General features: G+C 51.8%; 14 protein-coding genes across 25 annotated transcripts; 5 read left to right on the forward strand and 9 right to left on the reverse strand.

Moving 5' to 3' along the window:
* Positions 1-1,585: 1,585 nt before the first annotated feature.
* Fsd1 (fibronectin type III and SPRY domain containing 1) lies at positions 1,586-11,622 on the forward strand. Of its 2 annotated transcripts, XM_032900723.1 has the most exons (12): positions 1,586-1,774; positions 2,650-2,745; positions 3,026-3,157; positions 3,564-3,665; positions 4,776-4,798; positions 4,976-5,097; positions 5,677-5,886; positions 8,395-8,493; positions 10,127-10,286; positions 10,614-10,693; positions 10,799-11,238; positions 11,385-11,622. In XM_032900723.1, the coding sequence occupies exons 1-12, from the start codon at positions 1,760-1,762 to the stop codon at positions 11,493-11,495; spliced, it is 1,590 nt and encodes a 529-aa protein (XP_032756614.1). In that variant the 5' UTR covers positions 1,586-1,759; the 3' UTR covers positions 11,496-11,622. The 2 variants fall into 2 exon arrangements, with proteins under 2 accessions (XP_032756614.1, XP_032756615.1); XM_032900724.1 differs by lacking the exon at positions 8,395-8,493.
* A 179-nt stretch (positions 11,623-11,801) lies between these two features.
* On the reverse strand, positions 11,802-20,035 carry Stap2 (signal transducing adaptor family member 2). Its single transcript, XM_032900726.1, has 13 exons — positions 19,850-20,035; positions 17,234-17,305; positions 16,959-17,081; positions 16,539-16,595; positions 15,401-15,501; positions 14,987-15,121; positions 14,556-14,625; positions 14,382-14,484; positions 14,213-14,278; positions 12,522-12,695; positions 12,349-12,441; positions 12,199-12,273; positions 11,802-12,098 (listed from the first exon to the last, which is right to left on the reverse strand). The coding sequence occupies exons 1-13, from the start codon at positions 19,949-19,951 to the stop codon at positions 12,034-12,036; spliced, it is 1,236 nt and encodes a 411-aa protein (XP_032756617.1). The 5' UTR covers positions 19,952-20,035; the 3' UTR covers positions 11,802-12,033.
* A 2,318-nt stretch (positions 20,036-22,353) lies between these two features.
* On the forward strand, positions 22,354-29,249 carry Mpnd (MPN domain containing). Of its 4 annotated transcripts, XM_032900729.1 has the most exons (14): positions 22,358-22,407; positions 22,828-23,040; positions 23,114-23,370; positions 24,042-24,278; positions 24,759-24,882; positions 25,382-25,463; positions 25,630-25,726; positions 25,994-26,066; positions 26,140-26,216; positions 27,537-27,705; positions 27,793-27,863; positions 28,107-28,196; positions 28,519-28,611; positions 29,105-29,249. In XM_032900729.1, the coding sequence occupies exons 2-14, from the start codon at positions 23,034-23,036 to the stop codon at positions 29,189-29,191; spliced, it is 1,464 nt and encodes a 487-aa protein (XP_032756620.1). In that variant the 5' UTR covers positions 22,358-22,407; positions 22,828-23,033; the 3' UTR covers positions 29,192-29,249. The 4 variants fall into 4 exon arrangements, 3 of the variants coding, with proteins under 3 accessions (XP_032756619.1, XP_032756618.1, XP_032756620.1); XR_004387692.1 differs by having other exon boundaries at positions 22,354-22,407; positions 28,104-28,611; XM_032900728.1 differs by lacking the exons at positions 28,519-28,611; positions 29,105-29,249 and having other exon boundaries at positions 22,355-22,407; positions 27,537-27,710; positions 28,104-28,192.
* On the reverse strand, positions 25,127-52,421 carry Sh3gl1 (SH3 domain containing GRB2 like 1, endophilin A2). Of its 2 annotated transcripts, XM_032900731.1 has the most exons (11): positions 52,205-52,421; positions 32,806-32,874; positions 32,619-32,691; positions 31,978-32,121; positions 31,681-31,814; positions 31,444-31,602; positions 31,204-31,307; positions 30,621-30,745; positions 30,482-30,538; positions 30,182-30,299; positions 25,127-25,307 (listed from the first exon to the last, which is right to left on the reverse strand). In XM_032900731.1, coding segments are annotated over exons 1-11 (1,029 nt in total). In that variant the 5' UTR covers positions 52,250-52,421; the 3' UTR covers positions 25,127-25,306. The 2 variants fall into 2 exon arrangements, with proteins under 2 accessions (XP_032756622.1, XP_032756621.1); XM_032900730.1 differs by lacking the exon at positions 25,127-25,307 and having other exon boundaries at positions 29,335-30,299; positions 52,205-52,420.
* Positions 52,422-56,669: 4,248 nt separating this feature from the next.
* On the forward strand, positions 56,670-84,475 carry Chaf1a (chromatin assembly factor 1 subunit A). Its single transcript, XM_032900732.1, has 14 exons — positions 56,670-56,814; positions 60,360-60,410; positions 63,311-64,122; positions 73,059-73,115; positions 74,416-74,618; positions 75,783-75,843; positions 76,034-76,102; positions 79,070-79,296; positions 79,529-79,697; positions 79,783-79,863; positions 80,293-80,385; positions 80,922-81,177; positions 81,912-82,357; positions 83,851-84,475. Exons 1-14 carry the CDS (start codon positions 56,775-56,777, stop codon positions 83,992-83,994), a joined length of 2,709 nt encoding a protein of 902 aa, XP_032756623.1. The 5' UTR covers positions 56,670-56,774; the 3' UTR covers positions 83,995-84,475.
* A 217-nt stretch (positions 84,476-84,692) lies between these two features.
* Ubxn6 (UBX domain protein 6) lies at positions 84,693-90,152 on the reverse strand. The gene is made up of 11 exons (XM_032900733.1): positions 89,966-90,152; positions 88,235-88,398; positions 87,895-87,959; positions 87,603-87,731; positions 87,182-87,279; positions 86,950-87,025; positions 86,170-86,254; positions 85,875-86,091; positions 85,670-85,800; positions 85,446-85,594; positions 84,693-85,169 (listed from the first exon to the last, which is right to left on the reverse strand). The coding sequence occupies exons 1-11, from the start codon at positions 90,046-90,048 to the stop codon at positions 85,041-85,043; spliced, it is 1,326 nt and encodes a 441-aa protein (XP_032756624.1). The 5' UTR covers positions 90,049-90,152; the 3' UTR covers positions 84,693-85,040.
* A 3,466-nt stretch (positions 90,153-93,618) lies between these two features.
* Hdgfl2 (HDGF like 2) lies at positions 93,619-113,127 on the forward strand. 4 transcript variants are annotated; one of them, XM_032900734.1, is made up of 16 exons: positions 93,619-93,799; positions 96,052-96,128; positions 96,229-96,367; positions 106,883-107,083; positions 108,708-108,821; positions 108,893-108,964; positions 109,519-109,714; positions 109,787-109,862; positions 109,937-110,228; positions 110,561-110,664; positions 111,196-111,269; positions 111,394-111,464; positions 111,686-111,787; positions 111,916-112,126; positions 112,370-112,496; positions 112,858-113,127. In XM_032900734.1, exons 1-16 carry the CDS (start codon positions 93,728-93,730, stop codon positions 112,964-112,966), a joined length of 2,037 nt encoding a protein of 678 aa, XP_032756625.1. In that variant the 5' UTR covers positions 93,619-93,727; the 3' UTR covers positions 112,967-113,127. The 4 variants fall into 4 exon arrangements, with proteins under 4 accessions (XP_032756625.1, XP_032756626.1, XP_032756627.1 ...); XM_032900735.1 differs by having other exon boundaries at positions 112,861-113,127; XM_032900736.1 differs by having other exon boundaries at positions 109,546-109,714.
* A 1,060-nt stretch (positions 113,128-114,187) lies between these two features.
* Positions 114,188-120,932, reverse strand: Plin4 (perilipin 4). Its single transcript, XM_032899455.1, is given in 8 exon segments — positions 114,188-114,854; positions 114,937-115,020; positions 115,624-115,811; positions 115,927-117,637; positions 117,640-118,668; positions 119,965-120,023; positions 120,652-120,784; positions 120,870-120,932. Coding segments are annotated over 8 exon segments (3,690 nt in total). The 5' UTR covers positions 120,921-120,932; the 3' UTR covers positions 114,188-114,419.
* Positions 120,933-123,544: 2,612 nt separating this feature from the next.
* Positions 123,545-129,166, reverse strand: Plin5 (perilipin 5). Its single transcript, XM_032899456.1, has 8 exons — positions 129,050-129,166; positions 128,809-128,869; positions 128,197-128,392; positions 127,528-127,610; positions 127,075-127,255; positions 126,003-126,202; positions 124,421-124,534; positions 123,545-124,096 (listed from the first exon to the last, which is right to left on the reverse strand). The coding sequence occupies exons 1-8, from the start codon at positions 129,091-129,093 to the stop codon at positions 123,584-123,586; spliced, it is 1,392 nt and encodes a 463-aa protein (XP_032755347.1). The 5' UTR covers positions 129,094-129,166; the 3' UTR covers positions 123,545-123,583.
* Positions 129,167-130,931: 1,765 nt separating this feature from the next.
* On the reverse strand, positions 130,932-133,199 carry Lrg1 (leucine rich alpha-2-glycoprotein 1). The gene is made up of 2 exons (XM_032900740.1): positions 133,126-133,199; positions 130,932-132,205 (listed from the first exon to the last, which is right to left on the reverse strand). Exons 1-2 carry the CDS (start codon positions 133,149-133,151, stop codon positions 131,233-131,235), a joined length of 999 nt encoding a protein of 332 aa, XP_032756631.1. The 5' UTR covers positions 133,152-133,199; the 3' UTR covers positions 130,932-131,232.
* A 1,129-nt stretch (positions 133,200-134,328) lies between these two features.
* Sema6b (semaphorin 6B) lies at positions 134,329-151,172 on the reverse strand. The gene is made up of 17 exons (XM_032900739.1): positions 151,044-151,172; positions 143,576-143,728; positions 143,349-143,472; positions 142,552-142,612; positions 142,354-142,416; positions 141,949-142,050; positions 141,552-141,642; positions 140,857-140,976; positions 140,302-140,390; positions 139,285-139,502; positions 138,525-138,656; positions 137,981-138,130; positions 137,494-137,676; positions 137,259-137,408; positions 136,794-136,871; positions 136,610-136,668; positions 134,329-136,243 (listed from the first exon to the last, which is right to left on the reverse strand). The coding sequence occupies exons 2-17, from the start codon at positions 143,697-143,699 to the stop codon at positions 135,324-135,326; spliced, it is 2,664 nt and encodes an 887-aa protein (XP_032756630.1). The 5' UTR covers positions 143,700-143,728; positions 151,044-151,172; the 3' UTR covers positions 134,329-135,323.
* A 20,794-nt stretch (positions 151,173-171,966) lies between these two features.
* Tnfaip8l1 (TNF alpha induced protein 8 like 1) lies at positions 171,967-182,292 on the forward strand. Of its 2 annotated transcripts, none has more exons than XM_032900744.1 (2): positions 171,967-172,055; positions 179,999-182,292. In XM_032900744.1, exon 2 carries the CDS (start codon positions 180,004-180,006, stop codon positions 180,562-180,564), a length of 561 nt encoding a protein of 186 aa, XP_032756635.1. In that variant the 5' UTR covers positions 171,967-172,055; positions 179,999-180,003; the 3' UTR covers positions 180,565-182,292. The 2 variants fall into 2 exon arrangements, with proteins under 2 accessions (XP_032756635.1, XP_032756636.1); XM_032900745.1 differs by lacking the exon at positions 171,967-172,055 and adding an exon at positions 178,470-178,775.
* A 315-nt stretch (positions 182,293-182,607) lies between these two features.
* Mydgf (myeloid derived growth factor) lies at positions 182,608-191,323 on the reverse strand. Its single transcript, XM_032900746.1, has 6 exons — positions 191,137-191,323; positions 189,935-189,985; positions 186,809-186,870; positions 186,080-186,161; positions 185,555-185,627; positions 182,608-184,870 (listed from the first exon to the last, which is right to left on the reverse strand). The coding sequence occupies exons 1-6, from the start codon at positions 191,287-191,289 to the stop codon at positions 184,791-184,793; spliced, it is 501 nt and encodes a 166-aa protein (XP_032756637.1). The 5' UTR covers positions 191,290-191,323; the 3' UTR covers positions 182,608-184,790.
* Positions 191,324-193,846: 2,523 nt separating this feature from the next.
* On the reverse strand, positions 193,847-228,144 carry Dpp9 (dipeptidyl peptidase 9). Of its 3 annotated transcripts, none has more exons than XM_032900742.1 (21): positions 227,985-228,144; positions 226,655-226,707; positions 219,751-220,004; positions 213,786-213,898; positions 212,740-212,913; positions 212,502-212,670; positions 212,270-212,383; positions 210,137-210,265; positions 207,927-207,988; positions 205,290-205,390; positions 204,243-204,420; positions 203,960-204,122; positions 200,496-200,575; positions 199,356-199,508; positions 198,918-199,053; positions 198,276-198,421; positions 197,907-198,053; positions 197,217-197,369; positions 196,528-196,670; positions 195,464-195,575; positions 193,847-194,607 (listed from the first exon to the last, which is right to left on the reverse strand). In XM_032900742.1, the coding sequence occupies exons 3-21, from the start codon at positions 219,971-219,973 to the stop codon at positions 194,515-194,517; spliced, it is 2,589 nt and encodes an 862-aa protein (XP_032756633.1). In that variant the 5' UTR covers positions 219,974-220,004; positions 226,655-226,707; positions 227,985-228,144; the 3' UTR covers positions 193,847-194,514. The 3 variants fall into 3 exon arrangements, with proteins under 3 accessions (XP_032756633.1, XP_032756632.1, XP_032756634.1); XM_032900741.1 differs by lacking the exon at positions 227,985-228,144 and adding an exon at positions 226,922-227,918; XM_032900743.1 differs by lacking the exons at positions 193,847-194,607; positions 195,464-195,575; positions 227,985-228,144 and adding exons at positions 196,964-197,082; positions 226,922-227,923 and having other exon boundaries at positions 196,578-196,670.
* Positions 228,145-243,535: the final 15,391 nt, after the last annotated feature.

Here is a 243,535-nt window from a genome sequence, read left to right on the forward strand (position 1 = left end):
GAAACGTCTTTGGAAAATTCTATAAAGGATGCAGAGGAAAAACAAGAGCGGGGTTTGAGACACAGGGATGGTGAGAGATGAGAGGCCATGGGTTCAGGGCATGAGCACTCTTCCAGAGCACACAAGGCCTGGGTTCCAACCCTAGCACCCCATAACACAGATGTGGTGGGGCATAGCAGCCATCTCAGCACAGTAGAGGTAGGAGGACCAAGAGTTCAAGGGCAGAGTCGGAGAGATGTCTCAGCGCTAAGGAGTAGTCTGCTCTTCCACAGGACCTGGTTCAACTTTCAACACCCACATGGTAGCTCAGCTCTAGGGTATCTGATACCTTCACGCAGACAGACATGCAGGCAAAACATCAATGTACATAAAAAATAAAGCCCTAATTTAAAAAGAACATCAAGGAAAGCCTCGGCTACATATGGAGCATGAGGTTAGCTGGACAATGTAAGTTAGGAATCCCCTGCCTACATTCCTGGGTTTCAAGTCTTTCCCTTGTTGCAGTCTGCAGTTCTGGGCATGGGACTAGGCCATGTCAGCAGAATTCTGTGGTAACTGTGGATTCATACAAGTAATAAACCACTACCACCACCACTGCCACTGCCATGCCTGGTGTGGAGTGCACACCTTTAGTCCCAGCACTCAGGAAGCAGAGGCCGGGAGTGTCTGAGTTGCAGGCTAGTCTGACCCTGTTCTCAGTCGACCCATAAGGATAGCTGGTAGACTGTGAGTATACATCCGTCCCCAGCCAACTATGTTACCTTCAATCCCACTGGAAGGTTAGGACCTGTCTGTGTGGATGAAGTGGTCTTAACCTGCCCAGGCCAAGTCTGCCTCTTACAGGTTCTCATAGCCACCCCAAGGTCTGGGCAGAAGTGGAGATTGTACATGGTGAGTAGTTCTGTCAGTCAGCCTCCAGCCTCAGCCCCACTCTGGGGTCAGTGGCCAATGCAGTAATAGTTGACCAAGAGAGTTGTCTCATACCCAACCACAACCATGACCTACTTTCTCAGGAGGCAGTTCCTGGAATTGTTATGAAGGGAGTAGGGGAGGAAGCTGCCCTGGGTGAAGGGCAGTGTTTGAAGACCCTAGGGTTGGTGAACCTTCCTAATGTTGGGACCCTTTAACATAGTTCCTCATGCTGTGGTGACCCCCATCTTAATTTTTTTCATTGCTACTTCATATCTGTAATTTTGCTACTGTTAGGAATCATAATGTGAATATCTTTGTTTTCCGAGGGTCTTAGGCTATTCCTGTGAAAAGGTCATTTGACCCCAAAGGGGCTGTGACTCACAGGTTGAGAACCTCTGCCTCAGCCTTTGTCAGGCTGACAGCAGATAAACTATATCTACCCCTGAAGAGCAAGGGCTGGTAGAAAGGTTTCTAGGGGGAGATATAATCTGGGGTTTGGGGTAATGCGTAGGACCATGTCCCACTGTGTGACCATAATGGCTCAGTTCTGACTGACTGTACAAGCAGCAAGTGGCAAGCATGTGAGCCATCGAAGGACAGACAGCTCTTACTGTAGGATAGGGTGGGTAGCCTAAGACAACTACATTTCCCAAGCACCGCCGGTCGCTTGCGCTTGCGCATGCGTAGAATATGTAGTGATGGAGAGCTGACCAGGGGGCGCGGCAGCGGAGGCGGAGAGGGCACGGAGGACTAATTGGCTGCTGTCTGCGTCCAAGGAGGTTTAAGGGTTTGGAGAAACAGCTGAGAGGGACCCGCAGCAGGGCCAGGGCGATCGAGGGCAACAACTATGGAGGACCAGAGGGTAGGACCCGGAGGAATGCACGGAACGGGAACAGGGAGGGGACCAGGTGATGCCGCAGCGCCCCTCCCCCGTATGGGCCGACCGCATCGCGGCTCTGGTTAACATGCAGACCCCTGCTCTTTACAAACAAAACCTTCCAGCTGCCCTAGTGAACCCCATCCGCTTCCCAGGCTGACCTCTCTCCCACGCCTCTCCCAGGAGTTTGTTTCTCCATATACCCAGTTGGACTCTGGGACTCGCCTTGCCCACCCAGACAACTCTCTCAGTGCAGCTCAACTTCAACTTTAAAGATACATATACTGGCCTGGGTTACTGGTGGTGCACTTCTTCTGTGTCCTAGCCTCAGGAGGTAGAGGCAAGAGGCTGATGTGAGTTCGAGGCTAGCCTGGGCTACACAGTGAGACTGTCTCCAAAACTAAACAAGGAGCTGGGGAGGTGTCTCGGTGGGTAAAGTGTTTGCTGTGTAAGCGTGAGGACCTGAGTTCAAGTCGCTAACACCCACATAGGAAGTTAGTTTAGTGTAGCTGCATACACTGTAACCCCAGCCCTAGGGACATGGACACAGGAGGATCCTTGGGGTTCAGTTACAGATGGCCTTGACCAGGCTCAGTAAGAAAGCCTGCTCAAATAATGAGAGGAAGACACCCAACATTGACACCTGGCCTCCACATGCATGTGCATGCACACACACACATATGCACACACACCCCAAAATCAAAACAAAGTAAGCTCAATGCTCAGGGTCTGTCCCTGAGAGGCTCTGTGAGCTCCAGTTTCCTTCTCTACTATAGGAATCCCACAGCCTCACCTCAGGCCTGCATTCCTGGAGGACAGCACTCACACAACTTGCTGCTTATGTTCCTTCTGTCCCTCAGGAGGCGCTAAGAAAAATCGTCACTACCCTGGCCATGAAGAATGAGGAGACACAGACCTTCATCTACTCCCTGAAGCAGATGCTGTTGAATGTAGAGGTGAAATCTGATCCTGTATGCAGATGTGGGTGCAGGGCAGAAGCCAAGAGGTACCACTCTGTCTGCTAGAGACTCTCCAGACCTCAGTTTTCCTGTCTACAAAGTCTTTTCTTTTTTGAGACAGGGTTTCTCTATGCAGACCTTGCTAGCCTAGAACTTGCTCTGTAGAGCAGGCTGAATTTGAACTCAAAGAGATCCCCCTGCCTCTGCCTCCCCAGGGTTTGGGCTAAAACATGCATTGCTGTACCAACCTCATGGTGGCTGGCCTCTTTCCATGCAGGCAAACTCAGCCAAAGTCCAGGAGGATCTGGAAGCAGAGTTCCAGTCCCTCACGTCGGTTCTGGAGGAGCTGAGAGAATCCATGCTGATGAAGATCAAACAGGAGAGGGCCAGCCGCACATATGAGCTGCAGGTATGACCACACACACCCTTTCTCCAGAGCCTGTGGTCCCCTCCTAACCCTTTCCAGCCAGGGCCCAGCCCTTCCCCAAAACACCTTCGCCATTACCACCACCTCTCTGTATTTTCAAGTCCTTCTCATTACTTCCCCAAGAACCAGGGGAACACCACCAAACACCTTCTACAGCTCTCATGGGCTTTCCAAATGGACACCTCTCACTTTGTACCCAAACTCCATTCCCATCTGTGGTATCAGGAGAGCCTGGAGGACTTGGGTATGACCCAGGCCATGACTCAGGTTCAGAACTCAAGGCTCCAGTCAGCTCCTCCTACCTGAAGTCCTGCTGGGCTGTGGGTTCTGGGAGTGTCAGAGCTCTGGGTGTTTATGGTGGTTGAGGGATTTGTTGTTGTACCCGCAGAATCAGCTAACTGCCTGTACACGGGCCCTGGAGAGCTCTGAGGAGCTCCTGGAAACAGCCAACCAAACCCTGCAGGCTGCAGACAGAGAGGACTTCCCTCAGGTGAGTATTAATGAGTGGATCCCCAGGGGTAGGGATGTAAGCAATCCACAGCCACCCTGTCTTGCCTTCATGTGATTCTGGGTCAACTTTAGGCCCATCAAGCTTAGTAGCAAGCGCCTCTACCCTCTGAGCCCTCTCACCAGCTCCCCAGTCATTTTATTTAGATTGTGCCTCCATGTAGCATGAAGGGTAAGCATGTCTCTGAGACTGTTCATTGCAGGGCTGGACTTGGGGCACAGCAAGTAGAGCACTTGCCCTGCATGCACCAGACGCATGCACCAGCACTGTATAGGCCAGGTGCAGTAGTGCACACCTCTCACCCCAGCAAGGAGGATGATCAGGAGTTCAGAGCCTGCCTCAGTTACACAGTGAGTTCCAGGCCAGTCTGGGCTCCATAACACCCCATCACAAAAAGCAAAACAAGTTGGCTCAGTAAACACATTACTCGTATAATTTCATGTCAACATCACTTAGAATGGGTTTTTTACTGTGAAATGTTTATTACTTTTTCCCTGAGATTTCTATTAAGCTTGGCCATTCTATATTTTGGTTTGTTAAATGTGTGACTTGGAGCTGGTGAGGTAACTCAAAGGAGAAAGGTCTTTGCAGCCAAGTCTGATGACCCAAGTTTTATCCCCACACCCCATCTGGTGAAAAGAGAGAACTGACTTCCACAGATTGTCCTCTGACCTCTATAATGTATGCATACGGAGAAATAAATGTAATTTTAGAAACTAAAAGTACAGCCAGTTGGTGGTAACACACTCCTTTAGTCCCACACTCAGGAGGCAGAGGTAGGCGGGTCTGTGGAGTTTGAGGCTAGCCTGGTCTACAGAGTGAGTTCTAGGTTAGCCAGGGCTATACAGAGATCCTGCCTGGAAAACAAAACAAAACAAAGTAAAAAGAAATTTACAGGCACCGGGGACAGAGTGGGGTGGGGCTGCCGTACTTTTAGTCTGTGTCTTTGACACCTGGCCAGGAAGGGGTCAGTTCTGCCTCCTGGTAGAGATTTCTTCCAAATACCACCTACTGTGACTCAGTCTCCCTGCCTGTGTAGTGGCACAGATCTGGCTGATGTGCACCTTTGATTTCTGCTCTCTTCTTTTCTAGGCCGCCAAGCAAATCAAAGATGGGTAAGATGTGGAGGTCAGGTCCCCACCCCAGAGTCCTGCCTCAGTGTGAAGGTGGGACACCCACTGGGGGAGGCCAGGTTCCTGAGCACTGCACAGAAACGCATGGCCCCAGATGTCCCAGCCTGACCACTCTGCCACCAAGTCACCATTGGTTTGCTTCTACCTATCTCCCTGCAGCGTGACCATGGCCCCCGCCTTCCGACTATCACTCAAAGCCAAGGTCAGTGACAATATGAGTCACCTCATGGTGGACTTCACACAGGAAAGGCAGATGCTACAGGCCCTCAAGTTCCTGCCTGGTGAGATGGGGACTGGCCTTAGGGCCCAGGACTCTGGGAGGGAGAGAGGAGACTGGGATGGAGCCACCCCTCCGAACAGGGAGCCTGGGCTGAGCCCCAACTGCACAGCATTCGGCCTGTATCTGTCATGGGTGGTATCTAGTCTAGCCCCACCCACACAGAAGTGGGCCTGTTGCTGTGTGGACAGGACCTAACCAAGGCAGGTTCACAAACCAGCCAGGGCTCTCTTGGCAGTATATCCTAATCAAGCCCAACCAAGTTTGGGGTAGGGCTATGGGTGCCATGTCTGTGGGTCTTCAATTTGACCATGCCCACCTGGCGCTGGTGACCTGGGAAAGCTCTGTTCTGGGGATCCAAGGGCACTGCACCTCCTAGGGAGCTGGCACTTTCAGGAGGACACCCCTAGTTGGTAGAGAAATTTGGAAGAATACCAAATGGTAGTAACCTGAGAAGGTGTAGAGAGAGCACTACCTGGACCCACGTGAACTCAAGAGGTCCCAGCTTCAGCCCTAGTCCCACAGGGCTCTACCAAAGTAGTCTAGGACTCAGATGTTGACCCTTCTCCCTGGGCCTTGGCAGTGCCCAGCGCCCCCATCATCAACTTGGCTGAGTCCCTCGTGGCGGATAACTGTGTGACCCTGGTATGGCACATGCCAGAGGAGGACAGCAAGATTGACCACTATGTGCTGGAGTACCGCAGGACCAATTTCGAGGGCCCACCCCGCCTCAAGGAGGACCACCCTTGGATGGTCGTCGAGGGCATCCGGCACACGGAGTACACCTTGACAGGTGGGGAGCACCCCTCAGCAAGTGAGGGAGCATGGCCAGGGATGTGAATGAGCACACACATGAGTATGTTGGGGACATTGCCTGATGGATAAGGGGACACTCTCAGACAGGTAAGAGAGCACTCCAGGTTATGTGAGGAGCACTTATAAGCAGATGAGGAAGCAGGCACGTGGGGAGTACTCTCAGGTGTATGGAGGGACAGACAGGCACATGGGGAACACAGCCTGACAGGGGACACTCTCAGGCAGCTAAAGAAGTATTCCCTGAAAAGTGAGGGAGCATTCCTAGGCTGGAGAAGGAGCACTCCCCAACAGAAACATCCCTGAGCAGGAGTGGGAGCACTCCCAGACAGGAAAGGAAGCATTCCCTGACATGTGAAGGAGCACTCACAGGCAGGAGAGGGAGTACTCCCAGACAGGAAAGGAAGCATTCCCTGACATGTGAAGGAGCACTCACAGGCAGGAGAGGGAGTACTCCCAGACAGGAAAGGAAGCATTCCCTGACATGTGAAGGAGCACTCACAGGCAGGAGAGGGAGTACTCCCAGACAGGAAAGGAAGCATTCCCTGACATGTGAAGGAGCACTCACAGGCAGGAGAGGGAGCACTCCCAGACAGGAAAGGAAGCATTCCCTGACATGTGAAGGAGCACTCACAGGCAGGAGAGGGAGCATGCCTGAACAAGAACGGGAGTGTTCATTTACAAGTAGGGAGCACAGAGAGCAGGTTTATAGAATAGTCCTCACTCAGTTTAGCTCTACATCTCCCAATTGCCCATCTCTCTCCTGGCACCATTGCCCTGTCGACCCATGGCGTTTTGGTGTTGCTGGCTTCCTGCAGCCCCTTGGGATCTGAGAGCAGACTGGTAGGGTTAACCTGTAGAACCATCAGCAGAACAGATGGCAAGATGGATGGATTTGTCCTTGTCTGAAGAGCTGACTTCTCCAAGCTGTTTGCAGGCAGAGGAAACTGAAGCATGGGAGGGACTTCACCCTCATCTCTCTAGCTGTGCATCCAGCTGCTGGTCATGTGTGTGCTAGTGTGGAGGTCAGAGGTCAGCATTGGTCATCTCCCTCATTGGCTCTGCACATTGTTTTTTGAGACCAGGTCTCAGTGGTCTGGAATTCATGGTTAACTAGTCTGTCTGTCTCTACCTCGGGGTTATAGTCTGAATGTGCCACACCTGGCGTTTTCCATGGGTCCTTCCCTATCTCTTCAGCCCCTTCGTGCACTAGCGAGTAGTAGGGAGTTCTGGGTAATCAGAGGATGTCAGCTCGTCTAGGCATTGCACAGCACACAGGAGGAGTTCAGGAGGCAGGAACCATTGGTGTCCTAAAGAGTTTACTTTCAGGCTGGGAACTCCTGATTTTCCTTTCTAACTCTCAAATCTCAGCTATAATCACCAGCCTGCTAGTTATCTGTAATTAGCATTCATGGTTAATAATGAGCTAATTACAGGGGAATCTGGCCATGCCAGCCAGTGCCAGAGCTCCAGAAGCTATTGCTGTCCCCTCTGTACAGAAATCAAAACGAACCTACCCTCTTTTTGTTCATAAGACCTCAGAGGCCCTACTCCGGTCCTCTCTACCTTTTACTAGTTGTGTTGTTATTTTATCTGGGATAATCACAGATAATCCCAGCAGTCCCACTGGTGGCAGCTTGTGGGATAGCTACCATTCAGTGCCAAACCAAAGAAATGAGCAGGGCAAGTGGCCGAGTGCTCATCTACCAGGACGGAGTTCTGAGCTTCCTCCCAGCATAGAGCACACTCATGCCATGCGAGGTGTTCATGGTCAGCCTTGGTTACACAGTTTGGGGTCTGACTAGAGTATGTAATACCTACTGTATAAGAAGAAAACAGTGTGCATGACTTTAATCCCAGCAACAAATGTGACAGAGGCATGTGATCTCTTGTGAGTTTGAGGCCAGCCTGGGCTGCTCAGTGAGACCCTGTCTCAAACATAAAAAAAGAGTAGGATGGGGCCTGTCCTCTGGACATGAGCCCTCTGGTGATGTGAGCTATGGAAGGTGATAGAGCACAGGTGCTGACTGAGGTTTGCTATGACAGCTAGGGTTGGCAGGAGGCTGACAGACAGATAAATAAGGCCAGGCTGGCAGGGGTGGGGGCCAGAGGAGGGGGGCTTGGCATCCTGAGTATAAGGGAATGGTATGCAGTGCTATGAGCAGGGAGCCTAGGTCAAGGACAGGAGGAGCAGGCCCACTGCCTGCAGTGATAATCAAAGGTCCTGAGAAACGGTTAGAGCACCTGCTGCTTTTGCAGAGGACCTACGTTCAGGTCCCAGCCCCAACATGGTGGCTCAGACTGCCTATAACTGCAGCTCTACTGGATATGACACCCTCTTTTGGCTTGCACAGGCACAGGTGGTACATAAACATACATGTGGGCAAAACCCATATACATAAAAACAAATAACTTAAATATTTAAGGCACAGACAAACTAATAGACATCCGGGGTGGGATCCCTGTGGTCTCACTTCTTTCCTCCCAGGTCTGAAATTTGACATGAAATACATGAATGTTCGTGTGAAAGCCTGTAACAAGGCGGTGGCTGGTGAATTCTCTGAGCCAGTGACCTTAGAGACACCAGGTAACTGCTTCCTACCCCTCCCTGACTCCATTTCTCACCAGTTCTGGTGTCCTGGGAGCCCGTCCTTCACAAGGATCATGTAATGGGGTGACCTTGTCACTCTAGCTGCTGGGGAACTCACCTTAGGCTAGAATGGGCGTCTTCACTCGGACATCTTGCACTTTGGTGGTATTTTACTTCTATGTATGAGGTGATCTGTGGATTTTATTTTACATGGATATATGTTTGTGTGTGCATGCATGTGGGGCTCATGCATGTGGACACATCATTAGGATGTTTGAAGACACTGTGCACCAGCTACGTAAAACAAGCTCTGAGCTCTAAGGATCCCCTATCTCTGGGATAGTTCAGATGTCCAGTGCTGAGGATACAGTTTCACCACTGTGCATGCCTTGTTTTTAACTTGAACTAGGAATTAGAATCTGGGGGTTAATTGAGTGTGGTGACACACGCATTTAATCTTAGCACTTAAGAGGCAGAAGGCCAGCTCCGGGGGAAAAAAAAAAAAAAAGAACCAAAAAAAGAGGCAGAAGGAAGCGGATCTCTGAGTTCAAGGCCAGCCTGGTCTACAGAGTGAGTTCCAGGACAACCAGGGATACACAGAAAAACCCTATGTCAAAAAACAAACAAACCAACCAACAAATCCAGGAGGGTTTTTTTTTTGGGGGGGGGGGGTTGTTTTTGGTTTTGGTTTTGGTTTTTTGGTTTTTTGGTTTTCTTTTTTTTTGGAGCTGGGGACCGAACTAGGCAAGTGCTCTACCACTGAGCTAAATTCCCAACCCCTAGGAGGTTTTATAGCAATCAGGACACCTTAGCACCCAGCCCCTTCTGCAGTTAAGATTTTTTATTTCTTTTTTTTTTAATATTGGATATTTTTAAATTTACATTTCAAATGTTATCTCCCCTTTCAGCAGTTAAGATTATGATTTTTCCTGCATATGTGTCAGTGTGGTAGGGTGTGAGTACCCATGGAGGCCAGTTTGAAAGTTGTGAGCCACCATGTGGGTACTGGGAATTGAACCCAGGACCACTAGAAAACTATCCCCATCCCTTTCTTTAAAAATGAGAAGTAGGAGACAGCTTCTCAAAAAAGACTTATTTATTTAATTTTTAGAGACAGCATCTTACTTGGTGGCCCAGACTAGAAATCACAATCCCCCAGCTTCAGCCTCATGAGAGCTGAGATTGCAAGTGTAGACAGAGTGGTCTCCCTGTCTGTCTCTCCCCCTCTCTCCTATGTCCTCTATAGAGTTGGGGACAGAATATAAGTTGTTAAAACAGATTCTCCCACAGTGATTCTTTTATATAGCCTCTTTGGAAGTTTCTCTGCTATCTAGCCTAACTCCCTCCTGCTGTAGCCATGCTCCTTCTTTGGGGTCAGTGGAAGCACAGGGCAGAAAAGGCTTGAAAATGCCACTAGACTCCAGAGTCATTTGGGCCATAGCCCCTTGACCTTGTCCCTCTGGCTCAGTCAGCTCCCACAGCCTTCCTGTCCGGCATCTTCTAATCTCCCCTCCTCTCTGTTTCCCTTGGTCCTCTGTTCTGGCCTGCCCGGATCATTGGCTGTCCATCTCCTCTCTGTGTCTATCTGGGTTTCCCATCTCTGTGACCCCTCTCGTCTGCCTGGCCCCAGCATTCATGTTCCGCCTGGACGGGTCCACATCTCACCAGAACCTGCGAGTGGAAGGCCTCTCTGTTGAGTGGGACGCCATGGGCGGGAAGGTCCAAGATATCAAAGCTCGAGAGAAAGAGGGCAAGGGGCGGACAGCGTCACCAGTAAACTCTCCAGCCAGGTAGCCCATCTCCCTGCCCCAAGTCTGTAGTGGCCATACTCACCATGGCCAGTTTGGTCAGTATTGGGGTGGAGGGAGGGACCTGGGGTAAAACAAATACCTTGTTTCGAATGAGTGCATGAGAGCAAGGAGATTTTGAGCAGGGTTTTGATGGATGAACAGGTTTTTCTTTTGTTTGTTTCTGCCACATCTAACTAGTTAACTCAGTTGGTTAGGTGTTTCCCAGCTGAGGAAAATGTCAGGTATGTTCACAGTGGCTGGCATTGTGTATGGAGGCTGAACCCAAGGGAAGGTGTAACCTGATCTGACCTTGCCTCCGGTCCACAGAGGGACACCATCTCCCAAGAGGACAGCCTCAGGTCGTGGGGGCCGGGACCGGTTCACAGCTGAGTCTTACACCGTGCTGGGTAAGGATGGGAGATGAAGAGAAAGAGGAAGCTTGACCCAAAGGAGGAGCTCAGGAGGTGCAATACCCTTGGCTCCATCCTGCCCTCCCTGTCTCTGTGCTTCAGGGGACACACCGATCGACAGTGGGGAGCACTACTGGGAGGTACGCTTTGAACCAGACAGCAAGGCCTTTGGCCTGGGTGTGGCCTACCGAAGCCTGGGCCGTTTCGAACAGCTGGGCAAGACGGCAGCGTCCTGGTGCCTGCATGCCAACAACTGGCTGCAGGCCAGCTTTACTGCCAAGCATGCCAACAAGGTCAAAGTGCTGGACAGCCCCGTGCCTGACTGCCTGGGTGTGCACTGTGACTTCTACCAAGGTGCTATATCACTTTTCCCTCTCAGGTCCTACTGCGCTGACCCCTTCCCTGGTCCTCACTCACCTCCTGACACCTGTCTCCCTGCTCCCCTCACCCCAGGCCTCCTGTCTTTCTACAATGCCCGCACTAAACAGCTCCTGCACACCTTCAAGACCAAGTTCACACAGCCTCTGCTTCCAGCCTTCACTGTGAGCCCACTGCAGTGGGGGTGGGGGGCGAGGCGGATGGGGGTTGATGGAGAGGGGTGTAGGGGTGGGTCCGATGGAGGGGGTATGCTGGGCCTGTCTTAGGTGCTGTGACTCCTGGCTGAGTTTTCCTGGCCTCTACTATCCAGGTGTGGTGTGGAAGCTTCCAGGTTACGACAGGCCTGCAGGTGCCCAGTGCCGTGCGCTGCCTGCAGAAGCGAGGCAGTGCCACTAGCAGTTCCAACACCAGCCTCACCTAGGCTAGGCCACTTGCCAGCTGGGGCACTTCAGCTTCTCCTCTCTGCTGCTTGGAGCCTTAACTCTGGAAGGGGGTGGTCAGGGTTCCATCCCTACCTCACTTCATAATAAAGATAACACACTGGCCTCCTTACTGCACTGGTTCTTGGGAATAGGGCACGTAGGTGACCCAGACCTTGTGTTTCTTAGCTGAGAAATAGGCTTTCCTTGTGGACAGGTATCAAGTTTGCCAGTTTGGGGGCAACACCTGACAAGCCCCTCACCCCCAATTTCAGATGCCATGCTAGACACAAACCTACGGTCACATGGCATTTTGGTTTTGGTTTTGGATTTATTAAACAAGGTCTCAACTCTGTAGCCCAGGCTACTGTGGAACTTACTATACAGTTGAGGGTAGCCCCAAAATTCCCAGGGGTCTCCCTGCTTTACTTTTGAGAGGACATTTTGCACCAAGCTGGCTGTGTCCTGTCCCCTGAGTGAGGATAGAGCTAATGGAAGACTTGTACCCAGAGATAGCACACTGGTCCCTGGGAGCCTGGATCAGTGTTCCAGTGCCCTCCTCTTCTGTAGTTTCTCTTCCAGCTCAGCGGTGATATCCCCAAGTCCTGGTGGGTTGGAGCACAGACTTCAGATAGGGCACCCTGGGCTGTGCCCCAAACCCTGGGCCTACCCACCATGAATCCAAGCCCCCCTAAGTCTCCTTACTTGTCACAAGGGAGGAAGCCTGGGGTGAGCTGCCACCTAGCTTCCTGGTCCAGATGTTGGTAATGGCCTTGAGATCTGTAGAAAGAGGTGGATGAGGTCCAAGACCACTTGTCACTGAGAGGAAAATGGGGAGGAGAGAACCCTACCTACCTGGCTTAGGCACAACTGGTGGCTTTGGGGGTTTTGCTGGGAGCCTTGCTGGCTTCTTGGGCTTCAGGGGGACTGCCTGACTGGAGAGAGATACTACATGGACAAGAGAGAGACGTCACAGGGTGCTGTCTGTTTTTCCCAACTCCTGTGTCTGCAGCCTAGCCTGGGCTTACCATCCCGATTCATGTATTCAGTTGCTGGGCAGTCTTCAATGGGAGTCACATAGTTCTCATCCTGGTCTGGTAACTGAGGCAGGGGAGGTAGTTGAGGCAGCTTGTCTTCCTGGCTGGACACAGACACAGGTACAGGTGGGAGTGGCTTTGGGACATTAGCAGGGAGGGCAGGGCCTATGGGGAAAACAGAGTCACTGTTAGAGCCTATGTGGTACAAAGCCCTTCGGGAGTACCTGCCAAGATAAACAAGTGTGCCCACCAGTCAGTCACAATGTGTTTGCACTTTGAAAATGCATGTAGGATTTCAGCTGTACACAGGTATGAGTGTATTCTAGTGGTATGCCCCCATAGACTTGTGTTTGTTTTTCTTTTTCTTTTTTTCGGAGCTGGGGACCGAACCCAGGGCCTTGTGCTTGTTAGGCAAGCGCTCTACCACTGAGCTAAATCCCCAACCCCTAGACTTGTGTTTGAAGGTTTGCCCCATAGGGAGTAGCACTATTAGGCCTTTTGGAATTGGTGTGGCCTTGTTAGAGGGAAGTGTGCCACTGTGGGGGAACAAGCTTTGAGGTCTTCCATGCTCAAGCTACGCCCAGTATGCCACACAGTCCCCTGCTGCCTGCGGATCAAGTCTCCTGTCCCCCAGCACCATGTCTGCCTGCACACTCCCATGCTTCCTGCCATGAGGACCACAGTGATAATGAACTAAATCTCTGAAACTGTAAGCCACCCCTAATCAATTTTCCTTGATAAGAGCTGCTACAGTCATGGTGTCTCTTCACAGCAATGAAACCTTAACTAAGGTTGCTGAGTCAGCTCTCCGCATAATGGGCTGGAGAGCTGACTCAGCAATTGAGGGCACTGACTGCTCTTCCAGAAGACCAAGGGTTCAAATCTCAGCACCCATATGGCAGCTTGCAACTGTCTGTAGTTCCAAGATCTGAGACCTTCACACAGACATAAAACGAAAATAAATAAATTATATTTTAAAAAGACATGAATATACAGAGATGTATATGAACCTTTAACATGGACACACACCTCAGAAACACAGCATCCAAATACATGTGAGCCAGGGCTGGACTCAGGAGGACCATGCTGTGCTACCCTCAGACCTTAGCAAGGGCATGCTGCTTCTTCCTCCCACTTGGTAAATGAGACTTCACAGCCCCTTCCTGCCTAGCTCCCACCCCAGGTCCCTCTCCTTTAGCTATCTCTACTAATAAAATCCTTTGGTGCCAGGCCATTAGTTCCAGCACTCAGGAAACAGAGGCAGATGTATCTCTGTGATTTCCAGGATAGCCAGAGTCTCAAAAAAAACATGAGGAGGAGGAGGATGATGATGATGATGATGATGATGATGATGATAAAATTAAAAAGATCTTTAGGATCTCAGTGTAGGAACCTGTCATCTGAGTCCACAGCTACTTGAGAGCCTACCAAAACCAAAACAAAAACAGAACAAAGCAAAACAACTCAACAACAAAAAAGCAGGTGGTGGCACATTTTGATCCTTGCACCTAGGAAGCAGAGGCAGATGGATCTGTGAGTTGAAGGCCAATCTGGTCTACAGAGTGAATTCCAGAGCAGCCAGGGCTACACAGAGAAACCCTGTCTCAAAAGACAAAACAAAACAAGCAAACAAACAGAGCCTTTGGGGTCCCAGGTCCCAGGTCAGAGGAAAGGGGAGTCACCTGAGCCTCGGGAGGAGGGCACAGTCCATGCATTCTCGCCATTCTCCCGATCCGAATCCACGAAGCCTGGAACAGAGAGGGCGGGCAGCCTGGAGGCAGCGTGGAGGCCCGGAGCTAGCCCCCCAGAGCATCTCCCTGTCCAAGTCTGGCAGCCCCACATCTCACACACCTAGAACCTTCTCATAGTCCTCATCTAACAGGAAGGGGACCAGCGCCCTCTTGGTGTGCGTCACAAAATAGTTGACCACAGCTTCCAGGGAGGGGCAGGAAAACTGGGCGAGAGAAGATGGTCGGTCAGGGAGGGGCAGAAGGAAAACAGAGCCAAGGACTCCCCAAAACTCACCGGGTCTTCTACGTCGATCACATACTTAGAACCTTCTCGCTTCACCTTGTAGTGTTTGATCACCGGCGACCTGAAGAGGAGTGAGCAACTTGGTAGCTGGGATGCCACCCTGCCCACCCTAGAGACCAGGCCCCTATGACCCCGCCCCAAGACCCCGCCCGTAGTCGTGGTCAGGCCTCTAGGCCCGTGCATTTATGGCCAAGGTCCACGAGACTCCGCCCAATATGAGAGTCACCTTCAGAAACCCTATCCCTAGGCATGACCCCGCCCCTGGAGGTGCACCCCTCGTCATAACCTCATCCCAAGTCATAGCCCCGTCTCTGGACAAAGCATTTCCCCCGCAGCCTCTGGCTACTAAGCCCCCTGCTAGGGCCCCCTACACTAGGTCCCTTCCCACTGGTGGCCACGCTCCCAGAGCCCGACTTGCGCACCCATTGAGTATCTGCCGGGTAGTGACAGACACACTGTCCTTGCCATCCCCTCCAGGCCGCAGAAGCAGGTTCCCGCACTCCGGGTAGCGCTCCAGGAGCAGCTGCGCCTCTAGCCTGCTCACCTGCAGAAAGCACCTGGGCGACCGCACACCGGAGATGCAGAGCCACTCAGGCCCACACTGTACTAGGCCTCAGAGGCCACACACCTGCGACCCCACCCAGGCACCGCCCCCAGAGAGACCCCGCCCCTCGGCATAGGCCCCACCCACTCGGAAACCAGGTCTCCCTTTCTAAACTGAGGAACCACCTAAGACAAAAGCCCCGCCTTTCTCCCATCCCTCGGGGACTCAGGCCCTCAGACAGACCCCGCTGTGGAGTGGGTTCCTTGCCCACCCATGGGTGGCCAGCACTCACCAGGGCACCTCGGCTGCCCTTCGTACCTCCTCTTTGGCCAGGACTTCAGCCATCATGTACATGTGTCCGGGCAGCAGGGTCAGGTTAGATGGGACACGGAGCTGAAGGATGATCCAGGTAGAGAATGCATGTGTGGGGACCCAAAAAGGTAAACTGAGGCCAGCATGTGTAGCCAGAGTGAAGTCCCTCTGTGCGCAGCACTACTGGGCGGGCACCTCACAGCATACAGATACATAGACACTCGGAGGCAGACCCTAAAGCGAATTCAAAAGGTGCTAAAACCTTGCTCCAAGTGCCAGGCAACTCTCAGGTTCGACAAGGATCAAAGAGAAAAGTTTGAAGTTTTAAACTGTGTATGTGGTGCACATCTGTTACCCCAGCACTCAGGAGGTAGGGGCAGAGGAGAGAAGATCAGGAGTTCAAAGTCACCCTCAACTATATAAAGAGTTTCAGGCCAACCTGGGCTACAGGGGACCCTGTTTCAAAAATAGAACAGGGACTGGAGCTGAGGCACAGCCGTTCAGAGGACTGGAGTTCTGTTTCTAACACCTACCACTCAGCACCCCTCAAACTCCTGTAATAACTACTGCTCCAGGGGATCCAACACCCTCTTCTGGCCTCTGAGAGCCCTGTACTAATGCACACACACACACACACACACACACACACACACACACACACACAAAATGTAAAACTAAAACAATAAAAAAAACTAAAGGAAAGATTTTAGTTTCTTGGTCTGGTTTCGGGCTGTGAGCAACTTGTGCACTCTGAAGTGATGGGGACATAAGACAGAGACTCTAATGGTTTATCTCAACTGTTGAGATATCTCAACTAAATGAAACTGAAGGTCACCATGGAGACAGACTTCTGGACACATCCATGACAGGACTTCTAGTTTGGGTTGACTGAGGTGGGAGCCACACTCTAAGAACAACTGTCCATGGGTTGGGCTCCCAGACTGAACAGCCAAGTGAGCTGAGTGCCAGCTCATAACACACGTGCTCTGCTTCCTGCAGAACCATCCTCCTGGCTTCAAACTCTGAACCAAGAATAAATCCTTCCCTCCTTAAGTTGCTTGTGTCAATTATTTTGTGGTGACAAAAATGACTATCAGAGAAGTAAAAGCTGACTTTACCTCCACCACAGTCAAGATAAATCCTTTCCACATCTCACAAGACTCCAGGCTCTCCACCTAGAGAAGGGGAAAGAGTTTATGTTAAGAAGGATGGATGTCCTCCTTGTAAAAGTGGAATAAGAGCCTCATTTTGCCTCAGGTCTGTGCATGGTGCGCCCTCTGCACCAACCTTTTGCCCAACTGTGTCCCCTGCCAGGTGCTTTTGCATGGTCGTATCCTCTACTCAGGACATACCCTTTGCATAGCTGTGCCCTCTGCCCCATAGCTTTTGCCCATCTGTGTCTTCACATAAATCGGCCCTTTCAAAGGCATCTAGAGCTATAGCGAGGCCCAGTGACTTGGAGAGTAAGAGGAGCCCAGAGTGACACCATGTTCTTATGAATGTTGGACTGGATGGAGGGATCTTTCCTTCTCACTTACCTTGAATTTAACCTCCTGGTCCCGGAGAACCAGGCTGAAGTGATAGGTAGTGTCATGTGAGCTTCCCAACAGAGCCTCATCTTTGAGCTTTGAAAACAGCCTCAGGTCCAGCTTTTCCAGGGGCTGGCCCAGAGGAACAGGAATATGTAAGTACCAGACTCGTGGTTCTCTCAGGTCTCTAGGTTGATGAGGCTCCCCCTTGCTGACAGAATCCCAGACTTCCACCCACCTAGGTAAGGATCCATCAGATCCTGAGCCCATATTCCCTTCCTCACCTGCAAGTCCCGATTGCTGTTGTAGAAACAGATGGCTAAACCCTGGAGGCCCGCCCAGAACTTCCTGTAATCCTGGGACCAGAGAAGCAGGGAGAAAGCTGAGGTGGGGTATGCCCAATACACTCTTCCCTGCTGCAGCATCTTTGCACGAGCTGTTCCTTGTGCCTCCATGCTCTTTCCCAACTGTGCGAAGCTACCTGTTTTCAGTAAAGGCTGTATTTCTTTTCTTTTCCTTGTCACCTTCCCATGTACACGAAATGACCTTGCACTCCTGAGTGCTGGGATGATGCCCAGTTCTGTCATCCTGGACATGGAACCCTGGGCTCCATCATGCTAGATGAGCAGGGAATGCACGCGCCAACCCTTAAAAGTTCATGTTCACTGAGTCCTCCCTGCCCATCATCCAGCTTGGGCATCTCCTGTTGTCCAAGAGACTATGCTCTGGGGTATAGCTACTGGCATTTGTCTAGCATGGAACTGAGGTTGGACACTTAATAAAGAAGAAAGCAAAAAGGCTTGGTGTGAGATAGTCACAGAGCACTCCACAGTCTGAAGACATGGGTGTTGAGGGAATAAGCTGGCCTAACTGTATTAATAGTATATTCCATATACAAACATATCTATCCACTCACATATCTACCTGTCCACCTATTAATACATCAACCCACCCCCATCTGCTCATCCATCCAACTACCCATCCACCCATCCACCCATCCATCCACCCATCCATCCACCCATCCATCCATCCACCCACCCACCCACCCATCCACCCATCCACCCATCCACCCACCCATCCATCCATCCACCCACCCATCCACCCATCCACCCATCCATCCATCCATCCATCCACCCATCCATCCATCCATCCACCCACCCATCCATCCACCCATCCACCCACCCACCCATCCACCCACCCACACATCCACCCATCCATCCACCCATCCACCCACCCATCCACCCATCCACCCACCCACCCACCCATCCACCCACCCACCCACCCACCCATCCACCCACCCATCCACCCATCCACCCACCCACCCACCCATCCACTCATCCACCCATCCACCCACCCATCCATCCACCCATCCACTCACCCATCCATCCATCCATCCACCCACTCACCCACCCATCCACCCACCCATCCGCCTGAGCAGTACCTATGCTAATCTGCTCTAACCCCCCCGGGTGGAATGCATGCGCTTCTCACTACCTGCCCAAATGCTTTGGATTCATGGATGAACAAGACACGCGCGCACACACACACAGAGCCATCTACTTTAATATAACCTTGTACCTTAAACAGCACAATGACTAGGTACTTCTAAACTTCCCCATTGCTAATGCACTCTCCCCTCCAATATTCCTGAATTATTACTTACTTAAACCAATTTTCCTCCTGGCTGCCACAGACCTGCCTGCAACCCTTGTGAGTCATGATCCCCAACTCTTACATATTAACAGTGTTTCTGTCTCTCTGGCCTACACTTCTTAGGCCAGGACCTTCTCCTTCCCACAATAGCAGTTTTCCTCTTCCATCACATTCCTTGCCCAGGAGCCTCAAAGTCCCACCCCTGTCTTCCTGCCCAACCATTGGCTGCCAGCAACTTTATTTATCAATTATAACAAGCTGGAGGCAGGGACAGTCAGCATATCGCATGTAGACATGTAAATTCTCGTGTAATTTGGGAACCCAATTAACAAAATAAGAGCAATAAACCAAATCCAATCATCCATTCATCCATCCCCCACTCATCCATCCATGCATCCGTCCTCCCACTCATGCACTCACATCAACTCATACATACATATATACACCCACCCACCTAATGTCTGCCCATCCATCAATCTACTCATCTATGCACATCCATCTGTTCATGCTTTGAATTCATCATGTAAAGGACTTGCTGGGTGTGTCTGGACATACATGAGATGTGGATGAGGAACCTGAGGGACAAAGCTGGGATAAATGGAGCGGTGCATTCAGCAGAAAATGCATATGGCCTGAGCCTGGTGGCAGCGCACAGCTGTCATCCCAACACTTGAAAAACTGAAGCAAGGGGATTGCTTCAACTTTAAAGCCCTTCTGGGTTATAGTCCTGAAAACCTTTCTCAAAACAACCCTCTCCTATGTGGCTGCAGTTAGGTGCCACCTTCCCTGACCCTCCCCCTTGGGGAGGAATTCACCTTGGGGTTAATTCTTGGCCAGGAGGGGGAGGAGGCTCAGGAATCAGAGGATACCTTATTTCCTGGAGGACGTCTCTAGTCGTGTTTATTTATATTCAAAGAATGGAAAGAGAGACCACATTAGAAAGATTGAAACAGCTGGATAGACAGATCAAAAGATGTGTACTGAGGCAGTCAGGCAGGAAGGTGGACAGACAGGAAGGCAGACAGACAGACAAGGGTGAGATTAGAGGACAGAATGTGGAAGGAGGCACAGAGACAGACAGATGGCCAGAACCTTCCACAGCCAGTGGCACATGCCTTGCTCCACTGGGTGCTGTCCCACTATCACCCACCCTCTTCTAGGCCCATGGTCTGTGAGGTGACCTCAGTTCAGAGAGGCTCTTGCAGATTCCCAGGACAGCGACGCTGCTGGCTCCCTGCCCTTCATACCTGGTCACAGGGTCCCTTTTTCTCTAGGAAGTTCTCGTAGTAGTGGGAAGGTGGAGCACCTTTGAGCTTGGGGCCCCGGGGTGGACACAGGGCTGAGGCCATGACCAGGCCAGGTCCCTGTCCTTGCGGTAGGAGCCTCAGCCTGGCCAGGAAGCAGATAAACAGGTTCCTGGGGAGTTTCCTCAACTCGAGCAACTGTCACCTCCCTCTCTGGCAGCGCTGGGCGGGGGCTGGATCCTGGGGAAATCCCAGTAGCTCTGGGCTCCTGTCCCAAGCAAAGACAGAGGCCTGTGTTAGGGAAGATGGCCAAGAGACCGACACAGAGAAATCACAGAAACTTACAGCGGGAGTATAATTGTAAGATCTGGAATGCTTGGCAGGTCACTGAACATAGCACTAAGTTTCCCTGGCTCATCAGTATGCTAAGCCAACATCTATGACAGTGTGCAGTGCCTTAGCCTGCAGTCAGTCAGGGAGGAAGGGAGGGGCTTTCTCAGCGCTGTTCTGTTTGAACACACTCAACACTCAACATACATCAATCAATTTAATTTTTGGTTACATTTACTGTGTCTATGGTTGTGGAGGTCAGAGGACAGCTTCAGGAGTGCATTCTCTCTCTCCACTGCCTGGGTCCCAGGGATCAAATTCAGATCATCAGGCTTGGTGCCAAGAACCCTTCCCCACTGAGACACATCACCAACCCCCATTCTGAAACCATTCCTAGCCTGTGTATCCAGAATGTCCTTGTCACTCTCACACCTAAGGATTTCAATTATTTGATTTTACTTTTCTTTCTTTTGCTTCATTGAGACATAGCCTCATGTATCCCTACTGGCCTCCAACTAAGTAGCTGAGAATGACTTGAACTTCTGAACCTCCTGTCTCTGCCTCCTGAATGTTGCTGTGTCTGGTGTGCACCACCATGTCTAGGGTTTGTATTGCTGTGGTGGTGGTGGTGGTGACGATTTTTGTTTTTTTGACTCTAGATGATGTTAACTCCAAATTTTTCTGCCTCAGCCTCTCAAGGGCTGACATGTGTGGAACAGCAGGCCTGACATTCACTGCTTTTGCTGCTTTTAAAATTTAAAACAAGACATGTCATTTCATTTCTTTTGTTTTCTACCCATTTTTTTCCTTATCGCTGCAGAAGCAACCCAAGACCTTTGCACGTGCTAAGTAAGCACTCTACCAGTCACACCCAGTTCTTCCCAGTGAGATTCTGGGATGATGTTCTGCCCTGACCATGCCCGGAGCTCCTCATTGGGTGATTCTAGGCTTAAGGCTGGGCCCTGGCCACGCCCCCAGTCCCTCACTAGGCAAGGTTCTAAGAACCGTCAAGAGAGGGCTTGGGGGCGTGGCTTTGGTGGTAGTGTACCTGGCTCCTGGCTAGTACAAAGCTCCAAGGTCAATTCCAGTAAAATCGATCAGTTCGTAATTGTAAATTTGGCCAGGCGCCGTAGTACATTTGGGTTTTCCCAGAACTTGGAAGGTAGAGACTGGAACAGCCTTAGTTACATAGTAACTTGAGCCCAGTGTGGTCTGCTGGGGATGCTATTTTCAAAAGACAAAGGCAGAACGGATTCTGAACTAATTTTCTTCAATTCCCAGCTAGAGCACCTGGACTTTACACAGGTAAAAGGTAGTTAGTGATGGGGACCCAGATAGTGACTGTGTGGCACAAGCTTCCTTTATCTTTAACCGATGTTATCTTTAGGGTGCTTTCTATATATTGCCAAGCCATAGTGGTTGCTTCAAAGTGTCAAAGGCCACAGGGGAGCTAGGTGTGGGGATGTAAACCTATGATGTCAGCACAAGGAAGGCTGAGGTAGGAGGCTGACTGGAAGTGTAAGGAAGGAAAAGAAAAACCAATAGAGAACCATGGACTGTTACAGAGCAAGGGTAGGTCTGGCAGTAGTTACGTTATAGAAAGATCCTTTTAGGAGCAGGGTTGAAGATAAACAGGATGAAGGTGGAGTGTGTGGTGTTTCATGAAAATGGCCAGTGTCCAGAACCTGGAGACTCCCTCAAGGCTTTGCTTGTCACGAGGTGGTTAGACCTGCATATTGAGCAGGAACTTGGAAGAGGTAAACCATGGCTAGACTGGTCCCTATGGAGCCTAGAGTCTGATAGCCCGGGCTAAGGGAAGAATGGTTTTCATTACTTAGACCCTTTCCAGAGCATTCTGCCTCTCTTTCCCCAGTGGGACAAATCCTCCTGCCGTTTGAGGCCACTCCAACTTCTGGTTAGTCCCCATCCCAGACTTTCAGACTTCCCTGGGTTGGGGTAATTGGTGATAAAGCCAAATCAGGACGGGAACAAAGGCCCAGGGCCTTGCTGAGCACACAGTAGTAACACCGCCCCTTCCCGCTCCCTGCTGCCATGTGGGCGCCGATTGGCTGAATGGGAATCATCCCTTATAGCTGATTGGATGCTTGAGGTACCTGGTGATTGGCTGATGCGAACTGCAGCCCAATGGGCTGAGTTAACCCTATAGAGACAAAAGCCGGCTTGACACAACTTTGGATCCACCTATAGCGTGAATCTGCCTTCCCATAGAGGTCCTACGCTTCTGACAAACCTATTTCTCCCCTGCTCCCAACCACCACCAAGGGCTCTGCCTTTAGCTAGCCCACTAGCCTCACTACCAGCTTCCTTCATCGCTGCTGTAGGCTGAGCGATTCGTGCGCTCCAGGATGCAGCCGCTCTAAGGGCGGGAGTTGAGGGGTCCTGGGTCTCAGTTTTTCTCTCCAAGTCACCAGCACCATCTGCTTCAGTTTCCCTAGTGTCCCAGGGACTCTGAGTTCCCGCATTTCCTTTCCTGTGCGTGGGCAGGCCCGAGACCTAAGATTTCCATTTCTTTAGTGAAAGCTGAGCCACTCCTGCCCAGGGCTCAAGGTTGCAACCTAGTAGCTGGTGGCCTTGAGTATGGGATCTCTAGTTCCTGAATGAGAAGGTCCTGGGCCTGTTTCCTTCTCCAGGTCTCCCACAACCTCCCGCTTTAGTTTCGCCAGATTGCACCGGAACGCACCAACTGCTGTGCCAACACAACCCAAAGCCTCCTTATCCCCTCCGCCTTCTGCGGGCCAAAACCTCTCCACCCATTTTCAGTGACCAATAGGCTGCGGAATCCCGCGCGGGGAGGAGCCCGGTCACTCGGAGGAAGCTGTGCAGGGACACAGCGGCCATGGCAGGTAGGGTAGTCCGCTCAGGCGGGGACAGGGCATCGGGACGCGATCTCTGCAGCCAGTTGCTATCTCGCTGCAGCTCCCGAGTCTCTGTCCCCCACGGCCACGGCCGAGGAGGCGCCGGAGGAGGATGAGGACGAGGCGGAGACCGAGGACCCGGAGCGCGGGACGGGTAGCGGAGGGCGCAGCGGCAGCCTCGGTGGCAGCGGAGGCAGCACAGCAGGGCCTGGGTTGGCCCTAGGGGGCGCGCTCACGAGGCGCGCGGTCACGCTGCGGGTGCTGCTCAAAGACGAGCTGTTGGAGCCCGGTGAGGGGGTACTATCCATCTACTACCTGGTGAGCGAGTCCCAGAGATCGTTCATGTCCTCCACTAGTGCATAAAGGGAAACGAGTTCAGAGAAGCCGTGTTAATCACAGTGCCACCCAGCCATAACCACTGCCATCTGGGTGTGTCCGCTGGCGACCAATCTGTGTGATAGCAGCTTCACCATCTGTAAAATGAAGCCTTTCTTCCCAGGCTCTCCATGAAGATGACGGCTTCAGAACTGTGTGCTGTTAAAATGATTGCCCCAAAAGCTCTCTTTGTGATACCAAGAATGGAAGGGAGTTTCACCCGACCACGCCCCCAGCTCCTCACTGCAGGATTCTAGGCAGGGGCTCATCAACTCCTGACTTTGCACCCAACCCCCCCACTTGGGAATTTAGGCAGGGCTTCTACCTCTGAGAACAGTTTTATTAAGTGTTCCAAGAAGGCTCTTAAGTTGTGGTCTTCCTGCCTCAGCTTCCCCAGTAGTTGAGCTGATAGGCCTGGATCGCTATGCCTGCTCTGGCTGCCATTGCTTAATTTTAAAGTTGTGCATCTGCATGTGGAGTGCCAGTATGCTGTACTGGTGGTGTTCCTATGACAGTGCCTCTTGGGAGCCTTAGAATAAGGATGCAAAGCCTCAGGGAGCATGAAGTTAGGAATCACTTGGGTGGGTGTATTTCAGCCCCCTCTGTCCCTGCAGGGCAGGAAGTTTATCGGGGACCTGAAACTAGATGGCAGGATCGTGTGGCAGGAAAATGGACAAGTCTTCAACTCGCCCAGCGCCTGGGCCACACACTGCAAGAAGCTTGTCAACCCAGCCAAGAAGTCTGGCTGTGGCTGGGCCTCTGTCAAGTACAAGGGCCAGAAGCTGGACAAATACAAGGCCGCCTGGCTCCGCCGTCACCAGCTACACATGCCCGTAGCTGCTGCTGATGAGGTATGAAGTACATGCCTTCCCCTTTGCACTGCGGACATGATGTGTGTAAAGGCCTTGGAGCAGGATACAGTCTGATGTGATTCAGCAAAGTGACCTGACCTGGTTGCTGAAGCAGAGAGCACAAGGGAGGGAGGTAAGGAGGGGCAGGCAAGGTCAGCAGGGCCTCCTGGGCTGCCCAGAGGACTTGCCTTGTGCTTTGATCCTGAAGGAGGTGGGTATCAGGAATACAGTTGGCAGAGGGAGACTAACAGGGGAGAGACAGAGCTCAGAGATAGGGTCCTCAGGTGAGGTAGTCCAGCCAGGAGGAGACAGACTGAATCCCAAGCTGGGGGGGGGGGGGGTGCATCTCAGGCACCTCTGCTCACCTGTCGCCCTCTGGTGGTCACTCTAGGCAGTGGATCTGGGCTCCAGGGTGTGACATATTATAGAGGTCTTGAGGCGCCTAGATGAGGTTATTGTTGCTACACTCCATTCCACCAGAGTCCCACCAGTGAAGGGGAGGAGGAGGAACTGCTGCTGGAGGAGGAGGAGGAGGATGTGCTGGCTGGGGTTTCATCAGAATACAAAGGCCACAGACCTCCTGGGAAGGGTTCCTTGGAGCCAGGTGAGGGACCAGGGCAGAGGAAGGACTGTGATGTGGGAAGCTGACTTTGATGTTTCTTAGGCCCTGGGAATCTGAATCCTGATTGACAGTTGTCTAGTTCCACTCTGCCTTCTTTTCTTCTGGTCGGTCTGCCTGCCTTCCTTCCTTCCTTCCTCCCTTCCTTCCTTCCTTCCTTCCTTCCAAGACAGGGTCTTACTGTAGTCTGGTTGGCCTAGAACTGACAAGAGATCCATCTTCCACGTGCTAGGGTTAAGGGCATATATTATTTATTGTGATTCGGCATGTAGATTAGAGAACATCTTTTAAAAGTTGGGTCCCTTCTTCTGCCGTGTGGGGTCTGGAAATTGAACTCAGGTCATCAGACTTGGTTGCAAGACCTGCTGAGCTATCTCACTAGCCCTGCTTCCTCTTGCGCATCCTTGCTTCTATGAAAAGAGGAGAGGAGAGTTCATATTGACTCTTCTCTCCCTCCCTCCCTCCCTCTCATCCCTTTCCCCAGAAGCCACACCCTCAGGGAAGCGTGTGGACAAGGTCCGGGTGCCCGTCCGTTACTGCATGCTGGGCAGCAGAGATTCTGCCAGGTCAGTTACACCATCTGCCTTGGTTCTGGCTTCCCTGGAGCCCTTGGTTGGTTTGATCCGGCAGAGGTAGGGCCTGGACTCCTCAGCTGCTGAGAGTACTCAGGAGGGGTGGGGGTGGGGAAGAGTCTGAGTTCCTGAAGCCCTGGGACCCTCCTGACTACTCCAGGAACCCCCACACTCTGGTAGAAGTAACATCCTTTGCTGCCATCAACAAGTTCCAGCCATTCAACGTGGCCGTTTCCAGTAATGTGCTGTTCCTCTTGGTAAGTGACTAAAGCCAATTTGCCTGGTCACCCTCCATGTTCGGGGACACTGAAGAGATATACAGAAAGTACTCAGTACTAGTAAATAATAGGTACTCATTTAGAAGTGGACCCCAGTGCCTTTGTATGTGCTAAGTGCTCACCAGTGAATTACATCCCTAGTAAATGCTGGATAAATGCACATCTTGATAAATTGCTATCTCACTGCTAGCTCCTGCATTGAGATACAAGTGCAGCCTCAGCCAGCCCTCTCTATTCTGTCCCCAGGACTTCCACTGTCACCTGACTCGGAGTGAGGTCGTGGGCTACCTTGGTGGTCGCTGGGACATCAATAATCAGAGTGGGTATTGGGTCTGGGTGGACAAGGGTGTAACCGGGGCAGGACTGATGGCTTCTTGTTGGGTATCCCACAGTGCTGACCGTGCTGAGAGCCTTCCCCTGCAGGAGTCGGCTAGGGGACCCTGATACTGCAGCCACGGTTGAGGAGGAGGTGAGAGCTTGTCAGGAAGGGGCCAGGACAATACCTAATTCTGCAAATGTTAGTGCCCACGTCTGGGATAGAAATGCTGGCTCTGTGCTTTATATGACAGGATTGCTATGTAGACCAGGCTAGCCAAGATTATAGCATCCTCCTGCCTCACCCTTTTGAGTACTGGTAGGACAGGCCTGCTCCCATGCCTAGATGTAATTTTGTTTTAATTTTTTGGATGCGATATGTATTCTCTGTGTAGCTCTGGCTGTCCTGGAACTCGTTCTGTATGTAGACTGTGGGTCTGGCCAGGCTGACCAAACTCATAGATCCATGTGCCTCTTATTTTCAGAGTGCTGAGATTAAAGGTGTGTGCCACCACTTGTACAGCCCTATATGTAATTTTCTTTAATTTAATGGATTTTTAAAAAAAAGATTCATTTATTTAATGAGTCTTCAGACACACCAGAAGAGGCCATCAGATCCCATTACAGAGGGCTGTGAGCTGCCATGTGGTTGCTGGGAATTGAACTCAGGACCTCTGGAAGAGCAGTCAGTGCTCTTAACCACTGAGCCATCTCTCCAGCCCCCTATCTTTCCTATCTTCTGTATGGTGTTTTGCCTGAATGTGTCTGTGCATCCTGTGTGTGCCTGGGGCCCATGCAAGTAATTAGAGGGCACTGGATCCTCTGGATCTGGAGTTGTAGACAGTTGTAAGCCACCATATGGGTGCTGATAACCCAACAAGAGCTTTTTTGAGCTTTTCAAGACAGGGTCTTTGTGTATAGTCTTGAAACTCACTCTAGACCAGGACAGTGTCAAACTCAGGAGATTTACCTGCCTGCATCTTGAGTGCTGGGGTTAAAGGAGTGCACCGCCACCACATAGCCCCCAATATTTGTTGTTGATTTATGTGCAAGAGTCTTATGCTTATATGGTTGCCTCTGGGTGCCAGATGAGGGTGTCAAGAGTCCCTGGACATGGAGTTACTATGTAGTTGAAACTTCATGTGGATGCTGAGAATTGAACTCCAGTCCTCTACGAAAGCATCAAGTGCTTTTAACTACTGAGCCATTCTTCCAGCTCCCAGATGCTTTTGTTTTTTGAGACAGGGTTTTTCTGTGTAGACCAGGCTGGTTGGTGTCGAACTCACAGATCCATGTACCTCTTGATTCCCAAGTGCTGGGATTAAAGGAGTACGACACTACTGTCCAGCTCCAGATGTATTTCTTAGTCATACTCCCACCGTGTCGAGTAAGTACTTAACTACTTTTGTGTGAAACTCAAGAGCAGCTCGAGGCCCTGGTCCTGCCCACCCTAACCTAACCTGTGTGTCTACAGATCCACCAGGTCCTGTTCCTGCGAGGCCTGTCCCTGGTGGGCTGGTACCACAGTCACCCACACAGCCCTGCAGCACCCTCCTTGCAGGACATCGATGCACAGATGGAGTACCAGTTGAGACTGCAAGGCTCCAACAATGGCTTCCAGCCCTGCCTGGCCCTGCTGTGCTGTGAGGTCCCAGCGAGGCTCTGGGTTGGGGGATTTACCAGGCCAGGTCCACTGAGCCCTCAACTTCAACCTGTCATTGTTCCCACAGCCCCCTACTACTCCGGCAACCCAGGCCCTGAGTCCAAGATCTGCCCTTTCTGGGTGATGCCTCCCCCTGAGGTGGGTGAGCTGGAGGAGAGCAAGTTGAGGGACATGGATGTGAGCAGGCAAAGTGGGATTGCATGGATGAGAGGGCATCCGATGGGAGTGCGCCTGGGCAGAGGTTTGAGGACAAGATGTTCTGAGTGCCGGGCAGGTGACTCCAGTTCTAGATTGGGTTGGGCTATTTCTCCATCAGGCCCTTGGCACTATGGGCTGGGGACAGGAAAGGCCTCTCTGACTGGTCCCCACCTTTCCTAGCAGCAAAGGCCCAGTGACTATGGAATCCCCATGGATGTAGAGATGGCGTATGTCCAAGATAGCTTCCTGACAAGCGATGTTCTTCAGGAGATGGTGAGCTACCTGCGTGCGGCTGCAGCCCCAGGGTCTCCCTTTGTAGTCAAGCTTTTGATTATACTGCCTCAGCTGTCTCAGTGCAGAGGTGACAGGTCTGCCCCCACCACACCTGACTGGGTGACCATTCTTCATAGCTGTGTCTACTCAGATGTTTGTCATTCCTGAGGGATCATGGGTGTGACATCTTGGGATGAGGCTAGCCCACTGTCAGGGCAGGCCTGCAGTGTAGTCAATATCAATCTATCATCTATCTCTGGCAGTTCTGGGAACTACAGGGTCAAGAAAGCATGAGCCAGGTGTGCTGTTCCCTGCCTTGCAGGTGATGTTGGTGGAGTTCTACAAAGGTGCCCCTGACCTTGTGAAGTTCCAAGAGGCCTGGAGCCCAGAGCATACCTACCTGGACAAGCTCAAGGTGAGGCATGGACCTGTGGGGAGCACAAGGCCACATCCTAGAATGTGAGCAACAGTTTCAGGCCCTAGGTGGCTAGGTGAAGGCACTTGTCAGACATGACATGCAGGGGCCCAGGTTCTCCTGCTGCTGTGAGTAAATGTAAGCATGAGCCCTCCCTGCTGGTGTGTGGAGCTGAACGCTCTGCCCAGGACGGTGCTCTGCACTGTGCTCTGCTCAGACTCACAGTGGTGCTGGGTGTGGCATACATGTCAACCAGCACCCAAAGGCATGTGCATGTGGAGTCTGTGTGTGAGTCTTATTTTAGGCTAGGTTAGCCTGAGCTACACAGCCAAGACTCTCCTCCCCAAACCCGAGCAAAGAAATCTACAGGACCAAAACTTCAAAGTGGCCCAGGCCCACCAAAGGCTGTGCCAAAGGCTCTTACTTGGGCTGCAGCCCTGGAGGCCAAGGGCATGTGTCCAAGCAGAGCCTGACCTCAGTCCTCCTCTTGCAGATGTCCTTGGCCAGCAGGACCCCAAAGGACCAGGGCATGTGCCATGTGCTGGAGCAGGTCTGCAGCGTGCTCAAGCAGGGGAGCTGAGGCTGTAAGCTTTGCTGTCCTGGGACAAGCTGGGTAATAAAGTCTCTGAGTGCCTACAGCATAAGCCTGGGGCTGGGGTGGGATGGCAGTTGTTGGGGCTTTGCAGGGGAACAGGGTTTCCCTGAATGAAGATGGGACAGTGGTTATAGAAAGAGATATTTAATACTTTTTAAAAAAAAAAAATTAGGAGCAAAGTCCACTTCACAGGCTGGAGGACAGTGTTGCCCATCTAGGGGGCATGGGTGTGGCCCCACGTACCAGGGACAAGCCACGGGTTGTGGGGCAGCTTTAGAGAAGAGTGTAACTGAGTCCAGGCCGAAGCCTCCCTTATGATGCAGAGCCGCGGCTATGGCCAGCCTCGCATGCTGGTTGAAAAGGGACCTGCCAACTGCCTGTGATCAGCTGTAGAGTCACATGAGCAGGTAGCAGTGGAGCTGGCTCAGGGGAAGGTGCCAGGGACCTGGGAATGTCCACTCTTCAGGGCCTTTGTGCTTGGTCTTCAACAGGGCTGAGCTGGGTCTGTGGTCCCATGGGAAGTGTACACGTTCATGCCTTGTGCACTTCTGCATGAGCAGCAGGTGCCAGGTGTCTCCATGTGCTGAGCTGGCTGTGCTTGCAGGCTGGGGATCCCAAGGACCTGCCTCCCCTAGGGAGCCTGGAGAGGGGCATGGGCCCATCGCCAGCAACGGGCTGGGAAGGGTTGAAATAGGTGGGAGCTGCCACCACCAGAAAGGTAACAGAACCTCAGGGTGGGCCTTTCTGAGTCTTAGGATGGGGGGCCCCAGGGCTGAGGGAGGAGGGAAGAGGTCTCCCCTGGAGGAACATTAGTGTTTATAGAGCACCTTGGCATTAGACTACTGCCACACTGTGACTGGCAGCGTGTGCAGGCGCTAGTCAGTGTGCAAGCGCAGTCACTGAGGCAGAGGCACCAGCACCTGCACATAGCTAAGTGGGAAGAAGCCTGACTGGCCATGCAGCATCCCCTCATACCAGTTCTCATCGATCTGGTTGGTAAGCGTGATGAGGTCACCCTCTCGGAAGCCCAGCTCGCCATCATTCTCTGGCTCAAAGTCATACAGCGCCTTGCAGCTTGGCTGGTCCAGGGGTGCTGGGAACAGGGTAGAGGTATCAGTGCACTGCAGATAGGCCAGTGGCCAGGGAGAGTGGAAATCAGTCCTGCTTTGACGATAGGGAGGGTGTGACCCTGAACAACCAGCAGCAGGGTGAGAGTGGGGCACGTAGTCCCTGTCACCCAGGATAGCAGTGACAACTTCCACCCCAGACACTCACGCATACTCTTGCTGGGCGTCCTGGTGGGCTTGTCCCCTGATCTAAATGATGACGAAGCTGTAAACAGAGAGGAGGGTAGGTGTGAGTGGGGTGAACAGGCCTCGCTCCATCCCTGGCACGTTCCACAGGGCTTTGCTACCTGTGATCTTGGGTGCTGAGGCACAGGGGAATCCCCCATTGGGCTGCTCCAGCTCTCCAAGCTCAAAGGGCTCCTGGGGCCTGGGCTTGAACTCCCTCCTGGGGCGTGAGGAGGCTTCTCTCACCCTGCAGGAACATAAAACCCTGAGTGCCCACAACCCTTCTTCCACCCTGCGGCCCCAGTACCAGGTTGTCATAGACCTGGGCTGACCCTAACCAAAGTCCCCCATCTCGAGCACCCAAACACTGTCAGTCACCTCTGCCTTCAAAGTCACCCCCTGTGCACTGTGCCTCTGGCTACCCAGGAAACTGCAGTCTGACACAGGAAGGCAAAAGATATGGACCTGAGCTGCTGGCCCAGCTAACTCCCTTGTCTTCTCATCTTCTGGCTCAGGCTCCCATAGGGCTTAGCTCCCTCCTGGGACCCACAGCAACACAGCTCCAAGGACCCTTTACCGACACAACCTAGCACCAGTTTGCTACACTGTGCATGGCTAGGCAGGTTGCATGCACTGCCCATATTCATCAGCAGGGGGCGCGCAGCTGCAGGAACTGCAGGAAGCAGGAGGGAAGATACTATTCACCTGCGCTTCAGCTTATCAGCCAGCTCCTCCAGGATCTGCACTGCCTGCCGGTGGTAGTCCAGCTGGGCATCCACTAGGGCCGAGAGCTGGCTCACCTGCTCGATCTGCGACAGGGGAAAAGCTGATGACATGGCCACGCCCTCGTCCTGAATGTTCAATACCCCCTCCCCATCCTCAGTATGCAGCTCCCTCTTCCTAGTGGAAGGGTGTTTTGGGTACTAGGCCCCGCGTGACACACACATCAGTCTCCAGGAGATTGTGCATACTGGTCTCGGCCACCTCCTTGGACTCCTCAAACTTCTCTAGGGCCTGACGCAGCTCCTCATCAGGGATCTTGCCCTGGCGCTTCTTCTTGTAGTCAAAGTCAAGGCGGCGGCCCTCCAACTTCTTCAGGTGGTGCTGTGGGTGCAGACACGTGATGAAGCTGCACAGCTGCATAGGGGCAGCCTCCCCACCTACCCAGGAACAGGACAGCACCTGGATCTCCTTCAGATCCTTGTCACACAGGTTCTGCAGTGGGTCGATGAAGTTCTGCTTGACCTCGATGTCCAGTGAGTCCTTCACCTCAGCCAGGCGTTTCATAGACTCACCTGCATCTAGCAGAGCATCGCCTGCAGGAAGGGGTGGCTGTCATGGGCAGGCCTTCCCACTCCTGAGTGACCCCCAGACTAAGTCGAGCAAGTCAGAATATGGTCAACAAAGGACCCTCCTGCCAGACTTCCTTGGACATGGCTATGGCTGCCCCACTCACCCAACCCTTCAGCTACCCCTCACCAAAGTTGGACTCTCCGCCTAGTTCCTTGCCGTGGCGGACCATGCACTCTCCCAGCAGACCCTCTGACTGTGGGTAGCCAGGATTCTTCACTTGGCCCCGGATCTTGGATACAGTATTCAGCATAGTCAGCTTGGCCCTCGAGGCTGTAAGAGGACAGATGGCCGAGGTGGGCTCACAGGCTCCTGTCCACACTATATTGTACTGAGGCATACACCAGACCAGGGCCCTCATATCCCCAACTGGCCAGTGGGCCAGGCACCAGGAGGCTGTCTCTGGGTATACTCCCAAGGACCTGGCAGTTCACAGAGGAGGGGAACAATTCCAATACATCCCTTCCTCCAGGCCTTGGCAAGAAGGCCTATCTGTCATCTGCAGAGGCCAAAATGATCACAGCACTGTGGTCTGGGTTCTTGAACGTGGTCTAACTTTCTCAATCTTCAGTGAGTGCCCTGTCTCACCCTTGCCTGGGAAGACCTGATTCCACTGCACACTGGCTCTGCAAGTCAGCAGAGGGAATCCTTGTGTGTGTAGAGGCCATCAAGAGTAGGTCATTATCACTTCAGTTCCAAGGGAAGTCTGAGGAATCAGAACCAGTATTCCCCTTCCTACCCCTCTAACCAGAGGCCCAGGCCCTACCTACCTGGGTTAGGTTGCAGATATTCTATGGTTCTGACCAGCACCTCTGCCACGGCCTTACTGGTGATATCCACTTTCTGTGGAGAGATCCACAGTGTTGGAGCCATTAGAGGTGGAGGTGGAGCTGGATATAGGCTCTTCTGTCCTCCAGCAGGAGTAGCCCCCAACCACAGTCCAGTGTGGAATCCTACCTTTTCCATCTCTCTGAAGTCATCATCCAGTTTGGTCCCTTCGGCCCCACCAACTTTCTCGCTGACCAGCTGTTGGGTACAAGGAGGAAGGCATGTGAGGGCACAGGAGGAATTCCTGCTGGCTTGTGGAGGGCAACTGTATCTGTCAAGGATGCGAACTCCAGGAAAGGCAGGCAGATGGGGTATCTGGGTGAGCCCTAGAGAAGCCAACAGTGCTGGGGTGTGCTGTGACCCAGCTAGCATTGCGCACTGTCTCTGAGGTCCCAGGCTCATGTCCCATGGAGACTTCCATCTTTCCCAGTTCTTGGGCTGACCCTGTTACTTTGGCAAAGGCAGAGCACAGACCCCATGGCAGCTCAAGCCTTGTGGATACTGCAGGCTTCAGGAAGCTCTTGTGTACCTGAGTCCTTGGTACCTGCCACTGTGACATTGACAGCTGATAAGGATGGACCCTTCCCCCCTCTCAAGGAAGCCAGAACTTGACCTCACAAAGCATACTTTGCAATCAGGAGCCTAGACTTGAGAGCCTGGAGCAGAGTAGACACAGCTGGGCCCTGACCCTGCTGGACCTGGCAGAGAGTCCTGAGTGGCTGTGTTACTATCTGAATGCCAAACAATATGTGTCACCCCTCTGGGGCACAAGACCCCAATCTGCCCCCCACAATCATCCTCACTCATCATACCCAAGCCCCTAGGACACACAAGCAAGGTAGCCACTGCCCAGGTCACCCTCGCATGAGATATGACAGGTCTACTACTAGCTATAGAGACAGGGGGCCCAGTATGGGGGTATTTCTAGGGTGCCTTTGCTCAGAGGCTAAAGGCATGGAAGCCACACATGCACAGTAGCAGGCTGGACTCCTGAGATAAGGTACCAGTGTGGATTTTCAGGTGCCATGACCTTGGTGCTCCTGACTCTGAGCTGTTACAAGGGTTTTGCAAGGGCTGTATGGTACCCATGTCACAGGCAGGAACAGTAACGACTTTGTACTCTGGGAGGAAATGACCAAAGATATCAGGAAGTGGGTGGGGTGGCTGTAGAAGCAGGGGAGTGACCTCCCAACCCTGTGCTTGAGTAGCTACCCACAGTGATCTGAAGGCTGCCATAGTCTCTGGCTTGCCCTGTCCACTAGACAGGGTTACCCATGAGGGTCCCCAGAGCCTGTCTTAGATCTTCATACTCATGGAGAGGCCCAGGACAGGCCCCACCAGGTGTATGGGTATTCCCAGGGAACCCCACCAGCTTTCACAAACAGTTTCGCTTCTCTAGGCTGAGCAGAGGCAGGATGTCACCCACCACAAGGCCTAGCTCTTATGGTAAATGCAGAGAAGTAAGGCAGGGCCACAGCTTCCGGGGACAGCAACTGGGCCTGGGGCATGGTGTCTTAAGAAGGGCAGCAAGGCAGAAGAGGGGAGCCCAGAGCACACCTAGCGGCTTTCTTAATGGTCCTATCTCTTGTGCCCTGTGATCTGGAGACCCAGCCTCCCCAAGGCCCAAGAGCCCCACTGGGGCCACACATCACTGAATATGCCACGAGCAAGCTGCAACCTCGTACTCTGAGCCCTTTGCAAAATCACATCACTCCACAGCGCGGGGGCAGGTATCGGCACAGGAGAAAACTAGGAAACAAGCCACCCACACTACTCCAGATCCAGAAGGCAAGGTACAGCCTGTTTACAAGTCTGTGGGGGAGCCATCAGCCTCCACAGCACAACAGGGTTGCATGGTGGCATGCAAAGACCTAGGTTCTTGGCAGAGAGCTGCCAGCCCTGCAGAGGTCACCATCCCTCCCAAGAGCTGCCTTGCTGCAGTCACTCTGGAGTACAAACCGAGTAGTGCTCAGCTAACCTGGCAGGGCTGGTGGATATGTGGGCATCACTGCCCTAGCAGGATTGTGCTGGGAACTCTAGGGGACAAGCCCAAAGCAATGTGCACCAAGATTGCTCCCACTTCTCTGGCCAGCCTGTTACTACAGATTTGACCCCTTAGAGCACAGGAAGCCAGTAGCTTGGCTACTCATGTTGGGTCTGCCTAATATGGTCTCCGTTAACAATGTTACTGTAAACCAGGTACCTGGGATGGGAGTGGAAAGGACACAATGGGGAGACTAGCCACCCAACGGGATCATAGAGACTAGGGTGCTACTGGGTAGGGCCCTTGCCCCATATTGCCAAACTAAGCAGAAACAGTGTCTTTCAGAGCATGATACAGACCATCATGGCTGCACAGGATAGAGGAGCCATGAGGCAGGTAACTGGATGTGTGACAGAGAAGTTAGGAAGAGTGGGGTTTTTGGCAGGTCCATGGGGGCTGCTGATGGACAGCCACCCTTAAACAATCACATCCCATGATGTGACTTGGTAGCCATGGGGGGTGGGAGGGTTCAATCTGAGCAACAAAGATCATATCACAAAAGGGGAGGGAGAGTGCCCAGTGGCTCCCTGCTACATTCAATTACAGTCATCCAGAGGGTCAAAGTGGGACCCCACTATGTGTGACTGAACATGACAACTGTCTATGGATGGACATGATGTCCAGTGGACGCAGCAACTATGCTTCATACACTGAAGCTTCCAGATCCTTCTGCTGCTGCTCCTCAGCACAGCCTTCAAAACAGGGACTCAGACTAGTTTGGGGGCAAGTTGACACAGGTGGGGGTCAAAGGCTCACCTGCTCCAATTTACCAGTGCCAGCACCAGACAGACCTACTATCCACAGGACTCTGGGACTATCCACAGAGAGCCCATGTCAGCCTGGAGAACACAGGGCAGAACATAGAGGCTGGCTAGAAAGGTAAAAGGATAGTGAGGTGTGGGAGAGTCATGTCAGGCCCCTGTGATCACCAGTTCACAGATGAGAGAGTGAGAGCAAGCAGCTCAGCCTTCTTTCCTTGCTTTAGGCAGGCCCTGGCCATGTTACCATTTGAGGATCTCAAGGTTGAGGTTGCCTGAGCCTAGGGAGTTGCAGTCACCCTTCCTTCTTAGTTTACACCCTAATCCTTCCTGCTTAGCAAAGCTATGAAGCCCCACATGCCCAAGCCTAGCTTGTTCCATTCCTAATACCTGGCTCCTAGTGGGGAGCCATCGAGGGCAGCACACTGGACCCTGCAGAAAGAATTATAGATTATAATCTTTAATTATATCCATTATCCTAAATCTATCCTAGGAGCCTCCAGTTCCCCAGGTCACAGGATGAAGGCCAGATTTTTTTTTCTTTTTCTTTTTTTTTGGAGCTGGGGAACGAACTCAGGGCCTTACGCTCGCTAGGCAAGCGCTCTACCGCTAAGCTAAATCCCCAACCCCTAAAGGCCAGATTTTGAGCCCATGAGTAAGGCTCTCTGCCAGCTGCTCTCAGTCTCCTGCCTATATGCTAATATAGGAAGAAACATGCAAGAAGGTGGCCAGCCACTGCCCCATGGAATGTTCTGGTCCCTGGAGCTAGTGGCATGCCTTGGGGCCAGAAAAAGGCCTTCATTGCTCCAAACAGCAATACCAGTATGTGTGGTGAACAGGGTGTCAACAGGAGTCACCACTATGTATAGGGAGGCATCATAGACCCTTATCACACATCACAGGCTCTTGTAAATACCTGGAATTAGCTTATTGTGCAAACTTCCTCTGGCCTACCAGGAAGCTCAACAGGACCCTGAGTACCGCCAGGGCATTGTGCTTCCCCAGAGGAGACTTGGTGAGAGGCAGTGGTGCCAGTGATTACTCAGATCTCCCTATGGAAACCACTAAGCAGGCGTCCCCATGACCAGATTGGGCCCCCGGAGGCACATGGAGGAGACAGCACTGTGTGGTAGGCTGAGGCTCATGTGAGAACCTCTTAGCTGAAGGGGCGTCACCAAGTCATGGGCTGGATCAGAGTGCTCCGGGCCTCTCTTATTGTCCCTAGACTCTAGGACAAACCAGCTTTAAGAGGCTGGCAGCTGGTGCCAGATCAGGCCAAACCTTGTCAAAGTCTTCTTCCCTGACCCTGTCACAAATCAGATATCTTGCCTTGCTAAGACAGTCTGGGGTCTCAGTTCTGACTGGGACAGCAGAAACCTGTACCAGGCTGCACACGGCTTGGTCACTGGCCATCACTTCCTGTTTGACTTCCAAGACTTTCCAGAGTGCATCCTAACTCTGCTTCCTTAGGTCTATGCAGATGGGAAAGCACCCAGCACACAGACCAGGAAGTTCTTGGCCAGTTTAGCTTCTCATCTGTCAAGTGAGGCAAGGCTGTGCTTTACATGCTGTGAAACCAACTTCAGATGAAAACTTATATTAAAGAAAGAAAAGGAAGGAAGGAAAGGAAGAAAATCTAAGCCACAAACAAATGAGCCCCAGTCCCAAGGCCCACAGAGTCTTTAAAGGACAGTCCCAGTGCTGCTACTCACCCAAGGGGCTCCATAGCTTGGCTCCACACATGCCTAGGGATGATTAAGAGTTTCATGGATACACTGCTGACTAAGAAGGCCTGCCTACCACCTGGGAAGCAATGCCCAGTGACCACTGTATGGACCTGGAAGCATGAGCTAGTAGCCTGTGGATGATAAAAGTCAAGCTCCCTCATGCAGGCAAATCAAGGGGACAGATCTAATGGCCCCAAGACCCTCTTCCCCCCAGTCCAGGGTGTCTTGTCTGTTGGAATCCACCCTGTACTCATGCAACCCTCTCCTGCTGCCCACTGCTGCCCTGGAAGCAGCAGGACTTGGGGCTGTCATCAGTTCCCAGCATTTTGCCTCAGCCCAACCACAGCCATCTCCCCCACCATGGCAGAAGGTTCTGGAAAGTCTGAGCAAGCTACGCAGAATCTTGCTCTGCACCCTAGGGACCTGGTTCTGGTGGTTGGGTGGGACTGTGCCACAGGATACAAAGGTGGGAATGACAGGTTTCTTTCAAGAACAACTGGGATTGCCCAAACACTGCTAGGCTACCAGGATGACAGCTTAGCCTCCCAAAGCTGTAATTTGCATCTGTCACACAAGACCTGGGTGATGGACAGGTCAGAGAGACCAGGTTCTACCATCCAGAGTACTGCTCAGTATGCCTGTGCTGTCCTCGATGGCTCCCCACCAGGAGCCAGGGATCAGGAATGGAACAAGCTAGGCTTGGGCATGTGGGGCTCCACAGCTCTGCTAAGCAAGGGCAACACTTCCATGCTGGGAGTCTGCTGACCCTTCTGTGCATATTGTTAGATGACATTGTCCCCTACAGAAGAGACTATGAGCACTGTTTAGTTGTTGAGAGAGGATTTATTAAGGTAATAAGCAAATGAATGGCCTCACCCTCAGTGTGTCAATGCCAAGTCACCTAGGTCTGGTGACAGGTGACAGGGAGAAGCCTCTGACTGGGAGCCTGTCAGGGTAGAAGCCTGGGAAAGGATAAGGACAGCACATTCCTGGCATCACACAACACTGAAAACAAAGAGTGAACCCCAAACCAATTCCTTCTGCCTTAGTTTCCTCAGCTGTAATACGGGTGAGCAGCCACAGCTACCTGGCCACTCAGGCCCACAGGGGCCATTCCTGAGGGTGGGAGGCTGCAGGGAGACCTCTCTAAGGAGGAGTGTGCTGGACCTGGTGGTACTCGAATGTCATTCCAGTACTCAGGAGGGAAGCAGGAGGAGCAACAGGAATTCAGGGCCATCTTTCCCTACCAGTGAGTTTGAGGCCAGCCTGATTTGAAAGGACAAAACAGGACCTGGGACACACAACAGTGGTGGAACACCAGCCTTGCCAGGCACCCCAGCACTCAGGCACAGCTTTAGGTCAGTCTGAATCGAAGACACTGCCTCACAGATAGAAAGATAAGAAAGATAGAAAGGAAGGAAGGGAGGGAGGGAGGGAGAGAGGGAGGGAAGGAAGGACATTTTAAAAAAGGAGGGGAAAGCCTCTCCTACACCATGCCAAGCCTCAGATGCTAGTGATACCCACTCACACTCCTCAGGGTAGGGAGTGGACTGTGTGTGTCCTATCAACTGTACCAGTGACAGCTGTGCTACCACAGTAGCAGGGGTGAAAGAGGCTGGGAAACCCTCACGTCCTCACAGTGGCCACCTCATCCCTTTGTGGCTCACTGCCTGTCTTCTCCTTTCCTTCTGAGACCCCACCTTCCCCACCTCTGTCTAGGCAGTCTCATCCTCACCTCAGAAGTGAGGCTAGGACACGGCCACCCCAAAGACACTGAGCATTGATGGATGTAGCGCCAACTCCCAGTGTTCACAGGACCTTTCGTCTTGAGTTTATGGAGTAAAGTGTGTACAACCCAAGCCTCCTGGCCTCCTCCTGTGCCAGCAAGAATATCACCAAGGATGTCAGTCTGCCCAGCCTCAGTCCAGAGTGACAGCAGTGCCAAACCTTCCTGCCCTCAAGTCCCAGCTGCACAATATCATTATGTTTGGGTGACATCTATGCTAACTGCCCTCTTCTTCCTACATCTGAATTCCAGTGGCCATGTGCTCCATGAGTCACTTGTACCTTCCTACAGAGGCTACCCATTACTGGCCTTGTCAATCAGACAGCACTGTACATATTTGGGATGCTTGGGTATTTGTTAAGATACTGGCTAGTTAGATCCACCCTGTTTAGGTGTTGCTGGCCATACAATAACAATTATTTTTGTCTGTGAGATTCGAGAGGGAAAGGAGGTGACTGACCTAAGCACACACCAGCAGGTCCGTCCATAGGAGGTGCTGGGCAAGGCTGGCACCTGTGTGGAAACAGCCAGACAAGAGGGACACCAGGAGCCAGTCAGAAGAGTGAGAGGAAGTTAGCATGGGACATAGTCCCATTAAAACTGCCAACGCGGGGTTGGGGATTTAGCTCAGTGGTAGAGCGCTAGAAAGTGCAAGGCCCTGGGTTCGGTCCTCAGCTCCAAAACAAAACAAAACAAAACAAAACAACAACAAAAAAACCCTGCCAACGTGTTCCTCAGGAGAGCACATGAAACCAGGCTCAGAGGTGCCTACCCTCCTGCAACCCATGCCCTTGGACACTGTGAGCTCCAGAGTCACTACAGGAAGGAATTACTGAGGGTTATGGGGTGTGGAACACCCACAGGGTTAACCTGATGAACTGCGTTTTGTGCTCAAACCTGAACACGTCACCAGCTTCCTGAATGAACACTCAGTAGTGCCTGTGACCCACAGTGATTTATCCTCAGTGTCCAGAAGTCGAGTGTACAGAGCTGAAGGTTGGATCTGCAGAGCATGGCATGAGCAGGGAATCTGAGGGATGAGCAGGGAGCCTTCAGCCAGTAACAAGGACAAGGGCTCAGAATACTGCTGGGATGGTTTGTATATGCTTGGCCCTATGTGTATATGACAGACACTATTAGAAGGTGTGCCCCTGGTGAAGTAGGTGTGTCACTTCTTAGCTTCCTGGAAGCCAGTCTTCCACTAGCAGCCTTCAGATGAAGATGTAGAACTCTCAGCTCCTCTTGTACCATTGCCTGGACACTGCCATGCTCCCACCTTGATGATCATGGACCGAACCTCTGACCTGTAAGCCAGCAACAATTAAATGTTGTCTATGAGTTGTCTTGGTTCTGATGTCACTGCTGTGAACAGAGACAGAAGTTGGCACCAGGGACTGGGGTATTGCTGTGATGGGCCTGACCATCTTTTTGTTTGGAAAAATGTGGATTTGGCAACTTTGGGTTTGAAAAGCCATGGAATGTTTTAAGTGGGGCGTAATAAGCCAACCTGGTAGGAATATGAAAGATTTTGTTACTGAGAGGAATTTGAATTGTGCGGACATGACCCAAGAGATTTTAGTGGAAAATTTCAGTATGTGGCCTAGAGACTGTTTTTGTGGTCTTTGGTGAAGAATGTGGCTGCTTTCGCCCTTGTCTGAGAGTCTGCCTGAGGCTGAGGTGAAGGGATTTGTGATGATCGCATTGACAAGGGAGTCTCTGAAAAGCCCAGCAGAGACTTGGTTCTCTGGTTAGGTCTCATGAAGAACGTTTTGAACAAGTGTAGCAAGCTTAGAAAGGAAAAATATAAAATATTTGGTTCAAGTTTGAAAGGGGCACCAGGAAGTGAAATGGAACCGAGTCCTATGTTCTAGGAGATAACAGACAAGGGATTTTGGGGAAAGATCCTACCCAGCTAAGTTTAGATTCAGGCATTGTGGTACACACCTGTAATCCCAGAAGACAAAGTCAAACAGATCTCTAAATTCAAGGTCAGCCTAGGACAAAGCAGGTTCTAGGTGAAGAAAAGCTTAAATTCAGGCATGGTGGTACATACCCAGCACTCCAGGAGACAGAGCCACACAGATCTCTGGGTTCAAGGTCAATCTACAGAGCAAGTTCCAGGACAGCCATGCTTAGGCAGAAAGGGAGTTAGAAAACAGAAAGCTGGTGATAGAATAAGGGGGGCCATGTTCCAGCCTCAGCAAGCAGCAGAACACAGCTGCTTCAACTCTGTGGCTCTGGCTTTAGAGTCAAGAATAAGAGGGACTATTGGGACAACTGATGCTGGTTAGCTCAGCTAGGAAATTAGCAGTGACTACAAAGAGACCAGCATCGCTGAGGTGAAATCTTCTAGGAAGTGCTTTCTAAGAGCACAAAGATGTGTTCCAGAGATAGCCAAGGTTGTCCCTTGTGCTTCAGCTGTACTTGGTATTGTGTGAGAGTCACCCAGTGGTACTGGTTTTGGTTTTTTTTTTAGATTTTTTTTTTCTTTTTGGTTCTTTTTTTCGGAGCTGGGGATCGAACCCAGGGCCTTGCGCTTCCTAGGCAAGCGCTCTACCACTGAGCTAAATCCCCAACTGTGGTACTGGTTTTGAAGGCATGAAGGGGTCATGAAGAGCAGCTGAGGCTTGGCACTGTGAGAGACCATGGAAGGCCACTGGTGAAGGTGCAGCCTCAGCTGCAGTTAATGGTCTAGGACTGAAGGCGTCATGCAAAGGATTTGAGGCTTGGCACCATGAAGAGAGCCTATGAGAGGCTATTGGTGAAGCCTAGTTGCAGTGGAAGACCTCAGGGTATTGTAGATGCCAGTACCATGGGATGATCACCAAGAACAGCAGCAGCAGTGGGGTGGATCAACCTGAGCTTAGAGTGCTACAGAAGGTAGAGGTGAAGAAGTGACCCAAGCCCTTTGGAGGAGCCCAGAAGATCATATGTGGATCCCAGACATTGAGACAAGAAGCTGTAACATTGAAGTTATCTTATAGACCCCGTGGGCTATCTGTTGAGGAAAGGTTGGAACCAGCCTAGGAGAAAATAGTTTGTTGCAGTTAACAAAGATAAAAAGGTGTTGGAAATCGGAAGACTGCTTTGACATGGGCAACGGAGATGCAGAGTTTGGAGTGTGCCCAGTTAGTTTCCTGTCTTGTTTTGGAGATTACAGTCAAATGATTGGAAGGATCTCAGAGAGACTTTGAACTTTTAACATTGTTGAGACTGCTATAGATTATGGAGACTTTGGACTAAATGTATTTTGCATTATATTATGTTTAGGTATGCCCCCCCTCCATAGAATTATATGTTTGGACAAGCCTATGGAGGTCAGAGAGTGGAATGTGATGGTTTGTATGTTTGGCCCAGAGAGTGGCACTATTAGGAGGTGTGACCTTGGGGTAGCTGTGTCACTATGGGTGTGGGCTTAAGACCTTTATCCTAGCTACCTGGAAGCCAGTCTTCTAGCAGCCTTCAGATGCAGATGCAGAACTCTCAGCTCCGCCTGCACCATGCCTGCCTGAATGCTCTTAAGTTCCTGTCTTGATGATAATAGAATGAACCTCTGAATCTGCAAGCCAGCCCCAATTAAGTGCTTTTCTTTATGAGTTGTCTTGGGCATGACATCTGTTCACAGCAGTAAAACCCTAAGACAACTGGCTTTTAGGATCCCCAAAGGAGGAGTTAGAGAAAGGACTGAAGGGATCTGCAACCCCATAAGAAGAACAACAATATCAACCAACCAGGCCCCCCAGAGCTCCCAGGGACTAAACCACCATCCCAAGAGAACATAGGGATGGACCTATGCCTCCTGCTGCACATGTAGCAGAGGATGGCTCTGTCAGGCATCAATGGGAGGAGAGGCCCTTGGTCCTGACAAGGCTCGATGCCCCAGTGTAGGGTGAATGTCAGGGCAGGGAGGTGGGAGAGAGTGGATAGATGGGTGGGGGAGCACCCTCATAGAAGCAGGGGGAGGGGAGATGGGATAGTGGGTTTCTAGAGGGGAAACTGGGAAAAGGGGGTAACATTTGAAATGTAAAAAAAAAAAAAAAAATCCAATAAAAGGGGAAATAAAAAGACAACTGGCTTCCATTCTTTAAAGGCTTAAAAGCACAGGTACTGGGCCTGGTCCTCAGAGCAATGAATACACCCTTGTTGGGAACAGTAGGCTCCCTAAAGCAAAAAAGTCCCATGGCAGAGACTGGAACCTCCCAATTGAGCCAGAACAAACCTCTCTGGGCAAAACTGCCTCTCCCAGGCACGTGGTTACAGTAACTGAAAGCAGATGATGATGACTCTCAGAGGCGAGGTCACACTCAACATATCTCCCAAGCCACCAGTGCAGGGCCCTTAGTTTGGAATGACACTGGACCCCTTCAGTCATTGCCAACAGCAGCACACCAGCACCCCCAGCTCAGCTTCTCCGTCTTGTGAGGTTTATATTTCCTCATCCCGGGACACAAAAGTGCATGAGCACCATGCTCAGGGGTTAGCACACGCACTGACTGAAGCCTGCCAGTGGGGAGGCTATGAGGCTGCGGTGCCACTTGGTCGGAGGCTTAGGGAGCTGGTACCAGAAGCAGAGCAGCAGCCTTTGACCCCACTAGGAACACAGGTCCAGGTGCCAGCTCTGGCAGAGTGCCTATCCCAGAGATGCAGTAGAACACTACAGAAGGCAAAGGAGCTAGGAAGTATAGAGGCTGGGTGACTAGAGTTCAAGTATGGCCATGGCCAAACACAGGAGACAGATGGGTCTCTGTCTTCAAATTATGGTGATCCTCCTGCCTCTGTCTCCTGAGTGCTAGGACCCATTCTTGGGCCAGCAGCATGTGCTCTCAAAGCACAGGGCTGATCTTATACCTGGGAGCTTCCCAAGCTTTTTGTAGCCCACGGGCATGGACAACACAACAGGGTGGTTGAAATATCACCCTCCGCAAGGGCTCAAACACACTGTACCTATGGCTCTGGGCCTGGATAGGGTCACACCGATGGAATAACCTGGCTATTTTCCAGGCTAGGATCACAGATACTGATATGATCAGAGCAAGCAGGCAGGGCTATCAGAGGGATCGGCCACATGATGACCATGTACTGCCACTCTGCTAGGACAAATGACAGATCAGATGGTGACAGCATCTGAGCTCACAGACAGCTCATTCACAAAGCAGGTTTCTATCCACCACATATGGACATCTGGGTCTACCTCCTGCCACCTCCTGCTAACATTGCCCCATGCCATCGTGAGGTCCCTAACTAACAGGACTCATTCTAGATTTCATCAAAACAGCCTGTGCCTTACACTGAGGAAGGGAGGTGGCCACTGTATCCCACAGTCTTGGAGTACACAGGCCTAGTTGGTTCCTGCTGGCCATGCTGATGTCTGGACACTCCTTAAGGCAGTTGCCAGCAGAAGCTCCCTCCAGGCCCCTGCAACCTCACTGTCTCCAAATCCTCAGGTTTTCAATTGCCTTCAGACTTAATCCTAAACCTAAAGGACTCCAATTTCCCTGAGACCATGGGGCGAACCGTGACGCTGGACACCAGGAAGTTAAGATAAAACTACCAAGGGCCAGGTGATTCCCAGAGGTGATGTAGAGAGGACACTATTCCCATGATCAACTTTTTACAGCTATAGAAGGGCAAGAAAAACTTTTGGGCATGACCGAGTTTTGCATAGTTCTCAAACCTGCCACAATGGGGCACCTACTGTGGATCAGAGAATTTACTCTTCACTCTCTCCCTAGGGTATCTGAAACTCCACTTACCTAACCATGGCAAGCAAAAACACCAAGAATCCCCCTCCTGCCTTTTGTTCCACAGTTCTGGTGATGGAGCCAGGGCCCCTGCCCATACAGGGAGATTCTAAAGGCGGGGCCGCTTTACCCTTAGGCCACATCCCCAGTCCCTCACTGGGAACTTTGTGGGGTTGGGGATGGGGCTCTGCCACTATGTCACACCCTGGAAGAATCTAAAGGTAGATTTAAAATGGAGCTTTAGGCTAGACATGGTGGTGAACAGCTGTGATCTCAGGACTTGGGAAGCTGGAACAGGACCGTGAATTCAAGTTATGCTGGGTTAGATTAAGACTGAGAAGTAAATAACTAAAGCGCTCCTGTGAAGAGCAGTCAGGCTAGGCGTGGAGTGAACAGTCACAGCACAGGCAGCAGGTGAGGTTCCTGAGCTCCTGCAGAGGTCCATGTGAGTGCTGGTGGGCAAGCTAGGGAAAGGGAACTGGATCACACTCAGTGCTGGGATGGGGCGAGGGTGTGGGAGTGGTGGGTGCTGGGAGTGGCTCACAGACAGAATGGGAGGTCAGGACCTAGAGGTCAAGGTGGCTGCAGATGCTTTGTAGGGAGCGGCAGGCAGTGTGAGCACAAGCAAGTACAGGAGATGCAGCCAGGCCACCTGGACCAAGGGATTAGGTCTCTGGGCTAGAGGTAGTCTCTAACTTATGGAGACCTGAGCTGGGGTGTGTGGAGACTGGTGTGTCCCAGCATATTGGCCTAGCCCCTCCTGGGAGAAAGGCGGCCTGGCTGATCCCAGTCTGCTCTGCCAGCTCTGGATCACAGTTGCTGCTATGACACCCTGTAGCCTCCTATAGCCTAGCCTGGCAGGCCTCTCTCCTGGGTCCTGGAGATACATCCTAAGGCCAGAGGCCTATAGCCAGGCTAATTTGTCTGTAAGACCAGTCAGACTTGCTCCTGGCCAAGTTTCAAAGGACCCATGAGCTACCTAGTTCCCTCAAGTACTACCTGATCCCAAGAAGTCAGGCCAGGGAGACTATGGAAGGCCACAGAGCAGAAGCCCCATTCTTAGCTTTGAGCAGAAGGCCACCTTGGTGGTGCCTCTCAGCTGGTGCCAAAAGCATGGCTTGGAATAGCCTGCCTCCAGGACCATGCTAGGCAATACCAGAGCACATTGGATGCCATGAGGGTGAGACTGAGGTGCCAGGTGCTCATGGGCAGAGGGCTGCCCTCCAGCAAGTACTGAGACACCAGAGAGACAGGGTAGATGGGAGGAGGGCAGAGGACTAGGCAGGGCGAGGTGCAAGCCACCACAGAGAGGTAGGGTAGAACATAGTACAGCCTGGGTAGGGTGTGGGCAGAACTGTGCGGACTGCTCTAGGCAGAGATTTGTGAGGTTCGATGCTAGGGGAAACTTAGGCTAGAGCCCAGAAGCCTTGGGACCAATCTGCTTTCTCATTGACATGTCCTTCACCCCAACCTGTTACACAGTTGGGCACATTTTCTGTTCAGCAGGGGAACAGTTTCCACTTGTGACCTAGGACAAGGCAGCAGAGCACCTGTTACTTGTGTCACCCTGAAATGCTGAGTAAGCATGCTGGTCCTCAAGGGCCAGCCACCCTTCCCACACATGGGGGTTAGGGGGAGAAACACTCAGGGGTCACCTAACGGGGAAGGAACCCCAGCTATGGGGGTACTCCGGAGAGGTCTGCTGGCAGGTGCTGAGTCAGGGCCGGGGAGGAAGCCACAGCTGTGGTCCAGAAGTGCTTGGGAAGTGTCCCATGACCCCCTTTGCCCAAATCAGCAGGTTTTCTAGGAGCTGAACGGAAAAGGAAGATGAGGCATCCTGAGAGCTGCATGCAAGGCCTGCAGAGGGCAGGAAGAGGGAGCAGAGGCCCCTACCCAGGCAGCAGGGTTAGCACCCAGCAGAAGAGAGGCTGAACAGGGCAGCTGCAGTTTTTTTCTCTCGTTTTCCAGGGAGAGCTCAAAAAAGGACCAGACTGTAGGATGTCATACAGGTGAAGGCAGGTACAAGATAAAATGAGGTCTGTCATCGGATGAGAAGGAAGGATGGCTGGAGAAAAGTTTGAGGGAAGAGAAGACTGGAACGGAAAGAGAGCATGGTGGCAGCCTGCCTTGGGAACTGGATGGGTAGAGAGATTGTTGCCAGGCTCAGAGAAAGGCCATTGGTAGTGTGATATGGGCTAGAGCAAAGCAGGTGAGAGGTTTTGCTGACTGAGATGAAGATGTCTACCAGATATCTTGGGGCACTGCGGTGCTGGGCCTAGTGGGGGTAAAAGAAAACTTTTTTTTTTTTTTTAAATAATTTTACAGCAACACCAGGCGGTGGCAAGTCAGCCCATTATACATCCATACCTGTGATCCCAGCATTCAGAAAGCCAAGAGAGGCAGGAGGATGGCCCTGGCTTGGATTTGCTGTTAGTCTAGGTAATAGAATGAGACTCCATCTCATAAACAAAATCCTTAGAAAACTAAAAATAAGTAAACAGGGAATAGGAAGGCTCAGTTGGTATGGTGCCCACTACATTGATCCTTGGTTCCCATGTGAAAAGCTGGATATAAGCAGACAAGCAATCCCAGTGCTGCTGAACACAGGGGGACCCCTGGGTTACCAGGCTAGTCAAAGTGGTGAGATCCAGGTCCCAGTGTTGGATTGTACCTGAGGGACAACCCCTGAGGTTGACCCCCACAATAAATAAATAAAATGGCCTGCAGTTGGAGCTGGGGATGCCAAGCAGTCAAGCCTAAGCCTGGTTCTACGCCCCACCGCCCATAATGCACTCCTGTGGCCTTTCAAATTCCACCAGGGAGATGGGCTATGGAGTGGCAGAGAGGGTACAGCCGTGTCCCGGGTCCCTGGGTCAAAGACTGTGCTTGGTGGAAGGGAATGGACACACATGCAGACACACACAGACATATGCAGGTGCACTGCATGCATGCATGTGAACCAGGGGCCTCTCTGGAAGAGTCCACGCTAAAGCACAGAGAGAAGGGACAAAAGAGGTAGGACAACAGGACTATGGTGGCAGGGTTAAAAAAAAGATGTGATAATCCTCATGGACTGCTGTGAAGCCACAGGCTGTATTGTCTAGGTATGGGGTGATGGGATGGGTGTCCAGCATACCCACATAAATGATTAGTTTTAACTCAGGTGGACTTACAGATTAAGCATGGCCTCGTGTGGAGGAAATCAAAGTAGAGGCTGGGGTATACCCAGCTGTATTCATCTCCAGTGGAGAAGCACCAAACATATCCCCAAATCCACAGTCCCCAGTCTGCAGCGCCCCCACCCCCCCAGCCCTCAGGGCTTATGGGAAGTTAGAACTTCTCCAATAGGCTGGGACATAGGCAGCTTCAGCACAGCTGAAAGCCTTAGGCACTGCAGTGGGGACAGGGCACTCAACAAGCACTTGCCTGATACTTGGTAGGCACTGGGCAGTCTCTAGAAACACACACACCCAGTCACTGGAAAATGCAGTTGGTAATTTTTTTTCCTAGTTCTAACCAAACAAACAATCTTTCTTTTCAAATTCTCCTTTTCTGTAAGGCAAAGGAGGCTAAAAAGGAGATGGGGTGGGGGCTGCTTTCCAGGCAGACATGAGCATCATTTTTAGTTATACTCCATCTCCAGGCTGCCACAGAATGATCAGAAAACCAGTCAGCTCAGGCTAGCAATCAAGACACCCGAATAAACTTCTGAGTCTCAGGTCACTTCCATCTGCACTCTGACTTCCTCAGAACCCACACATCAGGGCGAGGTGTCAGAGGGGAACCACAGTAAGAAGACCTGTGCTGCCTGAGCCATCATCCGTCTATTTCCCCACTGCAACAAGTCAAACTTCCAACTTTCCTCACAACCCAAGCTCATTTTATATATGATTTGTAAAGCTGGGTAATGAGCTGGGGACCTGTGAAGATAGTACTGGGTCCAGGAAGGGGGTGGGGGGGACGGGGAGCAGAATAAGTGTACCACAGCCTTACCTGTCGGAGCCCAGTTACTCATCCAGCTCCATCCATACCTTGCCTTGGCACCCCTGAACCTCTTTCCAGTTCCTCTTTCAGAAATAACCAGTCATTCTGATTCTCGACAATGTGGACTGAGGATTATTTTGCCTTTTCTGAGTCAGGGTCTCATGTAACTCACGCTGGCCTCACACACCATGTAGCTCAACTCCTGATCTTCCTGTCTCTACCTCCAGATGACCAGTGTGTGTGGAGCTGAGGATGGAGCCCAGGGCTTCCTTACAGAATAGATGAGTGTTCTACCTACTGAGCCCCAGTCTCTCTCCTGCATTTTTTTTTTTAAAGACAAGCTTTCACAATGTAGCCCAGGCTGGCCTAGAACCCACAACCCTTCTGACTTTTACACAGGAATTCCAGGCATGCCCTGCCACACTGGCTTGTGGTTTCTCTTTCTTATGAAAAAAGATAATCTGGGGACTCAGGAACCTACCAGAGAGGTGTTTTTAGAGGAAATAAACACAGGAGAGACCCCGGGGAAAAGAGTAGAATGCTGAGAACCTGGAAAACTTCTGCAAGAGGCTGGGCCATTGGCCATCTATGTGAGAGTCTTGAGAGCTAGCTCCGAGTTCTTTGGGACAGGACCTTGGAATGTCCAAACAGTAAATTGATCCTCAACTGAGCTGAGCTTTCCAGGTCTGTAAGCAGGTTGGATGGGTGGCCCTCCAGTGGACAAGAGTCTGGTGGCTGCCCAGTGAGTCCCTCCTACAGTGCCTGCAGGGAAATCAGCAGGGGAGGGACCTCTAGGAATTCCATTTGTGGTATCTTGGCCACAGGCATTGCGACAGAACCCAGGCTGGCATCACACCCTAAGGAGTTCAGGCACGTGAGGTCTCTTGCCTACTGCATAGGTCCAACCAGCTCTCAAATCCATCTGGAAGTGACTGCTGACAACATTCAACATTCCTGTACTTCCTTCTTTTAGTCCTCTCTACCCCAACACTAGCCTCCTTCCAAGGTCCATAGACAGAGCTCAGATGTCTTTGTCTTTAGGCTGAGCCACTCCTTTCAGCCATTGGGTGACAGCACCAGCTGACTGCTCCTTCTGCCTGGGCCTCTTAAGACTGTAAGGAGAGCCTTTCTCATAGGCATGGCCCAAGCAATTCCTTACACTGTTGCTCATCTCTCTGTGGAATCTACTAGAGCCAGTTCCACACCCATAATTCTCAGACTGTACTGCACAGCCACAGGATTAGCACATCTGGGGCTTCTTGGAACAGACACTGGGCAACAAGCTGCATGTTCATAGACCTCCCTGCAGATTCATGGCTTGCATGAGTAAGTGGCAGGCTCTGAACTATTTCGTTTGAGTGGGGTTTTACTACATACCTTTGGAACTAACACTGTACACTAGGCTGGCCCTCAACTTGTAACAAAGCTAGAGCTTCCTGTGTGGTAGGCAAGCACTCTACCAAACTGAGCTACATATCCAGATCATCTGCCGTTGTTTTGTGACATGAGAGTTCTTACTTTGAAGCCCAGGCTTGCCCTGAACTCACAACTAAAATCCTGTCATAGCCTATCAGATAGTGGGGTATAGGCTAAGCCAGGAAGCCCAGGCCCTATTCTGCCCTCTGCATTTTGAGAGTTATTCAGGAATTCTAGAAGGGGAGCGAAGCCACTCTAACACCCTGGACTTGGGTCTGGCCTCTGAGCTGAGAGCGGCATTGGAAGGGATACATAGACAGAAGATAGCCTTCTCCAGCATCACTAGCATCAACCCTGGTGATGCCTCTAGGGTATCATAGCAGCCAGGCTGTCTCCATAGGCTTCATTTTGAAACAACTCACAGTGGCTAAAACTCACTTGGCTTTTGATCCTCCTGCCTCAACTGCCAGAGAGTCTGGGGTTACAGGCCTGCCCAGCTTCCCTGTCCCATGTAAAATCCATGTCGAACTGGGGCCATAGCTCAGGGTAGAACTTTTGCTAGTGTGGGTGAGGTCCTGGGTTCCAACCCCAGCACATATCCTTCAAATGAGAGTGATAGGCGGATGGGGTGTGGGGGGAGGGAAGCAAGCAAAACTGATCAAGCAATCTGAAGGAGGAAAAGGCAGAGAAAAGAAACCAAGATAGACAACAGAAAACTCGATCATGAACTTGGCAATCCACTTCTGGGGAATTTATCTTACAAAACTGATCCGACAGTGTGGCTTTGTGGTTAAGCGTCTGTAAATCAGCACCGGGAGGCAAAGACAGGAGAATAATGAATATGAGGCCACTCTGGCCTGATTGAGACAGAGAGGTAAATGAGAAAACAAGAATTTTCTCAAGTGGAAACCTGGGACATATAACCTAGTCCCAGCACCAAAGTAGCTGAGGGAGCAGACACACTTGAGCCCAGGAGTTCAAGGCAATATAAAACCTTCAACACACGAAGGCATCCTGTTATCCCAGCACCTGAGAGGCATAGGCAGGAGGATGGAAAATTCTGGGCCAGCCTGGACTATGCAGCAAAACTTTTGTCTCAAAAAGCAAACCAAGAAGTTCCAGAGGGATATTACATTACAGGATGTCTGAAGACATCTGTTGTTAAGATGAATGGAGCTCCTGCCCAGGGTAGGGTTCTCAATGTTTATGCAACAGAGGCCAGGTTGCCCACCCTACAGAACTCCTGAATGTCAACACAGCCAGAATGGAGAATTTCAGTTCAGAGTCATACTCCGATTAAGCACTAAACCCAAACCACTAAGTACCCAGGAGTCCACAGTACAGTATAGCTATATGAATGTACCTTTCAAAGAAACATACATGTTTTAGAAACCTGTCACATTTTGTAACTGCAGAAGCCTGGAAAATTACTTTTCACTGTCACTTTTCAACTTGGCAGTGTCTACCAAGAGAATTTTCTTTTTTCTTTCATTTTTGACACAGGGTCTCCTTATTACCCTGGCTGGCCTCAAACTCAGATATCTGCTTACCTGACTCTGCCTCCGGAGTGCTGGAATTAATAATGTGTACCACCTAGTGAATGTTTATTTTTGTGTTTTAGGTTTGCTTTTTTTAATCCATCTTAGAGACACTGGAGGGAAAAAAAATGGAACACTGAATATTTTTCTAAGCCCTGTGCAGACTTGGTAAATGTCCAACCAAGATTTTTTCTTTTTTGGATAACAACCTAGACAAACATTTTCTGTGGCCTGAGGTTATGTAGTGAAGAGTCTTGGACGCATAATCTGGAAACTTGGGGTCTCGCCTTCCATCCTGTAGTCTTGGGAATCCAACTCAGGTCGTAAAAGCCTGGCGGCAAGCCCCTCACGATAGAGCCCTCTCGCCGGCCCTCCAGAGCTTTTGGAGAGCCGCCTAGACGGCACACCCAATGTCCCCCTTCAAAGCACGGCAACCCGGTCTCCCCTTCCCTGCCAGCCCAGGGGAAGCCAACTCGGCTCGTCCGCGGTCCCCCAAAACCAGGCCCGAGCCCAGATCGCCCGGCCTCGCCTCACCTGGCTCGCCTTGTAGAACTGCTTCTTCAGCCCCGCCACCGACATGCCGCCTGCCACTGTCAGGCTTCCCGCTCGAACTAAGGTTTCCGCCGGCGTCGCCGAACCGACTTCGTTCCTCCGCGCGCGAGTAGGCGCCGCCACCGCCAAATCAACTTGCCAGCTCTGCGCCCCCGCCCCGGAGCCACCTCGGCCCGCGAGCGCGCACGCGCAGCTGAGATATTACGCGGCGGCCGCACACTTCCGGTGACGCCCCCATTTCCCCTCACCCCACCCTCCAACGCCGTCTGCGCGCGCTAGGCTTCTCTGCACATGCGCGCCCTCTGTAGGCCGGAGAAAGCATTGCCCCGGAGGAATGACGGAAACCCGCCCACACCAAAGATATGAGGGAGCGCCTAGAAAGGCTTGGAATGCGTGTGCGTGTTCGCTCGCGCGTTGCAGCTCTCTCTAGAGTCCTGGAGTGGATATAAAGTCAGAGTCAGTTTAATTAATTAGTTATTTTTATTTGTGCGTGGGAAAGCGAAGCGGAATTTGTCAGTGATAGTGTAACAAAGACAAAGCAAGGTAAAATGAAGTATCTTAGGGGCTAGAGGAACGAATGGTTCTCCAGTTAAGAGCCCTTGCTGCCCTGGCGGAGATCCGGAGTTCAGTTTCTCGCACCCACATCAGGCGGTTTGCTCATAGCTGTCTATAACTCCAGCTCCGGGTCAGTCCTCTCCTGGCCTCCTTCAACTGCCCACACAGGGTACACAGGGTCACATATCTTAAAAGGCTCAGCAGTTAAGAGCTCTGACTGTTCTTCCTGAGGTCCTGAGTTCAAATCCCAGCAACCACATGGTGACTCACAACCATCTGTAGTGGGATCCGATGCCCTCTTCCCGTGTGCTCATATGAAGACAGCTACAGTGTACTCATAAGAAACTCATAACTCATAAACAAATAATATTTTTTAGAAAAAAGTGAATATGAGGTAGGCCAGTAGTGGTGTTTGCACGCCTTTAATCCCAGCATTCGGGAGGTAGAAGCAGGTGGATCTCGGAGTTCAAGGCCAGCCTGGTCTATAGAATGAGTGCCAGGACAGCTAAAGCTACACAGAGAAACCCTGTCTCGAAAAATGCACACACAAACAAAATGCATATGAAATTTTTTTTTTTTTTTTTCTTTTTTTTTTTTTGGTTCTTTTTTTTTTTTTTTTTTTTTGAGCTGGGGACCGAACCCAGGGCCTTGCGCTTCCTAGGCAAGCGCTCTACCACTGAGCTAAATCCCAACCCCTGAAATATTTTTTAAAGATAAAAATAAAATAACATAAAAGTTCAATCTAGGGTTTCTCCAGTTCAGAAAGTGTCTTGATCTCTACTCCTGTTGCTTTGAGTAAATAAATGCTCTAAAGCAAAACAAAACAAAATGCTTGAAACAATGAGGGGTTTGTACTGTGGTTCTCCAAGGCTGGAAACTCACAGGGGCAGAAGGCTGAGGCTGTTCAGTCAGGAAACAGAGGGCTGTCTGCTTGATGCTCAGCCCCTTCCTCCTCTTACAGGGAATTCTAGTCATGGGATGGGATGTCCACAGTGGGCAGGTCTACTCCAAGGCACACCCAGAGGCCCCTGCCCAACTGGTTCTAGATTCCATCAAGTTAACAGGTGACACATCACAGAGGTCAGGGAACAGTTAAAGCTGTATCTGACATTTCTGCAGGCACTGCCTGGCCTGGCTTTTGGTCACCCAGATCCTAACACTCCACCAGCCTTCTCTCTGGGGTCCTTCCTTCAGTGTCTCCCTTCTAATGCATCGATGAGGATACAGCTAGAAAGACAGTCCTTCATTTCCTTCTTCATTGCTTTGTTCCATAGCAGACATTGCATAACACAGGCGTGGCCTCAAACTTACTGTGTAGCCAAGGGTGACACTGAACTCCTGTCCAAGCTCTTCCACCTCCCAAGTGCTAAATCACAGGTGTGCACTAATGAGCCCCACTAGAAACATATTCTGAGACTGTAGCTCAACCTGCAGCTGTTTCCTGATATCTCCAGTTCCATTGACTCATTCCTATTGTGTGCCAGCTATAGGACATCATTGCTTTTTTTTTTTTTTTTTGCACATTAGCCCTGCAGTGAGCTTCCTCTCATCCTTCAGACAGAAAGAGGACTCCAATTAGAATGATATCTATGATGGTTTATATATGTTCAGCGCAGGAAGTGGCACTATTAGAAGGTGTGGCCCTGTTGGAGTAGGTGTGTCACTGTGGGCATGGGCTTTAAGACCCTCATGCCTGAGGATGTTCAGTCTGTTTCTGGCTTCCTTTGGGTAAAGATGTAAAACTCTCAGCTCCTCCTGCACCTTGCCTACCTGGATGCTGCCATGCTCCTACCTTGATGATAATGGACTGAACCTCTGAACCTGTAAGCCAGCCCCAATTAAATGTTGTTCTTATAAGAGTTGCCGGGGTTGGGGATTTAGCTCAGTGGTAGAGCACTTGCCTAGCAAGCGCAAGGCCCTGGGTTCAGTCCCCAGCTCCGGAAAAAAAAAAAAAAAAAAAGAGTTGCCTTGGTCATGGTGTCTGTTCACAGCAGTAAAACCCTAACTAAGTCAATATCTCTTCAATGAAGCCTCCTCAGATTGACATATGCACCTTAACCCTTCTAGCAACTGTTACAGATTTCAAAAAGTATATAGACTATACCATATATGGCAGTGCACACAACTTTAACCCCAGCACGTTGAAAAGCAGAGCACATGGATCTCTGTGAGTTCGCGGCCAGTCTGGATTATATAACCAGTTACAGACCAGGCTAGCATGACTTAATTATTATTGATAATAAATGGAGGTAATGAGTAAATAGATTTTAAAGCATAAACAGAAGAATGGTTAGGGTTGAAATTGGTGAAAAGTTGGGGTGATTTCATGACTCCAAAGATTTCTAGAAGGTTCCAAATAACTCAAAGGATTGCACTGCAGTAGATAAAAAATATGTATATGCCATCTTTACTGTTCCTGAATACAGGAATCTTTATATTTTGGGGTATGAGTAGTTTCTGTTTCGTTTGGTTTTTTGGTTTTTTGAGACAGGGTCTCATGTAGCAGAAGCTGGCCTTACCTCTCTTAGTGCTGCAGTAACAGGCCTGGGACACCATGTCTCCTTTCAAAAACAGAACTGGTGGCTATAGCCAGGGATTTCTAACATGCTCACAAGACTCATTCAAGGGTGTTCTTTATTACATATGTTGTGAGATGGCCAAGGCTGGCTTCAAACTTGGTACTTAGCTTATCATGGCCTTTAACGTCTAATCTTTCTGCCTTCACCTCCCAAATACAGGGCTGACAGGTGCTTGACAGCAAGATTGGCTCCAGGAGACCTACACAATTCAGTCAAATTATATTCTGCAGCAGGTCAAGGATTTGATGAGGTCCTTGACACTAGAGCATTCCTTACCTTTCTTGAGCCCCTGGCCCAAAAGCAATTCATATAACTAATTCATTAGCCAAATAACCCACTTACTAGCCACAACTTCAAGAAAAGAACTGTTGCAGGCACTTGAGCTGTTTGCAGGTGAAGAAGGGAAAGGTTTCTTCCTCACCTTACAAAAGTTTTAGAAACTGGTGATTGGGTTCCAGGCCAGCAAGGCTACATAGTGAGATTCTGTCTCAAACAAAACAAAATAAACAAACAAACAAAAAACAAAACAAATGAAAAACAACAATAACAACAACAAAAACAAAGGCAATTACTTTTTGATACATTGTATCACTGACTGTCTTGCAACTTGCTATGTAGACCAGGATGTCCTTGAACTCAGAGATCTACCTGCTTGTAAATCCCAAGTACTAGGATTAAAAGCACCAGAATCAATAATTTTTCAATTAATATTTCTTCAAAGTAATTCACATGAAAGGAATTTACAGTTCAAAACACTTATAATTTTACAATAGAAAATATTCCTAATTTAAAAATAAAGCAAATCGTTAATTTATTAAAAAGTGGTTCATCATTTCAAAAAAGTAACATATTTAAAAGAGTCTATAGTTAAAAAGGGAATTAATGTAAGAATTAAAATTAAAGGAAGTGATCCTCAACTTTAATTACAGTAGCTACTTTCAACCCTTCACTAATTAGGATACCTTAGTTCCCATTACTCTTCTAATCCCTCATTCAAGTTGTCACTTCCATTCTAGACATAGCCGTCCCACCTCCTTGAACGCATATAGCCAATAAAAGGGATGTGGGTGTGACCAAACGCTGATTTTTAGATTGACATTTCTTAGGACCAATAGAAAATGCGGATCTTCTCGGCCACTCCTGAACCGCCGGAAAGGAGCCCTTCTCAATCCGCCTCCCGCGGGATTTTCAGACACAGAAGCCGAAGTTCTCGCGAGGACCTGCTGAGTGTTCCTCTTTTCCTGAGGCTTAACTGTCACGTGATACAATCTCATCCAATGGGCGCGCGGGCCGCGGTGATTGCCGCGGTTCCCGCCAAATACGAGCGCGGCGGCCGCGGCGGCAGCAGAAGCGACACCGTCGGGAGGCGGAGTGTGCAGCTGGGCCGTCTGACTGAAGCCTGAGCCTCCGCCGCCGGGATGCTGGAGGAGCCAGAGGCCGCGACGCGGAGAGCCGCCGGTGGGTGAAGCTGTGGCCCAGCCGCAGCTTGAAGGAGCGGGCCACGTCCGGGTGGCCTCGGGACGGAGACCGGGAGAAGGGAGGACTCTTATAGAGGAAACTGAGGCCCCAGGGAGGGGGAAGAGTCAGCTTTGCAAGCTCCCAAAGGGATCTTGTGTCGCCTCAATAGCTAGGACTTGGAGCAAATGGGGAAACTGAGGCCCCGGGGCGGCTTTGATGGGTTCTGAATGCATATGTCCTCTTGAAATCAATTGGATCTTGTAGCAGCAGGTGGGGAAACTGAGGGCAAGGAGAAGGAAAATTAGTTGTACAAGTTATTAAGTGCGTTTGTGAATACCAGAGCAACTCGGACCTTTGCAATGGGCGGAGAAATTGAGGCTAATGGTCACTGAGCTCTGGACACCAGGGTAGCCGAAACTCTGCGGGGCAGGGTTAGCCAAGGAAGGTCGGTTTGGGTGGTTAAGCATAGCCAGGAACCTTTTCTGGATCCTGAAAGGGGTCCTTTGTGAGTGTGATATGGACCAGTCTGGTACGTGTTAGTCTTTGTAGCATGCGGCAGGCTTCCATAGATGTGGGGTGCCCAGTCCCCACTGCTTGACAATGAATTGTACCCCCAGTGTTGGTTGAATGATTGAGGAACTGGAAGGGATGAGGACTAAGATTTCTCCAGCTGAGCACTACTGACTAGACAGACCTTCTGGGTACATTATACTAGTCTGCGGAGCTTGGATATGAGGAGGATTGGAGATGGCCAGCCTCAGGGACGGTGAGCAGCATCCTCAGTCTCCATCCACTTCTGGGATAACTCTGGCCCCCTTCTACAATTCTGATCGTCAAAGATATGCTCCTCAACACACACACACACACACACACACACACACACACACACACACACACACACGAGCTGTGTTGTTCTGACTGGCTTGAATTTTACATGGACATGATTAATATTCGTACAACTGCCCGGACTGTCATGGAGAGTTTTTATTTAACCAACGTGGAACGTTTAAAACCGACACTATTTTTATTGCTCTGGCAATAAAGACAAGTTTGGTTTCGTAGTTCATACCTGCAGTTCAGCATCCTAGAAGCTGAGGCAGAAGGATGATGAAGTCCAGGTTGATCTGGCCTCTGACCACCTGAATTGTATCCTGGGTAGAAGAGAATCAATTCCACAAGCCTCTCCAATAAAGTAATTAAAGTAGAATGTGAATTTTAAAGAAAAAAATGTCCTTCAGAAAGAAAAAAATACTTTTTTTTTTTCTTTTTTTCGGAGCTGGGGACCAAACCCAGGGCCTTGCGCTTGCTAGGCAAGCACTCTACCACAAAATACTTTTTTTAAATAGAAAACTGATGATGTTACCTTTCTTCCATTCAAATGAGAAGAAGGGATTGTGTTCTGGGGGTCCAAGTCTCTAAGCTGGTGTGCATGGGTTGTTTCCGCTCTGGGCAGCTGAGGTTGTAGGAAAGCTCAAGTTTGAATTCCATGTAACATTAGCAAAGTTATGTGAATTCTCCCCAAATTACTGATGGACTTCTTGTCCACCCAAGTCAACTATTTAAAATCATTTACCTAATGACAGGTTCTAATCTGGGTGTGGTGTCACATGCCTTTAATCCCAGCACTCAGGGGCAGAGGCAAGTGGATGTTTGTGAGTCTGGGGCCAACCTGATATATATAGCAAGTTCAAGCAAGTCCCGGACAGTCAAGGCTATGTAGGAAGCCACTGTCTCAAAACAAACAAAAAGATAGGCTCTATTTATGGTCCGATATATGTGAGTTTGATGTGCTTACATATTCCTGAGGCTTTAAATTTATTTTAGTGGGAAATATTCTCTCTCATGAGGTCTTTAATTTGTTTATTTTTTGTAGTTACTACTTTTAGACCAGGTCCCCATGTAGCCCAGGCAGGCCTCAACCGCCAAGTGTCCTCATGCCCTGGCTTATGAAGGGCTAGGGATAGAGCTTAGATCTTCCTAACCCCAGGTTCTTTATTGTGTCTTGACAGAGTGTAGTTTCTGCTCCAAAATATGTTCATTTCATCTATTCAAGAGTATGACGCCTTCACTTAAAAAAGTTTTTGTTTAAAGATTTATTTTATGTGTCTGTGTGTGTGCACGTGAACTAGGTGCCCATGGAGACCAGAAAGGGCACTGGATCCCTTGGAACTGGACTTTGAGTGGTTGTGAGCTGTTGGATCCAGATGCAGGGACCAGAACAGCAAGTGCTTTTAATTTCTAATCCATTTGTCCAGTCACACTCACTCTGTGTGTGTGTGTGTATGTGTGTGTGAGTGAGTGAGTGTTTGTGCGTGCGTGCGTGTAGAGAAAGTGGGGGATCACTTATGTGGATCCTGGGGATTGAGTGCAGGTGGTCAGTAGACTTGGAAAGTGCCCCTCCCTACCTACTGAACTATCTCGTCAGCCCTCACTTGACTTTTGGGACACTCTTGGGCAGTTGAGCCTTAACTGACCTAGAAGGGCCATAATTACGTAAGACATACTACAAGTTTTTTTTTTTTTTTTTTTTTGGTTCTTTTTTTCGGAGCTGGGGACCGAACCCAGGGCCTTGCGCTTCCTAGGTAAGCGCTCTACCACTAAGCTAAATCCCCAGCCCCATACTACAAGTTTTTGAGTGAGGTTCTCAGAGGAACTCAGGAGGGGCTGAACCTAGGGTAGTATTGCTCAGTGTTGCTATTTTAAGCCAAATATTTGTTGTGGGACTGGCTTGTTCACTGTGGACTGTTTATAGGGAGTACCTGTGTGTTAGCTGAAGGTTCCCTAAAGCCTTCCCCACTCATGAAAACTGCCTCTGGGGGCTGATGGGCGGGCACAAGGGTCAGGGCATTTGCTATTATGCCTGACCACTTGGGCTCTGTCATTAGAACCTGCAAGGAGACTGAGAGGACCGATTCCTGCGAGTCTTTCTGTTCTTTGACACACCATGTGTCAATGTGGACTGGCAGGTGTATACACAGCAAATAAAAAAATGTAAAATCTGCGGGGAAGGAGAGCAGCTCAGCAGCTAAGAACACCCACTGCTTGTACAAAGGACCAGAGTTCCCATCCCAGCACCTACCTTCAGTGCCTCACAACTGCCTATACCTCCAGATTTGGGGGGAACTGATGCCTCTTGCCTCTGTACACACCATGCACACAAACACACAGGCATACACATAAATAAAAATAAATTGTAGCTGGGCATGGTGGCATATACCTTTATTCCCAACATTTGAGAGGCAGGGGCAAGCAGACCTTTTAAGTTCTAGTTCATCCCTGTTACATACTAACTAATACTTTTAAGTCTATAAAAGCAGGCTGTGGTACTTTGTGCCTGGGATGCTAGCATTTGAGAAGCTGAGTCAGGATTGCCATGAGATTTTTTTCCTAGGTCAGCCTGTGCTGCATAATTTGACCCTGTTTCAAGCAAAGAGACAGTTCAGGTGGACTAGATAGGGCCACAGGAGCCTGCTTGTGTTTGAGTGCTGTGGACTTTAGCTAGCCAAAACCCTTTGTAACTTCTGCTCTTCTGTCTTTACCTACAGCCATGGATTGCAAAGACAGACCTGGGTTCCCAGTGAAGAGGTTGATACAAGGTAACTTAAGTTCTAAACCTAGTTCCTAAGTTGTTTCCATCGGCTTCTGTGGGGTCCTTAGAAGACTGTGAGGGGCTGAGTGGAGGGCACTAAATGCTCCCTTCAAGCTGTATAGTCTCTCCAAAGTATTGGCCACTAAACACTGGAGGTCTCTGGTGTTTGTCATATCTTGTCTCTTTGGTTTTGGTGCTGGGAACCCAGCCCAGGACCTTATAGGACAGCCAAGCCCTGCACTACTGAGTTGGAACTATCCTAGAGTTTTCTTACTTTGTTAGTATGTGTGTGTGGTGAGATTACATAAACATGGGGCTCACTATGAGTGTGAAATTGAATTATGTTCCATGGATGCTGCGTGCACATGAGCTGAGGGCAATTGTCTTGTTTCCATTTGATGATAACTAGTATGTGCATATCTTAAGAGAAAATCTATTACATGTTTATTTACTGAGACATGTATATAGTCTCACTATGTAGCCTCAACTGGTCTAGAACTCAGAGATCCATCTGCTACCTCTGTTTACTGGGATTAAAGGTGTTTGCCACCATGCTTCCAAGTTTTAATTTGAGGGGAGGGGTTGGGTTTTTGGTTGGTTGGTTGGTTGGGGTTTTTTTGTTTCTGTTTTTTCAAGGCAGGATTTCTCTAGCACTGGCTGTCCTAAAACCCCCTCTGCAAACTATGCTGGCCTTGAACTCAGACATCCACTTACCTCTGTCTCATCACTGCCCAGCTAGTTTTAATATTTTTAATGATTTGTTTATTTTTACTTTGAATCTATGAATGTTTACCTTCATGTATCTTAATGTGCCATAGGCATGCAATGGAAGATACTTGTTATATCACCAAGTGGGTGCTGGGGTCTTCTGTGAGAGCAACAAGTGCTCTCAACCTGAGCTGTTTCTAGTGCCTAGTTTATATACTTTTTGTAAAAGATTTATTATATATAAGTATACTGTATCTTTAGACACACCAGAAGAGGCCATCAGGTCCTTTTACAGATGGTTGTGAGCTACCATGTGGTTGCTGGGATTTAAACACAGGACCTCTGGAAGAGCAGTCAGTGCTCTAACCACTGAGCCATCTCTCTAGCCCTATATACTTTTTTTTTTTTTTTGGTTCATTTTTTTCGGAGCTGGGGACCGAACCCAGGGCCTTGCGCTTCCTAGGCAAGCGCTCTACCACTGAGCTAAATCCCCAACCCGCCCTATATACTTTTTAAAAGATCCATTAAACTTTTTTAAATGGTGTGTATGTTTTAAATGGTGTGTGCTTATGTGCTTTACTTGTTTGTAGTGTCCTGGAGGCCATGTGGTGTCAGATTCTCTGAAACAGGCTTTATAGGCAGCTGTGAACAACCAGATGTGCTGGGAACCCACCTTAGGTCCATTGTAAGAGCAAGAAGTGCTCTTAACCCTTGAGACACCTCTCTAGCTGCTATTTTTGAGCTTTTGAGGCAGGGCCTTACTAAAAAGTAAGTCTACTAGCTTTAAGTCCATACTTCACATCTTCCTGCTTCAGCCAGAGTCACAAGAGCATCCCTTCTCAAAAAGCCCCTCCTTGTCCCTGGGATGAAATTGTGTGACCTGCAGAGGGACTAGGAGGCAAAGCTGCACCCTGGGGCAGGGTTTTCAACTCACTGTTTGATTTGTGCACAAATAAGTCAAATGGTGATTCAGTTTTGCATGTCTATACATACGTTTGTATGTATTCTGTGGTGTGCATGTGGCAATGAGAAGATAGTTAGGGTTTTACTGCTGTGAACAGACACCATTACCAAGGCAAGTCTTATAAGGACAACATTTAATTGGGGCTGGCTTACAAGTTCAGAGGTTCAGTCCGTTATTATCAAGGTGGGAACATGGCAGCGTCCAGGCAGAGGTACAGCTAGTGGAAGACTGGTTCCAGGTAACTGGGATAAGGGTCTTAAACCCACGCCCACAGTGATACACCTACTCCAACAAGGTCACACTTCCTAATAGTGCCACTCCCTGGGCCAAGATATACAAACCATCACAATAACCTTCATGAGGGTCCTTGCGTCAGGTTTGGCAGCAAGTGTTTTTATTCACTGAACCATCTTGCCAACCCTTTGGTGTCTGTTCTGGGGTGATGTGCCCTGCAGCCCTGCATGCTATCTCTGGGACACAGCCTGACTGCTTGAGACAGGACCCAGATGGAGAGTGCTGCTGGGTAGTGCATGTGTCTCTTATGCCCCTACATTCACAAGCCATGTTCATACCCATAACCCAGGCAGGGTGATTTTGTCAAGGATCAAGGCTCCCATCAATCTGACTGACCCCAAGCAGTTCTCTCTCCATTCAGGACTCCATGGCTAAGCTGGTTTGGGTGGAAGGTATCTGTGGGCAGGAGAAATCAGTGTGAAACTCCAGGGCAGCCATATTTCATGAGCTGACTGAGTTTGGGGAAAGGCTTGGTTTGGTTTTTGGATTATAAAGAATTAACCAATGGGCACTTTGGCATTTAAATGCATGGAATGGGCCCCTGAGGTCAGGTGAAAGTGCCTGCTGCCAATCCTCACTGTCTGAGTTTGATCCTCCCAAGCCCCCTTACTTTCCTGAGTGTGTTTTTCTTGCATGTATGTCAGTACATCATATGCATGTCTGGTGTCCTGGCAGGTCATGAGAGGGTGAAAACTGAAACTGGAGAAACAGCTGTTGTGAGCTATCATGTGGGTGCTGGGAATTGAACTCAAAATTCTCTGCAAGAATAACCAGTGCCTTTAACTGCTGAACCATCTCTCCAGACTCCTACAGCTCCATTATTACTTGAAATTTTCATCTCAATCCCGAATAGGGCCAGTAATGCCCAGGCACTTAGAATTTGAGGATGGGTGACAATCCCCCTTTGCTGTCACTAAGGATGTTGCTTCTCTTCATTTCAGCCCGCTTGCCCTTCAAACGCCTGAACCTTGTTCCCAAGGAGAAAGTTGAGGAAGACACATCACCAAAAGCAGCTGTGGAAGGCAAAGTCCCGGATCTACAATTGTCTTTGGGCACTTTTGAAAGCCAGTGTCACACAGGCTCTCATATAGGCTTGAGTACGAAGCTGGTCAGTGGCCAGGGCCCCATTGATAGCTTCTTGAGGGCAACAATCAAGCCAGTACCGAGTATGGTCATTATCGACCTGACTGAGAACTCCAGTGACATTCCAGACAGCCCTCAGGGCCACAGTGAACTAAGTCCTGACACTGCCAGTGTGGTCACCACAGTGGAAGGAGCTGCCAAGCAGCAGGCGCACTCTGCAACAGAGCTGTGTCTCCTAGAGACCCCTTCAGACATTACTTGCCACGTGGAAGAGGAGCATGGGAGCCCAGGAGGTCCAAAGAGGATGGGTGACTGTCAGACTGGTTCAGTACAGAGCTGTCCTAAGCTGACCCCAGGTTCTAGGACATGCCCCACAAAGGAGTTATCAAACTGGAGCAAGGCAGGGGATCTCCTGTTTATAGAGAAAGTGCCTGTGGTGGTGCTGGAGGACATCCTGGCCACTAAATCTTCCAATGCCTCTCTTCCCATGATGTCCTTGGATAGGAGTGTCACTTCAGAGAGTGAAATGCTGGAGTCCTGCCCCGAGGATGACTCCATACTGAGCCACTCCTCCATCAGCTCCTCTTCTCCAACCAGCTCTCCTGAAGGACTATCTGTACCCCCAGCACATCGAGGTGGGAGCAGTCCTCCCCCCACACCCATCTGCAGAGTGAGTACCCACCCCTCCAGAATCCCAGGGCACTGACAGGGCCTGGACACTTTCCCTTCCCACCAGGTTACCATGTGGTTAGTGACACAGGAAGCAGGGCCTTGCACTGGGTAGAGCCCTAGTTTGGAACACTACGTTCCCTCTCAGATACCTAGAAACCTATTATCTCAGCACTGGGGAGGTAGAGACAGGATCCACAAGTCAGGGTGATCTTCAGTTACATAGTAAATTTGAGGCCAGCCTTATGTAATCATAGTGTTTGGGAGGCTGATGCAAGAGGATCTTGTATTCAAAGCCAGCCTGGACTGTGCAGGAAGAGTTAGAAAACTGAGGAAAGGTGTCTGGGGATAGTGCTCAACAATAAAGTGCTTGCCTAACAGGTGTGAAGCCCTGGGTTCAATCTCCAACACCAAAAACAAAACCGTGGAAAACCACCTTTGGTTTCTGTTCGGGAGTGGTGGGCCTGGCTGTGAGTTACTCCACACATCTTTGTCACCTGATTAGTAGTGGGACCTTAGGATGGCCTTGTTGATTGGAGAGGAATGTGAGCTCTGCTGAGCTCTGGTGGTCAGTGTAGGCTGCATCTGGAAAAATGTTCCAGGGCAGTCTGCAGCCAACTGGCTTGTGGCAACATACCACTCATCTTTAAATACTGTATTAAGGGTTGGGTTACATCCAAGCGGGGAGCACCTACCTATCCAGCAAGTCAAGTCTCCCCTCCAGCACCAGGAATTTTTAATTGGTTAATAGATAAATAAGGAGAAACAGGAGAATGGCAAGCTCAACTTTGAAGACTAGGGGATATGAGCCTGGCCACAGCATGAAGGACCACATTATAGGACCTGGGGAGCCAGGCCTTCTCACACCTCAGCACCCCTTGTCCCAAATGCTCTCCCAGGAGCATTGTTTGTGCATTTTGGAATATTTTTGATATGACATGCAGGTTTTGACCTCTGGAGGAAGGGCCCAAAATTCAAATAATTATTCCCATTCTGTGAACCTACTTTGGGGTTTGTTGTTTGAAATATAGATTTACTTATTCATGTATGTGAGTACACTGTCACTCTCTTCAGACACACCAAAGAGGGCATTGGAATTCATTACAGAGGGTTGTGAGCCACCCTGTAGTTGTAGGGAATGGAACTCAGGACCTCTGGAAGATCAGTTGGTGTTCTTACTAACTGAGCCATCTCTCCAGCTTCCTTATTTTGTTCTTTGAGACAGGGTCTCTGTGTAGCCCAGGCCAGTCCTGACCTTAGAGATCTGCCTGCCTTAGCCTCCCAAGTGCTAGGATTACACACCCAATCTCCTGCATGCAGCCATTTATGCACCCTCAGACAGAACCTGAACTTAATTTCAACTCTTTCTTGGAGTGTTGGTGGCAGTCAAGTGAGTGAGGTCAGGGCTGGGCTTTTACACTGGTGATCATACCTTGGTGCTTAGGGGTCCTGTACTAGGGAGGCCTTGGGTTTCAAATGTGTCATGGGTAACGCTTTTTTTGGCTTCAAATCTGCACAATGGCGAATCTGTCACTTCTCAGCTGTCCTTAGGATCTCATATATAAAAGTTCATCCAAGCCAGACATGCCTTTAATCCCAGCGTTTGGAATGAGGCAGGAAGATTATGAGTGAGGCCAGCCTGGAGTGTATAGTTGGATAAGAAGCCTTAAAACCAAAGTTGGTTTAGAATTCCAAAATATTCTGGTTGTGTGGCATTTTCATTTGTTTGCAGTAGATTTTTATTTGGTGTGGACCCCCAAAAAGGGTGATTTGTTCAGCTGTTCATTTGAGACCATGTGGCCAGCCTTGGTAGCTTTGCGACTTGATATATGGGATTATTTCACTTACTGAGAGCACAGACATCCTGAGGGAACAAGGTGACCTGCTGCCTTGACAAACTGAACTTGGAGCTGCTGCATGTCCTCCCTCCAGCCTTGCTGCCTGTCCTGTCTGTACATCCCACTACCTTTGTCCAGCTTCATCATTTTGCAGAACCTTTTTATCTTAAGATACATCAAGGTGAATTCCTGATCCTTGGGAGTCTAGAATTTGATGCCTCTCCACCATATCAGATCTATCTGGGTAGTTTTTGGTTTGGGCAGGGGGGTCTTGCTGTGTACACCATGCTGGCCATAAGCCAGGACATTCTTCCTGAGGTGACAGTTGATGCAGCTAGGCCTGGCTCCTGTCCCTAAATCTTGTCAGTCATATTTGGTTCCTAAGTCCTACATGTCTAAGTGCTTGGGGCGTGGGGGTGGCGTGGGGGGGGTCACTGTAGAGGATCCATTACTTTCCCAGCCAGCCCCTTTCCTGATCAGGTGGTAGCCATTTTCCTAGCTTGCAGGATTGTTCTTGTCTCTTCATTTTTCTTAAATTATTTATTATTTTGCATGCGTTGGTGTTTTGCCTGCATGTATGTCTGTGCAAGGGCATTGGATCCCCTGGAACTGGAGTTACAGGCAGCTATGAGCTGCCATGTAGGTGCTGGGAATTGAACCTGGGTCTTCTGGGAAAGTAGCCAATGCTCTTAACCACTGAACCATCTTATTTTGTTTTTTGAAGCTGGGTTCCCACATAACCCTGGCTGTCATGGAACGTACAGAGCCCAGGCTGGCCTTGAATTCACAATAATCCACTTGCCTCTACCTCCCAAGTACTGGTACCTGTCTGTTTTGTTGTTGAGAATTCTTTTTTTTTTTTTTTTTTTTTTTTTTTTTTTGGTTCTTTTTTTTTTTTTTTTCGAGCTGGGGACCCAACCCAGGGCCTTGCGCTTCCCTAGGCAAGCGCTCTACCACTGAGCTAAACCCCAGCCCGTTGTTGAGAATTCTCTACACACTTATGATGTTTGGATCAAATTCACCCCTTTCCAATTCCCTGACCTCCAAAGTCTCTACACAAACCCCATCCTTACCCTTTCCTGTTAACTTTATGAGCTCTTGTTTAAGTAGGGTGGTGGTATCTGTAATATCAGTACTTGGGAGCCAGAAGCAGTCGGATCTCTAAAGTCAGGCTAGTTTGTTCTGCAGAGTGAGTTCCAGGACAGCCAGAGTTACACAGAGAAACTGTCTCCAAAGGAAGAAAAAGTTTTTGATTGAAATAGGATTTTATTTTACATGTCCTACAACCTCAAGTTGATAGTCTCTATGGTTACATACATATATGTTTATGCACAAAGATATGTCTGAATACATCCTGCAGAGTTCGTTTTTGCTGTAGTGAGAAAGTGGTCTGAGAGCTGACCACTCTTCATTAGACAACAAATAAGGGTCTCACCCCTGGAAGAGCCTATTCCCCTTCTACCAGCAATCAGTATTTGCCTGTAGTTCCTTTCTAAGGATGGGACCACGTGAAAATATCCCCCTTCCATGATCACATGTTCATGTCTTGTTTATGCAGCTGGTGTTGGGGTTAGAATTATTTATTTTGTGTGTATATATGCTGTAGCTGTCTTTAGACACACCAGAGAAGAGCATCCATTCCATTACAGAGGGCTGTGAGCCACTATGTAGTTGCCGGGGATTGAACTCAGGAGCTCTGGAAGAGCACTTGGTGGCTTTACTTGCTGAGCCGTCTCTCCATGCCTACGTAGCTGTTTCTAGGAAACAGTCTCAACAGACTTCTGATCGAGTGTCTCTTACAGTCTTTCTACCCACTCACTCTCAGCCATGTTCCCTGAGGCATAGATGTAGGAACTAGGCTGTAGGTGTGTCCCTGCTGTTAGACTCCCCGTGATCCGATGGTGTCTTCATTGTGTCCAGATGTGTTTGCTCTAAGGATTGGCATCTGTAAGGGAAGGAAGCTGTGCATACCCAGGAAAGGAGGGTTATGCACAGACACTGGCGTTACCACGTCTGGCACTAGGTTTATGGGTTTCCAGGTGGAGCAGGATTGCCTGCTCTTGTTTCTACATCTGCTGTGTTTACTTCATGCTCCTACATGTGCAGGACAGGGACCATCCACTGGGCATGATCCCTGTAGGAGGCTGAGGGATCCTTCCCACTCCTACCAGCCATCCTTCCTCAGTGCTTCCTCAGCTACAGTGGGCATTCATGAGTGTTCCCCATGAATGGATGCAATTATAGCTACTGAGAGTCATATGCAGTGCCAAGTATACCACTATTTTACTTGAATGTAGATTTTTGTGGAGTTTTCTCTGTTGATGTCTCAAGAAAGAGGCCTCTCTTAGGTTGAGAACTGATTCATTTATGGATGTAAAGCCAAGAACACAGGACACTGGAGAGATGCCTCAGACCTGGAGAGTGCCTGCTTGCTCTTTCAGAAGACCCAAGTGCAATTCCCAATACTACAAACATACATGGTGACAGATATGCATGCATGCATACAAAACATGCACACAAGTAAAAGTGCCTTTAAAAGAAACCTGAAGGGAGTGTATTACTATCACCAGTCGGGGCAGTTCTGTTTAAATTTCGTGCATGCTTTTGTGTGCTAGGATGCTTCTGTAGTAGTAAATTTGTGTACGACTTTGTCAGAGGCCTTTTTAGTGTTATTTATTCTGCCACATACTCCTGCTTCTCCATCCTGGCCCCACTCCTTTTGACCCTTCTCATCTTGATCATTTATCCCTTCCCTTGAGATGCTCCTTTCTCCAAGGCCCCTTACTGTATTCCTGCCTTCAGTGGATGTAGACCACATCTTTCTGGATCTGGCTTTCCTCACCCAGGTTAAGTTTCCAAGCTGCTCCCATTTTCCTGCTTTTTTTTTTTTTTTTTTTTTTGTTTTGTTTTGTTTTGTTTTTTTTTGTTTTTTTTTGTTTTCCCCTTGTTTTTTCTAGCGCTCAGAGATCCATCCACTCGTCTCGCATCATAGTTTCATTTTTCTTAGCAACTGAGTAACACTCCATTAGTTGATGAACAGCTAAACTGACTCCATTTCTTTCTAGTATCCTAACCCAGGGTGCAGGATCGCAGCAGAGCTGAAGAGCAGGTGTTTGAGGCCCTAGGTGGGTGTGAACACCTCAGTCATTTTCTTGGGCCTCTACCGTCCTTCCCGAGAGGCATATTATTAATCTTTTTCCATATAACACTTATGTTTTTTTAAGGACTTATTTATTATGTATAGCAGTGTTCTGCCTGCATATACACCTGCACACCAGAAGAGGGTGCCAGATCCTATTACAGGTGGTTGCGAGCCATCAAGTGGTTGCTGGGAATTGAACTCAGGACCTCTGGCAGAGCAGTCAGTGCTCTCACCCTTTGAGCCATCTCTCCAGCCCCTATTAGCATTTTTGAAAAATGTATTGTGTGTGCCTATACATGCACATGCCAGGCACAATGTGTGCAGAAATAAGAGGACAGAGTTGGGGAGTCAGTTTTCTTGACTGAACTCTGAACTCTTGGTTACAAGTATTTTGACCTGCTGAATTATGTCTCCTTGGACCCATTTTATTGATTATTTTTGTTATATAAACCTATCCTTCCTTGACTTCTGTGGCCTAGGTGCTATACCTCAGTATACTTGAAGTCCTCCACTCCGTATGTATGTCTGTGCTTGTGCATGTGTCTTTCTATCTACATTGAAAATATTGTTGACTGTGTATCCCAGACTATAGTGGCAATTGCAGAGCCCTCTTTTGTCTCTTCATTTGAGAGGTCCCACAGTTTTCACAGAAGAACTTGGTGTGCCTTAGTTGCTTGGTGTCCTGGGCTTCCCCTGGAGAAGTCTCTGTAGAGGATACAACTCCTACATGTTCTATCCCCTCAGAGCCTTGCCACATCACCTCGGGTGCTGTGAGTGGGTAGATTCTCTGGGTAGAATTAACAGGTCAGCCTTGCCTGTCTCTTGACAACATCTCTCTGAAGCCCTGGTTGGCCTCAAACCCAATGGAGATCTGAAAAGCTTGTTGATACTGCCTGGAGCTATGGTGACATGATCATCTCACTCGTTGAAGACAGAACAGCCCATGGTCATTTGTAGGTCTGCAAATGGAGGGTCTGGCCTACCCATGCCCCTATAACCAATGCTGTATCACACTGCCTCTGCCCTGGTCTTTTCAACTAAGGCTTAGCTGCTTGAGTTCTGTCCACCATTGAACTTCTCTCCCAGTCTAAAAGGAACTTGCAGAGTTATTTCTACCCTGCTTGTGTGTATAAACTAGAACCTTGCATGTGCAAGGCTAGCACTGTACTATGAGCCAGGAACCCAGCTCCTAGTTGGTTAGTCTCCACTAAGTTGCAGCCTTACAGAAGGGGAGAGTTCATGGGCCCAGCCAATAAGGGACTCAGTTCTGATGACATGCCTGGAAGATACAGGCCCAGGCTTCAGCTCTAGCACCATAAAGAACTCAGGCTCATTTGAACCAGGAAGGACTTCATTTGGACTTTTGCTTAAAAGACTGAATCAAAGGGTCAGCCTGTGAATGTGATAGAGTAGGATTGGGAGGGGCTAGCTCCCTGCTCAGCAGGGCCCTCTTCTCCACCCTGTAGGCCCAGTACTTCCCACTTGCTGGCTTCTCTGTTCACAGGCATTCTTTTCTGTGCCCAACTTATCCTGAGTAAGGCCTTTGCACTCTATTTGAAACCTCTGGGGCTGTCTGCTGGAGAAGACTTCAGTTTCTTGTTTTTGCAACAATGTTTCTGCTTTGTCTCAACACAGAAGGGGAGATTCTGGGTGGGCTCTACCTCACCTGGGGATTCCAAGTGTGGCTTTCATCCTTAAATATATGGGGGGGGGGATCCACACCCCGCTCCCTTACTAAGGGGAGGGGAGTCTAGGCAGAGGCTCTATCTCTAAATTATATTATTGACAAACAACCTTTGTAAGTTAGTTCCTCAGAGTGGAGGCCAGAAGACACTTTTTTTAAAAGATATATATCATATATATATGATATATATATATATCTTATATATAACATATATATATGAGTACACTGTCCTCAGACATGTGAGCCACCATATGGTTGCTGGAAATTGAACTCAGGACCTCTGGAATAACAGTGTTCTTAACCGCTGAGCCATCTCTCCAGCCCCAGAAGACACTCTTGATTATTGGTCTATAGGCATTGTGCCCCCTTTTTGGGGGCCAGAGTAGTGGGTTTCACTGTTTCTCCCTGGTTGGCCTGGATCTTGCTATATAACCAGGCTGCCTGCCTCTGCCTCCAGTGCTGAAAATAAAGGCATGGCCACATTGGGGCTTCTTGTTCCCCTTTTTGTGTTTGTGTCTGTTGGATATTAAAGGGTCCCAAGGACAGCATCGAAGGGTTTTATCTTGGGCAAATCTTCTGTTTATAACTGTTTGCTATTCTAAGGTGAAAAACCATTGGCTTCTGGTAATTAGTTCTAGCTGGCAGCAGCAGGGTATTAAGAAAAAAAGGCTTAATTGCTAGGGATCTTTTCTCTCTGGCTCAGGAACCTCTATGCTGGCCAGACTTGGAACTCATTAACTTTTGTGAACCAGAAAGAAAATCTTTTATACAAACAACACACATAGACACACATACACACACTCTGCTCTGGCCCAACCACCTGTCCTGTCCAGTCCATGAGTATTTGTGCATATTTACATCCATATACCTATAGACATAAGTATATGCATCTGGTGGGTGGAGCAGAACCCCCCAAGCCACACTTTATTTCTTTTCTCTGGCTTTCTTATACCTTCTTAGACAAAAGTTTTTTGGAAAATTACCTCAGAATTACACTTTACACAGAAGGGCAGTGACAGAAGGATGTGTGAGTTCAAAGCAGGGTTTCATTCCGTAAGCTCATTGTGAGGTCAAAGCAGCAGTTTCCCACGGCCTTGCCTTTGCTTTATCATGGTGCATGCACGCCTCTGGCCTCATTCTGGGACTTGACCTAGGATGAATGTTTTTCCTTGATCACAAATCTGTCCCAAGCCTATTTCTCCTTTTAGTGTAGTCATGTAAACTCATTGTAATCCTTATTATGCAGCCTTTACTCATTATTCTATGATGAGGGGGCACGTTCTATTACTCCCTCCCCCCTGCCCAGCAAGCTGGGGACTGAACCCAAGGCCTTGCGCTTGCTAGGCAAGCGCTCTACCACTGCGCCAAATCCCCAACCCCTACTTTTTTTTTTAACTCTATTTAATTTATTTCTTTTTATGTGTGTGAGTACACTGTCCCTTTCTTCATATACACCAGAAGAGGACATCGAATCCCATTACAGATGGTCATGAGCCACCATGTGGTCTCTGGGAATTGAACTCAGGACCTCTAGGAGAACAGTCAGTGCTCTTAACCACTGAGCCATCTTTCCAGCCCCCACATTCTATTCTTGATTCTAACTTTATTACATCTTTTGGCAACACAACTAAAACCGTCTTCTAAAACTTTCTTCCTAAAATTATTTGAATCAGAACGGGATTTCTGTAAAGTCACTAATTCATCTAAACAGCATAAATTCATTGAAGTTCATCTTCATGTTGACCTGCAGGGAATCTGCTCAGTAGGGTGGGCTGATGCTCAGGAATCATCCGGCTGCATAATAGTGGCAGGAAAGGCACAGCAGCAGCAAGAAGCAGTCCTGGAACAAAGTCTGGTGTCCTTGCATTTCACAGTTCACCCATTGCAGGCCATGCAAGACAGTGGACTATCTCCAGAAAATCTACCTGCATACCTTAGCCTTTCCTAGGTGACTTCTGACATATCTGCACCACTTGGGCCTGGGCCAGCTAGTTGGTAGACTGCTAACCAGGGAGCCCTCAGGGATCCTGTCATCTCGTTCCCAATACTGGAATTAAAACTGTCTATCATTACACCTGGCTTTTTTCTGTGTTTGCAGCCTAATCGTGTCCTTGTGCTTCAAGGTAAATAGTCAACTGCTATTGGTGCTTTGGTGGGGCTTATAGACTGCATTCACAATGTCCCCTACAGGTTCCAGGTCCTGTTACCCTTTGTGCAAGGTGGGATGGGGTCCCTGAGAAATGTGACTTATGTTCTTTTGTCTTTCCTTTCAGGTTGACAAGAATCTTGTCAAAGGCTCCACAGAGAAGGGCAGGAGCAAACTACACAGAGTAAGGCCCCCTTCCTCCTAGCTCACCGAATCTCTGCTCCTCTGGGGTATCCTAAGTGCATGAGCCCTGCTTGGGCCTCACCTACCACAAATGGAGGTGGTGGGAAAGCTCCCTTCAAAGGGGCATTGAATTCACAGGCGGGTTTACATAGTAAAACCCGATCTCTTTTCTCCTTTTCTTACATTTTTTTCATTTTGTTTTGTTTTTGAGATGGGTTTCTCTAGACCTGGCCATACTGAAACTCACCCTGTAAACCAGGCTGGCCTTGAACTCAGAGATTTACTTACCTCAGTATCCCAAGTGCTGAGATTAAAGGCATACATCACCATCAGCTGGTGAGACCCTTTCTCAAAAAAACCATACAAAATAGCTTTGTCATAAGTGTCACTCTCCTTGGATGGGTGTGAGTTAGACTCTTATGGACGTGGTTTCAGATAGTGCAGAGATGACAGTTGCTTGTGACTTCTTACTATGTGACCCACAGTGGGGAAAAGTCTAGGCCCTGCTGTGCCTGCTGGACCACATGGCCACTTTGGAGTTAGGAAAGGGGGCCATGCCAGTTGGGATTCCTTAGGCATTCAGTATTGAAGGGTTGAGTGTTTGCATGCTGAACATACTGGTCCTCTACAGCGCACCCCAGTCCTATCTGTTGTATCTGTTTGTTTAGACAGAGGTTCACTGCGTTGCCCAGACTGGCCTAGGTCTCTCTGGTGACAGAATGGCATGCCTGCACCTCCAAATAAGCTCAGTCTGGGTGAGCAGCACATGTGCAAGTACAGTGGCCAGCCTGTTTTCAGGGCTCTGTCTCCTTAGTAACAACCTGGAACAGACAAATCTCTGCAGTACTGTCCAGCCTGTGCCTTCTGCTCAGTTCAGACTGCCTCTTTTTGCCAGAAAGTAGCACTTGAGAGCTATGGCTCAGCACACGGTTGAAAGATATGCTAGGGTCCCCAGTACCAAGACATAACACAGGCTTGCTGCAGCAGCTGCCCATATCCTCAGGCTCTAAGTGTGGATGGACCTGCTGGATATTGATTGAGTCTAACCTAAGACTCTGTATAACACTTTCCCACCAGCTCCTGTGCCTCATCCCGGTCAACCACTTCAAAAGAAATCAAGTCACTCATGTGTGTATGCTAGAAATCTTGAGTCAACCTTGGCTATGTGGAGAACTGTCGCCTGGCAGCCACCACTGACCTACCATTTGTGTCTTAAGTGCTGGGCTAAGCCCTGGGCTCTATGTTCTTGGCAGTTCTTGTCACTGGTCATCTGTGAGGTGCTTTTGCCACTGTCTTCACAGGATAAGGAACAGCAGAGGGAGGAGAAGGAGAAGCTGAGGGAAGAGATACGACGAGCCAAGGAGGAGGCACGGAGGAAGAAGGAGGAGGAGAAGGAGCTGAAGGAGAAGGAGCGGAGGGAAAAGCGTGAGAAAGATGAGAAAGAGAAGGCGGAGAAGCAGCGGCTCAAGGAGGAAAGACGAAAGGAGCGACAGGAAGCTCTGGAGTGAGTGGCCAGCCCCTATGGGCATTCCACAGCTATGTTCCCTGATGAGTCCTTTCTGTTTCTCATTCTCACTCTCTGGAGCTTGATTAGAGAGATGTAGTTGGCTTCTGGCCTATGTTCTGTGGGGCTGTGGGCTTTGGCTGGCTGGTGGCTACCAGGCTGATTGGGATTTTGGTTTTAAATGCTCTAGTCACATCAGGATTTCTTCTTCAGTTTCCTAACTGGACCATTGCCTCAGTGGATAACCACTGTGTCCCGTGAGGTTTTGACTCTGAAAGAAGTTCACAGGAGCTCTGTATCTCATGAGACATTCTCATTTCTATCCAGATAGTACTGTTCATTTGTTTTTCTCTTTTTGGTTTCATTTCATTTGGTTTTCTTTTTTTTTTTTTTCTTTTTTCTTTTTTTCGGAGCTGGGGACTGAACCCAGGGCCTTGCGCTTTCTAGGCAAGCGCTCTACCACTGAGCCGAATCCCCAACCCCTTCATTTGGTTTTCTGAGACAGGTTTTCTCTGTAGCCATGGCTGTCCTGGAACTCACTCTGTAGACTAGGCTGACCTCATACTCAGAGATCAGCCTGCCTCTGCTGGGATTAAAAGCATATGCCACTATGCCCACCAAAAACAACAACAACAAGGAAAAAATTCTTTGTTCCTTGCAAGTAAGTAGTTGAGATTAATAAATGGCAAGTGATTTTTGAGCAAGTTTGTTGTATTGCTGCAAATTACTTCGGGCTTTTGATCCTCCTGCCTCCATCTGAGTGCTGGGTGTTGACATGTTGGGAATGGACAACAGCCTGGTGCATGACTAGCCACCACTCTACTCATAGAACCCCAACCCATCAAGAATTTTATATTGATGGGCAGATGTGATGCATGCCTTTAATCCTCACTCTAGCTAATGCATTCTGTGAGTTGGAGCCTAGTCTACATAGTGAGACCCTCTCTCAAAATAATTTTATTTGGAGTCTTGGGCTACCAATAACGTTGGCACATTGGCAGAAGCAGGAGGCCTTGGGTTGCCAAACAAGACTGTCTCAGAAGCAAAAAGAAGAACTTTGAGGTTTTGCATTTTCCTTTGTTAGTCCCAGTGCCAGAGCCTTGTGGAAGTTCGGATTTGGGAGGGGCTGATTCCCTGGGCTTACAACTCACTTCTGTCTCCCAGGGCTAAACTGGAAGAGAAGAGGAGGAAAGAGGAGGAGAAGCGATTACGGGAAGAAGAAAAGGTAGCCTGGCTCCCTGCCCTGTAGTGGTGGGCAGTGAGGACCTACAGGGACTCCATACCCCCTCAGATCTTATCTGGGCTGCAGTGCCAGAACTGCTTCCTTACTGTGTGGGTCCCTCATCAGTTGGGAGCAGTATGCCTTCTCAGAATGCTTTGGGGTAATTGCCTGTCTGGTCTCCTTCCCACCACAGCGCATTAAGGCAGAGAAGGCAGAGATCACCAGGTTCTTTCAGAAACCGAAGACTCCGCAGGCTCCCAAGGTGAGCGCCGCCTCAGCTCTGCTCTAGGCCCAGTTGACTCTTGCTGGGTGTTTACTACTGTGAGTTTGCTCCATCCACTCTGTTTTTTGAGATCATCTCTTGGAGCTTCATACCTACAAATTGTCTGTAGATTGGCTGGCCAGCAAGCAGGAAGAGGGCTCTCTCTGCTCCCACTCCAGTGCCAGTTACCCACTGTGCTGTGCTCCAGGTTTTATGTGGTTGTTATCTTGGATGGCAGCATTGTACTGACAACACACCTCCTTAGCCTTGCTTTAGGACCACTGAATATATTCCTGTCAGGGTTCAAGTCTGAGCTTTTTCTTTGCCATTAGAAGGCCATGGAGCCCAGCAATGCTTCTCTGGGAGCTGATCTGTGGCTGGCATGGCAGCCATAGGAACAGAGAGGCTTGAGGTGCAATAGAAAGTGTGTGGCCTGAGGCTGACCTTTCACCTAGCCAGCTTCTCTCACTGCCCACTCTCATTTTTCTCTCCTGACATGGTGTGTTGCTCAAATGCTGGTCCCACAGTGGCTTTGGTGGCTTGGGGTATCTTAGATCCTGGCCCTGGCATGTTAGGATCTAGCTCTGTAGGCTTAGGATTATGGCTGTGTAGGCTGAGGTAGTCTTGAGCTCACCATCTTTCTTCAGCTCCTGAATGCTGTAATTTCAGAACTAAGCACATGCCAGGGTCTGAACATGGTCTTAATGTTTGCACAAAATATGTTATTCTCATCACCTGGCCAGTATGAGACATGCCATAGTGCTGTGGATTCCAGTGGCAATTCTGAGGTTCCCTGTAAAGCCTTGTTTGTGGGGAAGGAAAGCTGTGGTGACCCTGGCCAGCATCACCATGTGGGAACTGAGGTGTTAGGTGGCCCCTCCCGCCATGCCATGAGTGACCCCTCTTAACTTCTGCCACCTCGGCCTGCAGGTGAGTGAAGAAATGATGCTCTCATCAGCTCAGTGAAGGAGTCTGTTTACATTTAGGAATTTGTTCTGTTCCTCCATCAAGTCCCCAACTAATCAACCTGTGAAGCTGGAAGTTCATCATGGCTACAGCCACTTGACCTGTGACCAATACCATAGCCAGAGCCAGTGACAAGACCCCCTTACCTTATAGTGGAAAGAAACACTGGGGAAGGGCTTGGAGTATCCTGAGGATAGTTTTGCTGTAGCCTGCACCGTGTATGGTAGCTTGCCACCTCCTGGGCTTTGTCCCTTCCTGTTCTGCTGGCTGTTTTGGTTTTTGCTTGGGAAGTTTTTTTTTTTTTTTTTTTTTCTATTTTTTTGCTGGGGACCAACCCAGGGCCTTGTGCTTGCTAGGCAAGTGCTCTACCACTGAGCTAAATCCCAACCCCTTGTTTGGGAAGTCTTATGTTCTGTGGCTTTGACTGCAGAATTGGAGGGTTGGGGTTTTGAGCTGTGGGATGTGGCATCCAAACTCAGGTCCTCTGAAAGAGCAACATATGTTCAATCCATGAAGTGAATGGTTATAGAGTGAGGGGGTGACATACACACGATGCACATGTGTAGTTAAGAATGAAACTTAAGGGTTGGGGATTTAGCTCAGTGGTAGAGCGCTTGCCTAGGAAGCGCAAGGCCCTGGGTTCGGTCCCCAGCTCCAGGAAAAAAAAAAAAAAAAAAGAATGAAACTTAAAGGAGTCAGTTCTTACAATGCGTGGGCTCTGTGTGTGGAATCCAGGTCCTTAGGTTTGGCAGCAAGCAACTGAGTGTCTTTTTCTTTATGATTTTTTTCTTGTATCTCGTATGCAGAGGTCAGAGGACATTTTCGTAGTCAATGTTTTTCCTCCCATCGCAGACAGGTTCTTAGAGTTGGACTCAGGTTACCAGGCATGGGTGATGAGTTTTTGACCTGCTGAGCCACCCTGTTAGCCCTTGTATATTAGATCTGATTCTGCCTGCCTGTCTGGCCTGTACCTTGGTAAAGCACTAGGGATTCAAGTGATCAGTTGGGCTATGACTATCTTGTATATTCCTAATGCTACAGGAGGCCCAAGCTGCTGCTTCTCTGACTTAGAGCTTCAGAAAACCCAGGGCATGCTCTGGGATGTACTAGTTGCTCTCCAAGAAGCCCTGAGGCCAGACTTTGGTAGCATGGTTTTTAGGAGTTGGCAGCCTCTGGTGTGGCCACTAGAGAGAGCACCAGCCAAGCAGCCTGGCTGTATACAAAGTGCAGCCCTAGTGCACACTGACATAGCTGTCAGAGAGAACAACTGGAGAATACACGGCCAATGGTGGGATGAGTGGTCCAGCCGACAGGGCATATGGTTGGACACAGTCCCTGTTGGGCACTCTTTCTTGTGTTTTCACCCAGAACAAAGGAACTGGCTCTGAACTCTGCCACATGCTGTCCCTGGGGCCTGAGCTGTTCCTTGTCCCTTGTTTCACCCATCCCAGTCAATTCACTAACCATTCAATTCACTCCAGAGCTCAGTGAGTTTGACAAACATTTCTGACAATGTGGGGACCAAGAGGCACAACACATACACATAACAAAATGAATGGAGGTATTCCTCTTTTCTATAAGATTTTTGATTTTATTGGTATGACTGTTTTGCCTGTGTCCTCTGGAAGAGCAGCATTGCTTCTTAACTACTGAGCCATCTTTCCAGTCCCTAAGTAAATAAACTGTAAAAAAGGAAAAAAAAAAATCTGGAAGACAACTGTGTCAGCCCATGCCTGTCATCTCAGCAGGCTTAGATTTTTTGAGTTTGAGGCTGACCCAGGCTATACATAAGGCTGGGTCTCCATAAATGAGGTTAAAGCTACCAAGGTGGAGGTGGTTCTCAAGTGGCTTTGTTTGGAATGCATTCCTATCACTCCGAAGAAGGAAGACTCTGGAGTCTTCCAGCTTCCACGCAGCTCCCTTTGGCCACCAGGCAGCAGTGCATCTGGGCTAGCATGACTTCTCACCTACTGGCAGTGCATTAAGTTCTTCCTATTGCAGACCCTGGCTGGCTCCTGTGGTAAGTTTGCCCCCTTTGAAATCAAAGAACACATGGTGTTGGCTCCACGGTGCCGGGCTACCTTGGATCAAGATCTGTGCGATCAGCTGGACCGGCTCCTACACCAGCAGAACGTGGCAAGCTCCTTCCTCAGTGACCTAAAGGGCCGACTGCCCCTGAGATCTGGGCCCACCCAGGTCTGTGGCCATGACACAGACATCATGAACAGGTGAGAGCTGGCACACCAGACCATAGAAGAGTCTGGCATGGAGCCCCATGCTGCCCTATGCTGCTGAGTCCTAGAGTCACCATCTCCCAGAGTGTCTCTCTTTACACGTTCTGGGGCTCTGGGGCACACCTTCCTGCACACCCAGGGTGCAGCAGGAGGAACAGGCCTGAGTAGTTCTGAACAGACAGGTCATGTGCAGCCAGCCATGAACACAGTATGGTCTGATTACCAGGGATGTGGTCATCGTGGAGAGCAGCAAGGTGGATGGTGTGCCTGAAAGGAAGAAGTTTGGCCGAATGAAGCTCCTGCAGTTCTCAGAGAACCACCGGCCAGCATACTGGGGGACATGGAATAAGAAGACAGCAGTCATCCGCCCCCGTAACCCCTGGGTCCAGGACAAAGTGAGCCTTGGGCTTGGGGTTCCTCATGGGGGTGGGCTGTTCTGTGCTGTTCCACCATGATGCTCATGCCTTATTCTCTCTCCAGAAGCTTTTAGACTATGAGGTAGACAGTGACGATGAGTGGGAAGAGGAGGAGCCTGGGGAGTCTTTGTCCCACAGTGAGGGGGTAAGTAAACCCATTGAGTATGAATAGCAGCAACTACAGCAACTGCAGGAGCAGCCATTGTACACTCTTATATGGGGTGGGCTGTTGGCCTGGTTGTTTTGCTCCTGCTTAGCCTAGTGAGTGCTTGCCATCCCGGCGCCCCCAGGCAACATGGCTGTTGGAGCCACACTGAGTCCTACTAGTCCCTGCTTCCTCTGCCCACGTGTACTGTTTCTGCCTGGCTCCCCAGCTGCTGACACCAGTGTAGATGCACCCAGATTTACTGTGACGCTGAGGCTAAGCTAGGGGACATCCTGAGCCAATGTTGGGCACTAGGCAGGCTCTGTAGCCCCCTTAGCATCTGCATGGATGTATGTGTTTATATGTGGGACTGGACTGGCCTTCAACTCTGATATCTGTGTGCTGTAAGCTCTTGTCTTTCTCTTCAAGGATGAAGATGACGATGTGGGGGAAGATGAAGATGAGGACGATGGGTTCTTTGTGCCCCATGGGTACCTGTCTGAAGATGAAGGCGTAACTGAGGTGAGGGCTCCATTCTGAGCTGATTATAGGGTGTTGAGGTGATCAGCTGCTTTGACTTAGGCTCTGGGTGAGCAGGCATGGGCTTTCTCTGCTGCATGGTCTGTAGATTTCCCCTAGAGTTCTAACAAACCACCACAGTTCCAGAAGGTCCTGTGCCCCTGTGAGCTCTCCCATAAGGGGCTGTGGAGAGCTTGAGTGGTATCCTTAGGTCCCAAGCTCCTAGTTGCAGATTTAGGGAACCTGCATAGGATGACTGAGGTCAGACTGTCTGGCCATGATGTTGGGCAGCTCAGGCCCTGCTGGAAGCCACATTGATCGGGGTGTTTCTGGGGTTGGGGATTTGGTCGCCTATTAACCAGGTCAAGAGGCTGTGAGGCTGGACAAAGCAAAACCACTGAAATATCCTGCCTTATCATATGATTAAAGATGTGAACTGACTTCTCAGAGTTGTCCTTCACTGCCACATCCTCTGTAGCTCATGCCACGGTGCCAGGGAGCATGGGCATTAAACAAGGGTCTGTTCCATATCCTGCCAGGAGTGTGCGGATCCAGAGAACCACAAAGTACGCCAGAAGCTGAAGGCCAAGGAGTGGGATGAGCTCCTAGCCAAGGGCAAGCGCTTTCGCGTGCTGCAGCCTGTGCAGGTGGGATGTGTTTGGGCGGCAGAGGCAGCCAACTGCACAGGTTCCGACTTGAAGCTACTGCAGCAGTTCACTGCATGCCTGCTGGATGTGACATCCCCTGATGAGCCAGAGCCCAAGGCCTCCAGGAGGGAAAAGAGGGACCAGCATAGTAAGTAGGGTACGGGAGTGTCCTGGAACAGCTCCTATCAGGGTGTCCTTGATGAGGTCACAAGTCTGCAGAGCCTGTGTGTGGGTATCCGTCCACATGCAGCTTGTCTGCATGTACAACTGACAGGGCCTTGGGTGCTGGGTACAAACTCAGGTTGTACATGAACCTGCCAAGTGCTTACCACTCAGCCATACCCCAGTCTTGCTATCCTACCCTTGACTTTTTGGGTTTTGTTGTTGTTGGTTTGGTTTGGTTTTGGTTTTGGTTTTGGTTTTGGTTTTTTTGAGTCAGTGTCATTGTGACACAAGACAGGTCTTGGTTACCAGATGGCTTGCACTTTTCTTGAACTCATGGTGATTCTTTTGCTTCCAGCCCCTAAGAGCTTGACTTCCAGGTATAAGCCCCTAGGCCTGGCTCCCTTGGAAATTTTAGTAGGACCCACAGCAGAATGATGAGTCAGTTTTGAGACCTGGACCAGAGTGCAATGCCACTCCCTCCCTGTCCTAAACCTGGGGACACTGGTGGCTCAGAGTGAGCAGTGACTGCTCAGGAGGAACATGAGGGCACACACAGCTGACCACGGGCATGGCTCAGGGCCACTGGGAAGCAGGCGTGGGCTTCTTAGCCAACCGATGCCAAGTAGCTTTTGAAGTGTGCCTTGCCAACCTTCCTTGGCAACAGTGAGGATGGATGGGGCCCTCTCATGGCTTCATCTAGCCCATCTCATCCTACAGTCCTGGCCCAGTTGCTTCCTCTGCTACATGGCAATGTGAACGGGAGCAAGGTGATCATCCGTGAATTCCAGGAGCAATGCCGCCGTGGCCTGCTGAGCCTGCCAAGTCCCACCCCACACCTGCAGGTGCCCAACTCAGAAGATGCTGTTACTGTGCCATCCAAGGCCAGGCTGAAGCGCCTTATCTCCGAGAACTCTGCCTATGAGAAGCGTCCCGACTTCCGGATGTGCTGGTATGTGCACCCACAGGTGCTCAGGAGCTTTGGCCAGGAGTGCCTGCCAGTGCCCTGCCAGTGGACCTATGTCACCACCATGCCCTCAGCACCCAGGGAAGACAATGTTTCCATTGAGGGACCTGGCCAGAGCACACCTATGCCACTCAAGCGGAAGCCAGCAGCCACCATGTGCATCACACAGTTTATGAAGAAGCGGCGCTATGATGGACAGGTAAGCTGAAGAGGGGCATGGGCTCACCTGTGCCTAGAGCAGGCTGTGGACCTGCCACAGTTTATGCCAGGTCAGAGGACAGGTAGGACATTGGTTTCCTCCCACTTTCACATGGGTTTCTGGTGTATAACTGGGATTGCCAGGCTCGTGCAGCAATCACCTTTACCCATTGGACTGTCTACTGCTCGCTGCATCAGTTTTAGAGTCAAAGCACTGAACAGATGGTTGCATCTGCATGCACAGCTTCCTCCAGATGCCGCAGTTGACTGAGGGACTGGCTCTTAGTAACCTAGCTGTCATGGTAGGTGACCTACCATCATGGTCACCTGGAGTTTCTTACTTCCCCAAGAACTTATGCTCCACCCGTCCTCTCATGCCAGCAGCCATGAATCTATCCATGTCTCTGAATGTCAGTCAGGGTCATAGAACAGCCCCTCAGCCTCCTTGCTCCACAGCTCCTTCCTAGGTCTGAGTGGCACTTTAGGTCTGGAGTGGTACTGGGTTGCATTGGCACAAATGTATGTGACACATCAGAGCTCTGTGCAACCCTGCCCAGTTAGGTGGGGTCAGCATCATTTATTTTTCCCATTGAGATGTTCTTTCTGTTCCTGGAAGCCCAGCTTACTCGTGTGTGCTGTTGTCTCTGGTCTTCTGCCATTTAGACTGGTTTAGGACACTGACTTCAAGTGTTACCTGGTGCTGGCTACCACTGTGGACTTTGTATCCATAACCCTTGGAGAGGCCAGCTGTGGTCTTGAGCATTCTGGATTCATTTAAAGCACAGAGTAGTTCAGCCAATAGGTGAAAGTTATGATCATCCCAGACTATGTATTGTGCAATGTTTTGAGCCTTGACTTTCCATAGTTTAAGGATTTATCCTGTTTTTATGGGTGTGTATGGATGTGTGCGCATGTGAAGTCTGTGAGAGGGCATCAGATTGTCTGCAGCTGGAGTCAAAAGCAGTTGAGAACTGCCATGTGGGTGCTGGGAACCAAGTCAGTCCTCTGCTAGAGCAGCCAGGGGTTCTTAACCACTAAGCAGCAGCCCAGGCTGGCCACAACTCTTTATCCTGCTTCAGCCTCCATGCATAGACCTAGACAGACATCTGTACAAGAGGCATCGAAACTCTGGTATAACAGCTGCCTTCCCCAGTCACAGACCACCAGACTGTTTGCTCACTATGTAGTGTCACCCTAGCTGCATCTGTCTCTTCCCCCAGAAACCCATGAACTGTCCAGGGATTCCAGTAGCAGTCCCAGCTACAGGAACTGCTGAGACTTAGCCAGTCAAAAGAAATGCCAAGAAAGTGCACATTCAGTTGGTTCTCTGAGTCCAAAGTCCAAAAGCCATTCATGTAGCTGTGGGGTTACTGCTGTTGGCAGCTTTGAGATTGAACATAGCTCAGTGTAGACATTGTCACCAGGAATTATTGTCCAGGACAGTGTGTTCAGAGGTGCATGGCTCAACATGCTGACAGGCTGTATTTTGTGCAGGTTGGGTCTGGGGACATGGACGGCTTCCAGGCAGACACAGAAGAGGATGAAGAGGATGACACAGACTGTATGATCATAGATGTGCCAGATGTTGGGAGTAACATGTCAGAAGCGCCCATACCTGCTCCCACACTTTGCAAGTGACAGGTGTCGAGTTGAAAGACCTGTGGGAAGTTGACCTGGGTGACAGGGAGTTGTCGAGTGTAGGCACCTGAAGTGCAAGGCTGGGAGTAGGCATGTTCTGGGCAGTGGAGGCTATGCTTCCCCTTCAGCCTTGTAGAGCTGCTGAGGGAGATGGAAATGGAGACCAGCAACGACCTGCTCCCTGCACACCTGATTATCAACCACCAGACTGAGCCTCTGCTAACTCCCATAAGAGCACTTTGTCCTACGCTCCTAGGTCTGGAGTCTGGACAGCTACTTCCAAATTGTAAAGACCCCAGGTCTGCATGCTAATCTGCCCTTAGTTAAGCATTACCTGATTGACAGATGCCTGCTTGGGCCTTAATCACAGCGCTTGCTGTGAGCAAACACCTGCTATGAATTATGCCAGGGATGATGTGGCTGCTGTGCAGGCCCTGGGCAAATGTAGACATGTATAAACATACTCTACCTAAGCCCTGTATGTCTTGTCTCAACTATACTATTTATTCCACTGGTACATGTCCTTTCATCTGTTCTGGGTCCAGTCCAAGCTTGCTAGGGTACAGGTAGGAAAGGAACACCCAGGGGACTCAGAATGATACTAAACCTAGAGTTGGTTGGTTGACTTGTAGGACAGGATTTATTCTGCCAGCCTTTCAATAGCCATGGTGCTGTGGCTCTGATGAAACACTGGAGGCTGAGTTTAAATAGCTGGTTTATTTAGGGTGTATAACTTAGGAATTATAGCTCCATCCTGCTGGCCACCTCTATCCACACCTGTGAGACTCATGCCCGTACTATACACCTATTCTGCACAGAGGTGTCCATCCCACCTGTGATGCACTCCAAGATGGCACAAGGCTCCACATACCTCAGGCAAGTACAAGCCTTTCCCTTGCAGCCCACAGAGAACTCAGCTCCTGAGATGGTATCTTGTTCCAAACCCTACTACTAGTGCCTCTCCTATTGCTGGGGGCTCAAAGGGAAAGGAACGGGTTTGGGAACAGCATGAAACTGGAGCCACAATGGGCCAAGACTGCATTTATTCAGGAGAGTTGCTCAATGGCTGCAAGCAGCTCAGGCCTCAAGACAGATTTTGCTGGCTCAGCTCCTGCTGCCCTTATATCCTCCAACACTGAAGCATCCCAGGAGAAGGTCAGCAGGGCAGAGGGTACCTGCAAGGGAAGGCAAAATGTCACCTGGGATGTAATACTTCCTATGATGTCCTGTCCCCATCCCACCTTCACCACCATACAAATCCCTTCAGTTAGCTCTTTAAAGGTATCCTCCCCATCTTACAGGATGAAAACCGAGGCACAGAAACAACTTAAGTCCACCAAAGGTGACAGCACCTCCACAAATACCCTGGCAGCCGGAATTCAGTCCAAAATGCTGGACCCTGCCAGGGGCCTTTCCAAGGGAGTGATCCCATGAGCACAGCCCCAGCTCACCAGCCCGCATTCATTCAGGGCCAGGGCCTCGTTCTCCTCCAGCTTCTGCCCACCCGAGGCCCTCAGTTCAAAGGGCAGCCAGTCGTTCTGTAGCGCCTCTCGCACAAACTGGAAGAGCACAGATAGCTTCTCCCGGGCATAGAAGGTCCCTGCAGGGCACAGGGCATGAACTAGAGGTGGTATGGCCAGATCTCTACCCACCCTAGGCTAGGGTAGTCATGCACCTTGCAGTAGACAGCCATCCGGCAGGCGCACACGCAGAAGGGCATAGGTATACTTGCGCAGCTCCCGCTGCTCCTCCTTCTCTCGCATGGCTTTGGTCCTGAGTGAACTCAGCCGTTCTACCGCTTCTGTTCTGTGTGGGGAAGGGCATAGTCAGGCCTCCCAAGCTATCGTCCCACAAACTGTCCCCTCTTCATATGGGCCTACCTGAGCCTTTGCTCACGCTTCACCTCCTCAGCTGTGAGGCTAAAGAAATCTGAGGGGAGCTCAAAATGTGAGGCCAGGGCTGAGGGGCGGAAGACTCGGAGCTGCCGATCCAGAGTGGCTCGCACAGGCTCTGCGCCCAACAGTTGCTGCTTGTGCCGCTCCAAGTTCTGCGGCTGCGCCCGCGCATCCTCACCCAGGACGTAGAACTCCTGACCCTCTGAAAAGGCGTCACAGCTGTCTCCAGGTCCCCCATGCCACCCTTGCCCCTTCCCTACCTGCCTGGCTGCCTTCTCACCTTGATCTGGCACAGGTAGGGTCACCTTCTTGAAGCCAATGGCTTCAAAGAACTCGTGGCTTCCCTCGAGGCAGTTGATTCGTTCCTGGGGATGAGGACACACAGGTCACAGGAACAGGGCCCACCACCACTGAGGTTGATGCCAAGCATCCCCCACTGCCACCCATTGGTCTTCAACAGGATGAAGGTGAATGGTTCTGGGAATGGTGTCCTCCCATAATGGTTTTGTGGTTGGGAGGCTGCACCCACAAGGCTCATGTCTGCATTTGTAGGATAAACGTGGAGGGTGACTTCCCAAAAATATTCAAATTAAAGAGAGGCCACTCCAGGGAGCCAGGTCTCCAATTCCAGTGAGTTTCAATCATAGACCCAACATGTGGTCTTGAAGGTCAAGATCCTTTACTCAAAAAATTTGAAGAACAGGGCTGGTAAAACGGTTAGGTAAGTAAAGGTGTGCCACCAAGTGTGATGCCTGTTCCAGGACCCACGTGATGGAAGGAGAGCCTACTCCCCAGGTTTCCTTTCCTCCACACAAGCCGTGGCTCACGCACCCACCTGTAAATTCAAGTAGGAAAAGAAAGATGGGTAATGAGTTCCATGCCTGTGTCTTAGCACTTTGGAAGCTGGGTCACAACTCAGCTGACTCCCAGTACTGGGTCAGGTTGGACTACATAGTGAGACCTGGTCTCAACAACAACCAAAGTAAACCACAAAAATCCAAGCAACACTGCATTACACCCACCCCATGCCCAGTGACCCGAGGCCAGCCGTTGCAGCTACCTGGAACACCTTGTTCTGCAGTTTGATTTTCTGATACTTTTCTTCCTCTGGATGCAAATGGATATTGTCCAGGTACCTGGGAGGGAGAAGGGAGAGAGTAACCCAGGGGACCTTCACTGTTTTTACACTCAGATCCTCACATAGCCAGGCTGAGCCTGGTGCACAAAGCACACGGAGCCTACACCATAGCCCCCTCAGTGCTCAGATCTCTTGGGTAAACAGGCTTACTCACTTGGCGATGGTATCCACACCCAGCTTCACTCGATCCCGGTCTCTATTGAATGTATGTATCTTCATGATGGAGGCAGCCACAGGGTCCGTGGAAAAGTGCTGGGAGAGAAGAGGCATGCTGAGGACCCCATAAAACTGCTGAGGAATGGGAAGAGGGACAGCAACTGCAGCCACGTCAGAACCATAGCACCTGGCTGAGGTCCCCATGGCTGCCAGTCGTTCAACTCCCAGGTGCTGGGTGAAGCTAAGGCCAAGGTAGCCACAACAGACTAACCCTCTGAAACTAAGCTAGCTCCAATTAAATACTTTCTTTTGTAAGAACTGCCTTGACCATGGTTTCTCTTCATTGTAATAGCAGAATAGTGAATAAGACACCAGGCTTGATGGAAATGCGTCCAGTAGCTAGGGCATAGGCCACTTACTGACAGGATGGCCTGCTTGATGTGGGCATCCCGCTGGTCCCTCCTCAGGGTGACACCTGTGAGCGGACAGATGAAGAACACACCAGGCACTGCCAAATGGGGAGAGATTTCATCTTTGGTCTCAGGTACCTGAAGATAGAAAACAAGAGGCTCTTATAGCTGGACATATAGGCCCATAGCTCTCATCCACACTACCACAGGTATGGCTCATACATATAAGGCTCTCCCTTCCTAGGCTTCAGCTGCTTCCATACTGGCCCAGAACATTGGGCAGACCCCAGCAGATCCTTACCGAGTTGGTCCCAGGAGCTCCTGGATTGTTGCTAGAGGTGGCTTCGGCCTGAAGTTCCTTTCTCACTGAGTATAGGAAGGTGTAATATGAACAGAGTAAGAACTCCAGCCATAACCCAGAGGCTCAGCCATACCCATCATCCTCCAAGGAGTGGGGTGTGGGAGGTGTGTCCGAGAGCTAGCAACCCTCCCTGCCAATGCTCCAGGAAGTAAAGTCTAGTCTCTGTCTTCTCCAGGTCTCCAAGCAAGAACCAGTGGTGTCTCCTTCCACATGGGACCCACAGCCACCCTCTGTGGACCCTTTTCAGCCTACCCCAGGTTCCACCTAGAGCAGAACTCACCCTGGTTCCGAATGGAGTCCTGAGATGTAGGGCCCCGGGCTCGGGGTTGCTTCTGTTCCAGCCGGGCCAGGGCAGCAGCGGCAGCCATCTGTGCCTCATCAGTGGGGCCCTGACGGGGCTGCCGGAGGGCCAGCTGTGGTGACTTTCCTTTGGAGGTCTTCTCCCTGGACAGACATGGAGACCCAAATATGCAAGAAGGTGTATAGAGGAATTTTAAGAAACATGGTCACTCTGGCAAGGGATCACGTCTGATGATATGTAGGAGGAATGCAGACATGCTACAAATCTTTGATCTCTGGCTGGAATACAGACAGGCCCTTAGTATGTATCTTTAATCCCTAACAATGTAGGTAAGGTTAGTTTGTAGAAGGAAGAAGTCATGTTTGAAAGTAGAATCTACCTGAGGGGCAGACAAAATGACAAATCAGAGAAAGATTTGGCAGAATGAGTCAGTGTGAGGACAGGAAAGAGAGGACTTAAAAGGCAGCACAGAGAGTGAGTTGAAGCAGTTCAGTCAGTACAGTTTGGAGGTAGGTTGCTGCTAGAGAATGAGAAGGAACCAGAAGATTAGAAGAGATTGCCAGACTTAGTTTGAGCCCAAGCAGAGCAATTCAGTGAGAAGTTGAGAGAAGCCAGATTGAATTAGTCAGCTTGGTAAATTATACTGTGCTAGAAGCCTCCTGGGATAGTTGTTAGAACATGGGAGGAAATGCTCTGGGCTCAGCCCAAGCAGTGTAATCACACAACTCTCATCTCATCACTTCATCTGAGGAAATAAAAGTGAAATTTACTTTTACAGAGGTGCACAGATCATAGACATTGTACCTCCAGACATCATCCCTTCCAGTACCAGCTCCTGGCCTAAGGATCCTTTGAACCTCCATTTTCCTCATCATGGAAGTTGTCCCACTATTTGTAGCTGTACCCTGGTCTGTCTACTTCCTTTCTACCCCTGGCCTGCAGGTCCCTCCTCCCACTCAGCCCCAAGCCCTGGTTGTCATAGGGCCCACTTTACCCCATATATGCCTCCTGCAGACTACCTGGTAGCCTGTAGCTGTCTCCAATCTCCACCTCATTCCTTCTGGGCAGCTCCAACAAGCCTTACCTCCCTCTCCAGAGCACAAGGTTCTCTGGGGCCTCCAATCCTCCTAGGAGTACGCCAGCTACCAAAGCCCCTACAGATATCCCATCTCCTCCTTCTGGCACCCCAACCACTCCACAACAATCTCTGGTTCTCTGGTTTCCACACGCCTCCAAGACCATTCTATAACCCTCTTTCTCCCCAATCCCTCCCAGAGTACACCACCACCTACAAAGAAGTTTTATCTCTCACAGACCTTCTCCTGCTCACACCAGCCAAGGCCACACCTTCCCTTAGCTCCACTCTGGGCACTGTCCCGGCCCTTCTCACCACCCAGGACTAGGAGTCTTATGGCCTTAAACAACGCGGCTTGGACACCACCGCCCATCGGGTCCGCCTATCCGTAATGCCCCGCCCACCCGCTCTAGGCCACCCACTGCCCTCCCTTTCTGCCACGCCCACCGCAGCTACAACGCCCCGCCCTCCTCTTAGGCTCCGCCCTCCTGACTTACACTCTTCGGCCCCGCCCATCTCCACATCCCGCCCTCTCATCTGCTCCGGCTCTGTATAGCTTGGAGAGATCCCTGACACCCTGCGGAAGGCCCTGCCTGGCCCTCGCCCTTTTCCTTCGCCCAACCAGCGTCACACACCCTGCGGAGTCCGTAAGCTTCTGGCCGGGCCCCGCGCTTTTGAACTTGATGTCAGCCTTGATCTCCTGGAAGAACTTCTTCATGGCGGCGGCCCGGCGGCGTGGGCCGCGGGGCGGAGGGCGCAGGGCCCGGGTGGGTGAGGAGCAGGCGGCCAACCACCGGAAAGAAAATATCTCGGCGACGGAAGTCCCGCCCGGCACACGTGACAATCGCCTTGCGGCACCTCGCGGGCGGGGCGCCATCTTCCTGTCTGCGGACGCCGTTGCCAGGACGACAGGCTCTCCTCCCTCAGGATCGCGGCAACCGCCAGGGGGAGCAAGAGAGCATCCAGACACCGAGCAGCCCTGAAGTGTCTCCAGAGCTACTGGAACCTGGGTGGTTGTCAGGCTTTCGAGGCCAGCCTGTACTACAGAGAAAATGAATATGGATATGCTGTGCAGGAGCCTGAAATCCGCTCTGGGAGGGACAAGCCAGAAAGGAGCCGACAGAGAGATTGGTGCAGGCATGGTCAAAGCTGGCCTGGACTACAATACTGTCCCACAGGACCACAGTTGGTACAGAGCTTTCTCAGCATGCACAAAGCTGAGTTTATTCTCCTGCAACACTTCCATCTCATGTGGTGTGTACACTCAACAAAAAGATGGATGCTTTGGACACGGGCATTGTAGAGCACTATTGTTCATGTGAAAAACAGCCATCATCTACATCAGGGCCACTGTGTCTGTGCAAGAGACGCCCCCAAATCATATACTTCACTATTGATGGTCATTCATTAGAAAGAAAGGGCATCGGATGCTCACTTGAGATTCCAGGAGCCCTCTCCAGCACCTCCTGCCTCTGTGCATGTAATTCTGCCCTAATTGCACATTGCATTTTGGTCTTGCTGGACTATGGACAAGTTTTCATCTGTGCTGGTGTGAAATTGTCAGGGATGCAGCAGCTTTGGGGGCTACCCAGGCTGTTAGTAATCTTACTATTTTTTCCAACCATTAGACCCAAGATGCACCAAGCTGAAGGACAGAAGCCCTGGTGACTTCCAAGCCCCATAGCTGAAAGGGAGCAGGGGAGGCATTTGATGAGAACTGTGGAAGACTGGTTTCCAAGAGCTACAGTGAGAGGAGTGGAGCACCATAAGGAAGGCAGCCAGGAAGTGCTCAGTAAATGTTTCGGGACATGATGTTTTAGTCCTTTGGGAAAACATTGAGCCAGGCACTGGTGGCACATTCCTTTAATCCCATCACTCAGGAGGTAGAGGCAGGCAGAACCTGGTCTATAGATTGAGTTCCAGGGCAGCCAGGACTACAAAAAGAAACCTGCCTGGAAAAGGAAGGGAAAGAGAGATTGTAGATATATGGAGTCAGAGTTTGACTATGGAGACCAAGATGGCCTTGAACTCACAGAGATCTACCTATCTGTCTCTACCTCCTGAGTACCGAGATTAGGTGTGCACCACCAAGTTCCCCAATATATATGTCCATGGGGAGGCAGGCAGAGAACAAAGGAGGAGCTTTATTCCCACGAGGCAGAGTCTCTCCCTGAACCTAGAACTAGGCAGGTAACAAACCCCAGCTAGCCATCCTCCCATCTCCGCCTCCCACAAGTCTGGGCAATTCTCCTGCTTCCCCTCCTGAATACTGGGATGACAGGCTTGAATGAGCCAGTTCTCTGTCAACTTTTTAGGTCCTGAGATGTCCCTACATCATAGCCAGCCTCTCCTTTATTAGTTTTCCTTTGAAATCATATATAGATTAAAAAAAGAAAACCACAGGACTACAAACGGTTCTTTATGGTGTGAGTCAGGATTCTAGTGTGGAAGCTCCAGGAATCCCAAGGACCAGACACAGGTCAAGATAGGGAAATTACTACCCCTCCCTAACCCCATTGGACATGTTATATTGTAGACCCTGTTTTACAGCTAGAGAAACTGAGGCACTTGGTATCCAGTGTAATTTTTACTCAGCATGGAACAGTTTGTGACACTAAGTAGAGTAGGTGTTCAATCAACACTTTGTAAATAAATAAGCATGGTGGGAATGGGATCAGAGGGTGAAGAGCTAACCTACTCTAATATGCAAAACACCCAGATTCCATACCCAGGACCCAATAAGCCCTTGGGAAATAGAGTCAGGAGATCAGAAGTTCAAAGTCAGCCTTGGGTACATAGCTATTCAGAAAGTAGCCTAGGCTAAGATCCAGTCATTAAAATAAACAATGATTAAAACTAAGATACAGTATAAAATTAAGTAAATAAAAATGGCTAGTCAAGGATGGCACATCGAATGAATTACTTTCCCCATAAGCCTCAGGTGAGGGAAGAGGACTGGCGAGGTCCACAAAGCTGTCCTCTGACTTCTATACATACACGGTAGCATGAGCGTGCATGCCCACACATAGCACACAAAGATTTTAAGGCTGGGCCAGGTGGCATACATATTTCATCCAGGACTGGGGAGGCAGAGGCAAGAATACATCTGTTAGTTCGAGGACTGCCTGGTCTATATAGTGCACCCAGTGAGGAGAGGCAGTGGGATCCTGTCTCCAAATAATAAAGTAAGAATAATAAAAATACAAAATGTCGGGCTGGAGAGTTGGCTCAGCGGTTAAGAGCACTGTCTGGGGGTTGGGGATTTAGCTCAGTGGTAGAGCGCTTGCAGGCCCTGGGTTTGGTCCCCAGCTCCAAAAAAAAAAAAAAAAAAAAAAAAAAAAAAAAAGCACTGTCTGCTCTTCCAGAGGTCCTGAGTTCAATTCCCAGCAACCACATGGTGGCTCATAACCATCTGAAATGGGATCCGATGCCCTCTTCTGTGTGTCTAAAGACAGCTACAGTGTACTCATATAAATAAAATAAATCTTTAAAAAAATACAAAATGTCAAAGTATAAAGGTGCTGTGAGTATGAAATGAAAATACGTATTATAGACAGCAAAAAAGAAAAACAAAATTTTTAAATAATGGACGTAAACAAGTGAGCTCTGCCCCGCCCGTTTCTCAGCCCTGCCCTCTCTTGAGCCCTGCCCCTTCCTCCATCAGCTCCAGGCGGGAGTTTGCTGAATTCTGTTGAACTTGTCTTCATGTCAGCCATTGGTCGAGCTGTAGCCAATGGGCTCCAGTTTCTTTCGTTACTCCGTCTTCTACGCTGATTGGTTATATTTCGTCTGGCTAACTCCAATGACCTGTTCTGTACTGTTATGTATGTCCCGCCCTCCGTAGGCCCAGCCCCATCGAGGCTTGGTATTGGTTTCAGTCTTCCTTTCACCCACAGGCTCGGCCTCAAACCGCTCTTAAGCCACACCCTCTTTCTATCTAAACTTTTTCCTGGTCTCTGCGCCTAATTCAGCTAATCCCCTTCACCCCGCCCCATATCCTGACTGCGAGCCACGCCTCCGAACGGTCCCCAACCTAAGCTCCTCCCCTCATTCCTCTCTAGGCTCTGCCCTGTAGCCGCTTAAACCTTTCGTCTTTTACATCCGACAGCCTCTGTCCACGGCCTTGGCTTCTGCTCCGTTATCCAATCCCGTTAACTAGCTCTGATCCAACCCCTCCCTTTATTGGTCCGCGCGCAGCTCTGTGGTCGTGAGCGACAGCGACGGCGGCCCATAGAGAAGGGAGGGCGGGACTTCCGGCCGTGCTAAACCCAATAAGTAGACGCCGGCCGGCCGCCCCTGCGGACGCCTCCGCCCCTCAGGCGTCCGACTCCCGCTTCTGGATTTGCTTCACAACGCCGCCGTTGCTGCTTCTCGCGGCCTGGGCCTCTGCCGACAGCATGCCACACGCCTTCAAGCCCGGGGACTTAGTGTTTGCCAAGATGAAGGGCTACCCGCACTGGCCGGCCCGGGTGAGGCCGCGCGTGGAGTGGACGGGCCCAGCGGAGTTGACGGCCGGGAGCGGAGGGGCCGCGGGCGGGCGGGCGTACGTAGGGAGGCTGGAATGGAGGCCGAAGGCAGGCTGAGGAGAGGTTGCAGGCTGAGGTGGCTGCACTGTAGCTCTCTGGGAATTGAGAAATCTCCTTCCTCCGGGACCACAGTGCCTGGGGGCCTGGAGCGTCTTCGGGAAGGTCCTGGTCTGAGGGACTTGTGTTCCGGATCCTGGCTCTGAGACCCATGGTCCTTTGGCGCTGAGGTGTGGCAGTGTTTTGGTCTGAGTAACCTGCATGGTGAGGTCCTGAGTCTCAGAGACTCACAGTCCTGCAAAGACGGCTATGGTGCTATCCTTGACCTCCTCCGGGACCTATGTCACTTGGTTTGGTGTCCAGGGCCTGAGAGACCAGTGTACCAGAGTTCAAAAATGTGTTTAGGGGATCCCAGGATCGTGGAATCTGAGGGATGTAGTGGTGCTCTAAGGGTGCATAGGCACCTTGGGTTTGGAGTGGAAGGGTCAAATGATGGGAAGAGTCTCAGCCAGAGAGGCTGCGTGTGATGGATGGGGGAGCACTATGAAGCCCCAGAGAAAGGGACCTTATCTCCGTGACCGAAGTGAGGGCAAGGGTTGGAAGAAAGCTTTACTGGGGACCTGGAGTCCGGCCCTTAAAGGGACTCAGTGGTCTGTATATAGCTCACCTGGGAACAGGCAGCTTCGGGCTGGGGATAGGAGGCTTTAGGGTTTCCTGTTTGAGGAAGCCGGGGTCATGTGTGTTTGGAGACTGGATGCACAAGTGGTAGAATTCTGGCCCTGGCAAAAGATGACACATACACAGGGACCCAAAGACTTCTGTTGCCCCCAGGATTTAGGACAGAGGTCACTCTAGGGCTGAAGTTAGCTACATCCATGTATCAGGACTGAAGGAATTTTTGTTCGTGCAGATGGTGGCAGGTGTTGCAAGTCCTGGTGCAAATGTTCAGTTGCATAGAAACAGTTTTTGTTGCCTCTAGGTCTTAGTGCAGAGGCTAGATTGGCTGTGTCTGCATGGGGGTGGGAGTGGAAGGCCATAAAGTTGCCACTGAACAGGAACCAGCCCAGGAGATCAGGACCAGAGGAGCCCATAGGCTCCTGAAGTGTGGGACCATTGGGAGAAGCAGCCAGGCAGTCCTCAGCCAGGCAGATTTGAGGATGCTTGTGCATCTAGTATCCTGCATCCAGCCACCAGGGACCAGAGTATGCGCTAGTAGGACCAAAGAGACTTGAGGACTGATGCTGGGGAGCATGCCGGGAGGATCCGGCAATCCCCCAGGAGTGGGTAAGGTGGGTGGGTAAGCCCTGGGAATCCTACTGTAAGTGGAGAGACTGAGGAGGAAAACTTTACAGTGACCACTGCCCTCCCTAGTCTACCTCTGCTCTCTATGAAGCTCTTGTTCCTTCCCCCCCTCCCCCTTTGCCCCTTCCCCCTTTCTCAGCCTTCTCTAGCACAGAGAGAACAGTTCCAAGCACTTGATTGGAGGGGAAGGGGCTGCTAGCATCCTGTGGGAAGGTGACTGACAGCTCCTGGAGCCCATGGGCTTTCACAAAGAGGGTGGGACTTCCGGGATGCTCTGGGCCTGGTTCCTTCAGCCCAACCCCCATCTTCTCCATCCCTAGAGCTGCCAGATTCATCTGTGGGACAAGAGCAGACCGGGCCTTTTTTCCAAGAGGGGCAGTCATTGGCGAGTCCCGGGAGTGGGGTTGAAGCTGGACCCTCCGGGGGGAAGGGGGCTTCAGGGAACTATGCTGGGCCTGGCTTGGCTTAAGTACCTGTATGGGGGCCCTGCTTTCTTCTTGGTGGAAAGAACTGTGGGTGGCAGATGGGTTAGCAGGGTGCACATAAGGGTGCAAGTTTCATAGCTAGGCATGGTTATGCTCACCTTCAATCCCAATGCCCAATCTCCAATACTTAGGAGACAGGCTACCTTTGTGTATATAGTTTGAGGACAGCTAGGCTATATAGTGAGACTGTCTAAACAAAAAAAAAAAATTAGTTCCAAATTAAAGGGCCAAGGAGATAGCTTATAACTTAGTGGACCTGAGTTCAGATCTCCAGACTTCTATTTGGAAGGTGCTGTGCCTCCCCATGGTGTCGCCTTCAGCCCTTAAGAAAATGGATGGTTTTCTGGGTCTGGATAAAACTGCCACCTGGCCTTCACCTGAACCCTCTAACCAGCCTGCCTCTCACTACAGATCGATGACATTGCTGATGGTGCTGTGAAGCCGCCACCTAACAAATACCCCATTTTCTTCTTTGGAACGCATGAAACGTAAGTGTTCCCTTCAGGTTTTTGGTGTTCACCCACAGACTGGCCTCTTTCACAGGGTGGCCTGGCTCACCTGGAACTGGTCTATGGTTCTTACCTCTAGGGCCTTTTTGGGACCCAAGGACCTGTTCCCTTATGACAAGTGCAAGGACAAGTACGGAAAGCCCAACAAGAGGAAAGGCTTCAATGAGGGGCTCTGGGAGATCCAGAACAACCCCCACGCCAGCTACAGTGCGCCTCTGGTGAGTCCGTGGGCACAAGTGAGCAGTAGAGCATCAGTAGGCTGCTGGGGCAGGGCTTCCTCAGAAAGTTCCAGGATGGCTTCTCTTTTCTTCAGTACTGCGGATCGAATCTTTCTTTGGGGTGTATTGCTGGGCCCTACAGAATGCTTAGCAGAATCATAGGTCTGCTTATTCCACTCCAGGGACTCCACATATGTCTAGCTACTACCCAGTGTCCACTATGGGGACCACCATCTAAGGATGAGCCTGGATTCTGAACAGGGTGTTGCAAGTCTGGTAGATGCTTCTCAAAGGTGAAAGGCTTCCTGTAACTAGTGCCCTCCTTTATCCCTGAACATTCGGCTGTGGCTTGGGTAGAGTAAGCAGTTGTTCGTGAACGTGATAACTACTGGTCGGTCAGAGAGGAGAAATAATGTCAAGAGCCTGTCTGGAAATTTCTGGGGAGAGAAGAAATTTAGAAAAATTGAAGAGAGGGGCTGGTGAGACTCTATACCTGATGTGACCTGAGCACCTTCCCCAATACCCACATGGTGGGAAGAGAACTATCTCTTGTATGTTACTCTCAGGTCTCCCTCCACACATGCCCACACTAAACAAATAAAGTTTCTAAAATTTAAAATTGGAATTGAAATCAATAGATAGCCACTGTGAAAGGCTGGAGAAGGTTGCCTCTGTGGTTGTTCTGGAGTGAGATGAGAGTGAAGGGTATTGGGCTGCTTTGACTTCTGTTTTGGGGTGCTAGTGGGGTTTCTTGGCATGTTTATAGTGTATGCATATCTTTGTAGGCTGGAGATTGACATCAGTGTCTTCCTTGATTCCTCTCCACCTTACATATTGAGCCACGGTCTCTCATGAACCCCTAGCTCACTCAGTTGGCTGAATTAGCTCAGAAGATACCCTATTTGTATACTGTGCACCCAGGCTCACAAGTGGCATCTCTGGGAATGCCAGGAACCTTAATCCTGTGTACAATAGGTACTTTGCTGGGTAAGCTATTACCTCAATTCCTGCTCTAGAGGTTTTAATGAGAAGTGAGTGGCAAAGTAGCACCAGCTTGGGAAGGATGGTCATCCAGTTAGGAGGTAGTCAAAGGGAGCACCATCACAGCAAGCCAAAAGGTCACCTGGGTTTGCTGATGGTGAGCAAAGCAGGAGTTGATGAGCATTAGTCCCAACCCTGACTTTACTGGTAGAAATTGGAGTCTTCTTTTAGAATCTAGTCATGATTGGACCTTGAAATCTTGAGCTAGTCAGGTACCTCTCTTTCCCTAACTGGCTCATGCTGAAAGAAGTCTCCTTGGGGAGCAGCAGACACGGTTGAGTTGACACCTGCCAAGACCAGAATCAGGCACTGACGTGGACCCAGTCCTGGCCTTGAGTACGCAGTCAGCAATTGTTCACACAGCAGGTTTCTCCCAAGCATTTCTTGTTTGGTCACCTTTCTTGAGAAGCTGGGGACATGCACTGTGTGCCAGTGACAGTTTTTGTCTGTCATCTGTACCATTTGGGGAGAGTGGAGTAGTTCTTTGGGCATCTCTCCTGAGCTCTTCTTGGGCATGGGATCTTGAAGAAGATCATGTCATGATTTCTTCTGGCACTAGTTTGAACGTTCTCTGGTTTCACAACCTGAGCCCATTGCCTGCTGATAAATCATCACTATATTTAATATTTCTTGGATACTCATGGCTTGTGGGCACCATGCAAACAAATGCAGCCCTCAAGGAAACAAGACTCAAACATCAAGTGCTAGTACCAGCCATCCATCCACATGCCTCCTGAGACAGAGTGGCTGGAAGCTCTTAGAGTCTCTGACTACCCTGGGGTTCCATGACCTAGAAGGCATGAGTATGGAAGGTAGATGGGCCTGTCATGCCAGCATTTAGAGATGCTGAGACAGAAGACTCTTATCTTAGAGTACAGGGTCAGCCTGGGCTGTACATAGTGTCATACCTTGAGTCAAACAAAAAGGTCCTGTGCCACCCTAGAGTGGTCCTTCCAAACATTGTCAAGATAGATACTTTTGACAGTGTGTACACAGGCCTTCAGAAGCATGGTTTTATGGGAAACTGAGTGTAGTGACAATTCTGGAACTTTGGTTTCTGTTAAAAAAAAAAAATGGTTTCACCAGCAGCAGATAGATAATCTCTGTGATTGTGTGGTATTTGGAATTCTGGGACCTTTTCAGAGATTATATATAAATGCTAGGGTCCTAAGAGGTGGGGTTGGTGGTTGGTGGTCGCTCAGTGGAGTTGACTGCAGTTTTTAGTAGTCTTGCTCAAAAGAAGAAATAAGAAGAAAGTAAGTAGATTCAGGGATCGCGATCTCTTGTTTCTCTCCTATCTAGCAATAGGGGATGAAACTGGGGGGATAAAGGGTGGAAAAAAAGAAGAACCCACAAAGTAGTAAAAGACTGGCTACAATTGAGCTATCTCTTCCCTAAAAATTTTAGCTTAATTTTATAAGTCAGACAGAAATATAGACTTCACATTCAGAAAGAGCATTGTTCTGTGGGGAACCATCCTGCTGCAGTGCCTTTCTACCTCACTAAAAACTACACAAAACTTTCTATTTTATGTGTATGGTTGTTTTGCTTGCATGTATGTATATAAGTGTACTGTGTGCATGCCTGGTGCCTGAGGAGGCCAAAAGAGGCTGCCACATCCCCTGGCACTGGAGTCATCAGACAGCATGTGAGTGCTAGTTTTGTTTTGATGTGAGTTTTGTTTTGTTTTGGTTTTGGTTTCTCACTTTTCTATTTGACAAATTTTCCCCAATTTAAGAAGTTCTTTGAGAATATGCTATCAGCCTTAGTCAGAGAATAGACAGATCTGATTCACCTGTCCTGTGATTGGCCCTGCAGATAGCATATGTTTTAAACTGGTTGTTAAACTTACCTCTGACCTTTTCTCAGCCACATTCATTTACATGCACACATGGTTCTTGGCACCAATGATGTGTTGCTTACAGAGTGTTCCATGGGATATATGGTCCACAAACTCACTAGAATTGTTCTGAATGTTGAAGTCTTCATGCCCGCTCCAGGTCCAGTGAGAGCACAGAACAAAGGGGCAGCAGTACTGGGCCAAGTGCTAGGACTGAACCAAGGTTCTGTGCAAGAGCAGCCAGTGTTCATAACCCCTCGGCAGTCTCTCCCAACTCCAGCTTTCTGTTGATTCTAAGCTTTGCTCACTCAGCAGGGATCTTGGCTGTTGGTTCTTACTAACAGTAACCAGCCTCAGCTTTTTGGGGGAGTTGTTTGTGTGTATGATGTATGCACATGCAGAGGAAGCCAGAGCAGAATATAAGTATCTTCCTTTGTGACTCTCCACTACTGCTGAAGCAGGGCTTTCTGCACTAGAAGCTTGTAGTCTTTGCTAGGCTAACTGCTTGGTAAGCTCTTGTGTCTTGGTCACAAACCCTTACAGTTATGACACTCATGTCCTCCTGGTTCCTGAGAAGGGGGGTTTTATCCACATAACCCTCTCTTTGAACCATTTTGGGTAGTTTGGTTTGGTTTTGAGACAGGGTCTTATTATGCAGTCCAGGCTAACCTCAAACTCACTAGTAGAGGATGTCTTTGAAATCCTGATCCTCCTGCCTCCACTTTCCAAGGACTGAGATGACCCCTAGCTTTAATCTGTTTCTTCCTTCTCACAGCCAGGATGTCGGATGGCCACAGCACCTTTGAGACGTTTCTTTCAGCCCTGCTGTGGTCCTCAGTGGGGAGTACTTCATTATATGGCTAGATACCCAGACTGTTTGTGCTCTGACACCACTCAGACTTAAACTAAGCCACTCAACTGTAGTGCTGTTTGTTTGTTTACATGCATGTTTTTTAGTTATATGCATGTGTGTCTGGGTGTACTTCTGAAGAGAACAACTGTGGAAGTTTATGTTCTTCCACATGTGGGTTCTAGAGATCAAACTCAGCTCAGGCTTAACAGCCAGCATCTTTACTCATGAGCACTTTCACTGGCTCAGTGTTTTTGCAGGTGGGACAGACTAGCTCTCTGATAAGGTGGACTTTTTTTTTTTACCAGAAGAGCTCAAGCAGTGCTCTGGCTGGTGCCAAGCTTGTGCCTGCCCTGCCTCAGCCTCCCAAGCATAAGGTTAGAGGTGTGAGACCCACAGTCACTCATGACTGTAAGTGTGACCATAAAGGGGTCCAAAGGGGTCCTACTGATCTAAAGAGATGGCTCAATTGGTAAAATGGTTGTCATGAAATCAGGAGGACCCAAGGCCAGCACCAACATAAAGCCAGATATGGTGTGGGCTTGATCTCTGCACTAGGGAGACAGAGATAGGGGATCCTTTGAGCTCCTGGCCAGCCAGCTTCATTTCAGTGAGCCTCAGTGAGCTCCAGGCACTTTAGCCTTGCCTCAGAAAGCAAGGTGACCCACTCCTAAGTGGCAACAGTTGAGCTTGGCGCATTCTAGGCACACCTATTTTTCATCATTGCTGTTCAGTTACTTTTTGGTTATGATTTATATAAACACACACATGTATGTTGATGTCAGAGGACAACTTGCAGTGATTGGTTCTTTCTACAATGTGGAGCTTAAGAATCAAACTTCAGGTGATCAGACTTGGTGGCAAGTACCTTTACCCAATGAGCCATATCACCAGTCCTGTAATATTTTTGTTTTCTTACCATGCATCCCAGGCTGAACTCAGTTACGAACTCAGTTCAGCCTCTCAGATGCTGGGATGAGGAATGGGAATCCCAGGCTTGGCTTCTGTCCAGAACTCTCAAGCTAGTTAGCAAGTAAGCTGGATGCAGAAGGCAGACTCCTGATGCTAGGCATCCTTCCCTTCCAACTAGTACGTAAGCCCACAGACTGCTGGAAAAGAGAAACCTGGTGTAGAGGCACCACTGCTGATGGGGAGTCCCATCAAGCCCTGGGTCTCTACCACACCTACATGGTGCTTGCCTCTAATTTCCTGCCAGACCCCCCAGGGTTATGGCAGTGTGCAGTCAGTACTCAGTGAAAACTGGGCATAGCCACTGTCTTAGGGTTTCTATTGCTGTGATAAGACACCATAACCAAAAGCAACTTGGAGAGAAAGGGTTTAATTCAGCTTATACTTCAAAAAGGGCAGGATCCTGGAGGTAGAGGCCATGGAGGGTGCTGCTTACTGGCTTGCTCAGCCTGCTTTCTTACAGAACCCAGGACCACCAGCCCAGGGATGGTACCACCCACAGAAGGCTGGGCCCTCCCACATCAATCACTGATTAAGAAAATGCCCTACAGGCTCCCTACAGTTAGATCTTATGGAGGCAATTTCTCAGTTGAGGCTCATATATCATAAAATTAGCTATCACAGTGTTCTCCAGGATACACAGGTGGGCTGGACTGTGCTGCTGTGGTCCCTTCTTGTCCAGACAGACACTGAACTGCTGTCTATTTTTATTTCTGAGTTTTGAAACAAGGTTTCATTATGTAGCCCAGGCTGGCCTGGAACTTACAATTCTCCTGCTCCAGCCTCCTGTGTACAAGAATAACAGTACTAGGATGCCATGATGCTCCACTTTGAGGAATAATGCTGCTAGTGGTGTCCTGTTGTATTGGAGACAGAGTCTTGTGTCACATGCATACCATTGTGCAAATGTAGAGGTGAGAGGACAGCCTCTGTGTCAGCCCTCCCCTTCCACCTTACTTGAGGCATGGTCTTTTGTTCTGTGTAGGCCAGGTTGCCTGCCAGCTCCCAGAGATTTTCCTATCTTGGTAGGCATGCCTTGATTTGCTGTGTGCAATATGTTTTGCTTTCGTATGGGTTCTGAGGGTTTGAACTCCAGTCCTCATACTTGAACAGCAAACATTCTCCCCAACCCCCATCCCACTATGGCATCTGTCCATTGTCCAGACTTCAAGGCCACAGTGGGCCTGGGCCTGTGCTACAGGTCTTTCTGACCTACTGAGTTGTGTAGTTGATGCACAACTTCTCTGGCTTGTGTGCTTGTCCTGCAAGATCCGAAAGCCCCTGACTGTGTTATCTATGAACAGTGGTTGTCCATGGTGTGATGTTGCCCTGTTCTTTCATGAAAACCACTTGGCATTGTCTTCTTGGAAAGCAATCATGCTGTCGTTGTTTGGGAGGATGAGAGAATAGAGTCAGGGCCCTGTGCCTACCTTGGGAAGGTGGTGTCTCGGTCCACCCAGCCCATTATTTTTCCCGTTCAGTACATTTGCTTTAGGATTCACCTACTTAAGTATCACACAGTTCAAAATGGTTCAGGCGGGGTTGTGGCACAGCCCTTTGGCCACACAAGCAACTGTGAGGACAAAGGTTCTCTTCATGGAGAAGCCGGGCTGGGCCAGCACCTGGTTTTCATTTGGTGGGGTCTTTAGCCTGGGCTAGGGTCTGTACTGAGGACTCAGTCTCTACTGTCAGTTAGAAAAGATGCAGGACTTTCTTTTTTTCCTTCTCCCCACCCAGGATGCAGGACTTTATGAAGGAGGCTGGAGAGCTTCTGCCAGCCCTGCTGCCCACCCTCTTTGCCTCTCTCCCTTCTCTTCCTTCCTTTGCTTTTGAGACAGGATATCTCAGGGACAGGCATATCCCAGGCTAGCTGAAATTCCCTTTATAGCTGAAGGTGACTTCAGACTGTGGATCCTACTGTCTCTGCCTCCTACATGCTAGATAATGAATAGGTCTGGCCTGTGTTTCTGTGATGCAGCGTGAGTTTATGTGCCTGGGCAAGCACCTGGGAGACCTGGACGTCTTCATCTCTCTGTTCTGGTCTCCTGTCTCTAGCTGCAGCTCATTTCTGTTCTCATCCATGCTCTGGGGATCTGCTCCATAGCTTTTTTTTTCTTAGCCTCTGCAGGCCCCCATCCCCGGTCCTTCATGCTCACTGCAGTCACCCCAAGGAAGTATCTCTTCAAACACCCAAGTTCTTTTTTTTTTTTTTTAATAGAAAATATCTATTTTTTTTTCTTTTTTTCGGAGCTGGGGACCGAACCCAGGGCCTTGTGCTTGCTAGGCAAGCGCTCTACCACTGAGCTAAATCCCCAGCCCCAAAATATCTATTTTTTTTTTCTATTTTTTATTATGTATACATCATGCAGCTTTTCTGCCTGCATGTGCACCTACAGGCCAGAAGAGGGCATCAGATCTCATTACAGATGGTTGTGAGCCACCATGTGGTTGCTGGAAATTGAACTCAGGACCTCTGGAAGAGCAGTCAGTGCTTTTTTTTTTTTTTTTTTTAAGATCTATTCATTTATTATATATAAGTACTCTGTAGCTATCTTCAGACACACCAGAAGAGGGCATCAGATCTCTTTACAGATGGTTGTGAGCCACCATGTGGTTGCTGGGAATTGAACTCAGGACTTCTGGAAGAGTAGTCGGGTACTCTTAACCGCTGAGCCATCTCTCCAGCCCCCAAACACCAGGTTCTTAAGATTTACATCTGTATCTATGTATGGTTTTTGTCAGCCTGACATGGTAGAGTCATTTGGGAAGAGCCTCACTTGCAAAGATATCCCCAACAGATTGGCTTGTAGGCATTTTCTTGATTGATGATTGATATGGGAAGGCCCAGCTCACTGTGGGTGTTGTCACCCTTTGGCTAGTGGTCCTGGATACAATAAGAAAGCAAGCTGAGCAAACCAATAAATAACACTCCTCTATGAACCCTGCATCAGCTCATGCCTTAAATTCCTGTCCTGACTTCCTGGATGATGAGCTGTAAGCTGAAATAAATCCTTCCCTCTCCAAGTTCATGGCTTTTTAAATCATAGCAATAGAAATCCAAAATAGGACACATTGGTATCAGGAGTGGAGTATTGATGACAGACACGACCATATGTTTTAGGGAGGATTGTGATAGCATTTGAACTTTGGGAGCTTTGGGCTGAGAAGTCCATTGCATGCGGGCACAGAGCTCAGTTGGCTGCTCTGTGGGCACCTGGAATAGAACAATGTTGAAAGCAGTGCAGATGGTGGACCTGCCTCTGCCTCTGAGGTTAACACTTTGGAAACCACACCTGCTAAAGCTAAACTTTTAAAGACTGGTACTTATAAAGTTATTTGGTTTTATATTGTGATATTAATACTAACATATTGTGGGAAAGAAAGTTAAATAGTGATGTGTTTATATGACAAATTAACAAGAGGTCAGTTATGCTGGGCGTTTACGTCAACCTAACACAAGATACAGTCATTTGGGAAAAGGAACCTACTTCAATTGAGAAAATCTCCCCAACCAGATTAGCCTGTGGGCATGTCTTTATGCCAGTCTCTTGGTTGGTGATTTATGTGGGAGAGCCCACCTACTAGGCTCGTGGCCCTGGGTTCCATAAGAAAGCAGGCTGAGCAAGCCATGGGGAATAAGCCAGTAAAAAGCATCCTCCATGGCCTCTGCATTGACTTCTGCCTCCAGCTCCCTGGAGTTTCTGCTCTAGCTTCCCTGGATAGTAAACAAGCTATAACAAAAATAAATAAATAAACCTTTTCCCCCAAGTTCATTTTTGTCCTTTTTAAAATCACACCAATATAATGTATTTGGGGATGGGGGCTGCTGCATGCCATAATGCCTGTAGAGGTCAGGTGACAGCTTGTGAAGTTCGTCTCCTTCTACCATATGCATTGTGAGGCTTGAACTCAGGTCACCAGGCTTGACAACAAGTGCCTTTACCAACTGAGTCCTCTCCCTGACCCTAAAGACTAGGTTCGTGGGCATATAAGAATGATCAGCACTCTAGAAGCAGAGGCAGGTAGATTTCTGTGAGTTCAAGGCCAGCCTATCCTGGTCTACATAGTGGTTCCAGCACAACCAAGGCTACATAGAGAGACTCTGCCTCAAAGAAGCAAAAGACAGAATGGTCAGAGCCGCACATAAGGTCCAGGCCTGCAATCCTAGCAGCAGGTAGCAGGAGAACAACACTTGGCCACCTCTAAAGCATAAGGTAAACTGTACACTCTGTAGTTCCTGTTTAACAGTGTTGGTGCATTTGCGGCTGGTGCAGCTTTTACCACACTGACTGCAGCACTCTCCATCCCACAGTGCCACAGTGCTATGTCTGAATGCCTGCCCTTTGGCATTCTGCTTTTTCACCCAGATTCACCTGCGGTAGACAGGCCCACATCATCTTGTGTAACCCATGCTGGCCTAGAACAACCAAATATCCAGGGAAGGCTTTGATTTTTTGCCCCCACTTGCCACACACTGGGATTTTTGGCCTACACAGTCACAGCAGTGGCCACACTGGCCATGCTCACTATCTCTGACCGTACCACATCTTTTTCACTCCTTACTTGATGGAAGTTTGAGTTCTTTCCAGACATGGTCCTTGAAAAATGAACAACTGCCCCACTCTACCCCTACCCTCAGGTCACAGTTATGTGGAATTACAGTGACAGGTTCTGGGTATGGCTGTGCTGGTGGAGGTCCACTATTGTCATGGCTTTTACCTGTCATAGTAGGTGCCCTATAGTGTGTGTTGGATGAGTGAGGGGGAGCTCAACATGTTTGGGGCTCACACATTCTCCCTTCATCCTGAGACTTCTTGAGCCACCTGCTCAATAGTTGCAGTGCCTCATTAAGTTAGTGTGTGAGTTGGCCCCAGTCATCCTCAGTCTCTTCACCATACTTTCCATCTCTATATACAACCTGGCCCTCCCAGCATTTTTCTTTTGCTGAGGGAGCGTTCATTCCCTTGTAACACTTGTAAGTTACATCTTGCCCACCTTGCTTTACCAACTCTGAGCCTTTCTGAGGCCTCAATACAAATCCTTCGCTTCACAGTCCTCACAGCAGCTTCTCATTTCTCAGTCTTCACTGTCTTTCTAGTCCCTGTGTTTAGGAGCCTGTCCCTAGGTCCTCAGCTCTTGGATTGGACAGGAGACCAATTGCAGTCAATTCATACGTAGCTTGTAGTGTGGCTGGACTGTGGCTGCTGCCTGAGTAGGCATTGTGAGGGTGGCAAGTTCAGCAGTGTCTCTGGGGCCAGCTTTCTTCTCACAGTTGTAGAACAGCTTGAAATAGAGCCAAGCCAGGCCTGTTCAGGCAGACCTGTCTTCCCAACACAACTTGAAGGCCAGCACAGGCTGTACAAAGTGAATCCCAGACCAGCCAGGCTTCATAGTGCCCTATCTGACATAGAAAGTAAAGAAGGAGCCAGGGTTGTAGCTCAGTGGGAGAATGCTTGCCTAACATGCCTGAAACCCTGTATTCAGTTCTCAGTAGCACACACACAAAGTAAAGAAACCCCACAGTTTTTATTACTACTTGCTGTGGTCTGCATGCTGCCTTGTTCACTTTGCTACCTGCAACATCCTCATGAGGCCAAAAGCTGTGACTCTCCTTGCTCAGATGGAAACTGAGGCACTGAGCCAAGTACTTGCCCCTCTATCTTCCTACACCATTCAACTGTCTGAGTTTCCCAACTCATAAGGTAGCCAAACCCTGAGTTTGGATTCCCAGCATTGGATGCTGTCTGCCCAGTTAACATGGGGCTAGGAAGTCTATCCTGGCCCCTTGGTGACATATCTGTCACCCCAACACCAGCCTGTGAGCTCCTCTGACAGTGAGGCCCCTGAAGCCGACCTGGGTGGTGGCAGTGACGCAGACAAGGAAAAAGAAGCCCGGAGGGTCATGACTGTGACAGCTGTGACCACCACAGCCACCAGTGGCAGGACGGAGAGCGACTCTGACTCTGACAAGAACAGTGATCACAGTGGCCTGAAGCGGAAGACGCCAGTCTTGAAGGTAGTGTGAAGAGGGTGGCTATTCCAGACCTGTCTCCTTGGTGGCCCCTTGCTCTCTCCAACCCCTCTCAATAGGAATTGTTTTTGCTGTTTGTTTTGAGACAGGGCCTCCTCACTGTATTAGTATATAGTCAGGCCCAGTCAGGCCTGAGACTTATAATCTTCCTGCCTCAGCCTCTTGGAGTGCCGAGGTCATGAGTATGCACCACCACGCCTGCCTCACTACTCATTCTTAACAAGAATTGAGGTAAAATTCAGATACCTTGAAGTGAACTTCTTCAAGGGGTATGACTCTCAGTGGCATTTTTAATCTGTGAATATGTGATTATGTCCACATGTCTATTTCTGTGTGTAGAGATTGACATGAGGCATCTTCCTCAATTGTTTTACATCTTGTATTTTGAGTGAGTCTTTCCTTGCCTGCATTTGAGAGCTCACCAGTTTTACTAGGTGGCCAGTGAGCCTGGGGACCCTTTGTCTCTGCCTCCCTGGTTCTGGGTTACAGATATGGGTTTGCTTTTTGTTTGTTTGGATTTAGGGGGAACGGAGCAGTTCTTACTTTATTTTCTACACCTGGGTGTTTTAACTGCACACCATTTATGTCTGTACACCTCATTCATTCTATGTCTGATACCCAAAGCCAGAGATGGTATCAGATCTCCTGGGACAAAGTTTGTTTGTTTTGTTTGTTTGAGGCAGGTCTCACTAGGTAGCCCTGGTTATCCTGGAACTCACTATGTGGATCAGGCCTGCCTCAAACTTTTATACTAGCCTCCTCTTCCTCCTTAGTGCTGTGATTAAAGGTATGTGTAACCACTCCTGGCTTTGTAGTTACTGATGGATGTGAGCAGCCTTGTGCTAGCTGGGAACCAAGCCTGGATCCTCTTGACAGCAGCCAGTGATCTTAAGTGCTGAGTCATTGCTCAAGCCCCGGCCCCTTTTTAAAATGTGTTTTTCATCATGGGTATGTATTTGAGCCTTGGGAGAGGGTGCACATGAGTGCAGGTGCCGGTGGAAACAAGAGGCATCAGATTCCATAGAACTGGAGTTACAGACAGTTGTGAACTACCATGTTGGTGCTTGGAACCACGGAGCCTGTGTAAGAGCAACCAGTGCTGTAACCATGGAGCTGCTGCTCTCACCCATGATGTAGGTTTTCTATAAGGGTTCCTGATGGTGGGACACAGATCCTCAGGCTTGCATAGTCGATGCTTTTGCTGCTGACCCCTATTCTTCACAGACTGTTTGACCATGTCGATGAGTACCTTTCAACCATAGTAAGCTGCGCTGCCTCTTCATGGTTCCTTCTGTGGGCCTGTCAGTCCTACAGCCTACTCTCTCTGTGTGTCAGTTCTACTGAGACCTTCTGTTTGTCTGTCTATATCACTGTTTTCTTTTTGACCTAGAGTTTATAACATAAAATGAGGCATTCTGGGGTACAGTTCTCACCATTAAAGTTCCAGCCCCATCATACACTATCCTCCCCAAACCCCTAGCACTTGCCCCCCATCTTTAGTTCTGAAAACTCAAAGGATAGGGAACTCCTAGTAGTGGGATCTGTGGTGTGTGGCTCATGTCCCATGTGGGTTGTCTAGCTACTGACTCAGCCTGACCCTGTCTTCCAGATGTCAGTCTCTAAACGAGCTAGAAAGGCCTCCAGCGACCTGGATCAGGCCAGTGTTTCCCCATCGGAAGAGGACTCTGAGAGCCCATCTGAGTCAGAGAAGACCAGTGACCAGGTGAGCAAACACCAGCCGCCAGGGCAGCCTGGCATGGCAGCAGCACCCCTGACACTCATGTCTCCACCCAGGATTTTACCCCAGAGAAGAAGACAATAGCCCGGGCTCCACGGCGGGCTCCTCTGGGAGGACGCAAAAAGAAGGTAAGGGTGCTGCCCTGGGTCCTAAGCAGCTATTGGCATCAAGAGGGGCCTTTTATGACAGTGATGCCTGGGTACCCAGGTATGTGGTGATGTCCCTGTGGCCTGTGGGTCACTGCTGCTCCTCCCAGGGGACCACATTACCACAATTGGAAAATCGGGTCCTATTTGATGGAACGTTGTGGCATAAAGGATCATGTGTACTGTGTGTACACATTGGGAGTGTGAGGATTTGTGTTTACAAGGTTGCTTATGCATGTGCAGGTGAGTTTGTGTATCTGTGGCTGGCTGTGTATGTGATGTGGACTGTGAATGTTGTACTGTGGCTTGCTGTGGAAGAGCATAGCAGCCCAGGCCTTCTATGCGGTTTTCAGTGTCCACCTGCCATGGAAAACCCCTGGGCTTGGCCCTGGTCCTATTCCTCGGGAGCCCCCAGGGTGCCCAGGACCCATGTTTCTGCTGTGGATGAGTCACAGAACTGTATTCCTTGGGGACTGCAGCCACTTCTGCCATCACCCTCCCACCCTGTGTGGTTCCTCTTCCATTTTGGGCTCTAGCACCCTACTGGCTCTGCCTGTCCCCAGAAGGTGCCGTCAGCCTCAGATTCAGACTCCAGAGCCGACTCAGATGGGGCCAAGGAGGAGCCTGTGGTTACAGCACAGCCGTCTCCGTCGTCGTCCTCCTCCTCATCCTCCTCATCCGCCTCAGATTCAGATGTGTCCATCAAGAAACCCCCTCGAGGCAGAAAGCCAGGTAAGGCCTGAGCCTGCCTCGATATAGCCCTGGGAGGCATGGAGAGAGAAGGTCAACCCTCCTTTTCCACAGCTGAGAAGCCACCCCCCAAACCCCGAGGGCGGAGATCAAAGCCAGAACGACCACCTTCCACCTCCAGCAGTGACAGGTGGGTGTCAGCCAGTGATATGGGGGCCCCTGCAGAGTGTGCTGGGACCCCCACTGATAGACTCTCCATCCCAGTGACAGTGACAGTGGTGAGGTGGACCGCATCAGTGAATGGAAGAGGCGTGATGAGGAGCGAAGGCGCGAGCTGGAGGCTCGGAGGCGACGGGAGCAGGAGGAAGAGCTCCGGAGACTTCGAGAGCAGGAGAGGGAAGAGAAGGAGCGGCGCAAGGAGCGGGCAGAGCGTGGGGGCAGCAGTGGGGAGGAGCTGGAGGACGAGGAGCCTGTGAAGAAGCGTAGCCGCAAGGCTCGGGGCCGGGGCACACCATCCTCCTCTGACTCAGAGCCCGAGGGGGAGCTTGGGAAAGAGGTGTGTGGTGCCCCCTCTTCACCCGAGGCCCCAGATACTGACCCTGGGCCCTACTCTATTGAACACCTGGGTACTGGGCCTCATCCCGGGTGTTGGAGATAACGATAGGACCCTAGGCCTAGAAAGTAGGGATAGCCAGTTGAGGGTTCTTCCAGAGTACAGGGCTTGTCTCTCACATGGAGATCTGCCTTTCACACTTCCTAAAGGCCAGGAAAGCCATTGTCCAAATATGCTGGATGGGGGTGGCAGGGCCCACAGCTCTGTAGAATAAATGATGGGAGTAGGGGGCAAACTTCTGAGGCAACAACCTATCCTTTGGCTGTTCACTGTAGGGGAAGAAGTTAGCCAAGAAGTCCCAACTGCCAGGCTCAGAGTCTGCAAGGAAGCCTGGGCAGAAGGAGAAGAGAGGGCGGCCAGACGAGAAGCCAAGAGCCAGGTCAGCATCTGTCCTGAGCCCTGGACCTATGAATTTAGCCTCAGAACCACACTCATCCAAGGGTTTCAAACCTTGAGGTTGCAGCCTCAGGACTTTCCTCACCCCTGATTTACTGTAGGAGTCTCTCCTGGGCCATGTGTAGCTGTCAGACTAGGAGCTGCTGGCCTGTAGTGGGTGGAGGTCAGTAACAATGTCCAGAACCTCTAAGAGCAATCCAACAAGTATCTACAGCATCCAGAGGACACCATGCCCCAACCCAGTGGCTTTAACTTAGCCTGCAAGTAGTGAAATGCAGCTCATATTTTTTCCCTAAGTACATTCCCAACTATTGCCAATCAGAGTTGCCCATGGGCATCAGCAGTGTGCCATAGTGGCCACGCAGCAGAGACTGTGATATGTTCAATGGATTTCTTATGGTCAGCCAGGTGTTCCTCATCTGCACAGAAGCAGAGGAGGGCCCCAGGCCCCTGGCCTGACTGTCCTCACCTTGGGCCTCCCAAGATAGCCTGTCTGATGGGAGCCTCTCCATAGGCCTGTGAAGGTGGAACGGACACGGAAGCGGTCAGAGGGTCTCTCACTGGACAGGAAGGGGGAAAAGAAGAAAGGTGAGCACTAGCAATGGTGCTGGGTTTCAAGGTTCCAATGTAGACCTGTGGTGGTGAGAGGGACTGGGCCACCTTGTACCTGGAGCCAGAGCATCCTGCTCAAGCCAGTATCTCTCCTGCTCAGAACCTTCCGTAGAGGAGAGACTGCAAAAGCTACACAGCGAGATCAAATTTGCACTGAAGGTTGACAACCCAGTAAGATGCCTGCTACACTGCCCCATGCTGTCCTGAAATGGGTGCTTTCCTCAGCCACCTCCTTACTGACTCCTTGGAAGTCTTGGGAAACTAAGGCAGGGTACCCTGGGTGGAGGAATGGGTTTCATAGTATTCCAGGGATTCCCTTGCAATCTCCCCTGGGAACAGCAGGCAACATTCTAGGAGACAGCCAGGGCTGCCTCTCTATTCTTGCCTTGCAGGATGTGAGGAGGTGTCTGAGTGCACTGGAAGAACTGGGAACCCTGCAGGTAACCTCTCAGATCCTTCAGAAGAACACAGATGTGGTAGCAACGCTCAAGAAGGTATAGCATGGGACACCAGGGCAAGGCATCTAGGAGATGGTGGTGGTGTCTAAGGGGAGGTGGAAGGGGGTGAGAAAGGGATGGAGCACAACCATTGGCCCTGCTAAGCCTGGCCTCCTGGTGGCCAGATTCGCCGGTACAAGGCCAACAAGGATGTGATGGCGAAGGCAGCAGAGGTCTACACCCGGCTCAAGTCGAGGGTCCTGGGGCCGAAAGTTGAGGCTCTCCAGAAGGTGAACAAAGCTGGAGCTGAGAAGGAACGGGCCGATGGCGAGAAGGTGGAGGAACAGCCTGGGGAGCAGGCTCCCAGAGAGCTGGCGGAGGATGAGCCCAGCACTGGTGAGGGCCGCCTGCACCAGAGGGCAGGGGAACAGTGCCATGTTTGTCCCCAGCAAGCTTGCCAGACTCCTCTGGGTCAGCTGTGTTCAAGCTCCACTGGGTGCTAGAAATGGGGTGCTGGAAGTGCTCTTTGGGTCATGGCGCCTACATGCACTTGAACTGCTTGTAAATTTGGCCACAGCTGGGTGAGGAAGGTTGTAATGAAAGGTAAGCTATGTGTTCATAATGAACCTCTGTCTCTAGATCGGTCAGCACCTGTGAATGGTGAAGCCGCATCCCAGAAGGGAGAGAACACGGAAGATGGAGCACAGGAAGACGGGCAGGACTTGGAGGATGGCCCCAGGGGTGGCTCCTCAGAAGAGCTGCATGAGTGAGTCCCTGGGACATCAGGTGCATTCCCTGCACTAGAGCCCTCACCCTACCCCTAACACATGCTGGGGCTGGCTGGCCCACACTGTGACCTTGGCCCACATCAGGCCACCCCAGGCTGCCAGCTGCCGGTGCTCTGGGAAAGAACTTCCTGCTGACTGTCTAGGATTGGCCCTTCAGAAACCAGCATGAGCACTGGCCACCAGACTGAGCTACAGTTGGACTGGGGAGGGTCAGGAAGGCCACACAAGGCACAGGTGCCTTTGACACAGGTGTTACCCTTCCTTGGCTGTCCACCCACCCAATGGCCCCATGGCAACACCAGGCAACTGCATGCTTACCCACCTTCATTATGCCCCCAGCAGCCCACAGGACAGCTCTGACCCCGCCAGGCCTGGGAATGAGCATCAGGACCATGAGAGGACGCAGTTGGCCTCTGAGTCTGCCGATGATGATGATGAGGACAGCTGAGCTCCAGCCACTGTGGCCATGGTGCCATGTCTGTCCCCAGCCTCCCAGGGAAGTGCTGCGCTGTTTGTATTTGTGGCCTGGGCTTTTCTGCCTAGTTCTGTGATTTCAATTGACATGAAATGGCTATAAAGAATTTTGTAATGAAAAAGAAACAGCTTTTATTGGCTCGGTGTCCTGATGTGAAATACACAAGGCTAGGGCCAGGGCTGTGCCTGACATAGGGCTTAGGTGCTGGCCACCTCATACCCACAGGCTGGGAGAGCGCTTCCTACGGTAAGTGGCCTGTTCTACCAGCATGAGTGAAGCAGACACTAAGGACAACCCAACAGGAGAGGTCACCAGCCGTGTAGGGACCCCCAGGTGGCACCAGCATAGTGCCTCTGGTGCAGCTCAGCCTCTGGTCTGGAGTGTTGCAGTCAGCACCATCCCAGCCTCCTTCACTGTGTGGTTTTGAGCAGGGACTTCCCCGCTCTTCTGTGTTCCCAGTGGGCTCAGGAGTTGGGTACATGCCTCCCAGTGTATCCACCTGCATCGATAGCCACCGATAACCAGGCATGATGTGATGAGGCTCAGCTGCAGGCTCTGAGCCCAGTGTTTGCCAGTGACCGAGTATAGTGTCACCCTGATGCTGACAGCAGGACAGGGAAAGGCTCCTTGCCGTCTCTGTCATGGCATTCCTTGGCCACAGCTGGCCCAGCCCTGAAGCTTGTGGACATTGTTATTTTCGAAGAGTGCAGATAAAGGAGCTGGAAGGTTGGGGTCACTAGCACTGCTGGGGTTCAGGGAAGGCTGTGCTGTGGCCTTGACCTGGCAGTGAGGCAGTGCCTTGTGCCCTAGCATCTTGCTTGCTTGTATCTTGGGTACATGGGGCAAGAGAGATGAGCCATCACCTGCCCATTTCCCCACTCAGTGCACTCTTTAACCCTAGGCTGCAGGCCATGTTCCTGCACAGTCCACAGCTACTCAGAGCAATGCTGGGCCTGTCAACTCATCCCTGTCTCCATGCAATGGTACGTGTATGACACTTGTTTTCTCAGCAGAGCAGGCCTGAGTCAGGCCCACAGCAGCCTGGCATGTAATTGTGTGGCTTTGCACAGCTCTTCTCCCTACTAAGTATCAGAAGTGGCTGTGGGAGTTTACTTCAGTGTGGCTGCACATTCTAGTGCATTCTAGTTCTGGGGAACAAGGATGTGAATTGCCTAGTCATTAGCTAAGATCTGTGGTTGTGCTGCCCAGAGCGGGCCTGGGCTGGAGTGGCACTACCCATAGGGGAGAGCTATGGGCCCTGGAGAGAGGTTCAGAGCACCAAGGATGGCAGTGGGGACGGGTGGTGCTTCTTCACTCTGCCAGTGTGGGGGGTCTGTGTGGCCTGTATCTGAACAGACTTGGTGGCTAGTTTGGAAGAGGGACCATGGCTTCTTGGAAACAGCAGGAGCCATGACTAGTTTCAAATTCACTTTCTGAGGACCCTCTGCTCCTGCTCAATCCAGAGCTTTGGGGAAGTACAGTCATCTGTAGTCATAGCATGGTCCCTAGGCACCCTACCCGCCCAGCCCTCAGGTGCCTGCAGCTGGCCACAAGGCATCAAGGTAAAGGGTCCAACCAGCCAGTCAAGTGGAGGGTTTTGCTGCAGCTTATCTAGTAATACCTCCAGGCCCTGCCAGGCCTGCACAACACCAGCACTGCTCTGGGCCAGCTGTTCTGTCTGCAGCTCACTGCCTGCCTCCGAAGTCACAAGGCCATACAACTTGCAGAGGCTGTGCCGTGCCTGCCCTGCCTGTTGCTGCACCTCTGGCAGGCCCTGCAGGCTGGTTGCCAGGCTGCTGTAAGCTGCGTGGAGCTGATGGACAAGGGTGCACAACCTGTTCTGAGCCACGGAAGCCCGCATCTGCAGAGGTGGAAAAAGGTAAGGAGGGACAGGGCTTTCACTAGAGGCAGTGAGTGGGAAGGAAGGCCCGTGCCACACCCACCTCACGACTACCAATAGCCTCCACCGTGGTGCTCAAGCTCTGGTTCCTGCACAGCTACCCACCTGGATCTGTGATCATGTATGTCTGGAAAAAGAACCACAGGAAAGGAGGTGGGCCCAGAATGGGTGGGGACAGTCAGTGCAGTACCTGGATCTTAAGTCTAAACCTCCATATGTGGTGCAGCCAAAACATAGTCCTCATGAGGGCATCTAGAAGGCCAAGTGGTGGCCCCTCTGTCCACTCATATCCCACCCGACTACTGCCCTCTGCATGTCCACAGATTCCTTTCTGTCCCGACCACTCACCATGCTCTTTCCCCAGGAATCTGCCACCTTGCATCCCACAATGTCTCTGTCTTTTCCAAATTCCGTGGGTATCTGCTTAGAGGACACAGGGGGCGCTTTGTGACCAGGGAGGAGGTGGGCAGATGACAGAGACACAGAATATCAGGCTTTTGTGTCCATAATGCCCAGCATAACTCTGGAGGTGGGCTATTGGGGAAAGAACCCCTGCTAGAGCCTGGTCAACCATACTACCCTCTCCCTTGGGTTCACAGATCGCAACCACACACCTAGCTCACTAGATGATGCCAGAACACCCATGCCTCATGCAGGTGGCTTAGTTCACTGGGCACTTGGCTGGTGACCAGTTGGAGGTGTCTAGAGTGGGGACCAGAGATTCTCTTACCATCTGGAAGGCCTCCTGGAGCTGGGCCAGTGCGGCCCTGGCTTGGAATTGGTTGTGCTGTATGTGGCTCAGGGCATGTTCAAAAGCCCGCTGGCGGAAGCTCGGGGCCAGATCACCCAGGCAGATGTAGTAGCTTCTCCGGTTGGCAGAGAGTACTCGGGACCCTGACTCTGAGGCTGCCAGCTGAGCTGGAGGAAAGCAATGAGACTATCTGAAAGGTGCCTTGAGACCCCCAAAATGGGGATGGGGTCTCACCAAAGCCCAGGCCCCAGGGACCTGTGATGGGGAAGGGCAGGCACTCACCTTGTTCCTCAGCTGTCATGGGCTGGAAGATATCACCCAGGCCTTTCAACTCATCGGGAAGTGCAGCAAAGTCTGTGGCAGCAGGATGACCACACTCTTCCACAGACCTGATAGCTGTGTGGGCAGATGAAGTCATACCAGACACAAGGTTTTTGATGGGAGCTGTGGGCTCTGTGACATGCCCCAAGCCATATGTGTCTAAGAAGCTGCTGGTCTCACAGGACAGGAACTTTGTGGAAGTCAGAGTGGCCGGTCCTACCCCTGGGTTGATAGACTCATGATATATTGGGGAGTGAGAGCCAGAGAGTGAACTCGGGACTATGTGAGCACCTGTGTGGATGGCATTGGTGGCTACATTACCTGAATGAGCTAGCATGGTGGACAGTCTGTCTCTGGTGGTGTCCGTGTTCTTCTGACTATCTTTAGCCGTGTCCATGATGCTGGTAACCCCAGCACAGACCATGTCCTCCGTGCCTGTATGTATATGCTTGCTGGGGTGCAGGCCTGTCTGCGCCGTACCCCTGGCCATGTCCATTGCGCCTGCGAAGCCAGCTAACATTGCAGACTTTGTGCCTGTGAATGCAGAATTTGAAGTATCCAGGCCTCCTTGGGCAGCCCCTTTGACCACATTAATGGCTCCTGGGGCTCCAGCACAAACACTGTCCTTTGGGCCCATCAGAACAGATTTGCTGGTGTCCAGGCCTCCCTGGGCAACCCCCTTAACCAAATTCATAGCCCCTGTGAGCCCTGTAGTCACCGTGTCCTTGGTGCCCATGAGCACACTCTTGCTGGTGTCCAGGCCCGTCTGCACAGTTCCTTTAGCCACGTTCACGGCCCCTGTGAGTCCTGTGGTCACCGTGTCCTTGGTGCCCATGAGCACAGACTTGCTGGTGTCCAGGCCCGTCTGCACAGTTCCTTTAGCCACGTTCACGGCCCCTGTGAGCCCTGTGGTCACCGTGTCCTTGGTGCCCATGAGCACAGACTTGCTGGTGTCCAGGCCCGTCTGCACAGTTCCTTTAGCCACGTTCATGGCCCCTGTGAGCCCTGTGGTCACCGTGTCCTTGGTGCCCATGAGCACAGACTTGCTGGTGTCCAGGCCCGTCTGCACAGTTCCTTTAGCCACGTTCACGGCCCCTGTGAGTCCTGTGGTCACCGTGTCCTTGGTGCCCATGAGCACAGACTTGCTGGTGTCCAGGCCCGTCTGCACAGTTCCTTTAGCCACGTTCATGGCCCCTGTGAGTCCTGTGGTCACCGTGTCCTTGGTGCCCATGAGCACAGACTTGCTGGTGTCCAGGCCCGTCTGCACAGTTCCTTTAGCCACGTTCACGGCCCCTGTGAGCCCTGTGGTCACCGTGTCCTTGGTACCCATGAGCATAGACTTGCTGGTGTCCAGGCCCGTCTGCACAGTTCCTTTAGCCACGTTCACGGCCCCTGTGAGTCCTGTGGTCACCGTGTCCTTGGTGCCCATGAGCACAGACTTGCTGGTGTCCAGGCCCGTCTGCACAGTTCCTTTAGCCACATTCATGGCCCCTGTGAGCCCTGTAGTCACCGTGTCCTTGGTGCCCATGAGCACACTCTTGCTGGTGTCCAGGCCCATCTGCACAGTTCCTTTAGCCACGTTCACGGCCCCTGTGAGCCCTGTGGTCACCGTGTCCTTGGTACCCATGAGCATAGACTTGCTGGTGTCCAGGCCCGCCTGCACAGTTCCTTTCCAGCCACATTCATGGCCCCCCTGTGAGCCCTGTGGTCACCCCGTGTCCTGGTGTCCTTGCACAGCCCCATGAGCACACTCTTGCTGGTGTCCAGGCCCGTCTGCTGCACAGTTCCCCTTAGCCCTGTACGCCTCATGGCCCTCTTGCTGAGCCCTGTGGTCACCGTGGCCCCTGTGGTCAGCTAGGTCACCCTGGTGCCCATGAGCACAGACTTGCTGGTGTCCAGGCCCGTCTGCACAGTTCCTTTAGCCACATTCATGGCCCCTGTGAGCCCTGTGGTCACCGTGTCCTTGGTGCCCATGAGCACACTCTTGCTGGTGTCCAGGCCCGTCTGCACAGTTCCTTTAGCCACGTTCATGGCCCCTGTGAGCCCTGTGGTCACCGTGTCCTTGGTGCCCATGAGCACAGACTTGCTGGTGTCCAGGCCCGTCTGCACAGTTCCTTTAGCCACGTTCATGGCCCCTGTGAGCCCTGTGGTCACCGTGTCCTTGGTGCCCATGAGCACAGACTTGCTGGTGTCCAGGCCCGTCTGCACAGTTCCTTTAGCCACGTTCACGGCCCCTGTGAGCCCTGTGGTCGCCGTGTCCTTGGTGCCCATGAGCACACTCTTGCTGGTGTCCAGGCCCGTCTGCACAGTTCCTTTAGCCACGTTCACGGCCCCTGTGAGCCCTGTGGTCACCGTGTCCTTGGTGCCCATGAGCACACTCTTGCTGGTGTCCAGGCCCGTCTGCACAGTTCCTTTAGCCACGTTCATGGCCCCTGTGAGTCCTGTGGTCACTGTGTCCTTGGTGCCCATGAGCACACTCTTGCTGGTGTCCAGGCCTCCCTTGACAAGACCTTTGGCCATGTCCACTGCTCCCATGACACCTCCAGACACTGTCTCCTTAGTGCCCACAAGAGCCAACTGGGTGGCACTCAGGCTACCCTGAACTTTTCCTTTTGCAGCATCCATGATCCCAGCCACCCCAGAGTAGAAGGCATCTTGGCTGCTGGTCGCACCAATGCTTCCCATGTTCTTGTCCCCAGCTGTCTAATGAGGAAAGGCACGGGTCACACCTCACAAAAATCCCTCTATGCTATCCACACCTTCTGTACACCCAGTCCTCGGGGTCCCTAGGACCTCCCTCTGCACCTACCCTGACCAAATACAGCCTCATCCAGCTGTAGAGTAATGTCTGGGGACCTAGAACACAGCATTCTGTCTCGCTGAAATGATTTCTTTCTAGCTAGGCATGTGATCTTCCCAGCACTATGAAGCTGAGGCAAGAGGATTTTCGCAAGTCTGCCTGGGCTATGCAGTACAACACCCCATCAGTGTCTGCTGGGCTTTGACAGGTCTCATACTGTTGCCAAAGGCCCACAGGGTTAGAGGCTGCACTCTGCTGTCAGCTGGTTGCTTGATACAAGGTCTCATGTAGTCAAAGAGGACTTGCTGGGATGACAGATGTGCTGCCACTGAGTGGCTCCAGCCAAATGCTTCTTCCCTAGGGGACATTGAACATACCTGCAGATACTAAAGTCCCAATGGGAGAGCCACAGGCACTGAGTGGGTGGAAGCTGGGCCCAGCATTTGCATCCCATAGTGTCTGTCTCTGTGCTTTCTGCATTGACGTGGGCTTGTGTCCCCAGTTCTTCCCTACTTCTGAATCATGTAAGGTGTGTAAGGTGTCTTCCCTCCCCAAAAGCCTACCTAGAAAATACACCCATGCCTTCTGGGGTCAGCGCTGCCGCTTGGGTTGGAGCTGTATGCATGTATCAAGTCCTAGGATTCATTCATCTCCCAGCAGCCCATAAATCAGGTGCAGAGGCACACACACCTGTCAACCCAGCATTTGGGAAGCTGAGGCAGGAGAATCAGATGGTCAAGGTCAGCCTCAGCTGTATAATGAAGTACAGGCCAACTGGGCACATGAGACCCTTTATCAGATGCAAGAAAACCCCACTTCCTTCAAGGTCAGGAGGGTGAATGAAAGGGATTCAATGAATGCTTAGTTGTTGCCAAAATAGAGGAACAAGCAGGGCTGCCAGGGTTGTGATTTGACTTGAATCTATAGGGTATGGGCCTACCACTGCTGGCCCTTTGCTAGTGTGAGTGGTACTTTGGGGCACAGTCCCTGTGTCCCAGGGGCAGGGGAGCGCAAGTGCTGAGCACAGAGCCTTATATAGGATTGCTGAAAGGTTGTGCCCATTTCTCAGATGTGAAAACTGAGGCCCAAGGTAGAGAATGTACCCAAGGTAAAGAGAGGGAACCCCACCTCATGAAATGAACTTGAACCTCCCAGACAATGCCCGGGTTTCCTATCCAGGATCTTCCAATCCAGCTCACCTGTTTAGAAAGCTGGAGCAGCCCTGATGCATCTCTTGCCATCTGTGGGTTGGTAGCCACTGTAGAGACAGAGCCAGACAGGGAATGAGGGGCAGGCCTCTTGGCTAGAGCCTGTTGCTGTTGTGCAATTACCAGACCTGGCCTTAGAAGACAGGAATGTCCCAGCCACTGGCAAAGGACAGCAGAAGCCAGGCCCAGCCTCCCCTCCTGCTCCCTGCCAAGGGTAGCCCTGGCCCATGTGACACAGGCCCCAGCAGCTGCAGGAGGACATTCTGTTTCGGACTCTGGGTCCTGGACACCCACCTTGCACACTTGGGACTTCCAGAGTCTGCAGTGGGGGGAGTGGTGCCACCTTGCCCCGGCTACCAGCTGCCAGAAGCCTACTACAGACACCCCAACTGAGTCCCAGAATGCTGTGTGACCCCAGGGCAGCTGCTGGCCCACTCTGAGTACCCTTGACAAGCTCAGACAAGCACAACATTGAGCCTGGCATCCCATACAACAAGCAAAGGGCTATAGCAGGGTTTTAAACACCCACTTTCCCTGGCTGTAATATCGCCAGTGTCTGCCTCAATTTCATCTAAGGAGATAACACAGACACAAGGTCACCAGAATTGCCTCGGCTCCTTCCTGGGCAGTTGCTCTGCCAGGCTACTCAGTTTCCACCACTTCTCTTTTGCCACTCACCTGGAGATGGAGGGACAGGAGTCCCTGAGCGGTCTACTGCTGTTTGTACATCCTTTGTGGAGCTGTTAGTGTGGGACACCGGGTTCCAGGCAGAGCTGAAGCCAGGCAGGGACCCGAAGAAACTTCTCAGGGTCTGCGTGGGGTGGGTGGAGTAGTGTGAGTGGACACTGGGGTTATGTTCCCAGGATCCCTGGCAGGGTAGCCCTCTGTTCTCTTACCTTGCCTTTTGATTTGGGGGAACCCCTAGTCCCATCTCCTGAAGCCGACATGATGGCAGCCCACGGGGCTAGGAGGCAGAAAGTGCCACATGTTGGATGCCCCTCCTGTCTCATCCCCACCCTGCCTTCCCCCAGCACCCACTTCACCCACCTGGAGGTGGCAGTCGCTGGGTGACACAGCAGTTGGATTCACCTGGACCATTCAGGGTCCCTCAGAGCAGGGCGGCTGCTGGCAGCGCCTGGGCTCCCAATTCCCAGGCCTTATAGGGTCTGGGGAGGGTGTGGGCCTGGCTGGCCCAGGCAGGCGGCCAGAGAATGGGGGGAGGGGTGTCACATGCCTGCCCGCCCAGGCCAGTGTGGATATGGCCCAGCACCTTTCCCCTGCTCTCCACTGTGGGCCAAGCAGCCTCTGCTTATGGTGCTGGCTGAAGGCCTGGTGACTCATAGGCTAGCTGTGCTCCCCAAGGGGCTTCCTGCTCTCTGCCCCTACTTTTCTGAGGTGTGAGGCCTCCTTCCTTACCAGGCACCACCTTACCTTTGGGTCTTAGTTTCCCCTTCTAGACTCATCAGCTGACTACTCCAGTCACAGACGCCACCTCCAACATTCAGGACCCTTTCTCCCTCCCCCAGAACCTTTGCACAGCTGTGTTCTCTGCCCCAGGTCCTTTGCACAGGCCACACCTCTGCCTGCTATACCTTCCTCTAAATTCCCACACAGCCTCACCTCTGTCATCCTGTTTATATAGTGCACCCAGAATAGTGCTTGCCACACATAAGACACTTGGGAAACGTTTGTCTAAATTGGGACAGGTAAAGGTGCATGAGAGTTTTTTTTTTTCTTTTTCTTTTTTTTTTTTTTTGGAACTGGGGACCGAACCCAGGGCCTTGTGTTTGCTTGGCAAGCGCTCTACCACTGAGCTAAATCCCCAACCCCGCATGAGAGTTTGAAATGAGGTTGTATGTGATCAGTAGTCACTCAACAAACAGTATGTTAGCATTCCCTGGGCAGAAACAGGGTCTCCAAGAGAAGAGTGTGTGTCCTGTGGAGGGCAGTTCCATGTTCTACTGAAAGGGACATGGACTGACTGATGTGTGAGAACCCAAGCTTGATGGGTCTGGCTTAACCAGTGTGTGAGAGGGCGGGAGCAGTAGCATCCTGGGCCTGAGGCCCCACAGACAGCATTCAGACATCCCCTGAACTCACTGTATGCCAAACAGGCCATCAGTGAAGTGACTGCAGAGTAACTGCCACCCCCATTCTGGCCTCTGTCCTAGGATTGTACCCCTGGAATGGATGTGCCAACTTCAGCAATGGAGCACTTAACTCTGGCACTGGAACTAGGGGAAAAGGCAGGGGCCTGGTGTCCCTGGGTTGGTCTCCTTGAACTCTTGGTTGTGTTGGGTGACAGTTCTGGAGCAGAAGAGGGTGCTCCTGAAGGGTTGGGGTGGGAGCACTGCAGCAAGGCAGCCTGGAGGAGGAGGCATTGAGTCTGGAGGAGGGTCGTGCCCTGTTCCAAGATACTGCTCTGAGCACTAGGGAGTTATAGGGGTTCTGGATACCCAGAAGTGCTATCTAGACCAGGCTCTGGGGAAGCCAGGGACTACCCTGACCTCACCACGCACGCTAGACAGTGGTTTCTCAACTGCCCAGACCTGGGAGTCAGAGGGGCAGCCAAGACTGTGGAGAGAGATCAGGGACCCCAGGGGACCCACCCTGGCCTTTGCCCTGCCTGTCTTCTGCAGCCCTCACCAATGCAGCCAGGCAAGCTGCAGGTCCAGTGAGAAGAGAAGCCACCCCTTGGGTCCCCCATTCCTCTGTTGATCCCAAGAGGTTCCAAGAACTAATTTGTACTAAAGTAAGAATGGCTTCCATTTATGTGTATTCGAAGTTTAACCTATGCTACGCCATGCAGCTCATTAAGAAATGCACCATCCGGGGGTTGGGGATTTAGCTCAGTGGTAGAGCGCTTGCCTAGGAAGCGCAGAGATGGCTCAGCGGTTAAGAGCACCTGACTGCTCTTCCAGAGGTTATGAGTTCAATTCCCAGCAACCACATGATGGCTCACAACCATCTATAAAGAGATCCGATGCCCTCTTCTGGTGTATCTGAAGACAGCTACAGTGTGTACTTATATATAATAATAAATCTTAAAAAAAAAAGAAAGAAAGAAAGAAAAAAAAAAAAAAAGAAAGAAAGAAAGAAAGAAAGAAAGAAAGAAAGAAATGCACCATCCTTTGAATGCTGGCTCAAAATTCCATCCCCACATCCCTAAAGTCACACCCTGAAAACTCACCACACCAAACATGTTTATTCTGGACCACAAACAGCAAAGCAATTGAGTCTCTCTGGCCCAGCAAGGGTGGCTGGGCACTAACCAAAAACATTTGATTTGAAGAGTCCCAAGCCCCCAGGTACTGTGGGTACCAGGTCTTCCTCCCAGCCACCTTTGTCTTCCTTATTTTTTTTTTTTTTTGAGACATTCTTGATAAGGCAGCTCACGCTGGCCTCAAACTCACAATCCTCCTTCCTCAGCCTCTTCTCATATGTCAACTTTGGGGTTAAGGACATGATCATAAGGGAGGGTCTCCTGTGAGGGGTTGAAAGTTGTGTGCTGAAGTCCACTTAGACCTCAAAATCTAGGGAAGGGAACAGAAGTCCTGGCTAGCTTGAGTGCTGTCATAGGACCACCAGGGGGCAGTAGGGACCTCGATGGTCAGAAGTCTAGCTCTGGCATCATTGTGTGCTTGACCTGGCCCAGTAGGGGCTCAGCCTCTTGTCCCCCAGGGTCTGCGGGCTCAGCCTCCCAGGCCCTCTGCTGGGCTGGCCAGTCCATGTGTGCCCAGCGGGGGTCAGGGTCACCCACCACCTCATCCACACAGGTGGCCAGGTTGATCAGGGGCTCCGACCGCTCCACCAAGATGGGCGCAAAGGGCCCCACAAGCCAGGCCAGTGGCATGGCTCGCAGGACCAAATCCAGGAACTCATCCACACAGGCATGTGCCTGGGCCACGCTGCCCTGGCCCTCAGCCAGAGCAGTGGGTGCCACGTCACCAAGGCAGTGTGCATCAGCAAAGGTGGCCTGTAGAGCATCCACACTGCGCTGCACTTCAGCCACCTTGGCCTGGGCACTAGGGGGCAGGCCCCGAACACAGCCTGCAAGGGCATCCACTGCACTCTGCAGCTCCAGGGTCAGACTTCTCGACAGAGCCAGTGTCTCCAGCTCCACCTGCAAGGCAGGCCTCAGTTTTCTCATACATCTAACAGGAACCGTGGCCTCTCTTAGTTTTCTCATGCATTTATTGGGAGCTTTGGCCTGCCTTGATTTCCCCACAAAATCTAATGTGAAGGCCTTGTCTTGTTTCAGTTTGCCATGAGAACACAGTATTTTGAGCTAATTTCTCACATGGACACCTAACAGGATTGACCTGTTTCCCTTATGGCACACGATGGGGAGGATGACCTAGTGACTGAGAGCACTTGGGCCTGGGCTTAGCACACAAGGTCTCCATCCCAGGTCCAGGGTGGGTCTTGCCTTCCCTTGGCCCCTTACCTGGCTGTGGCGGTAGCCATTCTCCAGACATGGACTCCAGTCCCCGCATAGCTCCTGGACCTTTGGGTGATGGAAAGTAGGGGTGGGACTTGCCCTACTCTGCATATGCTGGATCTGTGGGATGGGGACACCAGGGGTTAGGCAGTCTTGGGGTGGGCCTACCCTAAGCGGCTGCAGGCCTCCAGCAGCCCTTAAAGAGTGCAGACTGAATGCAGTCAGTTTTGCCCTCTGTTGGCCAGCCCGACCCTTCTCCCTTCTGCCCCTCTAGATGCTCACTGTCATAGCCCTGTCCACATGGGTCCCTGCTCTGCCTAGCACAGAGTCCTCCCTGCCCCTTGTGCCTGAGGAAGATGAATGGATATATGTGGACTATCCGTGGGAAAGAATAGTATTCACCCAGGAAAAGGGGGGAAACTGATGACTAACTGCTATCCGTGGTCCTTGAAACAAAGCTCAGTGGGCAACAAAATAGGACACACAGAGCACAGATCGGCTCCCAGGATGCCTCAGCCTCATCTGCAGAACCAGGATGGGGAGGGGGCTCACTGGAGATGGAATTACTGCTGGATGAGGACAAAACCATGGCATAGGGAGGTGATGGTGGGTATGGTGGCTGCCCAGGTCCCTGAGGGCTGGGAGGACAGGCCTGTACCACCATGCCCCAGCCACCCACTAGATAATACAAGATCCTGTTGCCTCACACAGCTGGTAAAGCACGCAGCTCTGGCCAGACACACAGTGAACTTTCTCAATAAGCATTTAGTAACCAGACTGTGTGCAAAGTGTGTCCCATCAGCCACAAGAGACAGGCCACTGATGGGCCAGCTATGCAGTAAGTGCTCAATAGCCAGGTGCCGGGAGAGCTGAGCACCTACTCAGCATATGTAAAGTCCCCATGCCATCACTACTGGGAATGGGGAAAGTCTGGAAGCTTCTGACACGCAGGAAATTAACTAAAGGTCACACAGGCGAAGGATGTGATAAGGCATAGGCACACTGCAAAGGCACTGTGGCAGAACAAGCTGAGTGGGCATAAATATGTATAATGTGTGTTGTGGAGTACTATCCGGCCAGGAAATGGAGGGGGACACTAACACCTGTAGCCACATGAATGCAAAAGCACACACTTCAGGATCTCCCAGAAGAGCCTAGACAAAGACCCTAGGCACAGTAGCCTGGTGGGATGCAGTGGGGGCAGGGAGGGAGGGGGACATGATGTAAGGGGGATAGGAGAGGAAGGATGCAGATTGTGTTCACAGGCACTCTCTGGTGTCCGCTGTGGGGAGGACCACGTGAGTGAAGCTGGGTGGGTGGAGGGTGAGTGTGTGAGGAGGTGAATGAAGCAGTGGACTGGGCAAGGGATTTGAAGGCAGAGGGCACTGTTAACCACCAGATAGGTGGGAAAGCAGGGATAGGGTTTCTTCCTCCCCTCTGTAGACTCAGAATTCTGGGAGCCCAACCTCCAGCGAGAGCCCCGCCCCCTCCCCTAACACGAGCCCCTCCCAGGAAATGCCCCGCCCCCAGCTATAGCCCTGCTCATACTCCCAAACCCCTGATCGGACCACAAAGACAGGTTGCTCACCAGCTCCAGAGTTTTCTGCAGCTGGGCCAGCATCTCCTGGGTGCGGTGTTTGCTCTCCCTCAGTTTCCCCAAAGAGTGTTCATAGGCAAGATGGCGGAGGCGTGCCGATAGGGATCCCAGACGCACAAAGTAGCCCTGTTTCTGCCTCTGCTCCTCCACTGAGCCCACTTCTGGGCCCTGGGACTCAGCCGCCAGGGCCACTAAGGATGAGAAAACCAGGGGTTCGGCATGGCCACAGCCTGCATTTCTGTCATTCATCATCCCTGAACAGCACCCAGGTCCCAGATATACAACATCGGCCCCTTTAAACTTCCCCAGATCCTATGAAATATAGTTTACTTTTGTTAACCTTGTTTTGAAACATGTAACCTCCAACTCCAATTGTGGAGATTGACCTTGAACTCCTGATCATCCTGTCTCTACCTCTGAGTGCTGGGGTGACAGGTGTGTGTTGGGTATGGGACCCAGGGCTTTGTGCATGCTAGGCAAGTAGCCCCAGCTCTGGCACCTAGACTGCACAGATAAGGGAAACAGGTAGGGAGTGCTGGCATCAGGCCAGCACTTAACTCAAGTTCAGTGTCATGGTGAAAGGAAAGAACCCACTCCAAAGATATCATCTTAAGTCCTGTGCCTGCTGTGGCAATATGTGTGCACACAATCACACACACACACACACACACACACACACACACACATACACACTTTTTTAACTTAAATATCTTAGCATGCCAGAAGCAGACCAGGATTCAGCACACAAGAAGCTGAGACAGGAGGATGGCCATGAGTTTGGGGCCAGCCTGGGCTACAGAGGGAAACTCTGTTTCAAAACAATGAAATTACATGAAATGAATAGACACATCCCCAAGCCTAATAAAGCAGTTTTCAGGGCCACCAGTTTGAGACTGCTTCGTCACATGCAAAAGCCCCATGTATCTTTGGAGTTGAGTGTCTGACTTTCTAGGATGCATACTGGAGGAGAAATTTGACATGGGTTTGAGTTCCAGGTTTCCCTGTTCCGTGCTGTGCTGTGCTGTGCGGCCTTGGGCAAGCCCCAGACCTCTCTGATCAGTACCTAGCTCAGCTTCAGTCATGGGCAGGAAATGGTCCACCAGCTCCTCTGATTTGCCCAGCACAATGTCCATGGCTTGGCTCATGGAGCGCCTCAGCTCCCCGCTCCAACGCCGGCCCCTTTGGGCCAGGTCCACCACACCTGTGACACTTTTGGCCACTGCATCCTTGGCTGAGGTGACCACCTGCAGGAAAGGGTGATGCTGTGACCTAGTGGCTCTGTTCATCCCTAACATAGTCCTTGAGCAGAGGACCTGAAAGACCTCTGGACTTCCTCTTAGTCCTGTGCCTCAGTTTCTCTCATTGAATAGGCAGCCCTGAAGTATGCCCCCTCTGGCCAGCCAGGGCCAATGCCCGACCTACTCAGTCCATCATACATACCTGATTCCCCCCAGCTTCTCTCCCTCCCTAGCTCTTCACCCTAAGGGGTACCCCGAGGCCTGGTCATCTCTAGTACCGTGTCTGATGGCTGCTGCAGGAAGGGCAGCTTCTCTTCCAATTTGTCTAGTCCCCTGCAGGCAAGATCATTCACTGTGGCCACTGAAGAGAGAGGGACATGGCAGAGAAGGTGAGACCACAGGGGACCTGTGGCATTCCAGCAACTGAGCCCATTTTCTTCCATCCCCTGCTGGGTCCCTCAGTTTAACCAGGCTCACAGTCTTGGGGACAGCAGAAGAGTTGAGGGCCCCTGCGCAGGGCCCCTCTTCTTCAGTCACACAGTTGGCCCTGGTTCTCTTGTCCCCTGGTCAGGTGAGAGCCCTGAGCCAGTGACCTGACCTTAGGAGACAAGGATTATGCCCGAAGGTTGGAAAGGGGAGGGGGGACAGAATTAGGGACCTAGAGAGGACCCAAGAAGAATCCCTTCTTGGGCTCACTACGTGTGGATTTGATCCCAGCACCACATAAACCGAGTGTGGTGGTGCAGAGCCATCATCCCAGCACTCAGGAGGCTGAAGCAAGAGGATGGCTGAGCATCTTAGGCCAATCTGGGCTACAGAGCAAAACCCTGACTCAGAAAAATTTTCAAAGGAGATGATTGGGGAGCAGCCGTGAATGGCCTGGGAGGGACACCTGGCTCTGGGAATGGTAGAGACAGACCACAGACCAAGCAGGGACTCAGACTCACACTTGGGCTGCAGGTGCTCCAGCAGTGGCTGTGCGTGGTCCAGGGCACAGGTAGCCACACTACACACACAGTGTTCAGCAAAGCGGCAGGCAGAGCCCAGCAGCGGGTGCCTGTCCTTGGCTGAGTTGTAGGCACCAGACACAGCAGTGCACGTGGCCCTGACCAGGGGCAAGGCCACCACTCGCTTCACCACATTCTGCAGAAAACAGTTACATTAGGGCACAGCCACACCCCCATTCCCTTTTCTAGTCCAGGCTGGGGGACAGAAGGCAGGTCGCCCTGCCAATGGCTGCAGCTTGCAGCACACACACAGTCATCAGGGCAACATCTGGTCCTCCAGATGAGGCCACCCTGATGGGATCTGGTTGGGTGATAACCCCTTGGAGAAAGACCTGGCTGCTCTCGGGGCCTTAGTTTCCCCACAGGTGTAATTGTGAGTGATGTATACCCTAAGTTTGGTGCTATCACTGTAGTGTCTACTATGGTTGACAACAGTCACCTGGAGCTGTGAGAAGGGACTGGACCTTGGTCGTGCAGGGACCCAACTATGAAGCTTCCTCAGACTCCCCTTCCCTCCCCTCAGCCCTTGCTGTCACTCTTCCAGCCCCTTACGTGCTGGTCCAGTTCCCCCAGGCTGGATCCAGGGTCCTGAGCTGTCTGATCACCGGACATCCTAGGGGGTAGGACACAGAGAGAGGGAACCCCTGAGTCAGCCCTGTGGGGTATTCTGGGGTCCATAGGCAAGGCATGCACAAGGCCCAGCACACAGAAGGTATATAATGAAAAACCTATGACTTTGTTGGAGAGGCATGGGCTCTGGTGGAACGAGGATGAGTTTAAATTTCATTATTACCTGCTGTGTAGCGCTAGGGTGGTGTCTTTGCCTCTCTGGTCCATTTCCAGTAGGGACAGACAGGAACACCAGCTCCACTTACAGAGGTGGAGGCAGCAGCCGGAGAATCAGATCCCTTTGACAGGCAAGAAAGTTGAGGCAGAGGGTGACAGGGACGCTGACCTCAAGGCTCACGTCCTACGTGTCCCCACCATGGCTGTCCCACTGTCCTCTGCGCCTGGTCCCCGCCCAACTGGGTCCTGGACCCCTGCCCACTGGGACAAGGGTCCTACCACCTGCTGTGCCTGTGGCTCTGCACATGCGCCCTCGCCACTTCTGCGCCCTCGCCACTTCTACCCCCCGCCAAGTTAGGGTCAGGGCCATCCCTACCCCACCCGCTTCCGAGCCCTCACCTAAGTGCAGAGCTCAGACTCTGCGGGTATTTCGGGCGATCCCACCAGAGTCAACCCGCCGTTCTTATAGCAGGTCTGGGTGGGGCCTCCGCACGCGGGCCAATGAGGCACTGGGGGTGTGTCTGGGGCCCGCCCCCGCCCTCTGGTTGCCATAGCGGCCCAGGGACGCCGAGTCTAGATCCAGTCACCAAGGCTGACCTCAGACTAAGGCGGAGGACTTTCTTTTTCTTCAGTCTTTTCCGTTGGTTTTGTTTTGATTCCGAGTCCCTCTCTGTAGTCAAGGCTTGACCGGAATTCATTATGTAGCCCAGTATAGCCTCAAAGTAATCACATAGTCAAGGATGACTTTGAACTCACTGCCCAGTGGCTAAGACAACAGATGTACCACAGCACACCGGGTTCCACGGTGCTCGGCATGGACACATAACCATAGGTATCCCGACGCCCAGTCAGGCCCAGCTTCCTTTATTATTACATTTATGTGTCCTGGTGTTTTGTTGACATGTTCATCTGTCTGTGTGCCACAGATGCCTGATACCTGCAGAGGCCAGAGAAGTTGGCAGACCCCCTGTGACTGGAGTAACATGTGACTAACTATCATGTGGCTGCTGAGACTCGAACCCAAGCTGGAGATGTTAACCACTAAGCGGTTAACTTCTGACCTCTAGTTTATTTTTAATCTGCTGTTTAATTCTGGGAGCTCTGACCCCATTTTATAGTGGCTAATAGAGGCCCAAGGTTTAACCCCCTTTCCCCAGCTCCCTCTGCAGCACTGGGGTGAGAAGCCTGGGTTTTGCTGAGTCATATGCTTGGTACCCAGAGCCACAGGGAGGCAGGAGAACCATGAGCTCAAATTATCCTAGGCTGTATAGTAAGTTTGAGGCCAGCTGGACAATATGACACCTTGACACCCTCCCCCAAAGTTCACACCCCTGCCTCTCAATGGGCAGAGTCCCTCTGTCTTGGGGGTGAAAACTAAAGCTGGACTGTGTTAACGCCATTAATCCCAACACTCAGGAGGTAGAGGCAGGAGGATCTCTGAGTTTGCCTCCAGCCTGGTCTCCGGGACAGCCAAGGCTATACAGTGGGAAGGATCTAGAAAGTAGCCTCAGTCAGTAAAGTGCTTGCCCTATAAGCCTGAACACCTGAGTTTGATACAGTGGCTCATGTGGGTGACCGCAGCTCTGGGAGGCAGAGGCAGAAGAGGCAGGAAGATCCTGAGGCTCTCAGCTGGCCAGTCAGAGATCCTGTCTTTTTTTTTTTTTTTTTTTTTTTTTTTTTTATACGCCCCTGCCCCCAGAGATCCTGTCTTAAAACATAAGGCAGAGGGTGGGCAAGATGGCTCTGTGGGTGAAGGAGTTTGCTGCCAAGCCTGAGGACCTGAGTTTGAATCCCTAGTTGCCACATTGTGGACAACTGGAACCCACTCTGCAAGTAGCCCTCTGACCGCCACAGAGGTGCATGCGCACAAAACAAATGTACAATAAAAGGAAGCTACAAAGAGGCTGAGTGGCTCAGCCAGCCGGGAGCTGTTTTATTAACTGCTTTGGTGACCCTGAAACAGATGAGTCAAAGCTAGATAAACACATGGTAGCCTGGGGGCCAGCACAGGAACAGTGAGAGGTGGAAGAGTTGGGGCAAATGGAGAGGAGCCTGAGGGAGAGTCAGGGAATAGCATTCCTGGCTGAGGGAATGGGGAATGGCAGATGCTGGGAATCTGCATTCTGACATGGGACCAAATTGCTTCAGTGGCAAGCGGGGTACCCTTGGCCCGCACCCCAGTCGCCATCCTCACAAGGTCCCCAGCTCTGCCACGTCCAGCAGTCGCTGTCCCCTCACGGCCTCGGGCCCCGCACAGAGCGTGTCGTTCTGCGAGAACATCTTATGTCGGTTGGCGGCCAGCCAGCGGCACAGGTCCACGAGGTCCTTGTCACAGACCCAGGGGTTGTGGGAGACATCGAAGCCATCCTGCATATCGCGGGTCGGTCTCCCCAGGAACGCCCACAGACCCGGGGGAGTGCTGGACAGAGAGTTATTGGACAGATCCAACATATCCAGCTGCTTTAAGCCCCGAAAGGAGTCGGCCGCCACCGCGGTTAGCTGGTTGTCATTCAGGAACAGGACGCCCAGGAACGGCTGGGGCGCAAGTAAGCCAGCCTCCAGCCTTTGCAGCCGGTTCCCTTCCAGGTGCAGGCGCTGTAGCCGCCTGGGGCCCCGCAGGAATCCCTCGGGCAGCGACTCAAGCAGGTTGTGCCCAAGGTCGAGGGTGTGCAGGGCGCCTAGGTTGGCAAGGAGCCTAGCGGGCAGCGAGCGCAGCCGGTTCTCCGCCAGGTCCAAGTAGCCCAGGGCGTCCAGGCCCTGCAGCCAGCGCGCGCTCGCCTCCTGCAGCTGGTTCTCCCTCAGGACCAGGGTGCTCAGGGCGGCCGCGCTGCGGAACAAACCGGGGGGCAGGCTGCGGAGAGCATTGCGAGTCAGATCCAGGACGCGCAGCCGGGGCACCGGCGCCAGCAGCCCGGGGGACAGTTCCTGCAGGCGGTTGCTGGAGAGGTGCAGCTCCTGCAGACCGGGACACCCTTGCAGGGCGGCGGCGGGCAGCTGAGTCAGGCTGGAGAATTCCACCGACAGATGGACAGTGTCGGCCGGGAGGGAGCTCGGGAACTCAGTGGGACCGTGGCAGGAGACCGTGCTTCCCTTAACCGACTGCAGTATCAAGCATTCCCTGAGGCCCGACACCCCGCCCAAGAGGGCCAGGAGGAACAGGGTTCTGGGAAGGCAGGTATTGAGATCCGGGAGTCTGAGGTTAGTGAACCATGGTGAAAATTATATCCTTTTCTTCCCATCCCCTGGCCACCACACTGAACTGTACCGAGTCCTTCCTTACCAGGGCTGGAACGATGTGAGCCTCATGGTTTCTTTCCTGAGTCTATATTTGTCTCCTTAGCTGGGTGGGTGGGTGGCAGAGCCAGTGAGTTCCTAGCTATTCTGTAAAGCCTTAGGCACACTATACCCTGGGTCTCATTCTCACCTGCTGCTTTCCCTCAGCTTCCAGGAGCAGCCCCGGTCCCACAGCAAATCTTACCTCTTAATTTCCTGCGTCTGACCCCACACACTTCCTCCCCTACTACCAGCTCTCAGAGGTGACCAGTTATTAAGTATTCCCAGTCCAAGTATCTAGTTACTTCTAACCTGGTTTGAATCCTGGCTCTACCCCATCTCCCCAGTTATGTGTTCAGAAGGGAGAGTCAGTGGACTCCTGTTCATTCTGCAAAGCTTCAGCCATAATGCCTGGCTTTCATTATCCTTTCTCTGCCCTTCTCAGGAAGGCAGAAACTTCCAAACGGAGCTTATCCTTTCTCTGTCCAGCTCTGGTGTGGGTTGCATGGTTACTGCTGGGTGTTCAGGGAGAACTCATGATCAGAGTGAACATGAATCCCTCTGTAGGCCTATCTGGTCCCTACAACAGCCCTCGGAGGTTTGTCCGGGGCTTCCCTATTCAGTGGGTGTGATCATGGCCTCAAGCCCCTGGTCAAGGAGCCCCTAGCAGTCTGTCCGGGAGTAAGCCTGTTTGTACAGTCTGCAGGCCTGAATCTATCCCTAGCAACCTCAGTGGGTCAGACTAATGTCCTCATAGCTGTGCTTGACCTAGTGCCAGGTTTGCCCAGAACTGGTCAGGTGAAGACCTACCTCCCTTGATGCTGCCAAGAGGCCATGGCTGCTCCTCTATGTTTGTCCTCAACACCCCAGGAAGGTGTCTTTATATAGTCCCCACCCCAACTCTGCTCTGCAACAAAACAGGAAGAGCCTGGGGCCAGGTCAACATTGCTACATCCCTTCCTAGCAGTGACTTGCTTCCTGCCCACCCTTTCCCAGACTTTCGCCAGCTTTTACTTCCTTGTTAGTGATGGGGGTAGGGGTTTCCCAGTCCCCACCTCTCCCACCCAGGATTCAGGGACTAAGCTTGCAATGAGATCAGGAGCCTGGCTGCTCTTTGAGCAGGGGACAGGAAATGTGTTGAAGACATCTCAGGCTAAGACATCTCAGGTCTTGAGTACCTGGTGTGCTGCTGTTTGCTTTCCCACTGAACAAGGAACAATGCCTGGTTCTAGATTTAAGGTCTTCCACAAGGAACCAAAGCAGGTCTGGCTTAGGTTCTCTGGGACTCGATTTATCTGCCTGCACAGCTGAACTTGATCTTCAAGAGATTCTTTGGTGATTACATTTATCTGAAGTTCAGTGTGTGCATATATGTGTTGTGAAGATACACCATGGTACCTCACATGTCATCTCATCACAGCCTAGGGTTAGAGTACAGAGCCTATTTTGACACCAGACTAGACTACATACTGAGACTGTCCAACAACAACCCACAGTTGCAAAGATGCATTTCAAGGCTATGAATTTGCCTTTGAGGACACCTTTGGCTGTCTGAGTATATGTGATTGCACATGACTTGCATAGGTCATAGGTTGATTCTAGGTGTCTTTCTCAACAGTTCTCCATATCGTTCACCAAGGCAGGGCCTCTCATTGATTGGGCTAGGCTGGTCTGCAAGAGGTCAGGGACCTTCTTGTCTCTGTCTTCCCAGTGTTAAAATTACAGGCATGCACCACCACACTGGCTCTTTCTGAATGCTAAGGGATTCTAACTCAGGTCTTCTTGCTTGCCCAAGAAATGTTTTCCTCACTGAGCCATTTCCCCTACATCCAGCTAGTTCCTCTTTGTTGGCATCTCAGTGTTATTAAAGTTTTCTTGCCATGACCTCTCCTTCCAGCCTGGGGTTTTAAGAGGCTAAACCCCCATTTGCCTGTGAATGTGACTAAAAGCAGGTTTTGTCCCCCAAATATTCCTAATCACCCCAGGAAACAGAGCTGACCCAGAGTCAAGGGGGCCGGTGGATGTAAACAAGAGTTTTATTGACAGGGATAGGGCTGAGGAGGGTCCTGGACTCAGCTGGCCACGTGGCATGCATGGTCAGTTGGCAGTCAGAGGGCATGTCACAAGTGGGGACAGGTGGCATGGGCCTCTCTGACCACCCCAGGGCTGTATTTACAGGGGTGTCTGCCCACTTCCACCCTCCCAAAACCCCCCACAAGCCCTTTAGAAGTAGGTTCCCCCATCTCCCGGCCTGGATCCCCAAATTCCCTCTGCAGAAGCAGGATTTGAACTCCAACCGGCACCTCAGAGGCTCCATCCCCTGGGTTTCTTTCCAGAAGTACCAACATTGGCTCAGCCAATGCCAGGGTCTCTGAGGGCACCACCACCCACATTCTGAGTCGCACACACACACACACACACACACACACACACACACACACACACACACACACACACACTGCCCTGTCTCACACACACCCACACATATTTCTGCCTCTGGCCTTTGCACACAAACAGGCCATGCACACGGGGACACACACACACACACACACACACACACACACACACGCACGCACGCACGGAGAGCGCGCTGGGCCTGAGGGGCCCAGGAGAGGGGGGGTCCCTTCTAGGGAGGATGTGTTGAGGCAGGAAGGCTCGTGTCTGCAGCTCTGCCTCCCGTTACCCCACGTCCTCACCTCCCACCCCGGCCGACACCCCAAGTAAGAACGGGGCTGTGCAATTTCTTAGAAAAAAAAAAAAAACAAACTCAAAATAAACAAAAATCAAAGTCTATGCTCAGGTAAAAGGTCAGCCTCTTCCCGCCCACCCCGGGGCTTCATGTCCTGCATCCTCCGGGATGGAGGGGGCTCTTGTGCTTCCCTGTGGCGAGGAGATCCCCACCCGCGAGGGTGGGGAACGAACGCGTCCCACTCGGCGCCAGTAGGGCTCGGTGACCTGGGCTGACGCCCGGGTCGCTGTAGTTGGCACCGTCGAGGCATCCGCCCGACCTAGGGTACCGGGGGTGCAGTCCGCTCGCCCGTCCCGCAGGGCAGCAAGTGTGTAGAGTCCGCGGGTGCGTGGCGGCGAGGACGGTGACCCCCGGGCCTCGCCTCGCCGCTGTTGAATGTGTGTGTGCGCCGCAGGGCGGCTGTTGGGGGCCCATGGGGGCCGGGCCTCCGCAGGCTGCTGGTTGCAGGTGGGCTCCATGGCCCTGGAAGGTCGTCGCCCACCGAAGAAGAGTCCAAGGGGCCCGTGGGTGCGGACACAACCCGCCGGCGGTCCGGGCTGGCGTGAGGCGTGAGTGGGAAGTCGCCTGGGTGAGAGGCCCGGCAGGATCTTGGGGCGCAGAGGCGAGATTCCAGGCCTGACTCAGTCGGCACCGGGGGCTGCTCAGGGGCGCGGGTGTGCGCCAGCAGGAGCAAGGATGTGGAGGCAGAGGCCGACAGCAGCGCGTGGCTGTGGTCCCAGGCTCGCGGTCCTAGGGCGTGGGCGTGTGGGTGTGTTGTGGGCAGGCGTTTCTGGGGCAGAGGCGTCTGCTCAGGGGTGGGCAGCAGCCCCGAATCCAGGTCGTGAGGACCACCATGCAGCAGTGCCGCCTTTGTCCAGCCATTCTGCATAAGCGGGGCCAGCAGGGCCTCCGGGGGACCCCCGGGACCGCCGCCGGCTCCCCCACGACCCCCAGTCCCGGTTCCCCTGCGCTCGCCCAGTCGGCTCACGCTCAGCACTGCCTCGCTGCCGCCATGCGCCAGGATGGCTTCCTTGTCCTTGCGCCGGGCCAGCTCCCGCCGCTCGCGGAGACCCACGAACCAGCCCACGCTGAAACCCGACACCACAGCACCCACCACGAACGCTGCCACCGAGGACGTCACCAGCAGGTTCACCGATACCAGCCCTGCGCGGTCATCTGAGAGGCTGGCGCGCAAGAGTCCTGGGGACAAAGAAGGTGGCAATACAGTCCCTACACTGAGCTACGCTCCATTCTAGGCGGGGTTCCATCCATGACCACGCCCCAGGCCTCTCACAAGGGGATTCTAGGCAAGGGCTCTACGTCTGAGCCATGACCCTTTGTGCCTATTTTTTCTGGAATCAGTATCTTTCATCTCTCTATTAGATGGTCTCATTTTCACCCTTCATCGCAGCGGCCACCAGAGGGCGACCGTGAGCACTGGGTGAACTTAGCTTTTCATGGCTCCCAGCTCACTAAGGAAGTCTGCCATGTGTCCACCCTCCATTCCCAGGACTGAGTGTCTCTGGCTGTGTCACAGCACACAAGGGAGTCCCTTTCTCAGCTTACCAGTGCAGTCACCTAAGCCAGAGGTGCTGGCCCCGGACACATCTTGCTCAAACGTGGCACTGAGATGGGGAGAAGGGGACAGAAGTAGACTCAACACAGAGCTCTGTATACCCAGCCTGGCACAGAAAAGGGAACACAGGCAGTGGGTTGCTAGATATGCCCCACATGTCCCCCTTCCCTATACCTGGTTCCTGGTCTGAGGAAGATGCAGGAGCCATCGGGGGCCCACCCGCAGTATGGATCTTGGCTGCCAATGCAGTTCCTAGGACAGAACACGGAACAGCCAGCTGCTTAGAAAACCTGGCCATGTAGCTTCTAGTCACCGCAACTGCGACTGACTCAGAGTGAGTTTTGGAGGCCTAGGATACTTTCTCTCAAATTTTTACACAAGAAAATGGATGCTCAGTTCAGAAGCATTGCCACGAGGCTGGGCTGGAACCTGAGCCCAGACAGTCCATCCTCCCTGAAGCAGCCCCCAGCCTCCCCATTGCTCCTCCAATACAGGCTGCATCCTGCCCCAGGAACTTTGCACAGCCATGTCCTCTGCCTTTGGTTACCTCTGGTGCATCAAAGCTTTCCAACAACACATAGCTCTCCTCTTTCCATATGCTTCCCCCGACCCTGTACCAGCCTTGTGGGGGGTACTCACTTCATGCACCCCGAGTACAGCTGGCAGCGGGCAACAGGAACACGAACCACACATCGGGGGAAGGCTGCCAGCAGGCCACCTGAGGCAGCATCTAGCTCCAGGCTCAGAAGTCGTTGTCCCCACTCACCAGCACTGCTGGATCGTCCACACCTGGGCACACGGGGTGAACCATGAGGCTGGTATGCCCACCCCATGGTTCAGCCAGTCACTCCCACCTCCCTGCTTATCCTCAGACCTGTCTGGCCGGTAGGTCTCAAACTCCTCCAAAAAGATGCTGGGCCCTGTGGTCCCTGAGACACTGGCATTGGGCTTCACAAGGAATTTGAGGACTGTGCCAACCTCAGAGCCAAGGAAGACTATTGTCTGATTGCCCCATGGGCCTGCACCCACATCCACAGCCACTCGGGTCAGCTGGTGCCTGGAATACAAGATGGAGGTCAGGTTTACCCTGAAGTTTCCTCAGGCCTCCCAGCCCAGGTATCACACACATCCTTTGACCTGTGGGATACAGGAGTAGTTAGAAAGGTGCATGCTATCAGATAAACACTGATAGACAGTGACATGAAAAAGTGATGCTATGTTCTGCCTCAGGCCCTTTCTAAGGATGCTGGGCCCTACCCACAGCATCCTTGCCCAGCATACCCCACAATAATGAAGGCCCTTGACTGGGCTCTATTACCCCCACCATGAAGGACTGGGCTATCCCCCTCCCCAGCACTGACCGCATCAGAGTTCTCACAATCCAAGGCGAGTGGCCCAGGGAGGGCACCGCTTCGTCCATCAGTGGGTGGGTCTTTACAAAGTTGAGAATCTCGTCAGGAAGGGCATTGGATGCGTTGTACTGCATACCAGGCGCTGCACAGCACCCGGGCCTGGGTGAAGACAGTGAGTCAGGGAGGATGCCAGGATACCACAGTGACGCCCTGATTCCCTGGGGCATCTTGGGGCTCCCCACTTTTATGGTTTCCCTGCTCTGATTCTCTGTAGCCTCAGCACCTCTTTACATTCTGATCTGATTTGCCTGGGCCTCACACAGGCCACAGCCCCTAGTCCAGGGCCTTTGTGCACATTTTCACCCTCTGCCCAGCTTATCCCTCAACAAATGAAGATCCTTGAGTGCCTGGCCCTTTGTGGCAGCCTCCTAGTGTTGCTTCCTCCACAAGCTTCTTTGTTTCCCTCCATTGTCTCCTTATCTGACACAGTGACCAGCCATTGTAGGGGCAGAACACTGCTTGACTACCCTGTGAAGATGGAAGTCATTGTCACCTGGGCCGTGGTACTTGGTCCTCAGGCACTGGGGTCCAGATTGACTCAGGTGACTTCTGCTCCCGGAAGCGGCCTTCAAACACAGCAGCCACTTGGTTCATGTCAAAGGCACAGACAGCTGAGCCAGGGATGCTGTGGGGGCGGGGGGGGGAGAGTGCTGAGCTGGGTGGGGATGGTGCCATCTCTGGGTCCCATGAACTGCCTGAGTCCCCTGCTCCTCCTCTCATCTGAGCAACACAAGCCACTCCACCTCAGAACATCCCCAGGTTGGACCACTATGCAGCTTTCTTAGACCCTCTCTGATGTGCTCAGTTACCACTGAGGATTTAGTCAGTTCCCAGAGGCTATGCTAGCCGGCCTCTCTATTGATCCTCATTTGTCTATGACTTCCTTGTGCACTCAGACCCAAGTCTAGGCCCTGCCCCATGGTTCAATCCTCCATAATTCTAACACATTCCCTGATTTCATTGTCTCCCTCCACACCTCCACATAAGCCTCCTTCCTCTGACCATCACAGAGTCTTGGAACCATTGCATGCACTATGCCCTCTTCCACACCCCAGTGTCACTCTTCAGGAGCCCTTCCTGCCACGCCCCACAGGATGAGAGGACTCCAGGTGTTTCTTTCATTCTTTGGCCCCAGATTGGCATGGAGGGCTCCTAGGACCAATGCTGCCCAACACAGGACACAGAAAATATTTGCTGAGTGAATGTGTGAACACTAGGATTCTGGCCAACAAACACCCCCAGTGGACACTTGCCTGTTGCTAGGAGTTGAGAAGACAGCGAGAATCACCGGACGGCCACCAAGGCTCACCACACCAGTCACAGCCTGCAGTACGTTGAAGTAGAAGTGTGAGTCCCCAGGCACCGAGCAGTTGAGCCGGGCCTTCAGGAAGGAAGTCCACTGCTTCTCCAGCACTCGTGGGGAGCCGCCCACATCATTCTTGCATACACGGGCCACACGGGACACCACCACCTGGGCAAGAAGTAGGCACCGGGAACACCCTGAGTTAGCATGATGTAGAAATGGCTACTGCCTGTCATGCCAGACAGGGAACTTCTCTTACAAAGGACTAAGGGGGGACCTGCTACCCACAGCACTCTGGATGCCAGGCAGCAGGACAGGGGTGGCACAGGCGACAGTGCAAAACATAAATGTGTGGGAGGTTGGATGGGTGAGTGGATGAGTTTCTGGATGGATGGATGGATGGATGGATGGGATGGATGGATGGATGGATGGATGGATAGATGGATGGATGGATGGGTGGGTGGATGGGTTTATGGGTTTATGGGTTTATGGATAGATGGGTGTATTTATAGATAGATGGGTGGGTGGGTGGGTGAATGGATGGATGGGTTTATGGATAGATGGATGTATTTATAGATGGTTGGGTGGGTAGATGGATGGATAGGTGGGTGGGTGGGTTGTGACTAGACTCAGGTTAATGACTCTGGGAAGGGCTGAAGAATAAATAGTTGGGCTTGTGGTCATGTGTCAGTGAGACAGATTGAGGGAAGGATGATAGACAGGAACTGTGGGACCACATGACATCAATGTCTCCAACACTGTTCTATACAAAGCCTTCAAGCTCCTCAGTTCCTCCTTAAATGTCTTTCAGCCTCATAGACCTGGTCCTCATTGGAGGGGACACTATGTGAAGACTGGTTCCTCTGATCCAGGTGGATTTAATGGATTAGACCTTCTGTCTACTTTCCCTGCCTGAGCCTCTCAGCTAATGTCCTGGGCCCAAGCATCACAGAAGTTGCAATGAAACCTTTTCCAGATAGTTAAACTCCATGGCGATCTCCCGGAAGAAGAAGTAGACGTGGCTTCCCCACTCCACCGCATGCACAAAGTATGGCTCTGTTGAGAGAAGGTGTTGGGATACAACCTTACTCATCATGAAGGGATCTCTGAATGTCACTAGAGCACACTTGAGCTGTGCCTCTTTTTGGAAAGAAGAAACTTAGAGTGGTCACTTAGCCAAAATGAACTGAGCCTAGTTCAGCTTTTTTTTGGAGGGGGGTGAGTGGGGTCATAAATTAAAAAATATCACTATCCTACCATTCCCATGCAATCTATGCTGTTTTGTGACACCTTCCTCCCTATTTGGTCAACTCCGCAGTTTCCTACCCTGTCCTTCTATTTCAGGTTCCTCAGCTACCTGCTACCTGCAGGCACTATTTTACACCAAAATCTTCCATCTAGTTTCACCTTTAAAAAGATCAAGAGATTCCAAAGACAAGGTCCCAGACTCTTCTCTCCTGATCTCTGGGACTCTCGTTTTGTTGGGGGTGTCAGGTAAATGTCACCTCTACAAGAACCTCACCTTTAAACCACTTGGAGTCATGCTTTACTGTGCGCAGTGTGGGCCGGTCCCCAAGGCTACGGTAGATAACAGCGTCGATGGCTAGGAAGTCAGTGACTGTGGCTGTGAAGAGCATCCCATCTGGACATCGGGGGACAAGGTGTGAGGGAAGCAGATTGAGAGTAAACCGGGAAGGCCCAGAGAGAGGCCAGGCACAGCAGCACAGGCCTGAATCCCAGCACTATGGAGGCAGAGGTGGTGGATCTCTGTGAGCTCGAGGCCAGCCTGGTCTACAGAGTGAGTTCCTGGACAGTTAGGGCTACACAGAGAAACCCTGTCTCAGAAAATCATAATGACAACAACAATAATAATAATCATAATAGAAAGACCAGAGGAGGCAGGAGTGAAAATTAGAATCTCAGCCCAGTATGGACGGTCAATGGGTTGCGCCTGGTTCCCATCAGGATCCTGTTACTGAATGAGCCTGAATCCCAGGCTGAGTCCTCACACAGGACGAGACTAAATCCAGTTGAACCTTGGTCCCAGGCTAAATTTCTTCCTCTGGCTCAGCCTCACTGCCTTCCTGAACGTGACCCTGACCTGACTATGTCCCCTTTGATTCTGCTCATTTCCCAGCTGCCTCTGAGCAACCAGGATTTTAGGAATGAAAAACGCCTTTCTTGGAACTGGACATGCCAACAGCAGAAATCACTCACCTGAGAAGAGGGCGACATTGGCATGCTTGGGGTCGTAGGGGCAGCGGGCCATACCACTGATGTTGTCTCCAAGAAGCTGCAGCGTGTCCATCTGCAGGGAGGACAGAATCTAAGAATATGTCTCACTCTGCCTGGTAGCTCCAGCCTTCCCCAGTCCTCCACTCCAGGCAGAACCCTAGCTTCATACTGTATTGCTGTGTGATTCTGGCCAGGCAATTAACCTCTCGGGGCCTCAGTTTTCTGGTCTGTGAATGGGCCCGAGTTTATTGTAATCAGACTTGGAAGACAAGGGAGATAAGCCTGAAAAACCTCGGATAGGGGTGTGTGTGGCTGAGAGGAAGCACAGGATAGATGGAGGGCGAAGACGATTCTTGGGGTCTTGAGAGCTGAGACTCACACTGTAATTGGCACAGATGGGATTGAACGCATTGGAGCCGCACACGAAGAGCGTGGACTCGTCACGAAGCAGGAGCACCTTGACAAAGTTCCGACACTCACCCTGGGGTGGGGAAGAAGGAAGGAGTTGCAGAGGGTGTTGCCTGGTCCCTGTGCACATGGCTCGGACTGGGAGCTCAATCAAGGCTGACCCAAGAGACGGGGCTATTCCCAAGGGATGAAGGAGATTGGGCGTGACCTGAGTAGATTGGGTGTGGCAATTGAGGCACCTGTCCTTGAACATAACAGTAACAGCTCTGAGAGGAAGAATCACTCCAAGGCTGCAGGGAAGTTTGAGGCCCAACTAGAAACATGGCCAGGGAGGGTAGGATGGGGATAAGCCTGGACAAGGACAGGTTCCTCTTACCTCTTGCTTGCCCTTCATCCGACACACATCGATGTCGCTGGGGTTGGAGCGCCAGGTAAGCTTCTGTCAGAAAAAAAGTGTGGTGAGGGGAGTGTGCCCCTCAGCATCCGACAGATCCCTTCTCCCAGCCAAGTCCATCTTGGACTCCAGCTCCCCTCGAAGAGCTCTGCCCCACCGCAAGCGGTCCCTCTTCCTCACCCGCTGATACCGCAGCTCCGTGGATGTGGATGGTTCCAGTTCTACTTGGTACAGGTTGTCTCTGCAGGAGAGCAGGAGAGCATGGTACAAGAGATTGAGGGAGAAGGACCCTATCACCTTCAGTCCAATAACAGTAAACATGATGTCCATCTGCCATCCACATCATTCCTGGTCTGTATTGTGATTTCTGCCTTTGAAATCTATCCCATGCCCACCCTTTTCTCAGTCTGCATGTTGCCACCATGTCCAGCCTCAAACCTCACAGCTTGGACACATTCAGGCCTCGGCACTAACTCAGCCTTGGGAAACTGCCAGCAGGAGGCGCCTGTGAGCATCTAGTAAGCTTCTTGCCTAGAGCCCGAGTTCTCTCTTGCATTCCCCTTCATCACTCTGTATAGGCACTCAGTAAATTATGTCTTAGACATTGTCCCTAACAGTACACATGCATCACACAGTGTCCAACGCCCTTAAGACTCAGGTGTAAGCTGGGTGGTGGGCACATGCCTTTAATCCCAGCACTCAGGAATAGAGGCAGGGGGATCTCTGTGACTTAGAGACGCCAGCCTGGTTTACAGAATGAATTCCAGGACAGCCAGGACTACACAGAGAAATTTTGCCTCAAACAAACAAACACCACCCAACAGCACCTTTAAACGGAGTGCTCAATAGCCTTAAAAAAGGTGCTGAATATCTTGAAACGCAGCATTCAGCCCCATGGGGTTACACTTTCCAGCCAAGCAATAGGCCTATCATGGACCCCTCAAATTCGCTCTTCTGGGCACCTTAAATTTGCATACCTGTCCCCGATGAACAGTGTCCTGTTAACACGTAGCACTCTCTGGATGTTGAGGTCCTCAGCACCCTCTGCAGGGGTCAGACGACCAGGCCCGCTGCCCACGAACACGGGGTAGTGGCTCAGGTCTAGGGGAGGGAGTGGAGGGAGGATTCGTTTGGGAACAAGATCCTGTCCACCCGAGACCCTGACACACCCCTGCCCATCACCCCGCCCCCCGCCCAGACTCACAGTCCCTGGGAGCCACACTGAGTGGAGGTGGTTCATCTGGGAAAAGGCCATGGGTGACCCTCAGAAGCAACAGCAGGAGGAACAGCAGGGCCGGGCGTGGAGGGGGCGCTCGCGGGGTCCACATGGTGAGGACCAGGTGGCCACAGGTAACACCTACAAGCCAGAAGGCCAGTGAGTGGAGCTGCCTGCAGTTCCATAAAAGGCCATTAGGGGGCGCGCGAGTCCCTTTCTTCCTCCAGAATAAAAATAATAACATTGATAATAATAATGACGCTCAGAGGTTGTTTAATTAACAAGCGACTTTAAGACCACATGTGCATAAAATTCTCAGGAAATAGCTGCAACCAAAATGCATTAGGTAATTAAAAATTAATCACGAGAATTACAATAATGGATATTATCTTAAAACGTGTGTTTAAAAATCCAATCTCAAAAAGCATTTTAAAAAAATCCTTTGGGAGCTGGAAAGATGGCTCAGTGGTTAAGAGCACTGACTGTTCTTCCAGAGGTCCTGAGTTCAAATCCCAGCAACCACATGGTGGTTTACAACCATCTGTAATGAGATCTGATGCCTTCTTCTGGTGTGTCTGAAGACAGCTACAGTGTACTTATATATAAATAAATAAGTCTTTTTTTAAAATCCTTCAAATTAAAGCGGGAAAAACTTTAGAGCTTGGCATCATGGCATAGGCCTGTCATCTCAGCCATGGACAGGCTGAGGCAGGAGCATCATTAGTTCTAGGACAGCCTGGTCTACATAGCAAGACCCCCACGATAAAACCAAATGGCCACAAAATTAGAACAAACACACAAAGAGAAACCGTATTTCCAATTCAAAGGCTGAACAAAACATAACAGAATTAAAAGTCCTTGGTATTTTATAAACCACAACATAAGCGATGGGAGTCGTAGAACACTGCAGTGTACAGAGGCCTTGGTGTCGTTGGTGGGTTTGACTTCCTGTCCCCTTGGACCGCTTCCTTCCGCTCTCATTCATAACTGAGGAATCCCGAGTGTGTGAAAACACGTGGGACCCCAGCCCTCCAAACCTGGGGACCCGGGGCAGGGCAGCACCTCCCTACCAGAAAGGAGTACAGTCCAATTTGAAACACTCCACATGGGATTCTCAGCAGCTTCGTCAGTCTCCAACAAATTCTGGGCCTCAGTTTCCCCTTCCAGGCAGCAGAGATGTCCCCCAGCCATCCCCTGACTTTGTGTCTTGGCGATCCTAAGCCACAGTGGGTGGGGTGATGGAGGGAACATCAGCCCCAAGTTAACATCAGCGCCTATTCTAACGGTCAGGGCCAAAAAACAGGAAGACCTTGCACAGCTTCCTCTGCCTGACCCGGGCTTCCAGGATTTGTGACTCAGAGTACTCGTGTTCTAGGACATGAGCCTACTTCCTTACGAGCTTCCTAAACTGGCTCCTCGCCTGTGCTGTCCTTCTGTACCCGTCCGATGACCCCAAATTCCAGGAGATTGACCTCTGCTCTGTGGCCATCCTAACCCTCTGCTACCAGCCCCAGACCCTCAGTAGGGATTCTAGGCAAGGCTCCCTAGAGCCCTGGGGGATTTGAGGAGGAGGGAACGGCTTAACTCACAAGCCACGCCCCCAGCTCTTTGATTTTGCTTCCTGGGACAAGGTCTGATTCTGTAGCTCCAGACTCAGCAACCACAGGAGCTGCTCTGAGAAGCTCTGGGTTCAACGAGAACCTCTACCCCCTTCTCCCAAATAAGATAGAATAATAAATATAAAATGTTTTGAGACAGAATCTTACTATGTAGACCAGGCTGACCTCAACCTTCCAGAGATCCACCCCAGAGCCATGAATCATCCTACATGATCTCCAGATCCTCGGCCGTGCCCCCTGGCTATGGCGGGCTGAGTCTTCAGGCGTCACCACTGAACTCAGAGTTCTAACCCGTCTCAGACACGCTGCAGCATCCCTGCATGCCAAAGCCCCTCCATGGCACCACACAAGTCTCTGTCACGCCCTCTCTCTGTCACGCAGCCTAACTTCCTCGCCCCACCACCCCACAGCCCCAGGTTTATGCCATAGTGGTAACTCATTTTCGACTCCACCACAAAGTTCTCTAGCACACAGTAAATGGAAGGAAACCATTGGCCTCTCTCCTCCATTAGCGCCCAGGCTGTCTCCGCCACCACGTCCTCTCTGCCCTCACGCTCTGGACACGAGGGGGCGCCTGCGAGCAACCGGACCGCCGTTAGTCCTCAGCGCTGCTATCCCATCGAGCCTCCCTCCCTTTCTTTCCGTCCCTTGCTTTCCCCCTCCCCAATCTTCTCACGGCGCTCTGACTCGCCCAAGGGCTTTTGCACAAGCTTGACACCCTGGGGGACAGCAGGCAGGCCCGCATGGTTTTCCTAGGGCCAAGTAGACTTTTGGTGCTCGGTAATCGCTTGTTGTATATGAATAAATGATCAACACTTAGCATCGCGCCCCCACCCACCTCAGTGTTCTTCAGTCCTCTGGCACACACCCAATGTCTGGCTTAGACCAGTCCCTCCCTGTGAGTCCCCAGGAAGTCAGACCACCTACATATTCCCAAGTGTGCTTTCACCCCAGGCAAATGTCCCAGCTGTGAGAGGGGCACCCACACGTGTGTTCGCACCTGTCTCAGGGTGCACACCCAGAACCTGCCTGTGAACCTCCCCCACGAGTGGCTTCCAGGGACAGCCCAATTCATTGGCTGTGTGGGGAAACTGAGGCCCAGGATGTGGGATGGAATAGCCAGTGCCTGTGGTTCTCATGCAAACCCTAACTAAGCTCTGCGACCAGTGACTGAACCGGCACTTCCTGGACTTTGACTGCCCCTCTCTGTGTGCCAGGCTCCTGTGACAACTGTAAATGTCCTAAGCATCAAAAGCACCCCCTGAGGGGCAGAACATCCCTTAGTCGATAGTTGTTCTACAATCTTCTTTAGCCACTCAGATTCCCCAAGGGCCAGGGCACCCTCCACCCCATCACCAGGCCTCTTTAAGTAAGTTCTATTTTGAATCTAACGTGGGTCTTTCTTGCTTCCATGAGGGTTGTGTAAGGGCTCTTCCACACCATTCCACTGACACCAAGCAAATCACAGCATACCTGCCTCACCTGGCCTGTGACTCCAGGCCCTGATGCCACTTTCCTGAACTTCTCTGGACTCCACAGGGAACACGGAGACCAAGGGCTCTCTGCCGATTGCAATCCCCTGCCACCACCTCCTCTGTAGTTGTGCTCCCTGCAGGCCACTGCCCCAGGGTTCCGGCTGTGCTGCTGGTGTCCCCAGGGGGAATCGAGTGACTGTGGGGCAGCCGGGCCCCTGTGCTGGCCTGGTCTGGTTACCAGCTCTCCTTACAGCTGCCCTCCAGCTGCCTCTCTGGCCCCACTTAGCATAGCCTCATGTCCCCCTCAGCACAAACCTCTTCCGGACTCATTACTGCTGCCTCAGTTTCCTCACCCACAAGACAAGCCCGTAGTACACACCCACCTCAGTAAGTTATCAAAGTGTATATGAGCAGTGCACGGTAGTTGATTAGCAGAGGATATCTCTGAGCTTGCTGAGTCCTTCAGTGCCCTGGTGGTCACTGCTGTGTCCCTGAGCCTAACATAGGGCCGGCATAGAGTAGTCACTGATAAATATCAGGTGAAAAAAGAACCCTGGCAAAGGCATGCGTACCCAGACTCCCTGAGTCCAACTGCAGGCCAACATGGCCATAGATGCCCAGGCCTTGGAACTACAGCAGGTATACAGAAGGTAGTCAATAAATGATGTACAAAGCTCCCCATAGGTGTGAATCCACTTTATGCCCACACCAGTCTTGAGACCATGGAAAGTACAGAGCTCAGAGAGGTTGAACTATTTGGCTGAAGTCACACAGCACACCCCAGTGGATGGTGGGGAGAGGAGTGAGGTGACTTTGAACCACACCTACCTAACATGTGACTGTTCAATGTTTACCTACATCTGACATGAGGACACCTAAGATATGCAAGGTGACAGGCAGCTGGGGCCTCGCTAAGGACTGCTGGGAACAAGAAGTGTCAGCCAAAGAGCCTGAAGAAGACAAAGGTGGAAAATAGGTCCCCGAGGAAAGATCATGGTGTCAGAGTGGACCAGGGGTGCCATGTAAGTCAGGACTCAGCAACGGCGGACACACAGGTAGAATGGATGTAGAACCACACACTGGTAAAAGTCAAGCCCTGTCACGGAGAGGGTGACCTCAGGGGAACGTGTCTTCTCAGAACCTTTAAGATGATCCCCAGCACACACTTAGGAGCACCTGTGTTCCCAGCTCAGATCTGGAGCGTCTACTGTGCAGAACTCTGTGGTAGCATGTCAGAGGACATCTACCTCAGTACCAGGGATAGTGACTGCTCTGACTTTTCACAGGTGGCAATACTGAAGCCACCCATAGGGACCCACCTAGAGATGAAGAGGCCCCCAACTCCTGCAGGCACCAGTACCCATAGTCACTGCAGCCACAGCCCTCCAGCCCAGAGCCATGGTCACTGCTCCCTGTTCCCAGCCACAGGGGCCTCCTCCTCCGTACCAGGCTGCATCCTGCAACTGGGGCCTTTGCACAGCTGTGTTCCCTACCCCGGGGTCTTTGCATGGCTGTATGTCTGCTGCAGGGTTATTCCTCTCAACCATTCCACCCATGTTCCACCTCTTTTTCCAGCCCCTGGATCTAAAACCACCTCTAAAACCTCAGCTGCAGCACCCATGTTCTGTCTTTAAGGTGTTCAGCGCTGGTATACTTGGTTTGCACGGTTGGGAATTCAACAGCCATGTGGGTAGGGTACTGGCCCTATCAACACTGGCCATTGGCTTTATTTTACACATGTAGAAACTGAGGCTCAGAGAAGGGCAGGCTTGATCCAAGGGTGGCTCCTGCTGCCAGGCGAAGAGCCACATCCTGGCAAGGGCTCTCTGCTACCTCTTGTATCAGAGAATACGTGACCACCCAACACAGCCTTCACAGCTCTAGCTGTAGTGCCCCTTCTCCATGCCCTTTCCTGAGTTGCAGTGCAGAATCAAACATTCCCTAGCTTCAGTTTGCTTCCTCCACTCCAGTCCCAGCTATAAACAGCAGAGTAAACTAGGATCTGCCTCTGTTCCCCTCCCATGGTCTGAAAGAGTCTTGAGGAACAAATAGAAAAGTTAGGCTTACTGTCTGAGCCAGACACAGACCACGGCACACAGGAGCCACTGGAAATGCTTGTTTACTGACTGACTGACTGACTTCCCTAATCACCTAAGGCCCTCCTAGAAACCTATAATCCCCCTTAGGGCTCTTGAAAGCATTCAAGAAGTTCCTTGGGGCTGAGCCAAGAGCATCCTGGGAAATGTAGTCTTCAGCCGGTCTGGCCTCTCAACTGAGTTAAAAGTCACCTACCCACTCTGGTTCCAGGAAGCCGCAGCCTCGTGCCAGTGCTCCGGCTCCCAGCAGCCCTTCCTTGAGGCCCGCGAGCCCGGAGGCCTCGTCATCTCCTCTCTCCTCTACCACCCTCCCTGGCTCCTTGTGCCCCTGGGGATGAAGCTCCTGCTCCAGCCTTCTCGTCTCACCCCACTTCAGAAAGTTCAGCCACCCTGGAAAGTCCTCCCATTCCCCAGCTCAGTGGCAGAGTCTGTCCTCCCAGCTGCCACCTCCAGGGCCACACCCAGGGTCAGCTCAGGACACCCGCCTTCCCAGGAGACGCCAGTCACCTTTCTGTCCGGCTCACCTGTCCGCAGGCTGACGTCACCTCCTCCAAGGGCAGCTGCCTGCCTGCCCTCTGCCAATGGACAGACAGACAGATGGACAGGACTAGGGCTGAAAGCCCCGGAGAATGGAGGACCAGGAGGCACCGGGACACACGCAGCTGAGTGAGGAGCCGGCAGAGCCTGTCCTGAGGAGGCCGCACAGAGACTGACTACCTATCCCCAGAACACACAGAGAAGTTCCAATCCACTTCCTGCCAGTGACTGAGACATCAGGGCCACCCTTGGAAGGGACAGGGACTCGCGAGCACTAGGTTTTCAGTTAATGGAAAGAGCAGGGTTCCACCTCTTGCTCTGGAACTCAGGGCCTCACAATATGGGGACGCCTCAATTGACGCTCAGTGCCTCAGTTTCCCCATCTCCTCTTGGCCACCCTACTATTGCTGACAGACACGATACAGATACAAGATGCCCCCAGGCTGCCATCTACCAAGCAGGGAGCAGTGGCCACCCAGTCAGAGGGCCAGACAGCATTAGGCTATGTCCAGATCCAGGCCCTGAACCTTAGATCTCCCCCACTTCTAACCTCTCTAAATAGCCTGAAGGCAATCGTGAACCCTGAAAACCGGCTAGAAAATCCGAGTCCAAGACACACAGAGGATAAAGACGTGTTGTAACCAGGCAGAGGCGCTCTGGCCAGTCCCTTCAGCCATTCTGTCCCCAGGGCCATCCTCCTCCTCCCAGAGCTTACTGGCCTGCAATATTGGGGTTCCCAACTCCATTGCGGTTTGGGGTGGGTGTCAGGCAGGTAGAAAAAATAAGAAGTCGGGGGTGACACAGATGTCAGGTAGAGTGACACAGACCTCTGCAAGGGTGCCGGAGATCTAGAGAGCAACACAGACCTCAGGCAGGTGACAGAGACCTGGGAATCTCAGATGGGAGTGACATAGACCTTAGGCTGGGGTGACAGACCACGGGCAGAGAGGGCCAGGGATCCAGGAGTCCCTCCCGACCTCAGGGCTGTCGTAGGCCTAGAATTCTCCATCTGAGGCCGAGGTGGGGGGTTCGGCCTGGCAGCAGCCCTGGGGAGGCGCCCCAAAGTCGGCAGTGGAGAGCAGAATGGGGCACGTGACCCCCGCCCCAGGGACCAATCAGCGCCGCGGTCGGCCCGGGGGCCACGGTGGCACCCACCCCGCGCGGCTGCCAGAGACGCTCCTTTGTCCCATTGTCAGGCTTTGGGGGGGGGGCTTGGCAGCCCAGTTTCGGGCTGTGCTGCAGCGGGGGCGTTGGCCGCGGCCTGTGTTGGGGGCCCTGTGTTCATGCCAGTTGCGGGGCCAACAGAGACCAGCGGGTACCCGAGAGCCTGGGGTGCAGTTGGTGCACAGGGCCGCGTGGGGACCCACAGGAGGTCGCGCTATGTGTCCCGCCCCCTCCCCCGCTCCCACCAGTAGGCCGTCACCCCAATAAGCCACTGTCGATGCCAAGGCGTGATGAGCCCCGGCCTTGGCTGCAATCCCCGCCCGCTGCGCAGCCCGTTAGCCCCGCCCAAGGCGCTGGAGCTGGGACCGCACGCGGGGGGCCCCCCAGGCCAGTGCCGTTGCACGAGGCGCCCGCGCCCTGCGCGCGCCTGGTGCGTGCATGTCCACTGCATCTGTCCCTGAATCTGTTCCTGCATCTGTCCCTGCGTGTGTCCCTGCGTCCGTCACCGCATCTGTCCCCGGTGCATCTGTCCAAGGTGCGTCCCCGCGTCCGTCCCTGCACTCACCTCCAGCGCAGGCCGAGCACCTGCCCGGCTCCGCCCCGGCCCCGCAGCGCCTCAGCCTAGTCTCCCACGCGCGGGCGGCTCCCGCGGGGGCGCAGCGCGGTGTCCCGGACGCGGCCGCATCTCTGCCGCCGCCGCTGCGACTCGCAGCTCCGCCACCTCCGCCCCCCCCTCCCCGCGCCCGAGCTCGGAGCTCCGCAAAACCCGGCACAGATCATCAAGGAGCGGAGCACAGACGGGAGAGGGCGCCTCCACCATCCCCGGCCTCAGTTTCCCTTTCTCTGTCTCGCACCTCTCTCCTCGGGAGTGGCTCTAAAGATCACCCGCTCCCGCACTGAGCTGAGCTCTGTTCTGACTCTGGACATCTCCAGTATACCATAGGCACTCCATAGACGTTTTGCTATTGTATATTCCAGTGAATTTCCAATTCATCTGACCGGTCACCCACACACAGGAACCACATGGATATGGAGAGAGGTCCCACGGTCCTGGTGACTCATGACATCACTGAGTCAAACCATCAAGGTCTCCTTTATTAATTTATAATGATGATTGACTAAGGCCTGCCCCAGCACGCCGGCAACACTCACTTTCTGAGGGACATTGGGACAGCAAGATATCTCTTTCCATGCCTCAGTTTCCCACTGTCTAAAGCCCCAACCCATCTCAGTCATGACGCTGAATGAAAACCTCTCTCGGATTGGCCTCACCTCCTGGCATCTCCCGGATACAGCAAGCACTCCACAACTGCTTTTGTAATTGTCTGTGGAGTTGAGTCCTGCTCACATAGCTGTCCCGCAGCTCATCCAGCTGAGGACTCTCAACCAGAGGTTGGGACTCTGAGCTGTCTGGGACAGCCAAGTCTGTGGGTGTCAGGATTTGAATTCTGGCTTGTGGGCACCCTGAGGGGTTGGAGCAGACTCCCTGGTATCACCACTGTGGTGACAGGCTGAGACCTCACTGTAGTCCATCAGCTTTTCTGTCCCCTGTATATCAGCCAAGACACCGCTTCTGTGGAGAAACTGAGGCAGGCGATGAAGCCAGTTCTCAGCCTACTCAGCTTGGCCCAGGATCGAGTTTATCTGACAAGCATTTATTGAGCGCACCAACAGTGTCTTTCGACACGGGGGTCTGCCAACATGACCGACCAGTGGCTGCAGAAGTCAAGGTGCAGAGGGCTCAGGGGTCTCCTGGGGCAACAGATAGGGAGGGACATCGGGCTCCTGAAGGACCATGAGTGGATTTGGCAGGGAACGCAGAGTAGGGGACGCAGAGTAGGGGTGTAGGGGTGGCCTGTCCCCAGGAGACCTGTCTGAACAAAGGTCTTATGGTCATGAATGATGCCTCTTCCTTTTTTTTTTTTTTTTTTTTTTGGTTCTTTTTTTTTTTCGGAGCTGGGGACCGAACCCAGGGCCTTGCGCTTCCTAGGCAAGCGCTCTACCACTGAGCTAAATCCCCAACCCCTAATGATGCCTCTTTCATCAGGGAGGTCAAGTCGCCCTCCCCCAGCAGGCTCCAGCCGTCATGGAGAGTCTAGGAGGAAGGAACTTGCCTGAGGCCTCCAGAGTTATCTTGAGGGCCCCTTCCCTAAGCTGTGATGCTCCAGGAAGGCCCCGCCCCCTGGGCCTCAGTTTCCCTAGCTTCCGCAGCGTTACTCTCCCGCCCTGCTCCAGGCGGCAGCGATTCCAGTACGGATTTTGTGAACGCCTGAGGCTACAGACACCTTCTACCCAGCCGGGTTGCGGCCCAGGGGTGCAAGGGGGCCTAGGGAGACCGCAGGAGGGATAGTCGGCCTCAAAGACCCCAGACGGGGAGGTTGGGCCCGGGCACAGCGGAGATTCGCTCCGGCCACCTCGCGCTCCCGCGCGTCCCTCTTTTTCCCTGCTTGCTGTGTGACGCCAGGCAGCTCCCTGAAGCTCTCTGGGCCCACCTGGAGCCCAGCAAGGGAACGGGCCAACTCGCAATGGGCCACCTGGGTCCCTATCCGGGCAGTCCCCTGCCTCAGTTTCCTTCTCCATAACTGGCGGTCGTGGGGTCCAAGCTTGAGATGGTGGGAGGGTCATCTTTACTCCGCGGTAGTACTCAGTATCACTCCGGTTCGGGACCTGACCAGGGAATCCCCAGGGGCTGCTCAAAGGGCAGCTGCGATTGGCTGAGGCCTCCTGTGACGTCAGACGCTCCTGAAGCCCCTTCCCCAAGAGAGGCTCAGGGCGGGGGTGGGGGGGTCGACGGCCTCTGGAGAGGTGCTCAGGGTCCGGTGGATTGGGATGTTCTCCCAGCCCGAGGTGGCAGCTGAGAAGCGCAGAATTTGCTCGTCCCCCAGTCCCTCACCGCCCCCAACCCGGGGGCTGCAGCTGCTCAGTCCATCCAGCTGGTCTCCGGAGCTGCCTGACATGGGGGAGGGATGCAGCGGGCTCCGACCCTTTCTCGCCCCTGTCCTTTGACCCCTGGGTCGGGGGAGTCCTCCCTTAAACCCCAGGCCCCTCCTGGGGCTTTTCTCAGTGTTGGGAGAGTGGCCGGGGTGTGATGCTGTAGGAGGCATATGTCCCCAACTCGAGGCCAGGAGCAACCTTCAGGAAACGTGGAAACGCAACCAACATTAACGAAACAATCCCCTCTGGGGTGCAGACTCCTAAGGATGCGAGGGGCCTATAATAGGCACCTGCTGTATGCAGTTCCTGGATTCCTGAACATAGCTACTGCTACCCTCTCAGTGAGGAAATTGAGGCCCTGGGGACCTAGATTAGCTGATGAGTCCACCAGGGAAACGTAGGGTGGAGTGTCAACCTCAGCCTTAAAGCATAGTGAACTTGTGGGATGGCCCTTCATCCCCGGAGGCTCCAGCTCCTGCCTCCCCTTCTCTGTCTCTCTGCTGGTTTTGTTTGTTTGTTTGTTTGTTTGTTTGTTTTTTCAAGAGTCTATTCCCACCCAAGGACAGGGCCCATGTCTGCCCTGCCCACTACTGTGCCAGCACAGCGGTGGAGCTGGAGCGATGAATGCTGTCGGGGCCTGTTTCCTTGAATTGAGAAAACTGAGGCTCAGCTGGGGGAGGGGGGAGCCCGATGCCACTCACTTTCCCCACCAGTAAGGCAAGGCAGCAATGGGGACCTTCTTGCCAAAAGAGAGAATTCCAGTGAGACAATGACTTCTGGAACACATATTGAACACCTACTGTGTGTATAACAACAGGTGCTTTGCACATCTAAATAACTCTGAAAACAACTTTATTGAGCACTTGGGCTGTATACCGTAGTCCAGGTACTTTGCTCATTCAGATAACCACAGAAGCACTATTGTCTGTGGTGTGCACTGTGACTAAGGTACTTTGTAGGTTTGGATAACCTTGCACGTTCCTCCTGAACACCTACTATGGTACCACAGCTAGGGCATTCTGCACACTGGGATGGGTAACCTCAGGAGAGCACTTGCTGTATCGACTCTGGGCACTTTGCACTTCTGTAGCCAAGCAGAATTCAAATCCAGGACAGAGGGCTGTGGGGTTGGTCTGAGTCCTCCCCTGTGGAAAGAGGATTCCTGTGAGGCTAAGCTGTGTGTGGTGGCTGGGACTGCCCTGCACCTTCCAGTGAGCGCTGCCCAGCTGAAGCCCCCAGACACCCCCTCTCCCACTGGCCTCAGCAGATCTCCTCGGAGGTCTGAGCAATTACAACATTTGCACTCTAACCAGCAAAATCCCCCAAAAAGCCCAGTCATCCTCATCCTCCAAGCCATTATTTGCATATGCAAATGAGGCAACTGCATACTGGTCCCCAGAGCTGGAAGGGAGGAGGGATATCCTGATAAAGCCACCATCACACTTGCCTGGGCCCTGAGAAGGAAGAAGGAAGGCTCTGATTCAGCCTCAGGGCCTTTGCACACACAGGGCAGCACTGGAGTGGTTAGAGGAAAGCACAGTGGAGACTGCAGCTCATGGAGGTTGCAATCCAAACCTTGTCTTTGACTTCAGAAGCAGGTTGATTGACAAAAGGTCATTGCTGAAGATGCCCAGCACATAGTAGGCGCTCAATCTCATATTCAGTTTCCTCCCACCTCTATATTCCTTAGAAGCTGGGGGAGGAGCCCAGTATCCCCGTAGGTGTCTAGGGTAGTGTCCACAAAAATCAGTCCCATAGTAGGACAGCATTCAGGGCAGCAGCCTGGAAAGAGTCATACAGATTGGCCCAGCTGAACACTGAACTATTACACAGTTATGTAATCCATGTTGGCCCTGACACAGATGTCCTGCTGGGTCGCCACACTCAGGGAAATAGCCACATGCAAAAGAACATGCACTGCATAGTCCCTGGAGTCCTCACAGCTAGAGACAGGAAGTGGGAAGGTGATGGCAGCGGCTTGGAGAAGGGTAAGGTGTAGTGGGATGGAGAGTTCTGGAGATGACAATGGAGACAGCGCAAAGGTGAGTGAGTGAGCTTTACACTGACAAGCTGGGTAAATTCCGTGTGATGGACATATTCCCACAATTAAAAAAGAAAGGTGGAGAAACTGAACTACTGAGAAGAGGACTCAGGTGCAAATGACCTCACTGTGTAGCACCTGCCACCATGGGCCTGGGTCACACTGACATCAGTGTGTGTTGGGGACACTTGCAGCTCTGAGCTCAGGCTCACATGCTTCATGCCCCACCTGAACCAGCTCCACTCCTCTACAAACCCTACTTACCCAGCTAACTTGAGAGTGTGTGCACCTACTATGCGTGAGTGTTCACCTACTGTATGCTGGGCACACACTGTTCTGACAGAGCTTAGGCACCAGGCACCACCTATTCTGTATACAGTTATTGAGCACCTTCTGCATGAAACAAAAACACAGGGCACTCTCTCTTCAAGGTCCTATCATTCCAGGGAGACAGACACAAAGAAGAAAAAAGAGGTCTATCCTTGTCTTTGTTGCAAAGCAGGGACAGACATTAAAGGAGGGGAGAGGATGGGGGCGGGGAAACCTTAGATGTCTGGTCCCAGCAGGTCTCACTGAGGGAACAAACAAATAGAGACCAAAAAGAACTGAGAGAAAGCGGTTGTGCAAAGGCCCTGGGGCAAGAGAAGCCTGAAATAGAATGGAGCATAGTGGGAAGGGGTGAAGAATATGAGGGGCAAGAGTGGGTCACTCTGATTCCTCTTGGGCCTGTGCTCCACTAAGGCCTCCACCGAGTGCCAACTCCACCACCCTGGGCTGGCTTGTTCTTGGTCTAGCACATAGTAGGACCAGATGGGGTGTGAGGTCACACTGTGCAGTGGGGTGGGGACAAACCTTGCCCAAACTCCAGATCCTACCCCTACCCTTACTCTGGAGTCTGGAGAATACCCCCATTGGGGCAGATCCTGGGCCCGTATGAATGAGGGGAAGCCCATGTCCTCGGCACTTCCACAGTCACCCCCATAACCAAGATTGGTCCCCGAGGCCCCCAGCCTGCTACCCACAGAGGCTTGGTGGGCCCTGGGTCCCTTAAGCACTGGGGGAGTGGCTATAACTACATGTGACTCATTTACATAAACGCTGCATCAATTAGCATATCCATTACAGCAGCCACGGGAGGGGAGGAGCCTACGCCCCCACGTGATTTTGCAGATGAGGAAACTGAGGCCCAAGATGAGGAGAAATTTGCAGTACATAACAGAAAGACTAGTGAGAACGATTTCTTCTGGAGGCCAAGGAGAAAGTAGACAGCTAGTCTGACAACAGGGACATGTCTGAGGAGATGACAGGAGACAGAATGTCCAGAGAAACCCCAAGTGAGGGTGGGGAGGTGGAGGCATGGGGGTGGGGAAGCAAGGTATTTCAGGCAGAAGGCTCTGCCCAAGCAAAGGGGCCGGGCAGCAGTCGCCAGTGCAAAGGTTCACAGCTCTGCATAGACGTTCCTGAGAGAAGATTACAGAGAACTGAAGATTTTACAAGGCAATATCTCCCATTACAGGTACCCAGCAGGAGAAGGAAGAGCAGAGGGGAGAGATGTGCTCTTAGGGGAAACTGAGGCACTGTCCTTTCTCTGTCTTCCAATAATGATCCCTTGGGGCAAGGATGCAAGCTAGCAGCCCAGGCTAGAGATGAGCCCTGAAGCCAGGGAGGGGCAGGAGGCGGCTCTCCTCCAAAGTTGTATTTATAGATTCTGTTTGATGTCCCCACCGTTCAGAGGCTGACCTGGTTCTTGGCAGCTGCGGAAGGAGAGAAGGAGGAGGGTTCTAGGAGCTGTGGCAGAGAAGAGGAGACTGGAGATGGGGGAGGAGGCCAGGTACACTCAGGGGCAGACCTTAGGTTCAGGAGAGCGGCAGGGAGCCAGCCTCAGCTTCTGCTTTTACCATATGACTTCAACACTCTATTTTAACAATGTTTTGTGTGTGCATGTGTGTATGTGTGTATGCCACAGCTTGTGGCCGTCAGTAGACAGCACCTGGGAGGGAATTGGTTCCCTCTTTCCACTCTCTCTCTCTCTCTCTGAAGTAGGTCCAGGGAAGTAAATTCAAGTCATGGGTTCCTTTAACTGCTGAGCCCTCTCATAGGCCCTGATATACAGATTCTAAGAATCAGTATCTCAGGATGCACTCTGCCTCCCTATGTAGCCAAAGCTGGCCGATCCTCCAGCCTTCTGCTTCCCAGTGCTGGCGCTACAGGCATGCATCACCATGGCTTTACATTTTAGCCCAGTGACATCAGCCTTTGATGTCATCATAAGAGATGACATTACCACCAGGAAGCATGCCGTTGATCCCAGGTGGTCCCTGTGCTATCCCTGAAAGGCTGTGTGACTGTGGGTCAATTGCTCAACCTTTCTGGGCCTGTATGTATAAAGAGGGACTTTCCTCTCTGTCCCTTGAACTCAGTGGTCTGTAGAGTGGTGATCCAAGACATGCCAGCCATAGGTTCACAGCACTTGGGGAGTGGAGGCAGGAGGATAGCCAGGTTAAGTGAGCTTCAGAGTGAGACTGTGTCTCAAGAGACTAAACACAGAGGCTGTGGATGCAGCTAACTGGCAGTGCTCTCTGGGGACACTTGAGGCCCTGGCTTTCCTCCTCAACTCAGTATGACCCAGAGGGACTCACTTCTGGGATCCCAGCCCTGGGATCCTGGGGTCAGGATGGTGGTGTTGCCGCCCCCCACCCCCACCCCCGCGCTTCAGTAGCTGTGGTGGATGTTACTGGGGAGTGGGGAGCCCTATCCTTACCTGTCTCTGATGGCACATGGTGACTAGCACGATAGTGGGTGACCAGAGAGACCAAGCCAGTCAGCATCACACAGTCAGGCAGGCCTGAAGGCTAGGAGCTGAAGCTGAGGTCCTGTGAACTAGGTTTGGAAGTGAAGTAAGGCTCTCTGTGGGGTCAAGTGGGCCAGCGTCAGGCTTCTGAGGGCCTGGCTGGCGCCAGGCTCCAGGGTTAAGCCCCTGTGGCAGCTGAACTTCCGTGGACTTGCAACTCCCAAATCCCTGGAAGCACAGTACCAGGTGTTCCGGAACAGATGCTGGGGTTTGACAGGCCACTACACATGAAGAGGGACAGCTGCTGGGCCGGGTGGCCCCAGGGAGGGGCCAGGGTAGGGGAAGTGTTGGCCAGAAAGCCAGACCATAAGTCCCCTTGAACACCTGCCCTGAACATCTTATCCCTAGTCATGCCTGGAAAGCCAACTCCACTCTCAAGCTTTGGGGACCATTTATGGAGCACCTGGTATACACCTGGTGCCCAGCAGAGCTCACCCTTTCCTAAAGCATGACTGAGAGTGTGCATGTGCCCGTGCATGGTCACCAGGAACTCACCATGTAAGCCAGGACTGGGTTGTGTCTACCTCCAGACCTGAGATCCTCGGCTCTGCCTCACCCAAGTATGTGTTCTGGGTCCTCACACTTGCTACCCAGACCCCCGGTGGACATTTTTGCTGGACACTGTGTTGAACCCTCATTTGCATGTGGAGCCTTAGGCCCAGAAATGCACAGCAAATCCAGAACCAATAGCCCAGGTTCTTCTTACCCCAGGACTTTGCTATTTTCTGCAAGTCACTGATACCTTGAGTCCTCAGGTTATGTAGGAAGACCAACTTCCCAATGTGCCTGCCTAGGCCTCCGTACTGTGATCTCAGTTGCCACGTGCCCCCATCACTACATATGTACTGGGGGCTCCAACATGGTGCACCTGTTCTGCCAGTTCCTCCATGTATCCTCCATCCCCAACAGGAGGCACAGACTTGTATGTGTATGAGGTAAAGAAGTCTCCGCAGACATTGGGCTTTGAACCCCTCTGCAGAAGCGGTGGTGTAGGGACACCCCAAAACTTTGACTGTTCATGACACCGAATACCTGCTGAAGGGTGAGGTGGGAGGGGCTGCAGCAAGAGGCGGTGCCGGAGGGACTGGTCTGATAAGGAGGCGTGGTCTGGGAGGGACTACGGGGGGCGGGGTCGAGAACGTAAAGGGTTCCGAGAAGGAGTGGCTAGGGTGAGGGAGGGGCTCGGAGTTTCTGTGTGTTGGGAGTCGGGGTGGGGTGGAAGTCTTTGGAGGAGGGCTGGAAAGGGGACTGGAGGGAAGGCCTGGTGTCTGGAGGATTCAAGACTTTGGCTGGAGTCACAGCAGTTTTAGTGAACCGCGTCACCCCTCCTGGTGTCTTTACAGAAACAGGACAACGTCCGGGGTTTCAAGGTCTCCCCAGCCCGTGCCCCCTTCCCACCGCGCGAGTCAGCTGTGGCCGTATTTATAACTTGTGTCCCGTGCCACTTCCCTTCCATATGGGATCGGCCGGATCACCCAGAATCCAAAACACCTGTCCCTGCTCAAGCTGGGGGAGGTGTAGACCGGGCTCCTCCCGCTCCTCACCCTATCGCATCATCCCTGGGTCCTTTCCAAGGCCCCTTGAGGCCCCTAGTGTTGCCAGTCCTCACTCCCCTTCCAGATCTGACTCATTGTCCCCAACCTTGGGTCCGAACGGTTGGGCAAGGTGGGGGCTGTAGCCCGAGGTGGGGGGCTGCCTGCTGCTCACGGTCTCTGGGCAACGTTGGCTCACAGACAGCCTGGATACAGAGGCTGCGCTGTTCCCAGGGTGGGGCAGAAAGCTGGAGGTAACCTGGGGTGACAACCTGGGAGGGGGTGTCTCATGCAGGGGATGCCAGAGCAAGGTCTGAGTGCCCCAGGTTACAGTGATGAGGCAGTGGGAATCCTTTCCCCTGCCTAGCTGTCCCCATTGAGTTCCGGCTCTGGGAGCTTCACGCATTCTCCATGACTGCCTTGTGCTCAGAGTTACCGTCAAGGAGTCTGCATCTTAACTCATTTTATGGGTCTGAAAACCAAGGCTTGGGAAAGGTTGCACAGGCCTGTCACCACAAGCTCTATGGAGCCAGAGGCAGGGAGATTGAATTGGAAGCCACACTGGGCTGCATCCATACTGAGGGAGTAAGAAGCCACATTTTGGACTCTGGTTGGACATTGATCTCTGACACTTTCTTATGGGATAGTCCATTAGGCTCTGAGCCTTGGTTTTCCTCTGTAGTATAGTGGGCTCCCACAAGAGGTGTGTTCAAGAGATTCTGGTTAGACTGGGTTAGAGGTCTCTCATTCAGCACCCAGAAAGCCCTGGGTTCTATCCTCCAGCTCCACAGATGGGCATGGTGTTGCAAGCCTGTCATCCCAGTGCTCTGAAGGGAGAGGCAGAAGGATTCAAAATTCAAGACCACCCCAACTGCAGAGTGAATTCAAGACCTAAGACAGCCTAAGACAGGGATATGGAAGAGACTAGGGTGTCAGACTCTGCGTTCCATCTGTGCAGCTGGCCAGGCCACTCTGCCTCAGTTTCCCCAGCATTAAAATGCATGCTAGAACTGTCCCCATTTGGACAGGCCATTGTGGTAATGGAGGAGTGAATTCTCTAGCTGTTCTCCATGTGCATGGCTGGGCACTCTCCCCAAACCACCTGCTTCTACTTTTGCCAAGGGCTGTGTTGTGCACTGGGTACCCGAGGTTCCAGGGCCTCCCAGGCCTCCAGGACAAGTCAGGGACAGGAGCTGGGACACAGCTTCCTGACATCTGCTTGAGGACCCCATTTCTGAGAGTGACACGGTCCTTACCTGTCCCAGCTCTTGTATTTCCACTACACAGACCACCGCAAAGTCAGATGATGAGGACTCTAGACCATCACTCCTAGGGGACACATAGGAAACCTCTATAATCACTTACTCCACACAGTGAACTCCCGAAGAGTCTGTCACCTCCCCCAGCTCACACAAGGGAGTAACAGTGGGGTTTGAACTTCAGGTTGGACTCTAGATGTCAGCTCTTTTTAGCCTTGAAACAGCAAATGGTTAACAGGATATTGAGCTTTGATCAGTACCTGTGGGAACTAGGAGTGTTGGGAATGGACAGAGTGAAAGACACACAACAAACAAGAAGAAAACGATGGTCATGGAGTCATTTGCATCTGAGGGAATAAACACAAAGGGAAAACAAAAAAAACCTTGTGGGTGAACAGACAAATGAATGGATGGGGATGGGTGTGGATGGGTGATGGGTGGGATGGGTGTGGATGGGTGTGAGTGGGGGGATGGGTGTGGATGGGGATGGGTGTGGATGGGGGATGGGGTGGATGGGTGTGGATGGGGGATGGTGTGGATGGGTGATAGGTGGGATGGGTGTGGATGGGTGTGAGTGGGGGGATGGGTGTGGATGGGTGATGGGTGGGATGGGTGTGAGTGGGGATGGGTGGATGGGGATGGGGATGTGGATGGGGGGATGGGTGGGATGGGGTGGGATGGGGGATGGGTGTGGATGGGTGATAGGTGTGGATGGGGGATGGGTGTGGATGGGTGATAGGTGTGGATGGGGGATGGGTGTGGATGGGGATGGGTGATAGGTGTGGATGGGGGATGGGTGTGGATGGGGGGATGGATGTGGATGGGGATGGGTGTGGATGGGGATGGGTGTGGATGGGTGTGGATGGATGTGGATAGGTGTGTTCTTGTGGATAGAAGTCCCAGAGTCTTCATTACAGTTCCTTTAGGGAGCTTTAGCCTGCTACACTGTCTCCAGGAAGAGACTTCAGCTGGCACAGGCCCTATACGCTGCCTTCATGTGAGGCGGTTTCTTCTAGGCAGAGGCTGTCTGGACTGAGTCTTGAACAAAGTCCCCAGCAGCTCCTAGTAGTTTCTCATTCAAAGAGAAACTACTATTCATTTATTTCCCTGGTGCAAGCCTGGCTTAGGGACCTGGTGGAGTTCGCTCAGAGTCTCTCCCCTTAGCCACAGCCTGCAAAGAACAGAAACCTACCTCATGGTGGCTTCTCTCACCTTCTCCTTTCTCCTGCTCCTCCTCTGCCCTCTAACCTGAGAACTCTAAACCCCACTTATGTCTCTGATGCCCAGCTATTGGCTGCTGGCATCTTTATTTACCAATCAAAATGATTTTGGGGCAGGATCACATAGGTCTATGTGCAGACTCCAGATCTTAGGGGACTGCATTTGACATCAGAAGGGACAGTAACACCTCAACATACATGTGCATACCGAGGCCAGAAGAAGGCTTCAGATGCTCTGAAGTTGGAGTTACAGGCACCATGAACCATTCGTTGTAAGTGGAGGGAACTGAATTCATGTACTCTGCAGGAGCAGCCAGTGCTCTAACCACTGAGTCATCAGCCCAGCCAGCCATCCTTTTAAAGAAGATTAAAGGTGTGATGGCCACACCTTTAATTCCAGCACTCAGGATGCAGGAGAGGGGGATCTCAGTGAGCTCTGGCCATTGTGATCTACACAGGAAGACCTTGTCCAATATATCTTTATATTATTCCATCTTATTGGGGGGAGGGGCCCTCACGAACCCAGAGCTTCCCAATTTGTCTGTACTGGCTATGTCTGATGATCTCCAAGTCCAGACCTACACAAGTAGACCTATCCCCCAAGAGCTCTGGGGCTGTAGTCACATTGTTTTCCTTCATATATTGTGACCTGTTGACAACAGAAAGGCTGTTCATTGCCTGTGTTATAACCCCAAGGCTTTTACAGATGGGGACACTCAGTCAAACAGCAGTCCTATGACTGGTAGTTTTTAGTAGCTGATCCTAGCCACACTGAGTCTTGGCCTATCTACATGGAGTTATAGGTTCTGCATGTGTGTGCATACACGTGTGCATGTATGTATATGTACATGTGTGTGCATGCATATGTGTATGTGTGTGTGGCCAGCCAGCCAAGCAGGTGATCCTGACCACAGTCCCCACGGTGAATGGGGTGGTGAGGCTGGCTGGCCACCCTCTTTGAGCCAGGTTTTCGCTCCTGCGGCTTGCTCCCCTCCCATACTCTTGCTGGCCCAGGGCCAGCTGCTGACCTCAGGCACAGAGTCCTCCTGGGGACTGGGCAATCAATTAGTGCTGGTCCTGATACTCAAGTAAAAAAGCTACTGGGAAGAGAGTGTGCAAAGCCTGGATCTTAGTGCCTCTGCCTGTGAAGCTAGGCAAGGGCTGCCAGTCCTCTGCAGCTTCAGGGTTCAGAAGCAATGTGCATGTGTTGGGCACCAACTGTATGCAGTGCAGCAGCCTCTGGCCAGCCTTGTCCAGCTTTGTCCCTCCAGGCTTCCAGTGATGAAGCCTCTTCTGTAAATGAACAGGGCTGTGCTTTAATATCCAGGCAGCAATGATGGAAGGAGGACATGTTGGAGTGGGCTTCCTAGAGAAGGGACTAAGGACATGGCTCAGTTGATAGCCGGTCATTCCAGAGGCCCATGTAAATCTATGAGCATTTCCTTCTCATGCTGATTGACACTGGAGGCTGCAGATGCTTGTGTGGTAGAAATCCATTAGTCACTAAGATAAATATTGTCGGGTGTCACCCAGGGCCCACTACAGAGTCCTCAGAGGACTCCAAGAGGGTGAGATATAGAGACACTGGGAACAGCTTTCTTGCAAGCTCTGAAGAGGGAGGAAGGGGTCCTAAGCCAATAGATGCATAGCAGACAGATGGAGACAATGTGAGACCCTCAGATAGCCTCCGCCTTCCCTTTTGGGGTGCTCCTGACTTGACTCTCCTCTACCCTCACCTGCTCCTTTGAGATCTTCCTGCCAAAGCCAGAGCCCATCTGGAAGTGGCTGTGCCATCAGACCTTTGGAAAACTGGAGTTCTCACCACCTAGCTGGATCACAGACCTCAGGTGAGGCCTCCACACAGGCCTGAGTTGAGACAAGCAGGCTGCATTAAGAGGTTAAAACCCAGGACACATTGCTTTCTTGGATGTAGGGTACATGGCTGCTGCAGCCCCCAAATCACACCTCTTCGGCATTTGAGTGTCCGGCTCCTTGAGAGGCACAGATCAAACTCACTGCAAGGCTTCGAGGGGATTCTATCTGAGACATATAGCTCCCAAGACCACTAATGGGCAGGGAAGGGCAGAGGGCTCCCCAAGGCAGCCACTAGGGAATGTGCCTGGAGGTCTGGTCATTGATGGGATTCAAGCACTGTCAGAGAACCAAAGTCAGAGTTGATGGCCTCAGAGAGACAAGGTCCCTGCAGGAGAGGTTGGAAATGAGATGCTTCCCTGTCCTCCAGGCTCGAACACCCCCTCATACTCCTCAGGTCCCCATCTCCCACTCCCTACCCTATCCCTGGCCAAAATCAGTCAACGCTTACTTCATTAAAAGGTCAAAGGCAAACTCGTCCCCTATAGGGACCAGATCCTGCCCCTTCCCTGCTCCTACTCCACTCTAGCCACAGAGTATACTGCCTTCTCCTCCAACACACCAGGCTTTATTTTGCTCTAGGATCTTTGCACAAGCTGTGCCCTGGGACAGAGGCCTGAGTGGCTGGCAAGAGGTAGAGCTGTCTGGGGCAGGAGAGTAGACGCATCTCAGTCACCATTTCAAAGTTCCATCAGGAAATGGAGTGTGGGTCACCTTTGGGGAGCAGTGGGAAGCTCAGTACAGATTGGAGATGAGATGAGTCACTGAGTGAGGAAAGGAGACAGTGGCCTGGACATTGGGGTAAGGGATAGCAGGTTGGTGTGGGACAGACTCATCTTACAGACCCACTCAAGTGGCTTGCCCGGCTAGTGTGGGCATTGAAGTTCGAATGTACAGATATTGGGCTTCAGGAGGTCCACTGATTAACTGAGAAGCAGAAACATATGCATAGGAATTTTAAAAGGCTCTACACCTTCACCGTTGAACAGACAATCTTACCAAATCCTTCTTTCATTTGTAATGGAAGCATAGTATTCCCCTGGGTGCTGAGAGCACAGTCCTTTGTACATTCCCTGTTACTGCCTATGATCCTTAGCTCCTCTCTCCACAGGGGAACAAAATCCTCAAAAGTGGTGGCTTCCACACAGGAGACAGGCAGGCTGCTAGAAGGGTCTCCAAGACTTCCCACCTCCTAATATATCTGGAAACTCCCTGCAATTGGTTTTTTTTTTCAATCAAGGCAGGGGTGTGGGGAAGCAGAGGGGAGGAGAAGAAAGGGGAGAAACATGTGTCTGCTGTGTGAATTTGAGTTGACAGATTTTTTTTTAACACTAGGAACTCTTCCTTTATACAGGCCAGAAGGGCAAAGGCTGGAGACACAGTCTGCAGGACGAAGGCCCACCATGGTGACAGCTGCATGGGGACAGACCTGTCAGAGAGGCAGGACAGGAAGACAGACAGACAGGCAGGAGCTGCCCTGGTCTGAGGGGAAGGTGACAAAGAGCTGCAAGGGGAGAGCAGGAGAGCTTGGCACCAGGTCTGACTGAGGTCCTAGAGTCCCCTGAACCTGCAGCCCACCACCCACCTCAGCCTCCCAGTGTCTCTTCTCTCCCCACTGTCATCGACCCAGAATAGAATTGTGTCTTTATAACTTCTCTTCCCCTTGTACTGAGTTCATATGCATGAGTTATATTTAAAAAAAAAACAGCAAAGAATTGACAAGGCTTGCAGATGCACCTCTTGGTAAAGTGGCATCTGGGCTCATAAGTGGCAGGAGCTGGGACACATCATACATAGATTCCAGTAGGTCCTGGCACTGGCCACATAAAGCCTGGGGTAGGTAAGTGAGCCTGCAGTCATTGACTGCATGGTCCTGGCTGCCTCAGGAAAGCAGGCACAGGTGAGCACACCACACTCACTCACAGTCACACTTACACTCACACCCTGGGGTGTTGCCTCAAGGGACTTCTAGAGTGCTCAGGGTCCCCATCACAGGTCTGGTCACTGGGGTTTGGAACATCTGTGTGCAGGATTGTCTGCTCTGGGGGACATGTTTGTTCCCATGTTCAGTGAACAGTTAAATGCATGGGCAGAGTCAAGTCCTTCAGAACCTCAGAACTGAACTCTCCTCCAAATGGACAGGCCAGGAAATGGAGAACCCAAGAAGCTGAGACAGGAGAGTTGTGAATTCAACACCAGCCTGGACTGTAAAAGGTTTCTCAGAAACCAAACCTACAGAAAGACCTCCAAGTCTACCCTAATAAAGAAGTTGCCCAAGGGGCTGGGGGTGTGGTCAGGATTGGAGCTGTCCTAGAATCCCCCAACTAGAGGTCTGGGGATGAGGTCAGGGGTCTAGCTTGCCTGGTTGAACAGTCCTCCGAAGGGTAGTTGTGGTCTCTCAGGCCTGTTACACTTGGTATCATGGACACACACCTACTCTTCCTCGTAGCTATACTGTCCGGTTAGTCCTTTGTGGTTTGAGACACAGCCTGGCATAGCCAACTGGCCTTGACATTTGAAGGTGACAGGCATTTGAGAAATGTTACCTGTTTTGCAGAGGGGGAAATTAAGGTCCAGCAAAGGAAGAATTCTTCATGACTAAACCCACTAGGTCAAAACAGGTTTTTCTTCAGGGCAAAGTGATGGGGGTTGGGCGAGGGAGACAGCCCTAGGATTTTCACTCCATCTCGTTCGTCAATGAACAACAATGAAAAGATATTTGTGGGACTCTTGAGGGAACAGTGTTGCAGAAACAGGAACCAACATATATGAGCAGATGCTGAGCTGTGCACAGCTCACACGACAGTCCTGGAGCAGGACAAGGCCTGGCGTTGGAGGAGTAAGGAGGAAGCAAGGAGCAGAGTGGGAGGAGAGAGGCAGGAGGGGATGCAGGGGTGCACAGAACAGATTCAGCTCTGCATGGTTTATGTAGGATGCTGTGCATCTCCCGACTCATGTTCTTTACCTGCTGGAGGGACTCCGTCACAGAGACCATTACAGGGACCTAGACAAAGCATTAGCTAATGTTTATTGCCCCAGATTCCAAGCAGTGTGGGGCTGTTGAGTGACCCCTTATCAGGTCGCTATGCTGTTTACACACCTCAATGAGCTAGGAAGATAAGGCCAACAGCAGCCTAGGTGTAGCCCCGGAGATGTCACCTGTGAGGGCAGCTGGTGGTGTGAGAACTGCAGTGCACGTGGTTCCCTTTCTTTATACCTTCTGCGTTCTGGGAGTGAGTTTGGGATCTAGGCCTTACAGGGGTGGGGGTCCTCTACATGAAGCCCTCCAGGGTCACCAGGCTCTCTGAACTCCCCCAAGGGAGCCACTGACACCCCAGAGACCTCTAAGGACACAGTGATAGTGACTCTGGTCAGATGCAGCCAGGCTGGGAAAGGAAGAGAGGGTGCAAGCATGTCCTGGGGGGGGAGTGGTATGGTGAGTCCTTTGGTCCTGAGTTTAAATTAATTCCAGCCTGCTGTGACAAACCTGTCCTTCTTGTGGGTTCATTCAGGACAGTCAAACCTTATTTGACTGGTTAATGAACATTTAGTGAGTGCCTACTGTATGCCAAACCCTGCTTAGACCAACAGGGACATGGGATAGGGGGAAGGTCAGCTGAAATCACAGTCTGATTTCAGAAGCTGAGACAGGGGGATGATGACTTTGAAGTCTTATTGGGATACACAGAATGCAAGGGGGTATACTGGGTGAGGTGGCCTATGCCTCCCACATCAGCACTGGAGAGCTGAAGCAGGAGTTCAAGGGCATCCTCAGCTACACAGCAAGATAAGGGCAGCCTGGCCCACAAAGACCCTGTCAAAGAAGGAAGGAAGGAAGGAAGGAAGGAAGGAAGGAAGGAAGGAAAGAAGGAAGGAAGGAAGGAAAGAAAGAAGGAAGGAAGGAAAGAAGGAAGGAAGGAAAGAAGGAAGAAAAGAAGAAAGGAAGGAAAGGGGGAAAGAAGGAAGGAAAGAAGGAAGGAAGGAAAGAAGGAAAGAAGGAAGGAAGGAAGGAAGAAAGAAGGAAGGAAGGAAAGAAAGAAGGAAGGAAGGAAAGAAGGAAGGAAAGGAGGAAAGAAGGAAGGAAAGAAGGAAGGAAGGAAGGAAGGAAAGAAGGAAGGAAGGAAGGAAGGAAAGAAGGAAAGAAGGAAGGAAGGAAGGAAGGAAGGAAGGAAAGAAGGAAGGAAGGAAAGAAGGAAGGAAGGAAGGAAGGAAGGAAGGAAGGAAGGAAGGAAGGAAAGAAGGAAGGAAGGAAGGAAGGAAGGAAAGAAGGAAAGAAGGAAGGAAGGAAGGAAGGAAAGAAGGAAAGAAGGAAGGAAGGAAGGAAGGAAGGAAGGAAGGAGGGAGACATACACAGAACTGACAACTTTGTTTATATCCTTTAAGTTTTGTTTTATTTTATTTCTTGAGACAGGGTTTCACGTAACCCAGGCTAGCTACTCCTACCTGCACCTCCCGAGAGCCTGATGACAGGTATTTGTTGGTTGGGAATGGACTCCAGTGCCTGACCATGGGGGCACTCCACCCACTGAGCCCACCCCAGCCCTGCTCCTAAGGCCACAGGAATCTTGGCCCCTGATCTTGCCCAGCCCAAGGTGGTGAGGAGTCAGCACCTCAGAGACAGCAACCTGAACAGCAGCCCCAGGCTTGCACACTCACTGTGACTCAGTTTATCCTCCCACATGCAGCCTGGGGCCTGGTGACTGAGGGTGGCCCCTGATGTAGAAACCTCAGCCCCAGACCCCACACCCAGCCTCTGACCCTATGCAGGGAACAGAACCCTCATGCACACAGTCCTGGGGAATTCCCTGTCCATGCCTACATTGGGGGGCGGGGGCAGCAAGGCCCCTCTCTCTGTACTTCCCTCCTTTGAAGTCTTGCCTCCAGCACCTTGGGACAAATTGGTCCTGGTGTGTGGCTGTCACTCACAGAGCCACACAGGCTGATGGAGAGAAGGAGCTCTAAGAACCAGGGCCTGCACCCCAATGCAGCATCCTAACATGGGGGACCATAGCGGCCCTGTCTCACATGGGTCCAAACCTTGTCCATACTCCGGTCTCACCCTGTGAGGGGTGCAATGCAGACTGTTGGGAAGCTGGTGGTGTCTGGAGTGACATGAACCTGTGACCCCTCCCTCCGACCGCAGTCCCCACCCACCCTGGTGTCCGGAGACTGGAGCAAGGACTTACGTTCTCGGAGGCGTGCAGAGCGCGCCTCCTGCCGGCCATGGCTGGAATCTGTGCAACCCTGACCAGATCCCAGGAAGAAACACAATGAGATTTCTTGGGGTGCAACTCTCAGCTCTGGTGACACTCCCTTCTGAGCTGTCTTATGGTTTCCATTGCTGTTAAACAATGAATAGCACCCCAGACATGAGGTGTGATACCCCACGACCAAGGCAACTCTTATAAGGACAACATTTAATTGGGTCTGGCTTACAGGTTCAGAGGTTCAGTCCATTCAAGGAGGGAACATGACTGCATCCATGAAGAGGTGGAACTGGAGATGCTGAGAGTTCTACATCTTGATCCAAGGGCAGATAGGAGAACGCTGGCTCCCACGTGGCTAGGGGGAGGATTTCAAAGCCCACCCACAAAGTAACACACTTTCTCCATCAAGACCACACCTCCTAATAGTGCCATTCCCTGGGCCAAGCATATAGAAACCAGCACATGAGCTAATCTTTTCATCTTTGTTTTCTCATTCTGAGACAGTCCCTCCTAAACCCCCAAGCTTTATTTATCTCTGTCCTCTGAAGCTTTGTTCCCATTCAACACTGGCTCTGTCCTCTCCCCAACCCCTGGTACCTACCACCCTACTTCCTGCTTCTGTAGCTTTGATTAATGCAGAGAACTCCTGGGATTGGGACTGTGGGATGAATGACATCACTAAATATCATGGGGAGCTGGTGTCTGAATGAATCCCATCTTCCAGGCTGAGTAATATTCCTCTCTCTCTATGGAACACACCTTACTCTCTCCACAACGGTGGACACTCAGGTTACTTCCACCTTTTGGCTACTATGAATAATTCAATGGAAAATGCCAGAAATGCCGTCAGAATCTATTCTTTCTACTTGAGTGTATCTTGGTGGGGAATGCCTTGAGGCCATGGAGGTCTTCCGGAAATTTCAAATTGTTTCCCATATTGCCCCAGTGGTGTGTGTCCTCGTCCTTACACAAGATGATGGTGGTGATGGTGGTGGTGGTGGTGGTGGTGGTGATGATGATGATGAAGACGATGATCTATTGCTACTAAGCTGGGTATGGACTTTGGGCTTCCTGCATGCTAGGAAATCACTCTACTCCCGACCACGTCCCCACACCACAGGATCAAGTGCACCAAAGTACCTTTACTAGACTCTGAGGACCTGGTGAGGGAGACATTGGCAGAACCAGGGAAGACAGTCCACACCCTCACAAGAGCCTAGTCAAGGCTTCACCTGGGGATTCTAGGCAGAAGCTCCACCCTGGCCACACCCCCAGCCTCCCACTGGTGGATTCTAGGCGAGTGGGAGGGGTAGGCTCCAGCTCTGAACCACACTTCTAACCCACACAGCTGGGTTTGAGCCCCACTTTATCACACCTATGATGTCTGTGGGTTCCCCAGTCTCACAGAATCAAGGTGCCCAAAAGATACCCAAGAACCTGCTTCAGTGACACCTGCCCCCCCCCCCGAAAAAAAACACACTAGCTACCCTGGCTCATACTTTCAAATCTGGGGTATGGAAATCTAGAGCTGTGGTCTCTCTTTTTGATACTGAGCCATGTCTAGGGTCGTGTGTGGCTGTCACAAGGCTGAGCTCCTGGCACAGAGTGGATGGAGGCTATGGGTGACGCTCAGCACTCTGCAGGTTTCTGGCCCAGAGCACAGATAATTTGAAATCAAGAAAGCCATTGGGGTCTGTGCTGCTCCAGGCAAGTCACTTGACCTCTCTGGGTCTCAGTTTCTATCTCTCATAAGATATAAAGCCAGGATTTAATTTTGTGTGTTAAAACCCGTGCCAGGAAAGGTCAGGATGTGGCCAGCAAACATCTGGGCTTCCCGAAGAGGGCGGGGGCAGCTGAGGCTTCCCCCAGTCCTTGCTGTGACAGGGTCATCCAGGTTCAGGAAGTGCAGACCCATGGTGGAGAGTTGGGGTGGAGTTTGGAGTAAGGTGGGGGTGTTGGCCTAGGTTGGGGGTACTGGGGGTGTGGGAACCACTCCCAGATTGAGTTTCCAGGTCTCACAGCCTCCTCCTGGGAGGTAGCTGGCCATGCCTGGCCTTTGTTAGCGAAGACATCACAGTGTCCCGCCCCCACCTTACCCCAGAGACACCCACCTCCGTAGTACTCAGGAACCACAAAGATTGTCCCAAGGCAAATGTTGAGTTGACACGGGGGTCCCAGATGACGCTCTAACTACCTAGTGGGTAAACTAGGCCGGCCCAGAGGGGTGCATGTGTCTCGCGGAGGCGTGTTTCTTCGCTTTGGCCTCTCGGATCTCTGTCGCACTATGCACGCGTGCTGCATTTTTCTCTGTCCCAGTCTTTTCCCCTCTTCCCCGCCGCAGCACTCCTTTGGGCAGCTCTTGCCTAGGCACTCAGCTCAGCGCTGTTCTGGAGGAATTCCCCGGGCCGCAGGCTAAGCCCTTGCTCACGCCCCTTTCCTGCGGAGCACCTCTTGGCAGAGGCTTGCTGCTATTGGCTCCTTTGTACACCGCCTGTGCGCTAGCTACCATTTGCTGAGCCAGTGAGCGTCTAGAGGGGGCGCGGCCTTCTCGGGAGCGTGGCCTTCTCGCCAGCCCGCCCGGCTCAGATCTAGCGGCCAATGCCACTGGCCCGGCACAGGCACCTACAGAAAACTAAAGGCTTGACGGATCGCGGGGAGCAGGTGAGCTATGGGGTCCTACACCAGTTCTCCTGGGGTTTTCCCGTCTCTTCCTATTCCCACACCGCCCTATGTGCATCCCGCCTCAGTTTCACTGGCTTTGGGAGCAGGGGTTGTTGTGAGCAGGTTGCTGTGGGCTAAATTAGTAATCCTCAAGGGGAGACTGGATGGACTTGGCCCTGTACAGGCGTGCAGCCTGACTCCAAAATGGTCTGGGTATTCTCTGAGGTGGCCGACTGGACCCCACTGTAGCTCTGGCTGATGCAGGAATCTCACCTGAGCAGGGTCACCCTGACTGGGACTGGCACTGCAAGCTTCCCATTGCCTGAGGGCTTAGACTCAGTTTTACCAGCAGAGAACTGGGACAGTGACTGGCACATAATTGGCAGGTGACCTGGTACAGGTCTGTGGCCTTCTGGCTCTTTCAGTGGTGGCCTGGAGGGTAAACTAGGGTCCAGAACATGGGCTATGGTTGGCCAGCGAGAGGAGACAGACAGGGAATCAGACTCTGGCTTCTCACCTTTGTGAGCAGCAGGTCTGGAAAGGGACAGGGTGGAACACTGAGCTGGAAACAGGCCTCTGGGTCACCTGAGCTCCAAGCTGTGAAGCCTCTGGAGGCCTGCCTTGGGGTCAGGACACAGCTCAGACAAACCTGACTCACTTGAACACGTAACTTAATTATAAGCCTCAGTTTCCCTGTTTGTCTTGGGACAGTTGTTTCATGACTCCCTGAGGCTTCTGGGAGGGTTCAAAGCAAAGACAAAATAGAAGGTGAGCCAGGGTGGGCTACACACTGAGGCCATGTCTAAAACAAACGGGACCCTGGAGTGTAGCCCAGTGGGTAGAGTGCACACCTAGTAGGCAAGAGGCCCTGAGTTCCAGCCCCAACATAACATAAACCAAGGGTCACGGTGCATGGCATTCACCCAGTGCTTAGAACAGAGGCTGGTGGATGCCTGTAAGTTTGAGGCCAGGTCTACAAAGGGAGTTCCAGGCTAGCCATAACTACATAGACAGATCAGCCATCTAAAAAAGAAAGAAAGAAAGAACTGGATCATGAGCTTTGTGTGCCAAACGTCCTGTTTTTCTGTCCTGGGACCTCAAAGTGGCTGCCTCTTCTCCACATGGGTATCCTCACACTCAGAGCCTCTGCACGTGCGGAGCCCTCTACAACTCTGGCAGATCAACCCAGGCAGCACCAACTTTAAAACATAACAGGTTCACGATCTGGGCCACACCTAGGATGTGGGTGGCTGGGAGGGGTGAGGGCGGAGCAATGGGGACTGTACAAAGTAACAGAACAAAGAAAGTCATCACAGAACACCTGCCCTGGGCTTCCCACGCTTGGTGAGCCAGACTTGGGCCAAGGCTGGGAGTCCAGTGATGAGTGAGTGGTGGGTCCTGAGGGTATGGAGAGACATAGAGACTTCTCCGTCAGTTTACTTTCTGAGCCCTAGGCAAACTAGGACTCATCCCACAAAAGTTTGTTTAATGATTACAAATGAGGTGACTCAGCATACAGGCCAAATAATCGGGGCCACCAGAAGGCGTGCCACCTACTGATGGGTGCCATCCAGTGTAAAGTGAAAGCTTAAAGAGAGTGAGGCTCCATCCAGGAGCCCAGTGAGCCCACTCTTCCAAGAACCCCAGTGTGTTTTTTTCTGAGCCCCAACCTTGTGTTTCCCCATCTGGAAAACAGCTGAGGTAATTAAGAACCCCCCAGAGGGTGCTGTGCAGGTGGGGGCTTCTGCAGTCCTGACCAAAGGCCAGTTGAAGGAACCATGGAAGGGCTGACAGCATACAGAGCTCTGGAAGATTCCCAGACCGGATCAATAGCCACCCCACCCCCTTCTCCATTTTAGGGTGGACCCCAGGGGAAGACTGCAGTTGGATAAGCTCTGAGGTAGGGACTGGATTCAAGTCCCAGTTCTGACCCAGCATTATTCTGTCACTCCCAGGCCCCTGACCCAGTTTCTCATTTTATCATAGCCATGAGGAATTACTTAGTCAGTTAACAAACTGTTCCTGAACACTGAGGTAAGTCAACTGTGTTAGTAAAGCACACAGCAGTGACCAAAGCTGGCCCCACGCCTACCATCTCCTGCCTCACAGTTGGTAAAGCTGGACTCTGTCCTGAGTTATAATGGTAACTGTGAAAAGAGAAAGGAACTGGGTAACTGGGTGTTCGTAGAGATGAGTGATCTGAGATTTCCAGGGTAAAGCAACCACGTAGCAACCTGTGGGAGAGAATGGTAAGTGGCAGGCTCAGCGTGTGTAAAGGTCCTGCTGTTTATGAGAGCTATGGAGGAGGCACTGTGGCTGCAGGGGAGGAAGAGGGGAGCCATGGAGGGCAGAAGGCAGAGGGGGAGTTAACTCAGTGCTCATGGGGGCTTCTGGCATTTCAGGGACCCCTGACAGGGTAAGAGGAACCAGGATAGAGGCTTCAGACTGCTGAGAAATTCTGGGACTGAGTGCACACACTGATGACCTTCATATTTCCCTTCCGTTAAAACATTGAGTGGATGCTGGGTGTGGTAGAACACACCTAAGAGGCTGAGGCAGGGGGATTACAGTAAAGCCAAAGGTAGCTTGGACTGCAGCATAAGACCCTGTCTTAAACTCCAACCCTGAAGAAATGGAGTAGAAGTTGAATCAAAGATCCACACTCTCTTTGGCTCTGTAACAGTCTCTTTTAAAATACTTATTTATTCCTTTTTGTGAATATAAAGCTTAGAGGAAAACCAGCTGGGGTCCTCTCTCCTTCTACCCAGTGGTTCCTGGTCTCAAACTCAGCTTGTCAGAGTTCACAGCAAGTGCCCTCATCTCATGAGCCATATAGCTGGCCCTCCCATTCTTACACCAGCATTACTATAGGGAGCCTGCCTGATTTCCCAGAGGACTGGTGCAGATGGACAGTGGTGCTCAGGTGCTGTGTGGAGGCAGAATCCCCAGCTGGCCATACTGCACTGGGACAGACACTGGCTGGACCACCGGTGACAAGGGGCTATGGCTCAGCTGCCCCTGGGACAGTCAACTAGGATGAAGAGGGAGGATGGCGGGCTTGGTGGCATCAATTATGGATGTGGATGTACTGCATGGGTGACATAAATAATTCACGAGGCCAGGGGCTGCCCAGGGGCGGGAGGCAGCATCAGCCTCACAAGCACCGTGCCACTGCTGAGTTTTGGGAATCTTGCCATCTGGTTGTTAAACTCAGATTAAAAGTCTAGGACTGAGTGCTTCCAGCTAAGTAAATCGTGTTGTATTTATTATTTATTACATTTACTTACTATGTGTGAGGGAGAGCCAGAGCATGTGTGGAGGTCAGAGGACAACTTGGGAATCATTGCTCTCTTCCACCGTGTGGGTCTCAGGTATGGAACTCAAGCCACTGGGCAGTAAGTGCCTTTACCCGGTGCCATGTCAACAGAATGTAAATCATGCCATCAGTAAAGAAAGCTGTCAGGCACACACGGAACAGAAAGTGGCGGCCACCAGCATAGAGATCACCCAATGACCTGGCTGCTTTTTGCTGTGGTCTGTGCCAGGCTTTATCCTCTCTTTTTGACTGTGTTGGAAATGACCTTCCCAGTGTTAGATTCCTCCTGCCACCTCTGTGGTTGAAGGTGGCTGTGGTGGCCTTGTGGACCCCACCAGGATCCTCAGACTTTTGTGGAAGTCTGAGCTTCATTACTGTGTGGCCAACTAGCCTAGACCCAAGGGACCATCCACCTCCGTTCTCTGGGTCTTCAGAGTGAGAGTGTTCTGCAGGACATGCAAATGTGCACGTGGAGTGTGACAGTAAAACTTTATTTACAAAAGCAAGCTGAATGCTGAGCAAGCAGGGTGGCGTGCGTGTGTGCGTGTGTGTATGTGTTAGCAAGCCGTTGGAGGTTGGGGTTGGGGTGTATGTGAGCAGGGGAAAGGGGAGAGTCTCCTAGCATTTGCAATGACCTCAGAAAGCAGTGAAGATCTTTTATTTTGAGTACGAGATGTCCCTGTAGACCAGGCTGGCCTCCAACTCACAGACATCCTCCTGTTTCTGCTTGCAAGTGCTTGGATGAACGGCCATCTGTGACACCAGGTGTGCCTGATACTGAGGACAGAACCCAGGGCTTGGGTACTCTAGGCAAGCCCTACCTACTGCCCAGACCCTCAGAGCATGCATTTTAGAAGCCAGAGGGTGATTGTGGGAGAGTGTCATAAAGTGTGGCACATGTCACACATGATTGTTGAATGAAACTTGATGTGATGGGAATCATCTCTTGAGGCCCAGCTCCATGGTATTCACTGTTATCAGAGGCCATCCTGGCCACCATTGATGGCCTCAGTCACCTATGTGTGTCTATGGAGAATGGAGCTGAAACTCAAGTGTCCTCATCAGTTGCTCTCTGCCTTGTTCTTTGAGGTAGGGTAGCACTGAACCTGGGGATCAGTGAAGGGAGCTGGGCTGGCAAGCCATCAAAGCCCAGAGAGCCCCATTTCCACCTCTCCAGTGCTAGGTTATACAAACCTGTTTTCCTGTGGGTGGTGGGGATTTGAGGTGTGCACACTTAACAAGCTCTTCATACACTCCGCCATCTCTGAGACCACTTGATGGACCACTGGTGTTGGTGCTCTGTGGGAACTCTGCTCTCAACTAGGAGTCTTGGAAGTTATGGTGGCTTTCTGCAGTGTGCTCTTGGTAGGCTGAAAAGGGGACACACATGGGTCACCCTATTTGACCCTCCAGTCATTGGGGCCCCTGTATCTTCTCATGCTTCCCTTTCCAGAGTTCTTCACAGCTCACTCAGTATTCAGGAATCAGTTGTTGCACAGACATTTTCTGAGCACCAGGGGTAAACCTGGTGGTGTGTGAACTGCAGACTCCACCAGGACCAAGAGAGGCCTGCTCCCACCCTAGCAGCTTCTCCTCTCTCACGTCTTGCTCCGCCCCCAGCACTGCATACACCATGAATGGATACACACCTGTCATTCCATTACTCAGGAAGTGGAGGCAGGAGGATCAGGAGTTCAAGCTATACAGTGGGCTTCAGGTCAACCTGGCCTACATGAGACCCCGACTCAAGAAACAAATCCCGGGCTGGAGAGAGGGCTCAGCAGTTAAGAGCACTTCCAGAGGTCCTGAGTTCCATTCCCAGTAAGCACATGGTGGCTCACAGCCATCTGTAATGCCTTCTTCTGATGTGTCTGAAGACAGTGACAGTGTACTCATGTACATAAATAAATATATCTTTTTAAAAAAGGAAACTTAGATAGAGTTTGAAGGCACATGAAGGTCTAGGCGAGCTGGACATTGTGGCACTCGAGAGGCAGACACAGGCATGTGCGAGCTTGAGGCCGGCCTGGTCTACAGAGCAAGACTCTGTTCCACAAAACAAAAGCTTAAAAAGCAACACCAACTCTTGCTGCGGCCCAGGGCCCAGGGGAGGACATGAGTGCTGCTCCCACATGGCAAGGCCTGGGCTAGGTTCTCAGAGCAGCTGCGGCCTGCAGCAGGACTGAGGCTCCGCCTCGGGCCTTTTGCCCAGTGCCTTCCACTGTTGTCCCTTCCCTTGAGACAGGTGGCCTTTTCCCATCCCTCAGGCCAGAATCTTACTCTTTATTTCCTGTTTATTGGTTTCTTGTGTTTCCTCTCTCTAATTCAGTGTCCTCTTCAGGGGTAATCCTAGAGGCCCAGCCAGACAGTTCATAAACACGTCATCTCATGGTGGGGAGGCTGAGGCAGGAAGATTAAGTATTCAAGGCCAAATAGAATGATAAGAGACCCTGTCTGAAAAAAAAAAACAAGTAAAAATACATTTAAAAAATGAGTTATGGGGTTGGGGATTTAGCTCAGTGGTAGAGCACTTGCCTAGCAAGCTCAAGGCCCTGGGTTCGGTCCCCAGCTCCGGAAAAAAAAAAGAAAAAAAAAAAAAAGAGTTATTGGATGAAGGGGGTGATGTGGCATGTAAAATCAACTACAGGGTCAAGATGGTCCCCAAATCATCTTATAGTCAGAACATAGCATAAATAGGAGCCCTGGGAAGTCAGAGACAAAGTCATTTTTGGTCATTTCTGTGTTTGGTACACAGCCGGTGCTCCATAAATGCCTCTTAGGGCAGCTGAGCAATTGAGCATTGGGGCTGAGTTCTGGAAGCTGGAGTGCAGACTGTTTTGGCACCAGACTTTGGGTGCTGTGACACTCAATTGGCAGGGACCAAGGCCTTTTCCCTGGGAAAGTCCCTGTTCTGAAGGCCTCACATGGCTGTCATGCAGGAAGGAGAGCTTCAGTGGGGAGTTTCTGTCAGAACAATGGGTTTCAGAACAGGAAGTAGAGGCCAGCAGCTGGCTGCCTCAGGTGGCGGCCAACTTGGAGCTGGGAATGACGACTGCAGCTGTGCCACCCTGACATTCTTCCTGCTTCCACACTCTCGGCTTCACCTCTGAGCCAGAGAGAACAGATTTAGCTTTGTCTATGGGAAAAGCAAGGTCCAGAGACATTCAGCCGCCGAGTCAAACGGGGACATCAGACTTTGTTCCTCTGCTAGCAGCCCTGTGTTCAGCGTCAACTGGAAAACAACCCCACGGTGCTGGAGAGGTCCATTCAGGCTCCATCTTATTTCTCTTTTCTTTCTTGAGAGGGTTGGGTAGTTCAGGCTGACCTCCAGCTCCCCATGCAGCTGTGACCTTGAACTTCTCACCCTCCTGCTGTCATCTCTGAAAGCTGAGGACCGACACCAGGCAAGTGCTCTGCCCACCTCAGACTCAGCACCATTCGCAGACACTAGGGAGAAGGGGGGAGGGAGGAGGACTCAGGTGTAGGGGTGTGGTGTTGGGGGTCAGGGGGTACACTGTCTTTTGTTGCTGTATGGCCCTGTGGTGCAGTGTACTCTGAGGGGATAGATTCCACCATCATGGATTCATTCCCAGCTGGGCCACTTGGATGGCATTGTTTGTTGCAAATGGCACTGGCCGAAGAGATGAAATAAGTTCACGTGGCAGGCGCCAAGCTGCCATGTAGCCCTGTGTCAACAGTAGTGTGTGGACCCTGGCTGGCAGACAGTGGGGGTGGTGAGCACTGGGGGCAGGAAAACACACAGAGCCTTCTTGTGCCTGCCCTGAACTCTTAAGGTCAGGGAGCTGATGGCTGAGAGGCTGGGGTCGGGGCTCGAGCTCACACAAAAACAGGCATTGTAGGGGACTCTGGGAGTGGGCAAGTGGTCTGAAGCAAGGGGGGCATTGCTGCTCCCCCAGCCCCCGGCCATCAGGATAGGGTGAGCAGTGGACAGCTGACCAGCGTCTGGGGCAAGACTGAGACCCAAGGGCCCAGTCTGGTCATGATTCTATAATGTCCCCTCCATCCTGCTCTTCCAAGTTTGTTCACTCCCAGAGGGTTCTGGGTCCCCAAGAACACAGCAGATGAGGGGCCAGGCCCTGCTCTGTCCCTCTGTGGTCTGGGGGAGGTGGCTGCAGGCCTGCAACCCTGCAGCTGTGCAGCCCTGTGTGGCTCAGAGGAAGTACCCGGCAGGTCAGCTTAAGATGGTTTCCTAGAGGAGGAGAGACCCAGGTTGAGCTGAGCGATGAATCTGTCCTGGGAAGAGTCAGGGACCTTGGGCACTGGAAGGTACGTAGGAGTTTACTAGGAAAGAAGCAGGGGTTTGGAGAGAGAGCTCTGTGGGGTTACAGAAGTTTATTAGGGAAGAGGCATGAGAATTGCCAGTGGTTTTTAGTACTGTCATTTGGGAAAATTCTAAAAATGCTTGAACTGGGTAGTGGGGTGACTGCTCCACAGGAGCCGACCTGCCTGTCCTCTTGGCCACTTCCTGGCTCCTTCCTCCATGGCAACCATCTGAAGCCTCAACTCCCCAGCTAGGAAACCATGGTCTGGCTGCTGGGAAATCAGAATGGTGCCAAGTCCTGTCCAGATTCATTCCTTTGACCTGAGCACTGTGTCATCCTGACAGGGCCCATGGACACCTTCAGCACAAAGAACCTGGTCCTGCAGGCCCAGAAGAAAGTCCTCAGCAAGATGGCTTCCAAGGCCATGGTGGCTGTATTTGTGGATGACACCAGCAGTGAGATCTTGGATGAATTGTACCAGGCCACTAAGGAGTTCACCCGCAGCCGGAAGGAGGCGCAGAGAGTGGTGAAGAACCTGGTGAAGGTGGCGGTGAAGCTGGCTGTGTTGCTTCGGGCAGACCAGCTGGACAGCAACGCGCTAGCCCAGCTGCGGCGTTTCCGGAGCCGGGTGCACAGCCTGGCCATGACAGCCCTCAGCTTCCACCAGGTAGACTTCACCTTTGACCGGTGTGTGCTGGCCACTGGGCTGCTGGAATGCAGGGATCTGTTGCACCAGGCCACTGGCCTGCACCTCACTGCCAAGTCACACGGCCGCATCAATCACATTTTCAGTCACTTTGCCAATGGCGACTTCCTGGCTGCACTGTACAGTCCAGTAGAGCCCTACCGGAGCCACCTGTGTCGCATCTGTGATGGCCTCGGGAGGATGTTGGATGAGGGTGGCATCTGACCTGGAGTCAGCCACCTGGAGCCTATCTTCCCCTAGTGACTGGTCCCCCAGAACACAGAACTGCCTGTGTATGAGGCAGTGTCTCCTCTGCTTCTCCTGCTGTAGCCCATTTGCTTTTGTCTGCGTCTCCCCTCCTCCTCCTCTTCCTTCTGAGACAGGTCTCATGTAGCCAGGCTGACACCAAACTCCCCATGTAGCCAAGGCTGACCTTGACCTCCTGAGCCTCTTGCCCCCACCTCCGAGAGTGCTGGACGACAAGTGTGTGCCAACAACCCACTGTCTGAGCATTCTCAGTCTTTCAAATAAGGTTGTGGAGAACTGGGAGAAAAGAATTGTACTCCCCTGATCCCTCCCACTGCCAAATGACTGTTTCCTAAGTCTCAGGTCCTCCCAAGGTGACTTGCTTTAAAAAATGGAGTTCAAACTCTTGCACCAGACTAGAGTGAACAGGTATCAGCCTGCTACAACAGGTCTTTATATAGGTTGGCCCAGGGGGGCTCACTCTGCCAATGCTGCAGGGCACTGGGCACTGACGAGTGACGCTACTACCAAGTGTACCAGCAGACAGGTGCTAGACAGGGGCCATGGCTTTTTCCCAGTGGTTTTGAGACTCCAAGCACACTTTGGTGTTGGGATCTGAGATCCTGTTAGGGGACTGGACCCTGGCACTGAAGAAAAGAAATAGAGTCGGTGAGATGGCTCAGCCTGTAGGAGTGCTTGCTGCCAAGCCTGTTGACTGGCTTTCCCAAAACCTGTGCAGTAGGAGAAGAATCCAGTTTCAGAAAGTTGGCCTCTGATCTCCATGTGGACATGCCCACACAGAGCCACATGAGGGCGGGTGCTCTGGCACTTGGAAACATGGGGGGATCCAACCACTCAGCAAGGAGGCACTATTCCAGGTGGACACTTGGGAGTTGTCACTGATAGGACAGGACTCGCTGTCAAACATGGGGACCCCATTCCCAGCTTCAGACCAGGGAAAAGCCACTGGAGACACAAGTATGTGTTAAATTATAATTCCATATTTGGGAAACAAATCCATCTTTCCTCTTTGTATGGTAGCCTGGGTTTGTAACTGAGACTGACTGTGTGTGGAAGCAGCCTCTACTATCTGAGCGGGCCTGTGGTTATGTGAGACACCATAACTGGTTAACCCAATTGGTACTGAGACAAAACTTTTACCCTTGGAAAGTAGGCTCCAGCTACATATGTGCCCAGCTGAGGTATGGGTTAGTTGTCTAGAATCCCTCAGCGTGGTTAGGGGTGGACCCCGCCTAGAATTCCCCAGTGAGGGATCAGGAGCTTGGCTCAGGGGTAGCATGCACGAGGTGGGGATGGCCGGAGACCTGTGAAGATCCTGTGTCTGTAGTTCGTGTTTGTGGAGGAGCTGGCACAGCAGCAGATGGGAAGGTTATCTGAGGTATTTGGAGAAGACACAGAACGTGCAAAGCTGAGTGTATTTAGGGCAGTGTTTACAACCTGGAACTTCCTGGGGTCAGGAGGGAGTCACTTCCTCAGTGTTTCAGTGCATGCAGACAGATGTAATGACAAAGAAGGTTCTATTAACAGCTACATTTTCTTGTTGTTTTGAGACAGGGTCTCTCTGTGTAGCCCTGGTTGTCCTGGAACTCACTCTGTAGACTAAGCTAGTCTGGAACTCAGAGATCCTCCTGCCTCTGCCTCTGCCTCCCAAGTGCTAGGATTAAAGGACAATATTTTGCCCCGTGGCCCAGGCTGGCCTGGAATTGATTTTTCTGCCTCAGCACTCCAATCCCAGCCTGAGCCCTATACTGCCCTGCTGCAGCCATCTCTCCAGCAGCCTCTCTGTGACCCTCACTGATGATGAGGGGTCAGGTCCCTGAAGCCTTTCTCAGTGTTCCAACGCCACAGGGATTTCCTCACTTTAAGCCTAAAGAGAGGTCTTAAAACTGGAATACCAGCATGCAGGCTGCTGTCCCTTGTGCTGACCAAGTGGACCAATAAGGGAGACAGTCTGAGTTTCTGTGGGGTTGTTTTCATAAGGGTGAGATAAGAATCAGAGCGCACCGGGAGCACACTTTATTACTTTGTGTCATTGGGCCTCATGAACACTACACAGAGGCTCTGCCACCAAGGTACTCCACTCCCAGCCTGGTGACCTAAGTCTATCTGATCCTGGGTACCACAGAAAGGAAGGAGAGTCAAGTCCCACACGTCGTCCTATGTTCCATGGCTCTCAAGCACCCACAGCCAAGATTAATCTGCCCAGCCCAGGGATAACAGGATGGGGGTTGGCTCCCCCACCAGGTCCCACTCCATCACAGGCCGGTGGCTGTGGCCTTCAGTAAGATGATCTGAGGATCTGGGTGTGGCTCTGCAGCATCACTGCCCTCCCATACTTAAAGTGCTTGGTTCATTCCCAACGTTTCCCGCCCAGAAACACATTAAAGGGCTAATATGTCCTGGCACTCAGTTCTACCTACTCTGTATCCTGAGTAATAACTGGAGACTCTGAAAGGCACACAGGAGCAGCCACATGGCCTGGCCTCACTTCATCCGTGCTGTGCTCTTTCTTACGTAGGAGCTTGAGGGCTTGGGCCTAAATTCATGTTTCAGAGTCCCTGGAACCTCAGGCCCCTAAGGCACCACTGATGGTTGTCCTTCCAAGGGTATAAGCTATGTGAAATATCCTCTTGTCTTAATGGCCAGATTCCCTTTCTTGTGGTATAGCCCCATTATGTAGTCCTGGAACTCTGTATGTAGTCCAGGCTAGCCTCCAACTCACAGCGATGCCCTTGCCTTTACCTAATGGCTGAACGGGGAACAAAAAGGGTACTTGGCCCTTGCTGTGGGATCACACACACACACACACACACGCATGCACGCACGAACGTATGTGAAAAGGTGCAGCACCCCTGCAGATCCTTGTAAGGTACAGACCTGTCTGGTAGTCTCAGTGCCTCACTGGATGTCCAGTGAGATGTCAGGCCCAAAGGCGTAGCTGGAGGGCCCCAAGGTCCGTCTGAAAGGCTTGGACACTTTAAGGCCACTTTAGGAACTTTAGGGTTCCTTGGCTTCAGGTGGTTTGCTAGATTTTTTTTTTAAGATTTTTTTATTTATATGAGTACACTGTTGCTATTTTCAGACACACCAGAAGAGGGCATTGGCATTACATATGGTTGTGAGCCACGATGTGGTTGCAGGGAATTGAACTCAGGACCTTGGCAAGAGCAATCAGTGCTCTTAACCACTGAGCCATCTCTCCAGGCCTTTGCTTTATTTTTTTATTATTATTATTATTTTTTTTTCAGAGCTGGGGACTGAACCCAGGGCCTTGCGTTTGCTAGGCAAGCGCTCTACCACTGAGCTGAATCCCCCACCCCTGTTTTATTTTTTTCTTATAGGGCTATAAAGGTGGCTAAGCTGTTAAAAGCACTGGCTGCTTTTGCAGAGGACTGAAGTTCAATTCCCAGCACCCACAGGCAGTTCACAACCACTTGTAACTCTAGGGCCAGGAGATGCAATGCCCTCTTCTTGTTTCCATGAGCACACAAATAGCACAAATTCACAGCACTCACTAACTCAGACTCCTCCTCCCCTTCTCACAGACACAGCATAAGAAAAATCTAAATACATGTTGCTTCCCATCCGACTTTAAAAACCCACCTGAAGCCAGAATCTGTGGGGACATTGGCCTTGTCCTGCTAGATAGAGAACACAGTGTGGATTCAAGGCAACATGGTGTCTCAGGAGAGTGACCCATCCTTGAGGGTGCAAAGTCATTGGCTGCCTTGGGACCCACTGTGCTGGCACCTATGTGCCAGTCATTAGGAGAGGCCACGTGCCTGCACCTGCTATGCTACTGTGGAAGATGGTGAGAAGTCATGCCTGAGTCCTCACCCCAGAGAGCCTCTGCTAAGGTGTTACTTATTTATTTGTTCTATCTTTTCCCATCCTTCTGAGTGGAGGTGCCCTGTGTGGGGTTAGGAAGTGGTGCTGGGAGGGCTCAGAGGAGAAACCACACCACGTCTTGCCTTAGGAAAGCCAGGATGTCCTTCCATCCTACCCGCACATGTCCTGCACCTTCCCTGGTGAGATGGGCGACAGGGCTCAGAGAGTTCTGAAGAGTGACACAGTGTCACCTGTACAGGGCAATGCCAGCTCCCATAGGAACCAGTGCCCTAGACAAGCAGTCCAGGCCAGTGTGCCTCAGGAAAGAGGACGTGAAGGCTCATGACAGGTAAGGGTCACAGCTCCGAGTGTGCCGCCTTGGCTACGATCACCAGCTTGGAGAGCTCAGCTTTGAAGGCCCCAGGCCTGTGAGACACTGCAAGACACAAGTACAGTTCAACCCTGACATGATTTTGAGACCAGACAGTGCTAACAGAGGCCAGGGATGGCAGGGTGAAGAGGTGGGTGAAAGTAGAAACTGCAGAGCCCAGCAGTGTGACACAAGGAGAGCCCCGCCTGCCTGGGAAATTACAAAGAGGGCTAGGGGGAATGGTGAAGGGTGGAGCCCCTGCCTAGGATCCCACCCCTACTCCTGTGAGGGAGCTGGGGGCGTGGCCAGGGTGGAGCTTCTGCCTAGAATCCCCAGGTGAAGCCTTGACTAGGCTCTTGTGAGGGTGTGGACTGTCTTCCCTGGCTCTGCCAGTGTCTCCCTCACCAGGTCCTCAGAGTCTAGTAAGGGTACTTTCGTGTACTTGATCCTCTAGATTGGAGCACTGAATGGTCCTTTTTGCTTTTATACAGCAGCCTACCTCGGATGTGTTGTGTCACAGTAACAGAAAGTAGACCAGGACTGGTGACTAGGACGCTGTGAGCTAAACTGGCTGGAGCAACCTTGACACAGAGTCCATCCCACGAGCAGCTTGTATTTAGCCCATAGCCCTTTCTCAAGATAATTTCTGATCTGCAGAACATAGTCACGAGGACCCTCCTCTGCCTCTCTCCAAATGGCTCTTTCTGGGTGCTGGCTTGCCTTCTGCCTGCTGGGACCCATGTCACCTACCTGCTGTCTTGGTCACTTCAAACTCCTCGCTTTTCAAGGGGACATCACTCTCTCTCTCAAATGCAGCTTTGGACTGAAATAAAACAGCACTTCAGCAGACATACATCATGAAGAGAGAAGTCCCCTCCAGTCCCCTTGGTTTGGTCTCTTGGGCACTGTGGCCAGGCATACTTTTTAGTGTGGGTATGGCATTCCCAGGGTATAGTCCAGGGTGAGCGCAGGCAGAGGGTCTGATCACAGGGGATGGACAGCCTCAGTCTGTCACCTTGGCTTTCAAAAGCACACTTGATGAGGCTGCTGAGGGTTCTGGTGCTCTGGAGGAAGAGCCTATCATCGGCTACCTGAGGGGCAGGAGTTGACCAAGGCCACCCTGGCTCCTCCAGCAACTCTGCAGGGACTACCCCTACAGTGGGCCTCCTGCTCATGGGGGGATCGAGAGGGTGGCTGGGTCCTGTCCTCTGCAGTGAATGGTATCTGGGGCCCTGCAGGCCCCTTGGTCCCCAGGTCCCTGTGACTGGTACTCACGTAGGCCATGGCGTACTCGATCTCAGCACCCTGCAACTCAGCCTTGAACTGTGTGAAGTAGAGGTAGGATTTCCCCTGGGGCCTGTGGGGAGATAAGAGTCAGCATGGGGACTTGGGGGAGAGGACCCAACTGAGGCCCTGGAAAGAGCCTGGTGATGTGGAACTCCATTGTGGTAAATTTCCAGGACACCCAAAGCCAGAGGCAGGAAGTAGCTCTGTGGGTGCCAGGGAGTAGGGAAGGGGGGAAGGGAGCTCCAGAGTCAGGGCTACCTCTCAGTGTTTATCTTCTTGTTTTGTTTCAAGACTGGTTTTTGAGACAGAGTCTCAGTTAGCCCAGAATGGCCTCCAACTAACTATGTGGCCAAGACTGGCCTTGAGCTCCGGATGTTCTAATTTCTGTCTCCCCAGAACTGAACAAGAGAATCAGCAGTTGGCTGTATTGCACAGCGCTCTGGTGTCTTCCTGCCATGCAACCAGATGCCCCAGACCCTGCACTGCTCTCTGCCATCTTCCCTCCCTCCCTCTTCTGCCCAGTGCCTCAGTGTCAACACACACACTGGAGCTTCCTCAAGGTCGCAGGACTGGCCACCGAACAGCCTGTTCTCCATCTGTCCTGCGTGGATCATGGTATGCACATGTACAGTGGCTGCAAAGAGAAAGAGACACACAGAGACAGAGGAGACAGACACACAGACAGAGAGAGATCCCAGCTGTGCATATGGGGCTCACCTCCAGACGGTACAGGTAAAGTGCTGACTGTCTTCACTTGTGCCCAGGCTCATCTGCCACTGCTGGGGAGGGAGAGGACAGGCTTGATGAGCCTCTTTGCAAGGCCCGCTACACATAGTCCCGCCTAAACTCGGCATCCTACTAAAGCAGCAGACACTGCCCTGCCACTGGATCAGGAAACTATCCTGTAAGATGTCCTGAGAACCAATGGCAACAGCGAGACCCTGTCTAAATTCAGTTGGGAACTGCACACCAGTGTCAACCATGGTGCTCTGGCTCCATTCCTCGTTTTTTTTTTTTTCGGAGCTGAGGACCGAACCCAGGGCCTTGCACTTGCTAGGCAAGCGCTCTACCACTGAGCTAAATCCCCAACCCTCTGGCTCCATTCCTACCCAGATTCCTCAGCCCCCTGCCCTGCTCTCTGCTGTCTTCCCCTCCCTTTCCTCCTCTCCTCAGTGCCTTGGTGCCAACACACACACTGGAGCTTCCTCAGGGTGGCAGGACCACCACATAGCCTGTTCCCCACTTGTCCTGTGTGGACTGTGGCGTGTGCATATGCAGTAGAGAACGTCTGTAATAGTCGATGGTCAATGGGGGATGCTGTTACCCTAACACCCAGCACTCAGGACAACCAGAATTGAGTCTCAGCTACGGAAGGAGTAGGAAGCCAGCATGGGCTACATGAGACTATCAAAAACCAACCATCCAACACAATCAACCAAAACCAAAGCCAAAAACCAGCCAGGGCTGGAGAGACAGCTCTGCACCTAAGAGCACAGGCAGCTCTTTCAGAGGATCTGAGTTCTATTCCCTACACACATGTGGTGGCTCACAGCCACTGCAACTAGTTATGGAGACTTGAGGCCCTCTTTTGGTTTTGTGTAGCTCAGGCTGTCCTTGAGCTCTCTGTGAAGTGGAGAAGGACCTTGAACTCCCGATCCTCCTGCTTCAGCCAGAAGAGAGCTGCCACCCATCCTGCTTGCTACTGGGCACTCTTATAGTCATTTAATCTCAGGCACAGACAAACCCTAAAACTGCTCACAGAATAAAGTAGAAAATTTCCATTCCCTGGATCATTCACATTAAATCACGCAAATCTGTGAAGTCCAGTCCACGGTGTAGCCATCACTACCATGTATCTAGAACAATCCATCAGTCCAAAAGGAAGCCCTGTGATGAGCCTTCTGGCAAGCCTCTCTCTGGTCCCAGCACATCCACTTCCTCTGTCAGGGCTCCTGTCTTGGATACTTCCTGTAATGGAATCCCACAGCATGACTTGTCCCTGTCTCCCTGAGCAGCATCCTGGAGGTCCCTCCAGACTGTGGCAGTGTCAGTGCCACCCTCCTTGTAACAGAAACGGTCACTGTCACACTCCCCTCAAGCTCACTGGGAAGCTGGTTCTGGAAGTGGGATCTGTGTCTCAGGCACCCTCCATGGTCTTGGGGGAGGGATGGCCCAGCCCTGTAATGGGCAGCAGTGACAACAGCAGGCATAAGCCACCCCCACAGCCAACTGCAGACTGCTGGAGAGAGGTTCAGGAGCAGGTACTACCCCTGAGGATCTGCTGCCCTGGACACTTGCATCTCAACCTGACACAGACTAGAGGCACAGGGGAGGAGGGTACACCCCATAAAATCAGAGTTTCCACGAGCCTCCAGAGCATTTTCTTAATTAGTAATCAATGGGGATGCAGCTGACTGTTGGTGGAGTACTCTCTGGGCTGGTGGTCCTGGGTTCTCTAAGAAGCAGGCTGAGCAAGCCATGAGAGCAAGCCAGTCAGCAGCACCGTCCATGGCCTCTGCATCAGCTCCTGCCTCCAGGTTCCTGTCCTGCTTCTTCAATGATGACTGATATGGAAGTGTAAGCGGAGCACACGCTTTCCACCTGGCTTCCTTGGGTTATGGTGACTCATCACAGCAATGGTAAGCCTAAAGGATGCCCGTGTTCAGTTCCCAGAACCCACAGGGCAGCTCACAACCACTGACTAACTCTAGCTCCTCTAACCTCAGAGAGCAACACACTAACAAGTATACACCCGCACATCTACTACATACATAAGCTTAAAAAGCCAGACTACATGGAGGAGACAGGCTGGGAGCTAGGTCCTGGGGGCTTGCCCATGAGCTACCCAGAAGACTGCCATCTTGCTTCCTCTGATGGTTTCTTCATATTCATATCCAAGAATTTGTAGATAGCTCAGTGGTTATAGCACTGGCTGCTCTTGCAGAGGACCTAAGTTTGATTCCCAGCACCCACATTGGTGGTTCACAACTGTAACTCCAGTTCTAGGACATCTGATGGCCTGTTCTGGCCTCTGTGGTTACTGCATGCTGGTTTCTGCTCACTGAGGTGTTTTGCTGTTTGTAGCCTCTCCATTTCTTTGTTTGCTATGTACGTAACAAAGTCACTCATTCAATGTCCCAAGCAGGGCTGTTATCTCTCTCCACGCCTTACATAACACTCTTATTCATGGGTGTGTGATATTCCTAGTCACTCAAGTGCTGTGCAGGCCCATCCATCCACGGTCACTAAGGCACCTTCCCATTCATTGCTGCCATGGGAAGTTCTACTCAGAACATTCATGTCCAAGGTTCCGGAGACACTGATATTTCCCCTGAATGAACTGACCTGTGTGTGGCAGTTGCCTTGCATAGCGTACAGGCAGCCAACCTCACAACAATTTGCTTTGTGCCCTGTATGCTGCCGAGCTATCGGCCCTCTTGCCAGATCACACATAGGCTTTCCTGAGCACTCTCCCAGGCTGGCTGCCCAGGTGAGCTCCTAAGCCACAGACCTTCTTGTGATAACAAAGGGTCCACTGCCCATAGTAGTGGCACTGTTACCCTGCACTCAGGACGCAGAGCAGGTAGAGAAAAGGCAGTTTGAGGTCAGCAAGGGCTACACAGTAAGAGCCCATCTTATAACATGACTAAAACAGTAAGAACCACAGTGGGTGATCACACATAGATTGATAGTCAGGAATCCGCACTGTGGGTTGCTGGTTCCACTAGGCGAAAGCCAAGGCAACTAGGGGTCCTTCGGGCTCAAGGGAACTGAGAATTCAGTGCCCCAAGTGTCTGGTCACTTTCCCTTGACACCATCTGTGTGACACCCTGAGTAACTTACCTCGTTGGTCCCTCCTTGGGAAGCGTAAGTGAATGTGCATGTAAACTTGCCCTGTAGAAGGAAAAATAAAAGGAGGCTGAAGGGCAAGGGTTTCAACGCTCGGAATCAAGACCCTAGCATAACGGGCATGGTATCATCTCTGGTTCCCAGGAGGCTGAGGCAGAAATGGGACATTAGCCAGCCTGGGTGACTTATCAAGGTGCTGTCCTGGCGTAAAACAGTACAGACTGGGATGTACTTCAGCAGTAGAGCCCCTGCCCAGATGTCAAGGATTGAGACTGTCTTAAATCAACTGTGAGGGGGTTGGGGATTTAGCTCAGCGGTAGAGCACTTGCCTAGCAAGCGCAAGGCCCTGGGTTCGGTCCCCAGCTCCGAAAAAAAAAAGAAAAAAAAAAAAAAATCAACTGTGAGGGGCTGCTGGGTGACTTGGGGGTGGAGCCCTGCCTAGAATCTCCCATGGAGGAGCTGGGGGCGTGGTCAGGGGTGGAGCCCTACCTAAGGCTGGGACAGAACACTGGCTCAGCCTAGTTGAGACCCTGGGTTCCATCCCTCGGTACCATATAAAACAAAGACCCTGTGACGCCCTCCAGTGACCATCTGATATCTTTCCTCTCAGGAGGTCAGAACTTTGCTCAAATCCATGTGGTTTCCTGGGAAGGTCAAATGGCCTTCAGCAGCTGCCCCTTTAGAACACTGGCTATGAGGTCAGTACCTGGGGCACCTGACAAGTATAATAAGCTTTCACTACTTCCTGCCTCAACACAAACCTGCTAGGAAGCATAGGACTATAATAATGTTCTCAACAAACGGTCACCAGGGACACAGCTGTCGCAGAAGTCAGGTTGGGGCAGAGGCTAGGCTGGCTGCTGGCTTCACAACCATTGAGAGGGGAGTTGATGGACCCGTGAAATGCCTGGGGTACTTCCTCTCTAGTTCGAGTTCAGTGAACAATCCTCGTGCGACTTGTATAACCAGTCGCCTAGGTCCGCTGCTCTTATCAACCATTTCTAGAATGAGATGGGCAAGGGGACGTCGCCTTGCAAGTAGAAAATGACTGACAGGTGACAGATGAGGCAGCCTCATCCTTTCTTCATGTAACCTTGCCCCTGCCAGGCTGACCAGTCTCCAGGACAACCTGGTCCCGAGTCTGGCTCCGCCCAATACCGGCAGTCCAGAGGCATCGATGCCCCTGTAGCACGTACCCCGGGTCCTATGTCCTGGGAGAAGGAATGCACGACACCTCCGGGCCTCACGTCAAATGGCACGGTGGTGGGCTCAGACACAGCGGCCGCCAACTTCAGCGCCGCGGCCGCCAGGACCAGCGCAGTCCAGAAGCCACTGCTGGGGGCCGCCATCTTGCTTCCGGGGCAATGCGCAGGCGCTCGCGAACGTGGAGCAACCCGCGCTGGACACGTGGCGCGGAACTGTGACGTTCTCACCTCGCCCCGCCAGACCTGGCGGCTGCTTTGGATGCCATGTTGGGGCGGGACTCGCCTTGGCACGTGACGATCTACAGCGCCTCTGATTGGCGCTCACGTCTGCGGGGGGGGGGACTATTTCAGTGCTGTTGGCGTCAGAGTTTGTACGTCACATTTACCTTTTTCCCGGACATTTTTTATGTCTAACTTAAATGGGCTCCCGTACTCACATCAGGGGAGTATGGGGGTGGTGGGGGGTGGTGACTGTGATTAGTTTTGTTAGATTATCTTGTTAATATGGTTTACTTCACTTATATTTGTCTATCTTTTGGGTTATGATTTTCGAGACAGGGTCCTGGAACTCTTCTCCAGGCTGGCCCCGAACTGAGATCTGCCTGACCGCTGCCTGAGTGCTGAGATTAACGGCGTAGGCCACCATCACCACCTGTTGATTGTTTTTCGTTTAGAACTTACTTTATATTTTAAGTTTTACTCAAAAATATTTTATTGTGAGTGCTCAGCAATTAAGAGCATTGGCTGTTCTATAGAGGATCAAGATTTGAGTCCCAGCACCCACATGGTGGTTCCACAACTTTAACTCCAGCCCCAAGAGATCCGATGCCCTCTTCTGGCCTCTGTAGGTACCAGATATGCACAGATAGACATATATGCGGGCAAAACGCCATGCACACATAAAAATACTATAATAACAGTATTTTAAGTGGACTCTTCTAGTATAGCAGCTTCCTATAAGTCCAGGTGTTGCTTGTTACCGGGCATGCCTGACCAGCCCTCTACTGCTGATTAATTTTCCCATCATTCGGCTGGCTGGCAAGATGCAAGAGTGAATAAAGGGGCTTGCAGCCATGACAGCTGACCATCCTCCAGCCCTCGGAACTAGGTGGTGGCAGAATTGACTCCTAAAAGCTGCCCTCACTACAAGTGAGCTGGGGCAAGCAGCCTTGCATAACAGAAAATAAGTATGTAACTTTAAAAATTAGACTCCAGGGCCGAGTGATCCTCAATGTAGTCACAAGTACTGGGCCTCTTTCCCCTCAAATGGCTGATGCCACCTTAGCCTGCCACATCCCAGTCCCTGAGCGATGCACCACAAAAGTCATCAAAATAGTGGCAGGGTCCTCCTTCTCACCCCAGCCTATGGGCCACTGCAATAAAATGGCCAACAAGTGGCAGCACCAGTGACATCTCAGCCTACAGCCCTGTGGGGGAGGCTCATCTCCTCTCAGGCCTCCCCCATGCCCCAGCAGCCCCACAGAGATGGTGCCTCAGCAAAAGCCAGCTGCAGGCAGGACTTTCCACCCTTATCCATGAGCCCAATGCAGGGAAAAGGTGGTGAAAAAAAAAGCCACCAATTGCTGAGCAGGAAAACCCACCAGTCCCTTGAGATTACCATTAAAAAACAACAAAAACCCACCAATCCCTGAGCCTTCCCCAAGCTCAGCTCTTGAAATTCCACCAATCCTCAATCTGGAAATCTCTGCCCTGAGAAGATCTGCCCCTCCCAGATCCTATATTAGCACTGCCCCTTCAATTCCCTGCTGCCCAGTCCGTGGAGAGGAAGGCAGATGTCCCTGGATTTATCCCTTCACATCCTGGACTCCCCAATAGATTTCTTTCATGGTATTTGCTGCCTGGTGTGACTCCTCAGAAGCCAGGAAGAAAAAAAAGCAATGAAGACTCAGAGAAGGGATACTTCTCCCTAGGAGCTCCACCACCTCTGCTGAGGAGGCATTCTCCCAGCACCGTGTGCTTCCTGGGCTTAAGTGTCTCAGGATGCCCTTCCACTTGGATGCTGTCCCACCAGAGCTGTGCTGTCCCTGAAACACATCGCCTGTCTGCTCTCTCGGTTACTTCCTGTCCCATCCTTGTCTCTCACTGGTAGTTGTCCCTTCCCACTGTTTAGTCACTGCAGAAGTCAGAGGGCAGCTCGCAGGCCAGTTTTCTCTAACCGGAACAGTTTTGGAGATCACACTTGGATCGTCAGGCTTGGCAGCAAGCACTTTAAACTTGCTGAACCATCTCATGAGCCCATTTCTGGTTCCCACACTTCTCTCAAATGAAAGGGAATGGACTAGTTCACTAACCACAGAGGCCATGTGTGTTCCCAGAATCGGGACAGAACCTGGCAGTGAAGACCAGCTGACCCATGTGAGATTACTTATGGGGAAGTCTTTCATCTTTAATTGTCTTCTATAATATTATTGATTTTTTTTAAGACAGTTTCTCTGGCTGTCATAAAATTCCTTCTGTGGACAAGGTTGGTCTCAAACTCACAGAGATACACCTGGTTCTGCCTCCCAGGTGCTGGGCTGGAGCCTACACGGGGCTGTCCTATATACCTGACACTGTCCCCACTCCCACTCTCCCATCACCAGTCCTCAGTTTCCAGCCTGGGACCCAAGGGCCCACAGAACCCCCTGCAATCCCTCTGTCCTCCAACCAACACCACTTGAGAAGGAGCTTCACAGTGGCACCATTTTCATTTGGATTCATTTAATGAGTCTACATACCACATAATTATAAAAGAATAAGAATTGACAAAAATATTTTCTTTCCATAATATGTAGAGGTGGTTTCTGGTTTGTTTTTTTTGTTTTTTCTTTTTCTTTTTTTACTTCTTTATGCTGGACTCTGGTAGGAGGGGGTGGGGAAGGACAGGTCCTATTCCTGACCCTGGCACCCCTAGGTGGTGAGTGGGGAGGAGCTGGGCAGCATACAGGTAGGGCAGAAGGCTCCCAGATGGGGACCTGGCAGCTCCACAGTCTGGGTGTTGGGAGAGCGTGGGGTCCCCAGCCACCCAGTGCTGTACCTTCAATTTCATTGCTCGGTACCGCCAACTTCCTGTCTTTTAAATAATTATTTAAAATGCCCACCCCAAGCACACATGACTCTGCAGGAGGCGGTGGGGGGCGCATGCTTCTGCGCTGGGATGGTGCTGTACATTCAGGGCCATGGCAGCCTGACAGAGGCTGTGGACACAGTCGCAGCTTCTCACCAGCTCAAGGACGGTGGCATGGGGGCCATCACCACCTTTGTCCTGGCCCCCAGGCAGCAGCAAGCAAACAAATTGGAAGCTTCAAAAATTAAAAGATTACAAAAACACAAGAAAAGCAGCAGTGGTGTAAGGACGCAGGTCTGAGGTCACAGGTGTTCCTGCAGGAAGTGCAGCAACGTCACCTCGTAATGCTCTCCGGACTCACGGCAGCGAATGCTGTGTCTCTCATTTGGGTAAATCTGCAGAAGAGGCAGGGCTGTTGTCAGGCCCACCCGGGGACCCTATGTACCCCTGGGGCGAGGTGCACTAATGGCTTGCCACATTAAGGCATTGGTGACATGGGTTAGTTACTGTATCACCAGGTCCAGGGTAGTGGATCTCTTCCACAGATCATAGCTGCCAGCCACATGTGATGTGGGGAAAAGCTGAAATTTATAGCTACCTTTGCCCACTATAAATCCATTCCCAGACAAGTCTGAGGACACCAATCCCGCCCAAACCTCAGGTCCCTGAGATTCTCACAACGTTAGGGGAAGCAAACATCACCTACCTCAGAGAAAGAGCCCTGCCCCTCCACTGTCCTGGTTGTCTGGTGTCTCCCCCATAGTCCACCCACACATTAACATCACCTCCCCACCTCAGGGCTGAAGATCTGCCTCTGCAGTAGGCCGCAGCTACTCCTCGACAACAAGGATCCGCCCAGCAGATCCCACCCTACCCCACTCCCATGCCCACCCAGGTCCCCAAATCTCAGGGCTCTCACTCTCATGGCTGTCACCCGGGTCTGGGTCTCCCTGGGCCTCAGTCCTCACCAATTCACTCATTCATGCACCTTTAAATGTCCTCTCCCTCAGGCAAGTCCTCTCCCTCAGGCAAGTCCTCTTGGGTCTCTAATCACTGGGGGACACCATGCCTGGAGCCAAGTGGATTCAAAGCTGGGGTCTCACTGAGGTGTAATCACTGAGGACAAGTATTCCCAGCACTAAAGCAACCTGGGATGTGGTGACCTTTGACACAGGACCCTTTGGAGCTCAGACTATAGAAGGGGCAGAAGATGGGAGCCTGGAACTTTGCCGTGGTCCCCAAACCATGTACCTGGAGCTGGTACGGCTTCCCTGCTCGGATCAGCTGGGACACCAGGAAATTCGTGTGAAAAAAGTGAACGTTCTCATCCAGGAAGCCATGGAGAATGAGTAAGCGGTTAGGCCTGGGGAAGACAGGGGAGCTGGTAAGGCCCTGGGGGATGGGGGTGGGGTGGGGTAGTGCCCATGGGCTCAGAATCATTCCCCAGCTCTAGTTCCCAGGCATCCTGGCATGGTGGGAATATGCTGGAAGCATATTCCCACCATGACCACCACTGACATTGCTTGTGTTATGCACCGGCCAGTAGCCACCTGCAGCTCCTCATATGAAGGTGGCAGGAATAACCAAGAAGGTGAATTTTCTCTTTTAACTTAGATTTACTTATTTTTGAGGCAAGGTTTCATGTAGCCAGGCTGCTTCTGAACTACCCATGTAGCTAAGGGTGATATTGTACTCCTGATCTTCCCACCTCCAATCTCCTGAGTGCTGGGATGACAGGACATGTACCACCATGCCTAGGTTCTACAGTGCTGGGATGGGGCTCAGGGCTTCCTGCATGCTGGGCACACTCTATCCCTGGGCCCAGGCCCAGCCATCTTATTTCAACTTTATACATTAATATGCAATGATGGTGCTCAGGCCAATGATAGCCTTTGAGACTTTTGTGGCTTCATAATATTATATACTTATTACTTCTCTAGTTCTAGAACATTGTATCCCTGCTGAGAAAGAGCCATCCCAGTGGAGTGATGTTTGGCAATAGTGGGGATTTCCACACAGTGGAGAGGCCTGCGCCGCCCTGTAGCTACCTGTGTCTGACACTTGCATTTGGCAGGTAACCAGGTGTGAGAAAAGGTCCTGATAGGTCATCAAGGCAGGAGAGGAGCTCATGGGGCTACTGGAGTTGTGTGGGAGCCAGGCTGGACTTATCCCTAACATCCTGCACTTCTGGAGCCCGGTCTGATGACATCCATAACAGGTACCTGGATGTCTGAGCTCAGCAGGACAGCTAGGATGGGAGGTGGGTGGCCTGCTGGAAATGGCACTGGGTGGCAGATGGTGAGTGGGTGGCTTACTCATTGGGCAGCTTCTCCACGTGCAGGGCTACAGACCCTGCCTCGTAGCCTTGCTGATTGTTTTCGGGGACATCCATGTATCGTTCTGTGTACCCTGTGTCATAGGCCATCCACACAGTGACAGGAGCACCCGCAATGGCTACCTGGAAGACACAGGGGATGGATTAGGCAGGGAGAGAGGCACTGATCTGGAGTCTGGCCTTGGCTGAGACTGTGGGCCTCAGCGGAGGGCTAGGAAGCACATGCATGGGCTGGAGGCTGGAAGGGGGCCCTTAGACATGTTCCTGTGGGCCTTAAGCTGCTCAGGGGCACGAGGATGTGGAGGGAGGGCCCGTCCCACCTTCCTGCCTCCTCCGCCTCCTCATGGCCGCCGCCCCACAGTGCCCTGCCAGTCCCGGGGCCTGCGCTCCCTGCTGCTCTTCACAGCATGCCCCACCTCTGCCCCTCCGAGGCGGGGGTCCCGGGCTTGGCCTCCCACACAGAGCTGCTGGCAGATGCCATCCTGAGGTCGGTGGAGGCAGGCAATGAGGAGGGGGACTCGGCCTCGTGGGGTGGCTGCGGGGAGAGATAGCCAGGTGGCAAGGCCCCTGCCGAGGTGCTTGCTCTGGGGTGGGGCTCTGGGGTGGGCACAAGGGGCTAAGGGTGGCTGGGCATCAGGCTGCAGGTGGCTACACAGGAGTGACACCCACCTTGAACACTTGTGGCTTGTGGATGAGCCCCATGAGCGAGAGGAAGCCACCATAGGACCAGCCATGGATGGCAACACGGCTCAAGTCAATGAAGCCATACTTCTCAGCCACATACTGCAAGCCTTCCACCTGGTCCTCAATTTCCACCTGGCCCTGTGGAAACCCAGCACTGTGTCTTCCACTGAGGGACGACCAGCATCCCACACCATGCCATCATGTTGCTAGTGAGAAGCCTGTCCTCTTAGACTCCAAGTAGTATTCAGAAGTGTCTGTCCAGAATGGCCTCGCTTAAAGCTATTCTTTATGTTTGCAGGGCTGGCACCACCACCATCACCACCATCAAAATAAGAATCCCCACCATCACAACCATCTTCACTAACACTACCACCATCATTATTATCAAAACAATCATTACAACCACTACTACCACCACCACCACCACAATCACCACTATCCCGATCATGACCACCATTGTCCCAGTCACCACGCTAAACACCAGTGTCCCCACCACCCTATCTGTCCCCTTCTTCTGTCATACCCTTGTGTGCCCTGGACTGAGGCAGCTCCATAGTGGTAGGCTGTTTGGGCCACCATCCTCTTCCCACTCAGGACTGGGAAGAGTGGAGGGCACCTGTGTTCCCTGGGTCCCACTTGTCCTAAAGGGTCTCACACTATAGGAGTGGAACTCACCATCTGATTTTTCAGGGCCCCCTCAAAGTGCAGGCCCCGCTGACAGGAGCCCCGACCATCGATAACCACCACAGCATAGCCCAAGGATGCGAGTGTGTTGAGCCGCAGGTACTTGATGCCCTTGAAGGAGTTGTTCACCAACTGCACCTGCAGGCAAGGTGGGCAGTGAGAGCTGCAGGGGTGCTGGGGGGCAGGCAGTGAGAGCTGCAGGGGTGCTGGGGGCGGGCAGTGAGAGCTGCAGGGGGTGCTGGGGGCGGGCAGTGAGAGCTGCAGGGGTGCTGGGGGCGGGCAGTGAGAGCTGCAGGGGGCGGGCAGTGAGAGCTGCAGGGGGTGCTGGGGGCGGGCAAGGCAGGGCCAGGGTGCACCCACCTGTGGGCCCCCATAGACAAAGAGCACAGTGGGGTGCTTCCTCCCAGGTTGCAGGGTGTGTGGCTTGTAGATCATGCCGTAGAGCTGCACGTCTGCACGGGTATGGAAGTGGAAGATCTCAGGGGGTACATAGTCTGGAGGGCAACCTGAGGAAGCAAAAGTACTGTGTGGAGGGGCTGGTGAGACCTGGCCTGAGGACCCGCTACTTCTGCCTGAAAGATGATCTTGGGGGAGCTGCCTGGGGGCCACCACATGGGTCACACAATCCCTATGGCCAAGAACTTGCCCACCCTGCCAGGGTTCCTCCACACAGAGTTCTGGCCACTTTGGGGAAATGGAGTATGGTGGAAGGCAGAGCAATGCGCATACCCCCAACCATGGCTGACCTTGGATTTCTTTCCCTGCTGTTTTTCAAGAAATGGCCACACTGATTACCTGCCCAGGAAGGACCAAGGCTTTCCTAAGACACAACTTCTGTATATAGGGTGGCAGCCTACATCTGCAGCCACACCTAAGTCAGGAGAGACACAGGGAACCTCTCTTGACTGGAGATGACTATTGCCCCATGTGTGACCTGCCCCTGGGAGCCCGGTTGTCTATTGTGCCCTTCCCTCCCCCTGGCTGGCAGGCCACACTACTCACTGGCTGCCTCCATCATGCTGGCCCAGAAGCGCGGCTGCTTGTGCAGTGGGTCATCATCGGGGCCACTCAGCTTGTACACATGCACACAGGGCGGCGTGCTCACGCTGCTGTAGTGACTCACGAACATGTCGAAGTTCTGCTGGCCACAGGGTGGCACTCAGTGTACAGGAGCAGGCTTCTGCCTTCCCCAGAGACACCGTACAGCCCCACCCACCTGTGGAACATTGCCACACCCTTTGCAGATCCTGAAACCGCCCTCACTGGGCCATTCCTAGGCTAGAGACCCAGGCCCCATGCTGGATGGACAGGCATCAGCCTGACTTCTACAGTGTTCTAAGAGGCTAGGGGCTGTGGACTGGATCAGAGGGAGCAGTCTCCCCACACTTTCAATCTCCCAGACCTGGAGAAGCTCGGGTAGGCGTGGCATGGCATGCACACCTGACTCATGGAGCAGCTGTGGGAGAAGCCAGGCGTGGTGAGCCGCACGATCTCCCCAGCTGACTCGTAGCTGACCACGTAGAGGTGATGTTCCAGGGGTGTGTCCTTTGTCCCTTGAAAGTACACCAGCTTCGTCTGCTCATTGACCCAGATCTGCAGGCAATGGGGGCTTCATGACCAGAGTGCCTTGGCCACACTTGCTCCCGTCCCCAGGCCGGCAGCAGCCCTGTCACACATCAGACTGAGGGTAGAGCATGAGGGACAGGCAGGCCACTGTAGGTCCCATTGATGCACCCAGAGGGGGAAGAAAGCACACCCAACATGCATAAAACCCTGGGTTCCATCCCAACAACACATAAGCTGGGCATGGTGGAGCACTAGGGAGGATCAGGAGTTCAAGGTCACTCTCAGCCACATACATAGTGAGATCAAAGCCAGCCTGAGCTATATGAAACCTTTTCTGGAAAAAAAATAGAAAAAATCTAACCAATTGTCTTGTTCTGAGGCTGAGGCTGGCTGTATAGCCCAGGCTAGCCCCAAGTGTTGGAATGAGAGGCTCATCACTCTTTGCAGTATTTGAAAATGTTTCAGCCTCATTGTTCGCTTGATTCTGAAGTAAGAGGTTCAAAGCCACACGAGGAAGCCCTGTCTGTGGCAATACAGGTAGGGATGTGGACATACTAGTATGGGCAATCAGAGTGTTTCCCAATGTGTGTGGCTGGAGTGCAGCTCAGTGGGAAAAGGCCTAGGACTCACAAGGATCCTGGTTCCACACCCAGCAATGCAAAGTTTAAAAATGGGAAAAAAAAATTCAGAAATACACAGAGCAGATTAAAAAATCTTTAACTCTGATTCTTTGCTTGGGGGGACCTTGATGAGATGTCTAAACACATTCAGCCACCATGTGGGGAGCTCCCAGGAGGAAGTGGGTGGATGCCGGGCTTCCACTCAGCACTTAGTCACACAGTGGACTGCAGAGTCCTGGGCAGCACTGAGAATGAGCCAAGCCTCCCCATGGACACCTCCCTGCTGAGGCCCCTGGTAGGAACTCGGGAAGGGGAGGAGTTGGAGCAGCAGGAAAATGCAGAGGCCAGCAAATGCATGGCCCGGCCAGCTGGAGGGGCTAGGGAGACCAGGTACCTTAGAGCCATGCCTCGACAAGACCTCCCACTCGCCACTGGTCAGGGCAACTTCCTCCTTGATGGGGCACTTAAACTCATCTGTGAGGAAGGAGAGCAGAGAGGTGAGGCATGCAATAAGGGGACAGGCAAGGTAGTCTGAAGCCAAGGGAAGCCTACTTACTGCTGGGCAATCAGCCCGGCCTAAAGGGCAATGGGTGAACCTGTCTGGGAGGTTCAGGGGTCAGGTGGGGGGGGTATCTGTCCTAGTGAGGGCAGCCCAGCACTTCCAGAAAACAGCCAGGAAGTGGTCTTCCTGATTTATAATAGACATGGCATGTGACAACTTGCCATTTCTCACTACATCATCCTGGGCCACCAGAAACAACCAGGCTTCATCAGGCAACTAGGCAGGAATGAGCACACCACACTCTCAACACAGAGAGGCAAGAGGATCTCTTTGAGTTCTGGGCCAGCATGGGCTATATAGTGAGACCCCCATCTCATGAGCAAACCCAACAACCACAAATAGAATCAGGCTCTGTTTCCTGCAGGCCTGCTGGGTTAACAGGTCTAAGCATGCTTCTGAGGCCCAACTAGACAGAAACCAGGCATCTGCTAGGGCATATCAGATGCTGACTGGGAGGCTTGGGGTGACAGGTGGCTATCTGGTGCCGTTCTCCTAGTTTAAGACCATCAGGAGACCTATCACTGTCCAGGCCCTGAGCTCACATGTCCCACCCACACACAAAACTACTACCCCTGCTCCCAGCCCTGGATTTCTGACTGTGCTTCTCAATATCACATGGTCTCAGTGACCCACTTGTCTGCTGTCATCCAGCCCCAGGTCACCTAGTCACAGCCCACCTTCTTCTGTGTCCTCCCAAAGCTGCCCTCTTTCCTATCATGTCAGCCTTCTCATCCTCAACAGCCACCCTTCCTTCTTAATTTTTACTTCAGGTGTGTACTCAGTGCATGCAGTGCCTGCAGAGGCCAGAAGAGGGCATAGGATCCCTAGGAACTAGAACTATAGACAGCTGTGTGCTACCCTGTGAGTGCTGGGAACTGAACCTCAGTCCTCAGCAAGAGCTGCCAATGTGCTAACAGCTGAGCCATATCTCCAGCCCTGGCCCCTGCCTCCCCCTGTCCCCGATTTTAGACAGGACTTCATGTAGCCCAGGCTAGGCTTAAGCCCACTAAGTAGCTGAGGATGACCTGGAAGTCTGGACCCTCTGCATGTTATGATGACAGACTTGCCAGCACACATGGTTCTGTGGTGCTGGATAAAGCCCAGGCCTTCCTGTGTGTCAGGAGGACACTGTATCAACTCAGCCCCAGCCAGGCCAGCCCTTTCCTCAGGTTTCACTTGCTCAGACACACAGCTCTCATCATCGCATGATGATGCCAGGAGGTCAATGATGGACCCTGTGCAAGCCTGCGGGGCTAGGCACCCTGGCATCTGGTTCTTATGCTGGGCAACCATGAGCTGTAGAAGAGTTTCTAGGCAAAGTTCCCTGAGTTCAGTGGTGGCGCCCCAGCAGGGTACACAGAGTTGGTGACATCCCTGTGACACTGAGTCACTGCCAGAAGTGACATGGAGACAGAACCCTGGCCAGCACCTTGGTCACTCAGTGCCAAGTAGCCAGGACATGAGGCTTGATACCAGGCCCTCAGAGGTACCATTCCAGTCATTCTGTCCCTTGAGCCCATGGCTGCTGCAGCCTGCTATGACGCCATGTGGCACTTCCTAACTGTGGTGCTTACTGAAGATGACATGTCTTCAAGGAGGGCTTGAGCAGTGTCTAGGGACATGTACAGTTGTCACATCTGAGCAAGCTGCTAGCATGCAGCAGGTAGAGCAGGAATGCTGCTCCCCAAATGTAGCCTGTGGAGGTGTGTCTGGACACACCTCCACTGCACAGGCTGAGACCTAGAGCAGCCTAGAAGTGTCCCCAGGTCCTGAGGGGTCACCTGCCATCATGCCAGGAGCCATGACTTGTCTCCTAGAAGCACCATCTACTCAGACTCACCACCTCAAGCCACTGACTCCACAACACATTTTGAGCTCCTCTCTCCCGATGAACCCTGCATTCTCTGTGCCCCCAACTGGACCCCAAGTCATCCTTAGTCCCAGGACCTGCTCCACTGGGAAGACCGTCAGCCAAGACCCACGTGTCAGATCAAGGCCACTGGGGCAGCTCTGGCTTTGACTGTGGTCTGATCTCATGCTCCTTGCCCTGAGTCCCACAGAAACACAAATAGTCACTTCACACTGATGGAGAACCAACTACTTCCGGTTCACAGCCCAGTCCTAAGTCTTGTCTGCAGTCCATGCAGACACCCTCTCCACCTTCTCCCTGCTCCATCCACCAGATCCTCCTCTAGATGCCTCCAACACCACAGCTCTGTCCTACACACAGCCCCTTTTGCACGGCTGTGTCCCCTGCCCCAGGCCTTTCTAGTCCTCCTCAGATCTCTGCAGTAGCATGTCACCCAGAGACACTGGCTCACTGTTAGAAAAATGGTCCCCATTCTCTCTGCCACGTGACTTTCTCTACGTCCCCCAGGGCCAGAGACACTACCTTTAATTGCCCTTGCATTATTACTTGACCCTCCAGTCTCAGCTGTGGTGACTGGGGTCACAGGTGAGCACCAGCACACACCATGTTCCTTCTCAGATATCAGCACCTTGGCCCCTAGAGTCAACCACTTTGGCCAAGGCCCAGCGCATCCGAAGCTCCGAAGTCAGATGGCTGAGGCTGGGACACAAACATGGGCAAAGAGACGTGAGCAGGTATGGCCGTACCCAAAAAAGGACACGATGAAACTAAATGCAGGTGACACACAGCAGTTCACTGGGGCCAAACTCGAATGCCCTGGTGGCAGCTATTAGGTTTCAAAGCCGGGGGTAGGGATCGGGGGTGGGGGAACCTGAGGTACCCATTAACACACTAATGCAGATGCTGGAAGGTTTGCCCACCATCCCAGATCACTACTTGCTTCATGCCCCCTGGTCAGCACACCCTGCCTCCTCCACTGGGTTACAGCCTTCCACCAAAAACACAATCTGCCACTCCTCCAGTCTCAATATACCACAGCCATTTTGGCTATGCCAGTCTCTTGGCCCAGGCTGCCCCTCTTGGTCTATGACTCCTCTCTTGTTCTCCCTCCCTCTCTCCTTCCATGGCCTAGCTCAGTCAGGCCATGTTTCTACTGGACTGTCCCAGATGTGTCTGCCTCTGGCTGTGCTCTCCCCTCTACTTACAGTAAACTGTCTCCTTCTCCATCCCTAAACAGTCATGTCTGCCCTTCCTTCTTTCTTTATTTTCATTCTGGCCCTGCTGCATAGACATTTAGAAAACCCCACCTAACCAGTCAACAAACATATAGCTGACAGCTGCCAATGGCACAAGGGCCATGTGGGTCAGGGTACGGCTATTCCTTCCTCCCCACCTCAGCCTCCTATGAGACTGAGGCTCTGCTCACCTTCCGCAGGGCTGAGGGGTTCCGTCCAGTCATAGTCATTGGTTTTAAGGTCCACCGTGACCCTGTACAGGTGGCAGAAGCCAGTCTTGCACTCGTTGGCACGGAGGAAACAAAAGTCCTGCTGGCCCTCAGCCTGAGGGAACGGGTGGAAGATGTCATGGACCTGTGGGGACAGACGATAGAGTCAGAGGACTCCACAGCTGACCAAAACCCTGAGGCTAGCCCAGTATCACACTGGGGACCTAGGTGTGGGGACAGTGGGCATCCTGGCACTCCTGCTTACATTGATCCAGACATTGGTGACTTCTTCGTAAATGATGAAGGGTTGCACGTTCTTGGGGATGGCTCTGGCAGCCTCCTGCCGCTGGGCCTCACTCTCAAGGGTTGGGATGAAGAGAGCAGGGGGCAGGAGAACAAGCTGGAGCCGTTGCTGGGGACGGTCCAGGAACATGGCCCAGGCACTGGAAGAACAAGAGAGGAGGCAGCAGGAGACCTCAGTGGCTGGCAGAGCACATAGAGGCCAGCCTTGCCCATGGCCAGGAAGGGTATAGAGGAGAACTAACTGGTGCATGATCTCTGGGACAGATTAAATGAAACTCTAGTGACAACAATCCATGTGACTTAGGCCTAAGATAGCATTCACAAATGGCACAGATGGTTTTCTCTTTTTTTTGGGGGGGGGGTACTTTTTAAAGGTAGGGTCTTTTATGGCTGAGGATAGTTTTGAACTCTTGACCCTCCTTGCCTCTACTTCAGTGTTGAAATGACAGGTGTGTACCATCACGCTCAACACTAACAAAATGAAAAAGTATTCTACTCTATTCTGGTGCTGGGTGTGATCACGGTGTCTCATGGCTCTGCACCCAGGCCTTTTAAAGTTTTTATTTTGAAATAGTTTTGACATGGCCATGAACCTGTCATCCCAGCAGTAGGGAGGTAGAGGCAAAAGGTTTAGGAGTTCGGGGTTATCCTTGGCTACAAAGCGAATTCTAGGTCACCCTCAGCTACACAGCATGAGGAAAGGAAGATGAGGAGGAAGTGGTGAGAAAGGCTGTTTGTCTCTGCATTCTGTTCCAACTGTGGAGAACTCAGGACCACAAGGGCTCAGAGGTGACCCTTCACCCTGTCTGTGGCCTAGTGTTTCCTTCTCCCCTGCCCCACTCTTGGGAATTTGGTCAGACTGACCTGACACCTGAGTTCCCTCTTTGTGTCCTGCAGCTAGGGCTGGGAGGGACCCTGAGGGGAAGAGTCATGGCTGCAGGGCACTGAGCTCCACTCTGGTGGGGCCCCAGACAGCCTCCAGGTACTTGCCCGTTCCCCAGACACTCACTATCTGCCATCCCGTGTCCAGCCAGCCCGGGCGATGTACTCCACTTTGGGGAAAAGCGAGCTGAATGGCTGTACCAGTTCCTTCTCGCAGCTTGACACGATCTAGAGAAACAGGGCCATGTCATGCACATCACCACAGTCTCACTGATCTCCAGTGCCAGATGGTTAGATGCACAGCACCCACATGGTATCTACCAGGTGGGGAATGCCAGTTTTAGGAGCTCTGACGCCCTCTTCTGGCCCCCATAAGCACTGCACATACACGGTACATGCATATGTGCACAATCATACATGAAAATAAAGTCACGTGCGACGTTTTATGCCTTTAATCTCAGCACTGGGGAGGCAGAGGCAGGACCATCTCTTTGAGTCTGAGGCCAGCCTGGTTTATATAGTAAGTTCCAGGACTCAAAAAAATCAAAATAAATAAATTGTGAAAAGGAAGGAAGGAAGGAAGGAAGCAAGGCAGGCAGGCAGGCAGGCAGCAGGCAGCAGGCAGGCAGGCAGGCAGGCAGGCAGGCAGGCAGGCAGGCAGGCAGCAGGCAGGCAGGCAGGCAGGCAGGCAGGCAGGCAGGCAGGCAGGCAGGGCAGGCAGGCAGCAGGCAGGGCAGGCAGGCAGGCAGGCAGGCAGGCAGGCAGGCAGGCAGGGCGGCAGGCAGGCAGGCGGGCAGGGCAGGCAGGCAGCAGGCAGGCAGGCAGGCAGGCAGGCAGGCAGACAGGCAGAAAGGCAGGCAGGCAGGCAGGCAGGCAGCAGGCAGGCAGGCGGCAGGCAGGCAGGCAGGCAGCAGGCAGGCAGGCAGGCAGGCAGGCAGGCAGGCAGCTTTCTGAAGTATAATAGCTAAGGTGGAAGTCACACTGGATTGGAGACCCTAATCCAACATGTTATATCTTTCAAGGGAGAAATGCAAGGAGATAGAAATAGACAGACAGACCAACTGACTGACTGACTCTCTCCTTCTCCCCCTCCCTCTGTCCCCCCCCCAACTCCGTCTCTGTCCTCGGCGCCTTCTCTCTCACAAGGTGTCCACTAGAACCTCAAGACAGGTGATCACCTGAGCTGCTGGGACAGACCCTGTCCAGCTCTCAGAGGTAGCCAGCCCTACCAACACCAATCTGTATGGCTGTAGACAGCATCTCTGCTATCAAAGTCACCAACCTGTGCCTCTCTGCTGCAGTGACAGCTCCTTGGAGGCGGAGGGGGTGGGGTGGGGGATACCACAACAGCACACTCTGCTCCCTGCCACGTACAGTGGATCTAGAAGCACCTGTTTCTGCCCTGAGTCACCCCTGGAGAATCAAGGGGTCTTGGTCACACTGAGCAAGCAGATGATGGGGAGAAAGGGAGGCAGGGTCTTCAGTGGCGACCCTGGCGAGGTCACCAGCCCACAGCTGTCAGCTGCTGCAGCCCGCAGCAGCTCAGGGACCAGTGTGTTGCAGAGGCCTGTGTGTGGCTGAGGATGGGGCAGTGATTGCAGGCTCAAGTTCAGTTCCCAGCACCCACAGGGTAGCTAGCTCAGGTCTGCCTGTAACTCCAGTCTAAGGGCTCCAATGCCCTCTTCTGGCCTCTATGGGCACTGCACTCATATACATTTTTTTTTAAAAAAAGGAAAAACAAACAAACAAAAAAAACCCTGAACCGCACGCCAGTACCACCGCCCCCCAAAAAAAAAAAAACAAAAAACCAAAAAAAACCACAGCTTGGTGGTAACTTCCACATCACTGGCAATGCTGAAATGTTCTGAAGATTGTACAAAGGTCTTGGTGAGTGAGGCCCTAATATTATGCATAAAGAAAACAGTACAAATAACACATGGGGTGGGTCTTACACTTTCCTGAATGTTACCAAAGTTTTTTCAAAAACTTGCCTGGGGGCCAGTGGAATAGCTCCACAGGAAAGGACCCTGTCACCAAGCTCATGACAGGAGTTCCCAGGTCTAGTCTGACTGTTAGAACCCACAAGGTAGAGGGAGAAAGCTGACCCCCAAAAGCTGTCCTCTGACCTTCACACACACACACACACACACACACACACACACACACACACACACACACACACACACACACAGCATATTAACCCAAGAATGAAATTCCCAGGGGCCACACTCCTGCAGCTGCATAAAATGCCTGCCTGATGTCTCCAAAAGCAAGCGCCATACACCCTCAGGCCCAGGAGCTGCCTCAGTGTCACACACCCTTGGTGACCTGAGGGATTTGGACTTCAGAAGTGCTGTCAACAGCTCTCACTGGATTGGGGAAGGTGCATCAGTGGTGGAACGGCCTGCAGAGGCAGTGGATGCACTCACAGAGACCTCGTATCAGGAACCATGTTGCCCTGGTTGCTTGGCACACACACTGGGTGGCAAGGCCTTACTCAGTGCCTATACGTAAGCAGTGCAAAGGAGGAGGGGACAGAGAAGGATCTAGAACACTGCCCTGCCCAACATGAGGCGACCTGGAGACTGACACACTGGCAATGTGCCCCAGTGTTCTGGGCTTATGGCCACCATACTCTTGAGTCACTGGCCACCACAGAAGACAGGTGAGGCCAACTGGCAGCACCATGCATGTCACAGAGAGTAGATTGGCTGCTCACCGCCCCTCATTACTTGTGTGGGCTCCCCATATGCTGGGCTCTTACTTTGCCCTGATGGTCCGTCTGGAGCTCAGCCAGCTTCAGGGCAATCTTGGGATTCTTGCTGCCTGTGGAAGAGATGGGAGAAGGCCAGGTGAGTGCCAGGCTGTCAGAGGCTGCCCTGGCCAGGGTCTGTGTGGCTGCACCAGTGGGGAGGTGGCATGGCTCCTCTTGGGCATGACATAGTCCTTGGGGCAGGGATAATCTGACCAGGGCCTGGACCACATTCCTAATAGGGGATTTAAGATGTATTCCTTTGTCACCTGGGAGCACAGGCCAGGTATGATAAAAGCTGGAATAGAACAATGCAACACAGAAGGAACACGGCCCTGTCTCTGCCTTTGTGAAACCAACGTGGGGACAGGGATAGGACACATCACCACATGAAGCCAGGCCCAGCCCTTAGGAGGCAGTGGCCACAGGCTGGGACAGTTCACACACCATTGCTGCTGCTGTTGCTGCTACTATTGCTGTTGTTGCTGTTGCTGTTGCTGCTACTGCTGCTGCTGTTGCTACTGTTGCTGCTGCTGTTGCTGTTGTTGTTGCTATTACTGTTGCTATTACTACTGTTGTTGCTGCTACTGCTGCTGCTACTACTGTTGCTACTACTACTGTTGCTTGTTACTACTGTTGTTGCTGCTGTTACTGTCGCCGTTACTACTACTGTTACATTACTACTGCTGTGTTGCTGTTGTTGCTGCTACTGCTGCTGTACTACTGCTGTTGCTGTTGCTACTACTGCTGTTTGCTGTTAATTACTGCTGTTGTTGCTGCTATGCTGCTGTTGTTACTATGCTGCTGCTGCTGCTGTTGCTGATTGCCGCTGCTGGTGCTGCTACTACTGTTGCTACTACTGCTGCTGCTGCTGTTGCTGTTACTACTGCTGCTGCTGTTGCTACTACTGCTGCTTGCTGCTACTGCTGTTGTTGTTGCGTTCTGCTGCTGCTGCTACTACTGCTGTTGCTGCTGCTACTACTGCTGCTGCTGCTGCTACTACTACTGCTGCTGCTGCTGCTGCTACTACTGCTGCTGCTGCTGCTGCTACTACTGCTGCTGCTGCTGCTGCTGCTGCTGCTACTTCTCCTCCTTCTTCTTTTCAAAGATTTATTTATTTTATATTATATTATTACACTGTAGCTGTTTTCAGACACACCAGAAGAGGGCATCAGATCTCATTACAGATTACAGACGATTGTGAGCCATCATGTGGTTGCTGGGAATTGAACTCAGGACCCCTGGAAAAGGAGTCAGTGCTCTTAACTGCTGAGCCAACTCTTCAGTCCCAGGCCACACTTCTAAGAGGTGGGATGTGGCTAGAAATGTTTTCTTGGAGAGCTGGCAACAAATCCTGGGAGATGGCTCAGGCACCAGCACAGGGTACCATGGGACACCTACTGAGTCTGACTTTTCACATCTGTTAAGCATGGGCTAAATGTGGAAAGTCTCACAGACGTCCTGTAGAGAGCCTAGGTCCTTTAGAGTATCTTGAGAGGCTCACTGTGTGTCTGCAATGGCAGTCTGGTTGATTGGTTGGTTGGTTTATTTATTTTTATTTTACTTTATTTTGTTTTTACAGATAGGGTCTCATGTAGCCCAGGCTGACTTTGAACTCCTGATCTTCCTGACTCCTGCAGCAATGACAGGTGTATCCCCACCACACCCAGTTTGTGGTACGGGTGGGTGGAGCTTGGGGCTCTGTGCACAGGAAGCCTTAGTCCAAGGCCAGTGACTCCCACAGGTTTGCAGGCAGCCTAAGGTTGAACCAGGCTGGCAGGGGCTACTGCTGACTTGAGGCTTCTAATGTCCTGAGACATCAAAGAGACAGGGCTCAGCCAGGAGAGCCAGTCCCTTTCAATCCCTTGGGGGTTTTGGGTGTTGTTTCGTTTTGTTTTTTGTTTTTTGTTTTGACAGGTGTTCACTATAGAGCCTAGGCTGGCCTGAACTCATAAACCTCCTGCCTCAGCCTCCTGAGTGCTGAGATGGCAGGTGGCGCCACTGCGCTGCAGAATCTCCCATTAACTCAGTCTGCCTGTCTGGCTGTCCTGGTGTGGAGATGTGCAGAGACATGCCATTTGGTGGTTAGAGGACACAGTCAGACTCACCTGCTAGACCTACCTACAGGTCTGTGGGCTCTGAGTTCTGGGACCATGAGACCCAATAACTAGCTGCAATGTGGAGGCCTCATAGTAGCAGGGGGTCTTGCCACAGGTACCCACCTGTCCTGGGGTAGCGGTAGGAATCTGTCTTCCTCTCCTCCAGGGCAGGGGAGGGCACATGAATAACCTCCACCTCAGACTCGTCCACTTCCTCATACAGGATGCGTAGGGTCTTGAGGCCTCCCGAACCTAATGGGGTACAAGGAAGAGTCAGGCCACTCACCCACAACAAACAGGGGCTCTGAGCCTCACAGAGGGACAGGAGCAGGGCTGAAGCAGCTCAGCAGACGCCTGCTGGCGATGTAGAGTCAGGCTGGTCCCTGAAACCATCTACTCTAGCTTTAGCCTGAGGCCCTGCCCCGTGCGCTTCACAACGAGGTCAGGTGGAGACCCTGGGCCAGTATGACAGGAATATTCAGAGGACCAGGACACAATAACATGGGACCGTAGAGGACACAAGGAGTATGCTGGAGCCTTTGGGAAAGCCAGATCTGACACACTGCACCTTAGACCCACAGAGGCCATTGTGGGATCATGAATCTCTGCTGTCTATGCTGCTCAGTCAGGGAGATTTTGTCCTGATAACCTCAACACACATTCTCATATGTTCTGGAAGTACAAAACACCACAACGAGGGGCTGGGGGAATGGGACAGCCCAGTGAGGGGCTGGTCAGACGTGGAGCCTGGCCTAGGATGCCTCAGTGTGGCTCAGAGGTGGAAGCCCTGCCTAGAACCCCTGAGTGAAGGGCTGAGGGTACAGTCAGGGGGATGAAGCCCTCCCTAGAACCCCTGAGTGAAGGGCTGAGGGTACAGTCAGGAGGATGAAGCCCTCCCTAGACCCCTGAGTGAAGGGCTGAGGGTACAGTCAGGAGGATGAAGCCCTCCCTAGAACCCCTGAGTGAAGGGCTGAGGGTACAGTCAGGGGATGAAGCCCTGCCTAGAACCCCCTGAGTGAAGGGCTGAGGGTATAGTCAGGGGGAGGAAGCCCTGCCTAGAACCCCTGGGTGAAGGGCTGAGGGTATAGTCAGGGGGATGAAGCCCTCCCTAGAACCCCTGAGTGAAGGGCTGAGGGTACAGTCAGAGGTGGAAGCCCTCCCTAGAACCCCTGAGTGAAGGGCTGAGGGTATAGTCAGGGGATGAATCCTCCCTGAACCCCTGAGTGAAGGGCTGAGGGTATAGTCAGGAGGATGAAGACCTCCCAGAACCCCTGAGTGAAGGGCTGAGGGTACAGTCAGGAGGATGAAGCCCTCCCTAGAACCCCTGAGTGAAGGGCTGAGGGTATAGTCAGTCAGGTGAAGGGCTGAGGGTACAGTCAGGGGGATGAAGCCCTCCCTAGAACCCCTGAGTGAAGGGCTGAGGGTATAGTCAGGGGGATGAAGCCCTCCCTAGAACCCCTGAGTGAAGGGCTGAGGGTACAGTCAGGGGGATGAAGCCCTCCCTAGAACCCCTGAGTGAAGGGCTGAGGGTACAGTCAGGGGGATGAAGCCCTCCCTAGAACCCCTGAGTGAAGGGCTGAGGGTACAGTCAGGGGGATGAAGCCCTCCCTAGAACCCCTGAGTGAAGGGCTGAGGGTACAGTCAGGGGGATGAAGCCCTCCCTAGAACCCCTGAGTGAAGGGCTGAGGGTATAGTCAGGGGGATGAAGCCCTCCCTAGAACCCCTGAGTGAAGGGCTGAGGGTACAGTCAGGAGGGATGAAGCCCTGCCTAAAACCCCTGAGTGAAGGGCTGAGGGTACAGTCAGGGGGATGAAGCCCTCCCTAGAACCCCTGAGTGAAGGGCTGAGGGTACAGTCAGGGGGATGAAGCCCTGCCTAGAACCCCTGAGTGAAGGGCTGAGGGTATAGTCAGGGGGATGAAGCCCTGCCTAGAACCCCCAGTGAGAGGCTGGGGTGTGGTCAGGGGTGGAGTCTTCACCTAGAATCCCCTAGTGAGTTCTTGGGAGCATGGTCGGGGTAGAGCCCCTGCCTTAGACTTTCCCAGTGAGGGGCTGAGGATGAGGCTCTGCTGCCCATGGCTCACCTGGTGTCCTCTTTTCTCCAGTAATTTAATGGTTTATATGAATGGCAGGCCCAGGTGAGGCAAGGTCTTTGTCCTCTTCCTGTCTTGTGCAGACCCTAAGTGTTGGTTCTGAGCCCACACGGCTAACTCAGGGACATTAAGTCAGACTGGAGTACTGACAAGTGGACTCCCTACCTTCCCAAGAGGCTGTGGGGCACCACCAGCACCCAGTGAACCTGTCAAACTCCTCCTGGATGACGAAGGTGGCCACACCTGCTGACTTGGGATTGTCCAGAACACTGGCTGAACCTGGAAAAGGGTACACTGTAAGTGACACACAGCCATCCTTCATAACAGCTATCTTCATAACACGATGACACGACCAGGCAGACTGTCATCCCCAACCCTGCTCATGCCCAGGCCTCACCCTGGTGACAGAAGGTGAGACGCCGTTCCTCCCCAGTCTCAATGTTTGCTACCCACAGGTCATTGTTGTTGATGAAGGAAAAGAAAGCAGGGTCTGCGGGACAGATCTTGGGGTCCATGCGTGGCCCACTACACTGCGTCTTGATCTCCAGAGGCTTCATCGGAGACACCTGGGACAGGGAGGTTGGGTCAGGGTGCTAGCCTCACATCCCCACCCCAGGACACAGGTCATGCCTCACCATAAAGCCATTCTTGCCACCATCCCTGCAGTGGAACAGGCTGTTGCTGGCCTGGAAGAGGAAGAGGCCACTCTCGCTGTGGAAGTCATAAGAAGTGATACCAAAGACGCCCAGGCGCTTGCGCTCCCGCAGCAGCTCCTCCTCTCGTGAGTAGACACCATGGTGAGGTGTGGCCTGGGGACACAGGGGACACAGCTTCACTCAGATTCCTCATTGTGACACGCTGTCCCCATGCTGAAGATCTGTGGGGACATCCCGTACCCCATTCATGCCCTTCTAAATCCACAGCTGTATAGAACACGCCCAAGGTTTACTAATCACCTGTCCTGGGATCCCCATTGGGGGTGGGGTGGGGGGATCCCAGTGAGCAAGTTATCTGGACAGAATCATAGGGAACATGGAAGGGTCTGTTTGTTGAGAGAATGTCTTGTGTGGCCAGGCGAACCTGGAATTCACTACTCAGCAGGGGATAATTCTGAACTCCCAGTCGTCCTGCCTCTACCTCACGTGCTCCGAGCTGGACTGGCAGGCATGCGCCACGACACTGCCTGATATGATGGATTAGAACCTAGGGCTTCCTGTGTGTTCCATGCAGTGACCCTGAGGACTGGGCTTGGGGCCAGCTCAGAGCACGAGTGTGAACGAGGCAAATGTGAGTGCCTGGGGTCCAGTCCTAGCATCGCACTGTGTGGAAGGCTACCCAGGAGGGCAGGGAGGTACTCCAAGCTGGGAGTGAGTGGGCAAGATGGGAGGACTCAGGTATGCCACTGTGATGGTGCTATTTTTCCCTCTGAGATACCTCAGGGCCTTGGCACATGCTGGGCGAGGCTTGCCACTGAGCTGCAGCTTGTGTAATATTTACAGCCACAGAGTCCAACCTTGCCAGGTGACCCCTTCACTCAGCTCCTTGTGGCAGTCACATTAATTATTAGCCAGGTCTCTGACTCACCCTTCACTTGAAGGTGCAGACAGGAAGGAGAGGCAGACCTAAAGTACCCCAGTCACAGCTCTGCTCCCAGAAGCCCGGTGTGGTGCGGGTGGCTCACCTGGAAGTGGTCCAGCATCTGCTTCCAGGACAGCAGCAGCAGGGCCTCCTTCCGTACCTTCTTGGGGATCTCGGAGTAGAGGAGGGAGTTCTCTCGGCTACCATAAGGCATTCCTGGGGAGGAGTCAGAGAAAGTTCAAGAGTTTGGAGGGAGTACCTGAGAGGTTATCAGGCCGTGGCTCCCTCTCTCTAGTCAGAGCACATGTGTCTATCACCGTGCACACATAGAAGCTATCAGGTATCTCCTCTCTCTCCCTCTCTGCCTAAAACCTACAGGAATCCACCTGCATGTTTCTCCCAAATGCTGGAGTCCAGGTCTCCTCCTGACTTAGCTGGCTACTCAATGAGCCCCAGGTGTCTTCCTAGCTTCCCTTCCCTGGCACAGACACCAGGTTGACAGATGCAACCAGCACGTCTGGCTTTGACACAGGTGTTGGGGATCTGATTGTGGGTCCTCACATTTGTATAGCCTGTACTTTACCCACTGAGCTGTCACCCCAGCCCTGCCGTTTGGTCACTTCTGTGGTAGACTCTCCCAGCCTGAGACTCAGGCCCCAGTGGCTGCAGCAGCCTCTGCAGTCAGGGGTGACTCTAGAAGAACCCTCTGTATGAGAGACACTGGCAAAGACTGAGGACAAAGCCATTCTCAGATAGGAGTAAGGGAAACCTTAGGGAGGAAGGGAGGAGTGTACTCATGCTGTGTGCATGTTTGGTGCACGTCACACACTCAGTCACGGCAGGTGCTTTTAGAAGGGACGTCCTCACACTGCAGCCCTGGCTCCAGCCACTCTAGCCTGGATAGAGACAGCTCCATCTCTACCCTCCTCAAGCCCCAAGCCCAAGGCTCCTGTGGCCATCACCTCTGAGGACAAACAGACTTGAGCCCTGACTGAAGGACACCAATAGTCGCTGAGGGAGTATGGGCAATGGACTGGGACAGGACACGTGCATGTGTATACAGCGGGGCTGGACCTCTGCTGGAGAAGCTATCGTGCTCCTAGCTGACTTCTCAGCACTTTCTGGCTGGGTGCACAGCAGTTGAGCGTGCAAGCCAGCCTCCTTACTCGGTGGCCCAGCAGGTGACAGAACATGACCACCTCTTTGGGTCACTTTCCTTTCTTTTGCTTTTTTAGACAGAGTGTCCTGTAGCCCAGGCTGGTCTCTGACTTGCTAGGTAGATAAGGATAACCCTGAATTCCTCTTGTTCTTCCTGCTTCCATTTCCCAACTGGAAGTGACAAGTGTGTCCTCCACAGGTTTGGAAGTCAAGGTCACAGCGTGTGGCAACCCCACGGCTTATAGCAGGTAAGTGGTCAGGTAACAAATGTGTCATCCACAGGTAGGGAAGCAGAGGTTATGGTGTGTGGCATCGCTGGCAGTTAAATGGTCAGCAGAGAGTGACCAGCTTCAGCGTGCCTCAATTGCCCATCTTGGTGCAGACTGCTGGGGACCAGGACTATCACTCCTCTGCGTGCAGAGCTGTGTGGGAGTATGCAGGATACCTGGCAGGCCCAGAACACAGTGCCTCTCACAGTGACTTGCAGGATATGACCTCTGCCTTACTCGTATCTGCAGCCGCCAGGACTGTTTGGTTTTGTTGTGGTTTTGAGATATAGCTGGCCTTGAATTCACGGAGATCTGCCTGCCTCTCCTGAGTGCTGGGACTAAAGGCATGTGATATTGGGCCGCACACTTTTAAGAGTATGGCACAATGAGAGGGCCCAGTGGGTAGAGGCACCTACCCAAGATTGATGACCTGAGTTTGAGCCCTGGGACTTACATGATATAAGGAGAGTAACAAACTCCCATAAGTTGTCCTCTGACCTTCACACAGGTGCCATAGCATAACAACCTCCCCCCACACAATTGCCATAGCATATGGACCTCCACACAGGTGCCATAGCATATGGACCTCCCCACACACAGGTGCCACTGCATATGGACCTCCCCCACACAGGTGCCATAGCATAACAACCTCCCCCCACACAGGTGCCACTGCATATGGACCTCCCCCAACACAGGTGCCACTGCATAACAACCTCCCCCCACACAGGTGCCACTGCATAACAACCTCCCCCCACACAGGTGCCATAGCATAACAACCTCCCCCCACACAGGTGCCACTGCATAACAACCTCCCCCCACACAGGTGCCATAGCATAACAACCTCCCCCCACACAGGTGCCACTGCAAACAACCTCCCCCCACACAGGTGCCACTGCATAACAACCTCCCCCACACAGGTGCCATAGCATAACAACCTCCCCCACACAGGTGCCACTGCATGGACCTCCCCAACACAGGTGCCACTGCATAACAACCTCCCCCCACACAGGTGCCACTGCATAACAACCGCCCCCCACACAGGTGCCACTGCATAACAACCTCCCCCCACACAGGTGCCATAGCATATGAACCTCCCCACACACAGGTGCCACTGCATATGGACCTCCCCCACACAGGTGCCATAGCATAACAACCTCCCCCCCACACAGGTGCCACTGCATAACAACCTCCCCCCACACAGGTGCCACTGCATAACAACCTCCCCCCACACAGGTGCCACTGCATAACAACCTCCCCCCACACAGGTGCCATAGCATAACAACCTCCCCCCACACAGGTGCCACTGCATAACAACCTCCCCCCACACAGGTGCCACCTCCCCCCCCCACACAGGTGCCACTGCATAACAACCTCCCCCCACACAGGTGCCACTGCATAACAACCTCCCCCCACACAGGTGCCATAGCATAACAACCTCCCCCCACACAGGTGCCACTGCATATGGACCTCCCCCAACACAGGTGCCACTGCATAACAACCTCCCCCACACAGGTGCCACTGCATAACAACCTCCCCACACAGGTGCCACTGCAACAACCTCCCCCACACAGGTGCCATAGCATAACAACCTCCCCCCACACAGGTGCCAGCATAACAACCTCCCCCACACAGGTGCCACTGCATAACAACCTCCCCCCACACAGGTGCCACAGCATAACAACCTCCCCCCACACAGGTGCCACTGCATATGGACCTCCACACACAGACAATTAAGAAGCATAGGAAACAAGACATTCTTTTTTTTTTTTTTTTTTTTTTTTTTTTTTTTTTTTTGGGGGGCTGGGGACAAACGCAGGGCCTTGTGCTTGCTGAGGCAAGTGCTCTACCACTGAGCTAAATCCCCAACCCCTGAGACATTCTGAGATGTGAATTGACCCTCAGTCTTACCAAAGGCCTACACTGGGCTAGTGGGGTAGCTGGTCCCTCTTAACAACCTGTGCTCTGGGACACTATTGTCCTCAGGGCTTCTGAACAGTAAGTCCAAAGCAAGTCTGTGCCAAGGACATCAAAGCTACCTCCTCTCACAGCTAACTAACAAGCAATTCCACCAATGGCTCAAGCCAGTGCCTCCCTGGATGGGCCTCCAGTGCTGGCAGCACAGCCCACAATGCTGGCACTGATGGCAAGGGGAGGGTAGAGCTGAATGCTAATCATCTTCACTGTGCCTCTGCTGCCTGACCTACCAGAGGGCTCTGTCCTCACACACACTGCCCACTCTGACTGCTTACCCTGTCCAGCCCCAGGCATGGTAGGTGCCCTGGGCCCACATCCACACTCAGTCACCTTGGACTGCAGCCTTGGCCAGCCTGGCAGGGCCCAACCTGGACTAGAGTGCTCAGTGCATCTTGAACCCAAGACAGGAGCCAAGAGTCCAGGTCTCTCCAGGCCCCAAAGCCTCCCTGCAATCATAGAAGGTGCTGCTGGGCTGACAGGAAGAGCCAGCACGTCCCCTCAGGATCCAGCCCATCCCTCACAAGAGGACTTCAGGAGTGGCAGGGTCAGGTCATATTCTCAGGGCAACAGGGGATCCTTACAGGGACTCCTGTCAGAAAGCCATGTGATAAAGTCTCAGAGGGACCAGGAGGGGGTCTGAGACCAGCACAGCCTTCTTAGTTGGAGGGTGAGGTTGCTCAGAAAGAACTGTCTATTGCTACAAAGTTCTGGGCTCCCTGAACATGTTCAAGGTCTGTCTTCACTACTTATTCATCTGTGGCCCCCAACCCTCAAGAAGACCCCCAACGTCCTGCACTGACCCCAAGGATGGAGCATCCCTGCCCAGATGCAAGCAGCCACATGTAAATGACCAGTAGGCCGAGCCAATCAGACTTCTTCTCCCAGGAATCCAGAGCCAGAGGGTCACTTTGCCCTGCTGGTAGGAAGGCAGGAGACCTGAGGCTCTAACACTGATTCTGCGTCGCAGGTGCCTCACCTTGAGGCTAGTGGCTGTATGTCCTAGTTCCTTAAACCATCCCCCAGTTTTTCGTACCAGATGGCTTTGTGACTGAGAGCCTAGAGGGTTCTGTCCTTCCCCATGGTCCTGGGAGACTGAGAGGTCCCCAGAGAGATTCAGTGTATCCTGGAGCCTGGATTCAAAAGTCACTGATTTGTTGAGACAGAGCTGGCAGCTGCGGATATATTAAGACTCTCAAGCTGGGGAGAAGATCTGAAGCCATTAGCATCCTCCCTAGTCTGAGGCAAAGGGAGATCTCAGACAGACATATGCTGTGTATTCAGGAAGGTGGAGCTGGGAGAGATGAGGTGATAAGCAGACACTGCACACTTCACAAGCTGAAGAGGCAGGATGGTTCCGCCGAGAGCCAAGGAGGAGCACAGCCTGCTTGCCGGCTTCCCTGCAGCAGGTGCAGGCTGGGGCTAACTCACCAAAGGCAGACCACGAAACAAATGGGCAAGGCCACCACTAAGAGGGGGGCTGGCCCAGGTGGCAAAGGCTTGCCTACTGTCGGACCTGAGCCCCTCCTGTCCTCCCAGTGCAGCTAAGGGGAGACGTCCTCTGTGGGAGTGCGACCATGCACCATGGCTGCTGTCCTCCCAGTGCAGCTAAGGGGAGACGTCCTCTGTGGGAGTGCGACCATGCACCATGGTTGCTGTGGTTCGCAGCTGTCATTCAGCAGATTCAATCACTCTGCATTTGCAGTTTGGTGCTCTGCAAAAACCCATGTGACTTCTTCCTGAGACAGATCCAAGGAGGAAGTATGGAGACAGTGGGAGGACAGCCACCCAGCATCCATCTTGGTTCCTGTCATCCATGTACAGCCACGGTGGGCAGGTGACAATGTTCATTTAGTCCTGTGTTCAAATGTTCATGGCCTGGACATGCACAGATATGGTCTCAGATACTACGTGACCAGCAGCAACAAAACTGGCTTGAAGGATGACCAGAATCATGTCCTAAAAAGTGTTTCTCAACTGTAGGTGACAGCAAGCCCCAGGAATCCTGGCCACCCACAAGTGACCCAGTCCAGTGTCCACAGTGCAAGGGACCTCTAGTCAACAGCCAGGATCATGTTCTTTGCAAACAAGCCTAACTGACTTTCAGAGGGTTCCTTCTTCTAGCTCTTGTAGCCCTTTAGACCTAGCAGGGCAGAGTCTGCACACTGAGCACACTTCCTGTCTATGTGTGGGGCCAGGCACAGGCCTGTCGGCAGAAGCTACGGAAGCCTGAAGGGAGACTCACATTCAAGGGTCTGGTGGGCCAGGGGAAACATTGTGAATAGGTGCACAGAGAACAGCACATCCAGGTTGCAGCAGTACGGCAGCCCTGCTCTGCTGCTGGCCCATGGCAAGGCTACACAGAGGGTGCCAATCTTTGAGCCTCAGAATCCATCATAACACATCACCACACAGAGCTCCTACTAGAATAGCATGTGACCCTCCTACAGGGAACTGTGTACTGCCCTGCTTCTCCAGGAAGCCCTGCCCAGCCAGGACCAGGTGCTGGGAAGTGGCCCAGCGGGGGACAGTTTCTAGACACCTGGCCAGGCCTCAGTTGTGTGACTGACCTTGGAGATGGACTAACATTGGCTGCCCCAGGTTGGTCATTTCTGAAACCTTGTGGTACCCCAGGCCTGCCATGAAGGACAAGGAGGCAGGGCAGCTTACCCAGGTAATAGAGGCGGTGAGAGTGAGGGCCAGACTCATCAGGCTTCTGCACAAACTGGAAGTCATGGGGGGCCTTGCTGACGATGAGGCCCGATGACTTGCGGCTACCATGGATAATGTTGCGAAGTCCATCCCATGAGTGCTTCTGCACACAGAAGCGTGCTGCTGTGTCATCCATGTCGCCTGCGGCCACCTGCTCAACCGGCGAGACCCCACCAGACATCCTCTGGGGCTCCTGTGATGGCGGCGAGAAGCTGTGGAGGGAGATGGTGCAGCGTGTGAGAGAGGGTGTCTCCCTGACAATCTGTCCTCACCCTGGATGCTTCCAGATCAGTCGTTCTCGGCAGCAGCACTGTCAACCCAAGTCTCTCTCAATTTATTGCAACTTATTCACACTAAACTCCTGAGAGTCAAGGCTCTGCTGAGTTATGCCAGATCCCATCTGGATCCACGCCACTCATTCATCTGAAACCCTTCCACATCTTCCAACTCTTGGTTGGGTGTGGCAAAGAATGGAGCCACCACCCAGAATGCCCCACTGAGGGGCTGGGGCAAGGCTCAGAGGCAGATGCTAGACTAATAACTCAGGGCTGTAAGAAGCATAGAACAAAAATTCACTGTGTTCACTGCTGTTTGATCCCTCTTGACTTCCAGACTCTTGAACAGCTCTCTCTTCATAGCTGTGCCTTACCCAGACCCTAACAGCTCTCTCTTCATAGCTGTGCCTTACCCAGACCCTCAAACAGGTCCACTTCCTCTTGCACCTGTCCCAGGGCAAACGCCATCCTTCTGGGATGGGCTTGTTCTTCTTAGGTTGCCTAAAGTCTAAACCAATCTCAGGTAAGTACTAAATAGGTCCTTAGGAACCTTCTAGTGCCATCCATCCTGAGATGGTGCAATATCCTTCCCTGCCAACCTGGCTGTCCCTTTCCATCAAGCACTGTTACCCTGGTTACTTGATGAATGCCTAGCCCCCTCCCCCACTTCTGTGCGACCCAGCACCCCATAGGCATCCCTGATAAGGAACAAACTCTTGAGGCTTCCAGATGAAAAGCCTATCTTGTCACTGCACACAGGAGACACCTAGAGACCTTCACACAGACATCATCTAAGTGAGTGTGTCCTCCAGGCCACCCTGCTGTCCCTCTTGTCCATGGCCACCACCCAGCAATCTTTCCCTCTCACTGCTGCTGGGTTCAGCTCTGTCTGAGCGGGGCTGGACCAACCAGGCAAATATTTGCTTTAAAGAAATCTAAACACTGCCAGCCAGTGTCCCAGTTCTGGGCAGTGCCAGAGTGGCTGCAGGAAGCTCCAGAGGATGCTCCCTCTACAACAGTCCCTGCAACTGTGCCTCCCTGACCTCAAGCACTGGCAGGAAGTAAGAACTGAAAGTGGTGCCACACAAGGGTCAGGACCTTCCTTGGGGGTGGGGTGGGGTGGGGTGCCCAAGGCACAGTCAGTCAAGACTTCACAGCTGTGAGTCTACATTGACTGGGCTGGCTACATCTTTAGCCTCAGCAGAGGAAACATATCTCTGAGTCCCACAATGGCCTGGGCTGCACAATGAGGTCATGATTCAAACACACAGAGACCCACTGGGCATGGCATGGTGGTATGGCATACGTCTGCAATCCCAGTGCCCAGGAGGCCAAAGGAAAACAATGGCAACCTCTACTCGAAGTCTTAGGGTGACACTGTCTCAAACCCAGAGCAGGAAATGTGCAGGAGGCTCAGTGTACAATGGTGTCTGTGACCTGATTTCCACCCAGAACCACTTAAAAGCAGAGAGAAATGATTCCACAACACTCCAGGGTTTCCTCAGGACATGTGCACTCACGGACAATAGCAAATGAAAGAAAAAACAATGTGGAAAAAAAATCAGAAAGAAGCCTCACAATTAGGGGACAGGAAAAGACCATAGGCTGCTTTAAAAAAATGCAGGAAAGAAGCAAAGATGTCACTGTGAGAGCCAGGCTTGTCAACACCACTTCACTCTGACTTATAGAAGCCCATTGTATAGATGGGGAAACCGAGGCTGGGGCAGAGAGAGGAGAGAGGAGCTCCTGCTCCCAACCTCCTCTGCCATACTATAGTCAGCTGCAGCACAGGAAGTCCCTGAAAGGTGAGTATGTTAAAAAAAAAAAAAAAAATGGACTGGAGAGATGGCTCAGCGGTTAAGAGCACTGACTACTCTTCCAGAGGTCCTGAGTTCAATTCCCAGCAACCACATGATGGCTCACAACCATCTGTAATGGGATCAAATGCCCTTTTCTGGTGTGTCTGAGGACAGCTACAGTGTGCTCATATATACACAATAATAAATAAAAAAATCTTAAAAAAAGGGGGGGAGGGGGAGGGGATTTAGCTCAGTGGTAGAGTGCTTGCCTAGCAAGCGTAAGGCCCTGGGTTTGGTCCCCAGCTCTGGGGAAAAAAAAAAAAAAAAGGTGAGTGTGGCAAAAACCTTGGGCAGGGTGAAAAGGAGCCACCCAGTGGCAGGCTTAACCCACCTGGCCCAGCCTTCCCCCTCTCTCCCAGAGCACTGCCATGGCAGAGAAACAGAAGGAGCCATGTCCTCCCCTCAAATGTGCTGCCATGTCAGTTACTCATAAGTATTCAGATCAGAAACCACAGATATCCCCAGGGCCCCTGAATCAAACACCTCAGAGGGGACCAGGATTCCCAGAGTCAGAAGCCAAGGGCAGTGGCAGGCAGGAGCTGCCAGCGGCAAGCACAGAAATCTGAGCCAAAGGAATGCCACTGACTGGCTCAAGTACCTCCCAGTACAAGCCGTGCATGAAACAAAGTATGACCCGTGGAGTCCTTCCAGGTGTGTTAGAGTTCCATTACGCCTGCGCAGAAGAGGGCCTAGGAGGGCCTCTTGCCTTGAGTGACTGTAGAGGGCCCAGGCTGCAAAGATCTGCTCCAGGAGACTCGAAATGAGACATCGGGAGTTTTTAGATATGTTCTAGAACCATCCAACGTGAGCTCCGGCAGGGCCTGAGGCTATTGCCTCACTGAGTCACTGGCCTCTCTGCTATCCCGATGTGAAATGGGGACCCAGAGAGGGGCTGGGGATTAAACAAGTGATGGCAAGGCCTCCACCTGCACCGACCTGTTCAACAGTGCTCAAGAATTTACACAGCTGGGGACGAGGTTGGTGCCAAGTCACTTAACCCAGCCACCTACGTCTCCTTGCTTCTTTCCACCCATCAGCATGTCACCTTTGTAGCCTAAAAGCCAAGCAGGAAATAAGATTGAAAGCTCTTGGGGCTGTAGTCAAGGCTGCTAAACTTCTGGTGCCTTGTTCCCCAGAGGTAGGACGATGACAACCCTACATTCCCGACTTCCGCTGTAGACCCCAGAGGGAGCCCATGGACGTAGAGAAGGCGGAAGTACTGAAATATCGAGGCTGGTGATACTGCGGACTTCAGGGGAAAACACAGCAGCATGGAAGGGGGTGATTTACAGATGCCCCATGGCATCTCACAAGGTGAGAAAAAGAAGGCCAGAGACAGAAGACCTGTGTCCCACCTGAGCTGTCCTGACTGACACCCAGCACTTTGGTGATCAAGACTAGGTCTCACAAAGTACATCCTATGACTTAGAGAATATGGATGCAGGGACCACAGATGATGGTCACTGTGTACAGACCTTGAATCTCGGAAGGACCACCACTTCCTTGCTCCCTCCTGCCACCAGATTAGAAAGTGGGGGTTTAGGAGGGGAGCCTGGGTGGAGGACTCTTGGCCCTCTGTATGCCTGGTTGGACCACACAAAGCATGGGCCAGGTCTCTGCTGCACAAACTTGTGTGTTGTGACCTGGGGCCACTCCTTAGGTCATACTCCTGGTGGAGACTAGAAAATGAATGCAGAAAGACTAGATGGCTTGTTCCCTGTCACCCAAGGAGGAAGGCACACTTTTAGGACTCCATGATTAGGACTCTCACACATGATATCTGAGGACACCTGTGAGTGCCATGAGTTAAAATGAGAGCTACTGTTAACAAGAGAAGAGAGGAAGGAGGGAGGAGAAAAGGAAGACAGAGGAAAAATGGAGAATTAGGAGAAGGAAATATAAGAAGAGATGGAGAAATGGAGGAAAGGATGGAGGAGGAGATGGGGGAGGAGATGGGAAAGGAGATGAAGGAGGAGATGGGGGAGGAGATGGGAGAAGAGATGGGGGAGGAGATGGAGGAAGAGATGGGGGAGGAGATGGAGGAGGAGATGAAGGAGGAGATGGAGGAGGAGATGGAGGAGGAGATGGGGCAGGAGATGGGGAGGAGATGGAGGAGATGGAGGAGGAGATGGAGGAGGAGGAGATGGAGGAGGAGATGGGGCAGGAGATGGGGAGGAGATGGAGGAGATGGAGGAGGAGATGGAGGAGGAGATGGGGGAGAAGATGGGGAGGAGATGGAAGAAGAGATGGGGGGAGGAGATGGGGAGGAGATGGGAAAGGAGATGAAGGGGGAGATGGGGGAGGAGAAGGAAGAAGAGAGGGGGGAGGAGATGGAGGAAGAGATGGGGGAGGAGATGGAGGAGGAGATGGGGGAGGAGATGGAGGAGGAGATGGGGGAGGAGATGGGGGGAAGAGATGGGGGGAGGAGATGGAGGGAGAGATGGGGAGGAGATGGAGGAAGAGATGGGGGGAGGAGATGGAGGAGGAGGCGGAGGAGATGGAGGAGGAGATGGAGGAGGAGATGGGGCAGGAGATGGGGAGGAGGTGGAGGAGGAGATGGAGGAGGAGATGGAGGAGGAGATGGGGGAGGAGATGGGAAAAGGAGATGAAGGAGGAGATGGGGAGGAGATGGAAGAAGAGATGGGGGAGGAGATGGAGGAGGAGATGGAGGAGGAGATGGGGCAGGAGATGGGGAGGAGACGGAGGAAATGGAGGAGATGGGGGAGGAGATGGAGGAGGAGATGGGGGAGGAGGTGGAGGAGGAGATGGAGGAGATGGAGGAGGATGGGGAGGAGATGGAGGAGGAGATGGAGGAGGAGATGAAGAGGAGATGGGGAGGAGATGGAGGAGGAGATGGGGGAGGAGATGGAGAGGAGATGGAGGAATGAGATGGAGGAGGAGATGGGGGAGGAGATGGGGGAGGAGGAGGAGGAGATGGGGGAGGAGATGGGGAGGAGATGGAGGAGGAGATGGGGAGGAGATGGGGAGGAGATGGAGGAGGAGATGGGGAGGAGATGGAGGAGGAGATGGGGGAGGAGATGGTGGAGGAGATGGGGGAGGAGATGGAGGAGGAGATGGGGAGGAGATGCAGGAGGAGATGGAGGAGATGGGGGAGGAGATGGGGGAGGAGCTGGAGGAGAAGATGGGGGAGGAGATGGAGGAAATGGAGGAGGAGTTGGGGGAGGGGATTGAGGAGGAGGAGGAAGTGAAGTAGAAAGAGATGGAGGAAGAGTTGGGTCTGGCAACACTGTGTAGAACCCTGACCTGACACAACTCAAAATTCCCTTGTCTGGGGTCCATCCCTGCTGCCTCCTCAGGAACCATCAAGGGGAAAGAAGAGCAGAAGCAGCAAGTTTCTAAGCTGACTGACCAACAGGGCCTGACCCGTACCCCACGTGGGTCTCCTCCACCTTCTCCTCCATCCTCCTTGTCCAGATGCAACTTGACCTTTAACACTGACCCACTGACTGGCCTTGGGAACCAGTAGTTCACCTCTGCCTTCATATGGGCACTGTGGATCAGGGTCACTCTGGGCCAAGAGTCTCACTGGGTCCCAGCAACAGAACCTGTATCTTTTGTGGGGTGGGTTGCTGGGGTTTAGAGGTCCTGGAGTACTCTCCTATCTCCACGGTACCTCAGTACCCAAGCTTCCCATCACCTACACTTTTGACCTTCACCCCAAACTAAACTCAAACAAACCTTTTCCTGTTTGCCTCAACATCTTATATGTATGGGGGTCTGATGCCCACTCTCCCCTATGACAAGACTTCCCACTTCCAGCCCAGGTTACTGTGGCAACATAATGCTGGTCTCAATCCCTGTCTCCTATCAGCTGCTCACACTGCATAAAAGCTGCCTAACAAAAACTAGGAAAATATACTTGGACAACATCATGGTCTCAAGGTAGAAACTCTGTTGACTGAGGAGCCCAGGAAATGTCTGGGGACATGTATGGCTGTCCTGATTAGAACTGGTACCTTGCATGACCCAGGATGCCTCAGAGAAAACAACCCATCCCAGTGCCCCCAAAGGATTATAGCTCCTGTCCAGGCAGCACTCCATCAACGTCTAAAGGCACTAGCCACTATCCCTTCCCGATTACTGTCCCCAATCACCACCCAGCTGTGTTCTCAGAAGAGTCTGACAGCCTTCCAGAAGCCGGATGTCACCTGGACACAAAATGGAATAAGAGTGGCCAGTGTTCTCTGTCCAGTGCTGAAAAGCAGGGCTTCCCATGTCAGGAAGAAGGGTCCAAACCCCAGCTTAGTCACATCTGTACAATGTGACCCCACAGAAGTTGCAAACCTCTCTGTGCCCCAATCTCTCAAAACTATAAACCCAGACTACAATATCTATGCCTGGAACTATGAGAATTAACAGGAATGTTCACACAGAAGATCTTCTTGACAGCTGTCAGATGAATGAGCCATCTTAAAGTCACACCCAACAGTCTTTCTAAGGCAAAAACTACCATGAAGATTGATGCCTACATACTGGGTACTGTGCCAGATGAGCTGGGAGAGCTGGCCAAACCTCCCCCAAACCCAGTTAACTAGCCACTCTTCCTTTGCCCCGCTGGAGAGAGGAATACAGATACCTGCAAAGCACTGCAGCAGGGGGCATGACCTGGGGTCACTGGCCCCTACAGCCACTGTCAACCTTACATTCCACAGCAAACCACAGTCCATCATAGAGCCTGCCCAGCGGCCTGTTCCCAGCATAACTGACCTTCTAAAGGGTCCAAGGAGCTTCCATGGCAGCTGCAGGCGAGGGGTACGGACCTTGGGAGAACAGATGTGAGGTCGTTAAAGTGGGCAGGTGGAAAGGCCTGGCAAGGATGGAGGGCTTGGTGAAAATGGGGTCTGGTAAGGATGGAGAGGTTGGCAAAGATGAGGGACTGGCAAGGATGGAGTGGTTGGTGAGGACTGGGGAACCAGTGAGGATGGAGGGGCCAGTGAAGATGGAGGGGCCAGTGAAGTGCTTCTTCTCACTCACTTTCCATGCTGGCGGGAGTCTCCGCCTGTGCCTAACCCTATCTACCTGGTTAGACTCTAACTGAGCCTCCCAGCCCCTCGGGGCTGCCAGCATGCCCTGGGTTGCACTTGGAAGAGACGTGTCCCTCAGTGCGCGGTCTCCCTGGGACCCAGCAGGGAACTGGTGACTGTGGTCCACACCTCCTGGGCACCAGTCCCAACTCTTCGAAAGCAGGTTGGTGATTGCCCAGGGGGCTCCCGAGGGAGCCTAGCTAGGAGGCAGCAAGGAAGTCACTGGGATAGAGGGCGGGGCAAAAGCGTGGATGGGGAGGGGATAGATGGGCCTAAGGCCTAGACCCTAAGGGTAGGGTCCAATATGCAGAGGATTAATGCCAGAAGCTGAGGCTGGGGACTGAGGGGGTTTAAGCTAGTCCGGGGAAGAAAGGGACGAGACAGAGGATATAATTTTAGTCTGGCAGGGTATCAAGCTTGGCCTGGGACAATGTGGAAACTGAGGCAGAGGATAAGGGCTGAGTGAGGGATCAGGCTTGAAGAGTAACCAGTCTTGGAGGAATCAAGCTGGTAGGGTCATTTGGAAAGGTTCATGCTGCGGGTATCAAGCTTTAGGGTATGAAGCTTTGGGATTTCAGGTTTGAGGGGAAGGTCAATCTGAACTATCAGGCCTTGAGGGAACAAGTTGGGTGGATCAAGTTTTAGGGATCAGGCTTGAGGGATCAAGCTGGGAGGAGAATCAGGCTTGCAGGGTTCCGGTTTTAGGAGATCAAGATAGGAGAGGATGAGGCTTGAGGAGATCAGGTTGGGGAGGATGAGGCCGGGAGGGAGGGTTTGGCGGAGACGAGGCTGGCCGGAGGCTGGCGGACGCAGGGCTGAGCGGCGCTCTGCGATGAAGCTTGGCGGCTGCGTCTCCGCAGTGGTGCGGCAGCAGCTCTTGGGCGCGGCCCGGAACGGGCGAAGCGCGGCGACCAGGGCGGCGGGGACGACGAGGACCGGGCGCGCTGCGCCGAGGCGGGCGTACGGTGCCGGCCGGGGCGGGAGGCGGCGAACCGGGGCCGGACGCTGCTCACCCGGGCGCGGCGCGGAGGACAAGCTGGGCAGGGCGTCCCCAGGGCCGGCGGCGCCTCACACGCGACGCTCCATGCCCAAGACGAGGGCCCGGAAGTGGCGGGCGCGGGGGGACAGCGAAGGCGGCGGACACCGGGGACCCGGCAGCTGCGCCTCCTTTGACCCGGAAGCGGAGGCTTTTGATTGGATAACGTCAGGGCAGAACCAAGGTCCATCAAGCTCTAGGGGGGGGCAACGCGCAGGAGCGTTTTAGACGAAGGCAAGGCGGATGGCCCTGCGCTGTCTGGGAGAGGCTTGAGGGACGAACACCCCTGCTTCGGTTCCTGTTGGCCAACCGGACCCTGTGGTGACCTATTAAAAATATCTGAGACAGGAAAACAGAGAGGTTGGTGGTATAGTGGTTAGCAAAGCTGCCTTCCAAAAATTTGACCCGGGTTCTGGTCCCGTACTGTGGTTGTCATTTAAGCTTACCTTCTTATTTCCCTGATATTTCCGTGAAAATCAATTTTCAGAATTTTATCAAACAGGAAGTTAGCCGTGATTCCTCACGCCAATCATCCCAGCACTCGGTAACTTTCCAGTTATATCAAGCTGACTTTGAACTCTGAGATCTGCCTACTCTGTCTAGATCTTGCCCACACCATGTTTGACTTTTTATCCATGCATGTTTGAGTGAGTCTGAGCCACGTGAGTGTGACAGAAGAGGACAATGGGTTCCCTGGAGCTGGAGCCACATGGGTGCTGGGACCTGAACTCCCCTCCCCGTTGAGCCACCTCTCTCCAGCCTCTAAAGGACTTTTATAAATAAAGTCACATTCCCCGAAAGTCATCCTAACTGGGTTCCTGAGGACGGGCAGCCATTGTTTGATGAGTGACATTTAGTGAGCATCCTCCATTGTTGTTGGAGTGCCCCCACTGTTGATACTTAAGCTTCCTAGCTAGTATTTGACCGGACATCCTGAGGGTTACATTTTGAACATGATGTTGCAACCCTGTTCCAGTTCCAGGAACCTCCCTGGAGACACCATTTGTTACACAATTACAGGATGTGGCTGAGGACCTGGCTGCTTTGCTGGTCTTCCCCAGTCTCAGCCATCCTCTCCTCTCTCCTGACCCCTTTCTTTTCACACCCATTTTGGGGAAGGGTCTCACATAGTCCAGGCTAGCCTGGAGCTCATCGTGTAGCTAAAGTTTATTTTGAACTCCTGCCTCTACCTTCCCAGTGCTGGACTGAACGTCTGTAAAACACCATGCCTGGTTAACAAGGAGCTGACACTGGGTCTGAGTCCAAAACCCAGCTTCAGCTTGAATTTCAAGATGGATTTATGTGATGAGGTATGGAGGGGGGAAGTGTCTCTGAGGTCAAGGGTAAGTTCCATCACTCAGAGGTGGAGTCAGGAAAGTCAGAAGTTGACCTTTGACATAAGCATGCACTACTGAAGACAGAAAGAGGGGTAGTCAGTGCCTCTTACTCTGTGTTAGTGTTCTGTCTAAGCTCCACCCCTCAGTTACCTGGCAACAGCCAGGTGTGCCTGACACTATAAAAGGGACTGTTGCTCCCTCCTCCCTTGTTCTCTCTTGTTCTCTTACACTCTAACCCCTTTGTCCCCTCTCTCCCCATCCCCCTACCCCCCTCCATGTGCTCATGGCCGACCTCTATTTCTCTCCTCCTCCTCCTCCCTCCCCTCCCCTCCCCCTCCTCCCCTCTCCCTTCCTTTCTCTGCCTCTACTGCCCTCTTTTTTTTTTTTTTCTTTCTTTCTTTTTTTTTTTTTTCGAGCTGGGGACCGAACCAGGGCCTTGTGCTTGCTAGGCAAGTGCTCTACCTGAGCTAAATCCCAACCCCCTCTACTGCCTCTTAACTCCCCCCCCCATGCCCTGAATAAACTCTATTCTATACCATAACTGGTTCCTCAGGGAAGGGATGTCTCAACATGGGCCCGCAAGGCACCCCTTTCCCCATACCTCACCACACCTCCATAGAACATGTCCCCCCCCCCTCTTTATCTTTTTTTTTTTTTTTTTTTTTTTTGGTTCTTTTTTTCGGAGCTGGGGACCGAACCCAGGGCCTTGCGCTTGCTAGGCAAGCGCTGTACCACTGAGCTAAATCCCCAACCCCTTTATCTTTTTATAAATACATCATGAGGAGGGTAAAAATTTGACTTAGGGGCCACATGAACGACAGCCACTTCCCAGCTGGCAACAGTAAGGCCTGGATGTCCTTCAGTTCTCTGAACAAAGGCCAAAGTGGGGAGTGGGAGGCTGGGGGGCACCTTACCCTGAGTCATGAGGCCAGGCTCAGGAACCCTCTAATTTCAACACAGAGAAGCAGAAGGGGGTGCTTGGAGATAGAGCCAAGGAAGAGGTGGGGAGGACCAGCTTGTGGAGGAGAGGGGAACCGAGAAATGGAAAGCACCAGCTGGGACATCCAGGAACTCCTCATTCACCCCCACTGTCCCATCAGCACCTCCCTGGCTCTGGTCCAGGTGGTTGGGGTAAGGAGTGGGCCCCCGCCTTAGGAGAGTCCCGCCCCATCCCTGTGGCCCTCCTCCCTGCCTTCTCCTGCCCCTGAGGCTTCATCCCCTGGAGTGTGTTCAGCTGGAGAAAAGGGCTGGCTCTCCTACAAAGCAGACCTTTCCCTAAAGGCAAGCCGGGAAGCAGGAGATGAAGAAAAGGTTCCAGAGCTCAGCCTCCTTCAAAGACTTGCAGCAGAGACTAGGCTCTTGCCACTGCTCAAGCCAATCAACTTTGCAGGAATGTTCTAGAGCCAAACCCACACAGCACTGGGTACCCTGAGACTGTCGAAAACAAATAAACAAACAAAAACAAGAATCAAGTCCCAGAAAAGGACACAAGAAGCCAGGGTAGGGGGCACCCTGGGAGAAACTTGTGTGGCCCAAAAAGGGTGGCTCCCTCTGTGCTTCGGGACATGTGATGGGTCATCATGACTGTCTCTTAAGCATGGTGCATCTGGCATCAATGACTCAACTTGGAGAGGTTTTCATCAGATATGTGGAGAGGGAAGACCCAGCCTAAATCTGGGCCACCTTCAAGTCAGGAAGGACATAGGAGAAAAGGCTTTTGCTCACTGGCAGGTTCATTCATCCCTCCCTGCTGTTGGAACCTTCTTTGTGATTCCAGTGTCAACTTAAGACCAGCAGCCTCCAAGGACTCCAGATGGATTCAGGTGAGACATCTGGCCTAGAGGAATAAGCAACAACTGGATGTTTGGTCCCTCTGGTGTGAGATGGCCATTGTTGGGAAACTCAGACCATGGACTGATCATTGTAACACCCTTCTGAGTGTAGTTCTATTGTCACTTCTGCCACCATGGCATGTCCAGCAAGAACATTATCTCCAGAAGGTTCCTGGCAGTATATGGGTGACTCAACCTTTGATTAAAGCACAGAAGAGAACTGGGTACTTTGTTGTTAATTCACACACATCTGTTAGGAGGGTGTTTTTATTGGTTGGTTGGTTTGGGGTTTTGTTGTTTTGTCAACTTGATACACACAAGTGTCATATGGAAAGAAGAAACTTCAATTAAGACAACACCCACATCAGATTGATGACTGATTGGGAGAGTCCAGCCTATTGTGGTGGTGCCACCCCTGAGCTGGAGGTCCTGGGTTCTTTCTATAAAGAAGCAGGCTGAACTTGCAATGGGGAAATAGCCTCCATGGCCTCAGCATCAGCTCCTGCCTCCAGGCTCTCGCTGTGACTTCCCTCAGTGATGGACTATCACAGCAACAGAGTGCTCAGTAGGACACCAGTTCTCCTTTCTCTACTGTAAATGCATACCTGTCACCACATCACTCAAAGGTCTGAGACAAAAGGGTGGTTGTAAGTTGTAAGCCATCCTGGGCCACAGATAAAACAAAATACCTGGTCCTCCAAGACATATGTGGCCAACATGGCTATGCAAGGCCTTCTTTTCCCTGCCCAGGACCTCATGGCATGCATGGAGGCTGTCTTCTGAGTCCTCACTGCTTTCTCTGGATCCTCTCCAATAGTTCTGTCTCCTCTCTTCCCTCTAGCTCCTCTCATTCTCTGGCTCCTCTGCCTGCTGCCCCCTTTCCCTTTCCCTCCTGTCTCAGACCAGACCCCTCCCATTCCCACTAAGATAGCATGGGGCCAGGGCCCATAGGGAGGGGAAATGAAAATGGCCATAGAAAAGGAAGTGGGGGGGCAGAGGAAGACTTCAGAGGTCACAGGACCAAAACAGGGAGAGAAAGGGAGAAGAAGGCAGGAGGATCTCTGTGCATTCCAGACCAGTTTGTGCTACACAGTAACACTCCAAAATAACAAAAGTAAGCAAACATTAAAAGCGGGAAAGCAATGGAAACAAAAGCTGAGTTTGACTTCTGACCTCCACTCACACATAAGTAATGAAAAGTAAATTGAGCCAGGCAGTGGTGGCTAGAGACAGGCTGACTCCATGACAGGCTTCAAATTGGCAGCCCAGGAGACTAGGCCTAAAAACTGGGCAAATCCAGTCAAACCCAAACAAGACAGTTACTAGGAAAAAAAAACTGCAGGCTTCAAGCAACTAGTCAGAAGCTGCACTGCCACCTGTCCTGAAACAAGGACAATGGATCAGCAACAGTTTCCAGCCTCCACACCCCAGAAATGGAATGTCCCTAGAGATGGAATAAGATAACGGTCACCTGCCCCAGAACCCCTCATGTGCTTTAGACGAGGCCTGTGAGCTCACTTGGGTGTCTCCCCATCTTGGAATGAGAGAATCCCTCATGCTGGACTTCTGAAGAATAAAATGCTCCTTGCATTTGCATCCTATTTAAGTCTGGGGCGTCATTCTTTGGTGAACAATAAATCCTTACATTTGGGGACTTGTCTGGGATTTACTGGAGATCTGTCATGGTTTGAATATGCTTGGCCCAGGGAGTGGCACTGTTTGGAGGTGTGGTCTCATTGGACTAGGTGTGTTATGTGGGCACGGGCTTGTACACTGTAGTCCTGGCTACCTGGAAGCCAGTCTTCCACTACCAGTCTTCTGATGAAGATGTAGAACTCTCAGCTCCTCCTGCACCATGCCTGCCTGGGTGCTGTGATGCTGCCATGCTCCCACCTTGATGATAATGGACTGAACCGCTGAACCTGTAAGCCAGACCCAGTTAAAATTTGCATTGGTCATGGTGTCTGTTCACAGCAATAAGACCCTAACTAAGACACCATCTGACCCGAATAGTGGAATGTTTTTTTACTGATCTGTAAGTCTGAACGCCCAGTTGTCTTTTGTCTTGTCCATTTCTGTTTCTGTTTTGGGTTTAATTCTGTTTCAGGTTTAATACAGAGGCCAAGAGCAACAAACCTAACTTGTATTTTGTCACCTGGTCAGGGCCAATAGAGGACACTCCAACCCCCTACCAGAAGCAGGAGAACTTCCTAGTTCCTAGCTGATTTCAGAACTGGCTGTAGATCTGTGTGCCTCACATTGCAGGGAGAAAGACCATCTGAGACACCCTTTATATTTTTTTTCCTGGAACTGTCCTTCTGTGTCTGTCTGCATGCACTCTGTTTGTGCTTTTTGTCCTCTACTACAAATTTTTCTTTGATTTCTAGGATGGGACAGGCACAGAGCACCCCACTGGGCTTAGTCCTAAACCATTTTAAGGACTTTTGCCTGTTTGCAGAAGACTGGGGTCTGGTTGTTCCTCCTGCAAACAAGCCATCTTTTCAGAACCAAATGGCTCACTTATAAAGTAGAATGGCCTGGGGAGGGAACTTTTCATCTCCCTACCATTACAGGGTGAAGACCATAGGTTATGAGGCCAGGGGCCATCAGGACCAAGTGCCATATATCACCATGTGGCAATACCTGGCCAAGAAGCTCCCTGTTTGCATGAGACCTTTTTTGTTACCACCCTCCCCACTCCCGTCTCTTCTTCTTCTAAAGGAGGGCCAGCCTCAGCCCCTTGCCTTGCTCCCACGTCTGCTCCTGAGGAGGATCTCTGTCCCCCTCTCTGGATTGCAGATTCTGCTACCACTGCCCCTGCCCAACTTTGGAAGGCAGAAGGGGAAGCAGCCCCTGACTCCCCTGATTTTTCTGACTCCACTTGTAGTCTACCTCACACTCAGGCCCTTATGCTCAGAGGGCCTTACCCCTCAGGACTACAGGACTGCTCAGAGGAGACAGTTTGTGATGTATGTGCCATTTTCCAGTAATGATCTTTACAATTGGAAGTTGCAGAAACCTCTATTTTCAGAAAGACCATCAGCTCTCACAGGTCCTCTAGATTTCATCATCTGACTCACTGGCCCACAAGGGATGACTGTCAGCAGCTGCCCCAGGTCCTCTTCACAACAGAGGACAGGGAGGATCTTAGGAGCCGCCCAGAAATTGGTTCCAGGAACCAATGGGCTCAAATCCAGGCCGGTATCCATTCAGCCTTTCCTTGGACTCAACCTGACTGGGAACTGCTGAAGGCTCTAGGTCTACTGCCGGATTTCTGATGGGGGCCTCCAAGAGGCTACTAGATGGCCCACGAGTTTATCTCAGGTGAGCCAAGTGATGCAGAGAAAGGAGGAGAGCCCCCAGGGAATACCTAGACAGACATTTTGAAGCCTACAGAACCTATATTCCCTTTGACCCAGAAGCCAAAGAGCACCAGTCAGCTGTGAAGATGGCTTTTGTTAACCAAGCTGCTCCTGAAGCTTCAGCACCTGGATGGCTTTGCAGCTAAACAACTGACTGTGTTAGTAACCATACCTGAGAAGGCTTTCAATAACTGGGAGACACTTCCCCTCCCCACAAGGATCAACAGACCAGAGGACTGGCGAAAGTGCTACTTGCTGCCACAAGTCTCAGCCATTCTGATAAGAGAGCTGAAAAACCTAACTTGTGGCAAGGGCAAAAGTAAGCCAGGCCCACTGAAGGAAAAACCCGTCCTCCATTAAAGAGGAACCAATGAACCTATTGCAAGGGAAAAGGCCATTGGAAGCATGAGTGCCCTAAGAACTAGCAAAGAGAGGGCCTAAAGGTTCTGAAATTAGAAGAACTAGATGACTGAGAGCGTCAGGGCTCAGCACTCCTTCATGATCTCTGGGTAACCACAAAGGTGGACGGAAAACCTGGTGGATACAGGGGCACAACATTCTGTTTTGAAACAACCCCTGAGGCCATTGTCAAATCAAAAACATGGGTACAAGGGGCACTGAGTACCAAGCCCTATCCACGGACAACCCAGAGAAAGGTGGACTTGGGAGTGAGATGGGTAACCCACTCATTTGTGGTCATCCCTGGATGCCTGTACCCTCTGCTGGGAAGAGAGCTCCTCACCAAAATCAGAGCCTAAATCCATTTAGCCCAGAGGGAGCAGAAATGCTGAATACCAGTGGCCCATCCGTGTTCTGACCTTGTCCCCAGAAGAACACCACAAACTGTCCCCTCAACCAGTCCCATCCCAAAGCCTGCTGCTCCAGACGTTCCTAGCAGAAGTCCCCAATGTCTGGGCAGAAAACCATCCAATGGGACTCTCCTGACATTGGACCCCAGTTCTAGTTCAATTAAAAGCTGGGGGTACCCCGGCCCAAATCAGGCAATATCCAATGCCCAGAGAAGCCAGAAGAGGGGTCAGCCTCACATTAGTTGGTAGGGATTCTGATTCCTTGCCAATCAGCATGGAGCACTCCCATTCTTCTGGTCAAGGACTTAAGGGAGGAAGATAAGAGGGTGGAAGACATCCATCCCAACAGTTCTAACTGTCCACCCTGCTGAGCAGCCTCCCTCCTGAGCACACAGGTAAGCAGTACTTGACAGGCAGGATGCCTTTGCAGCTCTAGAACCCGAAAGCCTCTATTTGCCTTTGAATGGCAAGACTTGGAGAGAAGCTCCAACAAACAACTGACTTGGACACCCCTGCCTCAGTGATTCAAGAACTCACCAACTATCTTTGGTGAGACATTGTGTGAGGACTTGGGTGAGTGCCAGCAAGCACCCCAAATCGCAGTGTTCCAGTATGTATTGTGGGCCCCCGACTTGGAGACTTGCTAGAAGGCCACAGGACACCTGCTCCAGGAGCTGAGTCAACTTGGCTGCTTAATATCTGCTAAGAAGGGTGAACTTTGTCAACTTGAGGTCACGTGTCTGGGGTACATTGCAGTGGAAACTTCTAGTTCTTTGGAAAATTAGTTATGCCAAATGTTATTCTTCTGGGGCACACAGATGAAAGGCTGTCTTGCAAAGAAAACACATGAAAGACTTTTCCTGAAGCAGACACAGGTGAGAAGATGTTTGGCTATGGCAGACATGTGACTCTTGATCAAGGAGTATAAATGTGACTCCACAGACCATGGGAGATGAGCACTGAGCTTGGGTTTGGTTTGCTCCACCTCACTACGCATGTATTGGTTTGCCTTACATAGCATTGGTGAGCTCAACTTGTGATAACTCCAACACTGAGAGGAACTCGCCCAATAACTAACTGCTCTCGGGTTCCTGCAGCAGCTGGCCACGTTAGCAGCCTCGCCTCAGGCCAGTTGGCAATCCTGGCGGTTTATTCAGGATTGAACTACAGCTGCATGGTATCTGCTTGCTGGAAGGATTGAACTACAGTTGCCAGTTTATGCCTGGTGTCTACTTGACTGGACTGTAGCTGCTGGTTCATGCCTGGTGTCTGCCCGCCTAGAGGACTGGTCTACAGGTGGTAAGTCATATTTGGTGTTTGCTACAGGACTGAACTGCTGCCCAAGAAGATCAAGCTCACCCCCAAAGGACTAGTGCTGAACAGGTCCACTTCCCCCATATCATAGTAACTTTTCTCTTGCAGTACCTCTGCTGGGTATGAGCTAGAGGAGAGGTTGAGCCCTTATTAAAAGTAAAAAATTTATGCCAACAGGTGGTGCCCAACATGGCTTAGGCATAATGGGTAACTCTGCTTCTAGTGTGGTAGAGGAAACGGCAGACTATGGAGCGTTAGCAATGTTGCTTCAGAAGACTGGCAAAATGGCAGCTACTGCAGCTGGGTAATCTATGTTCCCAGAAGGGGTTTTTGGTTTTGTTTTGTAGTGTTTACATATACTATTCTGAAAAACTTTGGAGAGAAAGCTGAAAATTCAGACGGTTCACTCCATTCTCTACTGCTCGTAAAGATCTCAGAATTGGCTCTGCCCGTAGAGAATTTGCGACTGGAGGTCAAAACGTTTGGGAAGTAGAGGGAGCCAGAGTGGAAACAGAGTTCAGGCTTGGTGAGTGAGGCCCAGCATGTAGTGAACTGTGAAAGGGAAAGAGAATGTTGTTGTAAAAGTATAAAACATAAAAACGCTCTCTCTTATCTCCCACTAGGTCCATACCACAGTGCCCCAGGATATCTGCTGGATATCTTAAGACTCGGTCAGCAAAGCCTCTCATTTGCTCTGCTCCATCCTGAATCGCACTGCCGAAGGCCTCTCTCTGAGCCATCAGCAATCTCTCTACCTATCTAGTTCCCAAGGCAGTTTTCCATGCCAGAAACACACATCCCAATTGCAAGGTGGCCCAGTGTCCCCAGATGCCGCACACTTTCCTACACCCAACACCTTTGACCCAACTGATAAGATATAATTGCCCACCTAGACATAAAAAGCCCTGTACACATCCATCCCTTAAGAACATTCATAACAACTTGTGTATTCATAATGCACAGAGTGGAATCTTTTCTTTTAAAAGATTTTATTTATTTATTATATGTATGTGAGCACACTGTAGCTGTCTTCAGACACACCAGAAGAGGGCATCGGATCCCATTACAGATGGTTGTGAACCACCATGTGGTTGCTGGGATTTGAACTCAGGACCTCTGGAAGAGCAGTCAGTGCTCTGAACCACTGAGCCATCTTTCCAGCCCCACAGAGTGGAATCTTAACGTCAGCTTCCATTTTCTCTCTGATGCAGCTACCCTCTCTGTCCCTCCTGTCTCTTCCTCCTTCTATTCCAGTCTCTTCCTCTTCCTTCAAACTTTTCTCCTGCCCATCCTTCCTTCTCCTCCAATGACAGGCCTCCTTCTAACCTGTACCTGCCCTCACCTGTATTTTACAAATTAAATGGAGAGAAGGTTCTGGTGGAGTTACCTGCGTCCGGAGTCCGGAGTACGTGACTAGGCAGCTGTCCTTGGGACAGTGGAATTAGCATCAAAATACAGATAACTCCAGGGCAAACCAGAACAAGAAAATAAGCTGGAAGGTAAAGTGCCACCTTGCCCTGCTCCACATACTCTCACCATCAGGTGCTCAAAGCACCTCAGTGAGACCAGGGGCCTGGAAGAGCAGGAGGTGCCACAGGCACAAAGGGTTAATGTGCAACAGAGTGCATCACTAGAGGATGTGCTTGGGCCTACACAGGCACCTTCAGCCTTCCTAGTGTTTTTGCAGCATGTGTCTGCTAATGATGGTGGTCCTGCCTATAATGAGCTAACATGGCAACCAATAGAAATGCTAGATTTAGAGCATTTTAGAGAATCTATTCTTTTGTATAGTTTATATTCTTACTGTGTCAAAGAACTGGGGCTACACAGCATAGGGTAGGGTGATTCCACAAGATTGGAAGGGATTAGTCTCAGCTGTTCAAGAAGCTGGTCAACAAGTACAGTGGTTGTGGTGGAAGCACACAAAACCAGTACAACATAATTTAGCAAGGGTAATAAATGTTACTAAAACCAGCTAGTTGGTTAAGGGCCTTATGCTGACTTACAAGAATAACAACTCAGATCTGATTGATGATAGTGTAATTGAACAATGTTGTATTACTGCTTTAAGAGCTTGGGATTTGGGGCTGGAGAGATGGCTCAGTGGTTAAGAGCACTGACTGCTCTTCCAGAGGTCCTGAGTTCAATTCCCAGCAACCACATGGTGGCTCATAACCTTCTGTAATGAGATCTGATGCCCTCTTTTGGTGTGTCTGAAAAGAAAGCTGCAATGTACTCACATACATAAAAATAAATCTTAAGAAAGAGTTTAGGATTTGGTTGAGGAACCTGGGGGGGAAATCTACCTACTTTACTAAAATAATACAGGATTCTGGAGAAGCGTTTACAGAATTCTCACAGAGGATGAGTTCAGCTGTGAATAAAGCCATATCAGACCCTAAAACCAGACAGTCATTGATAAAATGTTGGCTTTGAGAATGAAACACTGAATGTAAGAGAGTGATCAGACCATTAAAAGCATGTGGAGCCCCTGTAGATGAATGCATAAGGGAAACAGCTGGTATTGGTTCTCAAAAGTATAATGCAAATATCACAGGGCAAATCGTAGCTGGAAATACAAGGAATCAAAATGCTCAATGTTTTCATTGTAAGGCTAAAAGATCCAGAGTTCAAAATAACAGATACATTTAGTCTAGAGAAAATAATAATCATAGATGAAAACGAGCAGGCTCTGGTCACTGTGACCACAAAGGCTTCCAGGGTTTTGCAGCCATTGTGGAAAGGGCAGACATTGGTCTAAGGACTGCTGGTCTGAGACAGATGTGCGAGGTAACCTCTTACTCTCAGGAAACAAACTGAGGGACTGTCAGCTTGAGACTCCACAGCAAATAAAACGGTTCCTTTTCCTTTGGTCAGTCAGGAGTACCAAATAGGCAAGAAAATCAAAATTAGGTAGTTCTGAACTTCTGGAGAAGGAAGTGCAGCTTTGGAGCTGGCCATAGATACCTCTCTTACATTATCCCCCAAAGGAGAATGTTATTGGTTAACTACTGGTATGCATGGTTCCTTACCCTCAGGGACAGTGGGAATAATCTTGGGAAGAAGTGAATTAACTTCTCAAGGATTTATTGTATATCCAGGTGTAGAAGATGAGGATAACAAGGAAGAAATAAAAATCATGGCAAATGTGAAAAAGGAGATGCAAATTGGAATGGGATAGAATTGTTCAATTGTTAATTTCCTGACATCAAGGGCAATGCTGCTCCTGTTGAAAGAACGGGGGCTTTAGGAACACCAGAAAACTTGTATTCTGGCAAACAATGGTCAGTGATCAGAAACCTGAATTAGTGGTACAAATGAATGGTGTTTGTTGCTGTAAAATTATAAAAATGCTGTCTTTTACCCCCTACACATATAGGAATTGGTAAATTATCACAAATAAGACAAAGTGTCAGATGGACCTGTGTGGGTCCAGAAAGACAAACAGGGAAGTTGAGACATACCCATAAACTTACAGGGAAGGGATTTTTTTTTTTTTACAACAACGAGGTACTCAAATTAATATTCCTGCAATTCCAGGGAAAGCGAATGAGGAAATTGGGGTGATGTGGTAGATGCTCCTGGGGAAGTTATTAATTCAGGTGATAGAAAACAGTCACAAGCTGTGCCTCTGGTCAAAATCCAGGCCGTCACAGGGACTGACTTTCCAAGTTTATAAAAGGGGCCACTGCCGAAACATCAACAGCCTTGCCCCTAAAGTGGTCACCAAACAAGCCTCTGTGGTTGTTAAGGTGGACAGGATCCAAACATCAATACACCACTCCCATGTTAAGCCTGCCAGGAGAGAAGATCCAGCAGTTGCGGCCCAGAGGAACCACCACAAGAACAATGGAAGGTCACTCCACACCCTGTAGTTCATCTTGAAATTGGAGAACCCTGCATGTTAGGCTGCTACAGAATAACACCTCCCCCGTTTTTGCATACTATCTGAGTTGGGGTATCATTCTTCAGTGAACAATTGACCCTAACACCTTAACCTGAGCACTCAGGAGGTAGAGGCAGACAGATCTCTGTGAGTTTGAAGCCAGTTTGATCTACACAGAGAAGCCCTGTCTGGAAAAACCAATAAAATAAATAAAACATAAATCAAAGAAGTGACTTACTAGTGGAGGCTGCTCTGGGGCGTGCTGGTGACAAGGGAAAAGGAGCTTGGGAAGACTGGCTCTACCCAAGATTGCTGAGGACAACAGACACTGAAAACGACATTCTGACAGCTGAGGAGAAGCCAGTAATGGGTGGGAATAGAGACTGTGGTAATCATAGAAAATGTCAAGAGACATGTGAGGGCTGGCAAGATGGCTCAATGGGAAAAGCAGCTTGCCATTAAGTCTGAGTTCAAAGCCTGGAGCCCATGTGATAGACTGAGAGAACAACTCCTGTATGATGTCCTCTGACCTTCATGTGTGCACCATGGCACACTTGTGCACACACAATAAATACATAGTGTAGAACAAAAAGGATGATGGATCTGGGAGAATCTGTTGGTACAGAAGGTGAGCTCATGACCAGTGGGTAAGGGTGCTCACCCTAACCCTGAACCCTGTGTGGAACCTGGAAACTGGATGTAGGGTGCACACTTGTCATTCTAGCTCTCAGGAGACTGAGGCAGGAGGAACAGGAGTTCAAGGTTGTCCTTGGCTCCATAGTGAAGTGGAGGCCAGCCTGGGCTACATGGTTCTCTCTCTCTCTCTCTCTCTCTCTCTCTCTCTCTCTCTCTCTCTCTCTCTCTCTCTCTCCTCCATCTTTCTCTTTCTCTGGCTGTCATCTCTTCCAATTTTTGTGTTTCTTCATCTGTGTTTCTCTCATCTGTCTTTTGACCCCGTCTCTCTCCTATCCCCATTGCTAGTTCCGGTTCCAGCCAGCGATTGGAACTAGCGCTAGTTTATCTCAGATTAGTATCTCTCCCAGTGACTTTCTGCTAGCCTCAAACTCTCTGGTTCCAGCTACCCAGTAAAGTCAGAGCTCTAGAAGTCCGGTGGGCTGGCCTATCGCAGACTCTGCCCATGCTCCCAGCAATCTCCCCCCGACCCCCGGTAGTTAAAGTATAAACTCTCAACTACCTGGTAAAATCAAGACTTAACAAACTGTAACCCAACAATCAGATTTATATGTTAAATTCTCAATCCACAGTACATCTACACAATAAACTTAACCACCAAGCTATGACTCCAGCCCAACAGAGGCTCGACATCTACACAATAAACTTACAATCAGTTGATTAGGATGTAAAGCGCCCACCTAGATAAGATAAATTTGCCTACAGAAATCCCTCCCAGCTGCCTTGGCAATTCAAGACCACTCAGATCTGGTCACCCTTTCCTGTCTCCATCTTGATTCTTCTTTTCCCCTTCTCTCCCGCCTTACAAAAGCTTTGTCCCCGCCTTATTTTTTTACTATCCAATCATGGCTTTGACCTAACTTGTCTGCATAATGACATCGACCCCCCCCATCTTTCCCATCCTCCATCTCTCTTCCATCCCCCATTTCTCCCATCCCTAACTGCCTATTTCTCATCTTTCTGTCTCTGTGTCTCCCAGTCTCCTCCAGTCTAGCCTGTCTACCTCCTGTGCCCCTATGCTGCCTGGTTCTCTCCTTGTCATCATATGTCTGCCTTTCTGTTGGTTCCCCAACCCCCACTATCACTCTCTGAACCCTGATTCTACAGAGCCCCCCTTACAGCAGTGGCAGGCGTAAAGACAACCAGACACCAGGGATATTAGATGGCCCTCATCTCCCTCACCCCCACCAACACAGGCCCTGATTACCTGTCCTCACCTCATCTATGAAGCCCCCTTCAGGGTCATGGAATGGCCACAGGACCTGATGATGTCCCTGCACCCGTCCAACTGGGTCTCCTCCCCATCCCCAACCCCACCTGGTTAGGGCCTCCACCTCTTCCTGAAGGGCTAGGGACCCACTCTTTCATTTTTTAAATTAAAAACTACATGTATTTTATTTTGTGCATGTATGTATGGGTACACGAGCTCCTAGGTAGGTCAGAGGTCAAAGATATGGGAGTCAGTTCACTCCCGTCACCATGAAACCCAGGTCATTAGACTTAGGGACAAGTGTCTTTCCCTGCATTGCCATCTTGCTGGCCTCGGGGAGACAATCTCACCAGCACCAGGGGAGGCTGTGTAACATGTCCATCTGCTCCATTTTGGGGGGAGGAAGGATGTGTGAGGCATGTGTGCACTTGCCTAGTCACCAGATTTTTAAATGTTTATTTTTAATTTATGTTGGCATTGCCCTGGTTGTGCCTCTGGGATTAAAGGCATATACCACCACACCAGGCTCATCTTTAATGAGCAGCTACACAGGAAGTCACAATACCAGCAGAGTCAACCCTTTAAACCTCTCACCTCACCTTTCCTGGAACGCAATTTTGTATCATTCTAGAACAATCTCAGAGCCACCATGTGGGACTTAACCTGGCACTGTGAACTAGGTGAGAGGCTTCCATAAGTTTTTTGTTGCTTTTTGAGACAGCAAGCAGACAGACAGAGGGACATGGAGACACACAGGAAGACACGAAGCCTCTCCTCCTAGATTTTACCCACTACAACCCATCAAAGGATGAGCTGCCCACTGGCCATCCTTTACCAACTTGGGAGCCACCGGACCTAACAGCCCCACTCTGAACACTGCTATGTCAAGACCAAGCCTGCCCCCTAACCCTTTCAGAGAGTCTAATGCTCACGTGTGCAGCCCAAGGTTGCTTCTTTCCATCATTAGACAGGTGCACTGTACTGCCCACACAGTCCCCAGGCTGGAAAACTCCACACAGAACATCTTTGTTACCAGGCTAATCACCATGGTTACCAAAAGACGCTGTCTCTGTTTGCAAGGCGCT

This window comes from Rattus rattus, chromosome 4 (genome assembly GCF_011064425.1).
Source record: "Rattus rattus isolate New Zealand chromosome 4, Rrattus_CSIRO_v1, whole genome shotgun sequence".
NCBI classification, from domain to species: Eukaryota; Metazoa; Chordata; class Mammalia; order Rodentia; family Muridae; genus Rattus; species Rattus rattus.

Bases quoted from the DNA above. Each gene is read 5' to 3' on its own strand.
- Fsd1 (XM_032900723.1), top strand. The intron at 10,287-10,613 runs GTAGCCCATCTC...TCCGGTCCACAG, and splicing joins CCAGTAAACTCTCCAGCCAG to AGGGACACCATCTCCCAAGA. The intron at 11,239-11,384 runs GTGAGCCCACTG...TCTACTATCCAG, and splicing joins CTCTGCTTCCAGCCTTCACT to GTGTGGTGTGGAAGCTTCCA.
- Stap2 (XM_032900726.1), bottom strand. From the start codon at position 19,951: ATGGCCTCAGCCCTGTGTCCACCCCGGGGCCCCAAGCTCAAAGGTGCT. The intron at 15,122-15,400 runs GTGAGTGCTGGC...GCGGTCGCCCAG, and splicing joins AGGGCAGCCGAGGTGCCCTG to GTGCTTTCTGCAGGTGAGCA. The intron at 14,485-14,555 runs GTGAGTTTTGGG...TCTCTCGCCCAG, and splicing joins TGATCGACGTAGAAGACCCG to TTTTCCTGCCCCTCCCTGGA.
- Mpnd (XM_032900729.1), top strand. The intron at 23,371-24,041 runs GTGAGCGAGTCC...CTGTCCCTGCAG, and splicing joins TACTATCCATCTACTACCTG to GGCAGGAAGTTTATCGGGGA. The intron at 28,612-29,104 runs GTGAGGCATGGA...CTCCTCTTGCAG, and splicing joins CCTACCTGGACAAGCTCAAG to ATGTCCTTGGCCAGCAGGAC.
- Sh3gl1 (XM_032900730.1), bottom strand. From the start codon at position 52,249: ATGTCGGTGGCGGGGCTGAAGAAGCAGTTCTACAAGGCGAGCCAG. The intron at 32,875-52,204 runs GTGAGGCGAGGC...TGTACCCAACAG, and splicing joins AGTTCTACAAGGCGAGCCAG to CTGGTCAGCGAGAAAGTTGG. The intron at 31,815-31,977 runs GTGAGGGGTAGC...CCCTTCCTGCAG, and splicing joins AGGCGGAGAGTCCAACTTTG to GCGATGCTCTGCTAGATGCA.
- Chaf1a (XM_032900732.1), top strand. From the start codon at position 56,775: ATGCTGGAGGAGCCAGAGGCCGCGACGCGGAGAGCCGCCG. The intron at 79,864-80,292 runs GTAAGTAAACCC...TTTCTCTTCAAG, and splicing joins CTTTGTCCCACAGTGAGGGG to GATGAAGATGACGATGTGGG. The intron at 81,178-81,911 runs GTAAGTAGGGTA...CTCATCCTACAG, and splicing joins GGAAAAGAGGGACCAGCATA to TCCTGGCCCAGTTGCTTCCT.
- Ubxn6 (XM_032900733.1), bottom strand. From the start codon at position 90,048: ATGAAGAAGTTCTTCCAGGAGATCAAGGCTGACATCAAGTTCAAAAGC. The intron at 87,280-87,602 runs GTAAGTGGCCTA...CTTCTCTCCCAG, and splicing joins TCAAGCAGGCCATCCTGTCA to CACTTTTCCACGGACCCTGT. The intron at 85,170-85,445 runs GTGAGCTGGGGC...CTTCCCTTGCAG, and splicing joins CCCTGAATGAATGCGGGCTG to GTACCCTCTGCCCTGCTGAC.
- Hdgfl2 (XM_032900734.1), top strand. From the start codon at position 93,728: ATGCCACACGCCTTCAAGCCCGGGGACTTAGTGTTTGCCAAGATGAAG. The intron at 108,822-108,892 runs GTGAGCAAACAC...GTCTCCACCCAG, and splicing joins CAGAGAAGACCAGTGACCAG to GATTTTACCCCAGAGAAGAA. The intron at 111,788-111,915 runs GTATAGCATGGG...CCTGGTGGCCAG, and splicing joins TGGTAGCAACGCTCAAGAAG to ATTCGCCGGTACAAGGCCAA.
- Plin5 (XM_032899456.1), bottom strand. From the start codon at position 129,093: ATGGACCAGAGAGGCAAAGACACCACCCTAGCGCTACACAGCAG. The intron at 124,535-126,002 runs GTGAGCAACCTG...CCCATCCCACAG, and splicing joins TGCAGAAAACTCTGGAGCTG to ATCCAGCATATGCAGAGTAG. The intron at 124,097-124,420 runs GTAAGGGGCCAA...CCTGCCTTGCAG, and splicing joins ATGGCTACCGCCACAGCCAG to GTGGAGCTGGAGACACTGGC.
- Lrg1 (XM_032900740.1), bottom strand. From the start codon at position 133,151: ATGGCCTCTTGGCAGCATCAAGGGAG. The intron at 132,206-133,125 runs GTAGGTCTTCAC...CTGCCTTCCCAG, and splicing joins TCTTGGCAGCATCAAGGGAG to AACCCTGTTCCTCCTGGCCC.
- Sema6b (XM_032900739.1), bottom strand. From the start codon at position 143,699: ATGTGGACCCCGCGAGCGCCCCCTCCACGCCCGGCCCTGCTGTTCCTC. The intron at 142,613-143,348 runs GTATGCAAATTT...GCTCTCCTGCAG, and splicing joins ACACTGTTCATCGGGGACAG to AGACAACCTGTACCAAGTAG. The intron at 140,977-141,551 runs GTGAGTGATTTC...CCCGATGTCCAG, and splicing joins CAATGTCGCCCTCTTCTCAG to ATGGGATGCTCTTCACAGCC.
- Tnfaip8l1 (XM_032900744.1), top strand. From the start codon at position 180,004: ATGGACACCTTCAGCACAAAGAACCTGGTCCTGCAGGCCCAGAAGAAA.
- Mydgf (XM_032900746.1), bottom strand. From the start codon at position 191,289: ATGGCGGCCCCCAGCAGTGGCTTCTGGACTGCGCTGGTCCTGGCGGCC. The intron at 189,986-191,136 runs GTACGTGCTACA...TTCCTTCTACAG, and splicing joins CCCAGGACATAGGACCCGGG to GGCAAGTTTACATGCACATT. The intron at 185,628-186,079 runs GTGAGTACCAGT...GTTTTATTTCAG, and splicing joins TCGAGTACGCCATGGCCTAC to TCCAAAGCTGCATTTGAGAG.
- Dpp9 (XM_032900741.1), bottom strand. From the start codon at position 227,014: ATGCTGGCAGCCCCGAGGGGCTGGGAGGCTCAGTTAGAGTCTAACCAG. The intron at 220,005-226,654 runs GTCAGTTATGCT...CTCCCTCCACAG, and splicing joins CTCCTTGGACCCTTTAGAAG to CTTCTCGCCGCCATCACAGG. The intron at 199,054-199,355 runs GTGTGCATGCCA...TGTGGCCAGCAG, and splicing joins ACAGCTGCTCCATGAGTCAG to AACTTCGACATGTTCGTGAG.